This window comes from Cimex lectularius, unplaced genomic scaffold (genome assembly GCF_000648675.2).
Source record: "Cimex lectularius strain Harlan isolate CLEC.00 unplaced genomic scaffold, Clec_2.1 scaffold43, whole genome shotgun sequence".
Lineage (NCBI taxonomy): Eukaryota > Metazoa > Arthropoda > Insecta > Hemiptera > Cimicidae > Cimex > Cimex lectularius.
Genome location: NW_019392661.1, coordinates 1,100,481 through 1,364,219, shown reverse-complemented (window position 1 = coordinate 1,364,219; position 263,739 = coordinate 1,100,481). Strand labels below are relative to the sequence as shown.

At 34.1% G+C, this 263,739-nt stretch overlaps 14 protein-coding genes across 28 annotated transcripts; 9 read left to right on the top strand and 5 right to left on the bottom strand.

Annotated features, from left to right (window-relative positions):
• Window positions 1-7,872: 7,872 nt before the first annotated feature.
• LOC106662628 (putative cystathionine gamma-lyase 2) lies at window positions 7,873-17,485 on the bottom strand. The gene is made up of 8 exons (XM_014386845.2): window positions 17,376-17,485; window positions 17,127-17,291; window positions 14,192-14,379; window positions 14,036-14,135; window positions 13,824-13,958; window positions 9,124-9,259; window positions 8,746-9,073; window positions 7,873-8,685 (listed from the first exon to the last, which is right to left on the bottom strand). Exons 2-8 carry the CDS (start codon window positions 17,289-17,291, stop codon window positions 8,532-8,534), a joined length of 1,206 nt encoding a protein of 401 aa, XP_014242331.1. The 5' UTR covers window positions 17,376-17,485; the 3' UTR covers window positions 7,873-8,531.
• A 3,857-nt stretch (window positions 17,486-21,342) lies between these two features.
• On the top strand, window positions 21,343-23,798 carry LOC106662544 (40S ribosomal protein S27-like). 2 transcript variants are annotated; one of them, XR_001339915.2, is made up of 3 exons: window positions 21,343-21,643; window positions 23,195-23,474; window positions 23,552-23,669. XR_001339915.2 is itself a non-coding variant. In XM_014386719.1 (2 exons), the coding sequence occupies exon 1, from the start codon at window positions 23,195-23,197 to the stop codon at window positions 23,447-23,449; it is 255 nt and encodes an 84-aa protein (XP_014242205.1). In that variant the 3' UTR covers window positions 23,450-23,474; window positions 23,552-23,798. The 2 variants fall into 2 exon arrangements, 1 of the variants encoding a protein (XP_014242205.1); XM_014386719.1 differs by lacking the exon at window positions 21,343-21,643 and having other exon boundaries at window positions 23,552-23,798.
• A 48-nt stretch (window positions 23,799-23,846) lies between these two features.
• LOC106662543 (alpha-amylase 1) lies at window positions 23,847-29,701 on the bottom strand. Of its 2 annotated transcripts, XM_014386716.2 has the most exons (12): window positions 29,461-29,701; window positions 28,062-28,264; window positions 27,443-27,588; window positions 26,772-26,943; window positions 26,602-26,717; window positions 26,416-26,546; window positions 26,225-26,347; window positions 25,823-25,932; window positions 25,552-25,768; window positions 25,378-25,493; window positions 24,018-24,173; window positions 23,847-23,939 (listed from the first exon to the last, which is right to left on the bottom strand). In XM_014386716.2, exons 2-12 carry the CDS (start codon window positions 28,203-28,205, stop codon window positions 23,904-23,906), a joined length of 1,467 nt encoding a protein of 488 aa, XP_014242202.1. In that variant the 5' UTR covers window positions 28,206-28,264; window positions 29,461-29,701; the 3' UTR covers window positions 23,847-23,903. The 2 variants fall into 2 exon arrangements, with proteins under 2 accessions (XP_014242202.1, XP_014242203.1); XM_014386717.2 differs by lacking the exon at window positions 28,062-28,264 and having other exon boundaries at window positions 29,461-29,698.
• Window positions 29,702-34,968: 5,267 nt separating this feature from the next.
• On the bottom strand, window positions 34,969-40,633 carry LOC106662410 (doublesex- and mab-3-related transcription factor C2-like). The gene is made up of 6 exons (XM_014386482.2): window positions 40,551-40,633; window positions 36,744-36,940; window positions 36,547-36,679; window positions 36,322-36,492; window positions 35,437-35,566; window positions 34,969-35,370 (listed from the first exon to the last, which is right to left on the bottom strand). The coding sequence occupies exons 2-6, from the start codon at window positions 36,909-36,911 to the stop codon at window positions 35,271-35,273; spliced, it is 702 nt and encodes a 233-aa protein (XP_014241968.1). The 5' UTR covers window positions 36,912-36,940; window positions 40,551-40,633; the 3' UTR covers window positions 34,969-35,270.
• A 10,038-nt stretch (window positions 40,634-50,671) lies between these two features.
• LOC106662660 lies at window positions 50,672-54,358 on the top strand. The gene is made up of 8 exons (XM_014386885.2): window positions 50,672-51,081; window positions 51,146-51,270; window positions 51,326-51,435; window positions 51,496-51,582; window positions 53,199-53,340; window positions 53,397-53,665; window positions 53,723-54,019; window positions 54,073-54,358. The coding sequence occupies exons 1-8, from the start codon at window positions 51,021-51,023 to the stop codon at window positions 54,212-54,214; spliced, it is 1,233 nt and encodes a 410-aa protein (XP_014242371.1). The 5' UTR covers window positions 50,672-51,020; the 3' UTR covers window positions 54,215-54,358.
• A 9,051-nt stretch (window positions 54,359-63,409) lies between these two features.
• Window positions 63,410-68,682, top strand: LOC106662459 (transcription factor HES-2-like). Its single transcript, XM_014386557.2, has 4 exons — window positions 63,410-63,488; window positions 68,076-68,168; window positions 68,238-68,479; window positions 68,556-68,682. The coding sequence occupies exons 1-4, from the start codon at window positions 63,441-63,443 to the stop codon at window positions 68,605-68,607; spliced, it is 435 nt and encodes a 144-aa protein (XP_014242043.1). The 5' UTR covers window positions 63,410-63,440; the 3' UTR covers window positions 68,608-68,682.
• An 11,016-nt stretch (window positions 68,683-79,698) lies between these two features.
• LOC106662633 (kinesin-like protein KIF9) lies at window positions 79,699-84,559 on the top strand. Of its 3 annotated transcripts, XM_014386850.1 has the most exons (15): window positions 79,699-79,934; window positions 79,990-80,129; window positions 80,657-80,750; window positions 80,812-80,970; window positions 81,025-81,198; window positions 81,258-81,490; window positions 81,544-81,691; window positions 81,745-81,950; window positions 82,064-82,170; window positions 82,226-82,453; window positions 82,517-82,706; window positions 82,777-82,954; window positions 83,982-84,098; window positions 84,174-84,341; window positions 84,424-84,559. In XM_014386850.1, exons 1-15 carry the CDS (start codon window positions 79,845-79,847, stop codon window positions 84,460-84,462), a joined length of 2,271 nt encoding a protein of 756 aa, XP_014242336.1. In that variant the 5' UTR covers window positions 79,699-79,844; the 3' UTR covers window positions 84,463-84,559. The 3 variants fall into 3 exon arrangements, with proteins under 3 accessions (XP_014242336.1, XP_014242339.1, XP_014242338.1); XM_014386853.1 differs by having other exon boundaries at window positions 79,841-80,129; window positions 80,646-80,750; XM_014386852.2 differs by lacking the exons at window positions 79,699-79,934; window positions 79,990-80,129 and adding an exon at window positions 80,437-80,572.
• A 2,506-nt stretch (window positions 84,560-87,065) lies between these two features.
• LOC106662487 (transcription factor BTF3 homolog 4) lies at window positions 87,066-93,283 on the bottom strand. Its single transcript, XM_014386617.2, has 2 exons — window positions 92,598-93,283; window positions 87,066-88,184 (listed from the first exon to the last, which is right to left on the bottom strand). The coding sequence occupies exon 1, from the start codon at window positions 93,117-93,119 to the stop codon at window positions 92,631-92,633; it is 489 nt and encodes a 162-aa protein (XP_014242103.1). The 5' UTR covers window positions 93,120-93,283; the 3' UTR covers window positions 87,066-88,184; window positions 92,598-92,630.
• A 2,271-nt stretch (window positions 93,284-95,554) lies between these two features.
• On the top strand, window positions 95,555-108,084 carry LOC106662486 (RNA-binding protein 25). 4 transcript variants are annotated; one of them, XM_014386615.2, is made up of 9 exons: window positions 95,555-95,802; window positions 99,444-99,507; window positions 100,140-100,249; window positions 100,316-100,674; window positions 100,754-101,384; window positions 101,544-101,860; window positions 106,309-106,491; window positions 106,558-106,707; window positions 107,816-108,084. In XM_014386615.2, the coding sequence occupies exons 2-9, from the start codon at window positions 99,476-99,478 to the stop codon at window positions 107,978-107,980; spliced, it is 1,947 nt and encodes a 648-aa protein (XP_014242101.1). In that variant the 5' UTR covers window positions 95,555-95,802; window positions 99,444-99,475; the 3' UTR covers window positions 107,981-108,084. The 4 variants fall into 4 exon arrangements, 3 of the variants coding, with proteins under 3 accessions (XP_014242101.1, XP_014242100.1, XP_014242102.1); XM_014386614.2 differs by having other exon boundaries at window positions 99,395-99,507; XR_001339906.2 differs by lacking the exons at window positions 106,558-106,707; window positions 107,816-108,084 and adding an exon at window positions 101,921-102,267 and having other exon boundaries at window positions 99,395-99,507; window positions 106,204-106,471.
• A 1,031-nt stretch (window positions 108,085-109,115) lies between these two features.
• LOC106662583 (exosome RNA helicase MTR4) lies at window positions 109,116-112,596 on the top strand. The gene has a single exon (XM_014386778.2). The coding sequence runs from the start codon at window positions 109,314-109,316 to the stop codon at window positions 112,440-112,442; it is 3,129 nt and encodes a 1,042-aa protein (XP_014242264.1). The 5' UTR covers window positions 109,116-109,313; the 3' UTR covers window positions 112,443-112,596.
• A 3,155-nt stretch (window positions 112,597-115,751) lies between these two features.
• On the top strand, window positions 115,752-122,691 carry LOC106662408 (protein scarlet-like). The gene is made up of 17 exons (XM_024224874.1): window positions 115,752-115,775; window positions 115,847-115,920; window positions 116,022-116,154; window positions 117,050-117,098; window positions 118,619-118,668; window positions 118,733-118,869; window positions 118,927-119,058; window positions 119,243-119,532; window positions 119,589-119,769; window positions 119,834-119,865; window positions 119,925-120,030; window positions 120,129-120,356; window positions 120,431-120,566; window positions 120,643-120,748; window positions 122,274-122,374; window positions 122,441-122,601; window positions 122,647-122,691. The coding sequence occupies exons 2-17, from the start codon at window positions 115,888-115,890 to the stop codon at window positions 122,689-122,691; spliced, it is 1,920 nt and encodes a 639-aa protein (XP_024080642.1). The 5' UTR covers window positions 115,752-115,775; window positions 115,847-115,887.
• Window positions 122,692-123,190: 499 nt separating this feature from the next.
• On the top strand, window positions 123,191-128,617 carry LOC106662407 (protein scarlet-like). Its single transcript, XM_014386478.1, has 15 exons — window positions 123,191-123,296; window positions 123,750-123,885; window positions 123,940-123,988; window positions 124,622-124,671; window positions 124,733-124,869; window positions 125,214-125,345; window positions 125,487-125,776; window positions 125,830-126,016; window positions 126,092-126,123; window positions 126,186-126,291; window positions 126,450-126,680; window positions 127,926-128,061; window positions 128,116-128,221; window positions 128,277-128,377; window positions 128,439-128,617. The coding sequence occupies exons 1-15, from the start codon at window positions 123,282-123,284 to the stop codon at window positions 128,615-128,617; spliced, it is 1,887 nt and encodes a 628-aa protein (XP_014241964.1). The 5' UTR covers window positions 123,191-123,281.
• Window positions 128,618-133,064: 4,447 nt separating this feature from the next.
• LOC106662577 (DNA ligase 3) lies at window positions 133,065-253,592 on the top strand. 8 transcript variants are annotated; one of them, XM_024224884.1, is made up of 23 exons: window positions 133,065-133,206; window positions 189,324-189,524; window positions 189,658-189,772; window positions 189,867-190,103; window positions 191,321-191,427; window positions 191,489-191,700; window positions 191,763-191,840; window positions 194,344-194,500; window positions 194,642-194,797; window positions 194,874-195,005; window positions 195,067-195,146; window positions 195,266-195,353; window positions 195,452-195,529; window positions 196,979-197,102; window positions 197,162-197,274; window positions 197,333-197,437; window positions 197,498-197,644; window positions 197,705-197,770; window positions 197,848-197,919; window positions 199,024-199,115; window positions 199,478-199,538; window positions 216,382-216,458; window positions 253,508-253,592. In XM_024224884.1, the coding sequence occupies exons 2-23, from the start codon at window positions 189,324-189,326 to the stop codon at window positions 253,509-253,511; spliced, it is 2,502 nt and encodes an 833-aa protein (XP_024080652.1). In that variant the 5' UTR covers window positions 133,065-133,206; the 3' UTR covers window positions 253,512-253,592. The 8 variants fall into 8 exon arrangements, with proteins under 8 accessions (XP_024080652.1, XP_024080651.1, XP_014242253.1 ...); XM_024224883.1 differs by lacking the exon at window positions 253,508-253,592 and adding an exon at window positions 242,905-244,108 and having other exon boundaries at window positions 199,478-199,535; XM_014386767.2 differs by lacking the exon at window positions 253,508-253,592 and adding an exon at window positions 242,905-244,107.
• On the bottom strand, window positions 138,941-178,187 carry LOC106662579. Its single transcript, XM_014386770.2, has 4 exons — window positions 178,148-178,187; window positions 147,672-147,796; window positions 147,480-147,603; window positions 138,941-139,747 (listed from the first exon to the last, which is right to left on the bottom strand). The coding sequence occupies exons 1-4, from the start codon at window positions 178,152-178,154 to the stop codon at window positions 139,653-139,655; spliced, it is 351 nt and encodes a 116-aa protein (XP_014242256.1). The 5' UTR covers window positions 178,155-178,187; the 3' UTR covers window positions 138,941-139,652.
• Window positions 253,593-263,739: the final 10,147 nt, after the last annotated feature.

Here is a 263,739-nt window from a genome sequence, read left to right as displayed (position 1 = left end):
TTTCTCACTTAAAAGCTTCCCAGAAACTTACATCTATTTTAATTAAATTACCTTTTATCTTACTTCAGGCGATAACACTGATCGACAAATTTAACGCACCCCCCCCTCCGGACACCCAATACACGGGGTGGGTGATTCTCGAATCTGCCGGCAATTTACTGTAAATAGGAAAAGCTGGAATTGCCTGGGAACTACGAGAAGGCCGATAGGCTCAACCCGGCACATGTTTGAATATATGTACGTACATGTGCGGATTTGAGCCTGTACAAATCCAAATCCAAATTTAAGCACCATTAGATTGATTTAATGGAAAATTAAATCCAATATCTTTCCACATAAGTTACAGATAATTAGGAGTTGTCGCAGTCAAAGTAAGCAGTAATAATGCTTTGTTAACTTCCTTTATTCACTTTTGTACGGATTAATTGCATTTGCACAAAAAGTAGCATTATGCTCTTCCATTCTGCTACGCCTAAAGATCGCTTTTTCCTTCGAAAATATATCGGGGCATCGGACAGCTTGGTCATTTCAGCTCCGAGCGCATGCGAAATATTACAACACACATTCAATACGCATTCACACAAATAAATACATTCACACCTATATGCATTCATTCTATTTGGTAGGTGGAGTAATCATTAATCCCTCATCGACCTGCTTACAATAACAATCTAATCTAATTGGAGTCGATGGGGTACTTTTATAAATATTCCGTCATTGATCCAAGTCACGTACACAGCTCGAGGGGCGATGGGGATGCTATTCCACCATCATCCCCTCAAATTCACTCTAATGAATACACTCATTTATACAAAACACAGAAACACAAAACACATATTTTGGAGGCTATATGCAATAAAAATTTCCCAATTTCCCTAAAAAGCGGAACAGGGTACCCTGAAACTCGCTGTCCGAGAACCATTCTTAAATCGGGCTGCCTACACGCTCTCTGTATGGAGCCAAGGCATGACACGCGTCTACTATGTGGACACATCGAGCAACCTTTCTCTGCATAAGGGGCACCTGCGGGGGCTTTGGCCCAAAAGCAGGTGCCCGTGCGTCATTTTAAATTATTCTTATTTTTAACCCGTTTTCAATGGCTCCAGTCAGGCATTTGAGGAGTATGACAGTGTTAGGGTCATATCATTATTAGAGGAAGAATAGAGCCAGCGCTAAGTCACAGGAGACTGAGTGTAAATCACTAGAATAGGAAGGGTTTTTCGTCACATCAGTGAAACAGGGATTCACACGAAAGCCAGGACTGGGTCGACCTAGGACTACAGACGAGAGAAACGATAGAGTCCTCCGTCATCAGGTTCTACGGAACCACAGCATTGGTAGGAAATCTAATAAAGCAAGTACGAAATGTTTCGATTTCCTCCAGGACTGTAAGAAGAAGGCTCAATGAAAATAACCTCAGGACCTCTTCTTACCACAGCTCCATGGCTTCAATTAGCACGGGAACATATGAATTGGATAGTGGAAGAGTGAGGATGAGTTCTCTTTACGGATGAGGTGAAAGTTGGCCTCAAATCTTCAGATGGGCGTAATATATGGAGTCGCTCAGGAGAAAGGTACGTTCCGTGCTGTATTGTTCCTCCGTTGGCATCCAACGGTTGGTCATTGTTCTGGTGTGGCATTTTCCCAGAGATACAAGACATACATAATCAAGAACATGTAATGCCATTTGCACCCCTTCCCCTACATTGGTAAGAGATTCTTTCTAATGCAGGATAGAGCACGTATTGTCGATAACAACTGAATGAGGCGGGAGTTGAGTGCTTCGTGTGGCCTACTCGAAGTTCAGATTGTATCCCAATCGAACACATTTGGGACCAACTTAAGCGACGAGTACGACGGCGAAATATAGGGTCCTGACACCCTAGAAGAGTTGAAAACTGCTTTTCTTGATGGAATTCTTCAGGATTTTACTAGAAATCTTTTCCAAGGAATGCAAAATCGTTTAACGGTGATTCATGCCAGAAGTGGAACTACTTGGTACTAAAGGGGACAGCAAACTTTTTTACATTTTTATGTATTTTTTTTTTACATAAGATTTTTTTGGATTTTGTTTTAGAATAAGGTAATACAGATTTTCTTGCATTTTCTTTTTAAATGTTTTATTTTTACAACCAAACCTATTTTTCCTATGCAAAACCTGAGTAAATCAAAATACATTGAAATTTAAGGGTATTTTCATGAAAGCTTGGAAATTGTAAGATTTCTTGCTGAGGGCGCGGAGTGATAAACCTTTTTTTTATATTTACCTACCATCCTGGTCTGCCTATCCTCGCTGGAAGTTGGAAATATCAATTAAACTGTTACCGAAACAGAATATAAAAACGCTAAATTTCTAAAAAAAGATTTGCACCGCAAAATAACACAAAATGAAGCAAAACCATGAACACGACATTTAAAGTATAAACGAACGAAAAACAACGTGTGTATTCCCCCTCGAATGATCATTGTTCATGGCTAATTTATTGAAAATGTTATGACATAGCTGAAACTTTTGTGTTGTTTGTTACGTTATGTTGTTCCAATGTTATTGTAAAAAAAAATCCATCTCATTTGTTGCATTTGTTATCTTTTCCTGAGTGGTATTTTTATTTTACGGTAATTTACCTTAATGTATAATATTTATTATCTAACTTAAGTTTCCAAATAAAAATCGAACTTTTCAATATTTGCAAAATGAATTCAATTCTTTTTCTATTTCAAATTCGCCATTTTTAGTCAAATTTAGGTGAGATCACAAAATAATATTATCAACTGTCAAAAAATTGAACTTCTTTACACCAATTTTGGCTTTTTCCCAAACCAAATTATACCTTTTTTTTAAGTAAATAAGACTTTTACCTAATAAAAACGAACTTTCTCTGAGTACAACTGAACTTTTTTTTAAAATAAATTTGTACTTCTTCCAAGCAAAATTGCCTTATTCCAATTTAAGTCGTAGTTTTATTTTTTCAGAGCAAAGTGGACTTTTTTCAAACTTATTTAATATTTTCAAACGAAATCGAACTTTTCTCAAGCCTGATAGAAATTTTTTTTAAACTAATTTTAACTTATATGAAAACAAAATTTACCTCTTTTGAGATTAAATTGAACTTCTCAGGAATCACATTACACTTATTCTAAAAGAAATACTAATATTTTTAATTTGAATTCCTAAACTGAATTCAATTTTTCATAAATCAATGTTGATTCAACTTTTTCTTTTTTAAATTCGACATTTTCAGTTAAATTTAGATATCAAATAAATATAAACTGTCAAATAAATAAGATAAAAATGGCTCATGTACATGGTTTTAAAACAAAAAATTGAACTGTTTTTCATACCAAACTGTAATTTTTCTCAAACCAAGTTGAATGTTTTTTCAAATCGAACAGGACTTTTTTACCTAATAAAACAGACTTTTGTACAATTGAATGAACATTTGCCAAATCAAATCTAACTTTTGTTTAAACAAGTTTGTAGGTACTTCTTCCAAGTTAAATTGAACTTATTCCAATCAAGTCGTAATTCTAGCAAAAAAATTCAATTTGTATATTTATGTTATTTTTTTTCCAAGAAAAACTACTTTTTACAAGACTATTAACATTTTACAAACCAAATTTAACTTTTCCCAATACAAATAGAAATTTATCAAAAGCAAATTCATTTTTTCCATATCTGATTGAATTTTTTCAAAAAATAAAAAAATAAACTTTTTCATAAATTTAATTTAATCAAAAACAAAATTTAACCTTTTTATGATCAAATTGAACTTTTCAAAACCCCATTACACTTCTTCAAAACTTTTTTTCCAAAACATATTCTAGCATTTCTAAACTGAATTCAATTATTCATAAATCAATGCCAATACAAATTTTCTATTTTAAATTCAATATTTTCAGTCAAATGTAGGCGAGGTCACAAATTAATATTAACAACTATGTTTAAAAAAAAGACACGGCTCAAAACTAAAACAATTCCACCTTCAAATTTTCCAAAATTTATTCTAACTCAATCAATTAATTACATTTCTGTTGGAATGAAAAAAAAATCAAAAATAATCTACCAATATTTAATTTTTAACTGTTACAAGTTTAATTGAGAACCCAAATATATAATTTAAAATGTGATTTAATCGTATTATTATCATTAACACTTTAATGGCATTAAATTATTAACACTTCTTTGTTAATAGGCTTTCTTGAAAGTGAGTAAATTTTAAAAAGGTTTTTTACCATTTCCAACAGAAAATATCCAACTTGAAATAGAAAAAGGACAACAAAATCGAAAAAGGTTACATTAAAAAAATACAACTAATGAAACATCTTACATGGCCTCAGTCTGTCAGGACTAAAGACTTACTGGAATTTGCACTTATCTCGTTTTACCAAAATTTCACTTATCCAGTTTTGCCCCAAGGGTGTAGAATTATTGCCTATCTAAATTTAAAGTGCCTTTTGACTTCATTTTGACTTTACATATTTAGCATTTGGTAATACAACATACAAGTGTGTACGTAATAAAATCCTTTAGAAGGTTACAATAATAACGAAGAATTCAGAAATAGAAACTCCTTAATAACTAATTAACAATTATTGATATTTATAAGCTCAATGCAATATGCAAGAATGTGCACAGTACAGTCTGATTTATGCATGCTATATTAGCAATTATCTAAGATTAGATTATTAGTGTGTAATAACTTATTAGTTATATATAAATTATTATTAGTAGTTATTACACACTAATCTAGGATAATGTTAATATAACATAAACAATTAAATTTTACAACACCCAATTTTAGTTGGATGTTAAGCATTCCAAATGACAAAAATTACTTTACTTACTCTTATATTATAATGTAATATTTTTAATAAGGATTACTTCTCCTGAAATTACCGTCTGTCGAAAATCAAGTTGATACTACAGCAGACTAAACAGTATAATGCAAATAATGAATGTTTTTGGTATCATACACATTGCAAATTATTGAAATAAATGCATCAAAGCTGAAAATGGCCTGTTTTAATTACATTTCCTAACCTTAACTAGACATCAAACAATATAGCGTTGTATCCCTTTCAAAGAATTGCATATATTATCAGAAATGGGCTTAAAAGTGTTAATATTTGGTGATATGGTCATATGGATCTATTGCATCGAATGGAGGGTTAGTTGCTTAGCAATGATCATGGGCCAAAACTGGGTTAAAACTGTAGTGAAAGAACATGAAAAGAAATTCACAACTTCTGATCACTACAAAATGCCTCTTCGACCTATTTCTAATCCATCTAGGAGCACTCGTGGGAGATTCAGCTCATCCTTCATATGAAGAATCAATGTTTACCAAAATCTAGTCAAGTGGTTCATCTAGAACTAATCTAGAAACAATCCTAATTATAGCATTTTGCCATTGGTGTTGGGCCTGGTGATTTTTGTGCAGTCAATTCTCTCAAGTGAGTAGTAGTAGTAAATTAACTTCAAAACTGCACAAAAAATCACCCAGACATAAACATGTTTGACAGACTAACTCAAGAAGGATAGGCAAATCAAGATGATCAGTAACAATCAAATTACAGGTTCATCACCCCACACACCAGTGGAAGAAATTTCACAAAAATGTAGTTTAATCGTTTCCGATCTTCATTGTTTTGATTTTTCAGGTCCATATCAGCATCGTACCATCATCAGTGGTGGGTTTTAATCTTAAAAATTAACAAGGGTCATATTGTCTATTTGCCTAGGTTTCAACTAAAACACTACTTTGTATTGGGATGTTTATTTATTCTTTCATTCATTTTATACATGCATTGATATTGTATTAGGACTGCTGATGGAACACTGCACACTCCGGAGGCATATCAACTTGTATCAGCAGAAATAACCGCAGATATTGCCAGGGAGAAGAACAAACCGCGGGAGATGTCTTCTGTTGGTGAGAAACCTATGCAAGCTGAGACTCCTGGGAGAGACAAAGCCAAGCTGATGATAGTAAAACCGCTATTTTACACTGTAGACTCTGAAGGCAAATCTATAAACTCAAAACAGGCGAAAGAAGATCAGACATTGCCAGGAAAAAGAAGAAACAGCAGATCATATCCTTTGTTGGTTCAAAGTCTATGCAGGCTGAAATTCAGGCTGGGGAGAGAAAAAGACAAAACCTGTACGATAAACATGGGAACACTTAACAACCTTTGGGATGTAATAAAAATCCTTAAGCTTAATAAAAAGCACTTAATACTACTACAGATTCCATAATAGACCATTATTGGTCATGTTGCAGCCATAAAGAGACTTATACTTTAGCATATTGTTAAACTTAACCTATGAAACCCAAACTGTTGGCTAAGTAATAAGGGTGTTTGGCTATATTCACCACATCAGTTCTGGGATCGATTCCCAATACAACCCATGGCTTTTTAATTGAAAACATGATAAAAGTATTGTAAATGGCTCTGACCCCTTGTGGTGGCCAAAGGGTAGTTGGACATTAAGCCCTACATGCAACAGAAATTACTCGTTTTTTTTAAGTTGGTAGTAGTGAGTAGCCAAGTGATAAATTCATCCAACTCATATTTGCCATGCTGGTTCTGGGTTCAACTCCTAGCACAGCCCTGGATTTTATAACAATATTTTTTTAAATGTGGAGCTTATCTCAAAGGATAAGCTAATCCCCTACCGCAGGCTCGGGCAGTGCAAGCTGAGCCACCAAAGGATGAGGAAGGGCTCTCTCTCAATTTGTTTGAAGACACCGGCTCTTTTTATGTAAATGGCAAGGAGTTAGTTGCGTATATCAAAGATCACATATTTTTTTCAAATCTGAATACTTTTTTTTTTTTTTTTTTTTTTGAAGGTTTTGGGATCAGGTCCTGATTTTTGTCTTTTCTGTTTAATTTAATTGAGTTTGTGGCAAAAATATTTTTTCTCATTTTTATTTTACACTCGCAAGGAAACGAGTTTGCATCGTGTGAAGGGGATTCACGCTGACACGTCATAAATATTGGTAGCGAGCGATACTTTCACACGTGCAAATAAAAAAGTAATATTATTGAAGGTTTTATAATTTAATTATTTATTTACAAATTTAAGAATTATTTCATTAAAAACATATTTTTTTGTTAGACATTTAGAATATTACCTTGTATTATATTCATTCACTAAAATTTCCATTTATTATTTTTTATTAGGTTAAAATTTAAACAGTTAAAAATTTTACTTTGCATTATATTCATATTCCAAAATTTTCATTTATCATTGGTTGTTAGGGAGTTAAAATCTTATTTTGTATTATATTCATATTTTAAAATTTCCATTCATTTTTTTTGTTTATAGTTTAACTAAATTACAATGGGTAAAAATAAAAATAAATCATCTCACAATTATAAAAGTTGCAGAGTACAGTAACCACTTTATTAGATTCTATCACACAAGAAGCTGAAAAATTTTGTGCAGAGGATAATAAAACAGCGTTTTGTGAGGCTATAAGGAACATTGCTCAACAAAAATTTCCTACATCTTCGGAGGGATTTCAGACTTCGGAACCACCCTCATGTAGCAAATCGATGTTGCCTTCCTCTCCGGACATTCATGAAAAAATTATAGAAGACATCAATCTTACTAATTAATTGAGAATAATATGAAAAAGTATTGTAAAGTGGTTCAGCCCTCTTGGTCACAATTCTCCTTTCAATTCTTGTAAAAGATTTTGTTGTTTACAACAATCCGGATTTCAAGCTTAAAGCTCATCACTTACAAAAAGTGAACCTGCATGCTCATCCCACCTTCATCATTTCTATTAAGACCTCCAGTATGACAGGAATAACTTTACTTATTTACAATCACAATAATGGAAAGGGAAAACATATTAAACACAATTATGGTCAATTATGTATTTTTTGAAATATTTATTATAAAAATTAATTAAAGTTTATAAAAATGCTATGGTTGTACAGAGAACTGTTTTGTATGTTATAAAAACTTAGAGGTTTCCTCACATAACTTGGTCGCAATATTGTCTTACAAAAAAATTTTTTTTCCAAAAAACCCCGGCACCCGCAGGGTCGATATGACTTCCGCTGTTGCGAACCCTCATTTAAGGGGGGTGAGAAAAAAAAACATCAAAATAAAATGAATAATGAAAAATGTAGCAAAATGAACAATTTTCATCATAAGTAACATAAACCAACAATAAACTAAAGCTGCTTTTTAAATATATGTCATAATATCACATCCTTCAATATTAAAAAAAATTAATTAATGAAAATATCAGTTTTTTCTTTTTATATTTGATTGAAAATTATTACAATTAAAGTGCATTAAAAACTGTTTTTAATTTATAATTTTCTTTTGAATTTATTATATTGCAATAATAACAATGTGTATAAAATATTGTTTATAATAGACAGAAAAAATAGATTAAAATTGAAAACTACTTAATTAATAATTAAAACAACCAATAACAATATTATTAAATGTTTGCATAAACATCACACAAAAATGTACACACAGTACATTAATGTGTATTTGTATGTTTTTAACCACTGGCAGCAGCAGCATTTAACGCTTGCTCAAGGTCATTAATAAGATCACTGGCAGCTTCAAGACCAATAGACAATCGAATCAGATTATCAGTAATGCCAAGTTTGATTCTTTGTTCTAATGGTACTGAAGCATGTGTCATGACACTCCTAAAAATTTAAAATAATCTTTAGACAGAAACATCACAATATTTTAAATTTAAAACTTACGGTAATTCAGCTAGAGATTCAAAACCTCCTAATGACTCAGCCAGAGTAAAGACTTTGAGAGAAGAAAGAAATGTGTTGCTTTGGTTCAAGCCTCCTTTTATATAAAACGACATCATTCCCGACACACCTGACCAGAGCTTCTTGGTCAGCTCGTGTTGCGGGTGCGACTTGAGCCCAGGAAATATCACTTTATCGACGTATTTGTGCTTTTCAAGGTATTCCGCCACCTCCATGGCATTTTTCATATGTTCCTTCATCCTGACGGCGAGGGTCTTCAAGCTCCTATTGACCATGTAGCAATCAAAGGGCGAAGGGATTATTCCCATTGCTAAACAAAATTATTAATATGCAATCTTAATCTTTTGCCAGAAAACTTACAGTTTTGGATAAAAAGCAGCCTTTCATTAAGCTCATCGCTGTTTGTCGCAGCCGAGCCCATTATAATATCCGAATGACCGTTCATATATTTCGTCAGTGAGTACATAACTATATCAGCTCCCATGCTTAAAGGCCTCTGAAAATATATTGGTTCAACAGAAACGTAAATATTAATTGTGTTATATGCTAGTGTGGATATTCAAGGTCAATAAGGTGAACATACATTAAGTTAAAACTCTGTTTGAAATTCACTAATTTCGTGGTGCGCTTGACCAATTAATACATTACAATTAATTAAAGTTTTTAGATGAGATGAAAAAAGTTAATGGCACGAGTGGGATTCGAACCCATGATCGGCTAGATACGCCGCTGCTCTACCACTACCACTACTACCGCTATCGTGACCTCGATCCACTCGGACATACATCAACTTCCTATCTCAACCCCACCAATTTCGTGGTCCGCTTGACCAATTAATACATTACAATTAATTAAGGTTTTTATCTGAACTAAAATAATTTGAAAAATGGCAAAAAGGTGGGAAAACTCAAGAGGTGGGGTTGAGATAGGAAGTTGATGTCTGAGTGGATCGAGGTCACTCAAGAAGCAGCGGTGTATCTAGCCGAAGATCATGGGTTTGAATCCCGCTCGAGCCATTAACTTTTTTTCATCTCAACTAAAAACCTTAATTAATTGCTTTGTTTGAAAGTTTAAAGAAAACTTCAGATTTTTATTTGTAACCGATGTTGGCAGAAACAATATGTAGTTAACTGTTTGTCATACATTTCAGTTTGGTTGTTTATGTAATCAAACAGTTCATAATGATGTTTTTTCACAAATAACGCACACACACGGTAGTTAATAACCAGAATACATGTTTGAAAATTACACAGATAAATAGTTAGAAAGCAGATGTACAATGCTACAAATTCATAATCTTTTAGGGGAGCCAGTTGAAAGTTTCTATCTGCCATGTTAGCAGTTCCAGGCTCAATTCCATTCAATTGGAATTTTCTTTGAGAATTGTGAAAAAGGATTATAGTAAAAGTAAAGTCAAGTAACTACCCCATTGAGTGTCACAGACAAATTCTCGGCAGAAAATTTGTTGTTCTTTATTTTTTATTTTTTAATACAGTAATAATTTAAAATATTTGTATAAGTATGATGATAAACATAACAATCTCTTCCCTAAACACATAATTAACAGAATAATCAACAATTACAACTCAACAATAACACCATCCACTAATATTAATAATATTACATTAAGTCTATCGAATACAAACAAACCAGCATACATTTCCATACCATTTATCCAAGGCCTATCATACAAATTAAACACATTTCTCTTGTCTGATAACTTCAAAATAGCTTTCAAAAATTATAAAACAATTCAAACACTTTTTTCCAAAATTAAAGATCCCACACCAATAACAAATAAATCTGACGTAATCTACAAAATCAATTTTTTAAACTGTCCGGCAACTTACATCGGTCTTACATCTCTCTTACAGAGTAAAGCAGCATATCTATGATTGCAAAAAACCCAAGCAAAATCCTACAGCACTCGCTACCCATCATTTTAAACACCAACACAATTTTGACTTCAAAAATCAAAAAATATTACATACAGAACAAAACAAACATAAACGTAATTTCTTAGAAATGGTTTATATCAACAGAGATAAACACAGCATCAATTACAGAACAGATACATGAAAACTCAGTCGCAGCTACGCCAATATCATTAATCAAATTCGATACAGATAACATACATATATCATTACATTCCACACATCAAATATTTTTCATAGTCTAATTGTCCAACAATTTAGCTTTCCCTTTCCTATTTATCCCTTTCTATATAATCCTGAAAGGATAATCTGGCCGAACCATTTCCAACACGTTGTTTCTCTTCGTCGGCTCTTTTCATCTCAAAGAAGCCTACGCCTTATACAAAAATGTCTTTTCTATACTGACATCCTTTCCCACCCCTTCAAAATCCAACGTATATAAACACAAAATAGCAAAATCTCACTGGCACTCTCGACACGACACACAAGAATGGCACAATTACACAGAAGACAAACACTTTGAGTAGAAATACTTTGATTGAATATATAAAAAATATATTTTGCATTGTATAAATTCACTTTTCCACATCCAAAATGTAATTGTTATATGTAAACAATGTTTGTAAATCCCAGGCCCTGAAGATGATCTCAATAAAGATCGAAACGTTGGCACGATAAAGAAAATGTTTTTCTGAAACCTACATCACACCAGACCGCATCTCACGATTTCTAAATAAATATGATGATAAAGCTTCACCAAAGGACGGGAGTTAATCAGTTGCAGCTGATAAACCCTTGTTTACATTTTTGGTGAGTCACAAGTCATTCTTCACCCTGATATACACGCATTTCACCCAGCTCTTTTTTATTTCTTCGCACCACTCCAAATTTTGGATTTTCTATTTGTAGTCACTCAATAAAAACAGGGGATTTTTAATACACTCTACTGTCGCTTGGCTAAGGCTGTTTCACAGGAAAGGAAGTTAAATGTTCAAAACTGTACTCGTCGTCCTCATCTCGCCCACTTGCTAGTTCTCATTGGCGCATACTGCTCAACCTTTATCCCTTTACATTTCGTTCTCATTTTCCATTGGTAAAGCCTTACATTTTATTGGTTGTCTGGACTTTTATATCCAATTGAATTTAGTTTGTTTTATTGTGGTGGCTGATTTCTTTAATTTTATAATTTCTTTTTTAATGTGTCAGCATTACAAAGAATACATATATATTTTTCTGTTTTGTTTTGTATGCAATGGATTGAAAATTATGAAAATACACCTTTTTTCTTACAAAGACCCCACCCCCTACTCAGAGTCCTTTTAACTATGGTCCTCCAGTATCGAGTAGAGGAAAAATTGCCCCACAATTTTGCCCCCCTCCCATCTTTGCCAACACAGGGGGCAAGCCAATTTATAATACATTTTTTATGAATAATGAAACTCCTCTTAACAGTCACCTCTATGTAGCAAATGCCTCTCTGAACGGACACTTTTTGCATTCCCTGGCACAAAAAAAGATACTATTTCTAAACATTTTAAACCCCTCTGTAAGCCAGCCCCCGTCTTAGCAATAAGTTAAATTGTAAAATAAGAACAGAATAGGTAAACGAGGAAAGGTTGTCCTTTGAAGGGGCACCGCCCAGATGGGAAGCTTAGACATGGTTACCCAGGTAGACAGCTAGGTAAGAAAGGAGGACATCGTAAATTGGGAATACGTCAACGCTGTGCTAGACCGCCGTCTTTTTCGGCCCCGCCGCGGTGTGAGATCTCCCCCCGACTTTTGAGTTTCCTCTCCACCCCTACCCCGGGAGAGACCCGGTATAAATGGGATGACTGGAAAATCAGTGAGGCAGACAGTCAACAGTCAAGCTGCAAGACTCACCCCAGTGAGCCAAGACCGAGGACCGGGAGAGAAGCAGCCACACTCCGTCTGGGATTCAACAAGAGGACTCAGCCAGCCAGAGCCAGCGAGGACCAGCCGTTGCGACCATCGAGCCAAGTCAGAGGTCGAGAGAAGAGATGTTGTGGACACTGATCGTGGCGAGCATCGTTTGGGGTAAGTCCCTTTGTTGATAGACTCATCCCAGATTTAGAGTTGTGGCTGACTTGCAGATTAAGTAAGATTCCGAGGTTTTTAAGATTAAGAGAAGGACTTGTGTACAATAAATGTTACTGAATACTGTCTCTGGTTTATTGAATTCTGGAACCTTACCTTCCCCTACACAAGAATAAGTAGCGACGCGCTTATGCCAACTAATCTCTTGTCGCTTAGAGAAAAACAAGCGAAGATCAAGAGATAATTCGGCCGCCGCGCCGTCGTCCGCTTACACCTCTATAAAGGGAACTCCTCCATACCGGTCACCTGCTACCAGTCCCCATCAGAGTAATTCACCCCTTTAAAATGGATGTAAACAATAAAAATTATTAAATATTCATATGAAGAAATATTTGCTAAACTCATTTAAAAAATTAAGTCCAAAATGTTTTAGGAAGGTAAGCTAGGCTAGCAGCGCGTAATAATACACCCTCCCCCCAAGTGATATTTCAAATACGTGATTATATGAACCCTCGGGACGCCGGTGATTTTGAAAAAAGCCCATTTGTATGTCAGGTCGAATACAGGGCTGCTGGATTCGAACCCAGAACTACTAGTGTGGCAAATGTGAATCAGTCATCAGGGTCCCCACTATTTTGGATGCTTATAAAGTAAGACAAATTTTGAATTATTGTGGCTAACAAATTAAGAATACATCACAAGGATGAAATGTCTATCTAAGTTTACAAACCAACTAAGACATTTTTGTTTACTTTTTAATTGTTAACATATATGTTTTGATTTATTTATATGATTCATTGAAAGATAAACAATATTATGTATTATGTACAACATAACCTTTATCTTGATTTTTTTTAAACCCCTCCTTAACCCCTCAATAACGGACAAAAACACATCTTTTTTGCATTATAGAGAGGTTTCACTGTATTATCAATTAAAAAACCATGGGCTCTGCCAGGATTAGATTAGAATAATTAATGATTATTATGAAATTATTTATTAAGTAATGTGAAGAAGCAGTAGCCCATGCTTTATGAAAGGACTTGCCCTACTTTTGAAATTAAAAAATACCTGAAAATAAGGTGTCAGGAAAGTGTTGTCAACTACAAAAATAATATCCTGCTTCGTTTTCTTAACGACTAAGCTCAGAGCTGGTACATCCATTACCTTCATCAAAGGATTCGTCGGACTTTCTACCCAGAGCATCTATAAACATAAATTGCTTGAAAAATACAAGCTCACCTGGGAAAAAATTTTATTAAAAAAAAAATAATAATACCAACCTTTGTATTTGGCCTGATAGCTTTTTCAACTAAGTCGGGCTGAGTCGTATCAACGAATGATGTTTCCAAACCCATATTTGAAGCAATTCTTCTGAGATACCTAAAACAATTGTGTAACTCGTATATGATGTAGCATTGTATATTTTAAAACATTACCTGTTCATCCCGCCATAAAGGTCATCTCCGGCGATGATGTGATCATTGTGTTTTAGAAGGGCACAAAGGCCGTTGACTGCTGCCAACCCAGAAGCAAAAGCTAAGCTGTACTTCGCATTTTCTATCGACGCTAGGCATTTTTCGAGGACAGCTCTCGATGGGTTTCCACTCCTCCCATATTCAAATCCCTGCAAATCAAAATATAATCAGTAATAATTTTATAACATTTTACAACAAATTTAAGTTTAAGCTCTTGTTATTTACTTTAGCATTGTAGAATTATATTTCAAAATTATTTTATTGCCATTTTGTAGGCTTGCGATAAATGTAATCTTAACATGAAGTAATTTTGAAGAGTTTAACTGAGCAAATATGCAAAATATATAAAAAAAAAAGGAAACAGGTAAAAAACAGAACATTGCATTACATTCCAACGGATGGTTTTAATCCATGCTTGAAACAGTTAAAAATTGATTTTTTGTAGTAATCTTTATTCTTTTGTTGTAAATAAAAGTATCTATCTACCTCTAACTATCTATCTATGCATATTCTCAGACAGCCAAACAGCATTGAAGACTTCTGATTCAAACTTCAACTCAAAGCTGGTCATGATATGCGCAACATATCTCCAACTTCTGTGAAAACGAAATCAAGTAACTCTGATACGGGTGTCAGAACACGAGGGGCTAAAGATACCAAATAGGCACACTAGCAAAATCAGGAGGAACCTTCAATCCCTTGGTCCAGGATAGCCAATCGGTACACCACAAACAAAGCTAAAAGCGGAACTGAACAAATGGATGGAGAAAAAAATGAATACGCTGAATTAATCTAGGCGCAAAACAATCAAAGAAGTTTATTAATATCTCAACCACGAAAACAAACTTCTATCTCTTTGTCAGCAGGTATTAAGGCAAATAATAGGCTTTTATACTATCCATTGCCCATTTAATTACCACCTTTAAAAAAATTGGAAAAAACGGTGACAGAAACCTACCAACTTGTCATGAAAATGAAGATTAAAAAAATGAAATTATACAACGCTAGTAAATGTTAGATTAAAAAAAAAAGAATTGAATCTATACAATGCTAGAAATTTTTAGATAAAAAAAATTGAATTTATACAATGCTAGAAAATTTTAGATTAAAAAAAATGAATTTTTACAATGCTAGAAAATTTTAGATTAAAAAAAAGAATTTATACAATGCTAGAAAATGTTAGATAAAAAATTGAATTTATACAATGCTAGAAAATTTTAGATTAAAAAAATGAATTTTTACAATGCTAGAAAATTTTAGTTAAAAAAAAAAGAATTGAATTTATACAATGCTAGAAAATTGTAGTTAAAAAAAAAAGAATTGAATTTATACAATGCTAGAAAATTTTAGTTTAAAAAAAAGAATTGAATTTATACAATGCTAGAAAATTTTAGTTAAAAAAAAAAGAATTGAATTTATACAATGCTAGAAAATTGTAGTTAAAAAAAAAAGAATTGAATTTATACAATGCTAGAAAATTTTAGTTAAAAAAAAAAAGAATTGAATTTATACAATGCTAGAAAATTGTAGTTAAAAAAAAAAGAATTGAATTTATACAATGCTAGAAAATTTTGGATTAAAAAAAAGAATTGAATTTATACAATGCTAGCAAATTTTAGATTTAAAAAAAAAAAAAGAATTGAATTTATACAATGCTAGAAAATTTTAGTTAAAAAAAAAGAATTGAATTTATACAATGCTAGAAAATTTTAGATTAAAAAAAAGAATTGAATTTATACAATGCTAGAACATTTTAGATTTAAAAAAAGAATTGAATTTACAATGCTAGAAAATTTTAGATAAAAAAAGAATTGAATTTATACAATGCTAGAAAATTTTAGATTTAAAAAAAAATTGAATTTATACAATGCTAGAACATTTTAGATTTAAAAAAAAGAATTGAATTTACAATGCTAGAAAATTTTAGATAAAAAAAAGAATTGAATTTATACAATGCTAGAAAATTTTAGATTTTAAAAAAAATTGAATTTATACAATGCTAGAACATTTTAGATTAAAAAAAAATGAATTTATACAATGCTAGAAAATTTTAGATTCAATCAAAGTATTCGTACTCACTCAAAGTATTTGTTTTCCGTGTAGATGTGTCATTCTTGTGAGTCATGTTGAGAGTGCCAGTGAGATATTGTTGTTTTATGTATATATACATGTAAAATTTTCTAGCATTGTATAAATTCATTTTTTTTTAATCTAAAATTTTCTAGCATTGTATAAATTCATAATTTTTTCCACATCCTACATGTATTTGTAATATTCAAACGGTTATAAATCCCTGGCCCTGAAAATGATCTCAATAAAGATTGAAACGTTGGCCATGATAAAGAAAATGTTTTTCTAAAACCTACGTAACACCAGACCGTATCTCACGATCTCCGAATAATCATTTTCAATATTTTTAAATCACCTGGGAAAAGTAGGGTCATAACAGATGGAAGACGAGATGCATTGAAAAGATTCTATTGTACTAATAAATATCTGACTTTGAAGAGGACACTTTGTGGGTATCAAAACGTTCTAAAAATAATAAATAATGCCTGCTGCGATGTGTTCCAAAAATTAAACAATCTATTAACAATTAAAAAGGACTTAGCAATAAAAAAAAGAGAAAATATAATTTTTTTGCAATATATAGTTATGCAAAATAATACTTTAGATATATATTTATTATTGACATATCAAACAGTTGTCAATGCACATTAAATCTTATAATATTCATGAACAAGATTATGGAGAAAACATTCAAACTAAACTATAGCTTTATTTCAATTTATTATTTTTGTTTTTAAATGACCCTTAAGGATATGGCTTAGGGATGGTTAGGGGTTAGTTGAAATACCCTCGAAATACCAACAAAAAAAGTTGTCGAGTAGCTTACCCTGTGCTTTGCAGGGGCGTCCTGCTTGAAAGTTGTACCCATGTGGATGGGGGGAATGACAATGCCAGAAGACCATTGGTCTGGGTCTTGACCGTGGTGAATCGCCTTCGTCGAGAAGCTTTCGTCTACTGGCTGGTACATTCCGCAATCCCCGGACGAATTCATCTTTAAAAAAAGACGTTTCGGTTTGACACTGTTAACATTTTATAATAAGCGGGAAAATGTGAACGTTCACGGATGACAAATTACCTTGTGTTTTGGTATAGCTGTAAACCTGTAAGAGTTCAACGACACGTGGCGGTAAGGAGAGCACGTGATCTTGAATAGAACAGAGTACAGACTACAGAATACAGATAGGGATGGTTACACAGAGAACTGTAATTATACCAAGTACAGTGTAGGGATGTGCTTGGTAGAGGGCACTTTAGCACCTTAATTTTCTGACGTATTGGTACGATTACATCGAGGCGCTAAACAATAGAAATACAAACTTCACAATGATAATCCTATATTTTTAAAATAGGGTAAACTGTAGATACAATTATTAATGCTGCAAAGCATCGGTATAAACGTTTGTTACATTTGGTCATTTGTTGAAGCCTAGTTCTTAAACTTAACTTGGAGAAAGACTTTAAAAAATGATACTATAGTGCATTAAGGGTGTTTGGTGAAGTGAAACTATGGTAATTCGGCCGGTCCTTCGTGGTTCAACATCTTTTCGGTAGTCTTGTATGCTGCTGATTTGTGGTTTGGTCGTTGGATAATTAAAAAGGACATCATCTGTCCTTTCGAAGGTGATCCTTCAACTTCTTGCCATGGTAATTTATTCTAATTAATGCCACACGATCGGCCCAGTTAGACATTGCGAAAACAACAAAATTACACTTGTTTTGGGTATCAGGGCAAACAAAGCAGAGTACATTGAGAATCTGGTCAAGGAAAGTTCGAGCGGAACACATATCGCCCCTGAACCCTTTAGAGGCATATCAAATTGCCAAAAACGTAAGATCCATCAAAAAACGGATTAAGAGTAATTCGGCGGTTCAATGGGAATGTATTCGAGGACAGATGCGCAAAAGTTCATTAAAGGACCATCGTAAAAACTAATGGTACAAATACTAAAGCTAAGACTTGTAAGGACTGTAATGATTGTAGAACTACTGTCTGGACATTGCAGACTCCGTGGGGCATATGTATAGACCCGGAGCAGCAGAGACAGGCCTGTGCAAATAAAGAGAAGCAACGAGTACACCAATAGATAAAGTATAGATAAATTGACCAATGTTCGATGGACGTCTTTCAGCCCTGAGCCTTTTTTTACACATTACATTACAAAAACAAAATTACACTTGTTTGGGTACCAGGCAGAGTGCGACGAGAAGCCACATATTGGTCAAGGAACGTTCGATCATAACACACGAACATATATCGTCCCTGAACCTTCTGAGGCATACCAAATTGCCAAAAACGTAGGTTCATCCTACAATGGGTTAGGAATAAGTCCTCAATTCTCCAAAATTTCAAATTTGATGGCAAATTTCATATAAGTCCTGTATTCGTTTTTCCACCCCACAAAAACTGAATTCACAATTTTAGGAAAATCAATGTTTTGCCTTCGATTTTTTTGCGAAAATATGTAACATGGTGATAACTTTGAAACGACTTCAACAATTCATAGGTATTTTTAAAGAGAGTTAGACAATATAACCGATCCGTAAATAAACCGTGGATATAAAATAAAACCTTTAAGATTTCATCTTAATTTGTATCACGTATAAAATCAAAGCTTTGTTGGCAAAGGCTTAAAGATAAAAAAAATTAAATTTTCTAACGGTTGTAATATCTTTGAATTTGAATAAAATCCAGAGGTATTAAGAAATAGTGGAACACAAGTTATCGGCGAGAAAAATATCCCCAATAAATCTAGCCAAAAATGTCTATTTTTTGTTTCCTATGAAAATTAATATTTAAAAATTTTAAAGGGTGCTTAAAATGAATTAGAATTCGTTTTTCAAAAAAATTTGCTTGACGTCTTTTGGTTTTTGTATCTATTTATGTACCTAATTTTCATTTAATACGACCTTGAATATTATTTTCTTATCCTAAATTAAAAACCAAATCAACTGCTTTATAATAACCTTGAAAAATATGCATGAAAAAGTCTTTTTTTTTTTTTTAAAGAGAGTTCGCAACAGCAGAGGTCATATAAACCCTCAGGGTGCCGGTGTTTTTGAAATTTGTGTTAGTATGTCGGGTTCGAATGCAGGACAGCTGGATTCGAACCCGGGACCTTCACCTTACAGTGATGAGCGCCGTGTCAACGCCTAAACTATTATTAAATTACCTAAAATTACCACCTAACCCGATATTTATCTATTTACAAATGGACAATCGCTCCATGAAAGACAAACATTTACAGCAATTGTACAATATTAAGGAACATTCATTTTTACAACATTTTCATGAGAAACTACTCGCCATAGTAGACATCAACAACAATAGCATGAACAACATACTGACAGACCTGAGAATTATAAGAGAACATACAATTCACCTCAGAAATATCAACAGATAACAGTGTAAGATAAGATAACAGTATAAATTTCCTCAACTTACGGATCACAAAAATGACAAACTTCCGCTTGACTTATAAAAAAAACAGCCATCATAAAAGACTAATCAAACCACCGAAAAAAATTGCAGCACTGAAATACATGAACGGACAGACTAAAATCAAACTCACTATCCAAAGACAAGTAAGAAAACAAAAAATAATATAAACCATAGTACACAAATACATAAACAAAACTCCAGACAAACAGCTACTAAATGAACCACGATCACATACATTTGGAAAAAAACGTACAAAAAACAAATCAGGCATAATAAAACAGCACGGAAAATCATAAACACAATAGAAAAATTACCCACAGACCCCACTAGAAAAAAAAAAATACAGGACAGACAGGACGAAAAATAAAAGACAAATACAGGAACACATTAAATTGCTCATGATAACGACGGAAAATCGAATTACGCGACTCACCCAATGCAAAACAACCACGAACCATCGGCAATACAAACCAGTATCAAACTACATCACAATTAATTAATCTTTTTACGTAAAGTTTTGGTTGAAATGAAAAAGCTAGTGTCACGGGATTCGAACCCACGACCTTCGGCTCAATACGCCGCTGCTCTAACCACTTGAGCCATCGTGACATCCTGTGAGAATCCCGCTCGTGACACTAGCTTTTTATTTCAACCAAAACCTTACATAAAAAGATTAATTAATTAAAAGATGTAATTTGGACAATAGACCACTAAATATAATGGACTACATTACAACGTACGAAAAAAGGACGAAAAATGAACATACTCGAAAATTTAGAAATGAATGAACATAACACAATCAACACTATAAATACACTAATAAACAGTAAATCATGAACATCGTTTGCACCATTTAAAACTTTACAGAAATTAAAAAGGAAAAGGACCGAAGATCAAAAAGAGCGACTAGAAATTAAAAAAACCCGACTCAATCCATCAAACACACCAACAAACAATACCGACACAGCCCACGAAAACTTATTATTTAAAACTACAACTACACAGAAATAACATTGAAAATGTCAAACTTAAAACTCAAAAATTTAACATTGAAAATGTCAAAACGCGTCTGACTCACAAAAAATCAGTAGGCATAGAGCGATAGACAGACCAATATGGAAGGTAATTTCAAATTATAAATTATGTAATATATAAAGAACGAACTAATATATATAGAATGAAAAACTATAAACTATAAAATTGTATGACTAAAACAAAATATATATTAATTCTGAACATTTATCTTACATCAATATAAAACTATGTTTACTTAATAATAGGTTGTTACTAGAGAATTAAAAGGAAAAGAACCGGAAAACGAGCACAATGTCTGTTTGTGACTTGCTTGCTATTTTACTAAAAAATATGTAAACTTAAGTGTATACTTAAAATTTAGGTTGATCAATAGAAAGCTTGTTTTTGAGCTGGTCTATTAACAAAGTATTTATTTTTTATTTTATTAATTGTATGACTTTGTAGTTGTTGATATCGGAGAGGGAATTAATTTGAATTTTGAAGTCTTGTTCCAGATGACATTTTGGCCAGTGGTACACACAATTTATTATTAATTTTATGACCGCTTGCAAATTCGGCCCTAACAGTTCTTAAAAGAATGGCGGTTCAAGCGCGAGAGAAAAAGACGGCAAAAAATCCAAAATCGACCCTTTTAAATACAACACCAGATACGGCTGCTATTTTTGAAAGTCGTAAGGAACCTGGGACATGTGACGATTCCAAATTTGGTTCTGTCAGCTGTTCTCGTGCCGAAAGCGTGTCGGTTTCGGATGCTCTCTTACCCTTTGCCCCTCTTCATTTATGGACTCTTCTCGCCTGGCAATTGAGATTTTTTCACCCCGAGGAGTGCGGAACGTCTGAAACCATCACGATCCAGATAGATTGCAACGGTCAGTAGGCTTTAGAGACATTTTTCAAGTTTACAGATTACAACAAATAACTTTAAGCGAAAAAGTAAGCAATTTGAATTCGCAAATTTGTCAAGTCCAACGTTTTGGACCGGTTTAAAATTGCCCTATTTTCGATCGTTTTTGTTGCTTCCATGAGTTGATTGTTGGTAAATACGTGTCTTATCACACATCTAAATGATGAACTAAAATATTAAATAGCTAATATTTATTAATTAAGCAGAAAGAAAAGATGCAATTAAAAGGCAAAAAAGACCCTCTTAGGTTATGTACACGTGGAAACTGCAATGGCGGCCGTAAACTGGAGGAAACGCCTTAAAATCACTCCAAAAAACGACTTTATTAAATTTCTCAAGACTATTTACACTACTTTCTTTTTATCAGACGAACAATTACAAACACCTTTAACTGTGAAAAATTCTATTTGTCTAAATTTCTACCCCCACATTAAGAAAATTCCGCAATTTTGAGGCCACGAGGCCTGAAAATTCCGCAATTTTGAGGCCACGAGGCCGTTTTTCTTCAGACTAATGTTTAACTAAGATATTCCAAATTTCAACTCGACAAAGCCATGCCGAATGGGTTAAATGGCCTAATTAATGATAATTGTATTGTAACACCTAAAAGCTCAAAAATTAAGGTTAACGAGGACAAAACTGAATCACTGGCACTTTCCAGTTTTGGTAGTAATTTATGGTAGAATGCTCCTCTGCCTGTTTTGATAGTGATTTTATTTCCACCAAGTGTTTTCCAATTTGTACAAAAAAAAAAAATTCAATATATCAATTAAAGTTTCACGAAGCCAAGGTGGCTAAGGGAAAAAAAATTTTTTTTAGCCCTGATGGTGATGTTTTAATTTTACATTTCAAAAACTACTGGGATAAGACCGATTGGAAAGAAAATTTCCAATAAAAAACCAATAGGAACCTAACCAATAAAAAACAGTTCCTTCTCGAGCAGTCAAGAAAAATTTCAAGGCTGTCCGCACACGGGCTACTCTTCATTTCACTTCCTTATGATCAGTATCTGATTGGAATGTGATGCGTTTGACTGCCGACATGTGTGATCTTTGTGGAAGTGCAATTTAAATCATGCCGTACCAATCGCTTCATAATTCTGCTCAGACATCTTCAGCTGGAGCTACATTTAAACATTTTCGCAGGCAGCATCATCACCGTTCAATCCCCAGGCCACTAGTAGCAGGATGACATAGGTGTAGACCTTCTGACTACCAATCGGATACTAGCAATGCTAAGAAGTCCGAAAATAAGAACTCTGGATCAAGATACTTTGATTCAGAGTATTAGTGAGTGAAATGATAAAATAGTTGATACTTCTAACATTGAAAATCAGAAAATAAGCACTGATCTTGGTCATAAGACTATACAAATATCAGCTACTCAAGAATAAATGATCATTAGCTTTATTTAATAATAAAAGTGTATTGTACAAGGGATTGATATTTTCTTCATACGCTGCTATAATTATATCGAGTTGAAAATATAATAATTTCTGTAACAATTTTTGTCTTAGATGCCTCTCACGGTTGATCTTCTAAATCCACCTGCGGCCGAGGAGAAGAAGAAACACAAATTAAAACGACTTGTGCAGCACCCGAACTCGTACTTTATGGATGTGAAGTGCCCTGGGTGTTTTAACATAACGACGGTCTTCTCCCATGCCCAGAGTAGGGTCATCTGCTCGCGCTGTGCTACATATCTCTGCCAGCCAACAGGGGGCCGGGCTAGGCTTACGGAAGGATGTTCTTTCCGGAGAAAACCTTATTGACTTGTAGCAGTTTATTTTTGTTTCAGTGAGTTTACATTTTATATTCTTGTTGTCTTAATTTTGAATATATTGTTTAAATCAAATTTAAAATTTTATTTGCAGGCTGTGTTGAAGAATGTCTGTATGAGTCTTTAGCCTTGGAAGACATCTCTCCCATTGCTTATTTTCTTAATTTTAATTACTTTTTGAATGTTTAATAAAATATTTTAAAAAACTCAAATCTTATTTTTCTTACATAAAAGTAAAAGCAGAGATATTTGTATGAAATGGTTTTCTGTTCCGCTTATAATTATTTATAATCAAACAATTCTTCGCTACACACAATCTAAAAAATACAAGACATTTACCATACAACTGTGTTTATTTTCATATTTCTTAAATCATTATTACTTTTATAAAATTAATGGCTAATTACATAATTAGGTAGTAAAAATATATGTTATACAACAGGTAATTAAAATACCAGAACATTCTGTGTAGAAAGTTTAGCCTGCAAAAATAAAAATTTTTGTTATGATAGTTTTACAATAATGCAAAATTGTTGAAGTTACTGAATGTAATTTTTAACCTCAGTGTGGATAGCAAGAAGTCCATCCTCTTCGTCTGAATTGATTTGGATGTCGGCTAAACCGTCTTTGTCAACCGTTACCATCTTGCCTGTGCATTTATTTTCACCTTTGAGACCAGAAATCACATCGCAGTACGTGCCACTCGGCAAACAAACCTAAATTTAATATTTATTTTAAATAAAAATTACGTTGCAGAACGATTGGGACAAATGACTGGGACGAAAAGTGAATACGATTGGGACGCTAATACTAAGGAATTAGGACGCATGGAAATTTTATTGCAATATTAACATTTGTAATATAAACAATACATTATTTAGCTGGTAAAGGTCTCAGAATGGAAATTAGGTGCTGTGAAAATTGCACTTCGTCAAAGTGAATGAATGAATGAAATGTAACGTATTACTATTATTGTATTGTTGTTGCAGTTCTTTGACCCAATTTTGTTGGTGCGCGCAAAATTGGAAATTTTCTTTGATCATAGGCAGTTTTATTTAACTCAAAAGAAGTCTAGAATGAGGATTTTCTAAATTAGATTCAATGTTGGTAAGGAATTATTTTTTTATGTAAGGCACTGGTTGAGATGAAAAAGTTGTTGTCTTAAGATTAACTGGTCTTACCATCAATTAAGACTGCAGATAGGGTTTGGGGCATCTGTCATTGCTGATAACCCTATGACAAATGCATTGGCTTAGCAATATTTAATGTACATTCGTTGTTAATTAGGTTTATTAAGTTAAGTAGCTGAATACTGAAAGTTTAAGATGTTCAACCTTGTCCAGTATTATATTTTTTTTTTATGTAAGGTCTTTGTTGAAATGAAAGATATGACGAGTGGGATTCAAACCCACAACCTTCGACTCAATACGCTGCTGCTCTAACACTTGAACTATCGAAACTTTCATCCACTCGGACACCAACTCCACATCTCAACCTACCTTTCCAATTTTCCCTTTTTTTTGCCATTTTTAGACTATTAAATTGATTGGAAAGGAAGTTAATTATTAAGGATGATTTCGAAGGAAAGAGAAATATAAAATTAAGGTTTAATAGTTTACTTGTTTTATGATGTTGGCTGAGTTTGTATGTATCTGTCCTGTAATTAATTTTGTTTTCGTGTCTGTTAATGTAAACCATTTCTAAAAAGTTGCGTTTGTATTTGTTTTTTTTCATGTTTAGTATTTGTATTTTGTAGAAATCAAAATTGTCTTGTTTTTCCATTAATTTTCTCTTCGTCCCAATAGTGCCATACTCCCTTATCCGAATTGTGTCTTGCATTCTGAGACCTTTCACTTAGCCGAGTCCCAATTCGGTTGCGACCGTATAATTTTTGGCTATGCTAGAAATATGAATAACTACCTTTCTTCTAATATTCATGTTGAAATTGTCTCCATTGAATGCAACAAATCCTTTATTTCCTCTACAAAATGATATTTGATTGGCGCCATTATCCTGGAAATCCGTAACAGGAGTTCCTGTAAAACAGTACGCTTTCATAATCATGCTGTTTTTTTCTTGTACACCCAGATATACCATTTGTCACTTTATCAAATTTCACCATGGAGTAAATCTGCCTCCACCTGTGCTCACAAATCCAGCCGTTGTTGCATGTCAGGTCCGCGTTGGTGGTGACATTTTTAATAGCAAAGTTTTCATCGTGTGGCGGCCCATCGTTAAACTGCTTGAAGTCAAAGCTTGACATCACTCTTTTTGTACCATAAGGCCAGCTCAACATGAAGCCAACGGCCATCTTTAAAATAAATTAATGTTTGAACATGTCATTTGGTAGATTTTAGTGTTTCACCTTGTAGAGCTTTGGAGATTTATAGTTCAAAATGGCATTGCCTCTCTGGTTGTCATGATTGTCAACGAAAACTATGGCGCTCTTTGAGTTCATGAAATTCCAAGGTTCCCCTATATAAATATAAATAAATTGAAATTGAAAATTTGTTTAAGAAAAAGTCGATCAGCATAAATTTTCTATTTTTAATTTTATAACATGACAAAGTTGGTGAACTCGTGTTGACCCAGCTTGATCCATGCTTATGGGTTATGTTACTCATACTCGTTTCAGCTATGTGCTGGTACATTCCAACTTCCCAAACACTGACACCCAGTGATGGTCAAAATACCATTTGTGTAAATTATGCAAAATTTTTTGCAATTTCAATAGTTAACATTTTTAATTATGTCAAACATAACTTACCAAAGTTTCTAAGCCACTTTAATTTGTTCTTTCCTTTAAAAGCTTTACTTAATTCATCGCTGTATTTGAACTCAGTAATGAGTCCCAAGTCTTTGTAATCTGTATATTTTACCGCTCCAGTACCTATACATTGAGTTATAAATTTATAAGCCATAGACTTTTAATTAAAAATTTTAATTCAATGTTATTACCTTCGTCGATGACCTCTTGATATATAAATGGCTTAGAGCCTTGTGGATGGCCAAAATTTTGGTTGAGATCTTTTAAGCTATTATATATAGCTTTAAGATCCGAAGGCCACATGTGTTTTGCTGCATCTATTCTTAAATTTAAAAACGTCTTCAAAGCTCAAGTTTAAATTGTCAAAATCAATTTACCTAAAGCCTGAGACGCCTAAGTCAATTAGATGGTTCATATACTGCAATATCTTGTTCCTAACATAAGGTATGGTTTGATTGAGGTCGTGAAGGCCGACAATTTCACAGTTTCGTACCTAAGTTAATAAAAAATTAATCAGAGCGCTCTAAACATTACAAATTTTGATTACTTGTGTGGTGCTTTGATAGTTATTAATAGAGCATGTGGGATGAAAGTTGTCCGAAGTGTAGGGCACTGCTGGATAATTTTTTTTACTTGTAACTGCATCACTACCCCCTGTTCCTTTCGTGTTTACGGGAAGTGTTGCGCTCATGTGATTTATTATTACATCAACATAAATCCTGGAAAACAATTGAAGTTTTGATTAAACATTTATCGAAAATGATGCTTTAATTTTAAAATTTATAATAGATGATGTGATTGATTTTTTAAAAGTATTAATTAGTTTTGTATTTTTTTTAAGCCAATTTCAGAAGGTTTTTTTTGTTAGATTTTACATTTTCATTTTCTGAGTCGTCTCCTCACAAGTTTTGAAGTGCTTAGTCAAGTGCTTAGTGCTTAGTGCTTCAAAACTTTGGAAATCATTTGAGGAAATTGAATTTTATCTTGCTTTTTCTCAATCCCTTCACATAAACCTTTATGTTGTCCCTTGACCAACGCATCAAGGATTGACAAGCCAAGATGATGGAAGGATTTATGTGAGGATTAAATTAACAATTTCTCACATAAATACGAATATTAAAAAAAAAATTGCCTAGGCCTTCTGGAATTTGCCTAAAAACACAAGATTATCCATAATCGAAAATATGAAGTTTTAAAAAGGAAACAGATCATAATTACTTTATTCCGTTGGCGCTGCAAGTACGCACCATATTTTTGAATTGTTCCTCGTTCCCAGATCTTGAAATGATCTTGTACGAGAAAGGTTGGTAACGCTCGTACCACGGACGGTTTTCAAGAACAGCATATTCATTAACTGGAGAAACCTTTAACGCCAAATTACAGCATCAAAACTTTGGAAACAATTGTGGATTTTGTCTACAAAGGACTATAGCAAATAACTACTTACAACTAACTAATAATTTGAACTATTGTAAGGATATCTGATATTTAAAGCCAGATATTAGAAAAAAATAAAAGTATTCTTTTTGAAATTGTTTTTTAACTACTTATTGGCAAAAGCATCATATGAGTCAAGATTTATTTCTTATTCGCACACAAACAATTGAGTTTAGGTTAGATTGTAAACAATAAATAAATAACAAAAAAGGAAAATAGGAATTCTTGAAAATTTTGAGACTAAGCTATGTTAATTTGTTGGTTTTTATATTAACTTGCTTGAATTTGCATTTTGAGTTTGTTCTGTTTCACTTATTAATTAGAATAATTATTTCTTTATAATAATTTCTTTTTACAAAAAGTAATTATTTTCTTTCTCTAGAATTAATGAATAAATCACCTGAACTGCAGTGTATCCGTATGGTGCTAAAAATGAGGTGCATTCCCTTGCGATATCGTCAAATTTCCATTCAAAGAGATGCACAATTGTGCACCTTGCTACACTAATGAGGAGAAACGCTAAAAATATCTTCATAATCGCCATAAATTCGGACTAATCTGCTTGGTACTGCTATATAAACCTTAACGACAAGCGGGCACTATCTACATTGTAATGGGGGAAATCAAATTATTTGAGATAATATTTTCATTATGATATTATTAAGAGATGGATTGACCTTGTGAAGATTTCTATGTGTGATAATTAGGTATTAGGTCAGAGTTAGTATTTATATTTTCATTATTATGATAATCACAAACCAGAAAACATTTTGTCGCTTAATGACAATGATAATTATATTTTAAATATATCGTTATTTATATATTTTGTTGTTATTTATATATGTGTGGTGATTAGCGACCGTTAGTCGATGATTATTCAGAAATCGTGAGATGACCTCCAGACCGCATCTCACGATTTCTGAATAGTTATTTATATATTTTGTAGAATTGAAATATTTCATTTCCATATTGAAAACAAGTGGTTTAGTTATGTACCCATACAATCTGAACAATCTATCTGAGCGAAACATAAACCAGGAATTAATGGACTGACTGAGTAATCAGGTCGATCAGTTCAACAAAACTGTTCAATGTCAAATTTGAAGATCTTTCAGAAAAAAATTCCAGAATTTTGAACTGGGTGATTATCTTTTTTCTGAAGTTTTAACCAAAATCCACTTCCATTTTACTAGAGATTGCAAAGAAAACAAACGATTTAAAAAAATCCTAAACTATTAAGTTATTTGAAATATTCAACATAGTTTGTATTATTTGTACGATTTTCTGCTCAGACCTTGGTACCAGAACGTGGCCTCTTACTGTAAATCCAAGACAAACGTATAATAGAATGGAAAAAAAGAAATAAACACGCCGAATTAAATGTAAACAAAAGGACCGTGCTTAAGACACAGTGCAAGTTGTAAAAAAAGTTCAAAGGGAACTGGGCGAGACTTGACTAGAGCGGTACAGACTTGTACAAAATGGTGACATGAAGATCACAGATGATGTGATGAACTTCAACTCTACAGCTCCAAAATGGTACAAAAAAAGCAAATAAGAGGAAATAGTAGAAGGTTTTGCGAATTTATTGATAAATAATAAACAAAACACAGGTAATTATTTTAAAAAATGAAATAATTTATTACCGTACGGTTGTTAAATCGGGGAATTCTTATATAATTTTTACATATTTTTTATTTTTACCACGGCCAATTAAGAAAACGATATACTTGCATATTTTGAGAGCTTTTATATTTAAAAAAAAATTATATTCTCCAAACTGAAAATAAATCTGTTACCACGGTATCAAGACACTTCAGCTCGAAACAGCCCCAAACGAAGTCGTTCTAAGGATATTCGGTTGAGTTTCCAATCGATTCCGTATCCCCATTCGCCTAATCAATCAGAACATGATCCAGCAAAGAAAAACACAGGAGTAAATCAGTTATGAATGTTTGCACTGGAAGATGAGACGGATAAACAGGAGAGGCAAACTGGATTAACGTCTAATTCAATCATTGGATCAATGGTAGCCGACTTGATTTCTCCGGTTGCACCTCCCCCTCGGAGAAAAAGTACACAACTTGTGTTTATTTGTTGTATTCTTCTATAAAGAAATATAAAATTGAACCGTCTATCTAAAAGTACTTCGCACTGTTGTAGTATTAACCTTTTCGCACTTCTTGAAAGCTGTTCATCCAACCTTATTCAAAACGTAAATATTTACGAATAGTCGCTCAATTTATGCTGCAATTACAAACAACAAATCAAAACTAAGTAGTTAATTATTTCTGAAAGTGCCTCCTGAAAGTTAATATAAAGAAGGTTGAAAGAGTTCTTCAGAGTTGTTCCTCTCTTTGATATATTTTGTTTTTCTTGTAGCAGTATGATCTCCAGGTCACCCAATTTTATATCATCTTTGACGATAACATAAAGGTTTGGTCAATAAATTGACTGTACAAATTAATTGTCTACATTACATACACTGAACCCGGAGGACGCATGAAAATCAATCTTTTTAAGGCGGCTCGGAGTGGGAAAGTGTTGGAAGGTCAATTGGGTGAGGATGGATCGAGAACTTTGTGTGAAACTTTTGGAAGTGGATCAGTTAATTGACAAAAGGTAGGGTGAAGTTTGCGACGTAATTAGGTGCTTGGACAAATTGGGGTCATTCGATTGGAAGGATTGACTGCGGTGTATAGTGGTTGGTTTGGACTTTGGAGGAAGACCACAGTTCCACTCCACAAGTCCAAAGCACTCAAGTATTTGACGTTCAAAGCAGATTTAAGTCCTAAAAGTATTCTTAGTTGTCCAAGTCTTCCATTACTTGTCTCTTAAATCTTGTGTGGGATTTCTCCGTCAGTCTGCTGTCTAGGTAAATTCCTAAGTGCTTGAGTGGAAATCAGTAGTTTCTTGGTTTTGATGAAAAGTGGAGGGCAAAACTTTTAAAACGGTCACTAGGTTAAGTTTATCAATATTGGTCAATTATACAATCTCGATTATTGTCTAGAGCGCTTCGTTAAGCTTAAGGCTTTTTACCAGTACACAAAGCTTTCTTTAGGATTTATGCATTCTTCAGGCATTGGCTTTTCCTCTCCCAGGAGTAAGAATCTCAGCTTTTACAGCCTTTTGCACCAGCAGAATACATTTCTGCTATTTCTTCTTCTTGGGCCGAATACGTATGCCGCTGGAGTCTGCAGTGTCCAGTTAGAACTCCAAATATCATAGTCGTAACAAGTCCTAGGTTTTGCAGTTCTGCCGTAAGCTTCCGTGATGGTCTTTCAATAAACTTTTTCGCACGCATCTGTCATGGAATACATTTTCATTGAATTAATGACTATTCCTAACCTATTGTTTGATGGATCTACGTTTTCGATAATTCGGTATGGACTTTTAACCTTCCTTGGCTAATTTATCGGTTACCGCACCAACAGAGGACACTGCTTTTTCTTCTTCCTTATGGAACGTTCCTTAGCCTGTTTACGGCCCTCTCGTTGCCCCTCTATCCTGGTTAAGAAAAGAAGTAATTTTGATGTCCCAATATCTGACAGGGTAGTATACAATCCCAAACGACTCAAGACTTTACTACCGATGAAGTAACCTTTAATGCCGCCTGAAAGTAAATGTAAATAGCAATTCTTTTTTTGGAAACACCCAGCCTTTTGATCTCACTGGCTAGTGTTCATGCCAGAAAATCAGTGGCATATTGTGTAAGGCTTATATGAATTCTAGCCTTTGGTTTATTTCCATAGGTACCAACACCATACGCATGCTTTGCCTGCAAACCACATATAATCGGCATTAACATCCCTTTCTCCCTGTTTGCTCTATAGGGTATTTTGATTAAGCATTTACTGATCAAATTTGAATTTTTGAATCATGGCGTCGACAGAATTCTCTAGGTACATTTTTCCTCATTCGGTCAAGTCCTCCACTTTTTGTATCGGTCTTTGATAAATTCATGATGTTATTGCATGTTGAGGATTGCTTAGAAGACAAAATTGTGGTTTTTCAGGTAGGTGGTAATAGTGTGAGTTGTAATGGGAAAGTCAGCAGTGAAAATGTTGAGATAAGGATTGGACCAAGAATGCTCCCTTGTGAGACGCTGGCTTGTATTAGTCTAATATTGAATTGCTTGTTGCCAAACCTCATTTGAAATTTGAATGTACGGCTCCAAACGTTTTTCTAGCTTTCCCAATCGAAAAATTTGTCAAATTTCCTTCGTATTTATATTTTTACAATAGCCATAAACCAATTTTAAATAATGTTTCTCATGATTCATGAAAACAGTGAAAAAAATTAAGTAATTGCTGACTAATACACAATAATATTGCATATTTTGGTACATAAATATTTAAAATGTAATTGAATCGTTTTTGATATTTATTTAATTTTTTTTCAAATATGACATTATTTTGTCAGAAGTACAGATATTTCGGGTTGGAGCTTGGAGCCATGGCGAGAAATTCAGAATTTTGTTTTCTACTTCTTAACGACCATATCGTCAAAGATATAGATACAAAATATTTTATCTATCGTTCTGCTGTATAAAAAAGCAAGTTTTCCGTTCCCCGGGATTGTAAATAGTCTGAATCTTTCCCCTCTGAAGAGGGCAATGTTACAAAACAAACAGAGATCCATTAAGCTGTCACTTGACCGAGCCGACTAATTTCATCTCCCTTATAAATATCTCCGGGGGCTTAGAAAGGTGTCAAGGCAACAAATGAGCCGCCAAATACAATTTTGTTTCAAGAATAATTCTTTTTCCCAGAGAGCCTCATCCTGCACAAGGGTTTGATGAAGCAGAGGACCAACAGCGAATATTGGTTTTATGTCAACATTGACATTTTCATGCGTAGAATTTTAATTATCTCGTGATCATGTCAAACCTACGTAAGGAATGAAAATCAAGAAATCAAAGGCAAATAAATCGTAAATCTGCGAAAACAGACGGACCTGGAATATCCGAGAGGATAGATCATCTACAGATTCTCGGCGATGTTTCGCAATCTAGTCTAAATAATTAATTAAAATTAGACCGTTGATTCAATGAAAATAAAATTCATGGTATAGCGATGAAAAACTAAGTGTCTTTGAAATACAGTTAGGTTAAAAATAAAAAAAGGCAAAGGAAAATCTCGTAATTTAAAGAAATTTTCCCCGATCCTATTTTTAAAAGTGCGGTCTATTGTTTCTTAGGGAAAAGAAACGGAATTGGACTTCATTCGGGAGACGGACGTGTGTCAATCAGGGAAACTCAACACCTTCCCCTTAATGTGTGGTCCCTGTTTTTACCATGGTGCACATCTGGGCCCACACACACGCACAACATCACTGGGTTGGGAATCAAAACAATTCCGGCGGAAAAGGGCGTATGTTTATTGTGGTGAGTTGTTTTTTGAACATGGGGAACAAAGTTGCCAGAGAAAATATGCTAAATTAAAAGGTAGGGCGAAATTTACATATAGGCTTTAAATGCTAGTGGCTAATTTATTTATATTTTATTTTATTTTGTAGCAAGTCGACAGATCTCGACTTAGAGTACAGAGTTGTTAAAGTTTTACAATATATTTATGTTGTTCATCCTCATTTAATTGTAGGAAATTTCATTTTCAAACCGAAAAGACGAGAAACTTACTGTTGGTTTCTTTTGCGGGGGATCGGTTCAAATGAGTTGTGCAAGCAACCCGGGGGCGTCCGGGTGGAAGACAAATATAAGTTACCAGGGTTCATTTCATTTGCCCCGGACGTGAACCGACTTTATTTCGTCAGGCGGGGAAACGCTTGGTATACCCTTGCCTAGAGCAACTAAGACGGATTACCAAGTGCGACCCTCTGTTTGTTCAGGGGATTGCCGTCTCGAAAAATTCCTATCCGCGGAAAAGGTTGGACTTTAACAGTCGTGTGTTGTTTTCCTAATAGCACAATCAAAACCGTTCGTCTGAAATTGAAGTAGAATATAACTCTAACCATATTTTTTATGATCTTTCTGACACATTTCTACGAAAAGCATAACAAGAAGAAGAAATGAAAATTTGTTCTTTGTTTCATTCTTTTCCTCATGGATCATTCTCACATGGACTAACATACCAATTGGGACAATAAATGTATATCCTATATAGGGTAACTGATAGGTTGCAGAGGGAGAGAGGGAGAGAGAGAGAAAGAGAGAGAGAGAGAGAGAGAGAGAGAGAGAGAGAGAGAGAAGGTGAAGAAAGGAGATTGTAAACTTTCTAAGGAGAAAGTAACTTCGCGAAGTTTAAATACAAGAGTCAAACAACCAAGCAACTTAGCGATGTAAATATTAGAGCAAAAGCAACTTAGCGATGCGTGACTAGTAGAGTCAAACAGCAAAGCAACTTAGCGATGTAAATATTAGTGAAAAAGCAACTTAGTGATACGTGACCAGTAGAATTAAGCAAGCAAGCAACTTAGCGGCGTTTTACAAGTAGAAAATATGACTTAGCAACGCCTAACTACTAGAATGAAAGAACTTAGGGACTCGTAATTAGCAGAGTCAAGAAACCAAGCAACCTAGAGCCCCTTAACTAGTAGAATAAAATAACTTCGCGGTACGTAACCAGTATTGTGAACCAACTAACCCAGCGACGTCTAACTAGTAGAGTAAAGTAACTAAATATGTATAATTAATAGGGACAAGCAACCCTTGAAACAATCAAGCTTGATATGGAATATGATTAAAATTCAATCACGCAGCTGATATGTGGCTAAGTAAGTCAATCGTTGTAAGAAGATAAATAGATAGATAGAGAGAGAATAAGAATGAAGTAGAGTCTGATAATGAGTGAGTGAGGGAGTGAGAGAGAGAGAGAGATAGAGAGTGAGAGAGAGAGAGAGAGAGAAATGAAAGGATGAATGAGATCAATGAGAGAGTGAGAATAAGTTACACACACACATAGATATAATAGAGTATTGAGAGCATTCGTGCATGGGAGACAGAATTTGTTTTCAGCGCAACAATGGTCGACGTCGACATTGGACCATATTATTGGGTCCATGCACTCTAATGGTAAAATCCCTCAGACGCTTTACGGCTTCACGCCATCTTCGGTGAGAAACGAGCATTCACTACCGAGCAATCACTTAAAAACCTGAGTTTTAACTTAAAAATTGAGTTTTTATTATCATTTCAACCCGGCCAAGGATTTTCGTCCTGGACTTTGGCAGCAAATAAATTAAAATATCGAGGCTTGACGTAATGTGAGACAGGGAAAATTGATTTTACAACGATTACAAGAAGAAAAATTGTATATTTAACAGTATACATAAACATTTCATCAGTTTTTTTAGTTCAAACAGTAATACAAACAAATTGCACTAGATATAATTGCACATTTGGATAATTGTGGCGCATATGATATCAAATGAAATTACTCGTACGCTAGAAGGTCCATGAACATAATCGAAAATTGAATTTTTGAATTCAATCCTTGACGACATACGCTTTATGCTTTTGTATGTTAAATTATTTTGTACTTAACTTATAGATTATTTTAAAGAGACTAATATGTTTTATATTTATAAAAATTAATATGACTGGGCATTGCATGTGAGTATGATTAATATTTCAACCTGGGTTATTCTAAATTTAATCTTTTTTGTTGCACTGATCGCACAGAAGGTCGTGAGGGGGAGGCAAGAGGACTGAGTTGAAGCCGAAACTCGGTGTTGTGTAATAAGGGCATCCGCTGTAAAAGCAAACCAAAGTTTCGTTATTTTTACAATTTTTAGAAATGCGTTTTTTCACCACTTACGAAAACTGAGGAAGGCAGGCGTTGAAATAGTGTGGCGGTGGTGGAGGAAGCAACGCCCTCGACGCCTGGTGGGCTGCCGGAGGTTGAAAAGCAGAGTTGTGCATCTCCACTTCCGTTTCTTCGTCGCGATCTGCAAAGCACAAAAGTATCCGAATAAAAAGACTTAAGTCGACGATAACAATATTTACTATCCTCGCGTGGCAATTGCTACCATAAGCAATCATCGTTTTAAAAAACCCAAGTAAAGGTGGTTTTATGTAAAATTATTTTTGATTAGAAGACATTCTGTCAATTACTATACAACCAACACGATTGTTTATCCATAAAGGGTTAAACATTCCGTTATTATTTAATATCTTAAGGTTTGAAGAAGGGAAGATTATAATGATCCAGGGCATGACGGGACATCTGTATCGACTTTTGGCTGTTCGAGGACATATGGGGATAGTAAGGTTGGATACGAAATAGGGAGCATGAGCAACGGTTCAAAGGACTTAGTACAAGAGCAATTGGATTCTTTAGTGATTGGAACGCTTGGTTGAGTCCCACAGTTCTATTAGAACGTCCAGAATAGTTTTAGTAGTGATGTGTAAGCGAGGAAGGACAGCTTAACGTCTTTTGAGAAGTTTATATCATCTGTTCAGCCCTTTTCTTATAAGAGGTTGTAGTTCCAAAGGCTTTTGTTGATGTAAAGTCCCAAATAGTGGACGACATTGGTTGCTAGGAGAGGAATAGAATTGTAGGAGAAGGAAGGTAAGTTTTATGTTTGGTTTGATTTCGATCCTCTATTTCTTCAACCATTCTTCCAAAAAGGAGAGTTAGTTTTGAAAGTTGAATTAGATAAAAAAAATGGCGGTATGTAATTTAAAAGTCTAGTAAATATACCTTTAATTGATGACAAGCAGAGTTCGATGGCGCTCATGAGCTGTTCGTCACATCTGCTGAAGACTAATTCTAAAACAGATCTTTTCCTGTCGGGACAAAGCTTCATCAGGAGTTCAAGACTGGCGCGTCTTTTAGCTGACTTTTCCCTGTCGTTTTCCACGGAGGGGATTTCTAATAAGCATACAAGTCATAAACCGAATAAGGAAGGCATGTTTGTACGTATACCTTGTTTTGAGGTTAAAGGTAAAGACGAGACTATCGGTCCTGGAGGAAGGTACCTGAACCGTTTTCCAGTGACCGCTTGATTCAGGTTCAAAGCGAGGTTATCTTCGGCCGCTTGCTGCCTTTTCAGGGCGACCTGAAAACGTCCAGAACCGTGAAAATACCAACCAAAAACATGATAATTTTTTCAGAAATCGTACTTGTTTCGCCATGACACGCTGACGTTCGGCTATGAGGCCGCATTTGGCGCAGTTGCACGTCGAGAAAGGACAGTCTTTCTTGTGTCCTTTCAGCCATGCGATGAAGCCATGGTTTCGACAGCGGGCGCATTTCGGTTTCCTCGTACCTCTTTCTTCTTCGCAATTCATAAATCCAGTTATTTATGGGAAGGGTGGAACTGCAAAAATTCGTAATTTACTATTAATCTATCATTTCAAACGTATTTCTTCTTATGGTGGATGAAACAGAGACATGTAAACAATACCTGCGGCGTCAAGACAGGTTAATTACATGAAATTTGTCTTCATTCAAGTTTACTGGTTACTCAAGTTAGAAGTAGCACAATGATTAAACCAAACCCCTCATTTTTCATAAATAAGGTGTTTAATATGGAGGTAAATAGTTTTGAAGAATTTGAAATATTGTTTAAGAACCTTAATGATAAAATTGATTTTAACTTATGTCTTCTTCATATTTTTAATTTGTCTCTTTCACTGGGGATAATCCCAACATTTTTTAAAAGAACACTTGTATGTACCATTATTTAAAAATGGATCAAAATTAGATATCAATAACTTAACATGGAAAAATGTATGAAAATTCAACTATTTAAATTTTGCAAAAATAATATAATTTCTAATAATAAGTTTGGTTTTCTTCTTAGTAAACCAGCAAAATTTGACAAAACCCTATTCGAAGTCACTAACAAAACTAATTGGTTGCTAAAAAAAAAAGATTGTAGGCATTTTTTGAATACTAAGAAGGCGTTTGACTTATTGATCATACAATACTAATTCAAAAATTATCTAATATTAGTATCAATGGAACTGCTCTTAATCTTTTTAAGTCATATCTTTCTGATAGGGCTCAGAAAAATAGAACTGAATCTTTCTGTTGTACACTATTATCAACTAAAATTTAATATTTAATATGTGTGCCACAGGGTACAGTTTTAGGTCCTATCTTTTTTCTTTATTTACATTAACGAATAATTAAAATTGAACATTTCTGGGAAAATACGCTGATGACACTATTATTATTTATTCAGAAAAATTATATGAATCTCATGAGACCAGTTTCAATCTATGCAAATTATGTATCCTTGGGAGACGCTCGGAATCTCATTGACCAGTATCATTCTGTACAAAAAAATGGTTGCAAATATGTATGTAAATAAAATTTTATTTTTTTCTATTAGAATTTTCCACCGAAAAACAATCTATATACTCTCATAAAATGCATTAATTTTTAACTCTCATCTTATGCAGAAACGTTCCGGACAATCCTCCAGGAGGATCAGGGCGATATGAAGCCGATGTATAAAGGTTTTAGGAAAATGGAGAACAGTGTAGGACCAAAGTCCAGAAGTTTCATTCTCTATTGATTTCCATAGAACTAATTATGCCAAATTATGTTTTGCACCGAGAAGCAGCACATTTTATCATTGAAAAATGCATTGCTGTTGTTTCAATTCATTTTAAATTTTTTAATTTAAATATTTTTAAATTTATGCCTTTTTCAAACCTTTAAATTTTTATTGTAAACGTTGGGAAACCGTGAAATAAATAAGTAAATAGAAATTAATTATATAAATTTAACGAATAGTAAATATTGGATTTTCATGAACATCACTTTTACATTTCATTTAAGGACTATTATAGACATTATTTAGAAAATTTTGACCAAACGACAAATTTTCCTAGAAGGAAAATAAAGATTTTCAATTGCCAACAATTCTGTAAGTTTTTTCAACATCCCTCGCACTGAGCACGATAAAAAATAAAAACAACAACTCTTTTTTGTTATGTACCGATTCGCTCAGTGCGATCCAGAAGCTCAGGAGAAGAGCCTCCGTGGACCCCTTAATAAACAAGATAAAAGAACAGTTAAAAGGGATCGATGCAGTTGGGAAGAAGGTCGTGTTGGCATGGGTTCCCGGCCACATAGGTATAGCCGGGAACGAAGAAGCAGACAGGGCGGCCAAAGGAGCCGCTGGAATGCCCCACGACGATTCCCAACCTATACGCCCAGCGGACCTAAAACTACTAATTTCAAACTCAGTAAAAAAAAGAATGGGAAACCCGCTGGGCTCGAAGAAATAGAATTAACCCTGCCAAACTGTGGCAGGTTAAGAAAGAGGTCGGTCCCTGGTCCACGGAGAACGGTTCGAAAAGGGAAAAGGCCATACTGACAAGACTACGCATAGGTCATACGAGAATAACGCACGGGCACCTTCTGGCCGGAAAGCGACCGCGTAGGTGCCCGTTATGTAAGGATAGAATAACGGTCGAGCACCTCTTCAAGTGCAGAAGGCTTGATGTATATAGACAATATTTTGGCATATCATCGGACCTGTGCGTAGTCTTGGGGCACGGCAGCGGGCACAGATCGCTGTTCCGGTACCTCAGGGCTATAGGGATTTTTAAATGTATATAGTTTTATGTGTTTGTGTTTGACTTTATGTTAATTTATTGGAATGAATGTAATTTATTAGCATGAAAGGAAGGGGTGATTAAACCCCACCCCGAGGAATATCGAGTACTCTGGGGTGAGTGTGTGACGTCTGGAGAGTAAAAGTAAGTTATTAGCGAGAGTGGAGAGGGTTCAACCCCGCCCCGAGGAATATCGAGTACTCTGGGGGAGTGAAAGTGACCAGACCTCTATGTTTCTATCGAGTGTTGTGTTTGTGTTAGTTTATCGGAATGAATGTAATTTATTAGCGTGAAAGGAAGGGGTTGCTTATAACCCCGCCTCGAGGAATATCAAGTACTCTGGGGTGAGTATATGACGTCTGGAGAGTAAAAGTAATTTATTAGCGTGAAAGGAAGGGGTTGCTTATAACCCCGCCCCGAGGAATATCGAGTACTCTGGGGGAATGAATGTGACCAGACATCTATGTTTGTGGTGATGTATAGATATGTATTGTATGTTTTGTTTTTATTCTGTATTTGACAACCTGAGGTACAAACGAGAGACTAGCATTCTAGAATATCAACGTAGTATATATCTGAAATCAGAGAGTCAGTAACCAGATCGAGATGCTCAAATGGCTGCAGTTTAAAACAAAATATGCGCGAAAGGAAAGAAAAGATGGAAAACACGTAGAGGGCCGGCGATGACCTCAGCTGTTTGTTGGCCCATAAACTTCCCACTTATTATTATTATTTTCAACATCAAATTTAAAAAAATATGTACCTGTAACTTTGTATTTGTATATATAAAGTTGTACATACTGTCTTTCCTTCGCGAGTTATATAATATACTTTACTCAAAATTGTTAATACTTAATGTCTGGCAATCATTATCCTATTTGAAAAAAAGTTTAACTATCACAAACGGGGTTAATTAATTTACAATAATGACATTAAAAAAACACTATAACTTTTTTACTACTGGTCGGATTTCAATTACAAAAAACCACGTTTTCAGGACATAAAAGTACATCTAGTGATGTATCCTTTGCAATTTTTAGGTTTTGTTCTTGAACGACAATTCACTGAAATTTTCCACTAGGTTTAAAAAATAAATAAAAAATTTCAAAAATGTCCTATGCGTTCAGATTAACACCCTGTATATTTACAAATAGAAAAAAATCATATAAAAGTAGTCTGATTAGAAGAAAAATTTGTCAAAAATTTAATTTTTAGCAGTTTTTTGTTCTTCATAGATAAGGCTAACTTTTAAAGTTGTTTGATGGCTAACAGGGATTCATAATTGGTCGAGATAAGTTTTTAAAATAAGACGCAATAGAAAATAAATAATTAATCATAAATGATGGACTGACTTACGGAGATAGTGCAAGAAGGGGTCTGCCGAGGTCGACTGGCACCCTTTCACCGCAACTGGTCCTCTTTCCACGCCTACCGTTCCGCCCACAGCTCCCATTGGTCTTCTTCTAGCTACCATCTCGAAGATACATAAAATGTATCTGACGATCGATAGACCGCACCGGCCCCTTCAGGATATCCTCCGACGAGGGTGGGCCTTGTTGGTTTATAAGCCCCACCACGAAATTCTAGCCGGCTTCGTCGACGTCTCTTTCGGTGAAGTATCCGAAACCAAAAGTAATACAGTGTTAATTTGTAGCTTTGCTTAATTTTACGTAGTATTTAGTACGCATAGTGAACCATTTTGGAGGCAATGTCAATTTGTAAAATATTTACTTTACCTCTAAAAGCAGGCAATATTCCTTATCCACGACCAAATTATAAGTAATATTAACCAAGTTAGCGTAAGTGAAACCATAATAAAATAACACTTTGAGGATTGGAATCAATCAGAGAGTAGTAAAGCACTTACTTTTCGGCGAATGCCATTATCAAAAATTTCGTGTATACCAAATTTTAAATATATTTATTATAACCCAACACTATAACGCAGAGTAAAATCAACTTCGAATTTTTTTATCAATTCTGCAATGTAAATAGGTTTTCTTACAGCAAATTTAACGTTCTTTCAGGTGGCATAAACCAGATTTTTCTAGTCAGTAATTCTTAAGTTTATAAGCAATTTTTGTAGACCTAAGTCGAAAAATTAAAAAACATAACCAAATTTGTAATTCTTCTTTACCGCTGAGATTTGAACAGGGGTTAATAGGAAGTTTTTGTTGCATATGGTGAGTAGAAACACCTGAAATTTTCGATGTCACCTACCTCAACACACGAGCAGTGTTAGGAGCGTTGCCTTGTTGATGATTTCATTCTGAGTGATATAACCCAGATAAATATTTTCCTTTTACACCTACAAAATCAAAGGGAAAAATTCATTTCCGAAATAATCATATAAAATCTTGATTTAGCTATTAAGCCCAGGAGTACTACGATTTTTTTAAATATTTAATTTTCAATGTTCCTAATGATTCCAAAATCGATTTGCTGCATGCATCGTGCTGTTTGATTTATTGTCAAACCATTAAGGTAACGTTTGGATCATCCGGACATTTCTGATTTTAGTTGTTGAATAAACAATTGAGGACGAGGATGCTCGACTATTTGTGTTCAATTACAAGATTATACTTGAGATTACTTCAGCAAGATCGATTATTTGAGAACTACCTGATTATTTGTGGTGTATTTATTGTTGAAAGGTGCAAATTTCTTCCTCTGCTGTTTTGGAGTTAGTCACTTTGTTCTGAAGTAAGCAAATCTGTGTTTTTCTTTGTATTATCCGAACATTTCTGATTTTGCTCGATTAATTACCAATTGAGGACGACGATGCTCGACTACTTGTGTTCAATTATACTTGAGATTACTCCAGCAAGATCGATTATTTGAGAACTACCTAATTATTTGTAAGATTGCATTGTTGAAAAGTGCAAGTTACTTCCTCTGCTGTTTCGGAGTGAGCCACTTGGTCCTGAAGTACGTCAGAAGTAAGCAAAGCTGTTTTTCTTTGTATTATCCGAACATTTCTGATTTTGCTCGATTAATTACCAATTGAGAACGACGATGCTCGACTATTTGTGTTCAATTATAGGATTATACTGCAGATTACTTCAGCAACATCGATTATTTGAGAACTACCTAATTATTTGTAAGATTGCATTGTTGAAAAGTGCAAGTTACTTCCTCTGCTGTTTCGGAGTGAGCCACTTGGTCCTGAAGTACGTCAGAAGTAAGCAAATCTGTTTTTTTACATTCTTGTTACGATAAAATTAAATCCAAAGACAGGTACAAGTTATATATTTTGCTTCCGAAGTCATTGATAAATAAAGTTCGTTTTTTGCGCTTATCTCGTAAACTATGTTGTTTACGAGCTTTGTTGCTCCAGTCGACTCAGAAGGGTCGTTTCCATTGAAAACAAGTGGAAACACACCGAAAAAGAATTTTGGCGCAAGAATAATAACCTCATAGTTTTAGAGATACGAATAAATCCGAAAAAATCAACGTATTTGCACTTGGCTTTAATGGAAACGACCCTGCTTAAGCTTAATTAAGCTCGTAAGCCTCACCGTTTACTACGTAAATGCGAAAACAAAACAAAAAGCCGAAAAAATTTTTTCGAAGTATTTGTATTTGTTATCAATGGAAACGACCCTACTGAGTCGTTTTTCATAGTACAATATATATCTCATATAAGCGAAAAAGTTAAATAGTAAGTCAAATACGTCAATAGTCAAATATAGGCTAAGGATAATATTATGTTCTCTTACATAAAGAACGTTTGTACTGATATAGTAGTTTTTTCCAAATCGGTCGTTTACAATCTTTTTAAATAGTTCCTTTCACATTATGTCTATAGTAGTCACACTTGGCTTAGTCAGGATTTTCGAAAAGACACCTTCAAACAACAATGCCTCAAAGAAGGCACACCTTGAGGGTGCTCAGGCTAGTCAGAGCTTTTCTCCGGACGGCCGTTCTCCTAATTTACTAGGGCTTCATGAGGTGGGGCGTCTTCCAAACAGCCTTAAATTGACTGGAGTCAAGGTATTTTGTCACTATTAGTCAAAGGGCCAGCTGCTCCAATGATACACTCCGATGGGCCCCATTCGGCCCCGTTCCTCACTCGAAATGGACCGGCTACGAACGAGCCCTTTGTTAACTTACTACCTGGCAAACGAGCCGGGGATATGTGACAACTTACAGAAAGATAGGCGGGAAAAGGGGAAAAAACGTTACTATTCAAATAATAACCTAAATCAACGTCAATGAAAGAGAATCACGCTGTTACTTCAAAGATTGAAAAAACTCTGTCATAATAATCATATATTTTGAAGTTAAATTCAGGCGTAATCGAAATGATTATTACAACAAAAAAAGTATTTATATCTTGATATCGGTCCCTTAAACAAACCGAAAGTTGCAACGAAAGCGAATAGGGTATGTTAACTACCTTATGGCAATGGTTTAATAAACGAACAGGTATTTAAATACAAAAATAACATTTAAGGAGGGTTTAGGGTTGAAATATCTTATATTTTACTATTCAAAATGCAACAAATTATTGTTAGATAAAGAAAGGGAAAGAGAAAAAAGATAGATAAAGGGAGAGGAAGAGTGAGAGAGAGACAGACAGATAGATAGACAAAGAGATGCGTAGCTATACAGATAGAGAGAGATAATGGTAGATAAACATAAATATAGATAGATAGATAGACAGACAGATATATATATATATATATATATATATATAGAGTGAGAGAGAGACAGATAGAGGAGAAAGACAAGCGAGCAACTTAGTGATGCCCAACGAAAAGAGTCGAGTTGACCCAAGAAACTCATCTGTAGTGCAGATTAACTAGTAGTATAAAGGACACTAAGTAACTCATTAAGTGAACGAAGTAACAAAGCAACGAGGGATGCGTAACTATTACCAAACAACATAATAGAAAACTAGAATAAATGAAGCAAAGTCAGGGGTGTAAGCAGGGTGTGGCAAATCGCTGACTTTTTTGAGAATGTTACTTTTATCAAATACAAATAATGTTTAAGTTAACTAAGTTTAAGGTGACTTAAAAATGGTTAAATTGCATTCCATTGTTGCTAGGATATTACTTATGAGTAGGATTAAAAAAAAGTATAAAAGATGTACAGAACATTTTCTTTTAAATTTATTTAAAGTAGAACAACAAATTACTTTTTTTAAAAACATTTGATCAATATTATGACTTTTAATATTTGGTGTGGATCCGTCTTTACATCATTTGAACCAACTTCTCACATTGTTGTGGAGTAATTTGATTCCACTAGGTCACAACATTTTCCCACAATTGCTGCGTGTTGCGTGCTGAAGCAATAACAAGATCTCTTCAGCAGGGTACAAAGATGGGGTTTTAATCTGGAGATTGTGGTGGTCATTCTAACAAATTAAACCTATATTCATTAAGCCATGCTTTTAGGATTACTGTCCTGTTGGGAAAGCATGTCCTTTTTGCGTTTATTGAGCTTTCTAAGGCTTTCTATGAAGCTAAAGTTCCAAATCTCAACACAATCGACTGCAGACATTCTCCTTTCTATTTTCTCAAAAAAACCAACCCCTTTTTTGCCATGAAACATTGTACCATTGTACTTCTACACCAAATTTAATTGTTGGTTTAACTTTAATTTTTCATTTCGCCCTTTCCAGATCCACTCTTTGCCATCAGACGCAAATCTATTAATTTTGATTTCGTCAGATCATGCCACATTTGACCAATAATTTTTTGTGTAGTGGGCATATTTTTTGGCGGAGGCTAATCTTAGTTCTTTCATGCCTACCTGCTTACTTTTGCCCTTCCTCGCAAGTCAGTGCGCATTCGTTCAGCACTGGTATCAAACCGCCAAAGCTTCCGTTGTATTTGAACGGCATTATCAACTTCGCCTGAACGAATTGAACGAATAATACCGCGCTTGAAGGTATCTGAAAGTTTTGGCTTACGACGTGCTTTATTCTTTTTAATGCCTCTCACATGCATTCATTTTTCCAATTACTAGTCCCTACTGAGCATCCGTATTTGTTACTCAAAGAACTCTGGGATACTCCTTTTTGAAGCTCGTCCAGAATTGCTTTCCGAATATTTTCTGGCATCGGCTTCACTGTAAAATCATTACAATTCAAATAATACATTACATTCAAATTTCGAAATTGTCAACAAAAATTAAAATTGCTTGTTACTGATTTAGATGCTGCAGGAATTTTTAATTGCTACTAATGTTGAATTAATTTTATTTGTTAATTGTTAACTTGAAAATTGAGAGATTGAAACTCTCAAAATTGATCAAGTGGTATTGTGAGATTTATAAAAAGGACTGAGTGTTATCAACTATTATGTTTACAATGCAGGTAGGATATAGTTTGAGGATCGCAATAAAAGAGTAAACAAAGTTTTCTGACAAGTAATAAATACATTTACAAATAACATATCGGATTAGGACGAATTTTTGATAGTACTACAAACATTTTATTATTTCGGGAGAGAAAGAAGAGAGGAGAAAGAAAGAGTACAGTTCAAAGATAGAAGGAATCCATTATATTTCGTGGTCCAATTGACCAAATAACTTCTTTCAATTAATTAATCTTTATTGGTTGAAATAAAAAAGCTAGTGTCTGTCCTTCGGCTAAATAAGCCGCTGCTCTTCCACACCAACTTCCTTGGGAAACTTGGTACACCAACTTCCCATCTCAACCTACCGTTCGAATTTTCCCTCCTTTTTGTCATTTAAAAAATGACAAAAAGGAGGGAGGACACGGAGATCTTTAGTGAAGATATACTTCGTTTTACATATTAAGCCTATTATATTGAGATGGGAAGTTGGTGTCCGAGTGGATCCGACTGGGCGCAAAATAATGGTGTAGCCCTGAGGGCGTGGTAACCTTTCTAAAACACAAGCTGTACTCGTGTCGGCCTCGGGTCGGAATGGGGCGGCGGGTGGTTTATCAGAGGCACACGTGGGTTAGGGTACAAGATCCTGTCTGTACAGACTGGGGAGGGTGCAAAACCATCTGTACTACGGGGTAACAGAAATGTTCCAAGGTTCTGCCCCTGTTACACTGGGACTGGACTCGTAGTTGGCAGTGGTGAGACCCCTGGTGGGTACTTAGAGAAGATGCTGTCTTCTATCTGTGACCTTCGCACAAAATTTGCGTACGACCATCGTTATTCACCCGACCTCACGGGATACGACGGATCGGACAATCGAGGCGTATAGCGTTGAGGACGCTCAGACTAGCTGACGGAGTCCCGCGAATACGTGAGTAATGGCACGAGAGGGATTCGAACCCACGACCTTCGGCTAGATACGCCGCTGCACTACCACCTGAGCTATCGTGACCTCGATCCACTAGGACATCAACTCCCCATCTCAACCCCACCTTATGAGTTTTCCCTCCTTTTACCATTTTTCAAATGTGTTATTTTATATACTGAGAAATTAACTACTCTTCTATATTTACAAACACCTTGAACTTCATTTGTTTAATATGTCTGACAATAAACTCCTAAAAATTATGTCGATTCATGTTGTCCATTGTAAATTAGACTGGTTTAATATAAATCCATTTATCGTTTTTTTATAAATATAGCAGAGTTGATTGATTATTTGCTTAAAAGCGACTGGTTGGAAATCCTTCGATTTGAATTGAGAAAATCGTTTGAAATTTATCCTGTTCTGTCTATCTCTTTCATCCTTCTTTTCTCAATCTTGAAATTGGCACAATTAACATCATTAGACCAATTTGCATGAATAGCCCTAATATTTATGTCATAAAACCTTAAACGATCAAAGTAAATTTTGTAAGGTAAACGAAAATTTTCGTTTTAAGATGATATTTAACGTCAAAAAGTTTTTTTATGTTATCAATTTCAATTTTTGACTGGCGAATGAGGTAATAGTTTTCTTAACACCATTATTATTCTATTGGAAAACGTGCGGGAAACTTTGCCGGCCCTCTCTACCTGGAGAGGTTCCCCATCCGGGTCATAAATCACTCCGGGCACACGCCCTGCCTTTTTCTTGAAGTCCGATTTTTGGAAGATCGGTGAAAAGTTTTTGACCGTTTTTCTTTCCCGCCAGCCTCCAACTTGAAAGAACAAAGAAACGAACTAGCCCGCTGCCGAGTTAAAACCAAGATTAGCCTAATTATCCTCATGCACTTCATTTTCTGTTTTTATAAATTGAACAAAAAATAAAATCAATAATGATAATAAAATTCAATTAATCAAGGTTTTAAGTTGAGACAAAAAAGTCAGTGTCAATAATTGGTCAAGCGGACCACGAAAAATAGTGAATTTAAATGAAAATAAAGTAAGACTGACAATTCATAACACATTTAACATATTCCAGAATGGTTCTTAAATTGAAAATGGAAACTGGAGCAGGGAAAAAATATACTTGAAGCTATTTAAAAAAAATTATTTATGTATTCTGTCTTTGTTGCGTTTGCATTCCAAGGCTATTATTAGGGTTATATTATTTTATGTATTAAAAAGTCAAAAAATGTACAAATATACGTCTTTATTTTTGATAAAATATGTATTGGTTTTTAGTATAATAAAGATATGAAACGAGAAAATATTTTAAAAATAAAAACAAAATAAAGTTGGCTTTAAGTTGAAGAATTTTAAAATAACAAACAAAAATTGAAACTAATTTCATTCTTTAAAATTGAAAGAATGAATAAATATGCTTTATTTATACAAGAAGGTATAAATTAATTTTAAATTTCATGAAAAATTATTGACAATGGCCTTAGCCGTCTGTCGAGTTACCATTTTATAGTTATTTTTATTAAATTATTACTATTATATTTTTTCTTACAAAAATTTAATATTGTGCTTCTATCAATTTCTATATTTATTTGAATTCATTTATTAATGAATGACCTTCCGATACTCATGGCCCCAAGAGACGACATGAACAGGTTGTTTGAATTTAATCAAAATTTCCAAATAAACTTAGGTGCCAAAATCGAATAGGAACGAGAGGAAAACACTTCCTTTAAGTACGGAACCATTACCAGATGAATCTAGAACACAAGAAGGTACGGGGGTAAATGCTCAGAACCCAAAGAAAAATACACCAGTATCTTCCAAGCCGAGATCTACGTAGTCGATAGATGTACTCAATTCAACTTGACTAAAGGGTACAAAAACAAGAACATAGAATTTATTATATCATGTCAGATAGCCAAACAGCCATCAAAGCACCAAACTCAAACATCATTTCATCAAAGATGGTGTTGAACTGCAAAACCAAATTAAACACATTAGGGACGCTTCTACTGGATCCCAGGACATATGGGAGTAGGAGGCAACGAGAAAGCGGACACCCCAGAAAAGGGGCTGCTATACCGCTGATAGGACCCGAAGCTTTCGGTGGGACAGGAACCCACATTATCAATGAGTATCTCAGACAGAAGGATAAAAAGAAAATAAGGGAACAATGGAACTCATTCATTGGACACAAACAATCCAAGATCATCCTAACAAAATTTTCTTTCGGAAGTAAAGAAGTAATAGAATGTATCAAAGTAAACAGGAAAAAACTCCGAATCCTAACAAGACACTGCAAACTAAACGGACATATAAAGAAGTTTGGTATAACCCAAGACGGCACATGCAGATTCTGCAAAGAAGCAAAGGAGACATCAACATACCTATTAACACACTGTGCTACACTTGCCCGCAGGAGGAAGTGCTTTGGGACGTACAATGTGACCGTAGAAGAAATTCAACCCTGAAACTGTTGGCCTGCTAATCAAGTTCCTTCATGAAATAGGATTTACCGGTGTGCTATAGGGAGCTGTAGGCACAGAACGGGGGATAATAGCAGTATATTACACCCCGACTAATACACCTACATCTAAGCTTGTTTATTTATTTATTTTTATTATAATTCTTTTATTAACCTATTCACTATTTGTTTATTTGATTGATTTTAGTAATTGAAGTGGTCAATCAGATATTTCCTACAACGAAGGACTTGAATAAAGTACGCCACAAAATTCCTGTTATCTGTTCCATTGAAGGATTGTAACGTCCTCTTTACTTAGCTTGTGCTTCCCAAAGCACCTCTTTATATATATGAACGGAACTCTCTTAGAATAGGGCATACCCCCACAAACTGAAAAGTATCTTCTGGGACATCGAGGTTGCGTAAAGAGCAAATGATGACGCGGTCCTGACTCCGCGGCTGACAATTCAGCTGCAGAGATTCACCCCTCGCCCTTAACACCAAGTTCATAGGTTGTCATATTAGAACAATTTATGCAGTTTCGGCCCTAAGTCTAAATCCAGTCTTGTGTCACGGATTACAAAATAGTTTCTTTTGATTGCCTCCCACATTTTAACCAGGTCAGTAGTACTAGAGGACTTCAGCTCATTTCGTTACCCCTTCACAATACAGCCTACCTAACTCTGACAGCTGCTTATACTACAATATAACTTTGTTATTCTTTAAAATTATTGGTAATAATATGATCATTTAAATTTTCGAAATTGCAACGGCGACTATCAGGTCTTACAATTGATTTGTATCTGCTAAAGGATCAACCAATTTTATTGGAACGGATTTAAAAACTTCACATTTCATTTGGGTGTAAATCCATTTCTAGTACTGGAGTTTCTTCCTCTTCTAGATTTAAGACATGTTCTTTAGTTCTTTGAATCCAGGGGTTTTAAGCAACACATCTTCCCATCTTATTTTCTTGTTTTATTGCCAAATTCTCCTCTAGTAGCTTCTAGTTTTTTAATTGTTAACACCAATACTATCAATAACTGACATATTTTGGGTTTCCATTATTTTTTCATTCGATTTTGGCCTTTTCAATTGATGTAGCAGAAGAGTTTTGATATAACATCCTTTATTTTGCAGAAATTCTCGCAATATTATTCCGCTGCCTCTAACCGCATCTATATCGCAACCATAAATCTGGTTAAATTTCTCTAAGGATTTTTGTGCTACTTGAAGCCCTGGACATCCTTGATCGGTTGTTTCTAAAGTAATATAAAAAAGACCGTTTAGACTTTTTTTCTTGTAATGGCATACTTTCATTTTTCATATAAGGATACGGCGGGATTCGAATCCAGCCCGACCACTCGGCTACTGCAACCCCCCTTGTTAGTAATTATTTAACAATATCTTTTTTTTTGTTTTGTTTTTTTACGAGAGTTCGCAACAGCAGAGGTTAGATCAACCTTTGGGGTGCCGGTATTTTTGATAAAAAGCCGATTTGTAAGTATGTCGGGTTGAATGCAGGACCGCTGGATTCGAACCCGGAACCTTCACCTTACAGTGATGAGCGCCGTGTTAACGCCTAAACCGTTGCGGCCTCCGACGCCCCTGATATCTGTTTTAAAGAAACACATTCTATGAATATAACTATTTTCCACGAATAAAAAATTAAGATGGAAAAAACATAAATTTTAGCTTTTGCATTTTTGAATATCAATAATACAAAATCGATTCTAACTTTAAAAAAATCACGCCCTGTAGTTAGTTGTTTTAGTTAGTTAATTATTCAAATTCTTTCCGGCAATATCTAAAAAAGATCAAATTTGACTTTTGGTGAACGGAGATGGTTTGAAACTTAAAATACACTATCGATATATATTCGTATAAGATCATCCGTTTCATTCTTTAATAAATAATTTATTTTTTCAAGTCAACCATATCACAATTTCATTTTTCGAGCAGTTGTGAAAATATTTTCCTCAAGTGCACATCTGTTTTATTACAACAAATGTTGAACATAGTTTGGAAAAGTACATTATGTTAATAGTCTAGGACAAAAAGCTTACTACAAGGACGATATGCTTGACAAGTCGATAGGCTAGCCCCAAAATGTACAACCTGTTTTTGCTGCTCAACCTCTCATCCGCATACGCCATCCAATTTACTCCAGGTAAATTTCACTTTGTACTTCCGACGCTTTGAACCACCGCACACGTGTTTTTTGTCTTTTCCAGCAATTCTCGAAGATACTGTGATCACGTTTAGCGAATGGATATCGCTGCTTTTATCGAGGGGTGTGTACGTCATCTTGGCCACTTTGATCGCCTTTTGCTTTGTAGTGACGACTGTGAAAAATAAGGTAAGCAATAAATCTTAATTTAAACCCGTATTCCAGTTAATTAGAATGTGTTTAGTTCTGCGAACGGAAAGAGGCCGATGAGTGCAAGGGCAAAGACGAGACATGGTCCTCTCTTTTCTTAAATAAGCCAAATGATCAGTTTTGGTTACCCGGTACCAGAGAACAGTAAGTAGAACTAGAAACCCGGTCTTCTCTTGACTTTTAAACATTGGCTGTGATTTGTAGACTTGCCCCGTCTAGTAATGGAAAAAATACTGACACTCTCATGGAAGCTGTTGAGACGTTGAAGACTGAACTGGAAAAAGCAAACAGGTGCTGTTTTAAGTATTTTATTACACAGGCTGTCTTGTAAACAGACGTCATTACTTCCAGAGGATATCCTACAATGTCAAATTGGACAAAAAATTCCTCACTATCAAAGGTTATTAGCAATTTAATTAGGTTTCGTGGTTCGCTTGACCAAATGAATTATTTTCAATTAAGGTTTTGGTTGAGATAAAAAAGCCAGTGTCACAAGCGGGATTCGAACCCACGACCTTCGGCTAAATACGCCTCTGCTCTACCACTTGAACTATCGTGACTTCGATCCTCTCAGACACTAACTTCTCATCTCAACCCCACCTTTTGTCCGAGTGGATCGAAGTCACGATAGCTCAAGTGGTAGAGCATCGGCGTATTTAGACGAAGGTCGTGGGTTCGAATCCCGCTTGTGACATACTTTTTTATCACAACCAAAACCTTAATTAATTGAAAAGTTATTAGTAATGTAAAATTAACGTTTAATTGATGAAAAATTGATTTTTGCTTTACAAAATAGTCATTAAGTCATCATTAAATTTGAAACTTCTCTTAAAAAATAATAAAAATAAACAAAAAAGTTTTTTAGTGCAAAATTAAAGTAAGCTGCAAAGATTTAAAAAAATTAATTAAAAGCTCCAATTCTATCAAGAAACTATGTTAGACTTGCATTCTTCAAAGAGCTGTAAATTTTGAACCTTTAATTTCATTTTTTAAAGCTTTTGGTTTATTTTTATGGCCACTTTTGCACAATTTTGTTAAACTTTTATTGGTTGTTTAAAAAAATAAGTTTCAAAATCTTAATGAATGAATTGTTTTAAACGTTTGTAATCTACAAATCACATGTTTAGCAATTAAACGTTAATTTTACATTGGTGATAATTGACTTTTGAAAAAAATTTAATGTATCTTAACTAGGAGGGGCAACATTTCTGCAAATGCCATATCTGCCAGCGTTTGCAAAACCAAGAAAATCTTACTTTAACTTCAGACGATAAAGTTGGAAACTTGAAAAATTTCGCCTTAGTGATTTTTTGTTTCGTTTGTTTAAGATTAAAATAAAAAACACAATTGGATTTCATAAAGTTTTTAATGACATTTTCATTGGGTGAAAGCTAATTTATACAGGATTAACTTTTCATGAGAGATGTATATACTTTATGGAATAAAGTTGGGAAAGTTTGATATGAAAATTGAAATATCTTGAATACAATTAAGATGCAGACATTGTACAATAGGGACTTTTTAGTCAAATTTGACATGTAGAATAACGTCCTGAAGTATTGACGTCTGTTCACGGGACACCCTGTATAGGAAATCAATTACTGTGTCGTCATAAAAAAGAAAGCAAAATATTATGTTTACCTGTTGTAGTTATTTTTTTATAATCGTGGATAAATGCTTTATAGAAGTGTGCTTTACACAAGTAAAGATGGTACAAATTGCGTTATACAAAACTAACTTATGACCACAAAACAACACTTTGGTGTGTGCGTTTGATCTTAAAGAGTACCTATGAATCGAATTTATTTTGAAAAATCATTTATTTATGAATGTGTTGAAACTAACCATGTTGTTAGCTGTCAACTTCTATATTTGATAATGGTTAATGGACATCCCATTGATAACAGATCAAGGGCCGAGCTAGAAGAAACACTTGCTTTAATAGAGCAGAAGAAGGACGGAGAAATGATAGCTATCTGGAAAGAAGAATCGGTTCAAATTAAAAAAGAATCAGAAGAGTCCGAAATTCAGTTAAAGATTGCTCTAGAGGTAAGTCGACTATGTTGGAAAATTGGTTATCGAAATAAAAGACTCGTGGCAATTAGGAAAAGAACGATTTGAGCCGAGAAATCGAGCAACTGAGGAGAGAACGGGAGGAGAAGCTGTCAGAGAGCGCTTTCAAAGAGAAAAAAAAGCTGGTGGACAGTCTGGATAGCGCCCGGTCCGAGATTGAGGTGCTCAAGAACCAGATGAAAGATATGAAAGCAGAGCGAGACATGGCGGTCAGGCTTGCATCCGATATGATGGAAAAGGCAAAAGGCGTGACGCAAAGAGATAAGGAGCAAAGACAGCTCATTGAGGACATGATCGATTCGTAAGTGAACATTTCAGCCCGGGTGTTACTTTGTGCGTACATAGATGTTTTTTCCAGAGAGCTAAAGAGAGTTAGAGAAGAGGACGATGTGAAGAGTGGCGAGAATGACTTAAAAACCGAACTGGATCAAATCGAGAGTATGTGCTTGCCAGACAATCCTCCGGCAGAAGGGACTTTCAAAAGCGAAAGCTCACTATGCAGTAAGTCATCCGTATGTGGGACGAAATGCATCCTTCACAGCGACATACGCTCTCTGAGGATGGCCGTTGGCGACGGTCCGCTCACAATCTGCAACAATCTCAACGATCTTTTCATCGCCGTCCAGTCCAACGCCGTTCAGTCAAACGTCGAAAGGTAAACCGTCATCCATATCAGTTGGTCAAGTCGACTAATTTTTACATTTCTAGTCCGGAAGAACCGCGGACGACGACATCCGGCAGCGAAAGCAGCTCCGTCGACGAAGAAGGCGACGGAAACAAAAAAATACTCCTGACTCGCTCGCCCGCTTTCCGAGCCTTTCTCAACTCGTTTACCCAAAGAAACAGCTAACACCTTGTATTCGTCTTTAGAACGATTAAATTACCAATTAAAAGAATATAAAAAAAATCAGATTCGTGCACGTCCTTTTTTGAAAAAATGTCAAACCCCTATCCAACAACTCCAATAAATAACACATTAATAAAATCTTATATAGTATCATATCTTTAGTCTAGTATAATTAAAATACATTTTATAGTATTAAAAAATAGTGGTTATGTTTGTTATGTTGAAAATCGGGGTCTTAGCTTCTTTTTTAAAAATACTTTTCAACAATCACTGTTTTTAGCACAGTTTGTTTTTGCAATTTGGTCGTTTCCAAATATTCTTGTCAGCTTATCTTAGTTTAGTTTTTTTTGCCAAAGCAGGCCACATTCAAAGAGAAAAAAAGAACTAATTTAATAATGAAAATAATTGTAATCATTGTGATTTACTCTTGCAATTTTCGGTTTGCTTGGCCAATGAGCGATTCCCATTGTTTCCTTTCATAAATCACTCCCTCTCCCTCTCACTCTGTATCTCTCTCTCCCCCCTCACTCTCTCTCTCTCTCTCTCACTCTCTCTGCTCTCTCTGTATCTATCTATGTGTCTCTCTATTTTTATCAATCTATCTCCATCTGTATATCTAACTATATCTATCAATATCTCTCTTTCTCTTACTACTCCAGCTTTATGTTTTACCTTCTCTCTCTTTTTCTCTCTCTCCCTCTCCCCTCTATCTTTATCTTTCTCTTTTTCTATCTCTCTATCTCTATCTATCTCTTTCATCTAACTATCTATCATCTATCTATCTATCTTTATCTCTCTCTTTCTCTGCTCTCTCTGTAATTATCTATGCATCTATATATCTATGTCTATATCTATTTTTATCAATCTATCTTCATCTATCTACCTCTATCTATATATCTAACTATATCTATCAATCTATAAATTTCTCTCTTTCTCTTACTTCCTCTAGCTTTATGTTTTACCTTCTCTTTCTCTCTCTCTCTCTCTCCCCTCTATCATTATCTTTCTCTTTCTCTCTCTCTCTCTCTCTCTCTCTCTCTCTCTTTCTCTCTNTCTCTCTCTCTCTCTCTCTCTCTCTCTCTCTCTCTCTCTCTCTCTCTCTGTCTCTCTTTCTCCCTCCCGAGGGAACCAAAAAATGAAGTTATTCGAAGTAATTAATGTATAATAAATTAGAATCTATCTTTATCTCTCTCACTCTCTCCCTCTATCTTTATTTTTTTTTCTCTCTCTCTCTATCTATCTATCTCTCACTCTCTCTCCCTCTAACTTATCTTTATCTTTTGTCTCTCTTTTCCTTTCACTCACTCTCTCTTTGTCGTTCTCTCTTTCTTTTCTCTCCTCTCTAACTCTCTCTCTATCTTTCTCTTTCTCTCTACCTCTCATTCTCTCTCCCTCTACTTTATCTTTCTCTCTTCTCTCCCTTTTCCTTTTACTCTCTCTCTCTTTTCTCTCTCTCTCTCTCTTTCTCTCTCCTACTCTCTCCCTCTATCTTTATCTCTTATTAACTGTGCCTTCAGTGGTAGTGTGTACTGATCTCATCAAACTCATCTAACAAACCGAAATGATCGGAAACGATGAAATTATAAATTAAAAATGTGTTTATATTTATAGTAAATCGTGCAAATAATAATTATTATGTGGTAAGGTATTATTGAGTTTGAAAAAATGTATTATACAGAATGATGGCGTCTGTGACCAGGATGAATTCTTATGTTCACTGATGACTGCAATTGTTCATCCTGTACTTCTTTATGGTATGTATACTGAACTACTCTATGATTTCCACATTTAAATCTATGTTTAGGTTTTAGGTGATATCGTTCTCAAGGTGGAATATTTGAAGTTGCTCTATGTGAAGATTAGAGGCTCATCACACTTCCGAACTCTGTGTTTTTTAGTGACCGGTTGTTTAATAATTTATTGGATTCGTGAGGAGCGGCCAGAAGATTTTTCTTGACCGCTCTTCACGATTCACGAATCCAAAAAATAATTAAAATTCTTCAGAACTATCTAGGATTGCCGTGTATATCGAAGCTTCCATGTGATATTGAATCTTCAGTATGCTTTCCCATAATTTATGATTGATGTTTTCCATGGTATGTTCAAAATATCCTCCCAGATAATCTAATGTAAAATCATTTTCCACCAAAGGCTTGTCTTAGCACTTGAAAGATTTTTTTTATTGTTTAACTACACGCTCTAATATTTTATATTTATTGATTAACGATGAAAAGCTCGCCCTGCACCCTCTTAGCGACGGTTTCAATATCAAAATTTAATTAGTGTCTGTGTTAAAAGTGTCTTTTTCAATGAATTTCTCGCTTTTAGAAAATTCAATTGTGTCTATCTAGTTAATTTTTTAAACGTCAACAACTAGAGGATTTTTCTTGTGCGTCCATTTCTTCGGTTTCCGTTCTCACGAGTTTTGTGAATGACTCCCGAGTCAATAGGTCCAGGGCTCAATGGCCCTTAGGACGACAAAAGACCCCCGTTTCAGGTAAACACCGTTCAACGTGTCTTGGTACAAATGAAAAAAGGGCATAAACTGACCCTTTACACCCTCTCAATGAAGTACTTGTTAGGGGTAAAGAGATGGTACGACCGCCTCGAACTTTCAGCAGACGAGAAATAAGAACAGTACTGGCGATATCTCTTTAAAAAAATAAAAAATAAATTTGATTTCTTCGACTAAACCTTTAAATTCGAATAAAATTATTTTCCTTTAAGAAGTTTTTTTGAAGAATTGAAGTTCTTTTCCTTTTATATTATATATATCTGTCTGATGATTACAAAATGTGTATGGCACAAAAGGATGCAAATCCATCGAATTGCCAATTGGAAATTGATGTTTCAGACTTGTTTTATATATTTTATTTCTTACTTTAAAAACAATATAATTGTTAAATAATTAAATGGAAGACACATTATTTATCTTGAATGCTAAATTAATTAATTTGGTTACTTGTTAGAATTCTATAATGCATTAAGCTTTACAATCAGCTTTATTTAAAGGTTAAAAGCTAAAACAAAAGTTTAATTTTTCACGAAAAACTTGGTGTTTTTACTCAGTTTTGAAGCATCGGACCGCTTCTTCCTACAAAACCGTTCGGTGGTATTAGGCATAAAACAGTTGGTGATTCGGTCGGCATCCTTTGACATATTCTAACCTGCAGCCCGTCATGCTTCTGAATTCTTTGTCGGAGGAAAAACGGTTCGTTAGACCTCCAACCGGAGGATTGTTCGATTCAGAGGAGGAAACCAAGTGGACGAGATTCTGAATGGGACAAGCGATTTTTTTTCTCCTTTGCCTGAGCAATCAAGTGAAATGGTCATTACCTACAGAAGCACAATTTTTCTTTTCAATTATTATTATGTCTGTGCTGCTCTCTCCAGTAAGTAAGATATATCCTATTGGAATACAAATAAGTAAACATATGAATATAAATATTAATTAAAACAAAATAAGTAGTCTTACTGTACTGAGTGAAGTCTGATTGGTTCCTACAGTTAATATGGCAATACAATTTTCAATGATAGCAGTCTGTTGATTCCGGATGATTTATGAAAATTAACATGCATAGAAATTATCAAAACGACTTTAGAAAGCTTTGCTAGTGTTGTGAAGATATGCAAAGAACCAACATATTCGTTTTATCCGTGACTGCGTTTTGGGGAAAAATGTGATTGTATACACGACTTCATGAAAATTTAAATTTTAGATTTAACCACTTTTCATAGCAATCACAGATTTGTGATTCTCTTTCTGCCTTTTTTCAGCTTCTTTTGTTTTCTGCCTCTATTTTACTCTGACTTTCGACATTCTCACTATCACCCTCTCTCACACTATCTCACTTAACCGAGAAAAGATCAGAAGTTCGTAATTTTATTGTGAGAAGGGGTCATCGAGGTCACCGGCAAGTGGATATTGGAAAGGTGTCAAGTGCCAAGGAAGCCTGATAGTGGATTTCAGTGAGGACAGAAATATTGTCATTGCTGCAAGACGGAAGCCTTTCCATAGCGCCCGCCAGATCCTAAATGAAGTACAAGATGTTTTAGCAAGGCCTTTATCAATTATTACGAATCGTTTGTGGGAAAATTGGCATCACATCGTATGCCCCTTTGAGACGGCCTGCAGCAACAGCCCGCCACCAGCAACTCAGGAGAATATGGTGCCGCGAGCGCCTAGAAGAGGACACCAATTGGAATGCTGTTATGTTTACTGAGACGCGTTTCTGTCTGTATAAATGATAGCAGGCGCCGAAGAGCCTACCTAGAACAGAGGATGCGAACAATGCTCCAGTTCGTGCTCCCTTCAGTGCAGTTTGGAGGAGGACGAGTAATGACTGTTGAAGCAACCGCAGTCAGTTATGTCCAAAATAATAATCGAGGAATACATCCCTCAAACCAGGGATCTCATTGGCAGGGATTTTCGGTTTCTGGATGACGATGCCAGACCTCATACAGGCAGAGTTGTTCAGCGATGTTTAGAAAACCTGGGAATTTCCCATGTGCCACTTCCCCCATGTCTCCAGACCTCAATCCCATCGAGCACATGTGGGATGCGTTGCAGGGAAGGCTTTTCGATCACCATCCGCAGCCAGTTGACCTGCAACAACTGAGTGCAGCGTTGCAACATCTATGGAGTGAAATTCCTTATGAAATTAGTGACTTATTAAAAGTATGCCTAACAGGTGCACAGAGGTTTTAGCTAACAGAGGACATTATGCACGATATTAATTGTTTAAATTTAATACACCTAGTTTCATGCATTAATTTCAATTTGTATAAATATTTTCATTCAATGATTATGATTTCACGATGATCTATATGATTCTCAATAAACTAATGTATTGTTTGAATTTTTTATTTTTATTGACTAATGTTTTTATTTTTTCCATCACGTTTTAATTTTTTTTAAATTTTACATACTTTGCAATATAACGACTGTTACAATAGACAAACTGTTTAGAGACAAACAAGAAGATCAATATTCGAAATTCAAAACAATAAATGGAGTGCCACAAGGTAGCATATTAGGTCAATTCCTTACACTAGTGATTTTCCAAAAATAGATGGAGTAAAAATTGCAACGTTTGCAAATGACACAGCGGTAATATCAGTAGGGCTAATTATCAATCGTTCAACCAAAATCCTCCAAAATGCTTTTAATAAGATAAAGTAATGGACAAAAAAGTGTAAAATCAAGCTCAATCATCAGTACGTATAAACTTTACAAACAAAAAAGTGGACCATGTTCCGCTCACAATTCGAAATACCATACAGTGATACAGTTAAATATCTGGGAATGACCTTAGATGCCAAGCTGAGATGGAAAGAACACGTCAAGAAAAAAAGGACAGAAATAGGTTTTAGGTGTAGACAACTATACTGGTTGATGGGAGATTCCAAATCCCATAAATTTCGAAAAGTTGAAATTCGTTTTCTGCGTTCCCAACAAACTCTGAATTCAAATTTTTTAGGAATATAAAAAAAAATTATCCTAGTTTGCCTCCCAATAAACTCAGATTTTTCGAAAATCACAAAAATAATGACAACTTTGAAACAACTCGACGATCCACAGGAAACGTTACAGGGATTTAGAACTCTATAAACTATAATTAATGGCACAACCTTGGGCTTAATAAATTATAACTGGATGTATAAAATAAAACGTTAGGCGAGTTTGTATGGATTTCATCTTTTTTTCTCACTTATTATCACTTAAAATCGAAACCTTGCCGACAAAGGCTTAAAGAAGAAAAATTAATTTTTTGTTCGTTATGAAAATTCGTATTATCATTTTTTAGAAGATGCTTAAAACGAATCTGAATTTGTTTTTCAACAATATTTTGCTTGGCCGCTTTTGGTTTTTACGTATCTTATTTAATATGATCCTGCGTATTATTACATATATTATAGTCTTTTCCTACCTAACAACTGAATGGAATTATATTGTGTAGTAACTTGAAGTACATGCACAACAAAGACCTCTATTAAAAAATAATTATTTAAATTACTGAACATTTTTTCTTGGCTCAGATGGCTCATTGGGAAAAAACGCTCGGACAAGAGTCTAAAATTTGGGCTTAGTACGGTAAAAAAATTCAATTAAAGCCAGTTAGACCACTTTCGTAACCTACCTTAAGTGTCTTCATTGATGAAATTCGGGTATAAGCTACTTTGCTTTGTTTTTTATTATTCAGGACCATTTAAACAATTTCATCGCCGATGTCCTACTTTCACCACGTGTCTCTCTCCAAATCGCAGATACCAATAAAAAAAAGTTAAAAAAAAGTTCGAATAGAGAGTTTATAATAATAGATAACACAAGGATTAGGAGCGATGACAAAAGGAAAGGATGTACGAGATCGGAAGCCCCTGTGATGAAGGGTTGCCCAAGACGTTGGTTCGTTATGTAAAAGAGTCTCGGATACGCCCATCCCAGTCGTGGGAATAAGACCGTTACAATCCAACCGTCTAGTAGAAGTAATATTATTTATTTACATTTCACTTTAAATTTTATTTAAAAAAATGTATATGAAAAAAATCAAAATTGGGCAGTTTCATGCGTTAAACATTTTGTACATGGTTGATTTCGTTTGTTTTTTTTTGTTTTTTTTTTTACGTTTGACACATTTAACGTAAAGTCTATTTATAATATAACTAGGCTAACTGGCTAAAAAATGTCCTTTATATAGAAAAGATTGAATATAAAACTGTTCTTAATATTTAAATGTAGCCTTGCAAGAAAACAGTCTGCTCTCATCTTACGACCCACCAATATTTGATATGAAATCTTAATTAAAACAACATTACATTTATTACGATTGAACTCAATTATGTATCAAATTTTCCGTTTACAGTTTTGTACAATGTTTATTTTTAAAAAAATTTATAAAAACACAAAAATAAAGTCACTATTTTGTAGAGACATCGTTTAATTGTTGAAAACCTTATTGCTGTTTTATTTATTTAAATATTGAACTATTAGTTTTCAACTAATATGGTTGTTTAATTTTCTAACATATTAATTAGTCTTGATAATTATGAATAATTTGGCTTCACAATTCGATTAGTGATTACTGATAAAACGATTACGGTGCTCTTTAGTAAACAACGTTTCCTATTTAAAATATCGTTTTATTTAATAATGAAATTGTTTAAAGTAATTCATAGCAAAAGATTATCGGGGGGAAAATCTGGATACATATTTATTTATTTAAATGGAAGGCGCGTTATCAAACCCGCAACACTCTGAAGTCAAGCTGTTTGGTCCAACGTGCAATTATTTCCGGAGATAGACCATTAATCATTGATAAAATTGTCTTTATAATAGTGACAACTTATAGTTATGTAATAAGTACATGTTATGTAATAATGTATATATATTATTTGGAGATCGTGAAATGCTGTCTGATGTGACGTAGGTTTTAGAAAAACATTTTTTTTTATCGTGCCAACGTTTCGATCTTTATTGAGATCATCTTCAGGGCTCAAAGTGTTTGTTTTCTGTGTAGATGTGTCATTCTTGGGTGTCGTTGGGCACTCTCAACACGACACACAAGAATGACACAGTTGGCACGATAAAAAAATGTTTTTCTAAAACCTACGTCACACCAGACCGCATCTCACGATCTCCAAATAATTATTAACTAACAGTCACTAAACACCACACACACACACACACACACACACATATTTTTTTTGGGGGGGGGAGATAGAGTTGCCAACAACAGCCATTGTCAGGGACTAGCAATATTTATAAGACAGGTTGAAATTAAGTTAAACAAAGTTGAGGTCTTTTGTTGAAGATATAAGTTCTGTTGGAACTGATTAATCTCTTGTTTGGTCGTTTCCGATCATTTTTCTCTGCCTATTCTCGCTGTTTTGGTCTGTCAGAAATGTTTCGGTATCTCGCCATCTTCATTGGTGAAGTTGTGTACTAATGAAGAAATAACACTCAAATCCACAACTAGTATAGACCAAAATTTTGGGATATAGCTTGACCAGATACAGCGGAGTCCGAACTAATTGGTCGAGCGGTGTTCAGTTAGCAGAAAGTTCGATTAACCGAAAAACTCCAGTAAAACAAGTCTGCTTTAACAAGAAATGATTGTATAGACACACGAGATCAGGTAATATACACACATGTATGTTGAAAAATATGCTGGAAGTTTGAAAAAGCTACCGGAGGATGAAATTTGTTGTGCCCATGATCGGTTTTTGGTCTGACCAATGCATTTTGGCGTCTCAACATATTCCGTTTTAATAATATTTTTGTGTTTACTGGGTCACAATGTCAACTTTGTCTACAAGAGACGAAGGCAACTGCCGTGCAATAGCTAGGAAATGACTATATGCTACCTGGGAATGCGATTATTGCGCAATATGGACCTAGATTTCACCTGAGAAGAAGTCATTACTTAATAAAAGAAGCGAAAATTTTCCAGGAAAACGAGTAGTAATAATTGGACACAATAGACGAAATTTTAAGTGCAAATAGACACTACATCCTTTCGACTCCAAATGGAAAAAACTTCTCGCCCTTTGAAATATGGATGAATTTTTTTTTTTGCCAATCTGCCACTTGGATGGCGGGTAACCTAAACTCAAAATCGTTGGAAACACAAACTACGGGTTATTACAGACAATAGAATTTGGAGTGTGCTAGGCCAAAATAATTGATCATTAATACCATCAAAATTTAACTGGATAATGCAAATACGTATGGTTTGCCAAGTAAAAGTTCAATTTGCCAATTGTGTTCGGATGAAGCGGACTTTCTAATGAAGTTGAATTTAACCAATTCAGAACGAATTTATCTTGGGATTATTTGATCCTGTCGAGGATCTGGCATCACGGATGTACTGGCTTAGATCAAATTTCGATTTCAAGCAGAGGACAAATCTAAAAAAAAAAAACTCACGGAGGGGCGATTACCACACTTTCTATATCACTTTCCATCCGAGCTTGAAAAGTGGTAAACTTTGTGTGGTCCGGTCGCGCGTCCACAGGTGTCTTTTTCCCATCCTCGAGTGGTATTAAGAGCGTATTTAAAACGGTGCGCTCAATTCAACTTAAGAAATTCATTGAGTGGAGTGTCCGTTTGAATGGTGGATCCCATGACAAAGGGAGTTCATTCATGTACCAGCTACCTGTTTCCCACCCTGCACACTATAAATAAACGAGGGAGTTTAGGGCCCACTTCAGTCCGAACCTACCCTCAGAGATGTGCACAACGAAAATCGTGCGAAACATGCCCAGCGAAAGCCGAAAAGTGAGTTATTTTAACCAGTACTTCATTTTAACTTATATCTCAACTAACACACATGACACTTCTGCTATTGATTAAGTTCCATCTGTGTTGAATTTTGGCCATTAGTGGTCGAGTTGGTCCACGCTTTCAATAAACAATGCTGTGAACCAAAATTTATAAATATTGACAATCACTTGATTGGTTTTTTGCCAATAATTTTTCTCTACGCTTAACTATGTTTGATATAGCCGCATGAAACCAGTTACGGTTTTTCAATTAATCAAAAATCGATGGCAAACCCAGCACTGGAAAACATCCCATCAAGTTAAGTTTCACCTTTGCAAGTATGATTAGTAAGTTTCGTATGTGTTATAGGTTGTTCTAGTTTTTTTCTCTTTTTTCCCCCGGACCAAAACAAGAACTTGCATCAGAAATTGCACAAAATCAAAACAATAAAAGACTCTGCACCAAAAGAGACAAAGTTTGCAAGTCCATTTTTGGACCGATATTGGGCAGGCGTGCTGCACATGGAGGTACTTGTGGAGGGGTGCTGAGGTTCAAGTATTTAGGCATTTACGCTACCGTTCTAGTATTTTTTTTCTAACGAGGGTTCGCAACAGCACAGGTCACCCCTCAGGGTGCCGGTGTTTTGAAAAAAAAGCCCATTTGTAAGTATGTCGCGTTCGAATGCAGGGCCGTTGGATTCGAACCCGGGACCTTTACCTTACAGTGATGAGCGCTGTGTCAACGCCTAGACCGTTGCGGCCACCGTCGCCCCTCTAGTCTGTTGTTATTGTGTTATGAAAGTACGAATGACTTTTTTAGATTGGTTTGGTGTGGTTTTGTTCGTGATTACCAACGATTAATCGATTTTCATAAAAGATAAATAAAAAGACAACTAATTTATTTGTCTAAAAATGAACAGTTGAAAATTCTTCAAATAAATTACAATTAATTAAGGTTTTTAGTTGAGATGAAAAAAAGTTAATGGCACGAGAGGGATTCGAACCCACGACCTTCGGTTAGATACGCCGCTGCTCTACCACTTGAGCTATCGTGACCTCGATCCACTCGGACATCAACTCCCCATCTCAACCCCACCTTATGAGTTTTCCCTCCTTTTGCCATTTTTCAAATGTGTAATCGGTTTGGATTCTCGACGACAATTGAAATGGCGACGGAGAGCTTTAGTGAAGTGTACTTCATTTTTAAATCATTAATACACTATTTTCGTGGTCGGCTTGACCAATTAACACATTACAATTAATTAAGGTTTTTAGTTGAGATGAAAAAAAGTTAATGGCACGAGAAAAGTTAAAAAGTTAAGGTCACGATAGCTCAGGTGGTAGAGCAGCGGCGTATCTAGCCGAAGGTCGTGGGTTCGAATCCCTCTCGTGCCATTAACTTTTTTTCATCTCAACTAAAAACCTTAATTAATTGTCTTGTGTTAATTGGTCAAGCGGACCACGAAAATAGTGAATTAACCTTCAAATAAAATTGAATTTTAGACTGCTTGGACGACATTTTTGATACTTCCTTCCTTAGTCTAATATGTTTCTTCTTTTCTGTATATTTAGGTAACACTTACATTATAGACAACTGACAGACCGAAAGTAAACCAGAGCCTTTGCTTAAAAGGGTGAACGAAACCCAAGTTTTCAAACTCCAGAACGTACTCGTGTCCAGTGTACTATCAGTTTCGATATACTATTCGTCAGGAGCAATCAACTTAGCACACTTATCACAATTAACACGATTAGCACAGTTTGCGTGAATAGTTCTTCCTCTTTATAAATTTACTAAATTTACTGAATTCTTTCCCGCCTAGCGAACAAAAATGGCCAACATTGGAATGAAAATACACACAATAAGGGTTGAAATAAACGTAGGTGAATTTAAAGTTTTTTTTCGGTCAAATGAACTTTTTTTTAAATTTCAAATTCACTCTTTTCTTAAATCAATAAAAAACATAGATGATAGAAAATATAAATATGTAAAGTAAAATTCCTGTACATTTGCTATTTTTGTGAAAACATAAAATGGTATCATTAAATCAATAAATTGGTTCTTGATTGAAAAATTTGGAGAAGATTTCGTTTTTCCGAAAAGCAATGTTACACAACAACAATAACTGGAGAATTTGTAATAACTAGAAAACAGTTGAAAAACAATTAAAAACCGTTAAATCAGAGTCAAAAATCTTTCAAAGAATTTAAATCGATGAAATTGCCATTTGAAATAGGCTCCTATCTGTATCCCACTATCTTGGTAAGTTAGATAAAAACTTCTGCTCATGAGAAACAAGGTAAAAAAACAAAACTTTACGTGTCTTGGAGGATTTGCGCGAAAAAAGCCCCAATAAAAAACTAAATAAATAAAATACATGAGGGAACAGATGTTAAACTCACCCTGGAATATTCCAGTTTTTATTAACAAATTTTTAACCATTACTTTACTATTACTACATTAATTATTTCTTATTTTAACATTTAATTTTTAATATTAATTGAAATTAATATTTTTGTATAGTATATTATATAACAGCCCAATATTTATGTTTTTAAAATTACGAATTAATAATAGAAGAATCCTTCATTTGTATATTTAATTGTAAATAATTTTTATATAGTCGTAAAATAAGAGTCCAATTATTTTATATTTAAATCAAAATCGCAAATATACAGGAATTTTTTTACTTGCTTTTATTTTGTACCATCACCTAAATTTTTTTATAACTTTAAAGAAAAGGTTAATTTGATGTTATAATTTGACATGAAATATATCGAAAAAATTCCTAATTTTATTTTTAATTATATATAGTTTTAAATTTTAATTCTAAATCATTTTCATTTGGTCGTAAAATAATTCAATTATTTTATATTTAAACAAAAAAATATACAGAAATCAATATTTATATGCTTATGTTTCATGCCTTCTTCTAAGTTTTTTATTGCTTTAAAGACAGGGTTAATTTGATATTAAAAAAAGGGTTCATTTGATGTTAAAAATTGTTAATTCAACAGGAAAAACGTCGAAAAATTCCTTATTTTTATACAGGGTGAATTGCTACTCGTGCTACAAACTTCTCCAGTAGATTCTTCACCCTAAAATGAACAAAAAAGTTCATATTGTCCATGGTCCGNGAGAATCGGACCATGGACAATATGAACTTTTTTGTTCATTTTAGGGTGAAGAATCTACTGGAGAAGTTTGTAGCACGAGTAGCAATTCACCCTGTATTTAACTATGTATAATTTTAAATTGTAATCGTAATTAATTTGCACGTAACATAAGAGCCTAACTATGATAAAAATAATTTCAAAAACCTTTCAAAGATTTCTCATTGATGAGTATCTGGCCATTGGAAATAGTTAAACCCCTATTCGTATCCCGCTTTCCTGGGAGGTTGGTTCAAAACTTTTGGCTTATGAGAAGCTAACTAAGCAAAAAAAAGTTTACGTATTGGGATTTTTCCCAAACCTCCTCCCAAAATAAATAAATAAATAAATAAAATACAGGGGGGGAGTTAGAAGAAGATAAATTCACACTGTGTATTCCAGTTTTTTTAAACAATTTTTTAACCATTATATAATAGACCAATTCCTTATTTTAATATTTAATTTTTAATGAGAATTGTATTTAATATTTATATGGTATTTTATATAAGAGCCCAATATTTAGCCCAAATCTCCAATTCATATTAGAAGAATCCTTTGTTTTTATATATTCAACTATTTTAAATTTTAATTGTAATTAATTTTCCTTTGGCCGTATAATAAAGCCCAAATATTTTATATTTAAACAAAAATCGCATATATACAGAAATGTTATATGCTTATATTTCATGCCATTTCCTAAGTTTTCTATTGCTTTAAAGAAGCGGATAATTTGAAATTAAAAAGGGTTTAATAAAAAGATTTGTTAACGAAAATTCTTGAGTTTAATTTTATATTCTGCTTTTTCCAGTACCGAGCTGATATTTGAAATTTGGATAGCCAAAAAAACCATTGTTTGATGAAGAAATGAGTGTAAACTTGTTATCATAAAATAACATTAAATCTATTATGCTATTCCAAGCCCAAGCTTTCTATTGACAGACGTCAGTTTACGTTCTCAAAAAAATTTTACGGCTGTTCATCTCATTAATATTAAAATAATCAGGAATGCACTGGTCGCAGATCGTAAACATTTTATTACGACGTGAAAGTAGTAAGCTATTATTTTTTTTTTTATAATGTTTTCTAGTAACCGTTTTCCCAGTTTCTAGCTAGTCTTGTCTAATAAAATGTGTTGGTTGAGATTACTGAGGATACACTGTGAAATGTAATTAATATATTCATTTTATCAAATAAAAACATTATTGTGAGATAGAACCTTGGGGAAAATATGATTGTACATCAGCTTGCGGGAAGGAAATTGATAAAAACGAAAAATCGATTTCTTGGAGCTGTATTATTTGTAAATTACGCAAGGAACTTAATTGTTATATTCCCTTTTTTCCTACAGTGTTTAATATATAATATAAGAAGATCTAAAGATTTTATTTTTTGTTTTTATTATTTGAAAATTTGATGGTATTTAAAACCGTTATGACTGTTTTTGTATCAGATCAGAAAACCGTTAATGGAGAAGAAAAGGCGTGCGAGGATCAACGACTGCCTCGAAGAGCTGAAGAAGATGCTGTTGCAAAACAAAGGAGAGGTACGTCACCGTGGTTTTCCGTCGTTGAAAAACTGATTTCACAGATCGTTAAAAACTGACTAATTGCAGCACCTGCCCGAAGGGCGTCCGACCAAGCTGGAGAAAGCGGATATCCTCGAGCAGACGGTGAATTTCATGAGAAAACTCGTGAACCCGGCCAAGGGTTACAGCCAAGGATTCGCAGACGCCGAAGAAAGGGCCAAATCCATGATAGACGCATACGAAAATTTGAGTCCGCCGGAAAAAATCCGACTCTCCTCCTACCTGTTCTCAAATAGCCAAAAACCAAATACCTTCCTCTACCTCGAAAGGTATTTTCCATCTGATCGTACTATATTGTCTTTGATTATAAATTAACCGTTAAACAATCCGACGTGTCTTTTTCAGATACACTTCAGACAAAGAGAACATAAACGAAATCGTCTGGCGACCTTGGTGAAATACGATTTCAATTCAACTAAAGAATTCCTAAACTGCCTAAACTGTGATATATTTCCGCTTTTGTATTTAACGTGTATAAATTGTAATTAAGAAATAAATTTTATTTTATTCACAATTTTGAGTCTTTGCCCACTTAACAAATAAAGAGGTGGTCTTACTCAGTATTGAATATCAAACATTAATAATATACTCTCACTATTTACACATTGAAATTCATTTATTAATTGGAATAATATTTCCTAATTAATGATTATAACATCGAATTTCTCTCACAACCTCCCTCTATCTTTAATATTTTCTTATTTTTTCACACTCTCCCTTACTCCCTCCCTCTTTGTAAATCTCATTTTCTCATTTCTGCTTCCTATCTTTGTAGAATATTCTCTCTCTCTCTCACTCTCTCTCTCTCTCTCTCTCTCNCTCTCTCTCTCCCTCTCTCTCTCCCTCTCCCTCTCCCTATTATTAAATAATAATAATAAAATGATAAATAAATAATAATAAAACAATACATAAATGAATAAATAAATAATTAATAAATAAAGAAGTCACCCAATCGCAACACGGGACCCCCGGGGCACTGTTCCTTAAGCCTTTTCGGCTCCTTACAGCTCCCGGGTGGTCGGTGCGAAATGGTAATGAGGTGAAAAAAATTAAATCTCATCCTCATAATCTGTCATTTCCTTTTGATGGATCATTGCCCTCATGTGTGCTTCGCATTGGTGCCTGCATGATGAGTATGGCTTTTTCCTATCTTAATGCAGTTTACACATTTTTTAACGGATTCTTTGCATTCCCTTGTGTTGTGCGAAGCTGCACATCTGACACACACGGGTACTTTGTTGGGACAAACAGGAGCTACATGGCCGTAACCTTGACAATTGTAACATCGTGTTACTTCCACATAGTCTCTAGCCTGGCATGATTGATAATCTAGCTCGATGACTCAGGAGACGAAAGGGGAGGACTCGCGAGGACCTCTACCGTACTTGACGGTAAATAAAGGACTCAGGGCATCCTCCTTTCAGTCTGGGCCTAATTCGTTGTTTGTTAGTAGCTGTTCCGTTAGTTCGGCCGGTGTTATTTCTTTTGGAACCCTATAAGGATGACTCTAGGATTCCGCTTTCCAAGGGACCTTGGTTTAACACCAATTCCTTGAAAGGCTGGGTCAGTCAATATGGCATCTCTATGACCGTCTTCATTGACTCTGGAGGTGGTGCATATGCCTTCTATCTTTATTTTTGTATGTCTAGGGTTGATGACCTCTTTGACCTTCTCAAGAAACTGAGAGGGGGACATTCCTTCCGGTAAGTCCATCTCGTGTCAGTCTGTCTGTCTGTCTGTCTGTCTGTCTCTCTCTCTCTCTCTCTCTCTCTCTCTCTCTCTCTCTCTTCTCTCTTTCTTTATCTCCCTTCTTCCCTCTCTCTTTCTCTTTCTTTCTCTTCTTTTGGCTTTCTATCCCTTTCTCATTCTCTCTCACACACACGCACATCTCCCTACAAATGTTCAAACCTTTTCTATTTTTCCTTTTTTAAGATTAGGTTCTGGTTCGTGTACAGCACTTGTTTAATAATTTTCGTTAATTTTTTTTGGTAGTTTTTATTATTGTTTTTCCTTTGCAGTAAAATAACAACAAAAAGCTCACTTTTTATAAGATAATTTCAAAATCACATTATTTTCACAATTTTAATTAATACAGAAATATAAATTTATTAATGTTTTTTAATTTGAAATTTGTTGATTTGACTTGGCAATTTTTAATTCTGGATGCAAAGACACAAAGGGAAATACTATGTTTTTCATGTGTTCTACCTTAGCCAGTAGACCTAATGTTTAACAAATTAGTTTAGTAGTTCGTTTTTACAAATTTAGTAATAAAACATTCTAAAAAAGAAGAAAAAATTATATTCTGGCTTAATGTAATTGTTCATATATGAAGTATAAATCTAGGTGATAATATTCATGATTATAACTGTATTATACTGACAGTAAAATAACGAGTTAACTTTTTTGTGCAATACTGTGGTGTGTATATCTGTTGATATTTCGTGCAAGATCATTTCTCGTCCCTTCTGTACATGGAAAAAACCCAAAACTTGTGTTAGATCCTGTGCTAGTTTGGTCTGACTTTGCTTCTAAATAATTCGTTTTGTACTTTGTAACTGTCTCCATAAAAAAATAGCATCAAAATCCCCAGAATAAAAGAAAAATAAATTCTCAGACTCCAATGAACGCTTGTGGCTGTCTCAGACTAAATCAACGAGTTGGTGCAACATACAGTTGAAAGAAGACGCTTTTGTAAAAATGAAAAATTACACGATTAACAAAAAAACGCAAACGCAAAATGCTTTATTATTACAAAATCTACATAATTAAGAAAAAATATATCACAGTCAGAAAATTGAGATAGTGTAAAAAGAAGAGGTCAGTAGGGGCAGAACGGCGCAGCGGGAAATGGCGCCTTACCCGGGAAGGCGTATGGGTCCGGGTTGACGATTCTGCACATGGACTTGTAGTAGTCTCTTGGCTGCCGTTCCGGCTGTCGAGGTCTTCTCGTCGAAGGTGCCAGTATGTCGAACCAGATGGGCAAGGCGTTCACAGACACAAGTAGGAGGGCCAAGAACACTGCACAGAACAGAGCTGGTTTCGATGCCATCTCGTTCTCTTGCTGATACCAAGACTAACGCTCTCCGAAGACTGATGTCGTAGTCAGCAATCGTCCTCTTATACCGGCCCCACTTCCCGTTTCAGCAAGGTCATCCGTCTTTTGAACGATCTTTCAGGAACTCCTTCCTATCTTCTTCGGGTTCAAGGGAGTAGCACCTTATCTAGAAGAGCTTTCATCTCTTAAAAAAAATAAATAATTAACCTTCTCGAATCGCGTCAATGTGTGCGTTTTACTTGTAGTGACTTAGATTGTAATGACTTAGTTTATTATATTGTGTCTTATGCTTGGATGAAATTCGTCTATACCAAAGATGGGTACATTCTAATCTTGGTTGAGTTAATTTAACTATAAATTTATTTATTTAATATTATTTAATTAAGTGTCTCTTAATTTGTCTTTCAAAAATTAACCCTTGTTTAATTTTCCCTCTTTAATTCAACGGCAAAAGTGTCTAACGGAACAGCGCCTATAATAATTTCTTTTCTTGTCAAAAAATTTGAATTAACAAACTTAGCATAGAAACCTTAATCAAAGGAAGAGGCCATTAACACATGTTTCGACACGACGAAGTTTTATTTCCTCGGAATACGCAAGAAGTATTGTAAAAGAGGTGTAAAAACGAAAATACATCCGCCGAATTTGTACTCAAACTGTTCTCAAATTTGTACAGTTCACACCTTTGTACCACGGTCAAGAGCACTTCGTTAGACGATTAGAAAATGATCAATGAATCTTTTCTTTTCCCGCTTGCTTAAAACAGGAAGAATATGGAGATTTAAGTAAATAAGAACTTTGACCGCACCTGGAAACAGTCGACGCAGAATCCTAGTATCCCAGATTTTGGCTTAGACAAGTTCACGTTAGCAGTTAATCATAATTGTCAAAATAAAAGAATTCTTGTAGTGATTTTCAACTTCTTCGCGTGCACGAATTAATCAGAAAGGAAATAAAATTAAACTGAGAACGAAAGGAACAAAAAGAAAGTTGAAGCAGGATAAAATTTAATTTCATCAAACGATTTCCAACAACACTTCTAAACAGACGATCTAGCAATTTTCCCTCTTTACTTGCCTTTGATATTTAAAAAAATGCAATTAATCGTTATAAATTACGACCAAAAACTGACAAAACTTATTCGAAACCCTCTGAATTATTTTTTTGAAAGGCTTGAAAGGGAAGTGTAAATTTTGATAAGACGTTCACGTACATTCGTACTTTCTTAAGAGTACAATAACACATTTAACATTTTTTTTTTTTCATTTCTTACCATGTTCAATTTCATGTGTTGGCATTTAACTTTATATGAAAAATTGTTTAACTAATTATTTATTTTCAAAAAATATTTTGTCTCGAACATAATTTAATTCGTGTGCCTTTAATAATATAAAGGGGAAAAAAGCGAAGTGCAGGAACCGAATTATCAGAAGATAAAGGGTCATTTAACCTTAGTCAATCAGATCGGTGACCCTGAGCCCTTTAAACAATTTTTTTTTTATATAATATATTACTAATTATAAGATTGTGAAATAAAGCCAAAATTTTAATAATTTCTCGATATCTGTGATCTTTTTTTATTTGTTATTCTATTCTCGTTAGTCTTTTTGCGAATGGGGTCGCTCGATGTGGTTTTGATGCGACAGTTTGAAAAAGTTGAACTTTTCCTTTTCTTATTTATTTTCCTATACTTTGAGTATTTCCAGTTATGATGCTTGGTAATGCATCAGCCAAGGGAATACTTGGAAAATAGCAGTCGGTTCACTGAAGAGATTCCTTGGCTCCAAATAGAGGGCGTGTAGGAACCCGATATGAGATCTATCTTTCGGGTATCTCTGTATATAGTAAATAGATATTTTTATTACAGATGTTCTTATTGTATGTGTAGCAAGCTTGGTGATACACGTATTCTGTTAACTGTTTCTTGAGAATATATTTATAAGCGAGAATATTTGTGGCATCGATGGCACATATCAAGTACTTCATTAACCCGTAAATAGACAAGTTAATGTATGGATGGTTGTTTAGTTTTTTAGTTTGTTGAGCGAGAGAGTGTGTTTAGGTTAAAGCTGCATGCGTTGGAGGCTGAATGACCTATGCCGATAGCACTTGGTGTTTTAAGCTTTAACTTCGGCCGTGGTACGGATAAGGTAAGGTCTGACCTCGGACCACCAAAACACTGCAGTGAGTGTTTAGTCATAGATCGGTTCTGCATATGTAACATGACTAGTCCACAAAGGATGAAATACTTACCAAATCACTGAAAAACAAGAAGTCATCTGGACATGATAAAATTCATAACTATTAAAAACTTACCCATGAAAGCGTTAGTTTATTTAACGTATGTTATTCACAAAATTATAGCCTTACAACACTTTCGCATGCCACTAGTTATTCCAAAGCTAGGCAAGGATAAGAAAATAGTAAAGGACTACAGGCCGTTTAGCCTCTTATGTAACATGGCTGAAAAAGTAATTTTAACATAGATTCTAAAAATATTTATATAAAAGAGCAGTTCAGTTTTAGCACTCTACTACAGTTAGCGCGATTTATCGACTATATCGCTGAGAGATTAATGGAAAAAAACATACGTACTGGAGTCTTATTGTTGGACGTTACGAAGGCCTTCGTTACCTTTTGACACACAGGCCATTAATAAATGGTATACCTGGGAATCGTCTAAGTGAGAGTTTCCTCGCAAACCACTCGTCATTCACGCCAATAAATACGTTCATTCTGAATAACCTTTCATGCCGTTCTTCAGGGTTAATAAAGTACTGTTGTACTAAGTTTTGGCAAGACCAGTGAAATATGTATACATGTGCACATATGAAATGAGCCTATATAAATCAATCAATCAGTCCCTGGAAATATGGTATCTGCAGCTTTAGGGTTTGAATGAAGTTTTGAGGTTGAGAGAACAGGTCTAATTTCTCAGTCTTGCAACTGCCATAATATGGCAAAATGGTTAACCAATAGTGGCATCCGCAATAGTAGACCGAATACCCTACTTAGTTGGATTTGGAAGGTTGTACGTTCTGAAGGTTTTGAATTTTAGAAAGGATCATCCACAAATACATCTGGCAATTTTGTAAACTATTTTTTTTCCTTCATAAAAAAATTTTCTTTCTTATTTTTCTATATCGTACTAGAAACTTTCATTAATAAAAAAACTTGTTTGAAGCTAGTACTTTTCCTATTTGTCGGCTATGGCAAGATTTACCTTGTTTTCTAATTATATCCATGGAACTGTTAGATAAGGCATGAATGAATGGAAAATTAATAAAACTTTAATTTGCATTTCGCCCTAGGTAATGCGCTATTGAAGCTTAACTTATACAAAAACGTTTTAAAAGCTGCAATAAAAAAAGTTAGCTTTAGTTCTGAAATCTTATGTCGTTTTCTTTCTAAGCATCAACGGTTTACTCGATTCAGCCAGACGACCCTCCGATAAAGATTTGTTTTTCTTCTTCTTATCTGCCGGAACAGATGCGAGGCTTTTCCTTACTACTGACATTCCGACATTGACCTGAGCTGAACACGATCAGTCGGTTTATCAGACATTAGCAATGACGAATGTTTTCCCATAATCATTGTCTTATCAAAAACGTACTACATAGCAGAATTAAAGGCCATTCAAATCATGATCGTCAACACCAAACTCGCAAAATTGTTATTCTTTTTTATTGTATTTATTATTTGATAATTACATTTTACAAGTTGCAGGACAATATATATAATATAAGTGACTTCATAGTTAGTCGTTTCCTATCGCTTTTTTGTCCCAAAGTTGTATGTTGTTATAATAGCTGTCGAGAAAAATCAGGACACGTTTAGGTTAACACCCTGTATATCTAAAGTTCCTTCAATGCTACAAAAAGGTGATGTTCAAAGTCAAAAATGTTATTGTTATCTGAGCAATTTTTAATGTAAAATCTAAACATCTCTTAAATTGTACGGTAAATATTACAGCCCAAACCTACGCTCTTAGCAAAATAAAGCTCAAATAATTGTGGCTTTTGTGTCCGTTTTTGTACTTTGTTGTATTTATTTTTATATAGAATATATTTTTACTTATTTATTTTACTTAAATGCGCAGTAAGTTACAAGTCTGTGGGGCGTCACCTGGTTTTTTACCAATTTACGTCCACTATATGTACTAAACTGCTCAAAAATATTTGTTTTCAAAAACATATTTATAATTTATTCTTATTCTATTAATTTTGATTAAATTAACCGATATCTTCTTGTTAGTTGGATAAAATAAAATAGAAAACACAAACTAAAAACAAACAAATGTTAATCCTCGTTTTTAATAACGGATTTACTTAAGAATAGTAAACATGCAGATTATTCATTTGTTCAACAAACCCCTTTTCTCGTCTTTTGTTCCGTTTTAATCCAGTTGAATTCTCTTTAACCATGGAAAAAGTGGTTCAACTTCTTGAACAGAAGTTCGCAATATTATTTTGAGAATGATAGATACATCGAGGTCACAGGCAGGCAGCAAGTGGATATCGCAAAGGCAGTTGGCGTTTTTCAGAGCCGACCTTTAGCCCGAGAGAATGGAAGTGCCAATAGGAGGCCCGATAGTGGATCTCAGCACATTACGACGATAAGGTAGGGCAGAAATATCGCCAATGCTGCAAGACAAAACCCTTTCCATAGTGCCCGCCAGATCCTAAATGAAGTGCAAGATGTATTGGCAAGGCCTTCATCAACACAAACGATTCGTAATCATTTATGGGAAGTTGGCCTCACATCGTATGCCCCTTTGAGACGACCTGCAGCAACAGGAGAATATGGTGCAGCGAGCGCCTAGAAGAGAACACCAATTGGAATGCTGTTATATTTACTGAGTCGTGTTTCTGCCTGTATAGCAGGCGCCGAAGAGTTGACCGAGAAAGTGAATGCGTACAATGCCCAGTTCGTGCTCCCTTCTGTGCACTTTGGAGGAAGCCGAGTATGGTCTGGGCTTGGTTTACACTGCAGGACGAACTAGACTCCATATAGTTGAAGGCGACCACACCGCAGTCCGTTATGTCCAAGAAATTATCGAGCAATTCATCCCTCAAACCAGAGATCTCATTGGCAGGTATTGTCGATTTCTGGATGACAATGCCAGACCTCTTACAGGTTTAGAAAACCTGGGAATTTCCCATGTGCCCCTTCCCCCATGTCTCCAGACTTCAATCCCATCGAGCACATGTGGGATGCGTTGCAGGGAAGGCTTTTCGATCACCATCCGCAGCCAGTTGATCTGCAACAACTGAGTGCAGCGTTGCAGCTTCTATGGAGTGAAATTCCTTATGAAATTAGTGACAACCTTATGAACATATGCCAAACAGGTGCAGAGAAGTTTTAGCTAACAGAGGACATTGTACAAGATAATAATTGTTTAAATAAATTATTGTGTCCAATAAACAAAATTAAAACCTTTTTAGTAGGGAAAGTAGATACTACAAAATTGGCAATATTCCTATACATTTTTGAGCAGTTTATTTGAGGGCGTCAAATGCTAAAGCTAATACCTTATTTTTAAAAAAAAGTGGTTGTAATTATAAAAATGTCATCTAGAATTGCCAGAGAGCTTTTGTACCGCTGCAAGCTGCTTATATTGAAAACGGGATTAAATGGTCGTACGGAGGCGATTTTCTCTGGCCTTCCGAGTATCGCCTTCACGCCGTTCGGATGAAGTTTTCCTGAGGCTCCGGTGCAAATGACTTCACTTTCGAAACAACACCGGCTCGAATAGCGGTGCAAGGGCACTTGTCAGAAGTCTGCGTAAATATTTTTCCGCAATGGAAATCTTTCATTTTTACACGCGACACTGTAAAAAGTACGTTCGAACTGAATTTGCGTTAAAGTTACTGAACGAGGTACAAGCATGTAACCTGAAAGCATGTACACTGCCTCCTCTGTTAGATCGGTACTAGAAAAGTCTTCTTACACATAATCAAACTGAATTCAGCAAATCCTATAGCAAAGAAATTATGTTTCATATAATTAAAACTTTCCCAAATAAAACTTATACAACATGTAAGTAAATTTACAATAAAAATTTACCAAGAAGAACTGTATCTTCGATGAACCCAGTTTAATTTTGTAATCGAAGCACGAAAGAAGCCGGATTTTAAGGACATGCAGATAATTAATTGATACTTAATCACTTGATGCAAGTGTGCTGTGTGGCTCATAACGCTCTTTTGATCCATATGTTAATCTGGACTTCTTTTTTTTTCACCCAAAAAGTCTTGGCAAAAGATTCGTTTTTAAATTATTCAAGCCCGCGAATACACGCCGCATACCACAAATAACAACACGGCTTTTGTTGTCGTTTCTGTCCGAGCTTTATGTCAGCTCGGGCCTTGGCATTCTTGACCGTGAATGTGAATGTGTGTGTGCGTTTGTGTGGTGTGTGCGTGCGCTTGCTTGCTAAAGGAGTGGTCGGCATTTCAATTACTACTAATAATGTAAACATAATTTTTCTTTGATATTTCCGTTACATTTTATTTTAAGCCTCAAATAAAATTTAGTTTTTTTGTTTATTGGCGCATCTGTGTGAAAAAACACTACAGTCCTAAATATGGATCAAGTAAAGTTAGTTTTACTTATTACCGTTAATTTAACCTTGGTTCCATTATTAAATTACTTGGTAGTACCGAACGTTGTCAAAGAGAGCCAAGTGAACTTGGCAATATTTAATATAATGTAACGGCAGTTTAAAATTTGCAATATTTAAATAGCCCGTGGGGGCTTATCCGTTTTAATTGTCTGGACAGATGCAGTCTTCACCTAGTAATATGTTTTCTGTATTAAGTGGTCCTTGGTTGTGCATGGATTAAGGATTTATTCCCCGGTGTGGGTCCTCATTGGTAGAAGTACCAAGCGTATTATCCATATTCTATAGAACTTTAATCTGAAATCTTCGAAACTTAGATTTATAGCTGTATGACGTGAATTTTTAGTGTGTTTTCTTTCATGTATTAATAGTTGGAAATTTCTTCCTAACAGCTAGTAAAGTTCACTGAATTTTAATTCAAGTTGCTTACTTCAGTGCTTGTCCTATTTTAGCCTGCTGTCTAGTGACCATTCCTAAGAACGAGTTTTGTGTCATTACAGCACTACTAATCAAAAAATAATAATTTACTCGATTTTCCGATTAGTAAATTTACATAGAAATATTTTTATTCATTAAGTTTGGCCGAATGTTGTCTGCTACTTGCGTAAAATTGGTAGAGAAAGGGACTCAGAACACTCCCTTGAAATAGACCTTATTTTACGTATATGTGCTGAGTAATACCGTGCCTTACTCGAAATAATCTTCCCATTACATATGATGATAGAAGTCCTACAAACTGTACTAGACTAGGCCCTTCATGCCAGACTTCGAAGAAAGAAGCCTGCAAAGTTCAAAAACTGAAGCCTTATCTCATACAAAAGCCTAGTAAATGTCAAACTTTACTTTGACAACTCAAATCATGATATTTCCTCCTGTAGTCTGCGGGTTGATGAAATTTAATTTGGTAATTTGGTCGATCATTTTGGTCTTTCAGGCATGTTTCAGTATTTTGTCATATTCAGTACCCAAGGTAGTTCAGTTGTTTCCAATTAATTTTGGTCTTTCAGGCATGTTTCAGTATTTTGTCATATTCAGTACCCAAGATAGTTCAGTTGTTTCCAATTAATTTTGGCCTACCTATCATGCAGTTTGATCTGACCGTCACACAAAATCAGAAAGTAAGAAAGTTAGAATGATAAAGGATGGATCAAAAAGGTAGTCAAAGCAGGATAAAATTCAATCTCATCAAGCAATTTCCAAACAAAGCAATTGCACAATAATCACCCAGACCCAACATCAAAGAAAACAAAATGCCAGCCAAAGGGAGTCAGGCCAACCCAGGAAGAAGATGAAGACCGAAATGACAAAAATACAACTGTCATATTAGTTTTGCCCCAGTAAAATGTGAAACACCACTTCCTGACAATACACCAAACACGAAGAAGTAGACAGGCTGCTCTACTAAAAAAAGATTGTTTTTGCATTAAAGTATGCCCAAAAGTTTAAAACGGCAATTCCCAGATTTGGTCCTTTCCATAAGACAAGCCCTTTTCAAGGAGGATTGAATCAAGTTGCTGAAGAACCCACTGTAGTACTGCTCTTCAGACTTTTGGAACAGTGCCTCATACATTTCTTTCTTTTATTGAAAGGTTCCAAATCTAGAGACATTTCGACTTTTCTCATTAAAAATCCAATGAGAAGTATGAGGGAATAAATTCGCTTCTGTACTTTTAAATGTGCGTTTGAACTTTGCCAGTTGATAAACTGTACGAGTTTGAAACTGTTACTAATACTAAACAATTCAAATTACATTAAAATATTAAATTTGTAAATGAAACAAATTAATATTAAAATTATTTATTTCTGAAGCTTAGGTTTTTTTGAGTATTGAAAAAATTCTGTTTTAATTGTTCTTCAATTATTTATTCATTAAGAAAATCAGTTGTTTTGAAAGTGTCTTAAATTATCAGTTCATGAAAAGCAACTTCCTGGTTCCACGAGTAAAATTGGCACAATGGTCAAAAGTGATGTAAAATTCCTTGTAAGGATTATCCCGAGCCCGACGAGAGACTGGGATTGCATCAAAATTGAAAAAAATAGAAAGGTGAGACTTGCGCTTTTTGCAATCATTCCTTTTCTAACGACAGGCCTCTTTTCAGACGATACACATAAAGAGTTCACAGACATACTCATTGCATCCGAATAGGGCTCTCTACTGGGAGTTCAACACCGACGGCATATTCACAGACTCTTGCCAAGATGCCCTTTACACCAAAGTTATGGAGAACACGTTGAACAAGTGAGTCGTCGAATCATTTCTGAGCAAATTCAAAGACAAAGCCAATGGGTGATGAGGGGTATAACAATTGTTTTTAGAGTTTTAAACAACAAAAGTAACAGATGATTGTTTTTTTTTTAAAGTAATTTGGAACAATTGATTTGTAAAACAAAAGACATGTGACTAAAAACAATTTGCCATCATACACAAGATGATGGAATGAAAAATGTTTCATCTAAATAAAAGAAAAATATAAAAAATTAAGAAAATTAAAATTATTCAAATGACTTGAAATGGGAAATAATTAATGTTAATATAAAATTTTAAGCCATAAAAAAGAGAGAACTGATAAGTTCTATGCATAATTCCTAAAAAATAATATATACGTGTACACGGTACTAAAGCCACTAACGGCGTGACTACTATGCTAGGACCATTATTAGGCTGGAATATTGAAGCTAACAGTATATATATAAACACAAATTAAGATAAATAAAAACATAACTCAATAATAATAATTTGTATTTTAAAAACTTGTTCAATGCCAGGGTTTTTAAAGGGGTGGACATGGTAATTATAGCATTTGGACAGTCTGATACAGGTAAAACATACACTATGCTAGGACTGGAAGATGGGTACAATGTGAGTAAATTTAAAATAATAAAAAAAAAAATGGATGACCGAAATCTTAATTCCATAACAGTACAGAGGGATAGCACCGAGGATCATTAAAGATACTTTTACCATGTCAGAAAAATATGGGTTAGGAATGGAATTTTTTATACATCTATCATTTATTGAATTTGACCACAACAGATGCTACGATTTGCTTAAATCACCACCTGAGCCAGTAGAGTCTTCGGTAACGTCTCGCCAAAAAATAATAGAGCTTTTATAACAGGGAGAATTCTTTCAGAAAGTGCAAGGAGTACAAATCAAATCTATTAAAGATGGCCTAGTTTTATTATTTGAAGGGATGAAAAGAAGAAAATTTGAAAAGATGCATACTCATTGTGCACCTGGTGTAGTGACAGTTCATATAAAAGGGATTCCCGTTTCCGGGTCTTCGACTTCGACTATTTTTTCACATGTAATTAAGTAAAAACACTTATTAACTTTGTCCAATAACTATTTTGTCATTTTTGTCAGATACATCTTGTTGACTTGCCAGGCACAGAAAAACAATATATGCATATTAGATCTGACTTTTGCCAGGCAGATGCAAATATAACAAAACTCAGCATCGACAAAGCGAAAACATGGGACAGCATACTTGCAAAGCAAAATGGTGGTTGTCAAGTTATGGGACGTTGCCCTGCTGTCTTTAAGACATCAAATCTAATTCAGTTTTTAGGCCGAGCCTTGACTAATGGTGTCTTGAGGTACATTTAAAAAAAAAAATCCTTTAGAACGGCAACTAATTTTCTATTCACAGGTTAATTGGTCATATTCGTGCAGACCACAAGGACATGAAAAACACCCTTTGGACATTAAAATTTGGAGGAAGGCTTTCTAGAAAACAGCCTGGAGAGACGCTTTACACATTCAGCCCAGATTACAAAAGACTGACTCAACTTTTAGAAGTATGTCAAATTAAATTGATTAAGTCAGTCAGAGTCATAATTTGTATTTTTAGGAAGAGGTAAAACAACTAAGAAATGAAATAGTGGTTTCAGAACTTCTCAGGGGTGAATACACCCAGCTGAACATGTGCCAAGGAGAAATGGAGCATATGCAAAGGCTTGTGAAATCATATGTCGATGGGAAAATATCGGAAGCATGCTTGCTCTCAGCAGCCAAGCCCAATGTCATTTTGCATGCCCTGAAAAGAATCTATGTAAAGTAAGATTTTTTTAAATATCAGAATTTATATTCAACTGTTAAAAAGTTAAAATTTATTAATGAACTTCAAAGAATGATTAATGTTGTTTTATTCAATTGTGTTTTTAAAATAGTGACCTCTCAGACTTAAAGCAAGCGTTCAAATTTAAATTGAAAACAGTGGCAGAAGAACTGGCTAAAGAGTTTGAAGAAAAACCAACAGCTGTCAAAAAGAAAACAGGTTTTTAATACATAAAAAGAACATTCCTAGATGTATTTAACCATTTAATATTTAGGGAAACATACAAGCCCTGAAACAGGTGTCAAGGGAGAAAAAGATTCAAGCATTACACGTCACCATAAGCAATCAAATATAAACACAACAAAAGGTGGCAGTCCTGCACCTCCGAATGCTTCCTCCAACACAACTTCACCCACGTCTACTGCGGCTCAAGCAGCAAAGACAGCATCAACAGAAGGCTCAAGTCTCATAGAATTGTCTGATGCAAAAAAAGCCGAAATGGGTATTCTATATTGAATTATAAATCTTTTTTTAAGGATTACTTTAATGAATATCTTAATATTAGGAAAGTCAACAAAACCAAGGCGGCTATCAAAAACAATCAAATCCAGCCAAGAACCTATATCAATGGGAACTGAAGATATCGAATCTGGAAGAAAGGCAAGGACAGACTTATGGAAGGAATGGTCATGGAGGAACCAAGAGAAGACTGACAAATTAAATAACCTGAAGCTTGCATTTGAAAGTTCAGCTATGTGAGCACATTTTTATACTTTTTTTTCTTTTTTTTTAAATTGGATACATTGATTTTATTATATCTGACAGTGAAAAAGAAAAAACAATAAATGAAGTAACCGAAATGAGAAACCGCCTTCAAACCTTGAAAGTCCAGTTAGAAGAAGCAAGATGGCAAAGGATGATTAATTTTGGAGAACACCCTGGCATCGATGGAGCTAGGTTTGTGACCTCAACTGCCGAGCAGAATCTCGAGGATGAGATAAAGGTACATATAAATATTGTTTATGCTCAAAATAATATTTAATAAACTACATTAATTTTATTTTAATTATACTGGGTGCTTCACGACGGAGGGAGCTCTGCCTTTCTCGCCTGCACATACTCTCTGAGTGCGGTTACTGCTGAATGTGCCAGGTCCTCCATGGACACTAATCTTGCACTTGTTGGAGATACTCTGATCTGGAGACTCTTGTGAAATGGTAGTGGTTGTTGTGGGGGGGGGGTTAAATGAAGTAAAGTAATTCTTGACATACAAGAGGGCTAAGGTCCGTCCAATGACCAGTTAGTTGTCATGGATGTAGGATCAAACCACTTTACAATACTGCTTTCGTATTATTTTAAATTAAAACGCCGTGGATTCTGTGGAATTTGCAATATGAATCAGATGCCCCAACTAAACAGTCACTGTGATCTCTTTAAAATGCAATATAAAAGTATGCTAAAAAGGAATTGTCAGAGGGTCAGATCAGCAGAGTGGTTCTTACGATGAAGATCATGGTCGAACTGTGGCCCTCAGAGGATGTCAAATGTAGAAAGATTTATCCTCCCCTGATTAAGAATAGGCATTTTGGGCCAAAGCCCACATATCTGTCCAGCAAGTAGAAAAATGTTGCTTAATTTGGCCCACTTAATTGAAGAATTTCCTTGGTTCCGTATAGGGAGCATGTAGGAATGGCATGAGAATTGTGCTTTAGCATGGCAGCGAGTATTCGCGTCCCTATTCCTGTTTTTGAAAGAACCATGTTTTATTGTACATAACATTGGTAGATATTTTGTGTATATTGAGTTGAATGTATTTATTAGTGAATGTGGTTTGAGAATAGGAAAGAATGTATTAAGAATCAATCAATTATACTGCCCCAGAAGCAAGTTATTGTGCAAAAGTGATAAATTTATAAAATTACTTGAAAACAAGACATTACAAAGGGCTTTCTGACAAAAAAGCTTCACTATTATTGTTATATTCTTAACATTTTTAATTGTGATAGTTAATATTTTTAAATTTTTTTTAGGCGTTGAAGAAAAATATCTACGACCAAGTCGCCCACATGGTCACTGAGCACAAGGAGCACGTTAGAAAGTTCAATGAGTATAATACTGCTAAAATGACAGTAGAAGCAGATTTCCAAGTTAGAACCATTCAGACTACTGAGACCATTGTATTTTAATATTTTCAATATTTATTTTATTCTTTTCATCGTCAGCAATATGTCCATGGAACACAAATGCCCATGGTTCTTTTCCCGCCGCTTGAAGACATGGACGTAGTACCACAGAATCCGACTGTCATGACTTTCCAAGACAAGAAGGGCTTCAGGGAGTCAAAAAGTGAAATTGAATTTTCAATCGTACAAGCCAAACATCTAGTGCAGGTAATCAATTTAACAGATTTCCAAAACAATAATAATAAAATAAAATAAAAAACCCAATGCAATTAAACACAATTTTTTTCAGAAAAAATTCAAGCCGAGAAAGAAATGGGACATGAAATGAATGCATGGTATATGACAATGGTGTCAAAAGCCTGCACATGCCAACCTAAATCAATAAACCATAAACAAATTAAAATAAAATTTAAATAAACACATTAGCATATTTACATTATTTAAAAAATAAAATGTTCAGCCATCAAATTTGAATTAAAACTTTTGGTGACACGGTACTGCAAAATGTGAGCCTTTATAGTCAAATGTGATTTTTTTTCCATATTTCCTTGCATATTAGGCCAGAGACTTGAATTTATTATTTATTAGGGGAAGGGGAGCCTGCACCAGCAGTTCCCCACTTTCAAAAAAAGATATTAAAGAAAAATTAACGTAATGTTCCTTTGGAATATGGACAAGCTCTTACTTATATTAATGAAAGTAAAAAAAGTAAAGTAATTGTTGTCATACTGGACAGCTTAACGTCAAACTACCTATTGGGTGTCATGGACAAGGTATCAAACCACTTTACAAAACGTGCATAATATTATCAATTACGTGTGGTGATTAGTGACAATCGATAATTAGAAATCGTGAGATGCCGTCTGGTGTGATGTAGGTTTCAGAAAAACATTTTCTTTATCGTGCCAACGTTTCAATCTTTATTGAGATCATCTTCAGGGCCTGGGATTTACAAACATTGTTTACATTTAATAAATATATTTAGGATGTGAAAAAGTGAATTTATACAATGCAAAAATGTTTTACATTGTATAAATTCACTTTTTCTGAAACCTACATCACACCAGACCGCATCTCACGATTTCTGACTAAATATTATCAATTACAATGCCGTGGGATCTGCTGAGATTCGAACCCAGAACTGCTGTCCCAATAAATATCCATCCCTAAAAAAATATGAGTTGGCCATTACTTCCCTTTATTAATAAAATCACCATGGAAGGACTTTTTTGTACACTCCAAGAAAGTCAATGTAGTACTGCATGACTGACAAATTGCGTTCTAAGAAATAAATAATAGTGAATCAGCATTTCCTCCATTGAAGGTCATTTTCTGTTGAATTGCAACTAATTTGCAACTTTGTCAAACAAACAAAAAAATAAATACAATAATTAACATTAATACTTACACTAAATTAATAATCGTTTCATGCATAAAATTTATTTTTAGGTAGGCATACTTGGATTAAAATTTATTTTAAGATATTATTCTAATTGAGCTATCATTTTTATTAACATTTCTCCCAGAAGCGGCGAAGAACCACCCGTTTTCTTCATAATCATTTACATACCATCCAAATAATAAATATTCCACGTTTTTCAAGTTGGTACAAAATTTGTTTTACTGATTAAATAGAGAAAATAATAAGTTTTGCACTGAACCAACTAAATATTCCACGTTTTTCAAGTTGGTACAAAATTTGTTTTACTGATTAAATGAGAAGATTAGTTTTGTACTGTACCAACCAAAATAACAAATATTCCAAGTTTTTCAACTTTGTGCAAAATATGCTTTACTGATTAAATAGAGAAAATAATAAGTTTTGCACTGAACCAACCAAAATAAAAAATATTCCACGTTTTTTAAACTGGCACAAAATTTGCTTTACTGAATAAATGAGAAAATTAGTTTTACTAAACTATCCAAAATAATAAATATTCTCCACGTTTCTCAAGCTGACACAAAACTTGTTTTACTGATTGAATAGAAAAAATAATAAGTTTTGTACTTACACATAATAGTAATACGGTCGTTTTCCATAGAACTGAAATAATTTCCGAGTTCGCCTAGCATCAGAACATTCACATGTATAAATTTTATTTTGAGATATATAATCTGATTAAAGTGTTTTCTAAGAGATTATTACACTGGGCATTTGCTTTTATTATTGAAGAGGTGTATCAATCCACTGTAACGTTAAAATTCTGAATGTTCCAAGTGTTTTTCAGAGGCTGGTACACAATGTGTGGCTTTTTTGATTAAATACAGTAAATAAAAATAATTAATAACTTAATAAACACTTACATTTAACAAACCACTGTAGTTTTCTATTGAAAAGAATCAAATTTGCAACAGTTCGTCTTTAGTCCAGAAGAATCCTGCACTCCACATATATAAATATATTTTTATGCTTATTTAACCTGATTAATGACATAAAAAATGTTTTTCTAAATGAGTATTTCTTCTTTAAGTTTCTCTCAGATGAAGCAGAGAACCACTGCTCTTTTCCTTATAGTTCACTGGATGGATGATCCTAAAATTTGAGTGTTTGTCTTTCAGGATCAGAAAAATTCCACTCATTTACATCTTAATGAAAAATATATCCTAAACATACCTCTCTACTTTATGTAAAATAAAACATTATGTGAATCACTAATTTTCTAGGTGGGTCCGTTTATTATTTTCATTTCTTACTTTGTAACCCTACTATATTCATTTTAGTCGTCTTTTGTTTTTCTGTCTCATCATCGAGTAGATTGCACAAATCCACTACTGTAGATGGTGAAATTACATCTGGCAGGCCGAACCGAATTAAGGCGATTGGGAATGATGTATTCACCTTAACAAAATATCTCAAAAGTAGTCAGTTAAGTGACAATTGTTGACGCAATAGTGTATATCTTATTTTAATATCAGGGTTAAAGATGACAATTTTTAACACTGGTACATCACTTATTTATTGGTGAATATGATGATAAAAATTACAATCTACACAAACATTGTATTTTAGCAACTAAAAATTCAAGAAATGATGCTTTAACAAAGAAAAACATACGTGAAACAAAACAGATTTTCCAGTTAATGTAATTCAGCAGGAAATATTGATTACTAAGCTGTCTTAAGTGACATAACCAAATTGTGGAAGACAAAACTAAAAATGGACTAGTTTCAAATAGATCCCTTAATTTTTACACTTAATATTAAAAGTGATTTCCAATGATGCTTCTTCCCAGAAAAACTATAAAGAAATTTTGAATAAAAATATACTTGCAATGTTTTTGTTTCATTACTGTCAAACCTCTCTAGATACAACAGGCGACCTGTCGTCTGTAAAAAGCTTTGAAACAATAAAGTATATGTCATATTTACAAAGTTTGCATTTTGTGCTATGCTACGCTTTCTAATTAATATAGTTTTGTAAATATTTAACTCATTTTTCTTCTTTAAATGAATCCCTCGCTCTGGAGTTCTAGCCTAGCACCGAATTTATTCAGACAACTTAAAAGCACTTCTAATACTAAAAGGACATGAAACTAAACGCAATTCAAAAAAACTAAAATTAGAAAAAGAAGGTAGTTTCCCTGAATTAAAAAGAAAGAAAATGCCCGTAAATTCATTGTTATAGAAAAAAGTACCTGATTTGACTTGATGTCAAGTCCAAATTCATTAGAAGCAAAAACACTATAATGTGAGACAATGGTTCAAAATCGGCTAACGACAAACAACTATAAAAATTTTATATATGGCAAAACAATGAGAAATCAATCTCTCAGTCGCAATCATTTCACAAGTATTGTTTAAAAAATTAACCGGTTAAAAAATATAATTTACTCTTTTAAGCGGGATATAAAGTTTTTATTCCCAAAACATATTTTAATTATACTTTAGCTTTTCGTTTTTTTTTGTTCTTTTTTTTACAACAAAACAATAAATGATTATAGTAAAGAGGGGGACAAATTTAAAGATTATGGATAGCCTTATGGGTTTTGTTGCAGCTCCTTGTGGCTTGAACCAATTTACTCTATGTTGTTATGAGCAGCCCAGAATGACCTGAAACAGACAAAACATTTCCAATTATCGCAATTGATAAGACCAACCCAAAAAGATAACAAATATTTAGTGAATTTGTTTACTTTTTATTTTATATAACTCATCATATTCCATTATTTTAAGGCTATTAATAATATATAAAGCATACACAATTGGACATTTTAATTGTAGTATTAAAGTATTAAGTCATAAGGACAATAAAAAAAATTTTTTTAAAAAGTATTAAGCAATGTGGTTGTCACAAATTAAAATAAGAGGCTCATGTTACATTAACAGTAACATTATAGGCGGCAGGAAATTATTTACTCAATGAAAAGATTTTTATTATGTTATTTTTTATGCATATATTTTTATAAAAACTTATTCGACTCACTTTCCATTCTAAAACTCTAGATATTTAAAGATAACAGGAAATGGTGTAAATGGTAAATATAATAGTGGGTAGAGTAAAAATTTATGAAAAGGAATCTAGTTTAACACATGACTTTAGTCTTTCAGCCTAAAACCTGTTTTTCTAGCAAATTTGTACATTGTAACATTTAGTAATCAAATAAAAATAAACCAAATGCAATTCAATCATGCAACCTTGAAAAATGACTAACAATTAAAAAATTTAACCAATTAATATTTTATCTTGTTATTTGCTATTTTTTTTTCTACAAAAACTCAACAATAAACTGTTGTTGACTGGAGAAAAAATAAAACCAAAAGGCGAACAAGAAAATAAAAATTGGGTTGGAAAGATGATTTATTATTTATTAAAATTTATAATACTTTAAAAGATAAAAAGATTTATAAATGAAACTCACTTTCCATTTTAAAACTCTACAGATATTTAAAGATAACCTGAAATGGTGTTAAAACAGAACAGTCGGTAGAGTAAAAATTTATGAAAAGGAATCAAGTTTCAGGATGGGACTTAAACTTTAACTTAAAACTTGTATTTATTGAAAACTTGGGCACGGTAAACATTAATAATAAAATAAATTAAACAAAATAGTAAGAATGACTCCACAATAAAGAAATATTACGCATTTTATGTATTTATAATTAGGTTTTTATTGTTGGAAAAAATGCAAACGAAGAATTAAATGGTGAAAATTAAATAGTATAAGCTGGAAATATTACAACTATTACAAACACAATGCTAATAATTTAACGCATTTACAGAAAGACAAATAAAAGAAAGAAGCTGTAATTTGATCCTTTCAGATCATCTTAGTCTGCCTACCCTCACTGGGTTGGTATGACAATACAAACATTTATCAAGTACAAATAAAATGGTATTTGGTCATTACCAATTTTTTGCCATTCTGGTAGGCAGACCCAACATGGAAGACAGCAAAATCCCTAAACGTGTGTTAAAAGACCAACTCTGCAAGAATAGGCAGACTAAGATGATCTGTCAGATTCAGGTTCACCACCAATAAAAATTTTCGCAAAAAGAAAGTCCATTATCGTGTGCCTTGTTGTTTAATGTAGGAAATAAAATAAATAAAGAGAACCAAAGAGCAAGGCAATAAAAACACATTGGTTTGAAATGAAAGCTGATTAAACCGAATTAAATTGTTCTATAACAAAAAATTTCCTACAGCCTGTTGAACACTTGTCAATGCTGTAATTTATCCTTAGCCAATGACAAAAAAGGAAATCCACCAAAATTATGCATGTTTTTAATTAAACATTTGTTGACTAAAGTGGCTTTCCATGCTTTGTCTGTTATTATTCTATTACTACTACTACTATTATTATTATTTGAGTATTTTCTACTACTATTTACTATTTATTGTACTAAGCAATGTGGTTTATCTCAGTGGTCAGTGGCATCGGGTGTGACAAACAGAATCCTGGACAGACCTTTGTGGTCCGTACGACATGGAGCTCTCAGTCCTTACAAGGAAACCCCTACACCACTATTCATATGTTTAATCAGATTTTCAATGCTAAAATATGAATGTTTTGTCGACCTTGAAGGCAGAAAAAAAAAATACATTACACCAATGAGGCTGAATGCAACGGTTTTATACGATTTAATGAGACTTTTCAAAGGATCAGAGCTTTCTTACAACGTATCAGGATACAAAATATCGAGATTTTACTGTACTGCTTTTGAAAAATAAATGCTATTAGATTATGAAGGAAATTCAATTTTTTTTCTTCTCATAGTGTCTTAGGGTTTGGGCATGTTTGTACAATAAGGTTAATTTGAGTGGTTTTTCTCTGAACATTAGGAGGAGGAGGATGAAAAAATTAATTTTCTTATATGTTCTAAAAATAATTTCAACTTGATGTAATATTCAAGTTTTTCCTCTCATAGGACTGATTTAGAATTACTGAAATTTTTGTATAACAAGTTGATTTGAGTGTATTCTCTCTAGACATTAGGTCTTGGAGTAGATGAAAAATTACATTATTTTTGTAAATACTGTATATATAAATACTAAGTGTTTTTTTTTCAAATTACTGATATTAGGGTTATAGGATTTTTTGTAAGTTAAGGTTAATTTGAGTGTATTTTCTCTAGACATTAGGTGTTGAAGTAAATAGAAAAAATGGCATTACTTTATTAAATATTTTACAAATAATTTCAATTAAGTTATGGTTGAAATTCAAGGTTTTTTCTCTCATCGAACTGGTTTCAGGGTTACTGAAATTTTTGTCTAACAAGTTAATTTGAGTGCATTCTCTCTAGTCATTAGGTCTTAGAGTAAATGAAAAATTATATTAATTTTGTAAATACTGTATAGAATACTAAATACTGTATATATAAATACGGTAAGTTTTTTCTTCTTATAGAACTGGTCTTAGGGTTACTGAAATTTTTGTACAATAAGTTAAGTGAGTGAGTGAATGAGTGAGAGAGAGTGTGTGTGTGGTGTTTAGTGACCATTAGTTAATAATTATTTGGAGATCGTGAGATGGGATCAACTGTGACGTAGGTTTTAGAAAAACATTTTCTTTATCGTGCCACCGTTTCGATCTTTATTGAGATCGTCTTCAAGGCCTGGGATTTATATACATTGTTTAAATTATTCAAATACATGTAGGATGTGAAAAAAGTGAATTTATACAATACTAATAATTTTAGACTCAAAGTATTTGTACTCACTCAAAGTGTCTGTTTCTGTGTATTTTGTAAAGTATTTGTATTTCTTTGAGTCTAAAATTATTAATATAGTATAAATTCACTTTATTCCACATCCTATATGTATTTGTTAAGATAAAGAAAATGTTTTTCTAAAACCTACGTTTCACCAGACCGCATTTCACGATCTCACAATAATCATTAATTTGGGTGTATCCTCTCTAGACATTAGGTCTTGGAGTAGATGAAACATTATATTATTTTATTAAATACTTTATAAATAACTTCAATTAGATTATGAATTAAATTAAGTTTTTTCTTCTAATAGAACTGATTTCAGGGTTAGTGAAATTATTGTACAATAAAGTTAATTTGAGTGGATTCACTCTAGATATTAGGCCTTGGAGTAATTAACCATTAATCAATTGGATAGCACACCTATTTGCAGAATTTACATGCATTTAGCAACAACTTAATACAGGAATAAAACAACATCTATAGGACTGATCTCAAAAAGGACCAGTTACACCTCCACGAAAAATATTTTTAATTGAGTATTTTTTCCCTCGATAGAAAATATAATGTAAATAATAAAATTTTTGTAATATTCTAACTACCTGGAGGTAAGTATCGCTAGACAGAAACTCCCATTTTACCATTTTATATAATGTATAATGTATCTATTTGTACATAAAATTCTGTTCTGTAAATTGGAGTAAGAGAAAAATTATATTATTTTATTAAATTCTTAATAAATAATTTCAATTAGATTATAAATTAAATTTACATTTTTTCTTCTCATAGAACTGGTCTTAGGGTTATAAGGATTTACATAATTTACAATAAGGTTAATTTGAATGTATTTTCCCTAGACGTTAGGCCTTGGAGGAGGATGAAAAAAGTTCATTATTTTATTAAATACTTTATAATTGCAATCTGATGATGAATGAAATTCAAGTTTTTACTTCTCATAGAAGTTATTAGGGCTATTGAAAATTTTGTACAAGGTTAATTTGAAGGCTTTTTTTGTAGAAATCAAGTTTTGCGAGTAATATGAAGAATTATATTGTGTTAAGTACTGGGCTATAAAAGTTAATTAAAAAGCTAAAAAGACACGTTGACGGAAGTACATTATATTACTATTTCCGCCAAAGCCACGAGCAGAGTTTGAGGGAACGTGTTTCCATTTTTCTCTCTTTTTATTGGGATTTCCATCAAGGCCTGCTGCGTGCTTTGTTATAAGAGGGAGATGAAGAAAGGAAGGTGCGGGCCTCCACGAGGGAAAGAGGAGAACAAAGAATATCTTAAAATAGATAAGAAGCGCTCACCTTATTAATCGTTATTTAAAAAAAGAAGAAAGATTAGTTTTTGGGCGGGGATGTGTTTTCTTTGTTGGGCACCTCCTCCTTGCTCGCTTCGTCGAAGTTTTCGACCAAGTCCGGCACTTCGTCGTCCTCTTCGATGGTCGCTTTGCCGGTGGTCGTTCCGACGACGGAGGTCGCCAGCCTCTTCAGCTGGTTGAGGCCTTCGGGCCCGAGCTGGCTCAAGATCCCGGGCAGCATTTCCGTAATCTGCTTCGTCTCCCCGTGGCCGGTGATGGCGAAAGTGTTGGCCGCGAGGGAAGCCTGTGCCTTGGGGTTGTTGAAGTGGATGACCGTCCCGTCCTCCTTGATCATGTTCACCTCCTCGATACCCGGGATCGTGTTGACCGAGAGCTTTTTCAAACAGCTCTGAAGCTTTTTGTCGTCGGTGGCGGCCGTCGCGTGGACCACCTTCTTCTTCCGCCTGGGTGTCCCTTTACCGCCGATCCTCACCTGGGCCTGGAGCTTTTTCAACTTCTCCTGATTCATTTTGTGACCTGGCTTTTATCTCCGACGATTCAACGCTGCCTCATCCGGTCGTTAGCTCGATTCGAAATCGCGTTCCCTCACACTCTCGATGAAGACACACACGTGCTACAACAAGCGTGAAAGAAAGATCAAAATGGAGACTCACCGAACCACCACTCCTCGCCGTGCCCACACTCGATACAGACGTTCCAGGAAATGGCTGAGATTTTTATTTAGTTCATTTGGCCGTTTTTAGCCGTAGCAATTTATCATATTGTCAATTGAAGTTGGACATTTTTAAATCGTGCTCACGTTTTATATCGAAAGACGAATACGGCAAAAGACGGAGAAGCGGCTCGATCATGTTTGCAAAGCTCGTTTCCGTTAAGCGCCACCACCGTCCCTCCAACAATCAATTTACGAAATTTTTAACGCACATCTCTCCCTCTACTGTTTACTATTTGAAAAACTATACTTATTTCAACGGTTTGTCCTGACAAATAAAGTTGCAAACGTTGTGCTTTTTAAAAATAAATTAATTCATCCATTTTTCCAGACATTAAGCTCTGATCTGGTATAAATCTAAAAAATATTGTCATCTCCACTCCGTGTTCAGAAATAACAGAATAGTAAACAGTCATGGCAAAAGATTTGCATTTAAAAAATAGTTTGTCATTTTTAAGTCACTCTGCCAAGTATTTACAGATAAAGGTGCAGACATACTTTTTAAAGATAATTCCATTGATTCACTTTTCCAGGCATAAAGCTCTGATTAGCTATAAATCTGAAAAATATTGTCCTCAACTGCACTCCTTGTTAAGAAATAATGAATTGCAAATGTTCTGTGAAAAATATTTGCATCTAAAAAGTATTTTCTCATTTTTAAGTTAGTCTGTCAAGTATTGACAGTAAAGGTGCAAACGTTGTGCTTTTTAAAAATAAATTCATTGATCCATTTTTTCAGATATTAAACTCTGGTCAGGTATAAATCTAATCGTTATTGTCCTCATCTCCACTCCTCGTTAAGAAATAACAGATTAGTAAATTCTAGTTGATGTTGATCGACCTCCGTAGTTTAAATTGATGTATTGGATCTTCTTGAGGTCATTTCCTTCAAAATGACGTCAAGAAGATCCAATAAATCAAGATTAGTAAATGTTCTGGGCAAAAGATTTGAATGTAAAAAATATTTTCTCATTTTTAAGTTACTCTGACAAACAGATAAAGGTGCATACATTGTGCTTTTTTAATAATAAATTCATTAATCGATTTTTTTCCAGATATTAAGCTTCGATCTGGTTTAAATATCAAATATATTGTTCTCGTCTTCACCCCTTGTTAAGAAATAACGGGTTAACAATTGTTCTGGGCAAAATATTTGCATATAAAATATAATTTCTCATTTTTAAGTTATTCTGACAAGTATTGACATATAAAGGTACTAATGTTGTTCTTTTTAAAGATAAATTCATTGATCCATTTTTTCCAAACATTAAGCTCTGATCTGGTACAAATTAAAAAAATATTGTCCTCATCACTTCTTGTTCAGAAATAACAGAAGGGCAAAAGATTTGCATTTAAAAACTATTTCCTTATTTTTAAGTTACTCTGACAAGTATTGACATATAAAGGTGCAAACATTGTGCTTTTTAAAGATAATTTTGTTGATCCATTTTCTCCAAACATTAAGCTCTGATCTGGTACAAATATAAAAAATATTGTCCTCATCTCTACTCCTTGTTCAGAAATAACAGATTAGAAATGTTCATGGCAAAAGAATTGCATTTAAAAACTATTTCCTCATTTTTAAGTTACTCTGACAAGTACTGACATATAAAGGTGCAAACGTTGTGCTTTTTACATAAATTCATCAATCCATTTTCTCCAAACATTAAGCTCTGATCTGGTACAAATCTAAAAAATATTGTCCTCATTTCCACTTCTTGTTCAGAAATAACAGATTAATAGATGTTCAGGGCAAAAGATTTCCATTTAAAAACTTTCTTATTTTTAAGTTACTCTTACAAGTATTGACAGTAAAGGTGCAAACGGTGTGCTTTAAAAAAATAAATTCATTGATCCATTTTTTCCAGATATTAAGCTCTAAACAGAAATAACTGATTAGCAAATGTTATTTAACTATGCCTGAATTTCTTAACTGGGAACTATTGAGATTGCTTCAACCAGCCAGACAGACATCCAGTCTGTTTTGAGCCATAGAACTACAACACTTTGCCTGCAAGTTCCATTCCAAACAGCACCGTGTTGCAATATTAATGGAACTTGCACAATTTGTGTATATACTTAATGAGACTTCTTCCAGTCGTAATTGCGTCGGTGATCAATAGTTTTCAAGGTGGACCGCCTTCGAAAACCGTCGATTCGTCGCTGTGTACATGTGTTCACTAGCGCTGGAAATTGGAATAGAACATGTGCGTTTGCGCTACAGCGCGATCTGGCCTTTTCGTCGAAGGTAAACACGAAACATTCCGATTTTCCGACCATCTTGTTGTTCTTCGTCCCAGACGAATACGTGCTGACCACGGAACGTCGAACTACGTTACACTCTTTAGAGAGTGGAGACCCCGAACAGGGAGGAAAAAATCGGACGCCGCGGCGCAACGCCCAGTAACTGTTGACTTGTAGGTTTTAACAGTAGCCTTAACAAAGAAGTTTAACTCCGAATCTTTTAGAAAGTTACCAGGTATGCTTTTTTATTCTATTACGCAGCTTGCAATTTCTATCAGTTTCCTTTTTTTTAAATTTCATATGAATATTTAATAAGGAATTTTTCAAAAATTTCTATTTGTATCAACCGTGATAAGGATTTTTGACTGTATTTTTATACAAAAATGGACGAATCGGTCGAACAACCTTAAACCAGGAGCATAAAATATTTATCATATAATATATTAATAAAATTATATAATATATAGTAATGGTAAACAAGAATAAAGAAAAATCTATTTAAAAAGTAACATTTTAAAATAAATTTGCTTCCAATAATTGCTAATGTTTAAAAGTCTTGAAATGAACTTTTTATTGTCCACTTTTGACATCAGATTAGCAATATAATTGTAATGATAAGATTAGGTTTTCAATTTTTTTAAAATGAGTGTAACAGCTAAATCTGTGAGTAGGACAATCATTTACTAAAAGTGGATCTACATACTCATCCCACCTCATAATTTCTGATGACCAGCTAATATTCACAATATATATGGTAAGATCGTGGATATGGTAGAATAATAGAAAATAATGTTTAAATTTGACTGATAATCTAGCTCTGAGGAAGATGAAATAAAACCCAAAAGCTTGGCAAAGTTTCAGTGCACAACATTATTGGACTACATCTCCGATCCAGCCAAATATATTGTTAATTTCTATTAGGTTTTTTTTTCACTTTGGTATTAAAAAAAAGTACGTTATTGTATTTTTTATGTAGGTGAATGAATTTATTGGATCCTTGGTGATTCTCATTCTGTCCATTTTTTCAGTGTCCTAGCAAGATTTATTGTATAGCATTGGAAAAATAAAATAAAATTAAAAGGAAAAAGAACTAACAAACTGGCGGTCAAAATGATAATAACTGCGTTTGAAAAAAAACTGACAATTTATTGAAAATATAAGATAAAATTAAATCCTTTGCGAATAATATAAAATTGGATAAACTTAACTAAAATAAAAATGACCTTTTGAAAAATGAGATTGAACTAGCTCCAGTGTCAATTCTGACAACAATAAAAAAATAATAAAATTATTTTAGTACGTATATAGGCAGTATATATGCAATATTGATGGCTCTTCTTATTCTTCGATTTACTTATTTTAATTTTATTTCCATTATACAAATTATTTTTTCGGTTTGCGTCCAAAATTGTCTCTTCGAAAGCTCGATTCTATCTGGCTGTCTCATCTTTTTCTTCACCCATTCTATTCTTTTGTTACGCCTCCTACGGGCTGGCGGGTATTTTCAAAATTATCATCATAATTGTTAGCAATAGTATTTTGTTAATGAAATATCTAAAGAAATGTGTGGTGCTTAGTGACCGTTAATTAAAGATTATTTGGTAATCGTGAGAGACGGTCTGGTGTGACGTAAGTTTACAAAAACATTGTTTTTATCGTGCCATCGTTTCGATCTTTATTGAGATCATCTTCAGGGCCTGGGATTTATAAACATTGTTTAAATTATAGAAATACAAATGAATTTATAAAATGATAGAAATTTTAGACTCAATGTATTACACTCACTCAAAGTGTTTGTTTTTGTGTATTATTGTTACACAGAAAAAAGCACTTTGTGTGAGTACAAATACTTTGATTCAGTCTAAAATTTCTACCATTGCATAAATTCATTTTTCACATCCTACACGTATTTCTATAATTTAAACGATGTTTATAAATCCCAGGCCCTGAAGATGATCTCAATAAAGATTGAAACGTTGGCATGATAAAGAAAATGTTTTTCTAAACGTACGTCACACCAGACCATCTCTCACAATCGCCAAATAATTAATTAATGGAACCTAAAAATTAAAAAAAAAAAATTGTGACAAATGTGAGAGTTGTCGTCAGACGAGTAAGTTGTAGTCGAAGTCAAATAATATAAGTAGTTGCTTTCAGAATGAGTCCAGCTTTATGCATTGTGGATTGTCTTTATATTGAAAAGTATGAATTTTTTGCAGGAATTTGTGCAATTTTTTAGTTGCTGTTTGTTGTTTCCTGGCTTGTGTAGTGGTGATAGCCTATCTTGAATAAGACGTCATTATTCTCCTGTGAAATAGATTTGCTGTAGAAACTAAATTTTAATCGCTGTATTTAATGTGAGATAGGGACATGATGGCCACAACGGTTTAGGTGTTGACACAGTGCTCATCATTGTAAAGTAAAGGTCCCGGGTTTAAATCCAGCGGCCCTACATTACTGACCCTACCTGACACAATTACAAATGGGCTTTTTTTCAAAAACATCAGCACCACTAGGGTTCATATAACATCTTAGTCAAAATACCCTAAAAAAAAAAAAGAAAAAAAAGTGATAATGGCTGCAATGGTTAAATCGCTGACGCGGTGATTCATCACAGGATGCAAATTCAGGGCTGCTGGATAACATACAAATTTCAATTAATTCTTCTTTTTATGTAAGGTCTTGGTTGAGCATTGAGCCGAAGGTTGTGGGTTTGAATCCCGCTCGTGACACTAACATTTTCATCTCAACCAGACCCTACATAAAAAGAATAATTAATTAAAATAAGTAATTTGGTAAATTAGACTACTAAACATAAATATATACTTACAAATGACTTTTTTTTATCCAAAACCCAGCGTCCCGGGGTTCATCCCATAGTTGAAACTTGAAAGTGCACTTTTAAGGTGTGCTCTGGTCGGCTAGTGTAGTGGCTATGGACTTGCCTTGGGCAAGACTTCACTACTCTCTTAGAAAAATACAGATTACCATGCAAACAATATTTTAATTATATACTTATTATGTGATCCTATTTTAATTCTATTCTTATTATGTGATCCCAGGTAATTCTCAAAATGTCCCTTCTTCCGTGACCTAGTAAGATATATTGTTAGGAATGTCATTTTGTAGTTAATTAGTTTTCCTTTGAAGATGGTGTGAAGCTGAAAGGTATTTGAATGAAAATGTAAACCAGCAAGAGTAGATCCAGTAAAGTGATGGGTTCAAGTTTAACATTTATTCACCAACTTGTAGATGAACAAACACCACTTAAGCTGTTCTAACACTGGAACTGTCTACATCTGATTTTTGAACATCTGTATATACTTACACTTGAACTAACTGTATACATTTGATTAGTTTAGGCTTACCTATTCGATCCCAGAAACCTAGGATATTTTGTGTTCTATAAACACCCTAAGGCTTCACTTCTAAGAAGAAGAAAATTTTCATTGCATTGAAGCTTACATAATCTTTTTACGAAACTTATAGAACTCAGTATAAATTATTTATATTTGTTCTAAAAAGAAATTAAAAAATTAATTAAAAATTTTAGAAAAAAAAATAGTTTGCCTGGTTTACCTTTCCTATAGCTAAACTTTTCTTCGTTTAGCCTTTTGATTTGACATGACCATTGTTTATTTTGTTTTCTGTTAACATTTGGTATCCATTTTTTTTATCGTCTTTGATTATTGGTTTTAAAAAAAGGGTGGGCAGAGAATTTTTCCTTGCGTGATGTGCATTTGTTTATCTGAACCTTATCTATAATTTGTACCAAACCTGTCAGACCTTTCCAATTATTTTTCATGTGTTCTTGTACTGTTAACCAGGGCCACTGAAGTTCATTAAATAATTCTTGAATTATTAATTCTGGATTAGATTTCTGCCTGCATACTGCACCATCCAATTTCATGGGTCTTCCAGATCGTAAAGCACCGTCCAGGTAAAATTTCCCGACAATGTTTTTGAAACCACTGTTGACATGTGCACACGGCTATTGCTGTAAACACAACATTTTCATTTTTTTAGCCACTATACATGATATCTTTCTTTCTTTTCAAATGAAAGGATTTACAATAAAACAAAAACAAAAATTACTTACTCAAAATTATACCGTCCAACTGAAACATAAAACAGCATCAACAAAAATAAATTCCAGTACTGTAGATATATATATTTATATATGTAATTTTAATTACATTACAATTATGGCTTTTCAGACCAAATAAATGTTCTACATTTTGCCATGTGAGTTATTTGAAGAAGCATTTGTGCTTGTGTGAAGTAGGTGGTACATTTGAGACAGGAACATTATGGTAGTTGAAATTAATAAAATAATAAAAATCGTTTTGAGGAAAAAGTCATTAACAGTCAATACAAACACTTTATATTTGGAATGGAAAATTGAATTGGTTATCTGTTCTGACTTACATGAAAAATAATTTAGAAGGAACTTTTGTGATTTAAAAAATAAAAATACAAAAAGTTAGCTAATTTCAAAAATTTTGTTATTACAGTGACAAAATATCACCTATATATAATTTTATGGATTAATAATAAAATCTGTGTTTGTAGGATGGTGAGAGGATCAGCTGGATCAGACAGCGAGGAAGAAAGACATGATAGGTTTAGGTCAGAGAGAAACAGTTCAGCGCTTAAATCGACAACATCGCTGTTTTCTTCTGGTAAATATATGAATATAAGTCTGGTCAACATTACAGATCGTATATTAAAAAACGTTTTAATCATAGGCCTTGACAGTAAAAAATCGCCACTGAGAAGGTTAGACAGCCCGATCAGGGACTCCAAATACAGGAGGGAGCGGAGTAGAGAAAGGAGAAGAAGTCGAGAAAGGAAAAAGAGCAAAGACCGAGACAGGAAAAAAGAGAGGAGCAAACGGTCTGACAGGAGCTCAAGTAGGACTACACCTACTTATTACAATGTGTTGGAAGAACTCAATCCCGGGAGACGAAGCGAATCGAGAAGGAGCCATAGCCAACACCGAGAAGAGAGGAGTAGAAGTAGGAGGAGCCGAGAACGTAGGAGCAGGAGTAGACACAGTGATGGAATGACTAAAAGTAAATCACACAAGCATAAAGACCGAGATCATGTAAGCTAATTTTAATTATAATAAATATAATTTAAAAATATCAATAATAAATTGTTATAGAACATTTGTGTGTTTATAGGTTGATACATTTGTCGAAGAAAGGTTTGAAAGAAGAAGACCGTCAGATAGTGAAGAGAGGGTTGATAAGACTGTAGTTTATTGGGAAAGCACTCCCAGTCCGGAAAGAGAACCGAGAAAACATAAAAAAAGAAATAAAGATGATAAAAAACGAAACAAAGACAAGAAAAAGAGGAAGGAAGAAAAGTCAACTGTGAGCGAATCTGTTGACTTCGGCCCTGTGCTGCCTCCTCGATTAGAATTAAGAAGTGAAACGTCCGAGGACGAAATTGTACAAAACAATCTAGACCGGAAAGAACCGCACATCAAAAAGAAGTCAAAATCTTCACCCAAGAACTCAGAAACTGATAAAAAAAAGAAAAGAAAAAAGGATCTGAGCCAATCGCCACCTAAAAAACTCAAAGAAAAGTCACTGGAACCGAAAGTTGAGGAGCCAGAAGAACAAAAACAATTGAAAGATGATGTTTTAAGTTCACATTCTTCACCAAAATCACCGTCCTTAGAAATTCCCAAGGAAAAAAGCATCTGTGCAAACAATAGTACAGATTGTAATAATACCCAGCCTTCTGTTGGACCTCAAATGCCCACCCAAGAAGAGGAAAATACAAATATTTATGGACCAGTTATTCCTAGTAAGCATGTGTGATTAGTTTTCATTCTTGTTTTAATTCCATATAAAAATTTAACAAAAAAAAAAAAAAGTATAGCTAATTTATAAATATATTTATTTTGGTATTTTTCCCCATTTTATTTTCATATCAGAGTAGAATAAAGATTTTTTTTATTTTCAGTTAATTCAGTGAAACAAGACCAGGATGGAGATTCATCGCTAGAAGAAGGAGAGCTTGTTACGTCGCCAGTGAAGCCAAAGGTTTATGGGCCAACTTTTCCTGAGCGTCTAGCCATTGAGCCTGTTCGTGATGATGATGGAGATGAAGATCTGTACGGGCCTGCATTGCCGCCATCGCTTAAGCACGACGAAATAGTTCAACAGTCTGAAAACAACGAAGAGGACTTCGGGCCTCTCCCACAAGGGGTCGACGGTGGTAGAGCTCTCAGAGATCTCGAGAGGCGGGCTGCCATCATCAAAGCCCAAATGGATAACAAGGTAAATATTTTTTTCATTAATTTCAAATTAATTAAAATATAATTTTTTAAACATTTTTAGGTGAGTGTGGGAGGACGAGATAATTTTGGAGCCCGCAAGTTTTACACCATCCTCCAGCGGCTAGTTAACAAAACAATATACACCCTCACCGCCTCCTCTTTGTATGTTAAAATAGCTGTTGTAAAAAGCGAAGTCGTTTAGGGATATTGTCGTGTTTGCATCTGCATCCGTCCTTCTCATGGTGGCCGGAGCTGGTTTTCATTTCGCTCGGAGCGCCGTTGCACTCTGAGGAGAATTCTTTGCGTGTTTCTGTTCTACCCGCCCTTCTCTCTTGTTTGTATGTAAGTGTAATGAGTTCTCGGGAGGCGCAACCCTTCCATCTTGGGCTAAGAACGTTAACAGACAAGGTGAGTCCTCTTTCAAAATCGCCAATGAAAATGAATCCAATTCCCTTATATTTTTGTTTATAGATAGTTGCAAGTTTGGTAAAAAAAAATTGTGTTCCTAACAATTAATTTATTATTTATATTTTCAGGCCAGTAAAGTAAGTTTATTTTAATGATTAAATACAAAACCCAATTTTTTAAAACTAAATTATATAAAAATCAATCTCTAAATCTATTTTTAATGTTTAATTATTGGGTTGTCTGGAAAATAATGCAGATTCATGATTTCTTTCAATTACCCCTCTATATAATAAACTGAACGTTTAGTGGATTATTCTTTTGTACGAATGTCAACACTTTAATCCTCTTCCAAACAAAAATGTTTATTTACCTCAGTGGCATTTCATTAGTTTGGAATAATTTTTCATTCAGTTTTTACTTTCAGTTGTAATTTTGTTTTAGTAGCTACAGTGCCCAAATGGCCGGAAATATTAATGATGTTTGGAGTAAGGGCAGTGTGAGCGAGAGCACTGTTCAGAGATGGTTTAAAAAAATTTTGAGAGGGAGTCTTTAGTCTTGAAGACAAAGAAGGTCATGGAAGGATTTCTTATCTAGATGATGACGTTCAACGAGCTTTGGTCAAAGAAAATACGAGAACAACTATTCGAGAACTTTCAGAGAATCATCGACCGACACTGACCTCCTTAAGGCAATTCGAAAGGTGAAAAAGCTCGAAAATTGGGTTTTCATGCATTAAACGAGCGCCCAAAAAATCGAAGTTGTGATGTTTGCACAATATTTCTCTTCCGAAACAGAAACGAACCTTTTCTGGATAGAATTTTTACTTTGACAAAAAGTAGATTTTCTATGATAACAGAAAACGTTCTGGACAGTGGATCAACAAAGGTGCAGCAGCACATTTTCCATACCCCCCAGCTAATCAATAAATGATGGTGACTTTGGTGGGCTTCATTTTCATTACTACAGCTTCTTGAATCCTGACGAAACACTCATTGGCGAAATGTATTGATCTTAATTTGAAGCAATGCAGAAATTCGCATTATTGAAGCTATCTTTGGCCAATCGCAAAAGGGTGATTCTGTTACACAATAAAGCTTGCTCATGTGATAACATGAAACCTATTGAATCTTGGTTATGAGGTTCTTCCTCACCTCCCTATTCTCCAGACCCCTCGTCTACCGATTACCATTTTTTCAGATATCTGGACAATGTTTTATAACAAAAAAATTTATTGATCCAAAGTCATTAGAAAATATGTTTACAGAATTTATTGATAATAAAGATTCAGAATTCTATTCAGAGAGTATGGAGTAAGTTATTCAGAGTGATAGAGGGCATTTTAATTGTTAAAAAAAAGTTGAAATCATTTGTTTTTATTTTATAATCATAAACCTGCATTATTTTTCAGACAATCCAATAAAATGTTAGGTGTGAAAATTGTAATAAAATAGGGCAGTTTTCTTTATAAATACATTATTATGATGAATATTAAAATTATATTATTACTATTCATCGTTAGCCAACAAAATATTAATTTCTGCATTAGATTTAGTTGAATCTATTTTGTTTAGTTTTCATTTTTTATTAAATTATTTTTGTAATTACTTACATAAATACTACAAAGGACCGACAGTTTTTACAGATTAAGGTGGATCAAAATTGCAGGCATCAAAACCCAAAATTTCTTTAAAACAGTTTTCACTTTAATTGTTTCTTTAATATTGTATGCTAATTAAAACAAAAGTATGAATCTAATAGTTAGAAAAGTTGTTTTGTGAGAATGATCTTTAAAATAATTTTGTTCTATTTATCTTGAATTTGGATCAAATTATAAGGTAATAAGTAGAAGAAGGAATTACAATATGTACTAAAAATATTTAAAACATTAAATACATTTTAGATTACATTAATAGTAGAAACAGAAGTAATCCCTTAATATTTACAGGGTTTTTTTGCATTGTACTAAAGGGGGTTAGATTCCATGATAACAAAAATTGAGAAAAAACGTAGAAGTAAAAAAAATGTTTTGAATATTAACGTTTTATGATGTTGACGCAAAGAAAGTTATGTAATCAGTGATCTTTCTGTTTTGCTGAATGATTAATTTTATTCAAAATTTCCATATATGGATTTGATACAGCCTCGACATTCCTTTTATATTACAAACTTTGATTTAGAGATGGGTGTAAATCTATTGCTTTTTGAACTAGTTAGTCCTTTAGAGTGAAAAACATACTAAATAAGTTGTTTTGATGTTGACAGAAAAAAAGTTATATCTGTTCAAGGCTTTACTTTAAAGTTTCCTGAAGCTTTTTCACACAACAATAAAGAAATACAATCTTTGACTATCTTGAATTTTGAAACATTTATTTCTGATTTACAATTGCTCGATTCAGCACCTTCCAAAAGATGCCTTTCCAACACTGTGCATTGAACACGTTGGGGAGAGTGTTTTCTTGTCTCAATAATTGTTTTATGAATGGCCCGGAAATATTTTTACTGTTCCGTGATCAGCGGAAGCCAATTTCCTGGCCAATATACGGAGATGTTGATTTTTGAAATTCTCAAAATATTCATTCTCTGCTTGCTTGGAAGTCAAATTTGGAATGAAAATGTTTACTAATCTTACTTTTTTTGGCCTTTGCTGGAATCGTTGCTGAACCTAGGCACTCTCTTTTGAGACTTATCTTCCTTCCATATTCCTGGGCCTTATCAAGCACCTTGTTCCAAATTTGAGACGCCCTTTTTGATGAAGCTGCTGAAATAGATGGCAGGCTGTTCCTGATGGACTTTTCTTTGCACTTGAATGAACATGGATCGTAAAAACGGCCAACATAAGCATTTTACCCCAGTTATCTCCTAGAGAACACTTTTTGTTTTGTTTTGGAAGATAATTGTGGCACTATTTTCTCAACAAAATAAAACAAATTGAAAAATTAAAAAATGGAAATATAACGAGAGACTTAAGTTTCTTAATGAGAACTATTTTTTTCCTTGAAAATAACCAGGTCCAGGCTCCTGCAAATGTTAAATCTTACCCCATCTTTTATACATGAATAATATGGTAAAAAATTGTGAATGTTAAGGGATGTCCAAACTGTTTTGAGGAGTTTCTATTTCTATTTATCGTTTTTAAACTTATTTCTTAATCAGACCTTATTTTTCATTTTTAGTGATCATATCTTTTGTTACTTATCTTACAGTTACGCTTACAAAAGTTAGGCATTGAATCTCAAGTAAATTCAAATTTATTAAACTCATTTTTAAACTAATTAATTATAAAATAAAGACTGAATATCCCAGAACTAATCAGATATGTTTTTACAGCATAAAATTGACCCAACCGTAGAATTATTCTGTTCTTTCTTACTTCCTTATTTCTAGATTTCAAGAAAAAAAAAGAAAAAAAAAGAATATCATTACAAACATTATTAAAAAAAAGAAGAGAAAGTGTTTTCATTTTTACGTTATGATAAAATTGAAATATGAATTTTTCACCAGATCCAGGGGCACCTCTTAGTTTAAAAAATATTATTTCATAAATGGACTTACCTTCATACAAGGCAAAACAAAACATGCACATTTTATTAATAGGTTCATTTGTGAAATAAAAATTCTTAAGGCAGGTTAACTCAGCAAGCAACGACAGTAATTCATAGGATTTAATTCATATTAAAGTCTAGTCTACACACCCTTTACAACTTGCAAACACTTATGGAAATAATTTGAGTTGTCATTATTTTTTTCAAAACTTATCTTGTAAAAAAAGTTGTAATCATCTAGAAAGTCATGGTTTAAGTTATAAAATTAACTTTATCAAGTGTGAAAAAAAAATCAGTCTTATTTACAAACAATCCATAGAAATATTTATAACCTAATATTATTGTTTGGCACTATTTTATCATAATTTGTTGTATTGTCCTATTTGGGGCCTAGAGGAGGAGGTGTAGTGGATCTTGAAGGGTTGGTGATGAAATGTGAAAAATCTGGGACAAGAAAAAAAATGGGAACGTTTAGACGAGAGCTGCTCATGTTTGACAGGATACGGATGAAGGCGAAGAGACTAAGAGGGAGGCGTGGATGACAGAGCTACCCGAGGCCAGGCGGGTCGCCCTTGGCCTCGGGCCGAGGAAATTCCGTGCTAGAGAAGGGCCTGACATGAACGATAGGTCGAGCTGGAGTGACACCCCTGCACAGAAAGAAAAGAAAAAATTATTATCGGCTGTAAGTTTTTTGTTTTTTTAACTCTTATAAATATTTTTTTTAATCATTCATTTGTTGTTCCAATAGTTTGGGGAAGAGGAGAATGATCCAGATGAATCCAGGCGATTGGAGATCGAGGAACGAGATAAGGAAATGGAAAAAAGGGCGAAACAGGGGAAGAAACGGGACAAGTCGTTGCTGGAATTGCATCAAAAGGAGCAGAAAAAGAAGAAAAAAGTTTGTTATTTTCTAGCCAAAATTAAATTATTTTTAGTAACTCACTCAAAATAGATAGCTACGTTATCTGTACTAACATAGATTCCTGTTGGGGGCTATTGGTAGAGAAAAATTAAACTAAAAGTGTTACACAAATGTGTCACAAATTTTTTCAGCCAAGAAGCTTATGGTCCAAAACGCTCTAAATCAGGCTCTAAAGTTCATGATTTGGATTAGTTTTGGATCGTTTTTGCTTTATTCAAACATCAACATGGGTGTCTCTGAAACAGGGTAGCCAATTATTACACTCAGTGCGATGACTCACATCTCCAGAGCACCCTGCCAGAAAATAAAAAATAAAACGTGGCCTAACTGAATCAGAGATAATTTGTAAACGAAATATAATGAAGTTAAAAACAAGTTAGGATGTGTCTGGTGGCATAAGACTGGGGGATAAAAGGAATCAGAAGGGATAAATAAACAAAAACAAAAGAATTACAGTTGACAACAGGTAGCAGGTGAAGGGACGATTAAGTAAGGACTACCTTAGGTCGTCCTCCCTGTCCCGAGCCACTTTAGTTTCTTTTCTATTTCTTTGAGCTGCTCTGTCATTCTTATGTGGTAGCCTCTCATCCAGCATCCTATGCGTTTGACTCACCCAACACAGTCTTTTTTTTAATGGAATTTATGTTAGCTTTGCTAAAGAGCTGTTCAGGCTCATCCATGTCTCCTCATATTTTGTAAAAGTAAGCAATTCCTGACATACAGAAGAGTACGGCTCAACTACCCATTCGGTGTCGCGGATAAATGTCAAGCCACTTTACAATATTTTTTTCATATTCATAATTATAAAGCCATGGTCTATGCCAGAATTCAAAACCAGAACCGTTAGCATGGCAAATATGAATGGAATGCCCTAGCCACTAAGTCACACCTTCCCTCACCCAGCCTCAAAACTTTATATATATATTCCCCCCCCCTTATCATTAGTAAGTGTATTATCTTAAGATTTGTTTTGTCTCGTTTCCTCCGTCCACTTTAAAACCTTTACCTTAATTTAAATTTATTTTGTTACAGATATTTATCATATAAATATATTATTTATATATTTATTTATTTTGTGTTTCAGAAAGAGGAAAAAGAAAGAGATGGAAAGAAGGAAGATAGACGGCCTTTCAGCCGTGATATTGACTTGCAGGTGAACAGATTCGATGAAGCACAAAAAAAGTCTATTATCAGAAAAGCCCAACTGCTTGACAGTAGATTTTCAAGTGGCGAAACAAAATATCTGTAGTCTAAAAGACATTTTAATCCAAATGTATCGATTTATCTTTTTTTAAAATTTAAGTAAATTGTAAATTATAGCTCTCCTATAAAATAAAAAATGTGTATATTTTACTACTGTCTGTCTTTATTTTTTCTTAAAGTAAATTATTGTATATGTAACTCCATTTACAATGAAAAGATGGAATTAACAGGCTATTTTTTGCATGTATTGATTTTAGGATTTTATCATTTGCTGGATACACTTTGACTATTAACTAGAATTTCAATTTCACCTAAAAGGGCAGCAAATTTTTTCAGGAAAGTAATTTTCTTATGCAGTACGTCCTGCCTTGCAGGTCAGATGACCAGAGGTTGGAACACTTTGTCACCCCCAAAGACGTTGACATGCTAAGTCCAAAGTTGGTGGATTATGTAAAATAATTATTAGATACGTCATGTCTTTTTAATAAATGGTTGTCTTGGGATTGCAGTCAGATGACGAAGAACTGTGTAGGTCTTCTGCCATGGTTTTCTTAATTGAGACTTGATGACTTGTTAAATAATAGTTGCTTTGGGATTATAGTTAGATGCCAAAGAACTGCATAGGTCTTAGCCCATGGTTTTCTTAATTGTGTTATAACTGTTTACCATTAACCAACCATTAACTAATAGATGCTAATGCTAAGATGTTTACTAAAATGTAGAAGAGTTTTCATCCCTAACTTCAATATTGACACTGCAGTTTGGTCGTTATGCCCATTTTGGACTTTCTATCGCTGTTTTAGTCGTAAGAAGCGATTTTAGAAGTTTAAGTAGGGCGAGGCGGTAAATACTTGGCATCGTTGAAGTTGGCAAAGAGCTGATGCGTCTGACATACCAAAATGTTAAATTATAGAAGAGCCAAAGTAAAGGTTCATCATTCCCAAGAGTAAATATCACAATAATGGGAATATTTTATTAATTAATACTACGAATGGTAGTCAACCAAGTGATTTTACAAGTTGTCTTGAACCTGAAGGGTTTTGCTTATATTGGAATACTTCTATATAATTTTTTTCTTCAAAAAACTTGCTCTTTGATTGAGTTTTGATGAATTAAAAGAAATTTTTTTTTGAACATTTTGATTTTGAGATAGAATGCCTCTGGTTGATAAATATTACGCGACCGCTCTTTGCAACCTCCATTCACGCTCGCTTTTTTAGGTTACAAAATGTGCTTTGCCCACGTTATTTTTAAGCTGGGATGTATTATCGTAATAATTTGACCGAATAACTGATGAGAAGGCGTCCGATTTATTTTAAATTATCTGACAAAAGGTAAATTTTATTTTGCTATTTTTTACTTCGGAACAACGCCTCATCATGGATATGTTCAACGTTTTCGAGCAGAGCTCTTCTAACAGACCGGACCAAGAAAATGGTAAGCAGGAGAACAGGTTGGCCGTTCTACTCGGGAAGAAGAGGGAGGCCGGAAAACCGGAAGAGACGAAGACCAAGAAGAAGAGGCCCTCTGAGAGGAAAGAAGAAGAGCGGGCCATGGAAGAAGATATCAAGCAGGAGGATTTCATTGAACCGATGAACTCAGTTGAAGAGACAAAGTTTAAAATCGACCAGGCCAGGTGTGATTTTCTTTCAACATCATCCGTTGAGAGTCCTCACATCAAAATTCATGTCGTAGAAGCCCTTGAGCTATGCCTTCATGAAGTCGCCATCCCTCCCGGCATACCGTACAAACCGTTAATCAGGCCGAAAACTCTCTTAAAAGAGTATAAATTTCTTCTCGATCCTTTTCAAAAAGAAGCGATCATGTGTATAGAAAATGACGAGTCGGTACTAGTTTCTGCGCACACGTCATCGGGAAAAACAGTCGTTGGCGAGTACAGTATACTCAAGTCATTGAAATTAAAACAGAGGGTTATATACACGACTCCGATCAAAGCTCTTAGTAATCAGAAATACCGAGAGTTTCAGGAGGAGTTTCAGGACGTTGGGCTTATAACCGGTGATGTGACGATCAACCCTTCGGCTGGTTGTCTCATAATGACGACTGAAATTTTGCGTAATATGCTTTATCGTGGGTCCGTCATTATCAAGGAAGTGTCGTGGGTCATCTTTGACGAAATCCACTATATGAGGGATAAAGAACGTGGTGTTGTCTGGGAAGAGACGCTTATATTGTTACCTGACAATGTACATTACGTATTTCTTTCCGCTACGATCCCAAACGCTCGACAGTTTGCAGAGTGGGTCGCTCATATACACAACCAACCTTGTCATGTCGTCTACACAGATTACCGCCCTACACCTTTGCAGCATTACATATTCCCTGTCGGTGGAGATTGTTTACACCTTGTTGTTGATGAGAAGGGCGTTTTTAATGAAAGAAACTTTGAGCTTGCAATGAAGCTGATAAGCAACCCAGGGCTGGTACAGAAAACAGAGAATAAAGTAAAAAAGGGAAGGTCGAATGAAGGGAAAGAAACAAGCTGTTTAAAAATTGTAAGAATGGTCATGGAGAAAAACCTCGCACCTGCGATTATATTCTCTTTCAGTAAAAAGGATTGTGAAGTTTATGCCATGCAGATAGCAAAGTTAGACTTTAATACGTCAGAAGAGAAACGCTTGGTGGATGAAATTTTCCAAAACGCAATGGACATTTTATCAGAAGAAGATAGAGCCTTGCCACAGGTGGAAAATGTACTTCCCCTTTTGCGAAGAGGCATAGGAATCCATCACGGTGGACTCCTTCCCATACTAAAAGAGACGATTGAAGTGCTGTTTTCTGAAGGTCTGATAAAGGCATTATTTGCCACGGAAACTTTTGCAATGGGCCTCAACATGCCGGCAAGAACTGTTGTGTTCACAGCCACCAAAAAGTTCGACGGACACGAGAGCCGTAGTATCACTTCAGGAGAGTATATTCAAATGTCTGGGCGTGCTGGGAGAAGAGGCCTGGATGATAAAGGGACTGTTATCGTCATGATGGAGGAAATGTTTGGACCTCTTGTTGGCAAGAGTCTCTTTCAAGGAAAAGCTGATGCACTTAATTCTGCTTTCCATCTCAGCTACAACATGATCCTTAACTTGATCAGAGTCGACGACATCAACCCCGAGTATCTTTTGGATAGGAGTTTTTTCCAGTTTCAAAACCATGCAAACATCCCTGTTCTAAAAACAGAATTAAAACAGGTCGAGGAAAAGCTCGCTAATATCGAAATCAAGCATGAAACAGATGTTTCAAGCTATGACCGTCTTGTTAAAGAAAGGGAACAGTTATATAAAGAGTATGTAGCTTATATCCACAATCCAGATGTCATTCAACAGTTTTTACGACCTGGGAGATTGGTAAGGATAAAAGAAATGAAAAAAGAAGAAGACTTTGGATGGGCTATGCTTCTCAGCTTTAAAGTTATCAATTCAAAGAAAAAGAATCCTGCCCAGGAACCTGCAACACTCACTATTGATGTATTGCTGATGATCGATCCCTCATCTAGCAATACAGACCCAAAGAAATGTCCAAAAGGAGTGACAGGAAAGCTGTGTGTCATAACTATGCCGCACACCAATATAATGGAGCTTAGTAGTGTATGCGTTGTTTTGCCTAAAGATCTGAGAACTCAGGACAACATGGCAACCGCTTCTATGGCGTATAAAGAAGTAGAGGAGCGGTTCAAAGGAAAGTTCCCAATATTAGACCCGGTGAAAAACATGAGGATTCAACAAGAAAGGTTTTTAGAATTAGATCAGCATATCAAGAACCTAACCAAGAGAATAGAAAACCATAAAGCGAACCAGTATTCCGATTTGGATAAACTACTTTCAGTTTTAGATGAAAAAAATAAATTATTACAGAATAAAAATAACATTAAGACAGAAATGGAAAAATGCCTTTCGCTCTTACACATGGAGGAGCTGAAAAGTAGGAAAAGGGTCCTGCGTCGATTGGAATTTTGCACAGAGACCGACGTGATTGAACTCAAGGGAAGAGTAGCTTGTGAAATAAGCAGTGCGGATGAACTTCTGCTCACTGAAATGCTCTTTGCTGGTATATTTAATGATCTCAGTCCCCAGAATGCCACTGCCTTGCTCAGCTGTTTTGTGTGTGAAGAAAAAGGGACTAACAACTCCAAAGTACCTGATGAGTTGATAGCTCCGCTAAGGCACACCAAGGAGCTCGCCAAACGGATATTGAACGTTTGCGTCGAGGCTAAGCTTGACATAGACAAATCCGGTTATCTGGAGCAGGTCCGGCCGTTCCTAGCCGAAGTCGTCCTGGCATGGTGCAACGGTGTATCCTTTATGGAAGTCTGCAGAATTTCTGATACATTTGAAGGCAACATTATACGCTGTCTGAGACGGCTTGAAGAGCTTTTGAGACAATTTATTCAAGCTGCAAAAACTCTAGGAAACCAAGACCTTGAAATAAAGTTCAATGAAGGCATCCGCATGATCAAACGGGACATTGTATTTGCTGCAAGTTTGTACCTGTAATATAAAATTATAATTGTAATGACAATTTGTGAAATTTTGTTTGTTTTTAGTCATACTTTTAATCTTTTCAATATGATGTAAATTGATTATGGCTAATGTTATTTTTATAAATGTGGTTTTAATATTTCTAATAAATTGAACTATTTTTGTTTTATCTGCTATGCATTTTTTTCTACCGCCCATAAAATTATTAAATAATTTCCAAAATAATGGTGGTGTAGGTTGATATGCTAGTAGATGATCACATATTAACTGACCGACAGTGACTGTCAGGGTTCAACATCCACCAAAATAATTATGTAAAATTATTAATTAGTTGGTAAGAAAGCCAAGTTTCATTTTGAAAGGATGAGTCATTTTCTTTTCTAAATGTTATGATAGTATTTAGGAGTTTTATTTATTTTTATATCTTTAATAGGTACTGCCTGAAACCTTTTAAGAAATAAAAACTGGTTAAACAGTTCAGAAAAATAAAGGAGTAATTTTTATGAAAAATACCACCATACCTTAACACAGAGCATATAATAGGAACTGCACTTGACTCAACAGTTGCATTTGACTATAGCTATTTTAGGCTATAAAAATCAATCTTTCACTAAAGTATAAATACACTCAATTCGTTTGTATAAACAAAATTATATATTTTTGATTAATATAATAGTTGTTTGGTAGTGCAAGTTTCTAACAAATGGCTGCAGCAAGGTTGAAGCGAAAGGAATTAGTGGAGATAAGATCGCTAGAAGGTGAAGAAATAAGATGTGAGATGATTTTTTTCTTTTACAGGGATAAAAAATATTTCTGTGGGCCTATAGTCATGATGGGATGGTGCTGATTAATCGTCTTAACAATGTGGCACTTTAGTTTGCTGAATGTCATCCAAAAGACAATGAGACTGACCTGTATGTTGAGGTATTAACCTTAAAAATAATGTGTGGTGATTAGTGACCGTTAATCGATAATTATTCAGAAATCGTGAGATGCTGGTGACCGCATCTCACGATTTCTGAATACTTAAAAATAATAAATTTGCTGGACAGTAAATAAGTGGAGTTCTCCTATTTTTTAAATTAATATAAAAAAAGTTTGATATTTTTATTTTATTAGAATTGTTCGTTGAAGAATATAAAATAAGGCACATTTGAAAAATATTAAAAAACGAGCTATTAAAATTCACGTATACCATTTGGCAGAGCATTAATAAGTTAATGTTAAAACCTGTTGGTCAGGTATAACAAGCGTGGATGCGAGAAGTGACAGGCTCAGCCCCCGTACATGTAGTACATCAATGCGCAAAGTTGGGCTTATATAAATTGGTAATCAGAGCTAAAAAGCTAGACTAAAAATTAACTTATTTTGTCAACTTATCAATTATTGATAAATAAATATGATATATAAATAATAAATCAAGGAAATAACATTTATGTAAATTCTATTGAATTTTTTAAAACGAAAAGCCCGAGTTTTGAAAAGGATTATGAAATTTTGGTCATTATTCTTTAAGAGAATATATTATTATGTATATTGAATATCGAGGGCAGAATTGTAAGATTGAAATTCTAGTCTGATTCAGAATAGGCACACATTTTAACACTTTTGAGCCAACATAAGCACGTGTGACTAACGGAGGAATGTGCTGCTACACAAGTATGTGAACTAAATCTATGAGCATTCTAATTTTAAAATTTTTCAAACATCATTGGTAGTAAGATGAAATTTCTGTTTTACGTAATTTTTGTAGTCACGTATACTTTGGATTATTCTATGGTTGTGATGGAAAAGCAAATTCAGTTGCTGCCAAGCATTTGATCTGTTTTAAGGCAGGGCAGGGGGGCCGTGGTAGCCTAGTGGTTAAGGCGTCAGACTCTCGGCTAGTAGATCCCGCGGTCGTGGGTTCGATCCTCACCGTCGCCTCTGGACTTTTCTGACGCCTAAGGGGACCGTTGGCCGCAATTGAAAGAAATTGACACGGCACTCATAAATGGAAGGGGTGGGATCGGATCTCAGCGACCCTGAATTTGGTCCCAACCCCCTTCAAAAATGAGTTTCTTCGATGGAAGAACACCCGTTCAACGGGGGCTCAAGTTCACATTTGTGTTGTGAGCCCTCCCCCAAAAATATGGAGCCAGGGATAAAGTACAATAAGCTGTACAGCTCAGCTGCAGTGCTCAGGAGGGGGAAAAAAAAAAAAAAAAAAAAAAAAAAAAAAGGCAGGGCAAAACAGTCTTAAATATGTCTTCAGATAAGCATAATTAAGTTTTTCATAAAGATTTCAAATTTCTTTGAAGACTGACAGTCCCAACATTGCCAAGGCTGTGTCATAGTCCTTGACAATGTTGGGACTGAGTCGATTTTCAAAGAAATTTGAAATCGTCTGTGAAAAACTTAATTATATTAATATGTAGACATATTTAAGATTGTTTTACCATGATGATGACCTTAAAGTAAGTTGAATGCTTGGCAGTAAGAACTGAATTTGCTTTTTCATCAAGACTGTACTGTGGGTCCAGAGTATTTGTGATTAAAATGAAACCGACCTGGAGGACTTCATTCAATAATGGGCCTGGCTTACAGGATTTGATAAAACACAGGAAACAAATATATGAAAATGAAAAGTCATTTTATGTACATAAAAGTCAAATTTAAATAAATTCATTATTGTCTGTCGCTCTATTTTTTGTTTAGAAACCTCTGTGAAGAGTTCTGTACTTCATTAAAGAAACAAAAAATCTTCCGGACAAACTATTATCAAAACTTGGTCACAATAGATGAAAGTTTAATTGCAAACCAGGAAAATCCCTGTGACTCCAAAAGGAAAAACTTAAAAACCTTATATTGTTGCTATTTAAATATGTATAAATATATTTAATTAAAAAAAAAAATAAATGGAATTCCAGAATTTCAGAAGCTTAACTAAATTAACATTAATTTATAATGAGATATGAAAGTAAGATGTTTATTATGAAAGAACAATTAATTAATGTTTATTTTTGAATTTAATAAAATAAAAAAAATCTATTTTTCCTTAGCCATTCGGGAGGAATAATATGTTCTTTTTCATTTTAGCTTGATAATTTGTAAAACAATATATGCTTGAAATTTTAATCGTAATATTTTTTTGAAATTTTTTTTTTGGGGGGCAGTTTTGGGATTGAAAATGATTATATCTGTCAAGGGGGGAAAAAAAGGTATCATATTACAGTGAAAACTTAGATGTGCATTAGTTACTGGGTGTATCTAATGTGTAAAGGAGGTGTTATGTAATCTTCCTTCTTTTATTTATTTTGTACCTTTGTCCAAGACAAAGTTATAGAACAGTCTTTGATGTGAAAACTGGTTTGTTTTGTATCAATTTAATGACAAGTGTGTTGGTCATCCCAAAAAATAAATTTGTAATTTTTTACTAGTTTCGCATTAAGAATTACAGAAAACAAGAGGAATTTTCAGAATGGTGCATGATAGTAAAGTGGATTTTGAAAATGTAGGTATTACAAAAACGCTTTTAACATCAAGTCTTCCCTCAAGACCTGATTATTTTTATATAAGTAAAGTCCACAAATTTTGTTGTTGTTTTGTTTTCAGAAAGAGGCACTTCAAAGTCTTACTCGTGATAAAGTGAATTTATCGTTGTCTTGGTACAATTTGTCCGTTTATGTGAAAACAAAAAAGAACAGGCTTTTTAGAAATGCCATAATGAAACAGATAATCTATAATGGTAATATTTACTTAAGAATATATACAGAAATTTGCTGAAGTTGTGAATGAGGAGCGGTCAAACATGAAGTATTATAGAAAAACATCTTTTCATTTTTTGCTGATATTTCAATTTTTATTTGGATCATCTTCAGTGCCTAGATAAATTAAAAAAAAAACAAAAACATGTTGATTGGAAAAAATCGGTCATAATTGACCATATTAATTATTTCAATTAATTATTTGTTTTATCTATGGTATCGGTTGAGATGAAAAAGCTAGTGTCACGAGCGGTATTCGAACCCATGACCTTCGGTTTGGCCTTTGAAAAATGGCAAAAAGAGGGAAAATTTGAAAGGTTGTATGTTGGGATGAGGAGTTTGTGTCCGAGTAGATTGAAGTCACAATAGGTGAAGTGGTAGAGCAGAGGTGAATTTAGCCGAAGGTCATGGGTTCGAATCCTACTCATGACACTAGCTTTATCATCTCATTTTAATTATATTTACATATTTTATTTTTATTTAGAATCTCAACCAAGACCTTAAACAAAAATAATAATTAATTGAAGTAAATATTAATTTTGAACCAAGTATTTCATACTCGCATAAAGTGTAGTGTTATTCTTCTTATGACACCACAAGAACAGTACCACACTTTATGTGAATATGAAAAACTAGGTTCAAAATTTATATTTACATCTATATTGTATTCAAACAATATATGTTTTATAATTCATCTAGGCCCTAAACATGACCCGAATAATGGTCAAAACATAGGCAAAAAAAATGGAAAAGGTTTTTTTTTTTAAATAATTTATTCCTGACGGCTCCTCACAACTTCAACAAATTATTGAACAACCCGTCACTAAAAAACACAATATATAAAGTTTTATTACAATCTGGTTTATTTTTTTGAAGGTTCTGGTGCCGTTCGGACAGGGCAGATTGTGGGTCTTATGGGTCCAAGGTAAAACATTATTATACAATAATTAGAATAATAATAATAAACCTTTTATTTGTATAATGACAAAAGTAATATAAAATACAAAAAAATACATCTTTTTTGCAATCAACTTGGACTGTTATTACAGATTACTATTTTATAATATGCTCAATTCCCACTTTTGAGTAATTTACTGTAAACTACTGGCAGTATTCGAGAATCACCACCTTGGGTTTGGCCGTCTGGAGTCAGAGCTCTAGGGACTGTCATTTCAGCCCCAACTCAACCCAAACCTACTCACTATTAAGTACATTCTTTCTTATGTAAATTCACACAGGGTGGTGGAGTATCTCCACCATCACCCTTCAACATATAACTAATTTAATTAAAGGGTTGATAGGGTACTCAATATTCTGCCATTGACTCTCTCACACTAGACATTCATGCTAATAAATACATTCAGTCACAATATACATTAAAAAACCCAAGATGAAATATCTATAATGTATTAATTACAGTCAAACACTCCTTTTCCCTCCAAAAATCAGAACAGGGCTCAAGTACAATTCTCCTGTTGGGGTACCTACACGCTCTCTATATAGAGGCAAGGAGCACCCTCCAATTAAGTGGGGCACATAGAGCAACCTTTCTATATATGCTGGACACATCGGCGGGCTTTGGCCCAAAAGTATGTGCCAACCTTGCATAGTCTATTCTTAATCGGGTGAGGATGATCCTCCGAGGCCCACTTAACGACAGTGTTCTTGATAGATGACAACTTATTCTCCGATCTGGCCCACCGACACTGCTACTTTCTTTTAACTGTATTTTTATTGCATATCTAGTTATGATTGATGTCTGAAATTTAACTTCTTTTGTTGTTTTGGTTTTTGTTTATATTACTATTTAGTAAGTAAAGTTGTATTTGTAGATTTATATTGGTGATTTACAATTCATTGTTTGTACTGCATTGAATTGAAAATTATGTTTGTTCACTTATTTTATTAGTAATTTGCCTTTTGATTGTTCAATTATTATGTAAATTGAGATATCTATTTCAACGAGCAAATTTAAGTTAAGTTCAATGTAAAACAAATAGATGGAACATATTGACCACTAAAATAAAGTTATTCGAAGTAATTAATGTATAATAAATTAGAAGTAAGTTAAACTTATAAACTATTGTATTAGATGTAAGAATGGTCCTTGAGACCAAATCTTGTGTGATTGATAAATAAAACATTCATCATCATCTCCCTCTTCTCTCTCTCNATATAAATTTTCTTCATTTACAAATTCCTTTGATTTTGAGGCAAGATCACAGGCTATCAACACTGGGGCCATAATTTCTCATAATCATTCCTCGGAAAGTCCCATTATATGTTATTTTATACATATTTATTATTTTAATTAATGTAATTCTGATTCTTCAACAACTTCAACTTTCATTTATTTAAAAACAACTTTCATTTAAAAAAAAGTTATTTTATTTATTATGAATAAATTTTATTTGTAGTCTGAATTGCTTTTGTTTTTATTAACAGTAGTTCAGGAAAAACTACTTTACTGACAGCTTTGGCTCATCGATACCAAGGTTTGTTGAAACAATATTTAATAATAGAGTATGTATTCCTTTAATATTGTTTTATCATTTAAAGGTGGCATGGTTGTGGAAGGAGAAGTTAAACTTAATAGAAATATAGTGGACAAGAGTTTGAGGCATGTTTCTGGATTTATGTTTCAGGATGATTTTTTTCTAAAAGTACTGACTGTCAGGGAACATTTAATGTTTTCGGTAAGTTAAAGTAAGTAATTTTGTTATTTTAAAGGAAAGTTATGAGTTATGATTTAGGCTAGGTTAAAAATGGACAAAAAGACATCAAATGAAGAAAGAAAGGCAAGAGTAGAAGCACTATTAGATGCACTAATGTTGAGAAAAGTAGCAAATTATCGAATTGGCGGTTTGGCACAACAAGGCGAAAAGGTATTTGGTATTATTTTTCTGTTGCTTTAACCAACCTCGTCCAACAGCTAGAGAAAAAATTCAAATTTATTTCTTGAAAAATTAAATTTAATTCTTGACTTGGTGGTCTGGGACTAACAATGTAGTACCGGAGATTTAGTAATTATTGCAGTACTAAAAAAAATGATTGTTTTTAACATTTCAGGCATTATTGTCAGGAGGAGAAAAGAGAAGGCTGTCTTTGGCTACTGCAATGATAAATCTTCCCAAGCTGTTATTTGCCGATGAGCCAACTACCGGCCTGGATTCTTATAACGCCCATCAAATCATTAATCTTTTAAAAACTGTTTCACAAGCCACTGGCACACCGGTGTTATGTTCAATTCACCAGCCCATGCCTGAAACATTTGCACTATTCGACAAAATTATATTGCTTGCTGAGGGTCATTTAATGTTCAGTGGGGCACCAGGAGATGCTGTTAAATTTTATAAAAGGTTAGCAAGAATCGTTGAATTGGCTTGATATACAAAATTTTTAACGTGATATTTAGCTGTGGGTTTGAAGAGGATAAATTCATGAGTCATGCTGAATTTATTGTGAACTGTATTTCACCCATTCAAGGATCGCATATGGAAAACAAACAGAAGCTGGAAGTGTTGTCAGATGAATTTTTCAATTCGAAATATTACGGTTTATTCAAGGAAGAAATAAATAGTATTGATAGGCTTTACGTAAGTCCGTTGTAATGTAATATTATTTTTTAATCCAAATGTTATGATTTTATTTGATTTAAAGGAAAAAAGTGATCACATTTGTTCTACAAGCTTGTAAGTAAAAAGTGAATGTTATAATGACACAAAACATTAGTAAAATATTAATTTCATAGCCATGGCCAATACTGGTTAAAGAAGCTATGGCTGTTGATCTGGAGGAATTCACTCGTGGAAGTTAGATCTCCAGAAAGACAGTGGCTTACTATTTTACAAAAGCTTGTAAGTCTTGATAAAATTATTTTTTGTTGAAAAAACTATTAAAATATTTTAATTTTACTTTCAGAACTAGAGAATTTTTAATTATTAATATTTTGTAGGTATTGGCGACAGTGTGTGGGCTTTGTTTTTCTACAATCTCAAATGCAGATCAGGATGGAATTCAAGGCGTTCAAGGGGCGATTTATTTGTTAGTTACAGAAAATACATATGCGCCTATGTACAGTATAATGTACTTATTTGTTAGAGACTATCCACAGTTTGTCACAGAGTACTACAATGATACTTACTCTGAGACAACTTTTTACATTGCAAAAGTGATTTCAACCGTGAGAACTGAATGTGCAGTTATTTATTATTTTCTCTTTATTTTGTCCCATTACAAATTTTGTGTGTTCAATAGATTCCTGGGTATGTGCTTGAATCGTTGGCTTTTACGTTGATTTTGTACACAATGGCAAATCTCAGGCAAACGATTTATGCAATCCTGATGACACAATTATTTGCATTTTTATGTATAATTATTTCTTCAGCATTTGGTATGCTGTACAAATTTTTATATATATATATAGATATTTTTTTATTAGCCTTTGTTACAAATTTTTATTGTTTTAGGTACATTATTTTCAAATATTTTCAACAGTGTACCGACGGCGATCACATACATGGTCCCAATAGATTATATAATGATGATTACCGCTGGTATATTCGTTCATTTAGGGTAAACTTTTTTTTAAAAGGGTGAGTAAAAAAGTGACTGTTCTAAGGATTCAATAATGTGTAGGTAATAAAATTGATTATACATTTCTAAGAAATTATTTTCAATTATGGTTAAGGTTAAAAGTCCTCTATACAACCTTACACACAATGACCAATATTGGTCTATTATAGAATCTCCATTATTATCTAAGCTCTTTGTTAAGCTTAAGACTTTCTATCAGATTCCAAAGTTTTGGTGCTATTGTTCAGCCAGCAGTTCTACTATCATTAGTACTAACACGTCTTAGGTTTAGTAGTTATGCTATTAGTTTCTTTGATGATCCTTTAATGAACTTTTTTGTATGTCTCTGTCCTGGACAATCCCACTGAAATGGGAACTTATTCTTAACACAATGAAACCTATTTGGCAATAAGGATGCCACAAAAAGGTTCAGAGTAAATAGGTGTCTTCATTGAACTAACCTTGGCCAATTTATTGGCCTCCTCATTGCCTCTGCTTTTTGGGCTCTGGTACACAAATAAGGGCAATTTTGTTGTTTTCCCCAATGTCTGACGGCTCTGATGCAATTTCAATCTACCCTAGACTTTATTATGAGGTTGCTGCCTTTAGTGCTTCGTGTTCAATCATGATAATAAAGATAGTTGTTACTGGTTAATTGCCATCTAGAAAACAGTAGATCTTCATTCCTGGCAGTACCACCAATCTCCGGTGGTAATCTGAACGAGCAGTACCAGTATGTGTATACATAGTACCTTCTGGAACAACCTGATAACTTCTTCAAAATTTTTATACTGATTGTTTTTGGTCATTTTTGTCTGCTTATCCTTGCTGTTTATCCTCGACTGAAGATAGCAAAAAGTCAAAAATTCCTCTGACACACCAAAACAAGAAGGCAGATCAAAATAATTGGAAACTACAAGTTCACCACCTCACAGATATCAAAAATCAAGAAAAAAATTCCACATTACTTCTAAAAGCAGGCTACTTATGTCTAGCCACTAGTGCAGGTTTCTTTTGGTAAAACATTCATTTCGGATGTATTTCAACCAGCATGTTTCCAGGTGAATTGAGCTCATGTGGACCTTCTCTACATCCTCTTTCAACTAACTTGCAAGTTGAAGAGTTTTATTTTGCAAGATGAACCCAAATATTATGAGGAGTTCTGCTGTTCACACAGCTAGTTACACTGAATTTATGATTTTTAAACCATCGCCACAAAGTTCACTCTTCAGTGAGTGTACCCTCCCTTAAAATTCATAAACCAAACATGTGATATTTGGTAGCTGTATTTTTTAATCCTATGGTGTTATATTACCAAAATTTCATACATTAAGGGCTTTTTATTAAAGAATGGTTTTTAAATAGGATTCAATAAGTAAAAAAGTAAAATGGTACTATAACTTCAAGTCAGAATAATAAATTCGGTAAACATTAAAAAAAAATTGAAAAGCAGTCATATTTTTTTCTCACCACTATAAAATAATAATTTCAACTTACTTCTTGGTCATAAAATCTAAAATTTTAGATCTTTAAACTGGGCACTGCAATGGTTAAAATATTGTTCTTGGTTCTATTATGTATACGAGTCTTACACCATACTTCAGTGGCAAGGGATTGAACAAATAAGTAAGTTGTAAAATAACATGAAAAAAGCAACTAATTTTTGATCGTTTTGTTTTATAATTTTCAAAGGTTGTTCAACAAATCATACTGAAATCCCTTGCTTATCCAGTGGAGATCAAGTGATTGCCCATTACAATTTTTTCCCTGGCAACCTTGTTAGAAATGTTTATGCTCTAATTGCCATGTTTTTATTAATACATGTAATTGGGCTATTATTTTTTATAAGGAAAGTCAGAAAGATGTAAAATTGATAATAAAGTTTATAATTTTTTCAGGTTGAATTTAATAACCCCCATTTTCCCATTTTATACCTCATGTAGAATTCTGGCTTTTTGTCAAATGTGTTTTTTGATTTAATGTTAGAATATATTTAATTAAAAATACATGGCCAGGAAAACCCATTGGGAAAATGCCAGAAGTACTTCCTAGTATATTTTTTTAAACATACTAAAGATAGAAGTATTGGGCTTAGGACTTCTAACAATATCTCTTGTCGTAAAATAGAAACCAAACAATGTTACAAAACATTCACTTTCAGCCCTAATAATTAAACTGTACGTAAACAAAAGCATAAAATTCCAGAAAATTTAAAATTGAGCTCTAATGACAAGTACCTAAATAAATATGTTGGAACAAACATATGTTAATCTTACAATTATAAAACATTATTTCAAGTAAATTCTTATAAGTCTGTTAAATCATTGAAATAATGTGTGGAAATAGTTAAAAAAAATAATATTGTATTTTGCAACTGCTTAATAAATAAAAACTCGCATAATAAATAGTTATTGTGTGTATATTTTACAAACACATATTTATACAATTATAAATTGATTGAAATAAAAAGTCAAGCAGATGCTGTTAATTTTGTTAAAATAGTGTAAGAGAAACAGAGTCGCAGAAGATTAACATGGATCCACTGGCGGTAATTTGTGACTGTTGTTTTAATTGTGATCCTCTTATTTAGTATTTCTATTTGTATCTCTCTTTTCAACTGATTTTATGTTATAAGGTCTATTCTGGTAGGTTCTAATAGGTTTAAAGGTCTGCGAAATTGGGGTGTAAGCCATGCAATAATGGTTGTATTTTTTTTTTTTTACTTTGTTTAATTGCTGCTAACTTTTCCTTTTTCACATTTCTTGTCCCATTCTAGATGTCCCACAACCCACCCTTCCGCTGCCATCATTACCGTTACATTAGTTTACTGCGTTAACTTTCAATTTCAATTATACAGCAACAAAGTTTGCCATTTAAATGTGTGGTATTTTTGTCATTTAACTTCTGTACAAAGCAGGAAAACTATAATATATTATTTTATGGATAAAGGTATTCTATATTGAAATAGGATGCTTAAATAATCTTTTAAATTATATTTAAGGAGACAACGCTACGAAAATTGACTCCACAAAAAGCAAATTTATCATTAACTTGGACTGATATATCTGTTTATATTAAAAGTACGAAGTTCAAGTGCTATAGATACGTAACTACAAAAAAACAAGTTATATATAATGGTAGTATTGGTTTTTAGAAACTCTTAATGATTTTTTTAACCAAAATTCTTCTAGGTGCTGGTGCTATCCATCCAGGGCAAATTGTAGCTCTCATGGGCCCGAGGTAAATCTAAAAAAAAAAAATCAACATGTTTGAATATTATGATGCATGTTTATTGTTTTCAATGAACTGATGAATTATTTCAATGTTAAGTCCAGGGTGAGACAGGAAATACTTTATTGATGATGAATTTTTAGGTTAAAGGAAATCAGGTATTCTGTGGTAGTTGAATTTATTTAGAATTGGATGTTTCAGCATATAAAGCTCATCTTCAGCAGCCGAAGCATAATATTTTGAGACACCCAGCCATCAATACGGTTCGTTTCAAAGTTATAAAACTTTATGAAAATAACTAGGATTTTATTTACCCAGATTGTCAGGGACATCCATTGGTTAAGGATGTCACCTTCAGATGATCAAGCTGCGACGCCCTTCACAGAGAAATATAGACAAAATTTTGTAACTAAAAAGCTTTATCTATAACCTCGACATGAACCATATCTAATGCAGGGGAGGGGGGTTATATGCTTGATCTGCTGAAGATAGGCTTTACAGCTCGAAACACCATTTCTAAATTAATTCAACTACTACGGAATACCTGGTTTACTTTTTGTTCCCTTGTTAAAAAATTAACAACTTTAGTATGATTATTTATAAAGAGAATTTTATCTTTATTTATTTATTTTTTTAATGTAGTGGTTCAGGTAAAACTACTCTACTTACAGCATTGGCTTATAGATATCAAGGTTTGTAAAAATGTTGTTTTATCAATGATGTTTGAACTATGATGAACTCTCTAAACTTAAGGTGGGACACTTGTCAAAGGAGATGTTAAACTTAATGGAAAAAAAGTTGATAGACGGATGCGGAGTATTTCTGGATTTATGTTTCAGGAAGATTTTTTTCTAAAAGTTTTGACAGTTAGAGAACATCTGACATTTACAGTAAGTCCAATTGGTAATCCTTGCATCCAAGCTAAGTTCGTGACATTTTTTTTGCCCATCCACCTCCCTGTTGTTCCCATACAGGTGTGCCTCAGCCAATATTTGTATTAAAACCTTGAAAGGGGTTAGGGGTGCTTCATATACTTTTATGGGCTCTTCATTTGAGAAGAGTTCGTAAATAAGTTATCATGTTTCATTTTATTTTAATATGAAGCAGGCTTCCTTTTTTCTGTGAAATAGGAAAGCAGCAGCTTGCTTATATTTGATTCCTCTTAATTATATGCTTTGTTAATGTTTATATAGTATTTTTAAACATTAGAAATGTGACAATTTTTGACTGTTAGGCTAAATTGAAAATGAGCAGATACTCAACAAATGCAGAAAGAAGCGAGAGAGTCGAGGCGCTCTTAGACGCTTTCATGTTGAGAAAAATAGAGGACAGTTACATTGGTGGAATTCCTCAACAGGGTGAGAAGGCATGTAATAAGAATGGAAGGCTTATTTAAAATTATAAGACCAGTCATGTAATTTTTAATTTCTTTTATTCTGATTTTGTAAGATGATTTTGCATTTAAATTCAAGAATGTATTGTTTTATATTCGACTATTTATTTATAGGCCATCATATCTGGTGGTGAGAGGAGAAGATTGTCTTTGGCCACAGCAATGATTAATCTCCCTAAGCTTATATTTGCCGATGAACCGACGACCGGACTCGATTCGTTCAACGCCCTTCAGATCGTCCAGACCTTGAAGACAGTTTCAAAAAATACTGGTGCACCCGTGATATGCTCAATTCACCAGCCAATGCCAGAAATATTCACCCTGTTTGACAAAATTATGTTGTTGGCCGAAGGCCGTTTAATGTTCAGCGGGACGCCTGAAGAATCTGTCGAGTTCTATGAAAAGTATGTTAAAAATTTGTTAAAATTAATTTATCCAATAAATGTAATTTGTTTAGTGCTGGATTTATTGAAGAACATTATATGAGCCATCCTGAATTTATTGTCAAATGTGTTTCACCCCCTCAAGGAGCTGGGGAGGCTGAAAATGCTAAACAAATGGAAATTCTATCACGCAAATTTTTCAAGTCAAGCTATTATGCAAACCACAAAGCATCAATAGTGGAAATTAAAACTTCAGAACAGGTAAGTATTTGAATTTTAGCTAATTTTGTATATTATGTGTTTGTAAATTTGTTTTCACAATAATTTTGTATTAAGGGAACTAGTTGCGAAATTTATTCATTCATATTGTAAGTGTTTAACTATTCTGAAATATGAATTATTCATTTTAATATGTATATTTTGAAACCAGTAAAGGCCCATTCACAATTAAGAAGATATTCGTGTTGATTTTGAGAAACATGATAGTTCAATTGAGGGAACCAGAAAAACAATGGCTATCTATTGGAGAAAAATTTGTAACATCCATTTTTTATAAATTTACAACAGAATTTTAATGCAAATTTTAAAAAATTTCAATTAATTAATTGTAATAAGACAAAAAAAATTCTGTTTGAATTAAAAAAAATCATGAAATTTTTGAGAGATTAAGACTTTAATTATTGTACATTTATAGATACTGGCGGTAGTCTCAGGCTTATGTGTTTCTGGCCTTACAAGGCAGTTGGATCAAGATGCAATTCAAGGCATTCAGGGTGTGCTATTTTTGCTGGTTACTGAAAACACGTATGCGTCGATGTACAATGTCATATACATGTTTCCTAAAGAATATCCACAATTCATAACAGAATATTACAACAATACTTATTCAACGACAGCATACTATATCGCAAAGGCTATTTCATGTGTGAGCTTTGTTGTTTTCTTTTATACTGATATAACTTTTTCTTAAGTTGTATGTAATATTTAGTGACTGTTAATTACTGTTTTTTTAATTTATTTATTTTAACAATTAATTCTAATATTTCTAAGTTTTCTTTTCTTGTACGTTTTTCTAAACTGTTTATGCCATACTTATTACATTTAATGATAGTATCAATTTTTAACTCCCTCCGTGCGGTTACTGCTTTCTGATACATGTCTTTGAGGACCCTCACGTCATGCTCTTATTATACACATAGCATGAAATTGAATGTCTTAGCAAAATGGTGGTTGTTGTATGGGTCTACACATTGGAGGATAATAAAAAGGTGGACAAGGCGGTTAAGGCCGGGACCAACCTCCAGACCTGACAGCCATCATACAGCCCTCTGGTGCTAAAAAATCAATAAAAAAAGAGAAACTCTTGTGTTTCAAGAGCTGGTTGATGGTACCTCGGAAGGTATGAATCGAAGAAGAGTGATCATACTCATCCGACTAAAAATAGGCCATACTATTATGGCCATTTATAAATGTCTATGTGTCTATTAACACATAGACATTTACTTTCGGGGCAAAGCACTTGTTTGGCATGTAAGGAAATTGACGAATGCCATTCCTTGGCTCCTTATAGAGAGCGAGTAGGAATACCACATGATAGAAGAATTGTACTTGAACTTAGTAGTGAGTCTTTGGGTCTCCCTGTACCCATTTTTGGAGGAAACTAGGCTGTTTTATTGTAAGTAATACTTAGGTAGATAACTTGTTTTTGTATATTGAGTGTCAATGTATTTATTAAAATGAATGTGAAGTGTGAGAGGGCCGATGGCCGAATATTAAATATCTATTGACCCTCAATTAGATTTGTCATATAGTGTGAAGATAATGAAGGAATATAGAGTACTCCAACACTCTACTTGAGGGAATGGTAATAAATACAAAATAATTTATTTAAGAATGAGCTAATTGTGTCATTAACAGTGTGAGTTTTGAGCCCTGGGGTCTAACTTCAGCTATAGGATGGATAAGACCGAGGTTTTACTCCAGACTGCCAAAAAAGTGACATAAATTCAGCTCTGTATAGATGTGTATGTACATGAATGGGCAGAATTGAGGTTATATAAATCAATAATGTTCTATGATACTGTTATTTCTTATATATACTATCTTGTATTTATTTTTGTTTGTTATTGTTAAAAAAATATAAACAATATTTTATAATTTTTAATTAAAGATTCCGGGATATATACTTGAAGCGATTGCATACACACTAACCGTATACATAATGGCTGGCCTTAGAAATTCATTGTATGCACTGGTAATGACAATTATCACTGCTAGCTTGTGCATAATTGTTTCTGCATCGTTTGGTAAAGTAGATGGTGTTGCAAGTTTGTTTTTATAATAAGAATAAAAAATTTTAGGCACACTGTTTTCATGTTTTTTCTCTGATTTGCAAACTGCTGTTACATATATGGTTCCTTTTGATTACCTCATGCTGATAACTGCAGGGATGTTTATTCGTCTTGGGTAATTTAATTCATTTTGTGCTGTTTAATCGATATGTCATAAAATGTCATTTTAGATCGATAAACTGGGCAGTGCAGTGGTTAAAATATTGCTCATGGTTCTATTATGCATACGAATCATATACCATAATTCAATGGGAAGGAGTCCAGTATATTGGCAAGTTAAAAAAAACCAAAAAACCATTTCTCTAAATATACCTATTTATTGGGAATTTTAGACTGTCCAAAGAATGACACATACACCCACTGTCTGACAAATGGAGCACAAGTGATTTCAGAATACAACTTTGATACTGACCACTTTCTCATGAACATAATTTGTCTTCTTGCATTATATGTTCTATTGCACATTTTAGGATTGGCATTTTTCATAAGGAAGATCAGAAAACTAACTTGAAATTAAAATATTTAATAATTTTGTTGTTTTGCTCAGTCATATAATTAAATGTGATAGTTAAATATATAATTAATTATTCAATCATATTATTAAAATTAAGAAAGGGTGTTTGTTTAATTGCTAATTATTAAAAAGAAGCATTTTACTCTAAGGTAAGGCAGAAATGGTAGGTAGGAGATATTTGACCAGAGAACATTAAAAACCATTCTGTTTTTGGAAGAGTTCCAAGAGATTTTTGGAAAAATGATATTACCAAATTTAAAAGGGTGCACCAGTGGGTCCAAAATGAAAAATAAGAATGGAAGCAAAAATAAAAAAATCTACATTGTGAAATTTGTGGTACATATCTTCTAAGTTCAGGTTTATGCAGACTGTTATGAGTGGTGGCAATCATAAATGAAAACTACAGTCATCATAAAGAGGGTGTAGTACATACTCAACCTAACATTCTGGTCATGCAAAAATAAAGGGTTGTCAATAAACCTTAATAAAATGATCGTGGTTCCCTTAACCAAGAAAAGGGCTTTAGGAAAAGGCCTAGAAACCTAGCCAATTGTTTCAAATGGAGCTGAAGTCCCTTAAAAAAAAGACATCTAGGTGTCATCTTTAACCAAAGACTTTCTTAAACAACCACATAAAGGATGGAAATCACCAGTGACAGATATAAAAGTCTTTGTTGGAAAAATAGGGGACAAAATCTTTAGATGACACTAAGGTACTAGTGATCTTTGTTAGTCTGCTGATAATAAAGTAACAAAGGAGGGGCGTCGGTGGCCGCAACGGTTTAGGCCTTAACACGGCACTCATCACTGTAAGGTGAAGGTCCCAGGTTCGAATCCAGCGGCCCTGCATTCGAACCCGACATACTTACAAACGGGCTTTTTTCAAAAACACCACCACCCCGAGGGTTGATTTAAAAAAAAAACTAACGAACTTATGCTATGTAGGTTCTCTTTCCAGGATATTGTACCTCCATGCCACATTGAAGCAAGAATAAAAGAATAAATTCCCATGCCTAATTCAGGATATCCATTGATATACAGTATAACAAAAAAACAGATTCAGGCACCAAATGCCAATCTTGAAGGAGAATAAATTCCTGTCCCTGTCTAATTCCACTTTATATACTATTATCTGGTCTTTAAATAATAACTGATATGGAATATATGAAGTCACACTCTTACGACTACTGAGATGCCAATAACTTTAACTGTGTAATCTTTAGAGATTTTTTGAGGCTTTATTTCAAGCATTAAAGGCTTTGAGAGGTCCAAACGCTTTTTTATTTAAACTAGACTTTACAGTTTATTGACATGTAAGTCCTATGTTAAAATTGAGTCAAAACAGCTAAAATAACCATTAAAATACTACGTTTCTACTGCCATAAAGGGACTTTCGATTGCCTGGTTTTAATAATGTAATGGGCTTATGTTTGTCCTTCAGGGAATTGGACTCCTCAAAACTGATACGCACACACTTTACATACCAAGTTATCTGGTCTTATAATACTAACCGATAGGGAGTACATGAAGGAATGAATACTTATTACCATCGAGAGGTTTTTCACTGAATGATAATGAACTGTAGGGCATTTGTTAGGGTTTATGATAGGCATTACAGGCTTCAAGAGGTCAAAATGTTTTGTTAAACTGAAGCTGAACTCTTTTTTTGGAATTTTTACAATTTTCCCTCTAACTTACTCATCTCTGAAGAAAAATATACTGATTAGTTAGGGATATGTGTAATTCCAATTTTTTTTTTTTTTTCAAATAAGGTTTTGTGTAACACCATAATTGTTAGGACGGTCACTCAATCAGGACAGAAATTTAACTGCCATATGGTAGTCAGTCTGGTGGAAGGTAGACAGAGCATGTCCGCTACTTCGACTGTGATACCATGGATGTCCGTATTTATTTGTTTTTCCTAAAACCCTCATGCGCCTGTATATTTTCTCTTAACAATACAGCCACTACCTCCCAGATGGGACTGCACCGCTCTAGAGGTTTTATACCCTCTCAGATGAAATTTGCATTCCCAGGCGGATGCAGGTCTCCTTGGTCGTAACACCATGATCCCTGACAAGGAAATGCATCATTTACCTTTTGTTTATGACTGTTCTCTTCACCAGGCCTCCATTACTTTTTTTTCCCCACCATCTTTATTTTATTCAGTAAATAAACAGATGAGTATATACATCAATATGAAAATAGATGAAAATATGTTTAAACTAAAACTTAAATTATAAAACTGCAATTGTCGACTCTTGTTAATATTAAACTTGATAATTTGAATTTCTTGATAATACATACTCTTCAGTAGGTCACTTTGGCAAATGAAAAACATGCTGTATATTTTGATATACTCGACAATACTAAATATTTTTCTTTGTAAATTCCTCTAAATTTCCATTTATTGTTTATTTCCTTACAGCTTAAAGTTTCTTAGAATTTTCTCTATTGTTCGGCAGTTAGTGCCAATGTGTTTTCAACAAGCAAATGGAAAATCATTTAGACAAAGGACGCTATTTACATTGAAACAAAAACTGGCGTACAATTTTTTAAAATAATGTATTCAATAATAATAATAATAATAATAATAATGCATTCAATTTTTCAGTTGATCTATTTTCACTTTTTCATTATTTTTACCATGTTTTATACATGCAAAATACAAGTAATAATTTGTAAAAATGCATACCAACTTTTAATATTAAAATGATATAACTAGAAATCCTAAATAAGAGGATCACAATTAAAACAACAGTCACAAATTACCGCCAGTGGATCCATGTCTAATCTTCTGCTACTCTGTTTCTCTTACACTATTTTAACAAAATTAACAGCATCTGCTTGACTTTTTATTACAATCAATTTATAATTGTATAAATATGTGTTTGTAAAATATACACACAATAACTATTTATTATGCGAGTTTTTATTTATTAAGCAATTGCAAAATACAATATTATTTTTTTAACTATTTCAACACCTTATTTCAACGACTTATAAGAATTTACTTGAAATAATGCTTTATAATTGTAAGTTTAATAACATATGTTTGTTCCAACATATTTATTTAGGTACTGACATCTCAATTTTAAATTTTCTGGAATTTTATGTTAGTTAATTTTCTTTCCTGTTGATAAGTCAAATTATTTTTGTTGTCTCTTGGATTTCGAATAATCAAGAGTTGACTGTTTCAAAACAAAAGAATAAAAATTGGTGCTATAGGTACCCTAGAGGAAGTCCTAGTTTAGGGCTATCTGCCTCAATTTTTTTAAAGAATGAACATAAAACATTGGGGAATTAATAGAGGTTAAATTAAATATAGATATATGCCTAATTGTATTATTTGATATGAGACTTTAGTTGCTTGAAGAGCCATTGTTCAATTTGTATTGAATTTGTCTTCAAATTAAAACATTTTTTTATGCTTTCTGAAGGTTTAAGAGCCCATTTGGGGCCTTTGTACAAGAAACTTTTTAGCACTAGAGAGGTTTTAGGATGAGACAGTACATACTGCATTGGGTTCCTCAATTTAGAATTTAAAGTTTTAATACTCTATATACAAAAAGGTAATGTTGTGGTAAAATATTGTATTTTTTGGAAGCGAGTATTCTATTTTCCCCTTGTAAAACAAAGCTCTATTTTTTTTGTGTTTTGACTATCCGGTCTTTCACACTGGCGTATACACCTCCCCAATCCATACCGGATATGTGATTGAACCAGGGTATAGTAGACCTTTAATAGAAGACCTCTCAAAGAAAATAAATTTGCCTCTACCCGAACTGTACATTTTTCCGGACCTTATCAACATCAGTTTAATCTTTCTTCAATAATTAGTCCCAAGTATTTGATATGACTTATTTGTTCAATGTTAAAGCAATTGGTGCAACTTGATTACAATCACCTCTGAAACGACTAAATTTAACAATCAACGATCAAAAATCATCAATATTTTGATATCGGTCTCCATGTTAGACAATTATGTGCAAACCATTTACTAACTAGACTCATGTCTGCTTGCATTTGAATCTGTCTCCCCAACTACTACCAGAAAACTGAATAGAAATGTCAACAGAAAACACTGTCATTGTGCCTTTAAATCTAACTTCCTCCAGGAGGTCGTTTATATAAATCAAAAATAAAACTGGTCCTAATACAGAGCCCTGAGGAACACCGTACTTAATAGAGTTACTTGCTCTTTATTCGGTTTTCTTTTTCTTAAGTTGAATGAAAAAAATGTTGAGTTCTTTGAATTGATTATTTCAAATCGAGTTTAAGGTAAACAGGACTCACTGGTTGATTTTAAACTGGATTACCGTTGCAATTCGAAAACCCAATACAACGAAAGGACAAAAATTAAACGTTTATCTACTATGACTACCTCCTTATCATCAAGATATGACGTTGACTTCAACCCAAGTCGATTCGTTCGCTTATCGATTTGCCTGTTTGTTTTTGCAACGGCACGTTTTACAGCTGGTGTTTGTTTACCATCAACGAGATTTTATGTTGTATGTTGTATGTCGTGTATTTATTTGTAGCAGTCTAAGCTGAGTACATTTGCATAACAGTAAAATACCAAAGGTAAGTCTTTTTTTTTCTAAAATAAACTTTAATTTGTGTCCACATCACCACCAACAACAATAAGTGACAAATCATCAAACAATTTAGTGCACTTATTTATAAAGTAGAATCTCGAAAGAATATGTTGTTGATATTATAAGATCAAATAATTAGAGATAATCCTAAAGTTGGGTTTACGTACGCATATCACTATCTGCATCAATAAATACAAATAATTTTCTTATTTTTAGGGATTTTTTGAAGGTGGTTGAATAAATTTTGTTTGAATGGTTGAAAACTATTTAGGCTGTTTGTCCTGTCCTATTTTCAAGAACATACATAATTTTTTTTCTGGAAAATATTTTCATTTCATATTATTCTTTTTACCAATTATTTAAATCTTTTGTATAATTCTTTTATTATTAAAATTTACCTTTAATGCTAAAATACGAAAACAGTTTTTAATTTTTTAAAGGAAATACGCTAAAAAATGAAAAAAAAAACCGGCACAAATGTCAACAAGGGCTCTTGTTTTTATCGGAGGTTACAATTTTGAAACTGTTATATATGCCGTTTGGCGCTTATATTTAAAATTTTTATTATTACAGTTAAAATAAAAATATCATGTAGTTTTTTCCTTAACTTAAATAAGNTATATTGAATCAATATTAAATACAATCTATATTTGCATAGTGGTCATAATTGACCATATTAATTATTCCAATTAATTATTCTTTTTTATCTAAGTTTTTTGGTTGAGATGAAAAATTAAAGTTGAAATGACAGCCGAAGGTCATGGGTTCGAATCCCGCTCGTGGCACTAGTTTTTCATCTCAACCAAAAACCTTAGATAAAAAGGATCAATTAATATAAAATTAATCAAATACACTGTCCATAAAAAAAGCGACCACCTGGTTTTTGCACGAAAAAAGGGCTAGTTTTGGAAATGCATATTTTCTCAGCCTTTAAAGCCACAGACCTGCCCTAGGTCGCTAAAGGGCGTCGCTCCAGGGCGATTTTCGGGCTCCACAGCTCAATTTGAAGATTTCGTTAAAAGTGCAAAAATTGACACGTTCCAGGATTTTTGAATTTACTGATGAATGATTGTAGCTAAAAAAACATTTTAAACGCCATCTTGTCCAGTGAAAAAAATTCTAAAAAAATGAGGCCTAACGCAAGTCTGTGAAAATATATATTTCCAAAGTTGCCCATTTTTTCGTGCAAAAACCAGGTGCTTGGTTTTTCTGATGGGCAGTGTATATTGATGATATATTTGTATTTTAAAATTCACAAAATACATTTCATACATTTTTTTGTCATACATCCAAACACATGGACATACCCTAAAAATATAACGTTTATATTAGAGAAAAAATAGAATAAACTATTTGGATATAAATATTAAAAAAACAAAAAAAAAAAAAAAACTAATCGCTTGTTGGCACACTAAAAAAACTCAGGCGGATTATTAAACTTACTCTCAAATCATCTTTTTTAATTTGACTCTCAACACTACAGACAAGAATGACACATCTACACGGAAACAATCACTTTGAGCACTGAAGATGATCTCAATAAAGATGGAAACGTTGGCACGATAAAGAAAATGTTGTTCTAAAACCTTATTTATTTATTTTATTTTTATATTTTAAAGAATGTAATAAATAATGTCTTTACATTTTCTCACTCAGAGTATTATGCATTTTGAGTAAAACCCTTTCAAAAGACAAATCTTATAGCGCATACAAAAAATAGTGAAAAAACTAAATAAAAAAACTGATTACAACCAAATGTCCATATTATATCCCGACATTAAAACAAAATCTTAAAAAATATGTAAATTTTTTTAAAAAACTAATAAAAAAATCCAAGTTTAGATTTTAGCGTGAACTCTTAAAATAATATTAAACTTCTAAACTTGCTTAATGTCAAATTGAACTATAAAAAAAGAAGGGCAATGAACACGAAGAAAAGAAGAATTCAAAATTTGTAATTATTATTAATTTTAAATTTTCTTAGAACGAATATATGCTAATAAGAAGAAAATAATATATACAACAAAGAATAAAAGGTTACCATTCTTCTTAAATCAGCCAAGTATCCTTTTCCTAATTTATTATTCATTAATATTATACAAATTGTCGTAGCAGAGAGAATAAAATATTACATTTATTTTTGATATAATTTTTATTGTAGTGTATGCATTATTTATTGCGTTGCTCAAGGAAAATGTGTATTTATCATTAGAGTTCTCAACCAGAAAAATAATCTGTTCTTTTCCTTAAATTTTGTCCTATTAACAAGTTATTTATTTACTTGCATGGATTAAGAAATGTTCGCTTTTCTAATCTCTCCTAGAGTTGGACAAATTCCTGAAAATTGACTATTATTATCAGACAGGTACTGATACATTAAACACTTTATGGTATTCCATCAGCCACTATTGCCACTTTTATCAGATTGCAAAAAACAGATCCATGAGACAATTAGTTAAGAATAAATCCTCGTTTCAATGAAATTGTATTTCAGGAAAGAGGCTTGTGAGAAAATTCATCAAACGGCCAAGGATGAAACTAAGGGCAGAATACTAGGACGTGTTACGACTAGAATGATAGTAGGACTGATGACTGGACATATGTATATTCGAGGAAATATGCCTTTGTAGATATTGTCAGAAAGAAAAACAGAGGTGATCTTCTTGGTTGAAGACCTATATTGGCTGAGATTCGTCTGGAGCGATTCTGGGTTCGAATCCCGGTAAAGCCCATAGGGTTTTCATTGATAATGGCATGAAAAATATATTGTAAAGCGGGCTTATGCCTCGCCGGCGATACCCAATGTGTTTATACGATAAGCCTTTCTGTAAAAGGACGACAAGAATTATTTTACTTTACTTCGTACTTTTGGAAGTAGGAAAGCCCCGAAGGATACACCCTGTAGTTCTTAATAAAGCTTTGGGATCTTAAAAAAATTGAAAGCTTAATGAAGAGTTCTAGATAATAAAGAAAATTGCACGATGGACCCGTCCTAAAACCTGACCCTAACCCTACTCACCCTAATCTAACCATGCCCCGGTAACGGTGGTGCATAAATGTTTGTGTATCCTGTTAAATTACAAGAGATGCTTGGAATAATTAAAAAATAAAGGGACAATACATATAAATATAATATGTATATATTTATTAAAAAATAATATAAAATATAGTACATATATATTTATCATAATCATAATAAAATAAATAGAGGGGCCTTATTATGGTACACAGGTGAATCTGAAATGGAACAAGGAGGCTAGGAGTCCTAGTTTTGACCTAGCGAAACCTCTAGGCCTCTCAACATTAATTTTCGAAGCTAAAATCCATGCAATCTGTGCACAAGAAATACTTAAAAAGGGACTAATTGGTACACAGATATTACATACATATTCTCAGACAGTCAAGCTGCATTGAAAGTTTAGACTCCTCCATTTTCAGCTCAAAGTTATCTGAGAATGCATAACAAAAGCTGAGACAGAAACTTGCCTACTCTCCCATGAAAGAGAAGAGACATTGGAACATGTCTTATGAGGCTGCAAAGCATTAGCCCGGAAATAAGATCCACTTTGGAAAGACGGGACTAACGTCTAGGTAAACTTGAAATGGAACCCCGGAAAGAACTGAATTAGCTTAAAGGGTAGTGAACATTTCTGGGGTACGGAAATAAGTGTAGTAATCCTGTGAGATATTTAAAAAGTGGAAAAATTATTTCAATTTGTTGTGATTGAGACAATATAAGAAATATTGATACATGGGTAACACAGGTAACTGACGTCTGTCACTTTTGGTGCTTCGAGTCTCGTTTTAACTAAGTTGTACTAATATTCATTTCAGAAAGGATTACTTGATCGATATCAATATTTACGCGGACTGTCCGTTTTTAATTTAATAAGTTTGCTAATTGACTATTGGCATTGTTGGACAAATTTTAATTGTCGGGCTTCTGTATTTTATGCAACAGCCCTTTCTCTTGTTTTAAATTAAATAACCTTTTCATCTATAGGTCTTCACGTCCTCTTCTTTTCACAAGAGCCCATTATGCAACCCAATTTCTTCGTGATGCTAGTAGAATGTTTTCGACTGATATTTTATTTGATAGGTTCAGTGGAATAGGCGGGGGAAATTTGTTCAAATTGCTAAATTGTTTTGTTTTTACGTTTCAGCTAATATGTATATATTTACTTTGTGATTCTTGCAATGACTAAATGCGAGCTACAATTTAACATTCAAAACATTTAAGTGTCCTTTGTTTGGTGAGACCTTGATAGAAATAAAAGTCAAGGCAATCCTATTAAAAAACTACATTAAAGTGTTGAGAAATGTAGATAAGATATAATTCTATAGTTATTTTACATTTCAACATTTTGCCATCAAACTTCAAATCGTTTCTTCCTAGACGTATCGAGAAGCCTCCGATCGAGTGTGGCACCCACTCCTCTGCAAGCTCAAGGGTATCCATCCATTCATTTATTAGCTTATCCTAAAATACTATCTTTCTGATAGGTATACTTCCAAGTACAAATCAGAACATCTTCCACCCTATCCTAACCGAAGCAGGTGTTCCGCAAGGCGGCATCCCTGGTCCCATTATCTAGTAACGCACTACTATAATAGACGATAACGCCCTCCTTTCAGCAAACATCGACTCACACTTAGACACCTCCAGGACCATCTGTCCTGTTTGGAAGTATGGTTCAGGAAATGGAGGATCAAACTCAAGGCAATGTCAAAGCCTTGCAAAAGCCTTCACCCTTCGCTATATCACTTCTCCAATCTATACCGATGTCATCTGCTACTTGGGTACATCAACAAAAGACTTATTTTCAGCCCTCACACTCGACTCAAAAGAATAGAACTGATGATATAAAATACTCAAAATACTGTTTCTTAACAGATCTAATCTCACTACAAAACAAACACCTAATTACTACAAGCAATCTGGAATTGAACTGTTGGGTTTAACCTAGCGTTGCCACTTCGAAAGAACTCGGTCACTCCAGTCCAAAATCGTTTATCCATTGCCCAAGCACCGTTTTTCGTACCCATCCTTACCATCCAGACTGACCTTCAAATCTTATCTCGAAACTGCAAGAAGTCGATACAGACTTTAACTCCCCCCCCCCCCAAAAAAAAAAAAACCAAAAAACCACGCTTTTCATCCCGTACTCTTTCTGACAATCCTTTAACGCCTAAAACGCCAAAGGCATCGCGAGTTTAATTACTGGATTAATTTTCTATTTTTGTTATGCTATAACACTCTAGCATTGTAGTGATATAGTGTAAAAAATAAGAAAATTGTCATCAGTACGGTAAATATTAAAATGCGTATTAGTGAAAACCTTTCTGTTTTTCGACGATGGCGTGTACTTTCCTTCGAATATGTAGTCTTGAAATCGAAGAATGGTTGAAAAATAATAAATTTCCAATTAAGTTTATTTCAGACATGCCTGAGAAGCTTAGGGAGCAAAGACGATTATAAACCAAGTTGAGGCCACGCAACATGAGATCATACTTAACCATATTGTACAAAAACATTTGATAATATTGCGTAAAGATGTTAAAAACAAGTCCGGATCTATAAATATAAAGTAGTATTCTTTAGAAAAAAAACAACAACGTTAAAATGTCAGTCAGTATAGGAAGATAGTAATCGGCTCAATGAACATTTAAATAAAGTTGAAAATAAACGAGGAGATGCATAAATAAATATGTATATAAACTTTCATTTCCATAAATGTACGTGGGTAATGTTTTAATCTAAAAGTAATTTTGCTGATGTTCAGTTCGATGTGAAAGTGGTCAGTGATCCGAGAATGCGAGGTATTGAATCTACACGGTAGGATGGCGATATTTCCTGCATTTTCCGCTGTCCTCGGTCCAGGTTATTTTACATTTTATAAAGCTATACACGTTTTGTTATTCAGGTTGTAAAATTAAAGTTACAAATAGTCGGCGTCAGTCATTTTTAAAATGCTTTATTAGTAATATTTATACTCTTCAGTCAAATACATAGGCGGCAACATCGAATATAAGATCATATCGGGTGAATTGATAAAAGAAAGAAAACAACAAGTATGTTTTTTCTTTTATACATTTTATATATAACTTAACTGACAAAATGTCTATTTATAATAATTTCGAAAATAAGACACAGGGACACAAAATTCTCTGAAAATGATTACAAAACAATTATATAATATTGATATTACTGAGAAACAGTTATATCTTAATAAAATTATTAATTATTATCGTTTTCATTTATGTGGTAATGGCCGAATTGGCGTGACTCACTGTCCTCCCGGGGAAAATACGGCAGAACTGTGTTTCACACGGAAACAGGAAAAAGAAAATTGAGATAAACGGCTTTAATATAAACAAATCGAAATGTTATTAGAATGTTAACAACCGAAAATAAACAAAAAAAACGCAATTTTACAGCCTTGGCCACATTTTTCTCTTTCTGAATATATCCGAGTACGTCCTCTTCCTCCCCATGTTGCAAATCTTGAAGTGGCATAGCGCCATATCTGAAACACAAATACAAATAAAAATATTTTAATGCGGTTTGATAGTTTTTGGTCATCATGGTCCGCCTGTCCTCGCTGTTTTGGCCGGTCAAGCCCAAGATAGCCAAGTTAATCGCTCAGAAAACCACCAACAAGAAACTCTCAATATTTTCAGTTGTTGTGAGATTTCTTCTTTCGTTTCTTTGTTTGCGATGAACATTTTAGCTTGGTCGTTTCATTAGATTCACCCTATTCTCGCTTTTTCCCGATTACCTGTCAGACCATCTTGCCTAATTGATCTTGGTTGATTTAGCATGCTGCGTTTGAAAAGGGGTCTTTCAGACCAAAGCAGCCAGGCTAGGCTGACCAAATAATGGTTTTTTTGCCTTTGTTGTGCATATATTTCAAGGTTATTATATATCAGATATTTTTTGACCAAGTATCACCGATAAATGTTACATTACAATTGGCAATCCAACGTCGGTAGTTATTACAATAGTTTTTGTGTTTTATAAGTAGAAATTATTCTGACTTCTCTCAGAGAATCGTATATTAGAGACAGTAAATATCACAGTTAGGCTTTCTTCGGCCTTTTCTTCTTGTCTACGTTCTTCTTACTGGATTGTGAAAAGTAGTTTATAATATTTTTGTTGGGTTGTTTGATTGTAAAAAGTTAGCTCGTAATATTAAAAATATATAAAAATAAATCTCAGACAATAAAAGCGGTTTTACATAAAATTTAAATTATTAAAAGAAAAATTACAAGATTAAACGTTTTGGTTATGAATTTTGAAAGTTGGGTGAACAGGTTATATCCCACATTCACGACAAATCTGTTGTGCGGATTTAGCATTGTTCGCCCCGTGAAACGGGTATTGTATTTTGCATTATTAATTTATAAATTAGTAATACATAGATTATAAACGAATAATATTAGTTGGTCTAAAAATTTAGTTTACGGAAAATATGTAAACAAACAGTACAGGTAAACATTCTGAATTAAAGGTTAACTATGTCAGAAAAAATTACAATTAAAAAACTCAGAGATTAGACTAATTGGAAATAAAACGTACCAAGTGCTGACCTCCCATCCCATCCTCAAATCACCGTAATCGATCCTCTCAAGAAACTCTAATCCAGTAATTTACACTCGAAACCTTCAACACTGAATCTTACTCGTCTAGGTGTGAAAGAACCGAGAAAAATCTACCCACGTAGCCTTCGCTCTCTGAAAGAGTGCTCAAGTTTGTTTCAATAATCTCTCAACTGTGGACAAGTTGCGGTATCTAGGACCTCGAACAACGCTTGACTTGGAACACGCCGCTGAAACGACAAGAAGTTAAGACACGATACAGAGAACTTTTACGAAATATTTACCAACGCACTAACGTACTGGCTGCTTTAAAAATATTTTAGTGAAGCCGGTGTGGACTTACTGACTGGAAATATGGGGTTCAGCCAAAAGTTCCATTATCCGTCTCATCAAGACTGCCGAACCTTTGACCCTCAGACAAATCTTTGATGCTCCATTTTATTTGTCCAACGTAACAACCCAAACAGACCTAAATATTCCTTTTCTTCAAGACGTAAATCCGCTACCGTTACCGAAAATATAACAAAACAACCATAAACCTTCAAATCCAAAAACTTGCATCCGGACAATTCCTCAAACCCTCCTCGACGACTGAAGAGGCGATAGCCGCAAGATCTGCTATTCAGTAACAGTGTCACCGTTAATGAAAATAGTCTCCATTAAATAAAAAAAAAGTATCATTGAAGTATTGCAATGGGCAGTTTTTCCCCTCTTGTCTTGGTTGTGTATATAGTAATTAATATATTGTATTTGTCGTATTTGAACCACCACAAAATAGAAACGTGTTTTTCTTGGTTTAATACCAACTCAAAATATTTTATGTAGGCATAAGATAAACTTACATCCTGCTCTTTGCTGTATCATTATTGTGATAACAACGCTGGTTATTTTATTACTGTGAAAAACTTTAATTTGTGAATCTCATTGTTGAAAATGATGCGTTTATATGTTTTTAATCTGTGCAAATAATTAGTTTATTTTTATTAAAATGGCGAGTTGACTCGTTTCACGGGGCGAACAATGCTAAACCCGCACAACAGATTTGTCGTGAAGGTGGGATATAACCGGTTCCCCCAACTTTCATAATGCATAATCAAAACGTTTAATCTTGTAATTTTTCTTTTAATAATTTAAATTTTATGTAAAACAGCTTTTATTATTTGAGCATTATTTTTATGTAGTAAACAAAAAATTAGCAACTAATCAATTAATACAGTTTAGTTGAATTATCGCAGTATTAGTATTCTCAGCTGGCGGTGAAAAGAATAATATAATTTTATCTGATATTATTTGTCGTATTTGAACCACCATAAAAAAGAAATGTTTTTTTTTTGTTTAATAACAGCCTAAAAATACTTTATATGTGTATGCAGTATTGTTTAAGTATGTAGTCACAAGATAAACATATCCTGCTCTTTTCTGTGTCATTATTGTGATAACAACGCTGATTATTTTATTACTGTGAAAAACTTTAATTTGTGAATCTTATTGTTGAAAATGATGCGTTTATAAGTTTGTAATCTGTGCAAATAATTAGTTTATTTTTATTACGCTGGCGATTGGCCACGTTTCACGGGGCGAACAATGCTAAACCCGCACAACAGATTTGTCGTGAAGGTGGGATATAACCGGTTCCCCCAACTTTCATAATGCATAATCAAAACGTTTAATCTTGTAATTTTTCTTTTAATAATTTAAATTTTATGCATAACAGCTTTTATTATTTGAGTATTATTTTTATATGGTGAACAAAAAATTAGCAACTAATTAATTAACACAGTTTAGTTGATTTATTTCAGTATTAGTATTCTCAGCTGGCGGTGAAAAGAGTAAAATAATTTTATCTGATATTATTTGTCGTATTTGAACCACCATAAAAAAGAAACGTGTTTTTCTTGATTTAATAACAACTTAAAAATTCTTTATATGTGTATGCAGTATTGCATAAGTATGTAGTCACAAGATATACTTACATCCTGCTCTTTTCTGTGTCATTATTACAATATAACAACGCTGATAATTGATATTAATATTATTTTATTACTGTTCAAATTTTTTATTTGTTGAAAATGATGCTTGTGTATATATTTTTAATCTTTGCAAATAACTATTTTATTTTTATTATACTGGCAAGAAGTTATCTCAGTGTTTCCCAACCTTTTTTGTACCCTGTCCCGCTTACAATTTTTGAAATCCCTTCTGCCCCACACCTCAAACCCAACGTACATAATCTTTAGTATTAAAATGCTCACTGAATAAAGTTAAAAATTATTGTGAAAATCACTATGGAACAATTGATCAAACACAGTAAGCAAATTTTTTGAAAACCCCGAAAACCGTGATATTGTTTTATCGGGAACTCATCTTGTGATGTTCTTCAGTTTTTAAAATATAAAGTGGCTGCGATCAAACGTGATAAGATCGCATCAGTAAGAATAAAAAAAAACTGTGTTGGTGGACGCTAAAGAGTTTGTTGGAGCACCTGAGATTTAAGTGTCCCAATTAGTTTTTAAAATGGCATCTAGTAGATTCAAATTATACTTCGTCCCAAAATAGTTACCATTTTGCATTTTAACATGAGCTTCGAAAAATATTTGCCGGACATATTAATTAATTAATATCCAACTAAAGTAAAAAATAATAAATATCAGTGAAATTCGTATCTATACCTGATAAAACCTTATTTTTTCGAAGAGAGAAAAACTCCGATTGATTTGGTTGAAATTTCCAAATTTAACAAAATATCAGATAAAATGCATTTTTTCTCATGTAAATTATTGTTATTAGAAAGCAATACCATTCTCGGAATGTATTCTGTAGTTCTATTAATTTTCCCTCTCTTGATAAATCAATTATATGAGTCCGCAATAGCAAAATATTAGACAGATTAGATAAATGTCTTTATTATTTACAATTTTGTTACATAATGTTGTTGTTATGATCTATTTACAAAAGTAAAGATATGCATTACCATTGGTTGTGCAAACCGTTGTGGGTGAGTTGACCTTGCGACCTATTACATTTCTTTTATTTCATAATTAAATTAATTAATTCTCTTTTAAACTAATAGCATTACATTACAGTTAAAATTTCATTGACAGAATAATAATATCAAACTAATAATGACTTTAGGGCTAATTTACAATTGTACATAAATCATATTATTCCTTTTTAAACAATTAATAAATTCTTTTACACTTCATATCAACGTAAAACAATAATTTAAATAATATAAGTGTAGATAAAGTAAAGTAAATCAAACCAAAATAAAACGCTGGTAATCATTTTCTTCAATGAATGTTTGAAACAGTAGAAAGACAACAAATTTTGTGACATAATTTTTCAAATCCGAATCCGCAGTTTCCGTTTTCATTCCTTGTACGTTATAAGCCAGGATATCCAGCATTCTGTGTTTTAGCTGCTATCTTGCCCCTCCATGGTCCGAGCTTGTGGAGTTGACTTGCCTGACAGTAGCTCGTTCTCTCGTGGTCCTAACTCATAAGCAAATCGTTTGAGAGACTCTTTAATGCTCGTACTATCTACAGACTTGACTCGTTTTCCTGTGTCGTCTCTGGTGCCCTTCGACAGGGAAACTTTTTCCGGTGGAGAGGTCATAGGGCATTTATTTCCTCCTGAAGCTGCTGTCTGCGTGATTCTTTAGTTGTTTCTGATATTGGCTCCCTAATTATCAGGTTATCATATCTGATTACCGCATATTTGCCGTCCGGCCGTGCTTTTAAAAGTTGGGGGCGCAGCATTCTTCTTTTTTCCTGTACCTGCTTTGGGTAATCTTCGGAAAAAATATTAGTTCCCTTCAATTTAGCCGACTGCCTTAGGATCGATATTTTTGTTTTGTATTTGACCAGCCCAATTAGGATTGGTTGCCTGTTTTCTTCTTTGGAATTTCCCAGTCTCCTTACAAAATCGAAATCATCTGGTGTGATATTCAAGTCCATTTTTTTATTTATTATGTTGCATACAAAAAATTCGAATTCATTTAAATTTGCAAATGTACGCGATAACCCAAAAAAGATTGTTTTTCTTTCTTCTTCTCTTTCCAGGGCGCATGACTCGCTCATCGATGTAGTTCATTTTTTTTTCTATTTCATTTGTATGTTCCTTAATATCTGCAACAATTTTATTTCTATTTAACTCCATTTCTTTACACAAATCAGCTCTCAGAAGTTTCAACTGTTCCATAATATCCCTATTAAATAAATATATGAATTGAGTGTAGCGGAATGTTTTCAAATTATTGTTTCCACACTAGTGTATCAATCTGGCTCGTTGATAACTAATACTGGCAGAATTGTAAATACCCAGATACTAGCTACAATAATAGAATAATGCTTACGCACCTGTTGCTCCCCTCTTTGCCAAGGAACGGATCTTCTCACTGTTTCCCGTAGAATCTATTCCAATATCCACTTTTGCAATTACAATTAATAATTAATGACTACTTATTCGTATCTCGATACTGCTTTAATAGCACTATTCACGGCTACTATTTAATTCGTGTGCAACAGTTTCTTCTCCCGTAGGACACAGTTAGCACCGATTTAAATCAAATTAATGCAGAGCTCAAATTAGCGTGACCGACCTGGACAGGCGTTCAAAGTCAACTCAATAGCAGAATACTAATTAATATTATTTCATGTAAAATATTGTGTTGTTTTGTTCAGGAAAATCATCACTCTCATTGATCTCGATCATCAAGATATGTGCGAATAAATTTAACATTAAAATTATGATACAAAAAGATACGAATTATAAATTGCACAGTATTGTTTGTATGTGATATAGCGTGTCTCTTCTTCTTTTTTTTTGGGCCCAACCCTGAATTCGGAAAACCGAAATCAAGGTCCCAGAGGTTTTTACGATCGGACCTGACTATACTTATTTCATTTATCAATCAGGCACCTTTTATATTTCATTTAAACCAAAGTAAATACAACACCAAATGTTTGTTAAATTTGAATCTTTAATTACAATTTATTTTCACATAAAATGACAATATATTATTTTTAATTTAAAGAATCCTTTTATCCTATAACAAACCTATCTCAAATCTACAAACTTTAATTTTAAAATGGAATTTGATTCTCGTTTTATAGTTCCATAAAGAAAGGTAACGAAATTATTATTATTTATTATTATTATTATTAAAATTTTGACCACCAAATTAGAAAATACAATTAAAATATTAACACAGCTTTTAAAATGAAATATTATTTCTTTTATTTTTCTTTATAAAAATATATACCCTTTTAAAACTAAATTACAATGATTATTTTTTTATTTTGACGTCAAAGTAATAAAAATTAACTCACTTGAATAATGTGCACACCAAATTTTTCTTTTTACCAAAAATAGCTGTTTACTCACACAAGCCAGAAAGGGATCTGTTCTAGGAATTGAAAAAAAATAGCCCTTTTCTTGGCCCATACTCCTTTCACTGTTTGAATGTGTGGAGGGGCATGGCGGTTCATTTAAATCTGAACGTGACATGTACATAAAAATCGAAACGCCACATCTTATTTTCAATTAATTGATTTATGGATTTGCATTAAACTGTAGAGGTGTTGATATTCAAAAGCTAGTATTGATAACAAATTATATAAGCTTGTACGATTACATTTATGGTGTAAATTAATATTTATTGAAATTTTAGTTTTAAGTTTTTTCCTTATCATAAAAACACGAATAGCTCGTATCTGCATATTAATATTAATGCTCAATTTACTCAGAGATTAAAAAAAAACATTGTTTGTCATTTTTCTAGAATTAGGAACTTTAAAACCTAAATTAATATAACTTCATAATTTAACATACTTTTCATTCATTTGACACTAATAAAATATACTGAATTCTGAAAAGCGAGACTTTACAAAGATTTTAACGAACAAGAATTTAAATTACTACAGCGATGACGATAAGCCTTAACTGAAATGCCGTGAAAAAAAGATACCGAGAGTAATTATTACGGGATATTGAAAAATAGCAAGAAATGCTTGAGGATTGAAATAACCCGATAATACATTCAGCTTTTTCACGGGGAACAGAAACTACTATATTCGATGATTTTTCAACTAAATAACGAATGAGAATGGGTACATAGTTAACTAAAAATCTAAACGAGTTATTTTCAAAATTCTTTCCCTCCCTTAAAACTCAAATTGCCTCCCTTCGTAAGCCGACGTTGGGAAACACTGGGTTACATCTTTTCACGGGGCGAACAAATGCTAAACCCGCACAACAGATATGTCGTGAAGGTGGGATATAACCAGTTCCCCCAACTTACGTACTACTTTTTTAAAACTTTTTTTACTTATAATACGTAACCAAAACGTTTAATCTTGTAATTTTTCTTTTAACAATTTAAATTTGATTTAAAAGATCTTTTATCGTCTGAGATTTATTTTTATCTAATGAACAAAAAATTACCAACTAATTAAGACAGTTTTGTTGTTTTATTTCAGTATTAGGACTCTCAGCTAGTTGCGAAAATAGTGAAATAATTTTGTATGATATTATTTGTCGTATTTGAACTGCCAAAAAAAAGAAACTTGTTTTTTTTTTTATAACAGCTTAAAAATACTTACTTAATATTTAATATACTTAAAAATATTGTATTAATATGTAGTCACAAGGTATACTTACATCCTGCCCTTTTCTGTGTCAGTAGTTGTTCAGGGTCGTTCTCCATCTCGTCCTTAATTATGTTTTCATAAGTCAAGGGCTGCTCTCCTTCGGGGCGGCTTTCACTTCCGTATGTTTCTCTATTCTACAACAATTTACACTTTTATCGTGATTCTGCTCTTTTTCTGTTAGTGCCGAAAGTTCGGTCATTACCTGTAGGTAGTCTAAGAGTATGGATATGTCTTGGAGTGTGAGTGGCGCCTGTTCTTCCGATGATGCAGGGACTTGTGAGAGAAGTCCTAATAATACCGCGCAGATCAACACCGGCCTGACTACCCCTGGGAGTCAGAAAGAAAGACAAGTTTTGTAAAAAGGTTAATAATAAAAGCTATAAATTACTTACAAAACAAATGGTACAAAATTGGGTTGTTTCTCAATTTGAATGAAATTAACTTAGCCAGCTTGTTTAGCCCAGAACAAATGTCTTACTAATGACCCAAGTTCACCTTGTATTTATTTATTATTGTAAATTAATATACTTTTGAAGTATTGTATATGGGATTTTTTAAAATTTGTAATTCTTTTGTTAATGAATCTTAAAATTTCAGATGTAATTATTATATGTGTTACCAATCAAGAAAAATCACTTTATGTGAAAATACAAAAATAATAAAATACAACCTGTTGTTCGGCAAGAATCTATACAATTTTTCAATAGTCGTGTGTGATTTTTCATTAGTACAATCATTTGTATGCAAGTTATATGGGCTTTTTTAAAATTCTAAATTGTTTTGTTAGTGATTGTCAAAATTCCAGATGTAATTATTATGTAGGGTAGATTTTATGTACCAAATAAATGAAGTGTACTCTTCCATCCTGGGATATTTTCGTGTTACCTTTAAGCGTTTTTATAAAAAAATCTCAAAAAAATAATTTTTTCTGAACTTATACAAATATCGTGCAATTAGAGAACCAGAATAGCAAGAAAGAAAAGAATGATTAGAGCCATTTTGTCAAGATTGAGTACGTTGAGGAAAAATGTAACCCACCAAGAAAAATCACTTTATGCGAAAATACAAAAATGATAAAATACAACCTGTTGTTCGGCAAGAATCTATACAATTTGTCAATGGTCATGTGTCTTTTTTCATGAATGCAATGTAAAATATCTCATTTAAATGTGGCAAAAAACGAAAAAATCCCAGTTTTCCCTCTCGTCGCGTGGGAACGTTTGATTGGCTCCTTAACGGTTCAAATCTTTCCCTTGAGTCAACAGTTCGACTGGCCAAAATCAACAGACATGGTGCCGGAGGTAGAAGATCGTCATTCCTGCGGTAATAGGATACTTCGTTTGCTCTATCGCCCGGAGGGTTGCTCGTTTATAGGCTAATCGACTCCGGTTTTTTTTTAACGTTTGACGTAAAAATATGTACAAATGTTGTTTTGTGTCGATTTTCCCTTCACCTACCTCTCATTACAAGGGATGAGTGAACCACCATAAATAATTATTGTTGGCGCAGCGATAGACAAATTTATCACTAGATGTTTATTTTTAGAACCAATTCATTCATATTTTATACTGATTTTAAGTTCATTTAAAATTGGCCTATTTAAATTTTAAAGTTGAAAGCGCTTACATAAAAAGCTTCTTTAAAAAAATTTAAAATTGATTAAACTTCTAGTCATAAGATACATTTTTATTCTCTTTATATGTCATATTATATCTTATTTTTAAAAGTAAACAATCCTGATATATCTGTTTAGTTTATTTATCTTTCGCCCGGCCGAAATCCTTCTCTTGCCCTTTCCCGTGAAACATCTTTAGCAGATTGAACTTTAATATTTTACCAGCTTGTCTTTCTTTTATCGACACAGTCGTCCCGTTTAGTTCTCAGAATGGGGGATTTGAACGCAAAGAATCAGTTTTTTTGATACTGACTAACCAATACTCATCTGTTTCTGACCTTTCAATTTACTTTGGGGTATAATTATATTTGTGTATTATAGCTGGCTGAAATTGTAAACCTTGTGCGTTTGAAAAACGTCTAATCTCATATGGTAATTTTCAATTGTAAACGTTTAAATTTAACAATTACACGAAGAGGTGTGAAAAATCAATTGTATTAGCTGATTCCAAAAGCGTTGAATTCTTAAAAAATATTCAAACTAATAAAAAACACACTTTCAGCTCAACCAAAACCACAAATTTCAACTTTCAAAGGACCCAAACACAGCATAAAATCAACGCTGAATAATACGTTTCTCAAACAGGAATGGACGACGAAACCACATAAAACAACGCAGACATTGACAGTAACAAATTAAAAAATAAACTAGAAAAAAATATGTTCCTATAAATAGCAGCGCCACTTGAGTCTTACTATTACATTATAACATTACTTATATATTCAGATATGTAGATATGTATAATACATCATGCGCACTAAAAAGGAAAAGAACCGGCGATAACAGACAAGATAATAATAATAATAATTTTATTTACGAAAAGTATAGTAATTCAGTAAGATAAAACAGAAAAAGATAAAAAAATTAAGGATAAAATACTAATCAAGTTTTAACCAATCTGCACATTTTCTCCCGTGACCTAAAAACAATGCTTGTAACAGGTGGCAGGAGTTATGTCAGTGAACAAAATTGCTAAAAATTAAATGAAAAGAACTTAGGTGTTTAAGACAAAATAAATGAAATAAAAAATAAAAATAATGAATAGAGAAAAAATAAAGTATATTCAATAAATGAAATAAAGGTAAAATAAAATTAAAGAATACAATAATTGACATATGTTGCCAAATGTACCACAAAGAAAGTCCAAATTATAAATTTAAAATTTTTACAGTAATTCATTTTTTGAAATCACAGTGAGAATTAAATATGTTAAAGTTAAATTTATGATTGTAAGGAAACATAAAAACAACTTTTCAACGAAAAATTAAAGTACAAATTAGAGTTTACTTTGGATATAAAAACATTAGTTATTACTTTTTGTCTTGTTTGATACTCAGTGTTTGATTCAGCTAAAAGATTATTTTTCAAAGACATACACACAAGAACATTGTAAAGACAATTGGTTAAATTTTACAATTTGAAAAATACCATACGGTTTATTGCTGTTGAATCTAAAAGGTTTAGAAAGAGAATTTTGAGTTACAATTAATGGATTTAAATAACAATTGTTCCACTCTATGAAACACCATAGCCAATTATATACTGAACTAAGGCATAATAAAGTAATTTTAACTATTTTAAATTGAGGATGTAAGATAATGTATATTTCTAATTAATTAATTTTTATTTAAGATATATAACTTAAAACTTTTATTCATGCTTAAGAACACTTAAAAAACCTTTCGATCTTCTGCTTGAAGTAAGAATAAAATTAAAAATTAAAGATCACCCTGATGATTCATATATGTGCCAAAAATCAATTTCTTCCATATTATTGAAGTAAACTTGATAAGGGAACTTTGTGCGGGGAATGAAGGTTATATGGGAATATGTTTCTGTGTTAATTTTTTTCACATCAAGACTCAAGTAGTGTGAGGTGTTGTATCGTCTGCAAAGGTCAAGATGATGGTTTTAGGATGTCAGCACTTGGTAAAGTGATGGGTCCGAACACTGCTCTGAAGAACACCAGCAAAGAAGGTTAGAATTAGCCTTGAGGATTTAACTTTTAAAAATAATCAAATACACGGAAGCCTTTTTGCCTTCAAAGTTTCTGAAATGATTGTTATTCTCATCTATGGATATTATTCAGAGATATTACAATGTTGCTTGTTTAATAAGACTAGGGTCATTATCACTGTCATGGTCACTGGATAGGAGATCCCACGACCGTCGCCTCTTTAGTCAGCGTGGAGGGTTTGAGAGAATTCGTCGGAATGAGAGATTCTGGATTTAAGGATTTAGGAAACTTGCTGTAATGAGATCTTACTCAAAAGAATTATTTGGGTCTGTTCGAATGCGAATGATATTGGAATATTTTCTGAACCCTTCACTTCCGTTTCGTGTTACAAAGCAGTCCTTCATTTGTGAGAGGTAAGTCTAAGCGTTTATAAATACGTCGTGAAAGAGATTTTTTAGTCCTGTAATAGACAAACGATGATGTAGTCCCAGATACCTTGTCCGCATATTATGTTTCTGTGTTTTTTTTCTCATCAAGACTCAAGTAGTGTGAGGTATCGTCTGCAAAGATCAGGATGATGGTTTTAGGATGTCATTGGTAAAGTAGTGGGTCCGAACACTACACTGAGGAACACCAGCATAGATATATGTGCAGAAAAGGAATAGTTTTTAATGACCGTCAAAACCGGTCGAGGTAGCTTGAAGTATGAGATAGTTTGAGAGAAGGATGTCATTGAGCGTGAACATGCACGGGTGCCAAACCGGATAAAAGACTTGGCATATATCAAGAAAGGCCCGTAACAGTACTGCTCGTAGTCAAGAGAGGAAGAAATTGTAAATTTGCTAAGTTTGAAGGACCGGTTTTTTATATCAATGATTTAACCTAATAAAACGAAATTTGCTAAACAATTACTTTTTAAATCGTCGTTAGATAATTTTTAAGGGTAAAAGTTTCAATTAAACAATCACGTTCAAAGGCAATTCGAAAAAACATAAAATACAACCGTCAGTGACAAACATATTGCGTAATATATCGTAATGTTCTTCTATAGATTTATATGGACAAAAATTAATATTGCCGTTTACTTAATTGTGGAGCTACATGGGCCTTATCAGTACTAAAACCTATATAAAATAGTATTAATGGTTTTAATTTTAGACCGGATAGAGCGTTAAGGGCCCTTTATAAACTACTTCATGACGTAAATGAATAACAGATATAAAATGATAAATTATGCTCTCAGTTTCTGTATTGAATATAATTTCTTGGTATCCGCTCTCTGTACAACATTAGATAATGTTGCCAAGGGGTCTTAATTTAATTCCCCTCTTTTTTTTTTTAAACCTGTCAAATGGTCTAGCTGTAAGGAGTTCAAAAACAAAAGCAATGATAAATTATATTTAAAAAATGTCATTAAGTAGCTGTTTGGTTTTTAAAAGCGTCTACGCATATAAAATATGTCTTAGATTTAAAATTAAAATTACATTACGTAAAATTAAACTTGACTTATTGTTTAAACTTGAATTATTGGCATGCCATAAGGAAATTCGTTCCGATCCTGTAGGTCCGGACCAAAACAATTTAAGTTGGTAATTGAAGTGTTCCAACGACCCTCTAGAATGAATAAACATGATCTTTGATTTTAAAATTAATTATACCAATATTATGCCGGAGATTTGATTGTAATTGAGCAATCGACAGTTTTCATCTGATGTTTTTGTCAAATTTCACTTTCGTCTTTTTCATCAGGGGATTTCAAATTTTAAAACGTTTGGATGCGAATCTATTAATTTTAGAAGACGATCGGGCTGTTCCATTTGCTGGAATTGGTCATCAGCCATCAAAGTTGTTCTCACAACTCTCCGTTAACCGTGGCTCCTTTTAACGTTTAAATTGCACACATTGTCGTTTTTGAAGTATTCAATTTTCCCTTCAGGAAATGATCTCGTTGTAAAAGCAGCTGCCTTTTATACAGTTTCTGTCTTAATGCTTTTGTAAGCAAATGGTCGCGAGGATTGTGCGAAAAGTGTGGCCGGTTTGCTGACTACATCCAATTGTATAGGTTTGAAAATTTTACTGCAACGATCTAACTAGGTTTTCTTAGCTTTTTAATTCGTTTTAGTTTCTTAATTCGTTCATCAAATTCCCTTCGAGTTTTGTAAATAAGTTTTATTTATAAAGCTTATAATAATTGAATAGAGAAAATAACATACAACACAGACTAGCACTAAGAACTACACTCATACAAACTTAGGTACTACTGTTTTAATAATATTTTGTCATTTGGCCGTTTCTTCCTTTAGAAATTGTAGTCAAAAATGTACTTAATCAACCATGTTTTTTCTTCAATTTTCAAGAGCTTAAAGTTTATCCTATCCGAATGCAATGCTTGACTAATAAAAGTACCAAGTCCACAATCATTTTGCCACGAAAGTAGTGAGATTTATTCTTGAGCTCTGAGGGATGGTAAATCCTGTACCTGTGTCATTTTAAACGCAGTATGCTAACCTCTCCCGACTTGCAGGTCTTGACAAACTGTTGAACTGAAAAGTAAAATAGTCGGATAAAATACAATCGGAAAAGACAAAATAAAACATGGCATAAAAAATGATTCACAGGTATTAATGAAAAATGATACACACACTATCGACCAGCCTTAGATCTTCAGTTTGAAGTACGAGTAACTTAACAACAGGCCCATTACCATATTGTCAATAAGAAATACCACTTATTGTTATAAAATCTTTTTCTTCCTGGTTAAGTGCTTTGTTTGTTGTCCTATCTATTTGTTCATCGCTAAGGCCTTTGGAAGGCTGAAGCTAATCTGTTCAATTATCTGATTACCCAGGGCATTTATAAAGTATATACAAATAATACTAATATCTCAAGTGTATATTTAATACATTAAATGTTATCACTGGCATGTGACAGACATCTTAAAAATTTAAAATTTTAAAATCCCATCTATAATCATTTCTTTCGTCCGTTCGTACTGTCAAAAATGTGATGCTCTAAAAACAGGCAATTGAATTTTTTCCACCTTTACTTAAATGACATTCAAATAACCGTTGTTTTGTTGTTGTGCTATTAAAACAGGAATATACGTCAACTATCTTTTGAGAATTTCATTATCTGAAAATGTGCAAACGTGTTCAGGATGGTTTTCATAGGTTTTAAAACAGGTTGTGTGAATTTTTGTTTTGTTTTGAATACATCCATTATAAACAACGAACACTTGCGCCATAAAAATTTACCACGATTAGCAGTTTGCTGGAATATTCCTATAGCCCAGAGAGTGAAGACCTTTGTCACGATTCTTTTCCTATTAGGGAAAGTCATGACTTTTATTTTTTTAATTTTAATTTTCTTGAGAGTGGCACTCTCAACACGACACGCAAGAATGGTACAATTACACAGAAACACTTTGAGCCCTGAAGATGATCTCAATAAAGATCGAAACGTTGGCACGATAGAGAAAATGTTTTTCTAAAACCTACATCACACCAGACCGCATCTCACGATTTCTGAATAATTTTTTTTTATTCCTATTTATGTTTTTAAAATACTATTTATCGGTCTCTGTTTTCTTACAGCAAATTTCTATTTTTGTAGGAAACTTTTTCCCTGGGGGCAAACCAATGTCACTTTTTCTTCAACTATGACCTAAAAGATTTATTGCGGAATTGACCCATCTATATTTCAGAGTCTCGAAAAGTGCACCCTTAAGGTAGTTTAACACTTTCCGCGATTCCAGTTCGTTTATTTCTAGGCGTCAAATTCGCCTTTCCGAGTGGCTGTACCGTTTCCGGGCCAAAAGCTTTGCAGTCACAAAGTACATGCCTCACCTACTTCATGACAGAGTTATTAGGTTTCTGCTGTTTTCCCCATTTTTTGCCTATAATTAAATTAATAACCGTTGTTAGATGAAGTAATTTGTAAGTTTTTTGTAAGCAAGTACCAAGTTTTCTTCATACCCTGCTGGGGGAAAAGTTTACAAATGAAAATGGCACACTTTACTTTACTCCAAACTTTCTTTTTGATGAGAATTTTTAGATCTTCAGAGTACTGTAAAAGGATCAAAGTCTTGTACAAAAATGATTACAAATTATAAAAATCAGTATGCATTTTTGTTTGTCCAATGGAAATACCGAATTATCTCTACTACAAACCATCAGGGATTAACGAAAGTAGTAAACCATATGACACCAATGTAAACGATGATTAAGATCAAAAACAATTTTTTAGTTGGTGGCTCTTCGTCGCAAAGTATTTTTCTCTCTCGGTTAATTCCGTGTTGAAAAGTGGTTCATACGCAATTCGACGTAACTTTCGAAAATCCGTGCGCCTCGTGGACGATCAATTTCCTGCCGTGGTGATGTCGCCTATTGACTGCCTCCGGTTTTTAATAGAAATCAGCGGGTTTGGTTTCCGATAGGCTATAACAACTTCACCGTAGCCACGTGTAGAACAATGATATTCAAAAATAACCCTCATTTTATATTTACAACAAAAGAAAAAAATATGAGAGGTGCAGATTTGCTTATTACAAATAAACTTAAAAGTGTGAGAAGAAAATAACAATCCAGTCGCAAATCGATGATAACCTTCACAACCTTACAATTGGAGCAGGACGAATTGTAAAAAAAAAACTTTTAACGAGTTCCTAACCAATTACGTTAACCTTCTTTTTAAAAAGGCGCGTAAAATCACAACAGGAAATAAATAACAATTTATACAAGAGAAAAATATTTAATCTCATCCTTACAGCTCTGACCCGTGAAACAAAGTAATAAAACATTCCAAAAGTTAACATAAAATGCACTCGTTAAGGGATCCACGAAAGAGAGAGCTGAAAAAAATGACCTTATGGCTAAACTTTAAGATTGTAAGACAGAATGTGATGCAGGTTACATATGTTGGACAAAAATAGAACAAATAAAGATAGAGGAACTACAAAAAAAAGTGCAAATAATAGCATGCCTTAGCCTAGTGCTTTGAAAACAACGCCCACAGCCGCAATGGAACCTATCCTCAGACTTTCATATTTACCCATACTATCATTCACCCAATTAATTTTTTTTCATTTTCTCGATAAAAGAAAATTCTGCCCTTAATTTGTCTCATTGTTTTTACCAATAAATTTTTTTGTATGCTATGTTTTAAATTGGGAATATCAATTAGAGGTAAACACACTTAATCCTTAATCCAAAACAAGGATAAAGGATTTTTCAATCTTTACTTTTTACGGATTTTAAAATGTTTATTCAGAATTATAAAGGAATAAACTGTTTACTTTTTATTTCAGTTTTCTTCATTTCAATTTTTAAACTTAAAAATGCCTCTTAGTGCTGAGGATGTTGTGTATAGTGTGGCACCTATTGATGATGGACGTTCCATCAGGTATGCGGCTATTGCCATCGGAGTTCCCTACGAAACACTGCGAGACGCCGTTAGACGTTTTCGAGAAACTGAGTCCTACCATAGAAGGACCGGTTCTGGACGCCTTTGGGTAACAGAACCACAGGATCGTTTTTTGACTGAGAATTTTGGGAAACCGGCACCTTACTGTTGTTCAAACGTTTCATCAGCTCGAGGAAGTTCGAGATGTCCAAATTTCTGAACCCACTGCTCGAAGAAGTTAAATCAGTATGGACTGATGGCTTTTCGCCCCGTAAGAGGACCTAAATTTACCAGAACACAGTGTTTCAAGGCTCGCATTTGCTCATGAACACAGCCATTGGTCTTTGGACGATTGGTCTGCTGTACTTTTTCCAGATGAGTGTAGATTTGCTTTACGATATCCAGATGGGCGTGAAAGAGCGTGGATAAGGGGAAATGAAAGATACGAAGCCTATAGTTTTTCCCTGAGGTAACCTTTTCAACGTAGTTCAATGATGGTGTGGGCTTTTCAAAGGAGAGTCGCACAGAGTTGGTTGTTGTCTTTGACGGTCACTCGTTATGTGGATGAAATTTTGGAACACCATTCGTTGCCTCCACGATCTTGAAAGGACTCTTTGTGAAGAATGGGCTAACCTTCAACAAAGCGACATTTCCACACTGATAGAAAGTAGGCCGAGGCGTCTTCGAGATGTAATTAAGGGAAGAAGAGGAAATACGCGATATTTAAATGTTAATTAGAAATCTAATTAAAACAAATTTCATCTATTCGTGTTTTTTTCAGTTTTCTTCTTTAGAGTTTACATTTTTGTTTACTTTTTTAGAGAAAGTATCAATTATTAAACGTGAAAAAACGCGAACCTTTGATTAATATATAAAAACCTAATTATATTACAAGAAAAATCCTTCAATATTAATGCTAAATTGATTAACTCGAGCAGAAATTCCAAAAATGCAACGGTAAATGGAAAAAAGGTATCTGAAATACTTAATAATTTTGGTTATGTAATTTTAGATGGTAGAATGGATGGAGATAATGATGGTGAATTTACTTATATTGGGTGCGCAGCTAGTTCGGTGATAGATTTAGCTTGTATTAATTTAGATATACTACCCCACTTGAGTGACTTCAAAGTAGATAGTCAAATTCATTCTGATCATATGCCGATCATTGCTTCTTTTAAATTGCTGGATTTACCACCCCGAGACATGTTTGCTCTTCCCCTTCGCCCAAGAACGAATTGGCATAAAGAAAATTTTTACACTTATAAAACAAATTAGAGAAAATTGTATTTGCTACAACAGTGATAATGTAAATAGTCAAGTCAATTTGATAACAAAAGCGGCCATTAGTGCATCAAATTATAATAAGAATTGTAGTCCTACTTATCATACAAAAAGCCAGTGGTTTGATAAAGAATGTAGTATAGCCAGAGAAAAATTTAATTTTATGTACTAGACTCCCTCAGACGGTTTCAAACCATGAGGAACGTCTTTCTTGTTTTGTAATATATTTTGCCGAATTGTAAACTTTGTATATACATTAAAAAATTAAGTCAAATAGTAGTAGTATATTACAAGTGGGTGGAATTTTTTGTCTGTCAGTGTACGTTACGAGGATGTGGGCGATTGAGGTATTGACAATTAATTGGTCAATCAAAAGAAAGCATCAAACATTTGCCGGCTCTAACAAAAATTTACGACAAAGTTAAAATAACTGACATGGCTAAAACTTGAAAAACCATTCAACATAGTTATTTTAAAGGGAGCGAAACGGAAAGATAAAACAAAGCTAAGCTGGAGCTCGTCTGTGGTTTCCAGAATGGAAATGGTATGATGAAATGGCAATGAGCATGAGATGCTTAACTATGAATATTAAGGAGGCTCCAGAAAGGTATTCCCGAATGCCACCGAATATTTGCCAAGATGCGCGTTTTGGTATTCACCAAATAGCGTTCCTATGTGTACACGCATGGGGGTTTGTATAACCTCTTAGTTGTTGTAAGTTGTCAAGTGGCATGCGAGCCCTCAACTTACTATCAATCGTTATGGACAACAGTGGAACTGTCATTGTTGCAGCTGCGGTTACTGTTTTGCGCAGTGGGTCGAACTAAATAAAAAATATATAGTTTTTAATTTTTTTTTTAATTAAAAAAAATATGATTCGTAAGAGAAGCTTTCCAAATTATTGGTTCTGTTTCGTAAACATCGAGGAACTCCCAAACTGTTGCGTTAAGCCAATCCATTCCTAATAAAAAAAAAAGAAAGAAAAAAAGACTGTTGTTATTGTGTAAATTAATACAACTGTACTAGTTAGAAATTAATGAAATTTGTTTTAATAATCTATTTTATTTATTGCTATCTGTACAAAAATATATTGAGCAAATAGTTATATATAAATCTGTTAGATCTGTCAAACCAGGAGGCAGTGGTCAACCAACAGGTGCTGGAACTCTCTCTCTTTTTTTTAAGTTGGGTCGGTTAAGATAAAAGGTCACGAGGTCATCGTCGTTTTACGTGACGTGCAGGATTGCAAGGGTTGAAACTACTTTCTATTAAATGCTCCTACATTGGACAAATAGGTATAAAATCAAACAGACCTTCGTGCTGTCAACCGTCAACCAAAAAACCAATTTACTTTTCATGTATAGATATAGATCTAATTTTTTAACTTTTTAATAATATAATAAGCAATTCTAACATTTCTCGAAGTCTTTGGGCAATGTAACGAGAAACATATTTGTTATTCTAAAATGTGAGCTCAACTTTCTATATTAGTTAAGATTGGCTTGAAGTAAACCTGCGTTTTCTGAAGTTTTTAAGAGAAGGTATACCTATAATCACTCCATAACTGTAATTTCCTTAATGTGAAAATGCAAAAGCCATAAAAACTTTCTCAGAAATCGGGATTTCCTAGAGAAATACGAGGGAATTTTTTAAATTAAAAACGAACCATAAAAAGCCCACTGTAAAATCAAGGAGGTTACGACCGAGGGTTAATACATAATATGCTGCATCATTTTCCAAAAAATAATCCATTCGCTCTGAATACTGTTAAAAAAAATCACACATCAAAAACAAACGTTAAACAAGCGTTCTCTACTTCACATTTTAGTGCTTTCGATTTTCTTAGTCTGTGGGCGATGCTAAGCTCCAATCGAGTTTGGGCACTTAAGGCCTCGAAAGATCATTTCTTAGCAACTGTATAGAATTTAACAAACAAGACTGTTTACAAATTTCACGAATTTTCATATGAAATGGTATTATAAATAAATTTTCTCCTAATTTCGCTTAAGGGTCTGACTGAAATGTCATTGCTAAAATGAAAAATAATCCATTTTAAAATAATACTTATTTGTCAAGATTTCCCCGAGATTTTTATGACATATCCTCTTTTCAAAATCCTTGTCCAAATCAATCTAAATTCTGAAGTGCGAGATCATTTTTCCATTTGGAATCGTAAGGATTTATTTTGTCCACTTTCTGGAAAATTTTCGTAGAATTCTTCTCAGGGGTGTAATGCCTTTCCCAGGTACTATAGCCTTTTTTTTAGATTTTGCAGGACAGCTACCTCTGTCTCTGTTAAGAGTTTTATTCCTTTCTGTTGACTAGAATTTCCTCTGTAACACTTTAAGTTGTTTCTAAGATTTTTAAGAAATCGTGAGATGGGTCTGGTGTGATGTAGGTTTCAGAAAAACATTTTCTTTATCGTGCCAACGTTTCGATCTTTATTGAGATCACCTTCAGGGCCTGGGATTTGAACATTGTTTAAATTTAACAAATACTTGTCGGATGTGGAAAAAAGTGAATTTATACAGTGCAAAAAATATTTTTTTATATTCTGTGTAATTGTGCCATTCTTGCGTGTCGTGTTGAGAGAGCCAGTGAGATTTTGCTGTTTTATGTTTATATACGTTGGATTTTGAAGGGGTGGGGAAGGGAGTCGGTTTAGAAAGACATTTTTGTACAAGGAGTCGGCTTCTTTGAGGTGAAACGAGCCAACGAAGGGAAAAAAGTTTGGTAATGGCTCGGCACGTAACTTTTTAGGAATAGTTTACATCAACAGATATAAACACAGCATCAATTACAGAACAGATACATGTAAACTCAGTCGCAGTTATGCCAATATCATTAATCAAATTCAATATAGATAACATATGTTAATCATCACATCATACAAAGCACATTTTATAACATATATTCATCACATTCCACACATCAAACAATTTTACATAGTATATTTTTTCAACAATTTAGCTTTCCTTTACCTATTTATCCCCGTCTATATAATCCTGAAAGGATAATCTGGTCGAACCGGACCAGCCGAAAACTGTGGTGCTCGGCAAAATCATCCAATATCAAACGAATTCAATCTTTTCAGTCTAAAGTTCTCCGCCTCTCTTCTATGTCACCAATCAAACGATCCGTAAAGATTTTAGGATTTTAATCCTTTTCGTGAATGATCTTATCCGAACACGCTTGTTCAATTTCCACTCTAAAATGGATATTTTCACCATAACCCACTAGCCCTAACCTTTTCCTCAATCTCTTAATAATATTAGAGAAAATAAAGGTAATTTATGTTAAAAGATAACATAAATGATCGGAACCTTTTGAACTAATGAAAATGTTGAACTCATGCCTCGCATACCAAAACCAATCATCAACTCTAATAAAAATGTGCTTATGCTTACAAGAAGGCGTTTCTACGCTATATTATGTTTGTGGAAACTAAATCATAAACCCTAAAATATATATATATATATATATATATATAAAATAAAAATGGAATCAACCTCTCTATGCGGGAATTTAGTAGGAATTTAGAAATTAGAAGGAAGTTGCGAAAAAACGATTTGAAGTTTGAAAATAATTTGTAAGTATCAATTGGTGTGAAACTTCTAGAAGCGGGCTCTGATCAATTGGTTGACAAGAGGTATGTTAAGATGTTAGGGTCGTTTTAAGGTACCTTAAGGTGGTAAGGATGTTTTTAACTTTTTGTTTCTCCGAGACACATCACTGAAGCTATGGCCAGCAGTACACCCGGAAGACAGAAGATAAAAGAAAACGTACAACGCTGGCGCTTAATGTGAGATTTTAAGGGGCAAGGGGGTCTCCAAGTCATCGTTTTTTGGAGGCGTAACGAAGTCTCAGGATGTCTGAAGATACGTTTGGGTAGTACGATATGGATGGATTAAAAGCTTGGTGTGGACATTTTGGAAGCGGGATCGGATCAGCTCATTGACAAAAGGAATGTTAAAGTCGTTGTGGATAGTGAGGTTACAGTCGTTGTAAAGAAGTATTTTTATTAAAGAGTAAAGGAATTTTGATTGGTAGGTTTGGATGCGCTGGATATTAGATGGGTTGATGGAACCTCACAGTTCTTCTCCGTATCTAAAAATTTGTCGCGGTAATGTTTTATATAATTAGTTTAGGTTTGATGTTGAAAATAGGTTTCGGCCGTAAAGTCTTTTAAGTTCTTCTGTTTTAGTTGTCTGTTAAGTCTTATGTGGCGATTTCCCAGTCTACTGTCTAGGTAAGTATCACAGGCCGTATCATCTCACTCGTAAGACCCGCTCATCCCCAATCGACCTTATCCTTCCGCAACATACAACCCATACCTTCGAAAGATCCTTTCTGATCCGAGCCCCTAAACTCTGCAACTCCCTTCCCCTTTCTATTCGTCACGCTGCCTCCTTTTCCTCCTTTAAATCCCACCTTATAATCACCTCCGCTCCCTCCAAGCAGAGACCTCACGTTAATATTTGTTATTTTTGTTTAATATTCTCGTAATTTTTTCTTCTGTCCTGCCTTATTGGTATACATTGTGCCAAGATTTCTATCTGTTTTTTACTTTTAACTTCATAGAAGGAACTTCCTTTATTTATTTCATGTAAATTATTCTTAGGGGACACCAGTCTCAGAATAAAGTTATTTTTCTTCTTCTTTCTCTTCTTCTTCTTCTAAGTATCTGACGATGTGGAAGTCTCTAGTTCCTTGTTCATGGTAACATTGATTTTTTCAGTGTAAATGTACACTGGGCACATGTCTCTTCATTCCGTCTTCTCCACTTTATGCATCCTCCTTTGATAAGCTCAAAGTGTTCTTCGATGTTTGAGGTTGTTTCCTTGAAATAAGAAGAAAAGAATAACAAGAATCTGGGAGATTCAGACGAGGGTCTTTAGCTTTTTCATTTATAACCATCAGTAATGGCTTGAAGGAAATTTTACACTGACCACATCAACCTCTTTTTCGAATTGATTAATTTTCTCGAGTTAGCGGCTGACAAACAGCAGAGGACATTGCCTGCTAGAGTTTTTACTTTTTGTTCTGATTTTTCACATATATTTTTCAGCCTGCAGCTATTTGAGCGTCTCAGTCTGTCACTGACTCTGCTTTTGTATGAAAACTAAGTCTATATCCTAAAATGCTTCTCTCAATTTTACTTCAGGTTGGCGCCTAGAGATAAAACATATATATATATATATATATATATATATATATATACTGGTCACATTCATTCTTCCAGAATACTCGGTATTCCTTGATGTGGGGCTAAACAAACCCTTCTTTTACACTAATAAATTACATTCATTTTAATGAATTAACGTTAACACAACACTTAATACATACATAGAAATCTGGTCAAATTCACTCTCCTACACTACTCGATATTCCTCGGTGTGGGGTTGAACTCAATCCATTCTTGCTAATGACATACTTTTACCCTCCAGACGTCACACACTCACCCTAGAGTACTAGAAATTCCTCTGGCGGGAAGAAACTAATTTAATTTTACCGAAAAGGAGTTTTTTTCTATTGTAGCAATGAGACGTTGCTTGGGAGGCTGGAACACAATCAGGCATCAGGGATTTATTCCTAAAAAGAGAGAAAATTCTAATGTCTTTCGTTTCGAGTTTATAATTATACGTTTTGAATTAATTTCAAGTTAACTGATTAGCATTTTATTCTACGAACTCTCTCATGGACAAAAATTCCCCCTCGGGGAGGAAAATTAAGATTGGTTTGGGCGGAGGCGTAAATTAAGGAAACTTTCATCTGTCCACGAGTATGGTACGTTAGTCGGAAAGAGACCACAGAGGTCTTGAAGAAATATTGGTATTCAGAACTTGTTAAACTTATTTATATTTACTTTGTTGTTACAAGTCGGTTTTATTCGCATGTAACCTTCAATTTTGGTCCATGTTAATTTTCTGTCATTTCAGATCCTCCTGGTCCGCATGTTCTCGCTGTTTTAGTATTTCAGAAGCAACATTTTGCCAATCGAGTATGCTATTATTTCCGATAGAAAAAATAACACATCCTTCACAAAACCTCGTGATTTAACTCGATTAACACAGTCTTCGTGAATATTCTATTATCAAAACACATCGTTGTCGTTCAGAAATCATTGTACACCAGGTCGGGCCAAAAATTTGGTCCGAATTAAGTTTTAAATTTTAAATTGCGTAAGGGTTATATTATTGAGGTTTAGGGGCTATGTTCTGGTTGGGTTGGTCTGTCCGACGATTTAGGACTTCTCGACATCTTCAGTGACATTTGGTTCCCTTTGGGGTCCCAATGTCTTTAGGAAGATAATAAGGTTCTTTAGCTTTTGCGCCTGGCACATGGCTTTATCAGACTTTTTTCTCAAGCGACACACATCTGCAAGTAAATGTTACTCTCTTAAGGTTCAGTGTGGAAGCCAATCCGGTACCTAAGGATCAGATAGACTTCTCCCCGCTTGCCCCTTCCGAGAGAGTAGGAGCCCTTCTAGCGTCAGGACTTCCGCATCCGTACTGGCCTCGGTTGTTTTTGGACCGGTTGGTTGGAGTTTTTAATCATTCCGTAGAAGAACTTTGCCGTCGGTAGGGCACCGATAACAGCACCACCGAACAACAGACTCAACTCCAAGTACCCGCCAGGAGCCTAACCACTAAACAACTAGCGCGTTACTGGGCTTGGAACTTAAAAATTGCGCATCCTCCCTGTCTCTGCAGACAGGAACTGGTAACCGTACTGATCAGGCACCGGCTGTCCGCCTACTGACACATAGCCACACAAATACAGCTTGTGCTTTCACCTTCATCAAGGTTGAGAGTTCATCAAGCACTCTGTTCACCACGCTCTCAAGGCTGCACCATTATTTTGTGCCTGGAAACTCTTCTTACATCTAAGGGTTGGTAGTGGTCTTTAGGAAATATGCCGTAGGACCGGGATTGAGAAAAGGAATACTCGAGAATGCGAGGCTCAACTTTTCAGATTGCATTTGGCGTCGTGATTCCAAAATATTGGATTACGATTCCTCTGGGTAGAATATTTTGTGATAAAAAAGGCTAAAATAGAGAGACCAGAAATGATCGGAAACCACCTACAACTAGGTAGATCGATAGCTTAAGTGTAATTATGCCGAGGACATAAAACTACTCTTGTATTCTCGCATAGTGCAATTTTTACATTTGGTTAATTTATAATTCATCGGAATTAACACATGTTGAAATTTCTAAATTTTTAAAACATTTTGGTGAAGTAGTTTTCTATTTTACAGTTAGTTTTTGTTAAGTCTTTTCATTGATACATCATAGCAATGGCTGAGTCAACCTTACTAACAAGCAGGTCTAAGACTACGAGCAGCGTTAGCCCTAAACCGCTGGGCGTGGTTCAGGGAAGCCCGGATCAACGAAGCCCGGTTTTCGGAAGCCCGGCTCAACGAAGCCCAGTTGAAGGAAGCCCGGCTCAACGAAGCCCAGCTCAAGGAAGCCCGGCTCAAGGAAGCCCGGCTCCAGGAAGCCCGGCTCAAGGAAGCCCGGCTCCAGGAAGCCCTGATCAGGGAATTACCGAAGTGCCGAGCAATTGCAGGACCGATTACATGCCGGTCCATGGCAAAACGTGCGCCCAAATCGAAGAAGAGATAGCAAGGGCAAAAACTCTGGAAATATGTAAAATATTGAAAAAAAAACCTGAGGCAAAGCCGCCCCCGCCAAAAACATGGAAAAGCGAACCGTGCATCAACCCTTTTCCGACTGGCTACTTGGAGACGATGAACGAAATTTTGGGCAACCGGTGCTTGACGCAAAATGTTATTGAGACTATTCCCCTTGAGGACGACGAAGACGACTTTCCAGTAACCGTCTCGGAAAAGTCCCAAACACGTCATTTCTGTATGTGCTGTTAATAAATCTTTCTTCTTGAGGCGAATTTTTCCTTCTTTGCTATTGTGTTTTTAACCGATATTTTTAATTCGAGCAGGAAAATATTTAAAATATACGAGTAGCCAAGTATTCGGTAGATATAAACAAAATGTGGATTAAAATCTTAAAAGAACTTTTTAATTACATTTTGAAATATAAAGTATTAGTGAACACGAGCCAAGGAATTTTCTCGTTAACGTAAGAAAAATTTTCCTATTTCCAAAAATTAGGGATGGCTAGGGACTTAGTACCTCAGGACCAGTTCAACTCCAAAATTTCAAATACGCCCTATATATCTTGACACATCATTTTAAAGGATTTTTTACGCTGAAAACAAGGGTGCAATCGGATTTTAAATTGGTCAAAAAATGACAAAGTTATGGCAAAAAGTATAAAAAAGTCATTTGGTGTGCTATTTGTTAATAGCATTTCATGTTCGAATTGCTTGCGTTGCGTATAGCCAAGGTTTGCTCTTTTTAACCTCTCTTCACCGGTGCTCAGAGCGATAGAGTCAGGGGAGATGGATTGACAAGCATTTTCTATCATTTGCCGCAGTTCTTCAACTGAGGTTGCTGGGTTAAGATTGTCGGAGACACTGTTTATTTTTTTAAAATGGTCCCCTAGAAAATAGTCAAGTGGAGTGAAATCGGGTGACTGAGGAGGCCAACTTATTAGGTCATGAGGCCCTATCCACCTATTCCGGAAGTGACGATTCAAATAACGTCCCTCCTGCAAAGAATTATGTGGGGGCACCCATCAAGCTGGAGAATCATTCTTTGTCGTTGTTGCAGAGGAACATCTAATAGTGGTGGTAAAACCTCCCTCAAAAAATGGAGGAACTGAGCACCATTTAAATTATTTTCCTAGAAATAATGCTCAATTTATTTCCGAGTAGTCCACGCGAAACGTTGATACTGTGAACCACCTGATGATGACAAGAGTACTAAATTCTCGGATTTTTCTCTGCCCACGTTCGAAAATTCCAATTATGCCATTAGGGGTGAACTTAGATTCATCAGTCCATAGGATGTATGGAAGAAAGTTTTTTCAAAGTCCCAAATCAACATTAGTGCAAGGAACGTTAGACGCCTGTCATAATCAGAGTCCCGAAGTCCCTGGACAAGATTAGAGCGATACGGCTTAAAATTTAAGTCCGGGGTTCATCATTAATTTTATTTTTTGAAAAACTTAAAACCCTTCCAACATTTCTGAGAGAGGAATTCGGATTTTCGCGAACATACATACAGTTAAATATTCAGCTCCTCGTCGCAATTACCCTGCCGGTTTCTTGGTGAACGAGCTGAGCAACTGATCCGTATATCCTCATATTGCAAGCAACACGAATATACGTTTTATGCTTTGCTTTGGGAAGATCTCGAAATATCTTAGGAGGAGTACAACTCGACTGCACGTCGCGCAATACCACCATTTTCGATAAAGCAGTTGATCGGAAAAAATGTGCTCTTCGGTTCGTTTTGAATGGAGAAGTGAATGCAACGAACAGTTACTACTGTAAAATTATTTACTTCCAGGAATTAAGATTTGATCTCATAATGCGAGTTTTGCCAAACAATGACACAATGTAAACAATGAAGGCAATTAATGTTTACTTTAGTGAAGAAGCAAATTATTGGAATTAACAAAACAAATGAAATGCGTTTTCAAACTTTTTGCTTTAACTTTGTCAATTTTTACCAACTTAAAATCCGATTGTACCATTATTTTCCAGGTAAAAAAATTCTTTCGTATTTGAAATTTTGAAGTTGAACTGGGCCTATAATTTTTCTCTAAAAAAAGGTAAAAATTCGAAACTAGACTAAAAAATATTAAACACGTATTTTTTTATAGCTTCATTGGTTGAGAGAATTTCAGCCCGGCCATCTAAAAATAAAAAGGAAACCCAAAACATGTCCACAGAACAGGCTACTGTAAAGGAGGGAGTAAAATCAGTGATCGTACGGGACCAGTAGAAGTACCTGACTTGGTGCGACCTCCACTTCCCTAATCACACCAACAGGGAAGCCCCGGCAAATTCGTCCTTTGGGCCACGATAAGGGGCAAGTAGTGACTCCCTTTAGGAAACACGTCACCCACCTGAAGCGCAACCCGCCTTTTGCCACTTACGTCTCTCAATAAGTGCTACTGGCCCTCTCTGTAGCATTGCACAGTACAACTCTGGAATTTAGGTGTAATTAGCATTAAAACCGTATGAAGAGCAACAGTTAATTACAGAGGAGTTAACTATAAGCACAGAAGGGTTAAACACCTAATCTCCAATTACTAAAATACCTGTAGCTATAAAATACAATGATATACACTGATAGGCAAAAAAGTCCGCCCATTTGTAATATAACTTGATTTGTATATATTTTTATATATTAATCAAAGTTCCACGTTTTTTAAAGTTTAATAATTGAGTCTTTGTCTAAAAAAGTATTACTAAAGAAAATGCAAAAAAAGAAAAGACGGACAGATACAATTTGTTTTAATTAAATTTTTAATTAACATTTCAATACAGCGTATTTCTTTCTCCTGCCTTAATTACATCTCGAAGACGCGTGGCATACTTTCTATCAGTCTGGAAATGTCTCTTTGCTGGAGGTTAGTCCATTCTTCACGAAGAGTCCTTTCAAGATCGGGGAGGGTATCAGAGAAGTGATGGACGTGCTCTTATTCGGCTTTTGAGGTTATCTATTAAATTTTCGATGAGGTTCAAATCTGGAGAACGGGCTGGCCAGGCTTAGACCTTGACTATATCCTGTTGAAGGTACGTTTTTACTATGAGAGCGACATGTAGACGGGCATAATCGATTGGCTTTGATTACATCGAGGATAGGCGACGCATGATGTTCGAAAATTTCATCCACGCACATTCATTCATAGACATTTGACGACGTCAAAGACACTCCACGAACGATAACCAACTCCGTGCGACTCTCCATTGAAATTCCCGCCAACACCATCACTGAGCTACGTTGAAAAGGCTAGCTCTGGGGAAAATTACAGGCTTTGTACTTTTCATTTCCCCTTCTACACCCACACTCTTTCACGATCATCTGGATATCGAAAAGCAAATCTACACTCATCTGAAAAAAGTACAGCAGACCAGTCGTCCAAAGACCATGGCTGTGTTCATGAGCAAATGCGAGCCTTGAAACACTGTGTTCTGGTAAATATAGGTCCTCTTACGGGGCGAAAAGCCATCATTCCCTACTGATTTAATCTTCTTCGAGCAGGGCGTTCAGAAATTTGGGCATCCCGAACTTCCTGGAGCTGATGAATCGGTTGAATAACATTAAGGTGCCGGTTTCGCAAAATTCTCAAAGTCAAAAAACGATTCTGTGGTTCTGTTACCCAAAGGCGTCCAGAACCGGACCTTCTATGGTAGGACTCAGTTTCTCGAAAACGTCTAACGGCGTCTCGCAGTGTTTCTTAGTGAACTCCGATGGCAATAGCCGCACACCTGATGAAATGTCCATCATCAATAGTGCCACACTACGCACAACATCCTGGCATTTTTAAGTTTAAAAATTAAAATGATGAAAACTTAGATGAAAACTAAACAGTTTATTGCTTCAAATGAGACTGAATAAACATTTGAAATTCCGTAAAAAGTAAAGATTGAAAAATCCTTTGTCCCTGTTTTGGAGTAAGGATTAAGTGTGTTACCTCTAATTGATATTCACAATTTCAAACTTAGCATAAAGAAATATTTATTGGTAAAAACAATGAGACAAATTAAGGGCAGAATTCTTTTTTATTGAGAAAATGAAAAAAAAAATCATTTGGGTAGAATTTTTTGCCTGAAAAATATAATTATTTAAAGTAATTATTTAGGTATTTCTTTATTTTTATAATATATTAATATATTAATAATTTAAGAAATAATCTAGAGCTTTGTGGTTTTTTAGTAAGATTTTCCCACGAATTATAATTTATGATGTGTTTACGAAAAGCTTAACCAATTGTAAAATTGAACCGTCATACCAATAGATTGACACAAGGCAGTCAATTTTATATAAAAAAAGAAGCATTGTGTATGTATTTATTGGGTTGTCCGGAAAATAATGCAGGATTTTGGTATTAAACAAAAAAAAAGAAACTAGTTACTTTAAAGCAATGTTCTTTAATCAAAATAATTTCCCATACTCTCAATACATTTCTCCCAACGTGTTGGTAACTTATTAATTCCGTCTGAGTAGAATTCAGAATTTTTAGAATTGATAAAGTCAATAAATGCATTTTCCAGTTCCGTTTGATTTTTGAATATTATGTGTTGTAAGTAGTGGTCCAGGTGTCTAAAAAAATGGTAGTCAGTAGGCGAGAGGTCCGGAGAGTAGGGTGGGTGAGGCAAAGTTTCATAGCCAAGCTCCAATAATTTTTGTGACGTTACACGTGACACATGTGGTCGAGCGTTGTCATGCAACAAAATGGGCCCTTTCCGATTGACCAAAGAGGGCTTCATTACTGCCAATTTCTGATGCATGGTATTAATTTGGTTACAGTATGATTCAGCATTGATGGTTTCGCCAGGATTTAAGAAGCTGTAGTGTATTAAACCAAATGAAGCCCACCATACCGTAACCATTACCTTTTTTTGATGAGTTGGGGGCTTTGGAAAATGTATTGGAGCTTCTCCTTTGTCGAGCCACTGTCCAGAACGTCTAGTGTTATCGTAGAGAATCCACTTTTCGTCACATGTAACAATTCTGGCCAGAAATGGGTCATTTTTGTTTCGACAAAGAAGTGATGCACAAACATCAAAGCGCTGATTTTTTTGGCGATCGTTTAATGAGTGTGGAACCCAATTTTCGAGTTTTTTCACTTTTCCAATCGCCTTGAGGTGGTCAGCGACGGTCGTTTTACTGACTTTGAGTTGCTCTGCAAGTTCTCGAACAGTTGTTTTGGGGTTTTCTTCCACCACTGATCGCAGAACATCATCATTAAGAGAGGAAGGCCTTCCACGACCTTCTTCATCTTCAAGGCTGAAATCTCCCTCCCGAAATTTTTTAAACCACCTTTGCACAGTGCACTCATTAACACAACCCTCGCCCCAGACTTGGTTAATGTTTCTAGCCGTTTGGGCTCCGCTTCGGCCGAGTTTAAACTCGTAAAAGAAAATCGTACGAAATTCTCGCTTTGACATTATAAGGATGACTGAATTATTTCCAAGTAGCGGAATGCTACAGAGGTAAACAAACAATATCATTTGGAAGAGGATTAATAAGTGTTGACATTCATACAAATGAGTAATCCTGTAAACGTAAACAGAATATTTTATATAGATTTTTTTTAATGAAAACTTAAAATCCTGCATTATTTTCCGGACAACCCGATACTAAAAAAAGAACGCATTTTTCGGAATTTCAAAACACCTAGTTTCCTCGTTGTTTTACTTCTTATATACTCAAGATCTGATCTTTATTTTAGTGATTGTTTTTGCTTTTTTTTATATGGTTGTATTAAATTTGAGTGAAATTCCCTGTATTGCTGAATTAAGATTTTTATGCGTCCTTCTGGGGAGTGTAAAGGTGTTTGAAAATGTAAGAACGTCCGACAAAACGTGATATCATCGCGCCCATGTACTCGGCCGCGGGCAATTGAAATGATTCGATTCCCCATTGTCCGTCTCTTGATTAGGCACGAAATATGGTAATCACAGGCGATTTAACAATTCAGATTCCGTTTTGAGCCAAGTTGTAAAACCAATTTCCGCCTTTTTAGATGAAAGCATCGCGTAATTGTAACGTGTTGTTTTTTTCCTTTCGAAGCATCCTTAATAACTGAATAAAACAAAAGGAGAGAAAATTAACATTTTATTTGAGGCAGGAATATCCCAGATGTTATTCGATATGAAAGGTCAAAAGAATGCCATTGTTTTTCAACGAAAAATAATGAATTTTACATTGTTCCTCTTTATTTGATGCCAAATGTTTTCCAGGTTTTCCTTTTCATTTCACTTTTAATACCAATTGTGTAAACAAAACTATGCTAAATGATACACATAAAGCTTATTTATCACATTTACCTTATAATTCGTTTAGTAAAAACATTTAATTCAGTGCCTTCAAACAAAACGATGTCTAAGAGCGATTTTCGGCAAATTTATTTTTATGATTTTAAACTTGGGCGAAGTGCAGCACAGACCGTTCGAAACATTGATGACATTTGGGGCAAGGAACCATAAATAAATCCGCAGTGCAGCGTAGGTTTCTAAACTTCCGTAATGGAGATTATGCCCTCACGAGCATATAAGGTGGTGGCCGTCCTTCTGCAGTTGACGACAACTAGTTAAAGGCTATAGTTGAAGCAGACCGTATAAAAACTACTCGAGAAATGGCGGAAGAACTTGTTGACCAATAGACATTCGTTCGCCATCTGGAAACTATTGGGAAAGCAAAGCAGCCCGCCAAGTGGGTTCCGCATGAGCTGGACGACCGCCGAAAGGATCGCAGGTATGAAATCCGTTCAATGCTTGGCGTACGCAACAAAAATGAACCATTTCTCAGTTGTATAATAACGTGTGATGAAAAATGGATATTATACACAATAGACAGTGCCTGGGTGAGAGTGCAAAAACTTCCCAAAGCCAAGCTTACGTAAAAAACTCACTGTCTGGTGGTCATCTGCTGGACTCATCCATTACAGCTCTTCTTCAATCCGGGTAAAACCATCACAGCTGAAAAGGACTGACTTATCCTCCTTCAAGACAACGCGCGCCCACAAGTCGCGCAACGGTCTTTGGTGTACTTCACGAATTTGGTTACGAGGCTTAACCACATCCACCATACTTACCGGATCTTTCTCCCACAGATTACCTCTTTTTTAAGCATTTAAGACAACTTTTTTGTGCGAGGAACCGTTCAGAAACCAGAATGACATCTGAAATGCATTTCGGGAGTTCGTCAATTCCAGAGACCCTAGTTTTCTACTCTTCTGGGATTAATGCATTGTTTGTGCGTTGAAAAAATATATAGATAGTAATTGAAGTTATTTCGATTAAATATATTTTGTTGAAGTTAAATTACAGCATGTTTTTACTGAACATCCAAAACCTGCATTATTTTTGTATCAACCCAATTGCGACATTTATATTAACAAGATTACAAATTAAAACGCCTTCATGGAGAATTTTCTTTTCGTTTTAAAATTTCTTTAATCCAATTTTTCGTATATATTAAATTTTAATTAAAAATTCGTGCAGCAAAAACCTTCAAACCGCGTACCAAAAACTTTGAAATATGCAAAATCGTGCAAAAAAGTGTAATAAGGAAAAACTCTCACTTAACATAGTAAAAATTTAATTTACCTAATAAAATTAATTATTCTTTTTAACAATGTTTATAATTGATTGTTTATTTATAGTCTATCGGTTTTAGCCATTTTAAGCCCAATATACAAATATACAATTAAATTTTATTTTTAATTTAAAAATATACAACAATTTAATAAAAAAGTTAAAATATATTTTGTTCTCATTTTCCTTAATAAAATTAATTTTAATTTGTTTTCAAAACTTTGTAGTACAAAGTAAAATTGTAACCAGTGATTAGGTCATTGAATTTTACACGAGGAATTATAGATGAGACCCTTGCCTGAGGAGGGTTAAAATTTGGCCATCGGTCTTGGGTTCCGGGTAGTCCTGTAGCCTTTATTATTTTATTATGTTTTTTATTGGTACGTTATATTTTTTTAAGCCATTCTGCCTTGCTCCCAAATCGAAGCAAGATTGAGAAATGTAAAATGAGAAATACTCAAGTGATAGAACAGAGCGGATCGGTGTATGTCGAGCATAAAATATTTCTTGGAAGATTTAGGAATTGGAAGTTCAAAACTACGAAGAAGCGCATTATCACAAAGGTTTTACCCTCAATTCGTTTACTGAATACAGTAAAGCCATAAAAATGGTTTATTATGGTGTTGTTTTTATGCCGTTTTATGTGCAATCGTGTTTGCCTCCGTGCATAACACCAAAACGTGCAAAATAAGAATAGTGTCATAAGGATGTCTCTTCCACGATTAGAATTAATATCTTGATTTAATTTCAATTGAGGTGAGCAATAAAATGATAAATTCGCAAGGAAATTTGGTCCTGGTTGTAACGAGCTAATTATTAATAACAATTTAAAAAACAAGCAGTTGTCTGTAATTTAGTTGACTTTATTGTTCGCCATCCTTCCTCGTAAACCGACGGCTTTTAACCGGTTGATTGTAAGAGGATTATTTTGATTTTCAGCAATAAACAAGATACGTAACACGTGGAAAACCCAAATTAATTAACTCTAATCAGTTAATTTTCAATAATCGGACTGATATGGGTACTAAAACAAATTTAAACTTGATATTCATTTTAAATTATGGATTTAAAAAAAAATTATTTATAATTCAATATAGAATGTTTTTACCCCGATTTATGATGGTGGAGTCAAAGAATTATCCACATTGAATGTTACAATTATGTCGAGTCATACATATGGTAGGTCCAAATTAACATAAAAATGTAATTACAGGTACAATCCAATAAGTGCCCTGAAACAAAATCTTTGTCCAATCCAGTCTTAGAATATTGTAATTCATAACAAATTGGTTAAATAATCCAAGTTTTTACTTATCCAGCCGACGTACAATACATGTTTTTTTAAATATTTTACGTAGCTTTTACTAACTGGATTCGCTCTTGAATTTTGTAATGCAACTTGGTTTCGTTTCTCCCGATTTGACAAAAGCGAGAATGTATATAAAAAGGAAATCGGATTGTCTTCAAACCCGCGGTATTGTCATCATGTATTCATGAGGTTGTGGAAAAGGGTGCGAGAAATCAACACCCTCCACTTATAACGCTTTACATAATCCAATCTGTGATATAATTGAAAAATTGTGTCCGACAGGCTTGAATTTCTTAAGCCGTGATTGATTTCTAAGTAGAGGTGTTTAATCTTTTCTGAAATAGCTACAATACTGTTCCATGAGGCGATTTATGCAAGTATATTTGAGAATGATAAGTAGCTGGGTGTCTTCGTCAACCTCGGTGTCCTTTCAAGTTTCAACTGTCGTGCGCTTAATTTGAGGCAAACGGACTTGACACCTCTCTCCCCAAACATATTTTACGGTTTAAATGGGCGTTAAGTACCCAAAGGAGAAGTAATGTTCAATTTCCACGTTTATGCACGGTCCGCCGGGCTAGTGTTAAATTAGAGACGCGGGTCCGTCCAATTTTGTTTATGCTCTTCCTGAAACACTGGCCAGTTTGACGCGTTTATGGCTGTTTAAGACAGCAGAAGTTAAACGGCCTTTTTTATATGCATTCTTTGAGAAAGCAATGTGACAAAACAAGTAAAAGCGTGTTTCCTGTCGTGTAAATTTACGTCAAAAAGACGCAGTCATATTTTCCGCATCAATTCAACCTTAATTTGAGTAAATTAAACGAACAAATAGAATAAACAATTAGAAGGCTATCAAGCCAAGAAAACCCCGAAATAAATAGACGTACATAGATGAATATAAAATGGAACATGAAGTAGGGGTAGGGGTTAAAAATCTAGATTTTGACCTAGCCAAACCTCTAGGTCCCATACCAATAATTTTCCAAACTAAGAGGCATACAATGGAACTCTGTGTACAATAAAATTCAGACTCAAAGGCGTAGAGATACATTATTATATATTATTAGACAGCCAAGCAACAATGAATACGTTATCGGTAATCAACCTCGCCTTTGGTCTAGGACTCTTCTGTAAAATTTCAAACTGCCACAAAAAAGGAGCAACTGCTGAATGGATGAAGTTCAACACACATACTCGGTGGAACAACACTCTAGGACTGAAGCAGGAAAAGATTCAGCCAACAGTCTCCAGATCCTTACTGAAGATCGTGCAAAACCGAAACGCGTTTGAGTGACATCGAAACCAGCGAGCCTAGACGGACCCAGTAAGTGACTCTTTGCCAGTTCAACAAAAACGTTTTGCCTAAACTTGCTAGAGATTATCGGTCACTATTAGGAAAGTACGTGATATAAAATATAAAACGCAATATGTAAAAAAATAATTTCATATTTTATATGATTTTATATTTATCTTTTCATAATCGAAATAAAGAGGGAATTTGGGAATGTTGGGATTTAATTAATATAGCTACGTCCGTTTTTAAGAGAAAAGATAAAAAAAAACTCATCTAGATTTATGAAGCACAAAATGATTAACAATTAAGCAAGCTCATCGCGTGTGCTTTAAAAATAAAGACCCATTTGCACACCTTAAGTATAATTAATTCAATTGTGTGTTTTTATTACTTAAAGATGTCTTAATATACATGCTTATTACTTAAGTATGTATATTAAGACATCTTTAAGTAATAAAAACACACAATTGAAATATAAAACCGCAATTAAATTTATTTGACGCGCTACAAATGTGCGTGTGTTATTTAATGTAATTTTACTACATTTTTTGGGAGGTTGAACCGTGCAATATATCACTGATTTCTACATGTTGGTTACAAAAGTTCATAAAACTTCAAAAGTATTTGTCCAAAAATTGATGTATAAACTTTCGGTCTCCGCGGTAGACTGGAAGGCTTAATCAGGACTTCGTTAAAATTCTTCTTTTGAAATAATGAGGTAAAAAGTAAATTGTGTGTGTTTGACACCTATTTACTAGACTAGGAAGAAAAAAATCCAAAAATTTCAATTATTCAAATCCAGCTCGAAAGCTCTTTACATACAATTCCAAGCTTAAATAAAATGGAATCCATATTTTTTAAGATATTTCTAAAAAACTAAAACTGACTACTAAATGGTTTCACAAGATTGGGCTGCATCTATGTAAAAAAATCGTTATACTCTAGAGATTGTACAGCCGATCTTCAATTTTAACTGTTCTTCTTTTGCAATTATCAAAACTGAATTTACAAACTAAAGTAATTTAATTTAAACCGATCTTCTCATGTACAAAATATGGCTATTTTATTTATATTACTAATTAATGGGCCTCTCTGTCTGTTTGTCTGTCTCTCTCTCTCACACACACACACACTCACTCTCTTTCTCTGTCTCTCACTCTCTCACTATCTCTCTCTCTCTTTTTCTCTCTTATCTTTACGTCGTTGCTTCTTTCAGAATTTTTTTGTATTATGTTTTAAGGAGCATTTTTTGATAATTTTACACATTCTACGATATCGGGTTTGAATAAACCGACCTCGACGAAAAATTCTTTCATAATAATTTTCAGCACAAGCCAAGATCTTCATGAATATGATCTGCTAGTGGAGTTGAAAACTTTAAATACGCCGTGTAATTTTGTAAATTTCTTTGTTATGTCAAAGTTTTGTAAAATAATTTCCAAAAGGTGGAAGAAGAAAATACTTATATATTTCTCTAGCTTCTCAATATTTTAAGTAATTCCTTTATAATACAATTAAACAAAATTAACAAGACTTTTGTTGAACGAGACTATTGGCATTTGTAATTTTCATAAAATTAAGGAATTTTCATAGATAATTTTAATTTCTGATTATTATATTTTCAGAATTTAAAATAAATCGGTTTGTTATGTGAATATGCATATTTTTTCCTTGTCTGCGGAGTGATGAACCTGAAATTCGGCCATTACCGATTAATTTTGTCTGCTTATCCTTGCTTGGCCGGTCGACAGATCAACAGACACACTGAAGATGGCGAAATGCATCTGACAGACCAACCCAGGAGGGTAGGCACATTGAAATGATCGGCAATGACCAAAATTTCAACGTCTTTTAATTTTTTTATTATACAAATATTATTATAGTCGATGCCTAAATATGTAACAACAAGAAAATTGAAAAATAAATGACCTATCGAAAGGTGTACTCTTATAAATAATAAATTTGACGTTGTAATTTTCGAAAAATTAACTAATTCCTTAGATAGATAATTTTAATTTGTAAATGTTTCTTTTTCCAAAGTCAAATAAATATTTGCTATGTTGATGCAATCTGCAATATTATGTTTGATATGATATATCAACATATTATGTTTGTTTGATTCAATGTACAATAATTTATTTGACGAAAGTACTGCTAACATAATTTTCATTTAAACTCAGTGTTAAATTTTTTTAGCATGTTTATTAACCAATTAAACAAAACATATTGCAGTATGTTATGATCAGTGCTTACAAAATGTTCCATTGAAATCTTTAAACGTACCTAGAAGATGACATTTGTAATTTTCGTCAAACGTCAAGACGAACGATTTTTTAGATTGTTTTAATTTCAATTTATTGCTTTTTCTATTTGAATAAATATTTGCCTTATGTGAAGTAAACTATATTCGTAATAATAACCCTCATTCCCTGCAAAAAATTTTATGTCTAGTTTTTTAAACGATAAAAAAATAATTTCCGGGGCTAGAAGAAAATAAGGGAAATGTCGTACATTTAAATACGAAGTTCACATTTGTTTGTTTTTTTTATTTTGGTACTTACCCATCATGTCTGACCGAGTGCTTTTGAAGGAATAAGAGCGAAATAAGTTAGCGCGCCCTGTGTTATATATATATATAAGAGGGTTGCCGCCCCCGCGAGGGCGCAGCCGCTTTCATAGATCCCTTGCATTTACAAGAGAAACCGAATCTGATGTGCATCTCGTGTTGTTGAAGAAGAAACCAACTCATACTTCTATAAGGTAAAACTATTTTGAATAGAAATACTTTAATAGAGTTTTAATAAATTTGGAATTAACTTCTGATACTATAAATACAACAACAATAGCTAAAAACGTGTCTTAGGTATTTGTTTGGTAACAGTGGTAATAGTTACTATGACTTATGTCTGTTAAATAATTAAGCTTAAACAATCTCTAAGTGATTATCAAAAACAAAACATTAAAGAAAGATTCATAATTGCGCAAAACAATATGATTGGCATATACACTTTTCGAACAGGTTACGATTTTTTAGGCTATTTTAATTTTTAAATGATTTTTTTTTAAATCCAAATTTGGACTATATATTTTCCTTGGCCAAAATTTAAATCTTTAAGTATATTTGTTAGATAAATAAGCAATAAAGTTAAACGAAAGTGCTGCTGACAAATCCTCTCAATTTTATTATTTTTGTAATAAGTTTATTAAACAAAAATTATTGTATTGCAAGAACTTTATCTAGCTTTCTTTATCAAGAACAAGATGATAGAGGGTTTTTTGTCCTGACAAAAGGAGGCTACGGACGTGGATTACAAATTTAATGAAGCTTTTTGGGTGATACTGAGTCGAAAAATGTTAGCCACGTGTCCGAGCGTCCTTGCTAATAGGACCTAGGAGCCGAGAATTTTTTTTTTACTTCATTTATTTTTATTTACAACTGTACATGTATTATATACAACCAGCAGATTGGATGTCAATTTATGATTGTGGCGTTACGGGCGTTATAGAGAAAGTTACCCATTGGCAGTCGCTCTGGATTAATAAAATGATATTGATCATTTATGACGTCTCTTATCCATATTCTTTTCAGTCATTTACGTGGTAATTGTGGGGAATGGAGTAATCGTATTTGTGTGATTTTGTAATTTACTATGAAACCGTCTGTAATACGTTTTGATGGATGAAAAAAACTGTTGGCATGTGAAGATCTCTGTGAAGTGTGTTATCGTTTACGCAAATAATTAATCTTAAAATTTTGGATTGAAAACTTTGTAATCTTTCAATATTGGAATATTTGGCCGATCCATAAGCTGGGCACTCGCGTACATCTGAATAGGTTTGAGTAGGTATGTGTGGGTCGAAAGTTGTGGTTATTATTGATAATGATAATTTTAATTGTAGGTTAAGTAGGTAATAAAGCATTATTAGAATTAGAATAATAAAATAATAAATAATTTATTAGAAAAAATAAATATTTTAATTAACTCACATATGTTTTTGTTAATATGGTTTTCTGTCTATGTTGTTCCCTTATTTCATGATTATTATAATTACATCCACCGATTTGATTTTTTTTACCTAGGAGGAGAAACTAATATTCAGTACCGTATACAAAAACCAAAAGACGATTCCAGTAGAGTAGTCCAAAATATTTTTTTTGAAAAAACAAAAAATAATTTGGGCGTCATTTTATATATCTTTTAAAGTTCATTCATTGAAATTTTCTATGCAGATGAACGATTTTTTGGCTGAGTAAGCCGGGTACATTTTTTTTTCACTCAGATTTCCGGTATTTCACTTCATAAAAATTCATAAACACTGGATTTTATCTAATTTCAATGTTATCATATCCGTTAGAAAGCTTAATTTTTTCAGTCAAAAGGGCTTTTATTTATTATAAGTGATAAAAATAAGGATGAAATCTAGAAAGACAAATTTTTGGACAAAACAATTCGAACTCGTTTTACACGCCGTTTAAAGCCCTTAAATAAAAATTTTAGTGAACAAAATATACAATTTTGCAAGATCAGTCAGAAGAAATTTTATAACTGTCGTTCCACTTAAAAATTCATAACGTATTTAAATCCACATTCGAATTTATTACGTTAGATTGCTTAAATTCTCTTCTTTACACCATAGCCAAGAAGATTTAGATTTATTTCATTATAAGTGATAAAAATAAGAATCAAATAGACAAAACCTCCTCAAATATTATATCTCCAATTCTTATTTATTTAAGAAGGCAAATTTATGCCATTACTTGCAGATTGGGGGAGGGGGGTCCTAAACCCTTGTAAAGTTTCCATTTCCAGTTCCAAATATTTTTGTGGTTTTCGAGGAAAAAAATACAGGCATGTAAAAGGCGAAAATTGGCTGTTTCTTTGTAAAAAAATATTTTAACTTTCGGTCACAAACTATGTTGCATTTCAATGGGTACGAATTATCTCACCCGCAGATTGATTTTTTGAAAATTCATCACAACTCGGAATTTAATCCAAATTGGACATTATTCGAATTGTTAGAAAGCTTCATGTCTCATATTTCAGCCCTTGCCGACAAACCTTTGATTTTATGTTATTATAATACAGAAAAGTAAGGATGAAATCAATAAAAACTTTCAAAAACGTTTTATTTTAGAATTCAGGTTTTTATTTGTTTACGTGTAAATGATCGAGTCCTAAACCCCACGTAGCCTTTATTATAGTGGAGTTGTTTTAAAATTATTACTATTCTGGGGATTTTTGAAAAAAAAAATGGAGGCATTTGGAAGGCGAGAAATTTGAGAATTTTTTTTATATTTTCCTAAAATTTTGGATTATCCAGAGATTATATGAATCTTTAAGTGGGACATTTGGACGAGAAAAAAATTGCCTTCATTCAAATTTAGCTAACAATTTATTCTTTCATTAAATGATTTTCGAGCGTTTTGGTGAGGTTGCTTTCAAACCATCATAATTAAATAATTTTTATCAAAAGTCATGAATTTTTGGTCTCGTTTAATTTGGATTACATTAAAACAAGTTTGTTGTAGTTAATATAACGATAAAAATACATATGGTTTACGAAAAAATTGCCTCCGGCTGTTCCAGCCCAAAAATGTGTATTTTTGTTTCCTATGAAAATTTCTATTTAAAGGATTTAAAGGACGTTTAAAAAAGGAGTATGAATTGTTTATCCAAAAACAATTTTTTTGGCCTACTTTACAGTAAGCTTCTTTTGGGTTTTATAACTTTTAATTTATATTAAATTATCTGTCTCATTTAATACGATGTTACAGGGTATTTTCTTATTCTAAGTAAAAGAACAAATCGACTGATACATTATAACCTTGAACTACTTACACAACATTTAAATAAATTAAAATATTTTCTTCCCGACTCCTAGCACTCATTGGAAAAGAAATCGAATACATAATATAAAGATATTACAACAATTAAAGGAATTTTTGAAAGCTTATCAAGATTGATATGCAATTTTATTAAAACTGACGATTATTTATTTTTTCAGTGTCAATAATTAATCAGGTAGTTTATTTTTTAATAAGATTTGCTGTCGCTATAACGATAGTGTTATTATTGTCTGTTGATTTCATAACATGTATAATTGAATTTTAATACTTTACATGGAAAACTTAAAAAGGAACAATTTACGATTGTGTAATGTAATTCTGACAATAAATTAGTACAAACACTCAAAAACATCCCACCTTGTGCACACGACGAAAACACGAAGATTTAGAGATTATCTGTAATCAGATTGTTCTAAAATTAATACTTGGAACCAATGAGGGAGCTGAAATCACGTGTTTTGTAAAGGAATGATACTTTGTATAAAAAAACTTTAGTAATCAAAATATTCCAGAATAAGTTATACTTGTGTGTAACTATTATGTCTAATTTTGGAACCTTTATTCCCAGATTTACTTTATTTCGTGAACTCTTTCAAGATCCTTATGTAAAATTTAAAAAATGTAAACTATAAACAATTTTTTTTTCTAATAACCTTGATATACGGCACTATTAACATTCCTACGCATTTTGTTAGATTTTAGTCAAAAGTTTTCTGCTTCAGAGTGTGCAACCTGTATCTCGTAACTTCCCACTAAATCATAACAAAGGTTTAATGGATCTTTATGAATTTATAGCCTACGAAGCCAGTTTGTACGTTCGCTTTGTGGGCTACAACGTGTTTAATTAGACATGGTTAAATGTGCTGGAATATCTCCAGTATTCCTATAAAAAAATGTAAATTAAAAAAAAGTATACTGTATTTTTAAATGAGCGAATGAAGTAATTTCGGATACATTAATTCTCTCACCTTTGCCGGCCCGAAGGGAACTTTTCGATGCTTAAAACTTTTAAGGACTGAGCGATAGAACAAAAGGCTAAGTGGAATTAATTAAGGTTTTTAGTTGAGATAAAAAAGTCAATGGCACGAGCGGGATTCGTACCCACGATCTTCGGCTTGATACGCCGCTACTCTACCACTTGAGCTATCGTGACCTCGATCCACTCGGATACAAACTTCCCATCTCAACCGCACCTTTTGAATTTTCCCACCTTTTTGCCATTTTTCAAATGTCGTGTAATCGGATTGGATTCTCGACGACAAATGAAATGGCAACGGAGAGCTTTAGTGAAGTATACTTCATTTTAAATCATTAAATTCACTAATTTTGTGGTGCGCTTGACCAATTAATATATTACAATAAATTAAGGTTTTTAGTTGAGATAAAAAAGTCAATGGCACATTTAAAAAATGGCAAAAAGGAGGGAAAATTCAAAAGGTGCGGTTGAGATGGGAAGTTGGTGTCCGAGTGGATCGAGGTCACGATAGCTCAAGTGGGAGAGCAGCGGCGTATCAAGCCGAAGATCGTGGGTTCGAATCCCGCTCGTGCCATTAACTTTTTTTCATCTCAACTAAAAACCTTAATTAATTGTAATATATTAATTGGTCAAGCTTACCACGAAATTAGTGAAGCTAAGTGGAATTATAAGAGTTGCTGGTTGTACTTTCGACTGTTCGGTGCGTGTAATATTGGTTATAATGAAGTCCTGAAAGGCGAGCTATATTGAATCTATCCTTCCTTTACTTCGGTATTCATGAAAGATTCAAATATTTTTCCCGTCTTCCGTCTCATAAATGGATTTTGTTATACTAGGTTTAAAAAAATACATTTTTAAATGCTTATAGTAGTTAGAAATTTTGTATCTGTATTTTCTGTTGGGTGACGAATTTTGTAAAAAAAGAAGACCAAATCACGTATTTGCCTATCAAAACAAACTTTAAGTAATAAACTGCAAAATTTTAAGGTTGCTATTTTAGAAATAAAAACGTTTTTTTTTATCTCGTACTAGCTGGATACACAATCTGAGGAGCAAGGAGATCATTGTTTGTAATATATTGAGCTTTGTTATGAAAATTTAATGGTATTTCTTAGCAGAGTTTTTCCACGATTCCTTTTTGGGAAAACAATATTACATTTAGTCTTGTAGGGACTTTGGAGTCGATCTACGAGCTTCCGGTTACACTTGGGCTTGAGAAAACTGATATTAATGGCACTCCACGACAACGTGGCGAAATTACGTAGTAAGGATGTAATGCTAAATAGCTCTATGAAAATGCCTTTTAACCAGACAAATAAATGTTTTCTTCTTCATACTATGATTGTACGTAATATATTATATCTTACAAAGAGATATAATAGAACACATAATAATGACATATCTACACAGAAAACAATAACTTTGTGTCCTGAAGATGATCTCAATAAAGACCGAAGCGTTGACACGATAAAGAAAATGCTTTTTTAAATCTACGTCACAGCAGACCGCATCTCAAGATCTACAAATACATGATTTTTTTAAATCTACGTCACACCAGACCACATCTCACGATCTACAAATAACTGATTTTTTAAATCTACGTCACACCACACCGCATCTCACGGTCTACAAATAACCGTTTTTAAACCTACGTCACACCAGACCACATCTCACGATCTACAAATAACTTTTTTTTTTAAATCTACGTCACACCAGACCGCATCTCACGGTCTACAAATAACCGTTTTTAAACCTACGTCACACCAGACCGCATCTCACGATCTACAAATACATGATTTTTAAATCTACGTCACATCAGACAGCATCTCACGATCTACAAATACATGATTTTTTAATCTACGTCACACCAGACCGCATCTCATGATCTACAAATAACTGATTTTTTAATCTACGTCACACCAGACCGCATCTCACGATCTACAAATAACTATTTTTTAAAATCTACGTCACACCAGACCGCATCTCACGGTCTACAAATAACTAATTTTTTTTTAAATCTACGTCACACCAGACCGCATCTCACGGTCTACAAATAACTGATTTTTTTAAATCTACGTCACACCACACCGCATCTCACGATCTACAAATAACTGATTTTTTTAAATCTACGTCACACCGGACCGTATCTCACGTTGTACAAATAACTGATTTTTTAAATCTACGTCACACCAGACCGCGTCTCACGTTGTACAAATAACTGATTTTTTAAATCTACGTCACACCAGACCGCATCTCACGATCTACAAATAACTGATTTTTTAAATCTACGTCACACCAAACAGCATCTCACGATCTACAAATAACTGATTTTTTTAAATCTACGTCACACCAGACAGCATCTCACGATCTCCAAATAATCATTGAGATTATTCTTGAATGAAAAAAGTGGGCAGTACATCTAAACCTTTAAACTAAAAATATCGATATATTTATGGAAGGTACTGAATGAGTTTGTAACGGTATGACTTCACTTACGTCTCAATAGAACATATACTTCTTCAAACGGCATGATGGATGTCTGCTTCTTTCTGTATAATATTGCATAATTCGAATAAAGATTTATATAATAACATCATCTATTTTTTTGGCTCCTAGACTTCCATTAACAAGAACGGTCGGCAAGCATTTGTTGACCTAGTATCACCCAAATATTTTCATTTAAATCGGCGATCCCACGGACATCCTCTTGTTAGGAAAAATTATTAAACGTTTGTAATGGTAAATATTAGAATTAACACATTTAAATCATTTTCACAGATTTCAACACGGAATAGGGCTTACTGAAATTTAACACGAAAACACGTCGCTGAAGCTTAAAATGAAAATTAATCTATTGGCCGGTTTTATTTTCTTGTTAAAAAATTATATTTGCCAGATCTTCAGGTGTAGTATATAAGCAATTTTTCAGTTAATTTCTTCTGTTATTATTGAATTTGTGTGTGGGTTTTTCCTCTGGCATCGAAACGATTGATTGAGGTTTTGTTTATTACGGGATTTTCAATTAGACGGAAATAAATGATGCTTTCGAGTCATTAGGTTCCTTTTTAGGCTTTTAGGCCACTCTATTCAACTTGTTCGGTCTAGAAAATGATGTTTCTGAATTTAGTTACAACAGGAACGAAGTCCGTGGCAAAAACAACACCACCGCGTCATCACACTTCATTCCCCCCCCTGCGTTAACGGTTTCAACTTAGGTTAATAAATTGGTTTATATCAGGAAAGTGCTTCCGACAATAAGGCAAACAATAAACAATAAGCTGCTTGTGGTTTAATAAGCCGCTTAGTAAAAAAATAAGTTCATTAAGACGATCGTTAAATTTATATTTGATTCTTTCTAGAAATTTTAATTTTCAAAATTACTTTAAACCAACGAAGGCCAGTTACCACCATCTTAGAAAAGCATTTTTCTTGAAAATATTCCATGAGTTAATAACACTTTTAAAACAATTTCTTATGTAAAAAAGATGTTTCAAAACAAAATTTTTTCGTGTGCATTAATTTTAACAAATAGTTTAAGTTGTAATAGTCTTATTTATTTATTTAACAACCTCGGGCTACCCTCAGTAAAGTCATATCAGCCCCACTCGCACGGTTATTGTCAAAGGGGTACTCGACATTCCGCCATCGGCCTTCTCATTAATCACTCACCCACAATTTTAATTTTTTACTCAAACATGCACATATAATTAATAGAAGTGTACATATACACACATAAAAACATATACATTTAAATATCACACATTTATACAGACACACCATACAATTCTAAATGTGAGGAAATGACAGAAGGCTAACAATAAACAATCAGTTGCTTGTTGGTTGAATAAGTGGCTTAGTAAAACAACAAGATCTTAAAAAGGATCATTAAATTTATATTTGATTTTTTCCTGGAATTTTATTTCCAAATTTCAACCCACGTTTCCTTTAAGAAGTATAACAGGGGACCATTTAATTGACCTGCTCGCTCCAGTACTGTCTTTATGTCAGGGTTCATGCTTACTCGCTCCCTGTAAGGAACCCTTGGATCAAATATGACACATTGAACTACCTTTCTCTACAAACAGGACCCCCTATACAGGTTTTGCCCAAAAACAGGTGTCTGTGGACAATCGGGTATGGCTTATCGTTATTTATTAGTTTTCTTTTAAACTCAATTAATTAAGGTTTTTAAGTTGAGATAAAAAAGTCAGTGTCACGAGCGGGATTCGAACCCACGACCTTCGGCTTGATACGCCGCTACTCTACCACTTGAGCTATCGTGACTTCGATCCCCTCGGGCACTAACTTCCCATCTCAACCCCACCTTTTGAATTTTCCCTCCTTTTTGCCATTTTTCAAATGTCGTGTAATCGGATTGGAGTTTTAGTGGTCCGCTTGAACAATTAATAACATTCAATTAATTAAGGTTTTTAAATTGAGATAAAAAAGTTACTTAATTAATTGGTCAAACAACTTAAAAACCTTAATTAAATGAATGTTATTAATTGATCAAGCAGACCACAAAAATTAGTGAATTTAATATGTAAAAATGAAGTACACTTCACTAAAGCTCTCCGTGGCCATCTCATTTGTCGCCGAGAATCCAATCCGATTACACGACATTTGAAAAATGGCAAAAAGGAGGGAAAATTCAAAAAGGTGGGGTTGCGATGGGAAGTTAGTGCCCGAAGGGATCGAAGTCACGATAGCTCAAGTGGTAGAGTAGCAGCGTATCAAGCCGAAGGTCATGTGTTCGAATCCCACTCGTGACACTGACTTTTTTATCTCAACTTAAAAGCCTTAATTAATTGAATGTTATTAATTGCTCAAGCGGACCACGAAAACTAGTGAATTTCTTTTAAACATTTAGATTCCATTTATATTTCAAAATATTAATTTAATTTTAAGAATGACTGAGAATACTGGTTATTTGCAACAGCCAACTGATCAGAGATTTGTTTCTACCAACTACTATTCAGGAATTTATTTATAAAAAAATACAAAACCATCTTTGTGCATATAAATACAAAATTCAACAAAGTTCTCAGCACCTTTCCCTTTAGACTTATTTTTTTCAAGACTTAGTTAAAATTTATTGTAAAACTGTAGGCATATGTTATTATCATTTGTTGTGTTATGCTATTATTGCAATAACGTGAATTAACTTAGCTTAACTGTCCTGATTACACGACATTTGAAAAATGGCAAAAAGAGGGAAAATTTGAACGGTTGTAGGTCGAGATGGGGAGTTGGTGTCCGAGAGGATCGAAGTCACAAGTGGTAGAGCAGCGGCGTATTTAGTCGAAGGTCGTGGGTTCGAATCCCACTCGTGACATTGACTTTTTTATCCCAACCAAGACCTTACATAAAAAGAATAATTAATTGAAAGAAGTAACTTGGCCAATTGACCACTAAAAACACAAATGATTATAAGTGTTACATGAATTTAATAAAGCTTTGCATTACAAATTACTGATTTATATGAGCTCAATTCTGCACAGGCTTATACATACAACACATGTGTACAGAGATGTTCTTATCATTTCTGGCAGTCTGTGGCAATTCCAGATTTTTGTAATTTACAATAAATGACCAGCAGGCCTCTTGTATAGCCTACTTGATATTCCTCAATCACCATCTGCATGTATTATGGAGTACTAAATATACTGCCGTCGGTCTTCTCACACTACACATTCATGCTAATAAATACATTCAGTCTCAACATACACAAAGAAACACAAGATGAGATGTCTGTAAAGTATTATCAGTATTAAAAGTCAGAATAAGGGACCCAGATAGCTGCATGCTCAAACACAGTTCTGTTTTCAGGTAGCGTTCCTATTCTGCTTTGTATAGAGCCAATAATGGCACCCTTAAATTATGTCAACCTTCTTCTACCTGCTGGACACATGCTGGTTTTGACCTAAACATAAGTGTCCATGTGTCAACCGCTTATGTATTTTCAGTAACTGGCAAAACAATAGCATACCCAGAATGCCTTGAATTGCGTCTTGATCCAAATGCCTTGTGAAGCCAGAAACACAAACCTGAGACTATCGCCAGTTTGTGCAATAATTAAAGCCAATCTCTCAAGAGATTTGTGAATTTGTGAATTAATGCATCGGTTAAGATGTTGATAAGGAGATTCATTACTGTATGGCAAAGGTCCTGGGCTCGAATCCAGCAACCCTGCATTGAGTGTCAATGGTATACCCAATATTCCACCACAATTACAAATCACACTATTTATTATCCATTCATGCTAATAAATACATTTAGTCTCAACATACACAAAGAAATACAGGACAAGATATCTATAAAGTATTATACAGTATCTATATTACCTGTATTATGCAGTAAAACAGTCCTGTTTCTTATAAAAATTGGAACAGCGGGCCAAGATACTCGCTGTCATGCTCTAGTCAAATTTTTATATGGGGTCATGTTCCTACACACTCTCTATATGGAACCAAGGAATTGCACCCTTCAATTAGTTGGTACACCTTTCTACCATGCTGTTCTACCTACCTCTCTGACCATGCTGTCAGTTTCCTTGCATGGCCTATTCTTAATCAGGTGAGGATCACCACTCTTTTACACGTCAGATCATCCAAGGGCCACGTATCAATTAGTACTATTGATATGCGAGAGCTTCTCTACTGATCTGGCCCACTAATGCTAACACTTTTTTTGTAAGCATGTTTTTTTAATGTGTTTTTAGTGTCAGGGGGCTTAATTGTGGTGGTCATGTCTGGAGATTGGGCTAGCCTTAGCTGCCTTGTCTGCCCCTCCCCTCCGCCCAAAAAAAGACCATTGATCAATAGTTGGTGCTGTTCTCACTTAAAAAATTTCAATTTAAAAAAAATTAGAATTGGATTTTATCTTCCAAGATAAACATTGCATTTTTTCACAGATGTCTGATCAGGAGGAAAGTGCGGATGGGTCGACAAAAGAGTACAAGTTTTATGCCGACAGGGCCAAAACTGGCAGAGCGGGTTGTAGGAAATGCAAACAAAAAATTGAACCACAAACGCTCAGGCTGGCAAAAGTTGGTCCCAGCCCTTTTGGAAGTGGTCTCATGAAACTGTGGCATCATTTAGACTGCATGTTTGAGGTATAAATTAAATAATTTCAATAAATCTTATTAACCATAGTTGTAATTTTTTAATTATATTGCTACTTCTTAATTTTGATGCTTTCATCATTCTCATGTGTATTTTTTAAGAATGTTCTATCCATTGTTTCAGGTATTTTCAAAACAGAGGGCAACCACTGCAAAAATCGAATTTGTCGATGATATAGGTGGTTGGGATGCACTTACTATTGAAGATAAAAAAGCAATCATGCAAAAATTGCCAGAAAGTATGTTTCAAATTGTTTTACATTGGTGTTTAACTTTTAGTTTAGAATTTATTATTGACAAGACGTTGACATTGATTTTTTTTATATATTTCAGGTGCAAAAACAAGAAGTGATGGAGGAGATCCATTGGCTGCACCTGCCACTGGTTTGCCATCAAAATCCCCTTCTAAGGACAAAAAGAACAAAGCTGCAAAAAATAAAAGCGATCCAAATCACAAGGACAACAGCCTAAGAGAATTTAGAAGACTATGTGCGAATATTTCTAACGTACCGGGCTATCTCGACAAAACAGGCATTGTAAAGGAGTTCATTACTAAAGGAACAGATGGAGGTATGCTTTCTCTTAAAGAAATACTTTTATTTTTAAAAATTATTAACTACTACAAAAGTGAATGGTGTTAATTTATTTAAAGGTTGAACTTATCTGCCATTGGTCCAGTGGGGGGACCTTTTTTAAGATGGTTTTAGTCCATTAATCAGATTAAGAGGGGTGGCAGATGTCCCGATTATTCGTTTTACTGTCCTTACTTTTTTCCCCTCTGGTTAATCTCATTTAGAATATTTATTACGATTTTGACTTCTTCGTCCTTCGTTTCAGGTTTATTTATTTCATAACCTACATTCAAAAATGAGTACACAAAAGCTGGCATTTAATTTACAATTACTTTAATGTAATATGAATGTTATAATTGTATTGTGAGATTTCTTGGGTTTTCGATTAGACTTCTACTGAGCATGGTAGAATGCCAAAAGGCTGATAGACCAAAACATGCAGCAATGATCAGAAAACTATATATATAAAGAAGATATTTATATGATTAATCTTTGACAATTGTTGAGAAGTCCACTGGATATACAAATGTAATTAGCATGGAAGAGGACATTCATGCTGTTGAAAATGTGCTGTTAATAAAGAAAATTCCATGCTGCAGTATATTGTTCAACAACCTAGTACAAGTTATAGAATTATAGAGTAAACAGCAGAAAGATTTAATTATTATTTTTAAAAAAATGATTTAATCTTGTTAAATATTTTACTTAGCCTAAGGCACTTTCTTTTCCAGTATGGAACAATTCAGAAATTTGCTCTGGTACGTTGCAGAACTGCCACAGTTGTGACAGGAGCTTGTTGAAAATTCAAGAGCCCCATCGTAAATCACTTTAAAAACGGTGAAAAGGCAACAGAAGATGGATCCAAATGTTTCAAAGATTTGGAAGCTTGGGCCAATTGATACCAATGCCCAAGCACATCTAACAATGAGGATTTGGGCATTAGTCTAATTAAAATTATAAAAATCCGTAAAGTGGGATCGCTTCGGATTTGGTGACGAACAAACCATAGCTTTTTAGATACTTCTCAAATTTATAAATGCTCTTCCATTGTGAATAACACAAAAGCTCTATTTGTTTTGCCATATTACTGAAATAAGCTAGAAATGCCACTACCACCACGATTTAAATTGATTTGAAGTACTAATTTCGTTGCTTACTGGCTTAAATCATCAATTTTTTTTAGGACAATAAAATACATATTTTTATTTGTTACAGAAAGTTATAAAGGTGATCTTTTATTACTCATTAGACTTCTTCTTCCTGGTGTCATAAAACGAGTATACAACCTTCAATCTAAACAGATTGTAAAGCTCTTTTCCAGGGTAATAAAGTAATGTCTTAATTTGATATTTACCAATACATAAAATTTCGTTATACTTATAGATTTTTGGAACTGATTGGAATGAAATGCTTGAACATCTTGAACAGGGCGATGTTGCTGAAACGATCAGAGAATTTTTTGAAAAGAGCGCAAGGGTAAAACCGGTGAAAACGAGTTTTTTGACAAATTATGATGTCGACGAATTCTTGGAACAGCTTACCAAACTAACAAAAGAACAAGACCAGATAGACCATTTTTCTTCGATATCCTCAAAGTAAATTTGTCAAACATCAACGAATTGTTGTGGAATTAATTAATATAGAAAATTGTTTCCAGGTGTACTTCTAATGATTTGAAAATGATCGTTCGGCTGGTTAAGCATGACCTGAGAATAAATGCTGGAGCAAAACACATGTAAGCTATTAAATCGCTTTTGAAAGTACTAGTTAATACACACCTTCTCTTCTCTCTCTCTCTCTCTCTCACTCTCTCTCTCTCTTTCTCTATCTCTTTCTCTTTATCTCTTTCTCACACACAAGAACTAGACACAAACATATACATAAGAGGTGAATAGTGTGGACTATTTAATTTTACAATTTTTCAAATTAAAGCTCTCCATGGCCATTTCATTTGTCACCGAGAATCCAATCCGATTCACGACATTTGAAAAATGGCAAAAAGGAGGGAAAATTCAAAAGGTGGGGTTGAGATGGGAAGTTAGTGCCCGAGGGGATCGAAGTCACGATAGCTCAAGTGGTAGAGTAGCGGCGTATCAAGCCGAAGGTCGTGGGTTCGAATCCTGCTCGTGACACTGACTTCTTTAGCTCAACTTAAAACCTTCATTAATTGAATGTTAATTACTTTGTTGAGATAAGAAATGATTTTCCTTGATCTGCCTATCCTCGTTGGATAAAATATTTGTATCTGATCTTTGTTTGTCTTCTTATCTGCTAATTTTTTTTTTTTATTCCGACTTTACTTTTGTGTGATTACAAGATTTGAGGTTGTACCATAGGTTATGTTTGTAAAAAAAATTCAGTCTCATTTTGTTTGGTGACTTCTGTTGTCGTTTTCTTGTCATTAATTTACTTTGTATTGTTATTTTCAATAAATACCAAAAATTTAGATCTATTAGACAATTGGTTAATATTAAGTCTTCAGTTCAATAGGATTGTATTCCAGGACAGAGACAGAAAAAGTTCATCAAAGGACTATCACAGGAAATAACAACAAAACTACTAAACCTACAATGTGTTAAGACTAGAATGATAAGTTTAATAGTGAAGTTACGGCTGACTGGATACTGCACAATCTGGAGGCACATATATATATATATAGACTCGAAGGACCTGGTATTGCCAGGAAGAAGATGAAGAAAGAGCAGAAGGCCTAAGAAAGCTGAGAAACTTACTTCTGGATTAAGAAAATAGGAAGGAGAAGCCAACACAAGGAAAATACACACCTCAACAAAGATCTGGGGTCAACAAAAAAGACTTAAACTTAATGAAGAACTCTAGACAATAATGTAGATTGCACAATAGACCAATGTTGGGCTAGGTTCAAATGTTGTAAAAAGGTCAACTCCTTTTAACCTTAAATCTGAAAAAAAGTTCAATACAATTTTTTGCTCTCGAGGGTCACTCGTGATGAGAGTCTCCTATTCTTCTACTTCCACCTAAAGATCCCTAAAGTTCTGTTATTGAATTGACCTTCCTTTATTATACAGAAAAAGAAGGAAAATTTAAAAGGGTATAGGTTGAGATGGGGCGTTGGTGTCCGAATGGATTAAAGTCACAATAGCTCAAGTGGTTGGAGCAGCGGCGTATTGAGCCAAAGATCATGGGTTCGAATCCTGCTCGTGGCACTAACTTTTTCATTTCGACCAAAACCTTATGTAAAAAGATTAATTAATTGAAAGAAATAATTTGGTCAATAGATCACCAAATATAATGGATTCAATAAGTAAAATAAAGTATAACTTCATTAACAGCTCCCCGTGGCCATTTCATAAGTCGTTGTGAATTGAACCCTGTTTAAACAACAATTGAAAAATGGTAAAAAGGAAGGAAAATTCGAAAGGTTGTAGGTTGAGATGGGGCGTTGGTGTCCGAGTGGATCAAAGTCATGATAGCTCAAGTGGTTAGAACTGCAGCGTATTGGGCCGATGGTCGTGGGTTCGAATCCTATTCGTGGCACTAACTTTTTCATTTCGACCAAAACCTTATGTAAAAAGATTAATTAATTGATCACTTTCTTGGATTCTTCTTTGTTTATTAGGTGTCACCTTTGCAAAGAGGCTGTACTGTTTCAGTGCTAATGCTTTGCAGTCACATAAGACATGGTCCAATGTCTCTTCTGCTTTATGGCACCCTGCAAGTTTCTGTTCCCATTTCTTTATGGTGGTAATTAAATGGGTAATGGTAATTTAATGACAAAATCATAATTCTTAAAAATATTCTATCAATGAGAGAATCATGATAACTTACTCTCGATAATTCCTATATCCATATCTCTAGAGATCTATGTAACAGTAGAACGAAGAGATCTTAAAATCAAATCAAAGTGAAGCTTAAGGGTATGAACAAAAAGATGACAAGAGGTTTCAAATAGTTAGCGGTAGGTGAAGACAGGGAAAATAATCTCTGAATAAAAAACACTGAACTTTTGCTATAATAAAGCATGGAATGACAGGAGGGGGGGGGGTTCAGCGCTTGAACAGAATATAAAGAAAAAAAATTGTGGTTAAGGTCCAAAAAGTATAAGGATTGGTTTTGCTATTTTTGTCCTGTTCATTGCCTTCATCCCCTAATCAAATTTTAAATTTAACACCCCAGTCAAATAATAATTTCATTGATATGATATTATTGAATGAAGGAAAATTGTTGATTAATTTTGTTGCAAAATTTCTTTTGTTTAGATTAGATGCAGTTGATGAAAACGCTTATCAGGCCTTTCAAGCTTCAAGAGACATTAACTCAATTATAAAAACAGTTGATTTTTCTGATAAAAAAGATAAAAAAGGGCAATCAATGAATGTAGATATTAATATCCTAACTCCTGTACTTCCCATGCTCGTAAGTATAAGTTTTTGTTGTATGTGCCAAACAATCTTGCACTTTTTCATCTTGTAATTGTGAATAGACTAATGAATGATATTTCAATAAAATTGAATATATAAAAACAATTATAGAACCTTTTTATTTTAAACTTTAAAGGCACAAGCTTGCAAATCGGCAGAGGAGGCTTTGAAGAAATGCAGCAACGGAATATTCTCAGAGATCAAATATGATGGGGAAAGAGTTCAGGTTCATAAAAAGGGGAATATATTCAAGTATTATTCTCGCAGTCTCAAACCTATCCTCCGCCATAAGGCAATAAACAAAAATCAAACAGGCTTTCTTGGAAAAAAACACAATAATTTACAATTGGTTTTTATAACATTTTTAGATTGATACATTTGAACAATGTATAACCCAGGCATTCCCTACAGCTGTTGATTTAATTCTGGACAGTGAAATTTTAATGATTGACACCAATACCGGAAAGCCACTTCCTTTCGGATCCCTTGGTGTTCATAAAGTATAGTTTAATTTGATTATATTTTCTGAATGGTGAATTTAAATTTAGTTTTGGTTTTTAGAGAAATGCTTATAGAGATGCAAATGTGTGTCTGTTTGTCTTTGATTGCATTTATTTTAATGGAAAATCTCTTTTAAAAGTGTAAGTTAATTTAGTTTTACTTTGAATGTGAACATTAACAGAATATTATATAATTGTAATATTCTGTTTTGTAAGAATATATCTTGGTTTCAATTTTTTAAATTTATTTGTAATTCCAGCCCATTGTGTGAGAGGAAAAAGATTCTTCATGACAATATGACAGAAATACCGTTCAAGATCCTTTTTTCAGAAGCTGAAAGGATACATGTAATTATATTGTTTCAGTGTTTTTAAATTGTATTATTATTCAAGATTAAAAAAAAACAAAAAAAAAAAAAACAACATACATTTGTATAAATTTACAGGATGTAAAAGCTTTGGAGGTTATGATGGCATCGGTCATTAAACAAGGTCTTGAAGGATTAGTTCTGAAAGACATGGAGGTAAACATAATGAAATTTTTTTTTCACTTAATTAATCTTTTTATGTAAGGTTTTGTTCGAAATGAAAAAGTTAGTGCCACGAGCTGGATTCATACCCACGACCTTCGGCTCAATATGCCGCTGTTCTACCACTTGAGCTATCATGACTTCGATCCACTCGGACACCAATACCCCATCTCAACCTATAACCTTTTAAATTTTCCTTCCTTTTTACCATTTTTTAAATGTCGTGTAAACAGGATTCTATTCACAGCGACTTATGAAATGGCCACAGGGAGCTGCTAGTGAAGTTATACTTTATTTTACTTATTAAATCCATTATATTTGGCTGTCTATTGACCAAATTATTTCTTTCAATTAATTAATCTTTTTACATAAGGTTTTGGTCGAAATGAAAAAGTTAGTGCCATGAGCAGGATTCGAACCCACGATCTTTGGCTCAATACGCCGCTGCTCCAACCACTTGAGCTATTGTGACTTCAATCCACTCGGACACCAACGCCCCATCCCAACCTACAACCTTTCGAATTTTCCTTCCTTTTTACCATTTTTCAAATGTCGTGTAAACAGGATTCTATTCACAGCGACTTATGAAATGGCCACAGGGAGCTGTTAGTGAAGTTATACTTTATTTTACTTATTAAATCCATGATTTATTGGTGGTCTATTGACCAAATTATTTCTTTCAATTAATTAATTTTTTTACGTAAGGTTTTGGTCGAAATGAAAAATTTCGTGCCACGAGCGGGATTCGAACCCACGATCTTTGGCTCCATACGCCGCTGCTCTAACCACTTGAGCTATTGTGACTTCAATCCACTCGGACACCAACGCCCCATCTCAACCTACATCCTTTCAAATTTTCCTTCCTTTTTACCATTTTTCAATTGTGTAAACAGGATTCGATTCCCGCCGACATTGAAAAATGGTAAAAATTTGAACCTGCCAAATATGGTATTGTGTTCTGTGATGTAAAGACCTTCTACAGGCCATCGGTGGCCTCAATGGTTAACATATATTGACACACCGACTCATGACTATTAGGTAAAGGGCCCAGGTTAATCCAGAGCCGCAGGACTTACAACCCGACATTTAGGCAAGCTCCAGTTGGTTTTCTTTTAAAAAATTTAACACATGGAAACACTCCCTTCCTTCTCAACAGATTCAATCCAAAACTGGATATTTATTTTGTAGGTGCAAACATTTTCATTAGCATCAAAAGTTGTCTTTTCCCTTGCAAAAATAAGCGGTTTGAATCCAGCAACCCAGCATTTGCAATACTTCCAAATTGGTTTTTTCAAAAAACACCAGCACCCTGAGGGTTCATAAAACCTCGTAGTTGAACTACCCTCATAAAAAACAAAAACACACATATATATATATATGATGTAGTTTGAAAATTATATAGATAAAATGTATTAATTTGTATGATCATCCTAATTGAACCAGAGTATTTATGAGCCTGGGAAAAGACATTGGTTGAAAATGAAAAAGGATTATCTCTCTGATGGCGCTTTAGCTGATTCTGCTGACTTGGTTGTTCTTGGAGCTTGGTATGGAACTGGAAAGAAAGGTATACATTTATTCACATTCACATTTTAAACAGTGTTCATCATTGATAATATTTTTAAGGAGGCAAAATGTCAGTCTTTTTAATGGGATGCTTTGATGAAAAACGGGATATTTGGTGTACCGTTACAAAAGTACATACAGGACTCGATGACAAAACTTTGGATAAGCTACAGGTATTTTTAAATTTAGTATTGAAATAAGATAAAAGAGTGATTAAACTGTTTATTTCAGAATGAACTAGATATGGTAAAGATAGGCAAAGAAAGTAGGAAAGTGCCTTCTTGGCTGGATTGTACAAAAACTATGATTCCAGATTTTGTAGCTAGAGATCCGAAAGTAGGTCAGATATTCATAGTTCAAGACTCGACATTCTAAAATTCGTGATTGTAATTACAGAAACAGCCCGTATGGGAAATAAGAGGTGCTGAATTTACCAAACACGATGTACATACTGCAGATGGTATTTCCATAAGATTTCCCAGAATAGTGCGAATTAGGGAAGATAAAAATTGGGAAACTGCTACAACATTGGAACACCTTAATGTAAATATGATGAAACAATTGTGTACACAATTATTAACAATTTTTTTAAATAAATGGCAGGATTTGTTCACAATTTCCAAACAACATACAGACATAACATTTGGTGAACATAGTCCTGCTCAAAAGGTAAAGTTTAATCTTGTACTCTATATTTTGAGTTCATTAATTTGTATGAAAATTAATTATAAATTGTCGAATTTTAGAGATCTGCTGATAAAACTGAGGATGAAGGTCAAGCGCCAGCGACAAAAAAAGCAAAATATAAAATTAAAAATGTAAGTGATCTCTGACTCGGACTGGCTAAAGCATACACTTTTTTTTCTTTTTTAAATGTGGTAATTTATTTTGCTGGGGTAAGAGGATAATTTGACAAAACAGAATTTTGGAAAAAAATGACATTTGCTCCGCTCTCTACTTGGCAAAATACCTTTATCTGTACCAGGAAAAATACTGGAACAACTAATCACGATCTTCGACTATCGTTTGGCTAATATCACACTGGATTTAGGCCACGATAGCTCAAGTGGTAGAGCAGTGGTGTGTCTAGCTGAAGATCGTGGGTTCAAATCCCACTCGTGACACTGACTTTTTTATCCCAACTAAAAACCTTAATTAATTGAAAGATATTAATTGGTCAAGCGGACCACAAAAACTTGTGAATTTAATTATTTAAAACTGACCTACAGTTTATAAACTTGTTTAAATGGATCTGAAAGGATCCAGGTGGAACTCCCGATCCTTTTAATAGAATATATCACACCAATGTGATGGACAATAAGGATTTACTCCTTAATGCAGTACAACAGATGTTTTTGAAAAAAGGTAAAACATATTGTAAAAAAAGGAAGAAAAGAAGAAAAAGTGACCAGCAATACCTCATTCTCCTGTACGACTTAGTAACAACACTTGATGCAACAAATATTATTTTGTGTACAATATATTGTTTTATTAATTTAAATTAATTAATTTCAATATTAGTTTGATGTTTTTGTGGGAACAAATACTACCAGTCATTTGTAAATCTTTTTATTAGGTATATTTTGGGGGCTTTACGTTTTTTAAAATTTATTTAATCGCTTTGTGAGTCACATATTAGTCAAAGCATAGTACATTCGTTGCACCATATATTTTCTAGGGGAAGGGCGAGGAAGAAAATTCCAGGGGAAACGGTAGGAATTGAACCCACGACCGTGGGCTCTACGAGTCAAGAGCCAACATGCAAACTACTTGACTACTGTATTCCTCAGCTTTTCTTCTTTTCACCCTCTTCAGCCAATTAAAATATTATTTTAAAACATTTGCCTTGCAGTATACATTAAATTTGTTTTTGTAATTATAGGTCACTTTCCTAAAATTTTATGCCATAATTATTATTTCAGCCATTACCAGATGTTTTTGTTGGAATGAAGATTTGTTTACCTGCTGGACTACCAGAAAAACGAGCAAAAACTATTCAAAGATACTTCATTGCGTATCCTTTTGTGTTAGTGATTGATAACCAAATTAACAATAGATAAGATTATTGCTTCATTTCATTAGCATTGATTATACAACATGAACATTGTTTAATTTTAATGTCCTTTGCAAAGATAGAACAATTATATAAAAAAAAAAGAATCTGTTCAGATTGGAGCCTGTATTTCTTGACAGTAGACAAAGAGAAAATGAGTTTACAAAGTTGCTAAGAAGTGTCGATTGATTGCTAATTGAAGAAAGTTTAGCCTCCGTCATTGGAAACTTCACTGCTTTTAATTAAAGCAAATAATTAGGTGGATGATACTGGAAAGTGTTTCTAATAGCTTGAAAAGGAATGTTTTTCTTAATTGACTCTAGATATGGAGGAAAGGTGGTTGATTCGATACCGCAAGCTTCACATAAAATAGTGGATAAAGTGGTAATAAATTTTATATTTCTATATCTATTTTTTTGGTTGCAATTTAATTTATTGTTTTTTACGGGGATTCATCCAAGATAAAACTTATACTACTGTCGTAATATATTATTAGTTAACATTCAGATTATTTTTTGTAAATTTTAATTGCCTTATCTTTCAATATTAACTATTAGTTGTTACATATTATATTCTTGGGGGAATGTGAAAAAAAGAACAAAAAAAGCCAGGGGTCATGGTGGAAATCAAATCCATGACTGTGGGTATACAAGCCGAGAATCTATCACTCTAACCTCTTGGCTGCCGAAACATTCAATATTGTAGCATTATCTCAGTATAATTTATATCACTCTTTAATATTATAATTTGGTAGTGTATAGCAGTACAATGATCTACAACTTGTCCATTCTCGATGGGTTGCTGGGGGGCTTGAGAATTAACTGGTTGTAGATCTTGTACCACTTTAAACTCGAGAATTCAATATGTTTGAAACAAAAGTACCGCTGTAATAGTTCAGTACTAAGTAGATGTTTATATTTGTTAAAAAATCCTCGATGTTTGATGAAGGAAGCGAGTGGATTTTTTTCTTTCATTTGGCTTTATCCTTGATTTTTTATTACAAAATTGGCACAAAATTTTTGTGATTGCTTTTTGTGAGGTGGTGAACATGTAGTTTGTATGTAGTTGTAAAGCCTTTCATACTGTAGATCATTCCCTTCGACTTACCCATTCTTCAACCTTATTTTCCATCCACATTGTTGTCTCTCACTTTCACTCTTTCCTTTTGAACCATTTCTAAATACTGTTTATCCCAAATAAGCCCTCATCCTATCCCCTTTTGTCCAACTTCCGGAGTTTCTCAAGGCCCATGCAACTCTGCTTCCCTTTTTTTTACTAGTACATTAATGATTTCCAAAAATCAAAAAAATACGCTTCCATCAGCCATCACCCACATTCCCCTGTAATTAATTCAGGAGGACTTAATCTCCTGGGCTTAACTTGAATGTAGAAAAGTCCCAGGTTATTTTGTTTAGATTCAGTTATCTCTTCCATTTCTTACCTTCCATCCCTCCATTTTCAATTAACATAAACCCCGTTTTTTTACCTCCACGCATTTTCAATTATCTTCAGGCTCACTGTCCAGAATCTTGGAATCGACTTTGTCTTGGAAGCCCCATATCTGGCAGATTCCTGACACTGCTTCTCCATTCTCCATCCTGTCATGACAGCCGTATCCCTTTTAGCACGTGTAAACTCGTAGTTTCCTCTGTTATTCTCCCCCACTTTGTTTACAGATGTCTGGTGTATTGGAGCTTGATTTTAAGCTTAAACATGTAATGAATTGTTTTGTATGTTTTTGTCTCCCCAAGGAGGTGTCCCACGTGACTGGTCTGCCCTACAAGTTGTAGTAGTTTCTATCACAAGCAATACTTCCTTGGCTTTTCCTCTATCAGATGATATCTTCCCATTCCAATCCTTCCATATATGATATCCTCATCTTACACTTGTACCCAGAACTACAGTTGTACCTTTCTAATCCGTTACCAACTTATGGAATTTCCTTCCTTACTCTATTCATCGAGCTCCACCTCTTTCCATGTTGTCATGTCTCTTTGATTGCCTTTTGTCTTTATGATTTGGCACCAACAATTTTTAATTCCGCCTTTAGTTAAATTTACGTAGTATTTTCTTTTTATATACATATATTCATAATTAATTATTCAAGGGGACTTTAGTCCCATTTTATATTTCAATTTAAATTCAATTTCTACTATGTAATCTATGCTTGATTCGCTAGATGGTAACATCTGAGAACAATTCAAGCCCTTTTGATGTCTTTTTAATTCTCAACTTATTTCAGCAAATTTAATTCCAAAAAATAAAAACACATCAATTTTTCATTGAGAAATTAGAATGGATTTTCTAAAATTTGTAGGCCTTGTAACAAACATTGAAATTCGTTTAAAACACAAAATAGTTTTAGGCCTATATTTTACCTCCTTCAAGGTTACTTTTTACCCCCTTAAAGACTCAAATTGAGTAAATTTTTGCAAACTTGATGAGGTTGTTTTGCGTTAGTAATATCTGCAAAGTAATTATACCACTCAGGGTCTTTTAATGCCCCATTCTCCGTTAAATTGCTTTAAACTGGTACATTTAAGTTGACTCTCATACTTTCTAACATTAGCTGACACTTAACCCCTTTTTGCAACACTACACCAGGCTCCAAGTTTAAAGTAGTTCTCATAAAAGTTGTAAATTTTTCTTAAAAAAAGAAAGAAAAAAAAACAGAAAAATAAAGAAAGTCACTTTTGAAAATGAGATGAAGGAATTTGACAATTTAAGACAATTGCAACCTGGCATCCAAAAAGCCAACAGAAGGTTTCAGTAAGAAATTAAATACACAGATTGTTTAAGGATGTTATCAATGGCTTCTTGTGTCTGTTCATAGGCTTCTTCTCATAGTTGATGTTTACGGTAGAAAATCATGAGTACTCTAGTGAATAGTAGGAAGTTGATTTAAAGCCCAATGTCTTGTTTTCCTTAAAAAAAGATTTGCTTTAGGCCATTGATAATAATTAATAAGGATTCTTAAGTCTTCGATTGTGTCAATAGAATTGTCTAAAACCCTCCAGGGTTTTGTTATTCTGAACATCAAAAAAACCATCGTTACATAATTTTTTTAAAATGGTTTGAATGAACACGAATTTTAAACAGCAAACTCCCTCTTTTGCTAATATTGATTCTACCCTTGTATTGCCTAAAGTCTAATTGTTTAATGAAAACGAAGGCTGTTCAATTATACTGGTTAGTACGGAATAAAGCGAGTGGTAGATTAGTTTTTTTAATGTGGGAGAAAACGAACACGAAAGATTCTCAATCAAAAAGATTGCAGTTCAAATAAACTCAACGATTGAATCCACGGAAAGTCCAGCCCCTCCAATTCACACTAAGTAAACCAAATTTGAAAACTTTCGTATTGAATTGGCCATTGTTAAACTGGATATAAAAGAAAAACCGAGTTGATTAACAAACAGAATGTTGTAATTTCACAGAAGATACTAGTTTTTAATGGAAAATTTGACGTCCCGCGTTATGTCAGGACAATCAAAGTGTTGTAGACAAATCGGCAGAAAAGAGGAAAAATGGTTTTAAAATATGATAGCACTTTTATAAAGCCCGGTTTGTTTTATGATAAGTAAATGCCTGAATGCGTAGTTTTAATTTGGGTGTGAATGATTAACGCTATGATAGGTAATGGTGGCATAGACATCAACATTGCATAAAAACCTTTACACACATTACAGTATTCAGATGTACTGAACTAGTTTGCTTTCCCTCACTAATTACTTTCAAATAGTTTCATTGAATTCTCATCATTGGGTCCTTGTGTTCTTGCTGTTTCATATTTTCATCGACTTATTCTGTCCGTGATTATATTGACAATGACATAGAAAAGTGCCGGATGTAAGTTATGCTACATACATATTTATACAATAATGCATAATATAAAGTATTTTAAAGTTGTTATTAAACCAAGAAAAATACGTTTCTTTTTTATGGTGGTTCAAATGCGACAAATAATATCACACAAAATTGTTTTACTGTTTTCACCGACAGCTAAGAGTAATAATACTGGATAACTCAACTAAACTGTCTTAATTAATTAGTTGCTATTATTGATTCATTATATCAAAATAATTCTCAGATAATAAAAGATTTTTTTTAGATAAAATTTAAATTATTAAAAGAAAAATTACAAGATCGTTTCGGTTATGCATCATGAATGTTGGGGGAACCGGTTATATCCCACCTTCACGACAAATCTGTTGTGCGGGTTTAGCATTGTTCGCCCCGTGAAACGAGGAAACTCAAAGCCGGTAATAAAAATAAAATAATTATTTGTACAGATTAAAAACATATATGTAAGTGTGTCTCTTCTGTTTTGGGCCCAACCCTGAATTCGGAGAACCGAAAGCAAGGTCCCAGAGGTTTTCTTATGATCGGACCTGACTACATTAATTTAATTTAATGATCAGGCTCCTTTTTTTGATATACAAAATTCCAATATTCAATTCAAACCAAAATAAATACGAGACCAAAATATTAATTCAATTTAAATCTTTTATTACAATTTATTTTAAAAAAATATTACAATTTCTTTTATTAATTATTATTTTTAATTTAAAGAATTTTTTATTCTATAATAAAACCTATTTCAGAATCTACAAACATTAATTTTACAATCGACGTTAATTCTCATTTTATAAGTAGTAAAAAAGAAAAGTAAAAGTAAAAGAAATTATTATTATTGTTATTATTGTTAATTTTTGACCACCAATTAGAAAATACAATTAATATTTTAACATAACTTTTAAAATCAAATGCTATCTCTTTTAATTTTCTTTATAAAAATATATTTTTTGTGACAACCCTTTTTTAAATTAAAATACAATTTTTAGTTTTAGTTTTTTTGACGTCAAAATATAAAATTGACTCACTTGAATTGTGTGCTCGCCAGATTTTCTTAATTACAAATAAACAGCTCTTAACCCGTTGAGGACAGAAAGGGAATTGTTTTTTTGACTGAAAAAATAGCCCTTTCCTAGCCCCTACTCCTTTCACTGTCAGATGAATGTGGAGGGTCATGGCGGTACATTCAAATCGAAACGTGACATATAAACGCATCATTTTCAACAATAAGATTCACAAATTAAAAATTCTTACAGAAATAAATTAACCAGCGTTGTTATCATAATAATGACCCAGAAAAGAGAAGGATGTAAGTATATCTTGTGACTATATATTTATACAATACTGCATACACGTAAAATATTTTAAAGTTGTTATTAAGCCAAGAAAAAACGTTTCTTTTTTATGGTAGTTCAAATTCAACAAAAACAATGTACACAATCAAGACAAGAGGGGAAAAACTCTTCTTGTTGAGAGTGCCCAACACACAAGAATGACACAATTACACAGAAAACAAACACTTTGAGCCCTGAAGATGATCTCAATAAAGATCGAAACGTTGGCACGATAAAGAAAATGTTTTTCTAAAACCTACGTCACACGAGTTGGCATCTCACGATCTCCGAATAATCATTGACTAACGGTCACTAAACACCACACACACTATGTCTACAGGTTTTGTAAAACATTCTACCAGCGATTTCCTCACAAAATCTGGAGTTCATTCTTTCGTTACTCGTCAATATATCACGTTTCATTAAGACAAACCATTAGATAAACCGATGACCTATCAGAAGACGAAAACCTTTTGGAAGAGTCCCCCACTATGAATGTTCCATAAAGTTGTTTCTATTCTGAACTTTATTTGACAGAAGTAAACAAACAACCCGGCTTTGGTGAACAGGTTGAAAGTTTTATTTTAACTAGCCAACGCCCAGCAAATTCAAATTTAACAAAAATAATGTGTACAATCAAGACAAGGGGAAAAACTGCCCATTGGCAATACAACAATGGTTAACTTTTTTCTGTATTTAATGGAGACTAGTCACTATCACTGTCACTGTTACTGAATAGCAGATATCGCGGCCATCGCCTCTTTGGTCGTTGATCGGGGTTTAAGGAAATGCACGTGCATCCCCCCAAAACTGTATTGATGTTACGCGCGGTTTGGGCCTCCCTTCGCCCAAGTTTAAATTCGTACGAATAAATTGGACGAAAATCTAATTTGCACATATTTAATTTCGCAGGTTTTCGTTCTTATAAAATTCTTATAAATGAAGTAAAATGTTTTGTCTAAAAGATAATAATTAAAAGTATTTATTATAATCCATAAATTAGATTTGAGAATTTAAATTTGTTTCAAATTTAAAACAAATGTTCATAACCTGTATTAATTTTGCACCAACCAAAAATATGTTTGTATTCTGTGCAAATAATTATTTTATTTTTACACCGGCTAAAGTGGCCTCGTTTTACGGGGCGAAAAAACGCTAAACCCGCACAACAGATTTGTCGTGAAGGTGGGATATAACCGGTTCCCCCAACTTTCATGATGCATAAACAAAACGTTTTATATTGTAAGTTTTTTAAATAATTTAAATTTTATTTAAATTTTTTTATTATCTGAGAATTATTTTTAATTAATGAACAAAATATACCAACTAATTAATTAAGACAGTTTTGTTGAGTTATTACAGTATTAGGGCTCTCAGCTGACAGTGAAAAGAGTAAAATAATTTTGTGTGATATTATTTGTCGTATTGAACCGCCATAACAAAAGAAACGTGTTTTTCTTGGTTTGATAACAACTTAAAAATAGTTTATGCAGAATTGTATAAATATGCAGTCACAAGATATATTTACATCATAATTTTTTCTCTGTCATTATTATTGTACTATGCCAGAACTAGATTTTAAATTGCCTTCTAAAGGCCAGAACCCTTAATAGCATCACGCCTTAGATTATGTCCATTGATCGGATAAGATGGTAGGCTGAAGGGGCAAAACATTAGGGCCAAAGTTCGGTTTGAACATGTCATCGGTTTCATCAGTGCAATACTATGTAAAATTATGCCAATACTCGATTGTCAATTGTTATCTAAAGGCCTGATACGCTTTCGATTTTGTTCATTGATCGGAGCAGGTGTAGTCTGAAGGTTCTAGGTTAGAAAATAGGGTTACGGTTTGGTTTAACGTATGTTTTCATCAGTGCCTGACGTTTAAACTATGCCAATAATCGACTATAAATTGCCATCTAAAACGGCGGTGCTCGATGGTACCCAGCTTCACAATTTGCCCATTGGGACAGGTAATCTAAAGGTGCAAGTCCAGGACAGTAGGCTCATACCTCGGTTTGACATGTCAACGACTTTTTAAAAATTATTTTTTTTATTTATTAAAGTCCTTGTGTTTTAAACATACTGTTTATAGAAGAACCGTCTGTATATACTATTTGATGATGTATTAATGTGGGGAAAGGAAGTGTGACAAAAAGGTCGGGGGGGGATTGAACACACGACACCGAGGTCTACGATCCGAGAGTTGAAACAGACCACTCAGCTACCACGGTACTGTATGCACCGACTTCATCAGTGCAATACTGTTTTAAACTTTGGTAGTACCCCATAGCAAACTGTTATCAAAATGATATAAAACTAATAATACTAATACTGGATGATAATACTGATGGTCAAATAAATGTTTATATTTTTCTACTGATCGGAACAGTTGGTTGTCTGAAAGTGCAAGGTCAGGATTCCCTTAATTTTTTAATGTTTTTCGCTTTGCTGGGCGTTGGCTAGTTAAAATAATAAATAGTTCATCCTGTTCACAAAAGCCGGGTTGTTTGTTTACTTGTGTCAAATAAAGTTCAGAATAAAAACGACTTTATGGAACATTCATAGTGGGGGACTCTTCGAAAAGGTTTTCGTCTTCTGATAGGTCATCGGTTTATCTAATGGTTTGTCTTAATGAAACGTGATATATTGTGGACGAGTAACGAAAGATTGAACTCCAGCTTTTGTGAGGAAATCGCTCGTAGAATGTTTTACAAAACCTGTAAACATAGTGTGTGTGTGGTGTTTAGTGACCGTTAGTCAATGATTATTCGGAGATCGTGAGATGCAGACTGGTGTGATGTAGGTTTTAGAAAAACATTTTCTTTATCGTGCCAACTTTTCGATCTTTATTAAGATCATCTTCAGGGCTCAAAGTGTTTGTTTTCAGCGTAATTGTGTCATTCTTGTGTGTTGGGCACTCTCAACAAAAAGAGTTTTTCCCCTCTTGTTTTGATTGTATACATTGTTTTTGATGAATTTGAATCACCATAAAAAAGAAACGTTTTTTCTTGGCTTAATAACAACTTTAAAATATTTTACGTGTATGCAGTATTGTATAAATATATAGTCACAAGATATACTTACATCCTTCTCTTTTCTGTGTCATTATTATGATAACAACGCTGGTTTTTTTATTACTTAAAAAACTTTAATTTGTGAATCTTATTGTTGAAAATGATGAGTTTATAAGTTTGTAATCTGTGCAAATAATTAGTTTATTTTTATTACACTGGCGATTGGCCTCGTTTCACGGGGCGAACAATGCTAAACCCGCACAACAGATTTGTCGTGAAGGTGGGATATAACCGGTTCCCCCAACTTTCATAATGCATAATCAAAACGTTTAATCTTGTAATTTTTCTTTTAATAATTTAAATTTTATCTAAAAAAATATTTTATTATCTGAGAATTATTTTGATATAATGAATCAATATTAGCAACTAATTAATTAAGACAGTTTAGTTGAGTTATCCCAGTATTATTACTCTTAGCTGGCGGTGAAAAGAGTCAAATGATGCATAACAAAAACGTCTTGTAATTATTGTGTGTCATTCTTGTGTGTTGGGCACTCTCAACAAGAAGACAAACACTTTGAGCCTTGAAGATGATCTCATTAAATATCGAAACGTTAGCACGGTAAAGAAATTGTTTTTCTAAAACCTACGTCACACCAGACCGCATCTCACGATCTCCGAATAACTATAGACATAGGTTTTAATAGGTTTAGAGAATAGACCCTTCCGATCAGTTTAAAATGTGATCATCGACTCACAGGCTAACAACCACCATGAATTATATCGAAATTGTCCACCAGATCCGTCGATTAAGTGCTTACTACTTCAAATTTGTGGACAGAAAGCCATTACTATCAGGATTTCATACCTCAGCATGTGTTGCATAAAAAAGCAAAATTATGCTTAAAACGATTCAATTTAGGGGTTGAAATTATATCAGAGATCAAGAAGTTTAGAAGCCATAGTGGGATGCATGACCGACGTATATTTAGAAAAGTTAAAACTTCTGCCTGACAATAATATTTCATAATATTCAATAAGTTGGTTTTATTTGTACATATAAATTACCTTAAATTTTCTTTAAAAACCAAAGTTGACATAATCCAGTTATTCTGTTTTTCATATGTCAATATTTTGTGAAGGGAATTTGTTTTTCATTACGAAATCCTTTTGATGCTCTTTTCACCAATCCGCGAGGAAAACACATTTTCCTCATGTTAAAATATAGATAAAGAATATAAATATAAATAGATTTACATAAATATAAATAGATTTATAAAAAATATTCTAATGAAAAACCCTTTGTTGGAATATAATACATGTATTATCAATCGTTACTAAAATTATCTGTTTTTTAATGATTTGTTTCTCAGGCGTTATACGTCTTGTGGTAAAAAAAACAAACAATTACAATTATTACCAAATTTTATAGGAAAGACTAAAAATTGATTTATTTTCGGTCTGTCCAGTTTTAAAGAGTTCAATGGCACGATTGAGCAACTTTTCAACGTGTCGCCAACTTTTCAAACATGTCAAATACATTCAAAGAGTAAACGTGGACTGTTGGGCACATCGACCTGGTCCGAAGTATCTGACTTTGCCAATCGGAAATTATTGATAGCATAGATACCGAGGGATGTTTTCACTAGACGTTCGACGGCTGTCAGCCAATGACATCAAGATCTTTTAAAGAACTATTTTCGGATGTATACTGCCCATAAAAAAGCACAGAAAATGGATAACTTTGAAAATGCGTATTTTCTCAGCCTTTTAAGTCACAGACCTGCGCTAGGGCTCATTTTTTAGAAAATTTTACGCTGAACAAGATGACTTTTCGAAATATTTTCCTAGCTGTAGTAATTCATCAGTAAATTCAAAAATTCGGGAACATGTTAAGTTTTGCACTTTTTCCGAAAACTTCGAATTGACCTTTGGAGCCAGGAATGGTCTTTGGAGCTCTATAGCAATCGTTAGGAAATTTTAATAAACTTTCAATTGGTCACATTCTTCTTTGCTCGAGTTCTCAAACGTTTTCGTATTATTCGCGATTTTTGGGCAAAAAACGTGTGTTTTACGTGCTCATAGAAAAAAACCGAGCACTCTTCCTCCGAAGAAAACCGTACTACTTCATACTACTACCTGTCCAAGCCCCTAGAAAGATTAGTCCAAACACAAGTCTCCAGGAACCTTGAACAGTCCCATCTTCTCAACCCCATCCAATCTGGCTTCCGCCAAAGTTATTCCACCCAATCAGCACTAATAAAAATTACCAGTGACCTCCACTTAGCAATATACCAACGGAAAGTTACTATACTGGTCCTTCTTGATTTTCTAAAGCCTTCGATTCTGTCCCTCACTCTTCTCTCCTCTCTAAACTCGAATCTTTTTCCTTCTCCGCCAGCACCATCCGTTGGTTACTCCTATCTTACCAATCGCCACCAAGCTGTCTCCCTTCACAATGGCTTTACCTCCTCCTTCCTCCCTCTAAAATCTGGGGTGCCCCAAGGCTCTAGCATCTCTCCTATACTTTTTTCCATTTATATCAATGATCTGCCCGACTCCATCCAGTCCTGTAACCATCACCTATATGCCGATGACTCCCAAATATACATATCCTTCCACCCTTCCGATCTTTACTCGCTATTCTCAAGATCTAAAAAGACCTAAACTCCATAAACGAATGGGCCCGTAAAAATTCCCTAGTCCTCAATCCGTCCAAATCCACCGCCATAATTGTCGGGTCCAGGCAACTCCTCAATTCCCTCCCCAGCATCCCACCTCTCATGCTAAATAACCATCCCATCCCTTCTGCTCTTCGGTTAAAAACCTAGGAGTAGTCTTTGACCAAAACCATTCCTGGAATTCTCACATTTCCCAAATTTCCCGCCATTCCATTGCCTCCCTCAGCCTGTTCGTCTGTCTTGGCTTCTCTTACCTTTCTCCACCCGCAATTTCCTCGTATCTTCCCTTCTTCGATTATAGCTGTTTGGCATACGGTGGTCTCTCGGAGGGGGAGAACGCGCGATTGAAGCGTGTTATGAATTGTTGCGTAAGATTTGTGTACGGCACCCCACGGGATCCCGGATGTCGGGGTAGTATTCCCAACTTTCCTGGCTATTCCCCTCCTTCCTGTGCACAGTATTTCCTAGGTTGCTTTCTTTTCCAGTCCATCCACACTCGTCGTCCTCCTTACATCATCCAATCCCTCCAATTCAACTCCTCACATCTCACTCGTAAGACCCGCTCATCCCCAATCGACCTTATCCTTCCCCAAGATACAACCCATACCTTCAAATCGATCCGAGCCCCTAAACTATGGAACTCCCTTCCCCTTTCTATTCGTCACACTGCCTCCTTTTCCTCCTTTAAATCTTACCTTATAATCACCTCCTCTCCCTCCAAGCAGAGACCTCACGTTAACATTTGTTATTTATGTTTAATATTCTCGTAATTTTTTCTTTTGTCCTGCCTTATTGGTATACATTGTGCCACGATTTCTATCTTTTTTTTACTTTTTTCATAGAAGGAATTTCCTTTATTTATTTCATGTAAATTATTCTTAGGGGACACCAGTCCCAGAATAAAGTTATTTTTCTTCTTTTTCTACTACCCTCTTAGGACAAAATTGAGGGAAAGGTTTTATTAAAAAGATTTCTTCCAATTCTAAATTTTCGAAGAATAATTTTGACCATTAATTTTTTTTAAAGTAGACATTATTTCTTCCTTTTCAATTAATTAAGGTTTTGGTTGAGATAAAAAAATTTATATAGATTACAGTGGAGGAAGGATTTAAAAACAATTAGGTTAACAATTTTTCTGCTTTTATCTTCCCACGATTTGGTATCAAGAAAATTCTAAATGAAACTTCCTTTTTTGCTAATTAGTTTCTACTATTAAATCAACCACAAAGCTTCAAAAATAAATGAGCATTACATACAAGATAATTTATATACATTTATATTCCATCTCAATTCACAAGAATTAATCATTTAAAATTCACAGTTTTTATGAAAAAGATTCGCGTTTAATTTCTGTTTCAACTTCAGTTATGTTTTCTAAACATAGCTGAGAAGTGGAAACACAAACAAATGGAAAAATTACATTTGACTACATTTCACATTATCAACTACTTCAAAAATAAGTTGTACGACGAAAAAGCATGGCCAATTGTTTTTTCATTGGTATGAGACGTCTGACAGAATTTAGACCAAGATGAAAAGAGAAAAATACAAGAAGAAAGATATAAATTACAAAAAAAAATAAACTCTTTAATATAATCTTTAATCCAGTATGTATTTCTAATCTTTTCTTGAACTAAAAATGAACGGACTTGGCCACAGTGGGCCTATTACATTGATAGGCCGACTTTTTTGAAGGGGTCTGGAGCTTAGCTCTTTTTTAAAATTCACTAATTTCGTGGTCCGCTTGACCAATTAATACATTACAATTAATTAAGGTTTTTAGTTGAGATGAAAAAAAAAGTTAATGGCACAAGCGGGATTCGAACCCACGACCTTCGGCTAAATACGCCGCTGCTCTACCACTTGAGCAATCGTGACTTCGATCCACTTGTGACACTCTGGACACTAACATACTATCTCAACCCCACCTTTTGAATTTTTCTTCCTTTTTGCCATTTTTCAAATTTATTTGGTCAAGCGGACCACGAAACCTAATAAAATTATTTCTTCCCTGCGTTGGGTCCATAATGGGCCTTTCTTAAAGTAAGCCAAGCTTTTGATCAAATGTGCCACTCGCATTTTTCCTATCTACTATCCCATACTTCATAGTGCCACTATATAGATACACTGACCAGATTTTCCGAGTCATTGAAGGCGGTTTATCCTCCTCAAATTTACCATGATGGTGTTCCTCAGAGTAACGTTCTGGCCCTTGACCAGATGTACATAGCTGACATCCCTACAACCACCACCCTGACCTGTCCAGACGTTCCAGGGATCCATTCAACTAACTGATCCTGCTGTTTCTATTGAAACCGTCAACACCTCACACTACTGCTAACCCTTACTCTCTGCAAAAATATTCTTCCAACTGTATACTTCAATAGTATCCTCTTTCCAACTGCGAAGCTTTGACTGTACAACAGGTCACAAATGGACATTTCGTATTATTATTTTTTTAAACAACTGCAAATTCGTTATTAATAAAAATAAATTATTACGACCAATGATATTATTTTTTTACAAATATTTGCGTTGTTTTTATCTATAAATTAGGCTGCCTCAGGCTATTTCTTACAGGTTATTATAATTACAGGTTATTACTGTGATATATAAATAATATGAATACAAATTAAATATAAATTTCCTTTTTACTATAAATGTTAGTAAAGACTTTGGTAGGAAAGGACTAAGCACAATGGGAAAAATGATCTTTAATGATCTTTATAATGAATAATTTAATTATTCAGAAATCGTGAGATGCGGTCTGGTGTGATGTAGGTTTCAGAAAAACATTTTCTTTTCGTGCCAACGTTTCGATCTTTATTGAGATCATCTTCAGGGCTCAAAGTGTTTGTCTTCTGTGTAATTGTGCCATTCTTGCGTGTCGTGTTGAGAATGCCCCACGACACGCAAGGATGGCACAATTACACAGAAAACAAACACTTTGAGCCCTGAAGATGATCTCAATAAAGATCGAAACGTTGGCACGATAAGAAAATGTTTTTCTGAAACCTACATCACACCAGACCGCATCTCACGATTTCTGAATAATTATCGATTAACGGTCACTAATCACCACACTGAATAATTTAAATTAATTTTTGGCATATTTTATTTTTTTCTTGATTCAAAGTTTCAATTCAAACGTTTTAAAACTGATAATATTCGGAACACATCGAACCATTTTTTTTGCAATTTGCTGCTTTCTTGTTAACAAATCTTTTTTGTTTATATTATAAATTCCTTATTTCTTTTTTAGTCTTTGTCAGTTCTAATTTACCATAACCATGTGCTATGTTACCATTTTTATGTTTTTTAATAAAAAAATTATTTTCTATTGTTATAAAATTTGTTTATAATATTAAGTGAGGAACGCCGCTGGGTGTTTGTCTTCACTGTATGTTTCAAGCCATATTTTATATATTGTATCTGCTTTGTTCAAAAAAGTTAAAAATATGAAAAAAAAATTTTTTCTAAATTCAAGTTTCAAGAAATAAACTGCTTTGAAGATAGCACATGATTTATTGTTTATAGTTATTCGTTAAAAGAAAACAAAATCTATTGTTATACGTACAATATAATAAATTCTTCTTGATAGTAAAAAACTGTTTAGGATGAGAGTCTTAGCATTACGTTACACAATTTACAGAATAAAAAATTTAAATCAATGAATCCTTCTATAAATTAAATGGATGTAGAATAATCAGGCGAAAAGCAAACACAGCAAGTAAAAAAGTGAACTTTGTTTCAGCCCTAAAATGCAATATCTTATAAGCTTACTGGTGAAATGTTATTTTTCCACTGATAAATGTTTTTTCTCTGTGTTTCAACCATAAGCAATGCACATACTCATTTTACTATTAAGTTTATTACCTGTATTAAAATAAAGCAAATAAATTCACAGTCAACAATGGGAACGCCGAACTTAAAAAAAATTATTGTTGTTTGGCGATTTAGGATTATGGAAAAGGGGAAGAAGCTGGCATACTTCCACCATCGCGAATATACCTCTACACATCCTATTCGCGTTGGCTCTGACGACTTTTTTCAAATAAAAAACTTTGCTTTACAATCACCGTAGTGAAGACCATGTGGACGTAGTGGAAGTTGGGGATTCATATCCGCCGCGGCCAAACTGCCTAATCCATACTCCTACGAAAAATCCACGATGCTCCATTTTGTGCCCTCAAAAAAATCCACCAGACCTAACTATTCCTTATGTCCAAGTAACCCGAATTTCGTAAAACATTCAAAACCACCATAAATCCTCAAATCCAGAAATCCTACTCGCCGACTAACGAGTTGATAGCCACGAAATCTCTTGTCCAGTGATCATGAGTGATAATGATAATAATCTTAATACATTAGACAACATTCTAGTATTTTATCGGGGTCGGGTTTTTTTAAATATTCAATCTGATATGATTCAATTCCACTATAGAATGAAGAAAAACTTACCTGTAATTCGTACTGATACAGTGTGGGATCATCTGCTGCCACGTTTTGAACCAACTTGTGATTTGTCCACTCTCATATAAAATAATTTAAATTTAACTTTATGCATGTTTATAAGGCATTTTTTTTAAGGTTTTCTTTATCTATTCAGGCTTTAAACAGTTCATCTCTATTAGATTCAATGCTTGTTGTACAGCAATAAAATGAAGTCTTATTGGTTGTTTTAAACATATTTCAAAAATTTGTGATTAATTTGATAAAAAAAAATCTCAACTTCAATATTGGTTATTATGAGAAGCTCTTTTGAAAAATCTTGACTTCCTCAAAAGTGTGTCACTTAACACTAATAAAATCAATATGTGGCCCATATTTATTTATTTTTTTACAATTTTATGCTATTTCATTTGGGTAGAATAATTAGTAATATTAAGAGTTTTTCTAAATATGGCTAAATACGTTCTAAACCCGAAATAATGAGCTTCCTTTTCTACGTCCAATTGTTTCAATTGAATGATTATTTTATTGTTTTACAGATTTTTTTTAAATATGAGGTGATTCAAAGGAAACATCAATTCTGAAACGTCTTTTTTGGTTGTGTTTTATTTCCAAAATAAAAACATTTTTACAAATCGGACAGTTAACAGAGAGAAGAAAAGACATTGTGTATTACTTTAGAGGAAATGCGCCTTTGTGTTTTCGTTGTACGTGAAAATAAATTTCATACGAGATTCTTTACTTTTTAAAAGAGAAAAGGCTAACTAAGAAGTCCCATCGTCCGTTCCTTTGTCTGGATACGAGAGTTCTTCCTCGGACGCCTTGTCGTTTTTGACCTAAAGAAGAATAGAAATATTTCAAACGGTGAAAATACAGGCAATTTCAACACACAACATCCGAGTAATGACGTTCAATATTTTCTTGCACGAATACGAGTTGGCATTCATGTTAACACATCTGAGGAAAATCTAAGATGGTGCAGATAACTGTCATTTATTTTAGGTGAAATTTGATCCTATTTTATCATGTTACGTTTCAGTGATGGTTGCACTTAATAATATTGATTTTATTGTTTTTTTTTTGCAAGTCCTCCCTTCGAATAGTCATTTGAAACTTAACCCAATGATGTCCTTTTTTAAAATCAAGCCAATTATAAAACATAGTGTAATTTTTTCTTCATGTTTTAAAGAAAGTATAGTTTGGATGTTTCCCGATCGTTTTGGTCTTCATTTACAGACCAAACAGAGAGGATAGTCCGAACAGAAAGATAAGAAATAGCCCAAAATACAAATTTTAAAAATATTCCATGTTTTAATTTCATCTTTTTGGGTAATAAATAGTAATTAGCGTAGAAGAAAAATTAATGTCCGTCAACTGAATTAATTTGTTATTTATGTTACAAATCTAGCAGCCTTGGATTTTCAGAATTCTGTTGTACATCTTCTTTATTTTTTCATTGTTGATTTCAATTTAATTATTTTAAGATTGAAAGGGATTTAATGTTTAATTGCTACCACCTCTACTTTCAAGCTACAACTAAATGTATACAAATACTAAACAAAAAACAAGCATAAATCTACATATTGACGTTTCAGAGGAAGCCCATTGCTGGTACGATTGCATAAAAATTGTTTAAAAGAAAATACCAACCGTTAATAAGCAAAGCTTTTAAGGATCGAATGTGTCCATTCGGCTTTTTTTTTTATAATATTCCATTGGGGTCGAATGCTCACATCCTCTTCCTTAAAATAACGAGTTTTCATTTGAATAAGGAGAAGGACGAGGTAAAGATGTACATAAACGATTTTTAAAAATAACAACTACACACTGTGCTTCGAGTAAAATAAATTTTATTTTTTAAACAAATCATGCTTGTCTTACAATGCAGGTCGATGGCGATCCACCGGAGTGTATTACTTTAGAAGAAATATTGAAAAGTATAAGGGAAAAAAGGCTCGTATCGAGGTAAGTCGACAATTAGTTACATAAACATGAAATACAAGTATTTTTAAAGTTGAAATCTTAACTGGCTAATAGGGGGATTACTTAAGTTAAGTTTATTTAGAACGAATCCGAGCCTTGATTTGTGGAAAGAAAGGATCGACGGGGTTTACTTGCCAAAACATGAAACGGCGTTGAATGCGCACTGTTTCCAGTAGCTCCTTTTTCTCTGGAGGTCTGAAATGTCCCCCTGGGACCTCAACCTGTTGACGATCTGTTTGGCGAACAAGTAGTTCATGACTGCAGTTTCAATAGAACCGTCATCGTCGACCAGCTGAAATGTACACAAAATATTAAATCCAAGTAAATTTGCACAAGCCAGACATGAGAAATTTCAATCAATTACTTTCTCAAGTTAAAATACTCCATTTAGAAGATTGGAATCTAAAATTACAAATTTATAATTAACTTGATTAAAGATAAACGATTATAGAAAACACAGTTAAACGCAGATACTATAATTTCTCAAATCCAGAATAGCTTTTAGTCTAAAACTACAGTGATATCAGATTTGTTTTGGGCTTCTTGTAGATTAAAGTTTGATTTAATTAATCAGTTCCTGGGTTATTATTCAGTGAACCCTTTTAGTTTAATCCTCCTTATGTCCACTTTCGAATATACGCTGGATTTCGGGGGGGAATTAGCTTCATTACTGGAAAGTTTAGTTCATGAAATTTGTCGGCCAATAGTTTAAATTCGAAGTGCGCTAATCGGATAATCCCGACTCCGGACCGCTCTTAGAATATTGTTTGAAGAATTTTGCGTATTTTTCACATGGATAACACTGACACGATGGGTAAAAAAGTCCTTGTAGTTCAGTCAGCGTCGAACTTTTTTGTATAAGTTTTAACTTGGCCCTTTGTTTAACGGGAAATACATTCAGAAATGTAGAAAATGAGTTTCTTTCTTTAACGCCCTACAGTCGGTTACGTCCTCCTTCGAAGATTTTTTCTTAATATTCTATGTTAATCGTCCAGGAATAACAAGGCCAACATTTGCAAGCATTAAATATAAAGAAAAGCTTCTTTATATTTTTTAAATAAGTACATATAGGGTTGTTTTATTTTTTATATTTTATGCAACATATTTTATGGAAATTCTTTATCTACAAAAGACAGTAAAGCGTTTTGGGACTCTGTCCGTCATTTTCAACAGGCAGCTGCCATTTTAATTTACATAAAATATGTTGCCTAAAATCCAAAATGAAGAAAACTACGCTATATACATAATTGATATATTTTTGATAAGGAAAATGCTTCTGTCTAGCTAATTTTGAAATATTCAAGTCTGAAGAATATTGACTCGATAAGAGTTTAAGATAAGAATTAAGATTTAGAATTAATTTCGAGAAATCACCATATCATTATGATTAAACAAATAATCATGAAAAAAAGTGTAATTTTTAATGTAAATTTTATTAGTTGTTAGTTTTTTTCTAGACCTTCAATTATTAAATTTTATAAAATTAGTAGTGAAAATTTATGTTATTTTTCCAGACTTTTGGCCTACTGACATCAATTATATGGAACGTTTATTTATGTAGGTGGAGAATTGCGATTCTAATGTTCAATTAAAAATAAATGATTATCAAATACACTAAATATTGTACTTTGGAAATTATTGACCATAAATTTCCTGTATGAACCAAAATAAATTTATTAACCTTCCAATATTATATCGTCTTATCCCGGAAAAATTCACACACACACACACACACACACACACACACACACACACACACACACACACACACACACACACACACTTTAAACCTCTTAAGAATCCAACGCTAGAATATCCGTGCGTATTACCAAATCGTAAGGTCATCTGTGTTTGGTTTAAAGAATGATTTCTGGGCATACCAGAGATTTTTGATAAAGTTGAACACGATGGATTTCTGTTTAAGAGCAAGAAAATCCTGCTTTATGACATTCCTACTTTCGTTTTTGTTTTGTTCGTTGTGTTGCCAGAACTGCTCTGTGCCCTGGCTCCAAAGGTATTGTCAGGTTATTATGTTTACCCAGGTTTTCGATGCTTTCACCTTGCTGCTTATGCTTATGTAGATGTGAACTTTTGCGAATAAATCCTTAGATTTGAAAGATCAATTTAGATACAGACAACACAATTGCCTTGAAATAGCTAGGCAAATGCTATGGTACCTAGGAACGCCTTTCTTGAGCAATTTAGACCTCGATACCATACCTCTGGCAAGAATTCTGTACTAGAAATGATAATTGGTGGAGTGAGCATGTGGTTCAATCTTTATAAAAAGATATAATTCTGTACTTTTTTAAATAACAAAAAAATCATCTAGCAAAATCATTATCAGAGTTTACACACAATAGAGGAAAGTTTACGCACAAAAGGGACAATCCCTATGAATCCAAAAGGTTTAGATTAAGATACAGATATATATATATATATTTTTTTTTTAAATTTAAACGTCAACTAGATTAAACTTAGTATCAAGAGTATATTTATTGTATTGTATAAAAATTATCATTATCGTCTGGCATTAGATCACAAGAGATACAAAGAATTTCGCCACAGTGGAATGGTTTCTGAATTTTCAATCAGGAAAATATAAAACAAACTCTGACGCTAAGGTGGTCCCAAATCGTGAGGGAAATTTAGGCAACGAGGTAGCAGACATCCTAGCTAAAAAAAAAAGCAGCTCCGGAACAACACATAGGCCCAAATCCATTTTGTGGTATAAATTATATTATTTGTGGTATTAAAAAATAACAGGGATACTAAAGAATATTACAAATACCGGGCAAATAAGCCATGCATGGGGCGATCATAAAGACTATTTGTAAAAACAAGACATTACAAATACTGGGGTACTATGTCTAGAGTAGACAGAAACAGAGCATATCCTATGCAACTACCTTCTGCAAGACTGGAAAATTTACCGCTTTATTTAGAAGAAAACTGGCGTATGATAAAATCATTTTCACAAAAGACACTCTGTATTTCATATATAAAGGTTTTGGTTGAAATGAAAAAGTCAGTGCCACGAGCGGGATTCGAACCAATGACTTCATATTCTTATAGCCGCTGCTCTACCACTTGTCTGGGTTCGAATCCCGCTCTTGGCTGACTTTTTCATTTCAACCAAAACCTTACATAAAAAAATTAATTAAGTGAAAGAAGTAATGTGGTCAATAGACCACCAAATATAATGGGTTTATTATACTGTTAAAAATCAACACTAGACTTTGTGCCAAATTTCAGTAACATAGCTTAAACCATTTTTTTAAAAACTTTTTGTAAATTAAAAGTTCTTATTTTCTGGCCGATTTTAAATGAGTGGAGTTAGTGTTGTTAAATGTGTTATAATCCATTAAATGCTGTGACTAGCAAAAAGCTATAATAATTTTATTTTGAACCCGCGATGAATTTTACGTCTTTGAAAAATATTTTTATCTTGAAAAAATGTTTCTTTTTAACCATTTTTTTAAAATCCCGCGTTTCTTTAATCCAAAAAAGATTGAAATTAATTTTACAACATTCCAAAAAAGAGGATTTGAATTGTTAAATCGCCTGTGATTACCATATTACGTGCCTAATAAAGCGACGGGCAACGGGGAATTGAATCATGATATCATCACGTTTCGACTGACGTTTTTACATTTTCAACACATTTACACCCGTTGGAAAGGATTAGTAGTAATACTGTAATTGATGTAGACAATCAAAATTGCTCGGTACGTTCTTAATCAATATAATAAGTTGATGTAATATGCGTGTTAAGAGATTAACTTCGTTGAGCCGTTGCCTCTTGAAAACTTAAGTAAGTCCTTTCCAGTATTAATTCACCAAGGCAAGGCCTGGAGATTTATTAATCCCGTCCTAAAGTTTTTACTGGGTGTTGTTAGCGCGATGACGGGGGGGAGGGGCTATAAGACTGCATGGAACCCATCTTGGTTTTATTTGATTCTATTAGACGAGGAGAGGCCGCTATTCACACTAGACCTTGATCAAGAGTATATTGTGTTATAATCAAGGCCTTCCTATTTGACCGTTTCTTCGGAACCAATAGTTTTCCTTAGACTTGTGGAAGTTTCTTCGTTCACCACATCACCAATTGTCTCGACGGATCGAAAACAATTCTATGGAAATACAATTTACTTAAATACGTCTGTGACAGATAGATAAGTTAACTATTTGAACGTTTTCGTTAATGGACCGTATTGTTGTTATTTAAATATTTAGTTGAATCACATATGTTATATAATAGTTCAAGACACCCTACTTATTGTACGTAAAGCCCTGTATGAAGGAGAAGGAGAGAAAGAAAGAGAGAAAGAGAGAGAGAGAGAGAGAGAGAGAAAGAGAGAGGGGAGATTGGCAGATAGATAAAGAGAGAGAGAGAGAGAGAGAGAGAGAGAGAGGAGATTGGTAGATAGATAAATAGGTAAAGAGAGAGAGAGAGAGCGAGGAGATTGGGAGATAGATAATTAGATAAAGAGAGAGAGAGAGAGGGAGAGGGAGATTGGGAGATAGATAAATAGATAAAGAGAGAGAGAGAGAGAGGGGGGGAGATTGGGAGATAGATAAATAGATAAAGAGAGAGAGTGAGAGAGGGGGGAGATTGGGAGATAGATAAATAGATAAAGAGAGAGAGTGAGAGAGAGGTGAGAGAAAGAGAGTGAGAGAGAGTGAGAAAGGGTGAAAAAGAGAGAGAGAGAGAGAGGTGGAGATTGGGAGAAAGATAAATAGATAAAGACAGAGAGGGTGAGAAAGAGAGAGAGAGATAGGGGTGAGATTGGAAGATAGATAAATAGATAAAGAGAGAGAGAGAGAGAGTGAGAGAGAAGGGGAGATTGGGAGATAGATAAATAGATAAAGAGAGAGAGAGTGAGAGAGAGAGGTGAGAGAAAGAGATGTGAGAGAAAGAGAGTGAGAGAGAGTGAGAAAGGGTGAAAAAGAGAGAGAGAGAGGTGGAGATTGGGAGAAAGATAAATAGATAAAGACAGAGATGGTGAGAAAGAGAGAGAGTGGTTGAGAGAGAGAGATAGGGGTGAGATTGGAAGATAGAAAATAGATAAAAAGAGAGAGAGAGAGAGAGAGAGAGAGAGAGAGAGTGAGAGAGAGAGAGAAAAAGAGAGAAGGGGAGATTGGGAGATAGATAAATAGATAAAGAGAGAGAGAGAGAGAGAGAGAGAGAGAGAGAGAGAGAGAGAGAGAGAGAGAAGGGGTGATTGGGAGATAGATAAATAGATAAAGAGAGAGAGAGAGAGTGAGAGAGAGAGAGGTGAGAGAGAGAGAGAGAGAGGTGAGAGAAAGAGAGTGAGAGAGAGTGAGAAAGGGTGAAAAAGAGAGAGAGAGAGAGGTGGAGATTGGGAGAAAGATAAATACATAAAGACAGAGAGGGTGAGAAAGAGAGAAAATTGTATCCCTCAAGAAGTGATCAAAATGCCTAAAAAAGTGTAAGTCTGTGGCGAGAAGTCGGGTGTACGTGGAAGGTAGAGTGGCCTTCTCGACCTAGGGAGCCCAGGCTGATTTATTTCAGCTTAGGTAGTCCTATGCGCGCGGCATACGGTCTGATGCTTAATGACTCGGAATGGGCAAGCGGGGAGCGAGGTTGTCTTGGGCCTTCAGGGCTGAGCTGCCTCTACACCAATGCTGCGGCAGTAACACAATCCTTTCGTATGCGGAGGTGCGTCAGCTCTCATCTTGAGAATCAAAACGTCCGATAAGACCGGTGGCTAGCTGTGGACGTTAAAGATCCTCATTGTCCTTTTTAGGACGACCGAGTATACGGGAAGCAATATGAACCGAGTATATGGAAGGTGCGGTAAGATTTCATATCCTAAGTCCTTAAGTTTCCGCAGGATTGGCATTGCGACATGTGGCCGTGCGTTATCGATCGGCCGCTTACGGTTTACCAATGATGGACAAAGACGTTGCATTTTTCCGTGCATTTCGTCAATTTTTTGGTAGTATTTCTCTGCCGTGACAGTTTCACCATAATTAAGGAAATTATAGTGAACAACCCCAGCTGTACACCACCAAACAGTGACCATAAACATTTTGGGTACAGATTTGGTTTCGGGAATTGAATTGGCTCTTCATCCTTGTCCAACCACTGATATTTCCGCCTCTGTTATCGTACAGAATCCATTTCCCATCGCACGTGATGATTCTATCGAGAAATAGTGGCCCATAAATTTTAGTGGCGCAACAGAAGAGACTTGCGTGCAAATTTTAGTGTGAATTTACTTCAATCAAAGTTTTGAGTTGATCGTCGTCCACTACGGAAGACCTGCCGAGACCTTCCCCGTCTTCGAAATCGAAACCTCCAAGACGAAATTTCTGAAACCATCCCTGCACTGTGCATTCATGATTTGAGGATTTAGCTTTGTCAACATGACAAGCACCTGCGAAATTAAAACAAATTTTCCAAACCTGTGCATTTTTGCACCATCCCAATACTTGCAATTCGAAAGGAATTTCAATGGCTCTCACAGCAGCCTAGAATTAAAAGTGCAGTAATAAAAAGCATTAGTCAAGTTTCTCTCGAAATGCTTCAACATGGTAAAGAAAGGATCAGTGATAATTGTCAGTGAAATTATAAAACCAACTTCAAAAGGCGGATGGAAAAATTAGCATTGAAAAGTTCCTTTTTTAACTGCGCCTAAGCCAGTCGCAGGGCTGGTTGAAATAGTGTAATGAAGTGTAATTTTTAATAAAAACAACTCCTATTATCCAAGGTTTTGTAAAGCTCAATCTCCACTTTGGAGAAGTTCGGAACGCGATTGGCCTATCCCCGGGCTTCGATGATGTGTGTCCCGGCCCTAAAAAGGGGAAAAGGACTTAGGAAGAGTGTGAAAATTATTTGGTACAAATATGATAAAAAAAATGCACATCAGGCACCTCTTCTCACCGCCTAGTGATGTTAGGCTCGGGCAGAAGAACATATTCTCTGGGCCATTTGTGTTCCTCTCTCCCGCCAGCAGTGACCAAGTAAGTAAATTCATAATTTAAATAAGAAATCTGTTGAACAACTCTCCTCAGCAAATCACCCATATTTTATATGAATCTATTAATCCCTAAATAAATTAAGCTAAATTAATAGAAATGATAAATGATCGAGTGAGTGTGGTGTTCAATCCTTTTTAAAAAGATAGTTCCTACTCACAGTAAGTTTTTTGCAACGATTCGGATTTCGAGCCTTTTAGCTCATCATCAGGCTGAAGGACTTCTACAACCACATCTCTCGACATGAATTGCCAAAGTAAACCCGCTGATACATCCGCCAACGCGACGTTCAAATTAGCAGCTGATTTTTTTAATGGCGCTCAATTTGAACGTGCGAAACGCGGAAATTATAACACAAATAAATATTATACTAGTAAATACTTAATATTATTAAATTACTATAAAAATAATAACAATTAAAATAATTAGTTTAANGCCATTAAAAAAATCAGCTGCTAATTGGAACGTCGCGTTGGCGGAGGTATCAGCGGGTTCACTTTGGCAATTCATGTCGAGAGACGTTGTTGTAGATGTCCTTCAACCTGATGATGAACTAAAAGGCTCGAAATCCGGATCGTTGCAAAAAACTTACTGTGAGTAGGAACTATCTTTTTAAAAAGGATTATGCTAAATTATTCTCCTTCCCATAATTTTAATACGAGCGGGGGGAATGGATTTAGGAAAAGTCAACTTTATGACGTTATCATCTTTCATTGCACCCACAAGATATTTACAAGCAAAAGAAAGTTAAAATTTTCATGTACATTTATTATTTTTCCGTACTGGTCTTCTCTAGCGTTTTAGTCTACGAAACCCGAGTTGTTTTTACTCAGCAGATGTTCGGATTAACAATAAGAAATATCCATTATATTTAGTGGTCTATTGACCCAATTACTAATTTCAATTAACTAAAATTTTTATGTAAGGTTTCGGTTAAAATGAAAAAGTTAGTGCCGCGAGCGGGATTCGAACCCACGACATTCGTCTAAACACGCCGCTGCTCTACCACTTGAGCTATCGTAACTTGGATCCTCTTGGACACCAATTCCCCATCTCAACCTACTACCTTTCGAATTTCGAAAAATGGCAAAGAAGAGGAAAATTTGAAAGGCTATAGGTTGAGGTGGGGAGTTGGTGTTCTAGTGGATCGAAGTCACGATAGGTTAAGTGGTTAGAGCAGCGGCGTATTGAGCCAAAGGTCGTGTGTTCGAATCCCGCTCGTCACACTTGTTTTTTCATTTCAACCAAAACCTTACATACAGGGATTATTAATTGAAACAAGAAATATTTAACACCTCAACAGTGACGCTTTATTTACAAACTGGTAAATTAATGCCATGACCTTGTTGAGACAATTGTTTCAAATTAGGAAACGTGTCCCCAAATTTGGTCCCATACAAATAAATTGCAGTAATTCTTTTAAAAATTATTAATCTTCTTTCTCAATTCTAAGGTAAGGTAATAACTATAGGGAATGTAGTGACAAATTTTTAAAATATTTTTTAATTTAATATTTTATTCGAAAAATTAATTTACAAAAGAATTATCTCTATTGCTACTTCGAACAACATCTTACCAGACCATCAATTTGGCTTTCGAACCCATCATTCCACTACTCATCAACTTCACAGAGTGACTGATTTCATTACTTCGTGTCTCGAGCAGAAACTGTACACGACTGGAGTGTTTCTAGATGTTTCTCAGGCCTTCGACAAAGTATGGCACGAGGGATTATTATACAAATTAAAATTATTTTTACCCCAGGCCTATTATTATCTGATTATACAGTCATACCTTAAAGAGAGATTTTTCGCAGTTAACCAGGATACGGAGACGTCTGGGATGTAAGAAGTGCTTGCAGGTGTGCCACAAGGGTCAATACTCGCTCCGCTGTTGTACACAATTTTTACTTCTGATATGCCCACAAATGAGAATACACTCACCGCCACATACGCAGATGACACCGCCATATTAACAAGCCATCTCTCTTCTACACAAGCTTCACTCATGTTACAAAACCACATATCAACAATTGAAAAATGGAGCAATCTTTGGAAAATAAAGTTTAATCCCTCAAAGTCACAACATATCACCTTTACACTCCGTCGTGAGACTTGTCCTAGCATATACTTATACAATGAACCTGTTCCTCAATCCGACAAAGTTAACTATTTAGGACTTACATTTGATAGAAGACTAATTTGGAATCCACACACACACGGTTAGAAAAACAGAAACTGAACAAACGATTTAAAATTCTTTATTACCTACTCAACCGACAATCAAAATTACCGTTAAAATCAAAACTTTCGACATACACATACCTACTCAAACCTATTTGGATGTACGGGTGCCAAGTATATGGATCGGCGAAGTGTTCCAATATTCAAAGATTACAAAGTTTTCAATCCAAAATTTTAAGACTAATTGTTTCTGCCCCTTTTTATGTAAAAAATAATACACTTCACAGAGATCTTCAAATCCCAACAGTTTTTTCATCCATCAAAACAAAATCACACCAACACACAAATACGATTACTCCATTCCCCACAATTACCACGTAAACGTCTGAAAAGAATATGGATAAGAGACCTTTTAAATGATTAATATCATTTCATTAATCCAGAGAGGCTGCCAATGGGCAGCTTTCTCTATAACGCCCATAATGCCAAACACATTATCTGAAATCCAATCTGCTGGTTGTATATAATACATGTACAGTTGTAGATACAAATAAATGAAGTAAAATTTTTTTTATTACAATATGCTGTTTTTAATTACAACGTGTTGCGGATACATAGATCTGTATACAACTATTTACATGCTTTCTTATATTTTGACCTCAACAGTTAATCTTATGATTCTTCCTTCTTGAAGGTGAGATAATAGGTCATCTAGATTATATCCCACCTTCAAGAGGGAAGAATCATAAGACTATTTACATGTTTACATGAGGGGAGCAAATAATCAATATTATTCTCCTATTTACTTCATTCCCGACCATTACTCTTGCGACGCCTTATGGGATATAGGAATGGGTTCGGTTGGACGATTTGGGCGATGGGGAAGTTTATTGGCTTACATGGTCAATTTTCTGTGGAATTAATTTTAGGATAAATGGGATTTTAAGGTTGTTGTGGAGGGTAGCATTTGAGACATAATATGGAGAATTTATAATTGATCTGACGACTTTGGATTGAAAGGAATAGATGTTGGAAAGTTTAGCGGTTCCCCACAGTTCTATTCCGAATGTCCAACTGTCGTCCTATAAGTTTGGATGTTAAGCGTGAATCTAAGTGGAACTGTAGGTACATGATTGAAAAAGTAAGATTGAATTGGCTGAGCTTTTTATAAAGTTCTCATGTCATTCTATCTTCTCCTATTGGGTCGGAGACCAACAATCTTTTCGGCCAGTTAATTTTTCCAATAGGAGAATTGGACGGTGACCAAGTAAGTAAATTCATAATTTAAATAAGAAGTCTATTGAACAACTCTCCTCAGCTAACTCCCCATGTTTTATGTAAATCTTTATCTCCTCAATAAATAAGCAGTATTCTCGTTGTCCTAATTTTTATTAATAAGCCCCATCCAAATTGATTCTTTTTTCTTACAAAAGGAGCAGGTTAAAAGTAAAAACCAGAATCTTTCTACTCTACTTTAAAAAAAATGTATCTCAGGAAATCCTTGATGGATTTTGATAAAATAAAATTCATTTATCATAAAAACGATGTACTTTGAGAATACGTAAAAATAGTTAGGGTTAAAAACAGACGTTTATTTACACTTTCACCTTATCGACAAATTTTACACTTGTTTCTGTGTAATAATTTTCATCCATGCTTCAATTTTTTTGGTGATGATAGGTTGAAAAATATTAGACTTGTGTCCGAGTGTTCTTGCCAATGAGCCGAGAAAAAATTAATTAATTTACACATGTCTTTGTTAATACAGATTTCTATTTTCGTTGTTGATGATATGAGAACTACAGGAGGGGTGTGCTAGTCTGTTAAAAAAATTCGGTGACAGTACATTTTAAGGGGAATTGAATGCTGTCAACCTCATGGTTTGTCTCCATCCATTCAAAAGTTACGATTTTTTAGAGTTAATGTTAGAATGTAACACGTTCCTTTACATAAAACCAGAATTTTTTCCACTCTAAAGTAAATTTTACCAACTTTTGACCACAGTTTTAGATTTAACACAGAATTTCCTTTTAGTCTAGACTACTTTTGTTGTAAAAATTGCCAGTCTGCTTACAAAATAACCGCAAAAACATCTTGAACTTTGAGAAATGGCAATTTTGCATCAACTTCTTTAAAACGTCCCTCTGTTCCATTACATTTTTAAAAATGTCAAACCAATTAAAAACTCCAGCATTTTATCAGCTTTCCAACGTTCTATTCGCAACTTCGATTATTTTGATTTTTTGACGGACAATTTTTATTGGAAGTTAGGAAAACGTGGTCTGGGTCGTATCCATGAAATTGAATGAACGGCCCAAGAATTGATCGAGTTTATATACTGAAGAACGATTTATTTCTGTAATAATAAATTATTCCAGATATGCGAAAAAAAAAGATCTCCAAACGTTCTGTCTATGTCTGTAGTACTAATTTTTTTATGGAAATGAAATTTATGGCATGTTTATAAAATTTTAAACTCTTCTAAAATTTCCGGTTGATCGCTGAAGTCTTTTAAAAGTTTAATCATTTTTGTGATTAAAAACAGAATCCAACGCGGGAAATTCAGGTTTTTTTGGGGGTGAATAACTAAAAATATCAACTTCGTGTCTTCATAAAAAATCATTTTAGGTTACTATTATGTATAGCTCGATCACAAAGTATGTATTACAAATTTACGATTCCCATGCTATCAGAAAAATAAAATTGTTCATAGGGGGAGAATTTAAATTTTTTTTTAATTTCCTCAAAATTTTGTATTTTTGTTTATTTTGGGATGCAAAACATGATATCCATTTTTGACCCATGCTACAAAATATAATAACCTTTACTTTGAAAAAATACGAAAAGAAACAATCTTCCAGCCAACTTGGATTACTATTGAAATAAACCCAATACATTTTGTAAGTGAACAATGTTGCAAAGTAAATACACACAAATATTCTATTACATAGATAAAAATAATATAATGATATAAATACGACACGAATATATAAATATAGTAATTGAAACAATATTTTCTTTATTTTACGATCAATTGTACTAAAAATAACAGTACGCTTATTATCAGAAGTTAAAACTTTAGAAATGCCACAAGGTAGTAGTAATTAATTATATTTTAGAGTTTGGTCTGAGGAAGAGGATTTCGAGTGTGAGAGAACTATTGACTAACATTGAACTATTGGCAAGGGTACGGAAGAAAAGTGGATCAGTTGACTGTTTTATGGGGAGCAAAAAAATTAGTGGAAGCACTTGTTAATTAAAATACGACATTTGTTAAAATTTAATCTGCACGCTTTCAATTTGAACGTATTAAAATTATGGAGTGGAATACATTTTTAGTACTTAGGAAATATTTGCTAATAATTTATCTTATAAATACAGAATGTATTTACTCTTTTATTACGTCTAAAAAATGACATGGAGTTTTTCAAAATCATGCTTAAAAACAGTATTTGTTTATAAATTGAATTAAATACTTCGGATACCAAACAATGTTACAATCTCATGGGATGGAACCCTTTGATATAAGGCTGAATAAAAAATTAAATATAACAGGTATTTACTTATAAAACGGATGGTTGCTTGTTTTAATTTTTCTATTTGGCGTGCAAAAATAAAAGTCCTTTTCTCTGTGAAGTCAACTTTTGATTTTACTCTGTGTTTATTGTTCTTAATCAAACAACGGTATTAACCCCTAGGAAGAGCAGATAGGTGAATTTCGAACGAATAAATAAACAAAGGTACGGGAGAAAGGACAAATATTTGGCGTGGAAAGTAATTGCTGCGGTAACCGGCACAGCGAAGTGATTTGTTGGGAAGCAAAAATTATCAAGAATGCCATTTAAGCCCTTCAGCGGGTTGATGTGTTTGCAACCCTCGCGGCAACCGACTTTACTTTTACTCCCGTACGGGATTATCGGGTACTTAATCCGATTCTTGTGATTAGTTTCATTTATGCAAACTAAAATAACAAATTGACTCCACGCTAAAGTTTGCACTGAATCTTAATAGTGTCCGTACTGAACATTTTGTAAAATATAAAAATTGATTTCTGTAAAGAAGTGAAATTAAATAAATACTTTGAATAATAATTTATTATACCTTGTGCATGTATAATGGTCTAACAGATTTTTTTAATATTTTTTTTTAAAGGGGCATCCGACACTTTTTTCATTTCAGCCCCGAGCGTATTCATACATATTCACGCATTCACACATATAAATACATTCACAGCTATATACATTCATTCATTCTATTTGATAGATGGAGTACTCATTATTCCCAAGTCAGCTTAGTACACAGCTCGAGGGGCGATGGGATGCTATTCCACGATTAGCCCATCTCCATTCACTCTAATAAATACACTCACTCATACAAAACAGAGAAACACAAAACACGTGTTTTGAACAGGGGACCCTGCAACTCGCTACCGTTTCCGAGAACCATTATTCAATCCGGCGGCATGCCTGCACGCTCTCTGTATGGAGCCAAGGCATGACACACCTTTATTACGTGGGACACATCGAGCAACCTTTCTCTGCATAAGGGGCACCTGCGCTGGCCTTGGCCCAAAAGCAGGTGCCCGTGTGTCAACCGCGTATGTCCTCAGTCGGGTGAGGACGTCCCACGTCTCCTGCTCAGGTTCTCTGAGGGCCATGTACCGGTCGTGCTCTTGACTCTCAAGAACCTGTTCGACGACCCCACCCTATTATAGAGTTGAGTGGGTTGCGAATGGAATAACACGTTTTACTGATTTTACTTGGTCCGTTTATTCTCGTTGGTCTACGTGTCAGCTGAAAACAGTTGCTTGAAGATAGCGTGAAGCCAACGAGGATAGATTATCTCGACAAAATAAATTATTCACGATAATCAAAGGACTTTTTTTTTTTAATTACACGAAAGGGTGAAATAAAATTCAAATAGGTTGCACAAGATGCTTATTTGTTAGTTTTGTTTATTTATTTGTCCGCTGCGTCGTTTCTTAAGAAACTTCATGTATCTTCCATAACGACATAATTGATTATTTTAAATTGATCATTCCTTTCTTTTAATAAAACTTTTTTTCCCGTTCAACATACAACTTCTCAGCGATCTGAGATTGGGTGCTCAGCAGTTAGAAGAAAAAAGGAAAAGTTGAAGATCGTGACGGTAAAGGATTCACCGGGCTTAGATGCCTGACAGGAAAATGTTTCGGGGACACGCTTTTCGAAAGAGGAAAATTGAAAAAAAAAGTTTATTACCTTTATTAATTTATGTAACGAGTAAGCTCGAATCGAAATTAATTTTCATAAACCTTGTATAAACTTGTACAAGTTTATAATCTGCAATTTTAAGACAGGACTCTTTTAAATATGATAAAAGAGTCACCATCAAACCGAGGAAACTCAGGACTATACACCGGTCGCTGGCATCTACCCCATACCCAATGGGTATATTTAATTCCATCATTTGTAGATTGTAGAAACAGCCACCCAGATCATTTCAAATGTGAAGTAAACGCTCAAAAGTGCCAGAGGTCAGGATACTAAGAAATTGAAGGCTCGAGTTGATTACAATGAACTAAGTAACTAGGAAAAGTACAATAAGCCCAAGGCTCCAGTGCACTTCCTAGTCTCCATTCATCATCATTCTTATCTCAAGCCTAAACCAGTCAATTTTAAATTGTAGAATGGAGCAAACTGATCAACACCACTTGCGTATCCTTGTCAACAATAAAATAAGAAGCCTATATATATATATAAAGTGGAATGTTTATGGGCCGACAAACAGCTGAGGTCATAGCCGGCCCTCCGCGTGTATTCCTTCTATTTCTTGTCTTTCTCGCGTATTTTGTATTGAACTGCAGCCATTTGAGCATCTCGATCTGGTTACTGACTCTCTGCTTTTACTTGTATATTACGTCGTTATTTTAAAATGCTAGCCTCTTGTTAGTAACTCAGGTTGTCAATTTAAAAATAGATACACAACATACAATACATAACATATATATCGCCACATACATAGAAGTCTGGTCACATTCACTCCCCCAGAGTACTCGATATTCCTCGGGGCGGGGCCGAACCCACTCCATTCGCGCTAATAACTTACTTTTACTCCCCAGACATCACACACTCACCCCAGAGTACTCGATATTACTCGGGGCGGGGTAAATAACCCCTTCCATTCACGCAAATAAATTACATTCATCCTAGTGTATTAACATAAACACCACACAAGCACGACACAAAAACTTCAGACACAACACAAGCACAGAACAAACACACATAAACTATATACATTTGAAAATCCCTATAGCCCTGAGGTACCGGTACAGCGATTTGTGCCCGCTGCCGTGCCCCAAGACTACGCACAGGTCCGATGATATTCCAAAATATTGCCTATAAACGTCGAGCCTTCTACAATTGAAAAGGTGCTCGACTGTTACACTATCCTTGCATAATGGGCACCTTTGCGGTCGCTTTCCTGCTAGAAGGTGCCCGTGCGTAATTCTTGTATGACCTATGCGTAGTCTTGTCAGTATGACCTTTTCCCTTTTTGACCCATTTTCCGTGAACCAGGGACCGACGTCTTTCTTAACCTGCCACAGTTTCTATTTTTCCGAGCCCAGCGGTTTTCCCATTCTTCTTTTATCGTATTTGAAATTACTAACTTGAGATCCGCTGGGCGTATCGGTTGGGAAGCGTCGTGAGGTCCTCTGGCTGCTTCTTTGGCCGCCCTGTCTGCTTCTTCGTTCCCGGCTATCCCTATGTGGCCGGGAACCCACACCAACAAGACCTTCTTCCCAACTGTGTCGATCCCTTTTAATTGTTGTTTTATTTTGTTTACTAATGGGTCTACGGAGCTTCTTCTCCTGAGCTTCTGCACCGCACTGAGCGAATCGGTATAAATTACAAATGATTCTTGACGCTGACTTTTTATTATGCTCAGTGCGAGGAATATGGCATATAGTCAATTTTAAATTGTAGAATGGAGCAAACTGATCAACACCACTTGCGTATCCTTGTCAACAATAAAATAAGAAACCTGTAATTTTTAAATCTAATCAATGAATACTAAAGACTGGATTTTCGTGCAGTAAAAAACTTCTAAACATTCAACACAAAACTCGAAGTGCAAAAATGTGTCGTAAAAGTACACATTTTCATTTAAGATAGTAAAAAATATATATTTACATAGGAAAATTAATTTTTGTTTTAATCACTGTTTATGATGTTACTCATTTTCAATTAAAAACAAATTTTTTTTGGACAATCATATTGATAGGTATCGAATAATAATAATATACGCCTTATTACCAGAAATTAATCTTTCTCTTCCATCTTCAATTCTAGCTGGCTTGGGAACGCCTAACATATCTCCAGCTCCTGGGAAATCATAATCAGGAAACTTTGATGAGGGTAACAAGGGATCAAAGGAAACGAATAGGCTGGCAAAATAGCAAAATAAGGAGCAGACCTCACACCGTATGTGAACATCAAACCGGCACATCCCGAAGTATGCGGAATGAAGAAATGAACGACAAAAGAAATAACCACACATGGGTTGAATTCATCAGGTGCAAAAGAATCAAAAGAATTCCTCAGTAGGCACGAATTAAGTAAGATAATATGCCATTATACTGGCTTTTGCCTCAAAAAATTGGCTAAATTGAGACTGAAACATGACGATTATCTCATTAAGGGGGAAAAAGCGATAGCTTTAGGGTTAGAACAATTTTTGATTTTTATTTTGATTGACCTCTATTCTTTCCCCATTGAAGTACCAGTATTCAGACGTGCCTGCCACCTTTTCGTTACTATGATTTTTGATTTTTATAGATTGATTTCAAGATTCCAATGTTCTAATATCTTGATATTTCTTTGTAGTCCTGCGATACTATTACCAACGATTAAAATATCACCCGCATGTAGTGCTACTTTTATTAGAGTACAAATCCTCATGACAAACCCTGACTGAAGGAAGTGAAAAACAATGCAAATAAATTAATCTTTTTACGTAAGGTTTTGGTTGAAATGAAAAAGCTAGTGTCACGAGGGGATTCGAACCCACAACCTATCGTGACTTCGATCCACTCGGACACCAACTCCCCATCCCAACCTACACCTGGATAGAGCAGGGGCGTATTGAGCCGAAGGTCGTGGGTTCGAATCCCGCTCGTGACACTAGCTTTTTCATTTCAACCAAAACCTTACGTAAAAAGATTAATTAATTGAAAGAAGTAATTTGGTCAATGGACCACTAATATAATGAATGCAAATAAAGTTGGGCTCAGAATGCAACCCTTAAAGATATCACAGTCCTTCCTAGCGATGTAAAAAAAGAGTCCTTAAAGTATTCAAGGATTTTGTAGAAGATCTATTGATTGTTGAGTTATAACAAATGTAAAGCCGATATATCGATTTTCAGAAGACGGCACCTGCGTGATTGATGCCACGAAGATGAAGATTAAACGTGAGAAATGCAAATGACCGAGCTTAGGTCGTAAAAGTGCATGGACCCAATTTGGTAAAGCACATTGACTCCAATTACTTATTTATTAACGCGGTCGGAGTGCTGCTGACGATAAGCCGAATACCGGCTAAATTATAGACGAGACGGTTTGAATTATTGGAAAATCGAGACTTTTTACTCATTTCTTACCTCGAGTTCGTTGAGTAACTTTTCTTTGTCGACCGGCTGGGCGTTGGCCACTGCGACGACTGCTAGGACGAAGAAGAAAGCGGCCACGGAGATTGGCCCGGTTGAAGACTTCGTGAACATCATTTCCTTCTCGGCTTTTCGCAAATTCTCTAAACACGAAACAGTGAAATAACATTAAAATGTAAACTTCAAAATATTTGTTAAAAAAATAAATAACTATTTTATTTTAAATTACTAATAAATTTAAAAGAAAAAACTCTGAACACAATCAAGTGAATGGTACGTCAAGAATAGAACCTTCTGACGAAAATTCGTAATGATCATGACCTTTTAACAATCTGAATTTTTAACATCCCTATTTCCTATATAAACTTTCCGACTTTCAACTTACATAAAAATTCCCTACAGGATAGTTAAAGATAATAAATAAACCTTTATGTAAGATATTGGTTGAAATAAAAAGCCAATATCACGAGCGGGATTCGAACCCACGACCTTCGGCTAAATACGCCGCTGCTCTACCACTTGAGCTATCGTGACATCGATCCACTCGGACACCAACTTCCTATCTCAACCCACCTTTCTCAAACTTCACCGAGACCTTAATTTTCCCTTGGTTCAGATGTAGCGAAAACCTATTACAAAAAAATTCCCTCAAGCCCTTTCCACACATCCCAATGCCTTGGTTTGTCAGCTCAGTTCCACTACCATCCCAGATATCATCTGGCTATTTTATTTCCTACGTAGTGACGAATTGAACAAGTGAACTAATTATTTATTTCTTCTGTAGGAGGATCACCACCGAGTGAGTTTTCCTCTTATTTTTATCCTGTCAGTTGTTTCATCCTTCCAGTATTTTTACTATTGTAATTGTTTTACAGATGTAAAAATAATCAATAAAAAATTACTGTGATAGCCTTTTATTGCGGTTTTGTATGAAAAAAAATCTCTTTTGAGAGTTTGTTTTATACTTTTCTGATAGCGTGTATTCCACTGAGATGGAACATTCGTTGTATTTTTATGAAAATATAATACCGCTGAAAATAAAATACCACGATATTTTTTGAAACAATAAATAATAGCCATTTTTTACTTTTGGTACTAATCTTAATCCAGTTGACAGTTAAATGTAAAAAAGATCCGTTTCTTTATTAAATTACATAATAATTTTTGCTTGTATTGTATTGAGGGCTCATTGTTCAAGGTTTTCGTATGCTCTGTTGTGTCTGTCTAACAAGTTTAACTGTCAATTATAAGCATTAGAAAGCAAAACGGTCACCTCTAAATTGACCTGACAGTATCTTAGGGTGCAAGGGAAAAATAAACTAGCAGACAAACTGGCAGAGGAGGATCTTGCAAGACCAAGCCCAGAATATTAATTGGGATAACAAGATCAAACATAGACTTCTCCTTCTCACAATGAGTCTCAAAAAACAAAAAAGTGGATGAACTCCAGAAGTGCCAGGTATGGTGAACTTTAAAGAACCTCATCAAAACTGACAAGCATGTGTAGAGATTAGTGACCTTTTCCACATCCTAAATGTATTTGTTAAATGTAAACATTGTTTGTAAATCCCAGGCCCTGAAGATGATCTCAATAAAAGATCGAAACGTTGGCACGATAAAGAAAATGTTTTTCTGAAACCTACATCACACCCGACCGCATCTCACGATATTTGAATAACTGACAAGCATATTTCTACAAATAGGAAAGGGGAAAACGCAGAGAAATGATAGTGTTATATACCGGCCATTACTACCGAGAAAATACAGCATAGATTCATTGATGAATCCATTTGTAAGCTATGCCACGAAGAAGAAAAAACTGCCACCCATCTTCATAAACCGCTCAATTGAGATATAACCTAGGGTACCACGACCACCCAATGAAGAAGAACTGTAGATGACAGTCAATAACTTACTTCTTGTTATGAGAAGGATCGAGTCAATTGAACTGAACTAAGAAACTAGGAAAAATACAATATGAAAGAAGCTGCAGTGCTTAGAGAATGCAAAACCCCCTATTTGAATTATTCCTGTATTACCATTACGTAATATATTTCTAGAGCATGTCGCGTAAATAAAGGTGCTGTTTGGGTTTTAATTTCTTTCTGCTGAGTAGGTTCTTTTATCGCTTTGCTTCTTCAAAGTAGTCGATTTTTTTTTCTCATGGTTGGCACATGTTCCTGGTATTTGTTATCTTCATTATTATCCAAAGGTTCGAATTCTTTTTAATGTGGCTATAATTTACGCCTCAAAATGGATTTAGACTTTCGCAGGAGTTCCATGGAGTATGGAGCGATGCTATGGCCTGCTATTGTTCAGACTTTTCGCAGTAGTTTCTCGTGCCTTTCTTTGTTATATTTTGGCCACCATATGTAACTTGCATATGTGATCATGGGTCTGATTATTGTACGGCATATTCAACGAATTTTGTTTACGAATAACAATTTGTTTACTATTGATACTAACTTTAATTTAGTTGACCTATAAATTTACGAAAAATTTAATATTTGTAATGCATTTTATTATAATTATTGTACCAATTCTTCTAATTCACATTGAGCATAGAAGAATAAACTATTTTCTCCTTCTTGCTCATTTGTCACGTCCCGCCATTTAAAGCTGCAATTATTCTACATTACATTAACGGAAAGAGTCGAGTCACCATTAATTCCGGAAATTGCAAGAGACTTATGGTAAACGATAAACTCCACTTAAAAATCGTTTCGAGCAAAAAAGAAATAAAAAATAAAATAAAATTTCAAAATGGACATTTAAAGTGTTTTATTACGGACTTTTCAGGCTCTAATTTGTTTTAATAATTAAAAGGGAACTTGTCAGAGGAAATTTTCTCAACCTGTTTCGTTTGGTATTTACAGCTGCTAACTAGATGGAAATTTCCATTGCCAGCCATTACAATATGATCTTTCAAAATCACTATAAAAACTACATGGCTGACATTAACACAATGGCCATATGTAAAAATTACCCTACGGCAATAACAGGAAGTAACTGCAAAATGGTAATCACACGCGAAGCTAATAAAACGTGGAATGGTAAATAAATTCGGGATTGATAAATATACTGCGTCCATTGAGAGCTATTGTATTTTACGTTCTGTACCTACAGCACGCTGGATAGAACTAGTTCATCAATTTGATTATTAGTGGGTGCATTTCTTCTACTGTAGTTATACGCCTCAAAGCAAGCAAGAAGTTCCGGGGTTGCTAGTTTGGGCAGTCTCAACACGACACGCAAGGATGGCACAATTACACAGAAGACAAACACTTTGAGCCCTGAAGATGATCTCAATAAACGATCGAAACGTTGGTACGATAAAGAAAATGTTTTTCTGAAACCTACATCACACCCGACCGCATCTCACGATATCTGAATAAGTATTTATAATTATGTTTGTATGAATTAAAAATAAAGACATTTAATAATAATAAAAAATGGTGCAATCGGATTTTAAATAGGTCAAAAAATGACCAGGTTTTGGCAAAACGTTTTAAAACAGTCACACATACACACACACATCTCCTTGGCTAATATGCTAAGAAGAAGATGGAGGCAAAACAGTATGAAAGATAAAAATATATTGAACAAATCGTAAGAAAGCTCAAACGGTGATACCAAGAATATATTTCTTGAAACCACTTTGAAAACCCAGTACTCTGTACTCAGAAACTCAGAAACCGAACACAATTTACCGTCAAAATATTTTTTCTTGTTTCTTTTGCCGTCTTCGTTAAACTTTCCAGATCTAGAATCTGCAACCGTTCTACGATTTTGTTTGTTTCGTTCCAACATACGGGATTCTGAGCCCTTTTGACGTTTGTAGTCAACTGTTTACAATTAGGATTAATATTAAACTCGACCCAGCCTTTTCATAGGCTGCACAGAGAATTTACCATCCCCCTGTGTGATATACGAACCAGGAAACACGGCCCTTTTCATTAACATTTTCCCGTTGAGAAAACCTAATTCGGGTTCCAGGCCTGACAGCCCGGCTTTATTAAATCCATAGATCAAACAAGACTGATTAAATATTTGAATTTAATTCTTTAGTTATACTTATAAGCTTGTAACGTAAGAGTAGGCTCAAATAATATGTATAATAGCGTGTGGGGCAGAAGTAATGAATGTCATAATAGTAAACTTGCATGGACTGTATTTTCATCCTTTCGCTATCATTAGTAACTGTAAATGGCGCAAGATAAGTGAAAATTGTTTGATCTTGCAAATCTTGAAGCTGTCAAAAAGGTGAAACTAATATGACCCAAGTATAAAAGGAGAACTGGCGGACCATCAGTGACAATCAAACTGCTTGACATTTCAGATTAAGTTAAGTAATCAATAAATCAACGGAAAAAATCATTTTAGTTCTAAGATTAAAATCAGGCAATGCTGACATCGATCCATTTGTGACATACGAGAAGTGAAAAAATTGAAACTAACTAGAGTCTAACAAGTTACAACTACCAGAGAAGATTGATGAAGTTCGCCTTTATCCACCAGCGGTGTCATGAAAAGACGATCTTTAAACAACAGCCCAAATCATTAATTTCGAAGTTTCCTCATTAAAGATGAATAAACAATATAAAACATTATTTATCGATGCTGGGAGGAAACGTACGTTAAGTTCACTAATAGGATTAATTAACTCGAATTGGGCATGTTTTACGAAAAGTAAACTTCATTATGTAACATTATTTGTGAAAGGAAAATAATATTCAACTCCACGAAAAATTTCTTTTGGAACAACATCTATTGTTCTCCTTCTCCAACTTGTTTTTCTCTCTTACCAGCCTAAAATTTTAAAATAAATTAAACAAAGTTATAGCGTAGTTTAGAACTTGTTCGGATTAAGACAACTGAATCTGTTATCACAAATTATGCAAATATTAACCTAACTTAAAAGTGCGCATAAATCTTACCCCTTTTGGCAGAAAAATATATACGTTACGAGGAAACATAAAACGGCTGAATTAATTGTAAAGAACAGCTTACAACAGGAGCGAGGTTACGGACATGTAACCGATTTTAATGCAACTTTTTTGGTGATAGTAGTTCAGAAAAATAGTAACCACCTGCCCGAGGAAGGTTATTTCTTTAAAAATAGAGAATTGGGATAAAATGAAGAAGGTTAATAGAGCTGGACGTTTGTTAGTGAAAGCGAATATGTAAAATCCGGAAGTTAAACCGTTGGGTTGGGTCACTGGGTCACGACCTCGTGGATTAACTACTCTCCAGCCCCTGTATGGCTGCCTTACATTGTAGAGTTCAGCGGAAATGGAAAATATATCATGGGTGGTATGGACCGGAAAAAGAATATAAATTGTTGGTTTGTTGCTGGGAACACAGCTGCTATTGTAAAGTTGAAAGATGATGAGGGCATAGTGGCTGTATGTGGTAATCACAAGGCATTGGTTAGGAATCAGCGAATATCTTCATACGCAATGGGTTGGTTCTGTAAATCCTGGTCTGTTATTTCGAATATAAAAATTGGGTTTTGAATTAGTGTATCTTTGTAATCTGTACTCTGTCTATTATTTTTTTCTTGTAGCAGTGTTTTAGTTCGTTGAGGCCATTCGCATTCCATGTGAAGAGAGCTAGCCGGCTCATAACCTTGTAATTAAAGATGTTGAGACGCGCTTCTCTACTTATAAAACTGGACATCATTGAAATGAGTAAGAAATGAAAATCATGAAAATGAAAAATAGAAGAGGGAAAAGGGATGAATGAAGGAATGTATTTTGGATGTTGCGAATGAGACGATGTCCTAGGAGGACTTAGGCAGCTTTGTGATCCGTGCTTGCTTGTTCTATTGGGGGGTATTGCAAGGGAATTTGGTGGCCGAGTGGTTAGGGCGTCCGTATCGTATTTACTAGAGGTTCGAATCCTGGCTAAGCCCACGGTTTTTTAATTGTTCATTATATGAAAAAGTAAGACAAAAATCATGGGAAAAAGGGTGGCATTGTGTTGGGTGAAAGGGCATGCAGGCTTATGGCAAAATGAAACGGTGGACGCATTTGCAAAGGAGGCTGCAACACCAGGTCCAATTCTTGACATTAAAATTCCTAAAGATGACGGGACAAACTTTTTGGAAAAGTTTTGTAGAAATCTGTGGCAAGAAAAATACAACGCATCAAATGTTGGCAATTATTACAGGTCACTGTTTCCTGAGCTCAAGAAAAAACCATGGTTTTCGGAAGGCGATTGAAGGAATGTCAAAGGAGTTCTATTCTACTATTTTTAGACTGAAGACAAATCATAACCTATGGGATAGCTACAAGAAGAGAATCGGTTTGGCATCGTTCCGAACTGTCCCACTTGCGATTGCCCTTCAAATCCTTCCCACATAATTTTTGAATGTCCAGAATATGAAAATGCTAAAAAATCTGAGCAAAGTCCCAAACATTTCAAAACCAATAAACTTAGAATCTGTCCTAATAAGCAACAATCCATCAGCTTTCAACATAATCTATGGATTTCTAAAGTCGATAAACGTTTCTTTTTTATTATCTTCAAGCATGAAAATTTAGAAGATGAGAAGATGATGGAGCTGAATGAGTGGTGCGGGCGCGCGGCGGGGACCNAAGCCTTAATCGTTGCCCCCCCCCCAAAAAAAAAAAGAAAAAAAAAGTTCTTAGCGGGTAATTGGGAGTTCAGCATTTTGAAACTCAGGAATTTACTTCTTTACTTTACTAGCCTTAGTACGCACCCTAAGATAAAATCTCCATTTCTTAGATTAAAATTTTTAGTATTGCATCGTTACAAAACAATAGCCAAGGAGAAATATTGCAAAACAACGAGATAAAATAAATTATTTAATAAACTTAATGGTAAGTGCACAAGTGGTAAGCACATTATCCCCTGTTATGAACATAGGGTTTTTAAAATGTACTAAGTCATAAGTGTAATAACTTACATATTTAATCTTTCTAAAATAAAATGTAATCTTTCTGATTTATTTGTAATTATGATAGAAAGGATTTTTTTACTTAAAGCTGTTTACACTTAAAATGCAGTTATCTCATGCCTGAAAAGTTGTTTATGGCTTGTTTGTTTTATAAAAGTCTCTTTATAGAATTTAACGCTTTCAATTCCTGTCCATTGAAAACCCTGATTTCATTGTCAACCCGCTCATTGAAAGAATTTGACTAAAAGAATCCGGTAAAATGCGATTAATTACAAAATAATACAAATAAAAGCTTTCCTTTGACAGACGGACCTGAAATGCCTCATAAATAATCGCGCTCATTTTAAATGGTTGATGTATTAATACGATTGAGTTTTTTGTTCTTTTTTAACATTTCGGAGACTGAACAGGGTTATGGGGATTGTTTATTTTCTGAAAAGCTTTTAATAACACACTTGAAGGAAAAATAAGCGCTCAACGGAGCGATTCAAAACCAGACGGTGTATTTAATTAAAATCCTGTAATTTTCCATGTCGGCGCATGTTAACCTACGGACATACATCAGTTTCAATTAGTACTTCGCAGTTGAAGTCGTGCAGTTTGTCGAGAAGTGCGTAAAGGGTTGATATTAACCGGGAAAAGGGGGAGAAGACCACTTGTGAAACGGACCACCCGGGCTTTATTCTCGAAACTTTCCCCTATATAACGTGTATTAAAATAACCTTTATTAACATTAAAAAGGGCAACGTCAAGGATTCATGTTATTGAGATTACACCGGTTGAGGTTGACAAAGTTAAAAGAAGTTATCATTCCGGAATAACTCTTTTGTTAAAAAAACACATCAATTTAAATAGAAATTATAATAAAATGAGAGGGGAAAACGTTTTAAAATGTGGATTCTATTAGAATTTTATTTAATGGAAGAGGAATGGACATCTATGTACCACTGAAGAAACTAGAATTTCGTACGTTATCAATTTTTTGCTCGACAATTTATTCTGTAATGCCGATGCTCAAAAGTAAAAAATTTATCAAATAGATAGTAGCAAAATTAAATTAAAAAATACAATAATTTAGATTTTTTTAAAAATATATTGCACGATTAAATTAAAATGGGAATAATTTAAACAAAATGTAACCCTATTTTTTTGCGATAGTTCACTCCTCCAGCTTCAACCAATTTCCATTAATACACTTTTTTGCTAGGATGTAACTGGAGGGCTAAAAGGTTTCTTACCGGTTCCTGATGGACTCATGAACTGTCAATGTAAATGTCACTGAAAGTTAGATAATAGTTTAATTTTTTTTTTACTAAGAAAGGAAAGGAATGCATCAGAAAATTATATTGAATGTTTAAATTATAAATTATTAATTCACTAATTTCGTGGTCCGCTTGACCAATTAATATATTACACTTAATTAAGGTTTTTAGTTGAGATAAAAAAATGGCAAAAAGGAGGGAAAATTCAAATGGTGGGGTTGAGATGGGAAGTTAGTGTCCGAGTGGATCGAGGTCACGATAGCTCAAGTGGTAGAGCAGCGGTGTATCTAGCCGAAGGTCGTGGGTTCGAATCCCGCTCGTGCCATTGACTTTTTTATCTCAACTAAAAACCTTATTTAAATGTTGAGCGTATGATTTTGGCATATTATATATTTTTGTTTTGTTTTTAGGACAATAAGTACAAAGAAGAAGCGAGAAGGCTAGAAAAGCAACAAGAATGCTTTACTCTTTGTTTTGGAAAAGATATCAAAGAGAAAATCTTCTTAATTATAGAATATATCTTCACTTATGCATAGGAAACTTTGACAATGTGTGAAACATATTTTCGAGAATCGGAGCTGTAGAGATGACCTCTTTGAGAAGGGGCGTTAAAACGACGAAGGTGGTATCGGCACGTAAGACGCATGACCCCAGTTAGATGGCATGGGAGGGTGAGGGAATGGGTCCCTTCAAGAAAAAGGATAGCGACCAATGTGAACATGCGAGGCAGAAATTGAAGAAAAAATGGCAACAAAGGCAGTCAGCAGCGAAGTTTCGAAAGACAGAAAAACAGATAAAATGTAAGTTGTTTGTCGAGACAGCGGGGGCCGAGTGGTTCGGGCGTCTGTCTCATATTGAAAAGTGATCAAGAAATTTCTCCTAACAAAACAATATTAATACTCTCAGTCTCATTCCTCATCACCAGTTCCATTTCACTCACTACCACTTCACCGTACACCAAGTCCATCGCGTTGTAAATAATACTGGCCGGGTTTTGAACATCCCTCAAGCATTTTACCAAGTATGGTACAATGGCTTGCCGAAAGATATTCGTGAAGCATCGCAACTTGAAATCTTAATTATCCGGCCATGACTTTTATGTAGCCCAAATTTAATCCAACCTCTCTGGAGTCGATGCGCGGAGGGTAAAATTCGAGTTGAACATCTGTTCTACCGAGAAGTTCGATATGAGCCTATGGAAAGAAAAATGGACTGAGTTTGTTCATTTCCTTCAAAACCGCGCGGAGAAGCGTCATGTTGGGAAGGAAAGGTCTAGGACTTGCCGATTCACCAATAATTTGCCTTGTTTTGCATTTGTATGACTACAGCAGTGGATTAAAGCAGTTTCAAGTTATTAATTGCTTCTTCTATTTTACCATAGCAGAGCGTTGTTGAAAATTACCTTTTCTTAACTTTGAAAGCTTAAGAAGCAGTTTGGCACTCACCAAAGTAATACTTTTCCTGTCAACCCTTTAGATTTAGATTTCAAAACAAAATATTTTCCATTTCTTTGGAAATTCTTTTTTCAAATCTAAAATATCCTACCGCCCTGTCAGCCTCCTTTCCGTTCATGGACAATTATTCGAGAATCTTCTCTTTATCAAATCATACGTAGTTTCCGTTATTAACACTTCATCGTAAACCTTGAGGTGAAGCCAAAGTGTCTGGGCATCTCCAAATCTTTTAACGGGGTATGAAACCTGGGCTTGCTGAAGGAAAAAAGAAAGAAGAAAACATCCTCAAATCTTATTTTCGTGTAGCTCAAAGCTGGTCAACATCATCTATTGCTGGTATTAACGAAGGTGTTCTTTAAGGAAGTCTTGCCTTCATCACAACTGAGTTTCCTCTCTACCACATTACTACCTTTGGCCTCTTTCTTCCTCTTGCAGAGTCGGATCCTGAAGGTTCCCTCTAGCATTTCTAGTGCTGCAATGAAATTTTTTAGATTTCTGAACCGGCAACGAATTCTCGAGGTGTCCTACAAGGATGCATTCTCGGTCCCATTCTTTTTATCATCTGTACTGCTGACCTATATGCACACCCCCACATACGCGGACGATATTGCAATTTTGTTCACTAACGCGAATCTTATCCAAGCTTTCTCCAATATCCAAGAAGCTTATCGAAGACTGGTGGGCAAAAACCGGAGGATTAAAGACTAAAGAAAAAAGTACACAATGTATGTTCACATTGAAAAAAGTGCTCCTCTGGTACTCTCAACACGACACCCTGGCACAATTACGCAGAAAATTTTGAGCCCTGAAGATGATCTCAATAAAGATCGAAACGTTGGCACGATGAAGAAAATGTTTTTCTAAAACCTACGTCACACCAGACCGCATCTCACTATCTCCGAATAATCATCGACTAAGGTCACTAATCACCACACACTGAAAAAAGTCTTACCCTCCACATCAACCAGAAACACTTTCCAAGAAAGTAATATACCTAGGACTATACGGAGACAGCACTGACATGGAATTTCCACAAAAAACTTAAGAGAAGATTTGGACATCTACGAAGAGTTCTAGGATCGAAATCCGTCTTGACCATCAACACTAAACTAACCTTATACAAGCCTTTACTGCGACCACTTTGCACATAAGGAGTAGAACTGTGGAGGTTCTGCAAAGTCATCCAACATCCATGCAATCCTTCCAACCATACGTCCTCAGACAAATCGTCAAATCTACTTAAAAAGTCACTAACCTAACTATCCACAACGACCTAAATATTTAACTGATTACTATTTCAATAACCGATTACAAACATTTCACACCAACAGGTCCATCCATCGTAACCAGCCCTTTCTACTTAATCTCAACCTGAGAACCCGCCACATCTCCTCAATCGACGTTGGCCTCCAGATCTCCTTTCTCTTTATCCCTCATACCGAGCAGCCATTAGTGTTAGTGCTATGACCGTATGAAAAAAACGTCTTGTAATCACATTTGTAATATATACTAATATGTACTAATATAGTGTACAAATAAAATAATAAAAATGATTTATGTGGAAATGTTTTTTCTTCACCGAAAAGGTTTTTAAAATTCTAATAACCAAAATTCTTTAGAAAAAATGTTGGTTTTACCAAAAGAAATAGTGTTGTGTGGATGTTTTCGTTTATTATCAACTCTCAACAATTTCTAATTAAAAAAAAAAAAAAAATAAAGTGAAAGTATTTATTATCAAAATATAAATATGATGCTGTCTTGTTCATAATTGTTTTTAATTTAACAAAAACTGCCCATTTGTCTTTCGAAAAGAAAGATCTGAGTTTGACACTACAAAGGGGAAGATTTTTGTCAATTAGCTAGAGAATCCCAGGAACTAAGGCTTCCTACAGATCTGTTTGAGTTTCGCTCACCACAGAAACCCAAGCTCAAATAAATTCCTTTTTATTACACACAAAAAACATCTTAATCTTTCTTTCTGTGTTATTAAACCTGTTTGATTTGATTGACCACTAAAAACATAAATGGTTATTTATATACTTGACGAAATTAAAAAATCGTCAAGCAAATTAATTCAATGTATGTGTGTATATATATATATATCGTCTAATGTTGATTGGGATTCGGGTTGTGGTCTTCAAGCATACAATGTTATTATATCAACGCCCAAGCTTTCGACAAATTTTATTGCCTTCTTCAGGGGATCTACAGAGACATAGGGACATAATCATTTAGACAGTTATAAATTGTATAAATAGTTATAAAATATCAGTTTTTTGTTACTTACAGATACAAAGTCAAATCGTAAACACATTGCACATTCCACGATATGTATACAAACAAACTATATACGTATATAATAAATAAATAAATAAAAACCTCTTCTTAACAGCCTCTTACATATATAGGCATTTTTTTAAAACCAGTAACAATTACTTAATAAATAATATTCTTTTGGAACATAAATATCACAGGCGTTTTGACTAGAAAATTGTGTTTATCACGTTCCCCACACTATCACCTGATAACAATCATTTCCCACAATTTTTAAAAACAAGATCTTAATTTCTAATACATTGGTAATTCTATGTTATCACAGCCTGTTATAATATATAAATAAATAAATAGATAAATAAATAGATAAATAAATAAATATGTACGCAAGTATTGTTACGATCTTTGGGAGAGACCTTATCTTTTTCTAGGATCCCACTGTACATCACACTTAAATTATTCAGATCTGTTTTTAAATTACAGGCCATGTTCTCCTGATGAATAGATATCATTTCCCTCAAAAATCTACGACCTGTATTTTGTTCAGAAGCCACAATTTTGACTCCATCGAAGTCAAAATTATGTTTCGTAGCGTGTGTATGTTTGGATAGTGCTGTTCCCGGCCTTTCTTCATCATTGCAATCATACTTATGTTGCCGCACCCGTTCGGATAAATATTGTTTTGTTTGGCCGTAATACACAGTGGGACATTGTGCACATTTAATGCGATACACTACATTAGATTTTTGTAGTAGAGGTTCTTTACATTTAAGTTTTGTGTAAAAATTCTTACCTACTTTATTGCTAAATTTGTAAACAATTTTTACATTATCTATTTTTCCTTTCAACAGTTTTTTTAACTTGCTTGATGTTCCAGCTACATATGTAACTGGTTGATAAAGTTTCCGCTCGACAGTTATATTCTCAACCCTTGTTGCTCTTGTCTTGTTTTCCATTAATCTATTTATTAATGATCTGGGATAACCATTGTCTATTAACATAGAGCGCACTTTTTCCTTGTTCTCACTATGGAACCGATCATCACTCAATTTCAGAGCCCTGTCCATGAGGTTAAAAACTATGTTAGATTTCATTTGAAAGGAATGGTTGGATGAGAAATGTAGCATCCTATCAGAGCTGGTTGGTTTCCAATACCAGTTATTTATTAATTTTCCATTATCTCTAATGACAACCACGTCAAGAAAAGGAAGTTTCCCATCCACCTCAGTTTCTTGCGTAAATTGTAGCGACGGATGGAAAGAATTAAACGCCTTCAAAATGTCCACCAGCTCACTCTTTTTTACAATCAAAAACAAGTCATCAACATATTTCTTAAGAAATTTGATGTGAAATTCAAAATTAAGACCAATCCAAGCAATGCATTCACCAGCTCCACCCTTGAAAGATCTATAACAAAAACTCATATTTTCATTAAAAACAATCCCAATATAGTTATCTCAAAAGCTGATAAAGGTAATGTGACAGTAGTGTTTGAAAAATCCCACTACAAAAGAAAAATGGAAGAACTTTTGAGTGATAAAAACACATACTCCTTAGCTAGATCTGACCCTACAAAGAAAATTCAAAGTAAATGCAATTCTCTAGTAGATAAAGATTGTTAGATTAGATTGTTAAGAAGAGGTTTTTATTTATTTATTTATTTATTATATATGTATATAGTTTGTTTGTACATATCGTGGAATGTGCAATGTGTTTACGATTTGACTTTGTATCTGTAAGTAACAAAAAACTGATATTTTATAACTATTTATACAATTTATAACTGTCTAAATGATTATGTCCCTATGTCTCTGTAGATCCCCTGAAGAAGGCAATAAAACTTGTCGAAAGCTTGGGCGTTGATATAATAACATTGTATGTTTGAAGACCACAACCCGAATCCCAATCAACATTATACGATATATATATATATACATTGAATTAATTTGCTTGACGATTTTTCAATTTCGTCAAGTATATAAATAACCATTTATGTTTTTAGTGGTCAATTGACCAAGTTACTTCTTTCAATTAATTATTCTTTTTATGTAAGGTTTTGGTTGAGATAAAAAATATATGAATAACCTCGGAAAATACGTACTGAATATTAATGCTCTGACAAGTTTTACAACAATTTCTTTTTCTAATTGTCAACATTATTATCAATCTATTTGTTTTCCAAACTGTGACCAAACTATATTAGCTGTAGCACGGGGCATCTCCAATTTCCATATAAATGCGATAACATTTTAACATATGAATATTAATCGAGCGGGCACTACGGTTAACTGTCTCTACTGTTAGCTCTAACCGTATAAATCCGTTCCAGAGTCTTCCCTGACCAACCGGATGCAAATCGCCTTCACGGATATACGAAGACAATCTCTTTATTAAACACCGCGACGATAGAGTTAATTAAAACTAAGCAAATGTGGTTTCAACACTTCGCATCTTGTTCGACCAGTTGAACCAAAAAGTCAAATTTAGAACGAAGGGGTTCGTTATTTGTTAGTGTGCAATATTCCTATTTAATAACGCTAAAGTATCAGGTTGTTCATTAATATCAAAACCCACGATCGTCGTGTGAACCGTTTTTAATTATCATTAACCCAAGATTATCCAAGGCTAGATCAATCTTTACTGTTCTAACCTGTTAAAAATAGCCTAATTAATTTTTCTAAATTTTAAAATGCAATTACTTTTTTTAATTAAAAAAACTCAAGTATCGACTTAGTTATTGACGTCGTTGTTTGTTTGCTATGCAACCAAAATTACAAATGTAATAATTACAGACCGGATTTTTATGCCCTTGCATATTTTGTTTGCCACCACATATGTCCGAGGAAATCAATTATCTATCCGAATCGTGTATCTAGGAAGCCGGAGGTTAAATTTTACCGAGCATATTTTTGGATGTTTTATGAATATCGCATAAAATTACAAATTTGAACAATATCGCATATTTGAAGGATTTTTACGTAAGATCGCATTTACCGCGCAAAATAGACGAAAATTTGGTTTAATTCGAAGAAAATTACAGTCCGAAACGACGAGAAGAAAAGATTCTCGCAATACCGAGAAAAGAATATAATATGCTTTCTAGGTCTTATTTCAATATTCAATATAATCACAAATTTTAAGTGACCGTAGGCACAATTTAACGGAAGACAGCAGATAGAAGTACTTCAGTTACTCAACATTTATTATACTCAATTAGTATTAAATATATAATTTAATTATTGAAGTGAGAAAATATTTTTGTTAAATGTAAATAAACTCTGCGTCGGTGGCGCAACGGTTTAGGCGTTGATACGGCGCTAATTGTAAAGTAAACGTCCCTGGTTCGAATCCAGCCGCCCTGAATTCGGACCCCACATACTTACAAATGGGATTTTTTTTTCAAAAACACCGGCACTTGTGAATTTTAATTATTTTTAGTTTTAAAGAGTTTTAATATCTATTTCGTTTAATTATCTATATTTCTGTTTAAGTTATATGATAGTAAAAAACTGGTTTACTGCATATCATTGCATATTTTAGTGTTTTAATGCTGCATATTTCAGGGTTTTGAACTGCATATTTTATGGCATATTTTGGCAATCTTTACTGCATAAAAATTCGTTCTCTGGTAATAACCTATTACCAATGTAATATTATTCTGTCATGCTTTCATTTTTCAAGAAAGTGGACAGAGTTTTGTTATTTGATTAAAGTTAATTTTGCATTAGATTCAATTTCGTTTAGCCTATATTGTTTTATTTCGTATTATTATAAATTTATCAATCTTAGTGACTAAATTTTTAAACCATTTGTAACAGCAAAATCAATTTATTACCAATTGAACGATAATCCTACATTTATGATAACTGACTATTGACAAATTCTATAAGCGCCAAATGTTAGTAGTTACCGAACCAAAAAATGTTACTTAAATTTTAGTCAACAGCTTTTGAAACTCGTGAATGTTTCTCTTCTTAGTGGATATGCACTTTGTTTGCTTAAATCTACAATAAAAAATCTGAGAACGGTTTTCAATGTTCTGTTAACGTTTAATTGCCAAAGATTGATTTTGCAGTTACAGACAATTTAAAAAAACATTAATTAAGATGGTAAATTTCTATTAATCAAAAATAAAGAAATATAGAATTTACCAAAAAGACTCTTTGGTACAGAATGTTTTTGCATTTTGTTTACTTAAATGTGCAATAAAAAACACGACCGAATTTCATAGGGTTTCCAAGCTCTTTTTCAAATTTAAGTAAGTTTTTTTTGGTTCTTTAAATACCTACAGATATGGCGTTTACTGAATTGTTTAATTTTTCAGTAGTCCGTTATCATAAATGTAAAGTTTTTAAAATAAATAATAAAGCAATATAGAATGTACACAAAAGACTCTTTGGTACAAAATTTAGCTTGAGTAAAAAACAAAAAGCTACCAAAACGAAATTAAATGGTTGAAATATTCACCTTCTAAAGAATGCAACCATGACAGACTATTATTACATTGATGACAACTGTCTATTGAGAAATTATGTGCATGTGTTTTTGCTCATTAGTATTGCAGTTTCTGTAAGTGCCATATCAGTAAATAATTAGAGAATGTTGCTCAAACATTGGTCAAGACCTTTGGTAACTCGTAAATGTTTGTCTTCGTACCGATTATGCGCTTTGTTTCCTTGAAGCCACAACAATCAAAAAAATGAATCTCATAGGATTTGCAATACTATTTTTATTAGTAAAATCTAATTTACAGTAGGATCAACACTGTAGGAGGTACGGGAAATTTTATGAAATACAGTTCTGAAAGGTTGAAGAAACAAGAAAATAAATTTCTGGCGCACAATTGAGGATCAGATTTTGGACAATTGAGCCTTTTTAGTGTGATTTGACGTGCAGGATAACCTACTAAAGTATTGACGTCTGTTTACAGGACATCCTGTACAGTTGGGTGAAGGGGCGATACAAAATTATCAGAAAATTGAAAAGTGTATATTATGATTTTCCGATTAATTATGCCAGGTTGGAATGCAGGGCCGCTGGATTCGAACCCGGGACCTTTACCTTGCAGTTATGATCGCCGTGTCAACGCCTTAACCGTAGCGGCCATTGACACACCTATTACAAACTTTGCGCTTAAGGCACGGATAACTAAACAAGTTACAAACACATAATGAGCACAAAGGCAAAAGTAAATAAACTAATATAGTTAAAAATTAAATTCCGCTTAAAGCTTTTCTCTATACCACTGTAAATGCGTTCGAATTTGAATGATATCTGCCAACCTAAAACGACTCCTCTTCTGTTAATCTAAATTTGTTTAAATATTTAAACATAAATTCTCCCATAATTGGGCACATTGGCATATAAAAGCTGCACAAGGTACACATAGATATATTTTCCTCAAGTTCCAATTCCTTATGAAAATTTAAGATAAACTTTTATGGTCTTGTATTCATCATTTTGTTTATAAAAACAAACTATTTTTTAAATGAATATAACTATTGTTTTTTTAAACTTAAATTTAATTTTTTGTATAGGCTGTAATAGGAATAGTTGTTTAATAATGTTAAACATTCATATTTTTTGGAAATCTCAACACACCCCAATAGATCTTTGTTAAATTGTAGACTATCTGCGTTTTCTTTTCTGTATTAAATTTGAATTAAATTCACCAGCCATGTTTTCCATTCTTTATACCAGCAAGTTTGCCACCAAAGCCTTCTTTATATAATTAAGTGATAATGTATACTGAAACAACTCCTTCTGGCCACTCTCCAACTGCAAAACATAATGCGGAATAAAGTCTGAAAGTGAAAACAGTTTCTTATAGAAGAACCTTGCCAAACTTTCAACCATATCATATTGCACAAAGCCCTATAATTTGGCGTGTAAGTGCACTTAATACGATAAAGTGAAAGTTTTGTAGTTTAGAAAAGTTGAATAACTAATATTTTTGAAGACGTTTTTCTATTTCCAAATTTATGAGTAAAAAGTTTTTCCTCGAAATAAGGTATAATATTTAATTGGGAGGACTGGAAGAACACCAAAATATTTGTATGTGCTAAATACGTCTACAATAATTATCTATGTATAACAGGCAATTCACGATTTCTCCTCCAATCTATAGGCTAAAATACTTTTGTAAATAAGTAGTAAATAAACACAATGGAGCTAGTATACCAAGTGAATAAATAATGTAAAATTTTCAAACTTATATTGTCTGTTGTTAAAGTTTTAACTCGTTTAAATAAATATTATCAAGTTTATTTTTTATAATTGAAACCTGTTTCTATAAAATTTGTCAGTTGGTTAAAACTCATGCATAATATACATTGTCGTAATTGTTTATTTAACTCTGAACAACCAAGAAGGATAAACATTAAGAGACTAACATTAAAATTATTTTTACCCTGTGAAGAACTAAAGATGGAAAGGCTTTATGATCAGTTATATATTTTAGATTTACACCACTTTTTACCAAATTCTTCGTACCTCCGGGTGGCCAGGGCGAAACCGATTGTCTGTTGAAACTGTTTTTGATCATGAAATTATCGAACAGGACGAATAATGTCATCCTTTTGGTGCAGTAAGAAATAAGTAGATATAGTAAAATAAAATAAAATTATTTTATTACTAATTATATAGGAATTAATACAGCCGAAGTTAATTTAAATTAGAAGAAAAGTCATATATATTGGGAAGAGACTCTTCCACCAGACCTACGAGTGTTGAAAAAAATCTATATTAATTCAAAGTACTGAATTTTAATTTTAGAGTAGAATACAACCTTTTTAATATTTTAATCAATTTATTTAAACCTATACATATTTACGAAGGGTAAATAATGCAGATCAATTCACTCTTCTCTAGACAGTCTAGATAAATTCGAAGTCTATCCATTCATACATATTCAATTCAGATATTTAAATTGTAAAACTGCTTTACACAAAAACTCCATTTTGATTTGCACAATATTTGTCTAATTGCATGATAAATAAATATAAAAAATGTACGGCGTGGAAGACCAACAGTCCTGCTAGACAGAAAAGTGTGCGGATTTTCTTTAACAAAATTAAAAGTGTAGGATGCACGGCGTAAGATACTAACAGTTCAGCCAGACCGAAGGGTGTTGCGGGTTTACTCTAACCAAACCGAGCCAACTTGTCCAACTTCGATTCTGGCCATTAATTTTAGTATACAATATTTAAAAAAAACAAAAATAAATTCAAAATAAATTAAAATGTTAAATAAATATTTATGTACAATGTTTGCATTTATTGTGTAGCTAACGGTGAAAGTGAAGCACGGCGCAAGATTCTAACAGTTCCGCCAGACCGATGGGTGTTGCGGGTTTACTCTAACCAAACCGAGCCAACTTGTCCAACATGGATTCTGGCCATTAATATTAGTATACAATATTGAAAACAAAAATTAAATATGAATTCAAAATAAATTAAATTGTTAAATAAATATTTATGTACAATGTTTACATTTATTGTGTAGCTAACGGTGAAAGTGTTGGAAGCACGGCGCAGGAGACCGACAGTTCAGCCAGACCGAAAAGTGAGCGGATTTTCATTAACAAAACTGAAAGTGTAGGATGCATGGCGCAAGATACTAACAGTTCAGCCAGACCGAAGGGTGTTGCGGGTTTACTCTAACCAAACCGAGCCAACTTGTCCAACTTCGATTCTGGCCATTAATATTAGTATACAATATTTTAAAACAATCAAAAATAAATTCAAAATAAATTAAAATGTTAAATAAATATTTATGTACAATGTTTGCATTTATTGTGTAGCTAACGGTAAAAGTGTAGGAAGCACGGCGTAGGAGACCGATAGTTCAGCCAGACCGATGGGTGTTGCGGGTTTACTCTAATCAAACCGAGCCAACTTGTCCAACATGGATTCTGGCCATTAATATTAGTATACAATATTGAAAACAAAAATTAAATATGAATTCAAAATAAATTAAATTGTTAAATAAATATTTATGTACAATGTTTGCATTTATTGTGTAGCTAACGGTAAAAGTGCAGGAAGCACGGCGTAGGAGACCGATAGTTCAGTCAGACCGATGGGTGTTGTTACGTTTATAGTGTTGTGAGTTTAATCTAACAAAACCGAACTGAATTTGATTCTGGCCATAAATATTATTATGTAATATTTAAAAGTTAAAATTAATTTAAACTGAAATTATTATATAATTATTTATTCACAAAGTTTGCATTTATTGTGTGCCTGACGGTGAAAGTCTTGGATGCACAGTGCAACAGAAAAACAGGTAGGTAGAAAGTAAGACAGGTAGGTAAAAAAGAATAGTTTAAGAATAATTAGTAGATTTAATTTGTTTTATATAAGTTAGCAGACTGTGGTGACATGCGTTGTATGCGTGTTTGAACTGGATTTCCCTACATAAATTAATTTACTTACGTGTTACTTGGCTTTATTTATAATGCAAACTTTAAACAGTCGGAGAAAGTCGTATGCTTCTCAGCAATTAAGTCCCTAATGCCTAGGGAAATAAGCGAAGGAGCACCTTGGAAAGTAGGAAAACCTTAAAGGCAGTGTACTTGTATGAATATAAAGAGTCAATTCCATGATAGAACGTTTACATAGATTAGTCGCATAGAAAAAAAAGGTGACTATTGTTTGCCACCAATGATCCCAGAAGAAAGTATGAAGTATGACTAGTGAATGTATATAAAGATGTACATATCCTACTCACAGTCTGCAAACTTATGCAAAACTTAAATGATATGATTTTGTGGAATGGGGTACTATTATAATTGTTTCTAATGCCTTGGAAGAGTTTAAAATCACTACCTGCTTGTATTTTACGTTTTTAATTTTTAATAATAGAAATGTGATACATATTTAGCCTGCGAGTCATGAAAAATCAATAATAAATAAAACCAGTGCTTAACAATAAGCTTAATCAAGTTTTCCGCGTGCGTTGTGCTGCGTGGTTTGACCTCGAGGTTCTTACATAATTTAATTTACTTACGTGTTACTTGGCTTTGTTTGAATTGAAAACTTTAATCAGTAGACGAAAGCCGAATGCTTCCCAGCAATTAAGTCCCTGCTTACATCGCCACGGGCCAAGTGAAAAGAAGCCATTTGTAACTTTCCGACAACAGGCTCCAGGGTACGACTCAATTGTTCAACCACACTCCCAAAACTTACCATAGGAATATATACAACGCCTGGCTTCTATTGACATATTATTCTAAGCAATTAATCTACGCAGAAATTGTTTTACGTTTATAACCCAAATCTGATTCTTATAACTACTGAAGAAACATGGCATGGTTTCTTTATTTAAAAAAAAATCTTCAACCTAATGCTGTTAATATTATCTTGTTAATCCTCAACGAGTTGAATTTTTTCAAACACAATTATGTTAAAAAAGCAATATCTGACGTAAAAAATACTCCTTCATTTGAGTTCAGAATATTAAAAACATGAATAAATAAAGAAGTCAAGTCAAATATCGATTGCTATGTTATTTTATTTATAAAGACCAGGGTTTATGAATTTATAGTTTATAAGTTTTCAACTTGGATATTTTAAATCATAAAAATGTTTTAAATAGAAAAATCCATTATTGATACTTTCATCATTATTTATATTAAATATTTGAATTTATTTAGTAGCTGTTGGCGAAAGTGCACGATGAACGGCGCAGAAGAGCAACCAGACCGATAAGTTATGCGGGTTTACTCTAACCAAACCGAGTAGAGCTCGATTCCGGCCATAATTATTAGTGAACAATAAATAAAAATTAGAAGGCCTACGCTATAAAATATTAGCAAATTCTGTAAATAAACTGTCAATTGTTAATCCTAGATTCCTCTTGAACAAGATTTGTCTAGAAACGTATAACGTGAACAAAAATTAGCAAAAGTTTTATATAAGTCTACTAGTTTTCTTGGTCCCCTTGACCAATTAATATATTTCAATTAACTAAGGTTTATAGTTGAGATAAAAAAGTCAAGTGTCACAAGCGGGATTCGAACCCACGATCTTCGGCTAGATACGCCGCTGCTCTACCACTTGAGCTATCGTGACTTCGATCCACTCGGACACTAAATTCCTATCTCAACCCCACCTTTTGAATTTTCCCTACTTTTGCCATTTTTTAAATGTCGTGTAAGCTATTTGATTCTCGGCGACAAATGAAATGGCCACGGAGAGCTTTAGGAAAGATATACTTCATTTTCCTTATTAAATCCATTAGATTTCGTGGTCCGATTGACCAAATAATCTCTTTCAATTAATTAATCTTTATGTAAGATATTGGCTGAGGTAAAAAAAGTCAGTGTCACCAGCGGGATGGAAGTCGGACCACGAAATCTAATGGATTATAAAAGTTCTCGTACTGCACCACAGATGGTACTCAACGTTTGTAAAACGGGCTGCTCTTCGTTATTTTACTAAGTGTCGACGAATTGTTAATCGCTGCAAATCACTTCACCCCAGCGGAGATTAAAGTAGACAACAACTGCGATTTTTAATCTACTCTCTTTCCACCCGGTTTCCGTCTTCCGAGCGCTTGCGGCGATTCAGGACCCCCGCCGTATTTACACCTTTTCTATCTCTACTACCTTCCATTAAAAGCGAAATTCATTTTTATTCTGTCTTTATTTCCTGAACGTTATTTTAAAATCCGTAATGCTATTTGTGAACATTTCGTTCATAATAAAGCCAAACAGATTCTATTACTACAAATTAGTCATGCACATATGAGTGTTAAAAAGTCTATATTTTTCTGATTTTGTCTATATTTCTGAGGTTTAAATAAATGAATAAAACACATTTTTAGCCTCTAGACTTCAAAAATCCTTAATCCTTATAAGCAAAATTGCAGTGTCCGCTGAAATACGATTTCAAACAGAATCAAGGCAATTAAAAACTTTTCAAATGTAATCAAAAATACAAGAAACCACTGTGTAATTAATTTATATTAGCAAACATCTTTTTCCACCAACGATTAATAATTAACCAGGAACTACAATTGTAACGTTGTACGATTAACATTTGTAACCACGAAACTACCAACTTACATAATCATTTTATAAACTATTGAAGTTTTATTACAAGGTGGAAACCCATTTTCTGATAAGTCTCCAGTGCCCGAGATAACAGAAAGTGATCTGTTTTTGCCTATTCTTTTATATTAAACTAGTATAATTAAGTTTAATTAAAATTACATCAGGCGTTACGATTGTTATGTTTAAAAAGTTTTAATGTTTTTATTATTTTTCTACTTTATTATCATTTAATGGTTGTGTTGTATTGGGCAGATAAAAATCTCGGATTGTTCAACGGCAGTATAAAGAAGGAAGTACCTTCACAAGGCGGAAGATTTTTATACTATTTTTCAAACTTTTTATACATTATTAACACTTGTAACATTATTTACAAGAATTGAAAAATCTTGAATTCTTTTAATTAAGAACTCTTAATTTATAGGAATTTATCGTGTACGTTTTATTTTAAATAAGTTCATTGTGATTCAACCTGCAAATTTTAAAGTTGATTTGAGGGTTTGTCAAATAATTTAAACGAAAGCCGTTGGCGTTGGGGAGATAATTAATTACCCAGTATTATTTTATCCGAAAGAAAATGATTGAAACCAGAAGAAGTATTTTCTACTTTTTCCCTCTCAAAATTCAGAGTTTCAACAATAAAAATAAATGTTAAAAATTTGCATTCTGATTACCAATTTAAAACAATTGGCTACTTTTTTAAATTACTGAATGTTAATTACGCTGGAAAAGGTCTCGAGTGACATAATAAAACACCGTCAGTCATTATTACGCTTCAGTGATTTTTTCAATTCTTCTAATTAGGTTTGAAAAAAGGAAGACCGGAAGAAATAAAGGAAAAATCGAGGAATCGCCTTTTAAAGCACATTTAGTTGATTTTAAAAGGTATATTTAAAATATAACAAAATTTAACTTATCAAATTAAAACTTACGCGCAAAAATTAGTCGCCAGTTTGAAAACAAGACAATTTTTAAATAAACTGATACTTCAAATATCGAATTTTATAAAGGCTTAAATTGGTTTTAACTTACTGTTAAGACTGATAATCCACTGTTTTACATGTAGTTGTTTTCTGATCACCGTTTGTTCTAACATGTCAGACGTGATTCCGTGTTACTTTTATCGATGATGATAGTCTGACCATGAGAGAAGAAGAGGAAAGGAAATTTGGCGATGTGTTGGGAGAAATGTCAATTATGTAGCAACACCCATTTCATGTTCTCACATCGCTACTTTAATTTTCACAATGATTTGTCTCTGCTGTTTTTCTATACCGACGCTGAATAATAAATTATAAAAAAATGAAAAACGTTAAGAGGCTGGCTTGGTTGCCTTAGCAAGTTTTAGTCTAATATTTCTTTTTTTAAAATTAACGTATTCTAGTTAGAGTTGCGTAGCAAAAAAATGTTCAGTTATGTAAATAACCTTCTTTGCTCTTTCCAAAATGTGTCTTATGCAAAAAGCCATTCTAAATTTTACATATTCTAGCGAATAGGAATCTAGCTGATAACTTTAAACTAAGATTGGTAATTCATTTTTGTCCAATAGACGATGACGGCATGGAAGAGCACGTAGATACCATCAAACCTGCTTGGTATTATTCAAGCACTGCAGCCTTTTGACTTATACTTTTCCTAGAACTTCAGTTCAGTCCAATGGAGTCTAGTCTTTTTAAAAGGGTTAAAAATGGTTTACAAACCAGTTAAAAGGTTGGAAGCAGGATCGGATCAATTCATTGACAAAAGAAATATTGAGTGGTGGACAATGAGGTTGTTGGAGGACTTTTAATTTTAAGGATTGAAGGCACTAGTTATTGGATGGCTTAGAGGAATTCCACCGTTTTACTCCATATGCCCAAAATGGTCAGTGAAGTAATTACTTGTATGAAATCAGTTCATGGACATAGCTAGTTCCTCAAATTTGATGTACAGTGGAGAGGAAGACTTTTTTAATGTAAAAGTGCGTTGGGTTGATTTTTTCCACGTTTTTCGAGAAACTCAAGGTATTCTTGGATGTTGTAGATACATCCATAGGATTGGATAGAATTTGAAATATCAAAAAAAAAAATTCCGTATTAATATAAAATTCCGTATAATTCATCCGTATTAATGATGGTGTTGGAATGTATAGGAAAATAAGCATGTGTGCATAGTGTAAACGAGACAAAGAATGGGACCACGAATGCTCCCTCGCGAAACGTTGGCTTATGTTGCTCTTATATCTGAGCGCTCGTTGACGCTCCTAACTCTTAATCAGCTGCCAGCTAATTGTAATTCCAGGATAACTTAATAAATCCTTTTTGTATTATACCGATATTTACAACTACAAATATTGCATTAAGAAAATCCGATTATACAAGCTGATTTTGCCATTTGAGTCTCTTGTAGGAGAAATTGGAACCCTCCTTCTCACTGAAACTTCCTCAATCTTCACTCAATGAGAAAGTCTCTGGGCCACTTTCGCTCCAATAGTCATGGAGGATTTTTCGGGTAGGATTGAAAGTGATAACTGTCGTACTATTAGATTATAGTATGTTCAGTTATTGATGAAATTTTCTATAGCGGGTTATCATGAATTCGTTTAGTAAATTCAAAAACATTAAAATATAAACATTTCTCACATGAAAAGCTGACTAAATTTTAAGAACTTACTATTATTAATTATTTAGAAATATAATAAATGCCTTGATGAAATGATAAAATTGTTACAGGGTACTGTAATACGATGCCGGATAAATGTTTTTCTATAACTACAAGTATTTTTTAATAATAACATAAAGAGAAATCTCTCGGTGTCGATGTTTTCAAAGAAATAACAACAAAAGGTTAATATTTTAATCGAATAAAAATGCAAATATTGAATTCGTGAATTTAGTTAAAAAGTTAAAACGTCACAGATTAAAATTCCATCACTTCAAAAGCTTTTCTGCTTTTAACTTAAAAATTTATGTAATCCACATTTTAATTTTTAAATTGATCTTCCTCTGGTCGCTCGTTCGCTCTACCAACCATCCCTTTGAAAGAACTTAATGTAGGCAATTTTGGTAATTATGTACATCAATTATTCAATCTATGTAGCGTGCATTGTTGGAAAAAGAATACGTCCGAGATCGTTATGCTCTAATAGTAACCAGAAGAATATTAAGCATTAGTTGAGGTTTGCTATGGATGGATCGCTATTGTGGCGTATCCCCGTGCATATAACCCGGAAGTGCAAATGTATTTATTTGCAAAAATGATGGAAGGATTAGCTCGAACGGAAACATCCCGTTTGACGGAACATACTAATATCTTTGGATATATGCTAGTTATGTGTACATAGTTTGAATTCAAAAACGCCATCGGCGGACTATCCGTATGAATATGTTGTATGCACGAATAATAAGCAATTAGTGAGATCAATGATGTATGGGTATGAACGTTGTATTATTCTATACGTGGCAACGCCCCTGGCGGGAACTTATAGGAGAGGCTGTCTTCTACCTGTGACCTTCGCACGAAACTTGCGTATGACCATCCCGGCTTCACGGGATGCGGCGGATCAGACGGCAGAGTATAAGCGTAGAGGACGCTATGATTATGCTGAAAAGTCCCTCGAATGCGTGAGTAGTGGCGGATGGGAACGGATAGTGAATCGGTTGCTCCTACTCGAGTATGCTTTGCACGTGGTTAGCAATTCCACTTTAAACAAAACTGCGGCCGGAGCGGATCCGGTAGTTTCTACGCTAAGGAAGCCCCAATACTCTGAGAGATAGCCTTCTCTATCTAGGGAGTGCGCGGAAGACCAGGCTGATGTATTTCGGCTTAGTAGTATTGTAACCCTTTGCGCGCAGCATACGGTTCGATGCTTAATGCGGACCCGACCACTCGGAATGGGCAAGCGGGGAGCGAGGTTGTCTTGAGCCTTCGGGGCTGAGCTGCCTCTACACCAATGCTGCGGCAGAAACACCCATCTGTCGTATGTGAAGGTGCGTCAGCTCTCATAATGAGAATCAAAACGTCCGATAAGGCCGAAGGCTAGCTGCGGACGTTAAAGATCCTCATTGTCCTTTTTAGGACGACCGAGTATACGGGAAAGTCTGTATTATTCTATAGGTCTTTTGTTTGATTGATTGGAAAATACATGATAGATTTAGGCTACATTCATCTGCACGCCTTGCTGTACAAAAAAATACCGAAGACCTTCGAGCATTCAATGTTATTTTGCCCGATCCAGAAAAATTTGAGGGTTCACCTATTCCGTCAAGCCCTCATCTCATAATGAGAGATGAAATGCTCGAAAGTCTTTGGTGATTCATGGTTACAAGGGAATGGAGATGCTGAGTAAATCGAAATGGGTAGAAGTTGTACTGATCATGGGCATCATCATTTATTTTTCTGGTAGTGCCATTTTCCTTTGTTCAGATATGAACGGAAGAATGGTTTCGTATGCATTCCTTTTTCTTTCGTCCTGGTCCGCCCATCCTCGCTGTTGTCTGGTCGCGATGCGTTTTATGCTTGTCACGACTTTTACTGTCTATTCACAAAACAGCGATAACAAGTTAAAATACAATTTTTTTAACCTCATCTGGATCCATCTATTCTTTTTTTTGAAAATAAATTAGTGCTGTTGTAATCACTTTAAGGAGCACTTTTAAAACAACGAGGAATTACTTAATTTATATTTGATTTTTACGTTATTTTTAACATATTTTGTGAAGTCAACCATATATTTGGAAAGATTATCAAATCATTTTTATCTCCGATTAACACTCTCCCCGGCATCCGGGCAATAAACAGCGCAGGTCGTAGCCGTTAGAAGATTAATTACCTTAAGCTCTAAAGCGCTCGATAGATTTAAGATAGGAGAAGGAAGATTTACGTTTATTAATCCCACGAAGGAAACGGTTGTTACTGACGCGGATTATCCGGGCGAATATACGGATAAGAAACGGCCAATTAATTGTTTTGACCTTCTGAGAAAACATTTTAAGCCATTTTTCTCTAAGAATGGTCTCTTTTTTGACAAATGCTGGCTCATAAAACTTTAACAGAAAATGTCTCCTACCTATTAATTGTATAAGAGCGATGTCCAACAATTTATGACTAACTTCTGAGGAATTGTTAGTACATTGATCAGATGAAAAACTTGGGATCATAATTTCCATGTTTCTCCTATGTTACTCCCACAGATCTGATATAATTGAACCTTTAATTAAATACATTTAGTGCAACAAAATCATAATATAACAGACGTAAAAATAAGAGAACGCTTTTTCTTAAATAAAATTATCCATAATTATAATCATTGGCTAATATGATAACATAAGGCCATAAGTTAGCTTTCCTTAAAGGAAAGTTATATAAAAAAAATTCCGTTTTCCAATAGCGCGAAAACGTAATTGTCTTTGATAAAACAATATAATTTCATTAAAATACTTCAAGCTAATCCCCACAAGAAATAATTTGTGTATAAAAATTTATAAATAAATTGATCTTACGGTTATGCTGAAGAAAGAACAACGTGTGAAAGTAGTATGATTAAACTGAGAATTTGGTATTTATGCAAAGATCACCATGATTTAATATTGCTTACAATTTTTTGAAGACTTATTTATATTTGGTCATGTGTAAAATGTATCGAATCAATAAACAAATATTACCCTAAATCTTTAAATATGTCCCTTATGAATGAATTTATTGTAATAGTCCCTTAAATCAACCATGGTAACAAAATAATTTCGAAGGGAAATTACAAGTCTCGTAAGTTATAAGCGTACATAAGTGCCGAGTTAGACTAGGACCACATATTCAGCATAACTTTCAGAGAAATTCGCTTTGTAAACAGGCACCGCAAAAGTTGAGGCGACTTCGTCTTCGCTTAAATTGAACTTTGACCTCCCTCCCCCCAATGAAAGACATGTCTCGGGAGTTTAAGGGTGCGTTTTCCCCCTCAACTTCGTGTGTTCGAATTTATCCACACCGGGGGACAAACGCGTAACGATATAAAAAAAACTGCCTCAGAACTGGCGGCAAAGGGAGATTTATGACCTTAGTTGAATTTAAGATGGAAAAAATTAAATTCACACCGAGATGACGATTAACGTTGTTAAGGAAGCGTGAGATTTTCGGTTGTTCCGGTGTGAAGGAAGGAAGGAACTCTTCGTAGTAATGATGTTAGTGTCTTCATCAACCCTATAATTCGGATTATTACTGGAAGTCGGAAGGGGTGAGAAGCTAGGAAATAAGACGTATCGACCTCTTCTCCCTCACACTGAATCAAACAGGTGGCAAACCTCAAAGCGCAAACTTGGCAAATAATCTCATTAAAGGTAAAGCCGAAATCCCATCGAATGTTTCATCGTTTTGTATTAAACGTTTGACACCTTTTCGTGCTTCCTCGGTTTAAAATCACTGACTTAGGGCGCCTACGTGTTTTTGCGCACTTGCTTTGTCTCTTTCGCTCTCCTGTTGTCTCGTTTTAA

Excerpts from the sequence above, each read along its gene's own strand:
- LOC106662628 (XM_014386845.2), bottom strand. The coding sequence starts at position 17,291 with ATGAATTCGTCCGGGGATTGCGGAATGTACCAGCCAGTAGACGAAAGC. Across the intron at positions 9,260-13,823 it reads TCCTGACACCTTATTTTCAG|AGGCCTTTAAGCATGGGAGC; the intron begins GTATTTTTTAAT and ends ATATATTTTCAG. Across the intron at positions 8,686-8,745 it reads GAATCTCTAGCTGAATTACC|GAGTGTCATGACACATGCTT; the intron begins GTAAGTTTTAAA and ends TTAAATTTTTAG.
- LOC106662544 (XM_014386719.1), top strand. The coding sequence starts at position 23,195 with ATGCCTCTCACGGTTGATCTTCTAAATCCACCTGCGGCCGAGGAGAAG.
- LOC106662543 (XM_014386716.2), bottom strand. The coding sequence starts at position 28,205 with ATGGCGATTATGAAGATATTTTTAGCGTTTCTCCTCATTAGTGTAGCA. Across the intron at positions 26,718-26,771 it reads ACTATCAAAGCACCACACAA|GTACGAAACTGTGAAATTGT; the intron begins GTAATCAAAATT and ends TTATTAACTTAG. Across the intron at positions 23,940-24,017 it reads TTCTTGCTATCCACACTGAG|GCTAAACTTTCTACACAGAA; the intron begins GTTAAAAATTAC and ends TTATTTTTGCAG.
- LOC106662410 (XM_014386482.2), bottom strand. The coding sequence starts at position 36,911 with ATGAATTGCGAAGAAGAAAGAGGTACGAGGAAACCGAAATGCGCCCGC. Across the intron at positions 36,680-36,743 it reads AGCGTGTCATGGCGAAACAA|GTCGCCCTGAAAAGGCAGCA; the intron begins GTACGATTTCTG and ends GGACGTTTTCAG. Across the intron at positions 35,567-36,321 it reads CTGCTTGTCATCAATTAAAG|ATCGCGACGAAGAAACGGAA; the intron begins GTATATTTACTA and ends TGTGCTTTGCAG.
- LOC106662660 (XM_014386885.2), top strand. The coding sequence starts at position 51,021 with ATGTACAACCTGTTTTTGCTGCTCAACCTCTCATCCGCATACGCCATC. Across the intron at positions 51,082-51,145 it reads CGCCATCCAATTTACTCCAG|CAATTCTCGAAGATACTGTG; the intron begins GTAAATTTCACT and ends TGTCTTTTCCAG. Across the intron at positions 53,666-53,722 it reads ATTGAGGACATGATCGATTC|AGAGCTAAAGAGAGTTAGAG; the intron begins GTAAGTGAACAT and ends TGTTTTTTCCAG.
- LOC106662459 (XM_014386557.2), top strand. The coding sequence starts at position 63,441 with ATGTGCACAACGAAAATCGTGCGAAACATGCCCAGCGAAAGCCGAAAA. Across the intron at positions 63,489-68,075 it reads TGCCCAGCGAAAGCCGAAAA|ATCAGAAAACCGTTAATGGA; the intron begins GTGAGTTATTTT and ends TTTTTGTATCAG. Across the intron at positions 68,480-68,555 it reads ACCTTCCTCTACCTCGAAAG|ATACACTTCAGACAAAGAGA; the intron begins GTATTTTCCATC and ends TGTCTTTTTCAG.
- LOC106662633 (XM_014386850.1), top strand. The coding sequence starts at position 79,845 with ATGGTCAAAAGTGATGTAAAATTCCTTGTAAGGATTATCCCGAGCCCG. Across the intron at positions 79,935-79,989 it reads AAATTGAAAAAAATAGAAAG|ACGATACACATAAAGAGTTC; the intron begins GTGAGACTTGCG and ends GCCTCTTTTCAG. Across the intron at positions 80,971-81,024 it reads CTGAGCCAGTAGAGTCTTCG|AAAGTGCAAGGAGTACAAAT; the intron begins GTAACGTCTCGC and ends GAATTCTTTCAG.
- LOC106662487 (XM_014386617.2), bottom strand. The coding sequence starts at position 93,119 with ATGAATCAGGAGAAGTTGAAAAAGCTCCAGGCCCAGGTGAGGATCGGC.
- LOC106662486 (XM_014386615.2), top strand. The coding sequence starts at position 99,476 with ATGGGTCTTCCAGATCGTAAAGCACCGTCCAG. Across the intron at positions 100,250-100,315 it reads AACATCGCTGTTTTCTTCTG|GCCTTGACAGTAAAAAATCG; the intron begins GTAAATATATGA and ends TTTTAATCATAG. Across the intron at positions 101,861-106,308 it reads AAGCCCAAATGGATAACAAG|GATACGGATGAAGGCGAAGA; the intron begins GTAAATATTTTT and ends CATGTTTGACAG.
- LOC106662583 (XM_014386778.2), top strand. The coding sequence starts at position 109,314 with ATGGATATGTTCAACGTTTTCGAGCAGAGCTCTTCTAACAGACCGGAC.
- LOC106662408 (XM_024224874.1), top strand. The coding sequence starts at position 115,888 with ATGGTGCATGATAGTAAAGTGGATTTTGAAAAT. Across the intron at positions 119,059-119,242 it reads TGGCACAACAAGGCGAAAAG|GCATTATTGTCAGGAGGAGA; the intron begins GTATTTGGTATT and ends TTAACATTTCAG. Across the intron at positions 120,749-122,273 it reads GGTATATTCGTTCATTTAGG|ATCTTTAAACTGGGCACTGC; the intron begins GTAAACTTTTTT and ends CTAAAATTTTAG.
- LOC106662407 (XM_014386478.1), top strand. Across the intron at positions 124,672-124,732 it reads ATTGGCTTATAGATATCAAG|GTGGGACACTTGTCAAAGGA; the intron begins GTTTGTAAAAAT and ends TCTAAACTTAAG. Across the intron at positions 128,378-128,438 it reads GGAAGGAGTCCAGTATATTG|ACTGTCCAAAGAATGACACA; the intron begins GCAAGTTAAAAA and ends TGGGAATTTTAG.
- LOC106662579 (XM_014386770.2), bottom strand. Across the intron at positions 147,604-147,671 it reads TACTCTTAGACTACCTACAG|AATAGAGAAACATACGGAAG; the intron begins GTAATGACCGAA and ends AAATTGTTGTAG. Across the intron at positions 139,748-147,479 it reads GACACAGAAAAGGGCAGGAT|ATATGGCGCTATGCCACTTC; the intron begins GTAAGTATACCT and ends TTTGTGTTTCAG.
- LOC106662577 (XM_024224881.1), top strand. The coding sequence starts at position 189,324 with ATGTCTGATCAGGAGGAAAGTGCGGATGGGTCGACAAAAGAGTACAAG. Across the intron at positions 194,798-194,873 it reads AACCTATCCTCCGCCATAAG|ATTGATACATTTGAACAATG; the intron begins GCAATAAACAAA and ends TAACATTTTTAG. Across the intron at positions 199,116-199,477 it reads ATTCAAAGATACTTCATTGC|ATATGGAGGAAAGGTGGTTG; the intron begins GTATCCTTTTGT and ends AATTGACTCTAG.